Source organism: Aedes aegypti, chromosome 2 (genome assembly GCF_002204515.2).
Source record: "Aedes aegypti strain LVP_AGWG chromosome 2, AaegL5.0 Primary Assembly, whole genome shotgun sequence".
NCBI classification, from domain to species: domain Eukaryota; kingdom Metazoa; phylum Arthropoda; class Insecta; order Diptera; family Culicidae; genus Aedes; species Aedes aegypti.
Genome location: NC_035108.1, coordinates 340,739,188 through 340,979,484, shown reverse-complemented (window position 1 = coordinate 340,979,484; position 240,297 = coordinate 340,739,188). Strand labels below are relative to the sequence as shown.

At 37.7% G+C, this 240,297-nt stretch overlaps 2 protein-coding genes and 1 long non-coding RNA gene across 12 annotated transcripts; 2 read left to right on the top strand and 1 right to left on the bottom strand.

The window, feature by feature from the left end:
• Positions 1-5,616: 5,616 nt before the first annotated feature.
• Positions 5,617-15,768, top strand: LOC5573098 (microsomal triglyceride transfer protein large subunit). 2 transcript variants are annotated; one of them, XM_021846103.1, is made up of 6 exons: positions 5,617-6,018; positions 9,935-9,955; positions 12,763-12,932; positions 13,005-13,625; positions 13,684-15,137; positions 15,198-15,768. In XM_021846103.1, the coding sequence occupies exons 1-6, from the start codon at positions 5,970-5,972 to the stop codon at positions 15,508-15,510; spliced, it is 2,628 nt and encodes an 875-aa protein (XP_021701795.1). In that variant the 5' UTR covers positions 5,617-5,969; the 3' UTR covers positions 15,511-15,768. The 2 variants fall into 2 exon arrangements, with proteins under 2 accessions (XP_021701795.1, XP_021701796.1); XM_021846104.1 differs by lacking the exon at positions 9,935-9,955 and having other exon boundaries at positions 5,675-6,018.
• Positions 15,769-27,489: 11,721 nt separating this feature from the next.
• LOC5573096 (TBC1 domain family member 24) lies at positions 27,490-234,842 on the top strand. 9 transcript variants are annotated; one of them, XM_021846097.1, is made up of 13 exons: positions 27,490-28,228; positions 95,487-95,874; positions 95,946-96,757; positions 163,194-163,396; positions 170,149-170,353; positions 208,819-208,943; positions 209,016-209,347; positions 209,412-209,580; positions 212,190-212,276; positions 212,687-212,845; positions 212,920-213,140; positions 233,774-233,907; positions 234,608-234,842. In XM_021846097.1, the coding sequence occupies exons 3-13, from the start codon at positions 96,634-96,636 to the stop codon at positions 234,616-234,618; spliced, it is 1,770 nt and encodes a 589-aa protein (XP_021701789.1). In that variant the 5' UTR covers positions 27,490-28,228; positions 95,487-95,874; positions 95,946-96,633; the 3' UTR covers positions 234,619-234,842. The 9 variants fall into 9 exon arrangements, with proteins under 9 accessions (XP_021701789.1, XP_021701790.1, XP_021701788.1 ...); XM_021846098.1 differs by having other exon boundaries at positions 95,943-96,757; XM_021846096.1 differs by having other exon boundaries at positions 95,487-96,757.
• On the bottom strand, positions 113,838-115,540 carry LOC110676817. The gene is made up of 2 exons (XR_002500748.1): positions 115,152-115,540; positions 113,838-115,070 (listed from the first exon to the last, which is right to left on the bottom strand). It is a non-coding gene; the product is annotated as an uncharacterized LOC110676817 (long non-coding RNA).
• Positions 234,843-240,297: the final 5,455 nt, after the last annotated feature.

The following is a 240,297-nucleotide window of genomic DNA, read 5'->3' as shown; positions in this document are numbered from 1 at the left end:
ATAAAAATAGTATTGATCGACACAATTGTTATTTATAGTAAACAACAACATAACTTCCCTTAAATGAGCGAAATCTGGTGTCCTGATGGTAGTCAATTTTCAAAGATGTTTAATTTTGTTGTTTTACAAATACTTTCAACATGAAAAGTTGAAAAAATACTACCTTGTTTGTTCTCGACCAGACTGGGATTCGAACCCGTCACGGCTTTTATGTAGTTTGCGTTTGAAATGAACTGTTTGTAAGCGTTTCTTTTTGAATTCGGTGAAGTTAAATTATTACCTCCTAGTGGTCCCGGCAAACTTCGTCTTGCCATCAAATAGCCTGTTGAAAAACGCCATGAAACGCCCCGTGTAAAATGGAAGTTCCGTTAACTTCTGTTTTTTCTTTGATTTTTATATACACAAACACGTTGGAACACTTCAGGAACATGACTATGGAAGTATTTTCAAAATCTTATAGCCCGTTCTCAAGTCATTTCGTGACATACAAACACCATTCCATTTTATTTATATATAGAAGATGTAGCGCTGGCCAATTGTTAGTAGTGCCTTGTGCTCGACAAATCTCTGAAAATAGTCACGCTTGCTGGAATCTCGTAATGTTTGCGTAGCACTCGGTGTCAATCTTGGTGAAAAGCTTTGGAAAAAATGTGTGCAGAAATCTTTTATTATAGTAGTAATATATTTAGCTTTAATCTGGTCATTATAAAGCATTCATTAATCCAAACGCCTTTTATATGCCAAACGGCCTTATAGCAAACAGCCTTATGCCAAACGGGATACAATGGTGTGGAACATAGAAGCAAGTAAAATATATAACTTCAAAGTACGAGGATAGGGACGGGCCTGGCATTGAACCCATAACCTTCGACTTATGAAGCAGAAGCGGTAACCACTAAGCCCGTCACTTTCAGTATCATACGTAAACGTTATCAAGCTTTGAGGGCATCAAGCTATCAAAAGGTGGGTGAAGTTTTTAATTCCGCAACTTGATTATCCTCAAATAAATAGAAATGTGTAGCCTTTTCATGATTCTTATTCCAGACGCTTCCTCACTTCCGCCTTGTATTCCGGACACTTTGATTTGAATTCCGGACAGGTTATGGTAAACATAATTAGATAACTTGAATCATTTATTGATCTTATCTAGCTATTAGAGAGACGTCTGAGGCAGTTGGGCATCCTAAATTTTCATAAATATCAGTAGAAAATTCTTAATAAATCAAACCTCCAAAGTGGGAGCTCTTTACCGGAAAATTTTGAAACATTTCGTGTGAAATGTTTCCCATACAAAATAGAGTGTACGGAATATGAAGCTGCCGGGAACAGTGTTGATAGACTCACACTCAAATCTCAATCAATACGCTCTCCCGTGAGAGCAAACTCATTAGAGATCGGCTTCGCAAATCTCACCCTTGAGATTTTGATGCAAAATCACTCAATCAACTCAAACCGTAAAAAATGATTCAGTCGAAAAACCCGTCAAAAACTCGTGAAACCCGAATGTTGTTGTTAGCGTTAGGAAAGATTACTATAATTTTGCAAGACTAACAAGAAATTATTGCTCTGTGTGAGTAAACTGTGAAAATACGAGACAACGAGTCAAAAAGGTGAACCAACTCATCCATGATTTTTGAATGCAGATCTCATAAAGGGGGCCCCTTTATACAAAATTCAGCACGTTTTGGGATTCCACAAACTAACGTATTGAATTTGAGTTTTGAACGAGAAGGTCGGTCCAAACATATGAGGGGCCCAAATTCAAAGTAGTGCAAGTGACATTTTCGGTTGTGAGCTATAGAGCTTAGTGACATTTGAACACACGTAGACTAGCATGCGCTCGTCATACACAGTTTGTTTTTGTTTTCCTCAAAGAAACTTGCACACGCTTTCCAGACTCATCAAAATGCATATGAAAATATTACCCAATTTGAAAAATTTACACCCGGTTTCTGGGTGTTTTTCGAGACTGAGTGCATATTGTTTTCCTCCAAGGTTCACAACTACATCTACACTAAGGCACCCATACCATTGGGCGTGATGCATTTTGATGAGTCTGGAAAGCTTGTGCAAGTTTCTTTTAAGAAAACAAAAACAAACTGTGTACGACGAGCGTATGCTAGTCTACGTGTGTTCAAATGTCACTCCATATTCATTGCGAAATTCGTCTGTTTTCAAGCTTTTCAATAGTGTTTTGTGATGATTTTTCTGTCCAAATTGAAAAATTTAATAATTCTTAGAAGATTGGCTGTTTTATTGGCTAAATAATTTGTGTAGAGTAAAAAAATTGCTGAAAATCTTCAAAGCCGTTTTTCTTTTCCTTTTGACTCTATTTAGTACAAGTTTCCAGTTTGTCCGTTTGCCGCATTCTCTGGAAAAAAAATATTTACAGTATTGGCAAGAATACAGTATACAAGGCCGATTGACCTGAAAATTGAACTGCATATTGGAAAAAGCTTCATTTGTAAATGAATCACCAAATTCTATGCAAAGTATCTAAGTTCTTAAAATCCACCCATGTCGACAAAAATGTCCAAATGCTGATAATTGAACATTTTGAAAACAAACAATTTAGGATAAGTATAAGTATAATAAATATTTTGCAATTAATTTAAGTGAACCAATTTGCTGAAGCATGCCTTTTTCTAAATATAACCATTTAAAAAATATTCCAATTTGAAAATTTGGGCATTTTTCTCATAACAGTATTTTTGTAATAGCTTTAAAACTCTTGAATAGAATTTGGTTAATTGCTCATAAATCAAATTTTGAATAAAGAACTTCAGGTCAATCGGTTCATTAAAAGCTGTTATACAGTGCCCTTAACTTGACCATTTTTGTATGAAAATCGGCCTTCATGTACTTTATTCTTGGCAGTACTGTATATTATATAAATTATATTCAAAGTTTACTATAAGCCTTTACTGAATTTCTCTTATGCTTCATGTTGCTGATAGAATTGCAAATATGATTAAATTTCAAAGTTCTGATAGGTACCAGATAAACTCTTTGAATTGAACAGTGCTTTAGAGGTTTAGTCGCATTTTTTAAGATCCTGCAAATACGTCAAGCGCATTTTCTATTCAAATATTTTTTGAAAACTAACTAGAGAAGAATTTCAAAGATTTTGGCTTAATATTCATGACTTTTTTTGTAATTTGTAATATACTGAAGGATAACAATTGACGAAACCATACTGTGCGATCAGGTAATAAAAAATTATAACTCAAAAATTGTAAAGTTGACTTTGACGTTAGAATTATATGTCCAAATGTCGAAAGAGAAACTATTGTAACGTATTTAATTTTTTTTGTTCTTAATTTTGAAGCCCCCCCCCCTTCATCGGGGGCCCAGGGCATTTGCCCCCTTGGCACCCCCCCCCCCCTCAAATCCGGGCCTGATGGGAAGCATTTCACACGTATTGTGTTCAACATTTGCCGTTTATAAATGGCCACTTTTGATGTTTGTTTAAATAAGTTTTTTTTTTCATAAATATCTACTAAAATTTAAAACACCCTACTGTCTCAGACGTCACTCTAGTGGTTGGGTGATTTCAATTGATAATCAGATATTCCAAGGGGACGGACCTGGTGTAGTGGTTAGAACACACGCCTCTCACGCCGAGGACCTGGGATCGAATCCCATCCCCGAGATAGTCACTAAAAATTTCAGTGACGACTTCCTTCGGAAGGGAAGTAAAGCCGTTGGTCCCGAGATGAACTAGCCCAGGGCTAAAAATCTCGTTAATAAAAGATAGAAAAAAAAAGATATTCCAAATTATCATTTCCATCAGCTATTCGGAGTTCGAATTAAAGGGTTCGGAATATGACGAAAAAGCAAGCGTCCGGAATTAGAAAAAGTCCATAGATATCTATTTATTCTAATCTAAATTATTCATGTAGCGGAATCCAATCTTCCTTAGCATTGAAAGCTAAGTTGCTTGAAATCTCGTCAACGCTAAGGAATCATTCACAATTATCTATTTGTATGCTTTTCGATGAGTTATACTTCACTGAGGGCTTAAGTGTCCATAATGTGAATCATAAACGGTACTAGAGCATAAGCTATTTTACGAGACGTTCGGATGACGTTTTCTGGCGGGCCGCTCCATGAACTTCTATTAAAAATGCTTGTTTAAATGAGCTTTCAAATTGGGAACTTCTTGAATGGCAAAACGTGAAACATTTCAAGTGAATCCTTTCCCATATAAAGTAGAGTGTCCGTAAATTGAAAATTAAGTATCAAATTAAACTTTTCGTAACAATTATTTGCATGATTTTTGAAGACACTACCAAATATACATGCGTCAAATGAGTTCTGTAAATGTTATAAGTAAGGAAAATACTGGTTTACTGAAAACGATACCGTTTTCAAATTCATGTTCAATTCAGCTTTGTTTAGTATGTTCAATTCAGCTAAATTAACGAAATTAGTTTTGATAATGCTACATTCTTTGGGACATTGCCTTTATGCGTATTCCGTGGTTTAAGGAGGTATTATTTTAAAAATATCTCAAAAAGTAAATAACTTGTAAGAGTATGGACTTCATATTCGGTTTCAGGGGCCACGAGTTTAGTATTAAAACGGTATTTTAAATATTACCGTACATTGATAACACTGTGAGTGTGTGTGATTCATCTAACCCCCACTTTGATACTACATTTTTGCAAAAACCTTCAGAGACACGTCCACTCGGAAGTCACTCTCACTAACAAACAAGCCCTGCATGTATGAATAACCGCATACATGCTTCCTGTTTCATAGATGGTTACTTTTAAAACTGGCGCGTATTTAGGGTGCAACATCTCGGAATCCAAAGATAGCCGCACAGCGCACCTCTTTCGGGAGAATTAGATGCCCATCCAAACAAAACGCTTTCTATTGTATATGCAAAGCCTAGCCGACAGCGCATCATTTACTACTTGAAGGTTTCAAATAAAGAGCTTTTGGTTTATGTGGAAATATTATAAGTTGAGTTTTGGAAGCATTTAGGAGAAATCTTCCATTTTTGCAAGTATGAAGAAAAAATATCCAAACTAGCAATCTACTACAGATGCAACGCAGGCTTCGTCCTTTAGCGAAGAGGCCTATGTCATCCGTAAACAAAGATTTTTGACATCCCTGAGGCAACTCAGGTGAGCCCAGAAGTAAAAATATTGTATAATATTGGCCCTAAAATGCTGCCTTTAGGAACACCAGCTCTTGCAAGAAGGCTTTCAGACTTGGATTTCTGATTCTAACAAATGTGGGTTGGAAAATTAAAGTTTTTGAATTTTACAATCAAAACTTGATGCCAAACTCTTTGTGCAAATTGCTCGGGTAGAATAATCAAGATATGCAATCTGAGTATGTTTATATCTAGTACAATTTCCAGCCAACAACTCAGTTCATCACGTTCCATGTAGATATGTAAACCCTGAATTTTCTTTCAGATAGTCCACACATCGTAGCACCGTTACCCTTCGAAGAAACACCACCGCACCATGCCTGAAATTCGAAAGCCGGCAATCTCCGACCACTGGAGAGCATTTCTCCAGCTGAAGCATGATGTTGTGCTTTATAGCTGTGTAGGGCAGAGCTATGGCATCGATCTGTTGGCTTCTCGTTCGAACGAGCTCTCAGTTCTCCTTTCAGCACCCGCCGCGATCGGTTCGTTCCCTTTTTCCTGTGTTACCCGTTCATAACCGGTATAGTGTAGTATTCGTTGAAACTCTCTCCAGACTTCCAGACCGTGCGTTCCCGTCCCGCTTGGCGCCCTAAAAAGCAACTTCGTGCAACATCAATCCCCAAAAAGCCAACTGCAGTACAGCGTATAGTTGTTTGGTGACGAGTCCGGTTGAAGCAATTATCAATCATTGTTTGGTGCACAGAATTTGACCGGTGGTCTCTATCCGACATGTGCTAGAATATGTGTCACTGATTTGGAAGTGAAACTGGTTTTTTAATTCGATTTGATTGGGAGGAAGTCGATGAAAATGAAGATACAGCTAGCGTTTCTCGGACTGGTGTCCCTCTTCGGTGAGTATAATAATGTTACGAAACAGATATTGAACAATGCATGGTGATGATTCGCACAGAAAGTGATTCCAATATTGGCCTTTTTCCGATCAGACATGTGAGAGAAGAAAACAAAATCTCACGAGAGTCGATAACCTCTGACCTTGGCAATGAAGTATGCCACATAACAGAGAGAAGAAGCTGATTAATAACCATGGTAGTAATCAGGCCAAAAGTACCGGACCAAGTAGCATTCGAGAGAGTTCAGTCATATGTTTGGTGGTGCGATGCTGGGTAACGGAAGGCACCGCTAAAACCGGTCGACGTGTCTCATCCTTGTTTATGCTTCATTCATCAGTTTTAATACCGTGGGCGTAGTTAGGGGGCCTTTGACCCCCCCCCCCCCTTCTGCCTTAATGATTTATTTAAATAAAATTAAGGCTTCTGCCAAAGACCATTCAAGGTTTCAGCTATTCCTGGATTCCAAGAATTACTGCAACAATGTTCCTGTTTTTTTTTTGTTCAAAACAATATTATTTGAGACTGCACAGAAAATCCTTCTAGTATTTTAAAAGAAATATTTTTTTTTATTATAAGAAAAAAACTACTTCAGGAATGTTTCCAAAAGTTTTTGTGATATTTTTTAAGGAATCGTCCAAGTATTCATCAAGCATTTTAACAAAAGGCACATCTTGACAATTCTTTACATATACAACAACACCAAACAATAACAGGACAAACAAGAAAACCAATAACATATTTCGAACAAATATTCACAAAGTGCAAAACGTTCTCTACGTACACTGATTGGCAAAATAAAGTTTTCGAATTTCTCTCATTGATTTGGTTCAAAATTAAAGTTAAACACATTTATGATATTTTATTTTTGATATTCTTTTAAAGTTGCACTTACGAAATTTTGATAAAAAAGAATTTTACTCAAAAAAAAAGGAAATCAATTTGTATTGAACAAAAAAATAGTGATAAAAAAAGTGCCCCACTTCCCTTCTTGGCCCCAGAAAAGATGATTTAAGAAAAATAAAAAGCAATTTAATAGCTAATGTGTCCTCCTTTGGCCTTAACGACTTTGCTGGAGGCGCTTCGGCATGCATTCACCAGGTTTTGTAGGTGTGTGGATCTAGTTCTTCCCAGGCGCGCTCCAAGGCTTCAAAATAATTATTTTTGTTGATAACACCAGTTTTGTCAACCCTGGCATCGAAAATCGCCCACAAATTCTCGATGGGGTTGAGGTCTGGGCTTTGTGGAGGCCATTCCAGCGGTTTAATCCGACAAGGCCGGAAGAAAGACTTGGTCTTTCTTGCCATTATGCTTCGGGTCGTTGCTCTAGAGAAATATGAATTTCTCTTCAAGGCCCGTCTGGATCAGTGAAACCTCCAGATTTTCCCGCAAGATGTTGATGTAGGAATCTGCCATCATTATTCCGTCGATTTTCACGAGGCTTCCTACTCCACCCATGAAAAACACCCCCAGACCATCAATCTTGGGATAAAATCTTGGAGAAGTCAAAACTTCCTTGAAAAATTTCTCAAGGAATTTTTGGAGGAATTCAGATAAACTTCTCAAATCATCTTTGGAGAAATTTAGTTTCTATGGTTCTCCTTGGCAAAATTCAGGTTGGATCTTGTGTATCGGTAACAAAATTCTTGGAGAAATTTCCTAAGTAAATTCATGGGAGAAATTCCTTGGGAAAATACTTTAATCAATTTGTTGATGAAGTTTGTTTGAAAAAAACACATATAGTTAACTAACTAGATATACTTGTCGTATTGTCACGAGGGAAAAAGTCTTAAATCTTAGATAAATGCCTGCTCTGCTATGGAGAATCAAACTTTTATCTCCTGGCTCCTTTATTGGATTTCGTCTTGTTTTCTTGATTCCTGTTTGATCTCATACCGGCCTCATTTTGGTACTTTTTAGATATCTTTTTATTTTGGCAAGACTTCTTCAATTCCCGTTTTTTTAAGACACTCAGTCGCTACCAGCTTTATAAAGACGAAAAATTTTTTCTTAGTCTTGTAGTAACTACTGCCATGAAAATGAAATAAAAGGTATCAGTAACAAATACCTAGTTTTGAGAGAATCTACTTTGAAATTTTTTCAGCAATTTTTCATTCTATATAAATTGTATGGGAGTCAGTAAAACAAGCCAGTTATTTTTTTTTTTTTCTATTTAGCAGAAACATCTCCTGAAATATCGTTAGACCGCTTATAAACAGTGAAATTTTCTTAATTCAACTCAACTGAAAATGGACCAAAATGTCACTCACATCCCTTGCGTTCAGCTTCTAAAATTTCCAGTTCAAGGTTAACATTTTCCTTCGATGCACTGTGCACAAAATATTTGCCAAAGTTTGACTTACCGATGATGTCGAACGTGGACGCGCCTCTGAACGTACGTAACACGATGGTGTGAAACGTCAAACACGAAAAAAAAACGATGCGCGTGCCTTTGGTTGTGAGATTTAAAACAAGGCGAATGTGAAATGTTCGTTAAATGAGTGCTCGATGGAAATGTTGCCAGGGTTACGTCTGTTTGACTGTACTTAAAATGAGACAGTTGCAAGATATGGATCCGGATCCTATTCGTGACTCTTTTGATTCACTTCAGCAGTGTTTTTTTTTATTTGGCCACAATTATTTCATATTTGGTCACAATAGTGCTTCTCATAGCAAAGTTTCAGCCAATTCAAACTGAGTTAAACCTCACATGTCAAAGTGAATTATGAAAGTACCCAAGTAGCTTTGCAGTGCGACAGCGATTTAGCTGTCTCTGAAATTTCTATTTCCAAACCCAAAAACAATTCCTTATGAATATAGCAGCGTATATCGATCTAAAGATGTCATAACTTGAACCTAAAGCTGCTTATATAACTTAAGTCAGAAAAAAGTTATTTGTTATTAGGAATCGGAACAAATTACCAACAAAAATGTTCTTTTAATAGTAAAATATTCTATCATTAACTTTAAAACAAGTGCTCCGCTTTTATTTTGAAAACTGCTCTACCATTCAAAAGGTTTAAAACACTGCCCTGCGTTTTTAGAAGTAAGTGGATAGTATCGTATGTTGCCATTTTGTGAGAAATTGGTGTATAATGCTATCGGTGATCAAATGTGAAGTTAGGTTGCAAAAGTATTGTTAATTCAAATGGATATTCACGGTTCTCTGTGCTTCGAATTACCCAAAATCTTATCAGTAAAATGATAGAGGTGATCAGTGTTGTGAAAAACTCAATTTCTCATAACTCACGCTTGAGATTTTTCATGCGTGAGTTGTCAAACACGCAACTCAGCAGTCAAAAAAAGAGTTGGCTCACCTTTTTGACTCATTGTCTCGTATTTCCACAGTTTACTCACACTCTGCAATAATTTCTTGTTGGTCTGGTAAAATTATAGTAATCCTTTCTAACGTAAACAACAATGTTCGGGTTTCACGAGTTTTTGACGGGTTTTGCGACGGAATCATTTTTTACAGTTTGAGTTGATTGAGTGATTTTGCATCAAAATCTCAAGCGTGAGATTTGCGAAGCAGATCTCTAATGAGTTTGCTCTCACAGGAGAGCGTATTGATTGGGATTTGAGTGTGAGTCTATCAACACTGGAGGGGATTTTTCTTCCAAAGTTATCGCTAGTAACTTCAAACTGGGAATCTCTAATCACCATTCTAGAACAGCGCCACCTTCGCATTTTAACTTTGCGTTGGACCTTAATTCGTCGGCGACCGACCTCCCCTGATGGAAATCCTTTCTACGCCATGTTTACTACTCAACTTGTCTATCCCGAGAGGCCACACAAAATCGTTGAATCAGCTGATTGCGACTCATCGTCGTTGATCTCTTATCATTGGGTACTGCCGATTGGTCGTTGCCCCTATCAGTTCAATGAGTATGCTAATTTATTCATTTCTTTCTATTTGCAGGATACTGCCACGTAGCACCTGGTAAGCATCTTCTCACATATTCGATGCGTTCGAAATAAATCGACCGAAACAGACATTTTAAACAGATGCAAGTTGGTAGGTAGGCAAGCCTACCATTGATCAGACAACCGAGAAGAAAGTATGAATCGACCAGTAATCCTTAGCGAACCGAAAGCTTTGTCGGGAGGGTTTCCATGCAGTTTGTAGTGAATATAAACATAACGGTTTCCTCGTGGAATGGCTCCGGCAGAATGTGCGGAGCAGTTTACGTCAGTCGGTGCGATTTTCTTGGTGGTGTGAATCCTCTCATCGACCGGTTTCGGTTCTTTCAGCCGGCTGGAGATGACCGTGAAGAGAAACATCGTGGATTTGAAGAGAGCGAGAAATTTCGATGGTATATCGGTGGCGTGATTGGTGTATGCTTTTATTTTGATGTTGGGTAGCAACTTATTTGGAATGTTGTTGATTTGTAATCAACTTTTTTTATGAGATACAATTTCCAACAAAATTATGTTGGATTATTCAACAATTTTTTTTTTATTTATTAAAAGTCATTATCTAAAACATTACATTCATTTTTTTCATTCCATAAGAGTAGATTTGGATTGGATTGGATTTGGATTTGGATTGGATTTGGATTTGGAATTTGGATTGGATTGGATTGGATTTGGATTGGATTTTGGATTTGGATTTGGATTGGATATTGGATTGGATATTTGGATTGGATTTGGATTGGATTTGGATTGGATTGGATTGGATTTGGATTGGATTTGGATTGGATTTGGATTGGATTTGGATTGGATTTTTGGATTTGGATTTGATTGGATTTGGATTGTTTGGATTGATTTGGATTGGATTTGGATGGATATTGGATTTGGATTGGATTTGGATTGGATTTGGATTGGATTTGGATGATTTGGATTGGATTTGGATTGGATTTGGATTGGATTTTGGATTGGATTTGGATTGGATTTGGATTGGATTTGGATTGGATTTGGATTGGATTTGATTTGGATTTGATTGGATTTGGATTGGATTTGGATTGGATTTGGATTGGATTTGGATTGGATTTGGATTGGATTTGGATTGGATTTGGATTGGATTTGGATTGGATTTGGATTGGATTTGGATTGGATTTGGATTGGATTTGGATTGGATTTGGATTGGATTTGGATTGGATTTGGATTGGATTTGGATTGGATTTGGATGGATTGGATTGGGATTTGGATTGGATTTGATTGATTGGGATTTGGATTTTTTGGATTTGGATTTGGATTGGATTGGATTTGGATTGGATTTGGATTGGATTTGGATTGGATTTGGATTGGATTTGGATTGGATTTGGATTGGATTTGGATTGGATTTGGATTGGATTTGGATTGGATTTGGATTGGATTTGGATTGGATTTGGATTGGATTTGGATTGGATTTGGATTGGATTTGGATGGATTTGGATTGGATTTGGATTGGATTTGTGATTTGGAATTTTGGATTGGATTTGATTGGATTTGGATTGGATTTGGATTGGATTTGGAATTGGATTTGGATGGATTTGGATTTGGATTTGGATGGATTTTGGATTGGATTTGGATTGATTTGGATTGGATTTGGATTGGATTTGGATTGATTTGGATTGGATTTGGATTGGATTTGGATTGGATTTGGATTGGATTTGGATTGGATTTGGATTGGATTTGGATTGGATTTGGATTGGATTTGGATTGGAATTTGGATTGGATTGGATTGGATTTGGATTGGATTTGGATTGGATTTGGATTGGATTTGGATTGGGATTTGGATTGGATTTGGATTGGATTTGGATTGGATTTGGATTGATTTGGATTGGATTTGGATTGGATTTGGATTGGATTTGGATTGGATTTGGATTGGATTTGGATTGGATTTGGATTGGATTTGGATTGGATTTGGATTGGATTTGGATTGGATTTGGATTGGATTTGGATTGGATTTGGATTGGATTTGGATTGGATTTGGATTGGATTTGGATTGGATTTGGATTGGATTTGGATTGGATTTTTGGATTGGATTTGGATTGGATTTGGATTGGATTTGGATTGGATTTGGATTGGATTTGGATTGGGATTTGGATTGGATTTGGATTGGATTTGGATTGGATTGGATTTGGATTGGATTTGGATTGGATTTGGATTGGATTTGGATTGGATTTGGATTGGATTTGGATTGGATTGATTGGATTGGATTTGGATTGGGATTTGGATTGGATTTGGATTGGATTTGGATTGGATTTGGATTGGATTTGGATTGGATTTGGATTGGATTTGGATTGGATTTGGATTGGATTTGGATTGGATTTGGATTGGATTTGGATTGGGATTTGGATTGGATTTGGATTGGATTTGGATTGGATTTGGATTGGATTTGGATTGGATTTGGATTGGATTTGGATTGGATTTGGATTGGATTTGGGATTGGATTTGGATTGGATTTGGATTGGATTTGGATTGGATTTGGATTGGATTTGGATTGGATTTGGATTGGATTTGGATTGGATTTGGATTGGATTTGGATTGGATTTGGATTGGATTTGGATTGGATTTGGATTGGATTGATTGGATTTGGATTGGATTTGGATTGGATTGATTGGATTTGGATGGATTTGGATTGGATTTGGATTGCAGCGATGGTATAGTTTGAAAAACCATAGAATGTCCTAAATTGCTATCATCAACATTTTCTAATAACACAGCGCTTGTTTCATGGTTATTACAGACTAATGGATTTTTCACACGATATTTCCCTGTTTAACACTCATTTATAATTGACTATTCCTGCTCTAATCATTTCAGCATTCGGTGATGCTTTCCAACTAGGCACGGAACAAACTTACACCTATGTGAACGAAGTTCGGGTGGGTGACGCGAGGAACGCTTCCCAAATAGTTGGGTATCTCGTCAAAGCCAAAGTCCACGTAGCCACCATATGGGGTGATGATGAACATAAACTTCTACTTTTGAAGGTAATTGGTATTAGCATCTGCTCCGGAAGTTGTCAATTAAATTTATGGATGTTAAATTTAAACACTTTACAGGTCACGAATCCAAGCCTGTACACCACTCCAGGAGATTTGAAACACAAAACGACCTTGTCAAACGTAGATTCAACAACGTTCTATGTGTACTGGAATCTCGGATATCTGAAGAAAATCTACTTCGGACAGCAAGAGGATGCTTCGTTGGCGAATTTCAAAAAGGGGATCGCCTCCTTGTTCCAGTACCAACTTTTGGATGGAAAATACGTCGAAGAAGATACGTCTGGAACTTGTGATGTTCAGTACACATCTCATTCGTCAACTCGATACCATAAAGCAAAGAACAACTGTAAGTTTGTCGGCGATCGCTTCGAGAGGACCGAGTACCCTCTTCGTAGTCTAACAAGAACAGTTCGCAGTGCGGACTTTACCGTGAGCACTGAAGGAACGCTGGAAAAGATTGTGGCTCAAGATTACGTGAAGTACCTGGTCAACGCATATGATGGGCTAGGAGCGTTCCTGGAGTCTACGACGAAGCTCGAACTTGAAACTGGATCCAAAAAAGTTAGCACCATCGAGGGAAAGTCGGTTGATGAAGTGGTCCAATCTTTGGGAGTACATGAACACGGATTGCTATCGGAAGATGTTGATACGAAATGCGTAGGCGATAACTGTGATAATGTAAGTATTCAGATATCCTGCTGTTTTCAAACGATTACTTAATGAAACTTTCTTCCAGCTCGTGAAGTTAGTGAAATCGTACAAAAAAGGCCTTACCAACGAGCGCATTGGTAAACAGGACTCGTCAGCCGCTCTAGTGAAGCTAGTCGAATACGGTCGCCAAACATCCACTGAAGACTTCCTACGCCTTCTCAAAGCAAAAACTATGCAGGAACAGCGAGGCCAATTGCTGGATCTCCTAGGCGCCATCCAAACCGTAGAAGCTCATAAAGCGGCCAAAACTTTGTTGAAATACGAGTCGGACGAAGACCTGTTGCTTGCTGAGCGATATCTGCAAGCTCTAGCCGTGGGTAGTCGTCCCAAGAAAGCCGTCATCGAGGATCTGCTAGAAATGGCCGAAAAGAAGCCAGACAATAACAAGTTCTACGACACGTTGTTACAAACCCTAGGATCTTTGGCCCATCGCTATGCCAAGCTTTCAGGAAATTCCTATGACACCGAGTTAGTTGAAAAGGTTAAGGAGTTTTTGTTGAAACAACTGGATTGGTGCAAAAAGGATAAATGCAAGGAAAAGTTTATCCGCGGCTTGCATAACCTGAAGTCCCCTAAAACCTTGGACGTGCTCATCAAACTTGCAAAGGAAGGCAGTGCTAAGATCAGCGTATCGGCTATGAAAGCGCTGAGGTCGTTCTCCGTTTTCTTGTGGAACGACGAGTTCAAAGCCGTTTTCGAGGACATCTTTTTCCAAGTTTCCAAGAAATACGACTCGAGTGCTAGGGCTCTGGCTCTGGACATTCTTCTGGACTTGAAACCGGACTACGAAGAACTGATGCACTTGATTCAGCTTTTGAAATCCAGCGACAAAGCCTACGAAGTCAAACAGTACCTTCTTCAGAAATTGAACATGTTGGCTGATCGTTGTCCAGACTTTGCCGCTATGCTGAAGAAAGTAATTCAACAAGATCATCAGTTGAACAACTACCACATCCTCGGTGCCAAGGGATTGTCCACAGCCCTTACTAGAACTTACTCAACAGTACCTTCTTTCAACGCATCTTTGGTGTCTCTACAGGAAATGAGTGGAGGAGTCCTGAAGCGTGGAATAGTTGATCTCACCTTAGACGTTGACGAAGAGAAGTTTAGTTTGTTCACACTTGGACTTTTCGCTGGAGGACTGTCTTCCTTCGTTAGCAGCGGTGATGGTGAAGAAGCTGAAGAGGAAACCGATACAGTCGCCGGTATGGAGCTGTCAGTGCAAGGATCCGTCCTAAGGCCTTTAGTGTTCTTCGATGGTAAAGGCGAACTTATGGGACACGTCTGGAGCGGAACAGCCTCGGAACCTACTCCGGCCTATCAAGCGACTACCCTCCTGCAGGACAATGAAGAACGGTTCCCTCTACAGAATGGAGGCGTCGTTAGATTGAACACCCTAGGAGCCCTTTCTATCGATCTGAACGGACAAGTGACCATGAGCTTATGGGGACGAAACGCACATTCCAAAGTCGAGCAAAAGTAAGTCTGATCTATTCCATAGTTCTGCACACAGTCTAATGAGTCTTTATCTTATTTCAGCACCGGAATCGCTGTAACTGGAAGCCTTTCGTTAGATACTTCCTTCATATCGCTAACAGTCAACTTCAACATCGGTCAAGAACCTCAGCTGCACCTAACGTCGGATCTGGACTTCTCGTCCGACAATCGGCTATGTATGCAGCTGAAACAAACGGACAGTGTTCTTAGCCGAAGTGTGCTGAAGTCGGTTTCCGTTCCTGGAAGCAAATACCGTAAAACGCAGTCCCACAAGATGACATACAAAATTCCGGGCCACACGCATGCCCTGAACCAGAAGAACAACGACATGTGCAATCTGATTGCCAAGAGCTGATCCCGCATGAGAAAGGTGAAGTCCGATCGGTCCCATCCAGAGACCAAAGCAACCATTTTGCTCCCAAAAATTACCCTCTAGGAAAATGAAAAAAAATGAATAGACTTTGACGCGTAATGTAGATTGGATGTTTTGTTCGAATTTTGAAAGTCCTGTCAGAATCGAAAGAATGTTTTATGTGCGAAGTTTTGTACAGATGAATGGGAGTGTTAATATTAGGGTGAAGAATGAAATAAAGATTTCTAATAATGTGAACAATGTTGTTTTAATGTATTTATTTTCACTAGGGTAACAGTCGTATTTTGGACCCCATAAGGAAGTGATTTGAGTTTTTTCTCCCAATTAATTATTGCACAGCGTAAACCAAGTCAAAGAATATGCCAAAATGTAAATGTAAATGGGGTTATCCCACGGAAGAGCCGAATTGCCGCTTCAATTTCTGTGTGTAACGTGTTGTAACGGTTGCATGGATGAACCGATGAAATTAAACAAATTTCAGATAAAATAAACACATTTTCTATGTAAAAATGGTTGATACAAGTGCGGAATAGGCCTATCTTTCCAAATGGCATGCGAATTGTGTTAGTCTTTCGATTTAAACTGGGAAATTTGCATGAAAATGGCCGAGAGGGTTCAAAATATATTGGTTACCCTATATAATCAAACAAACCATTTTTTTTACTTTTCCATAGAGACTATCCATTAACAACGATGTTATTTTTTTTAATTTCCAGACCCGTCCTTCTCGTGGTCTTTTGGCCATTCTTTTTTTTTAATTTGTGTTGATTGTGGTCATTGGCTAGATCATCCCCTCCCCCCCATAAATGACCTCGTGGTTTATGAACAACCCCTACAAAACATAAATTAAGGCCATCTTAGTATTGAGAGTGCAATTTACGTCCATTGTATGTAAGTTTTACTATTGATATGCTCCTCGGTGTGCAGACACTACTGCCAACCTAAATGTCATATGTTTATTTCCTGTTATTTTTTCACGATTCATTGATACAAGGAAAACCGATCAATAAACACGCGTTGCAAAAGTTCCAAGAACTAAATCGGCTTTTCCTTATCCGAAATCTCTTTTTGCCCATACTTAGAGTTTTGAGGTCATTTTCGTATTCAACTTTATAAAGGTGTTTTTATAAGAATTGCAAAAGTTTTAAGCTGTGGTTTTTTGAACGAAAGGAATTTTCATTTTATAAGGCAGTTTTAGTTAGCAAAATGTTAATCCAGATCAAGATCAAGATCTCCTATTTTGTTTTAACCGAAAGCCGATTTTCATACAAAATGCTCATGTTTGGCATGCTGTAACTTTGTTTCCATATGAGCAATCGGTATGAAATTTTGCCAGTGAACTACAAATATACTCAATTTTATTATCACAAAATTTTAAAACTTTCACACTACTGGCTAAAAAGTTAAGCACCATGTGAAATCGCTCAAAATAATAGTAGTTTTAATAATTTAAATATCTGCTGTATTTTGAGTTTATTTTTTATTTTTTCTTTACTCACCGTTTCAACCATTTCCACCCAAGCTATAAATGTATAACTAATTGAAGCTAGTTAGCTTAGTATGCTGTTTCACTCAAGAAAAGTAAATAAATTCCTTGACTGAATGGGTCAAGACATATTTTACTTTGAAATGACATTTCTTCTCAACTGCGTATTGCGATCAGAAAAATGTGATTTTCTGGACCATTTCTGGGGATAAATTTTCCACGCATCGAGATAGGCGATTCCTTTCCTTGTCAGTAGCAAACCAGCCTTTAACAGAAAAAGTTTTTCTTCTTCTTCTTCTTGGCATTAACGTCCCCACTGGGACAGAGCCTGCTTCTCAGCTTGTGTTCTTATGAGCACTTCCACATTTATTAACTGAGAGCTTTCTTTGCCAATGTTGCCATTTTCGCATTTGTATATCGTGTGGCAGGTACGAAGATACTCTATGCCCAGGGAAGTCAAGGAAATTTCCATTACGAAAAGATCCTGGACCGGCCGGGAATCGAACCCAGACACCTTCAGCATGGCTTTGCTTCGTAGCCGCGGACTATAACCACTCGGCTAAAGAAGGCCCCAGCCCCAGCTCAGAAAAAGTTGTACTGTACACGCAAAAAAAAAATGTGCGGTAAAACTACCATTTTAGGGGGTTAACTTAAGCGCTTGCACCGGCAATTTTCAGCAGACCATAAATGCGCTTGATTTTACCATGTCCGAAGTCGAAATTAGTTTGTTGTAAATTATTTCTGTCAAATGTATCAGTAATGTGGTGGGATGTACCGTAAACGTAGTAAATAAATTGGTCTGAAATTCCATGGTAGTTTCAAGAATGGGCGTAGTCGGCTACAATAGTAATTTCTACCACAGAATTTTTTCCCGTGTAGGTATCGCTTTTGGTGCAACTGAATGATCTTTGGAATATATGTTGAGAACTGAATCAATTTGACTGGCGTTACATATGATTATCGTTCAGCAAATTATGAGCATATAAAATAGAAAATCAATCAAATAAGTTGGCAAAATGTGTTAAGAAATGAATAAAATGTTGGATATGCCGTTAATTTTTTTACAAAATATTATACGAAAAAAAAGAAATAAAATAAAAATATAAAAATTATGAAAATTTAACGAACTATTTAAATATTTGCGATCATTCAAAAATTGCCATTCATACCGTATTTGAAGAGTGTAATGATTCTTTGATTACGTTAAAACAAAAATCAAATCTGACAACTTTCCATCTGAAATGCACTTTGATGATAATTTTTTTTCAAGACGTTTACACTAATTCGCAAAGCAATCGAGATCGTGAATATTTTTCATTTCTTCCGGAAATCTCAAAAGACATTTGCGTGAATCAAACCAAAGTACGTGGTATTCTAAATGCACGTATAAGTCTAGATGTCTCCAAAGATGCTGGACCTGACGGGATTCCACCTGTATTTTTGAAAATGTTATCAATCGAATTTGCATCTCCACTATTTTAAGTCTACCGTGTGGGACTGAAATCCGTACACCTAAGCACTAAGCCGAATAAAAGCCTATGATTAAAATGTGTGGGTTTGTATAGAGAACCGATCAGCCTTTTTTATGTTACCTTAACATCTTTTTAGATGTAAATAATCACATCAAGATCTAGAAGTTGAGTAGAAATCATTAAAAAAAATAGGACTAAAAATGACTTGCCTTGAATCAAAATTCATACACCTGAATAAGGTTGAATCACAATCCGTACACCTGTGATTCGAAATCCGTACAGCTACTTAAAATTCAAAAATTGAAGATGGCATTTTTATCTTCTTCTTTCTATTACTGACATTACATACCAAATTGGACAAAGCCTCATTTTCAGCTTTGTGTTCCAAGAGCACTTTCATAGTTTGTAATTCTTCGCAAAATAACGTATTTTGCATTAGCATATCGTATACTGTGAATTGTATGTGAATAACAGCAGTGACGTACGAAATTACCTATACGTTAATGCATGAATGAACAGACGTCACCAAAATCGATAGATTTAACATATCTCCTTTTCACCCAACGGCAATCCTACTGCGGCCGTTGCAAGGATCCAGTTCACAATTCCGGCTTTCTTATCGGTTGTGAAAACTGTGGGAGCTCCTTTTTTTGGGCGTACCGATTTATACCAGTATCTCTGACAGTGGTCTACGGTATACCAAAAGCATCCACAGCTTTCCGGAATGATTGGCCATTGCGCATTGCTTCAACTGCTTTTTCTACTCTCCAGCACTATATTTAGGCTTCATTGTATCATGTGATTTGGCTAGAACATGATGAAATATGTTGAACTTTTCCTGTGTACGGATTTAGATTTAAATTGAAAATATGAATCAAAACCCGTACAGTGCAATAAACCTTAAAAATAGTTATTGTACTAATCAGAAACGGCATATACTGCATTGGAATAATAAATACTTACTATTCAAAAACATCTTAATAAGCAGCGGGCTCAAAAAATAGGAATTTTACTGTTAATCTGTTGAAAACTATATCCACTTTTGTTAGCAAATCGCTAAGAAGGCAAACAACCCACATAGTACAATAGCAAGCGATCACGTTTTGATTTTTATAATTTTCAAATCATGGCCTACTTATATACAGTTAGCATTACCAGCAACTTATAATTTATTGTGATTAGATGTGTCCATTTAATACTGCATATTTAGCCATTTAAATAGCAAAATAATGATAAATAGGTCAAGTGTACGGATTTCAGTGCTGTACGGATTTCGGTCCCTCACGGTACAATATGTCTCTGTAATCAGGTAGTTTCCATGAAACATGGAAAAACTTTTTTTAATGCCGATCTTTAGAAACGGCAAAAAAAAATCTGACATACGTAATTATCGTGGGATAGCCATTATCTCTTGCATTGGTAAATAATATTTTATTCAATATGGTGAAAAACAGAATAAATCATACTCAGCATGGGTTTTTAAAGGACACTCAACATGCACAAACTTGCTCGAGTTCATTAATTATTCATTGACAGTCATCTTCTTCTTCTTCTTTCTGGCGTTTCGTCCCCACTGGACAGAGCCTGCTTCTCAGCTTAGAATTCTTGTGAGCACTTCCACAGTTATTAACTGAGAGCTTACTATGCCAATGACCATTTTTGCATGCGTATATCGTGTGGCAGGTAGATACTTTATATACTTTATGCCCTGGGAAGTTGAGAAAATTTCCAACCCGAAAGATCCTCGACCAGTGGGATTCGAACCCACGACCCTCAGCTTGGTCTTGCTGAATAGCTGCGCGTTTACCGCTACGGCTATCTGGGCCGACAGTCATGGATAATGGTAATCACGTGGAAGCTCTCTATACAGATTTCAGTAAAGCTTTCGACCGCAATCACATACCCATGTTGCTTTTCAAGTCAGAAAAAATAGGATTTCATGGGTAAAATCTTATCTTACTAATCGTCAACAAAATTTGTAAGTAATATTTAATATTACTTTAAACAGGGCCCAGATAGCCGTAGCGGTAAACGCGCAGCTATTCAGCTAGACCAAGCTGAGGGTCGTGGGTTCGAATCACACCGATCGAGGATCTTTTCGGGTTGGAAATTTTCTCGACTTCCCAGGGCATAGAGTATCTTCGTACACGATATAGGGTAACTCGGTATAATATGCCCCCCCTTAAGCAAAAATGGATATATCTCGGTCAAAAGCATTATCTCTAATGAAAAAAGCACTTCAATAGGACCATTATCTTACTAGTTGTTAAAAAAATGTAAGCTTTTCCGCAACATCTATTTAATTATCTGAAAATAACATCTTTTTTACAATCATCTGAATCACGCACTTCAAAAAGAGCCTGGGCAATATGCCTCAGTATCAGTATAATATGCCCCACAACAAACGGATAGTACGCCCCATGACAAATGGACAGTATGCCCCACAACACATGGGTTATATCCCGGTCAACCATCCTATGCGCTACTTTAAATATCTTTATCCAACAATATAGATTTCTGTCGTTTTTACTTTACTGTTAATTCTGTTACGTATATTTATGTATCTTCATCGATCCATAAAACTTCATAAGTAACTTTATTTATCAAGCATACGATATAAATCTTCAACGAAATGGTAATAAATTTCGTTCAATCATCTTTTATCGGTAGAACTTTAGTTACCTTTATTAATATTCATCGGAAAATGTGTCACGAATGATGCCAAAATAACGTTATATATTGACAACGAAAAATGAAGCTTGGTATCGAGGCACCTTTATCACTCTTTTCAATATCATTTCGTAAAGCAGCGTAAAGATATTCTAGTACATCGTATGACAGGTTTCGATGTTTTGATTTTGCAAAGATCAAACTATTTGAGACCAATAATGATTCTCCTCGACTCTTTTGAATCATTCTCTTCAGATCCAAAGCATTACGGATTATCGCCTTTCGCAGGACAAGAAGGATGTTATTTAACCAGTAGGTATTATTACAAATATTTTTCGGCAGTAACCATGCCTGCAGCTAGAGTTCTGGCTATTCTTGAGGCCAACTCTTCCCCTGTATTGAACTGCAAATGAATCACAATAGCTTATGAATACTTTTTGCCACCCTTAATTATATAAGGAAGCATGGCTTATTTGGTAAGTATCCTCCGATTTCCCATATCATTAGAGTTCAAATCCCAATTTAAAAAAGTGACAAAAGAGTTCATGATAAACATAAACAAATTGACAAGGTGCGTATAGAACCCCACAAATGTTTTGGTTCACGATCGATTTTTTTGCAAGTCGATAAAGTAGGAGATTTTGGTCTCGAAATTTTGATAAAAATCTGTATCAACATTTCACGATACTACTTAATGAGCGTTGAATTTCTTTATGAATCGATGACGATCGCTATCGATTTGTTATATGAGCGTCTTTAAAGCTCGACATAAAGAAATGTGAAGAAAATTGAAGAAATGGTTGACCGGGATGCCCCAGGACTGTCAGCTGCTTATGCACGCTGAAAAATTGCTAACGAGCTTGCTCGGGAATAGATGGCATCAAGAGTGGGGCATATCATCCAGCCCGTGATGGGGCATATTGCCCAGGGATGAGAAGTTGTTGAAAAATGAATATTTCAGTGAATTATCACTCTTTTTGGTCATTCTAATTAATGATATTTGTTCATTAGTTCAAGAGTCAACGTTTTACAATTGGTTGCTTTGATGTTGTGGTATTTGACTCAAAAAATGCTTAAAAACACTGCGTGAAAAATTACATCGAAATTCGACTTTTGATACTTTTTGCATTATCTCTGTTTTGCTGCGCGTTATAACTGTCAAATTTTCATAGTGAGACAGTCTCATGAATTGTAAGGATTCTCAGTCATTTTCAATTTCATATTGAATCTGGTTCGTTAAATATCGAGGAGGGGCGTATTGCCCGGGTGGGGCGTATAACACCGAGTTACCCTACGCATGCAAAAATGGTCATTGGCACAGTAAGCTCTCAGTTAATAAATGTGGAAGTGCTCATATAAGAACACTAAGCTGAGAAGCAGGCTCTGTCCCAGTGGGGACGTAATGCCAGAAAGAAGAAGAAGAAGAAGGTCCGTCACACTCGAGCTCAGATTGGTTATCACTTCTAGTACTGCATTTGGTCCCTTGGTACTGTAAAAGGTACCCAATTTTGACAGATCGTAGTACACTTTTCAAGGCATTCTAGATTTCGCTCTATTACCTTATGTGCCATAAAATTTTCGGCAACTGCAAGGGACATGGAGGTTTTTATTTTGTCTTTGGTTTAAAGGTATTTGCTCGCCTTACTAGTGATTTAAGCGTTTTATTTTTTTCTTTTGCAAAAGTGAAGTGAAGTCTTAAAGTTCAATCAATAGTTTTTTTAGTCAAGAAATAGTTAGATACAAAGGATTAAAATCTATTCCAATTAAAGTTACATCGGGAGTTCCTCAAGGTCTCATTTAGGTCCAATATTCTTTATTTTGTACGTTAACGACATTTCCTTCATTCTTAAAAAGTTAAAGCTCTCATATATTCTGATAACCTAAAACTGAACCATAAAGATATATGCTCTTTTCAAAATGAAATTGATATGTTTTACAAATGGTACAATGAAAGCCTACTCCAATTGAACGTGAAAAATGTAATTCTATTGTATTGACTCCATGACACTTTTGTCAAAATTAAATTTTTATGCACCTTCACGACAACTGCGAAATCGTAGTTTTTTTTTATTCAAACCATCACCGCACAAATTATACCAAATTTGAGCCTTTAAATCAAATTATGTCTGTTCACAATGAATATTGCGAAACAATTTACTTTACTATGACGAAATCGGAACTGAAACAAAACGTTGGTTCATCCATTTTTAGTCGCGAAGCAGTATATTATGTCAAATCAAAACTCGAACAAGATAAGAAAAAAAACGTTTAAAACTATATGTTATTTGCACAGTTGAAAACCGGAATTTTCGATACGCGAAAAACGGATTTTCTCCAAACCCATGCGTCGGAGCCTGAGAGAGACTCGCGAAGAGGAAAAATATTAACGTCATATGCAGCCCAGATTCCGCTGTCACGAAACGTCAAATGCAGCCCATCGTTTTTATGGCTGAAAAAGTGAAAAGTATTGTATTCAAAATAAACTATTATTAAAAAGCTCAGCCAGCGGAGCAGTTTTTTCCAAAGATGCTGATAAATCTAAACATAAGACTAGTTATCTATGATGTCTGCTACGTTTCCTAGCATGAAATTTCACTAAAAAGGCTGTTTTTGCTTCGGTGTGATGCAAACGCAATTGCTTTTTTGCTGAGATGGTCATGTGAAAGCTTGAAAGGCTTGCGCAAGATTGATGTACACACTGAGTGGAATAAGAAAAAAAACTCAGCAATCGCAGAAAAAGAAGACCGACTCCGCGAGTCTCGTCTCAGGTCGGAGCTACGTCGGGCAAGGTGCACTGTGTAGCACACCAGATCCGTTGTCCAGCGCACTATGCTCGACGTTAGGTTCAACGCATAAATTTAGAGAAAAATCGGAATTCGCGTGTTGATGATTCCGGATTTCAACTGCAGACGCTATAATATTAAGTTGAAAATTGTAACAAAATGGTCTACCTGTTCTTCTTCTTCTTTCTGGCGTTACGTCCCCACTGAGACAGAGCATGCTTCTCAGCTTAGTGATCTAATGAGCACTTCCACAGTTATTAACTGAGAGCTTACTATGCCAATGACCATTTTTGCATGTGTATATCGTGTGGCAGGTACGAAGATACTCTATGCCCTGGGAAGTCGAGAAAATTTCCAACCCGAAAAGATCCTCGACCGGTGGGATTCGAACCCACGACCCTCAGCTTGGTCTTGCTGAATAGCTGCGCGTTTACCGCTACGGCTATCTGGGCCCCTATCACCTACCTACCTTGACGATTTGAAATATATATAAATAAATGACGATTTGAAATATATATAAATAAAAATAAGAATAATTGCAGGGCACGAGAAATTCTGAACCTTTGGGTTCTAGTTCAATGTTTAACGTAGAATCATATATTGAAAAAAAAAAAAAAACTGGAAGCCGTTAAACAAGTCAATTGCCGAAAGGATTTCGATTTCAAAATTTGCGTGTGATTATTCAATTCAGCAAAATTGTCGAATTATTTACTATTCTGCTCTTCATATTTTTCGTAGACAGAAATATATATATATATATATATATATAAGAAGTAGGAAAATATCTGATACCTAGTTATGGTTTAGGACCATGGATGTAGGTCAATGACCCCCTCCCTTCCTCATGTAACAGCTTTTGTATGGAAAATCTAAATAATTGGTATCGTACACTACAACCGGTTGCGTTTATATTTGAACGATTTCTAAGGAGTCATATCATTGACCACTCACGCAAAACTGTAAGTTATGTTTAACACCTCCAAGCTTTCGTCACTTTCATTGATCAGGTAGTGCAATCCTGAGAGAGACTCGCGAAGAGGAAAAATATCAACGTCATATGCAGCCCAGATTCCCCTCTCACGAAACGTCAAATGCAGCCCACCGTTTTTATGGCTGAAAAAGTGAAAAGTATTGTGTTCAAAGTAAACTGTTATTAAAACCCTCAGCCAGCGGAGCAGTTTTTTACAAAGTTGCAGATAAATCTAAGCAGAAGATTAATTATTTCTAACGTCTGCTACGTTTGCTGGCGTGAAATTTCACTCAAACGGCTATTTATGATTCGATGTGATGCAAACTCAATCATTTTTTGCTGAGAGGTTCATGTGAGGTTTTGAACAGCATGCGCATAATTAGTATAAACTCAAAGTGGAATAAGAAAAAAACTCAGCAATCACAGAAAGAAAAGACCGTCTTCGCGAGCAAGGTATATTGAAGAAAGGTACAGCAATCTAAGCAGTCAGTGGATGCGGGAAGTGCTGAACAGCGAGGGGAGGAAAACGACGGCTGGCGAGTCGGCGAGCTGGCCAGTTTGTTGATGCATTATTTCCCCTCCAATGGTTGCTATCGTATCCATGGGGCCGTAATGTTTATTATTACGGATTGAAAAAATGAAAAGGAAAATTTTCTGCTGATACAAACGACACTTTCAGGATACAGGTACAAAATAAATGTACATAATTTTAGATTGGGTCTTTATTATCAGTTGATCTGTTTCAGGATGCTGTTGTTCCACAATGGGAGAAAATATTCGAAATAAAACGAAATCTTAAAGTGATGGTGATACAGACGATTGCGTAGCGCAACTCAAGACCGCGGTGCCTTCCTTTTGGTCTCGAGGACAGTTTCAATTATGGAGTTCATTATGTACTACACAAAACTAAGTGAATTCATCAATTTCAGATACTTTTGCATAACGCTTTGATATCATGTAGGATTGTGGTACGTCCGTGAAATTTTATTTAGTCATGAATTGTGTTTATAGTTTACGAATAAAAAAATATAATCGGAAAGAAATTTGAAGTTATCAGAATTGTGTGAAAAAGATTTCCATCACCACATTTTCTTTGAAAGCAAGGGGTTGATAAAAGATCCTTACTTCCTTTACGTCCTTTTCAGCGGTATGAATGACAAAGGGACAGCTGGAAGAATGTCGAATTTGACTTTCTAGCCACTTTTTCCTGCGTAATTATCATGTTGTCACCGTAATCTATTATTTCTTTGTTTTATTTAACGGGTCAACTGGTTCAATATCATTTAGGTTCTTCATTTGAATAAAACCAATAGAAAGCATCAAGTTTTCTTCTTGGTTGTTAAATGACGTTTACGAAACAAAATAAAAAGTGAGGGGAAAAAGTTGCTAGGATCTCGGCTTGCTGATCTGATGGAGTAACACAAACTTGCCAGCTGTCAAATGTTTTGCCAATATGGCGGATTGCTCTAAATGACACATTGATTTACCTCCCTTATAGATACCTTGTTCGCGAGTCTCGTCTCAGGTGCAATCCCATCCAACCAGTGTTACAATTTCTTTACAGATCATTGTCCAGCGATGGCGATCGCCAACGATTGAAATCGAATCGATATCGATCGAAATCGAAAATCACTCACTTGTTGACCAGGATGGGGCCTTTTCTGAATTAGGCTGAGAACCACTGGAGTAAAACTGGCTTCGTGATTGAGTAGAAATTTTGCAGAGTGTTCCTCCGGAGTGTTTTCACGAGCGGGTGCGCATGAGCTGTCAAATTGTGCAAGTGTGTGTTTGTGTGTGTAAACACCACCCAGCTCAGCGTCCGATCCAAAGAAGCAACATCAAAATTTATGCTCTCCTTCACTGGTGTGTGAGTGATTCTTGAAACATAGGATAGTGGGAGAATTTTTAAAACATGGTCAATCTGTTTCAATTTGATTGGGAAATAATGTTTGCTAGCTCTTCAATAACATGAATTAGATTTATTTCAAAATCAAATTCAATATTATATATGATATTTTACTGTCTTAACTAAAGTAACACTAAATCTGGGCCAACACAGCTTGTGTGCTATATGAACACATCCTGAAAAATCGAGTTTGTGCTAATTTCTGAATAATTATCTTTATCTTGGGTCATGTACTCCGATTTCAGCATAATATGTTGAAATCACACACCTGATGTGTTGGTCCACATGCTCTCGATTTTGAGTGAATCGTACTCAATTTTGTGTTGTTTTTTTTTTTTGTTTTTACAAGGGGGAAATCTGCAAACAGATCCCCTGAGAAGGTAACTTAGGGAATGCGGGGATGACGCACCAACGACGACCAGCTAAAACCAGCCTATGCCTACTTGAGTAATTCTTTTAGAATTGCTCAAGTGGTTCAATTTTGTGTAGCTTCGTTCAAGCGTGTGATTGATGTAGTTTGAATGAAAACTGAACAAGCAATTATTGCTTGTTCAGTTTTCATAAAGTATTAAGAATTAAGGGAATTTTTAAACATTTTGAATTTCCGCTTTCCCACTGTGCAGCGTGTTTGTGTATCCGTTCGTCCATCTGTCAGTGGTCGTCTCGTCGCCTTCGGTCGTTCGTGTTTCGCTTCTTCGGGTTTTTTTTTATTTTCCATGCACATGAAACTCCTTTCCTGGCCTCTCTCAATCCGTCGTCATTGAATGCTAAACTTTGCATGAATTCGGTTCGCGGTTGTCCAGAAGCAACATTAGAAGTGCAGTGTATCACTAAAGTGGTTCTCTAGTTCTGGCACGATAGCAAAAGAACGGTCGAAACGTGAAAGGGAACGGCGGAAGTAAATTTCCGAATTATTCCGCTGGTTGAAAATTCGCCCTGTTTGGGAAAAGGACGGCAGCCAAAAATGTCCTATAATATTTTGGGTTAGCAGCAGTGAATTCCTATTGTGAAGCGAAGAGGGCAAGTGGCCAATTTTTGGCTCGGTGGTGATCCGCCCCTCTTATTGAAGTGAGGGCAAAATATTGATTGCGATTAATTGTGCTCGATTGAAGTGCTGCAAATGCAAATCTCTTGCTAGTGACCAACCGGAGGAATTCCTATGCAGCCGAAGAATCGTGGTGGAAGTGTTTTTCTCTGAAAGTGTGGCATAGGCGAAAGAAAGGGGGAAGACTAGGAAGCGCTACCAGAAGAGAAGACAAAATCATTATTTTCGATAACGGAACTTCCGTCATCGTCGTTCAGGTTCCCGTGCACTAGTGGTGGCCAATTCCACCAGAAAACTTGTAGCATTAATCATCAGATTCCGCACCAACCAAGCGAAAGAGGAAGGAACTTTTATGATCAGCACTGGTGGTAAGTAAGCAAAACCCTTTTACTACCGGTTTCGACTTTAACCTGCCGCCCGTTCCTTTTGCCAGCGAGAACCTAGGTTAAGAATTAATGATTGCACAACTATGCTGTCTCGTATGGCCACTGGGTAATCTACCTTTACCTTTCACACATGATGACTGATTTCCTTTATTTACAATTGATCAGGGCTGGTAGCGAGACATTTTTTAGTAACATGGGTATTGCTTTGGAAGCCAGTCACTATAAAACGTATAAAACCTCTTTGTTTAAAGTTATTTCACTTTTTCCGACAATAATTTACTACATATTTTCATTTGCCCTTGTTATTTAAGAGAATGTAACTTTCTATGAGAATACTGTTATTTATTTATTTTAACTACCGGGGGGTATCCGGTTGGTTTGACCACATTTAATCTGAACACTTTTTAATCTGTACCCCGCTAATTTGCACATCGTTCAGATTGAAAATAGTTCAAACGTCATTTAGCTCATGGAACGGAGTGAAGTGAGATGGAACGCTGTGGAACGGAACGCAGAATCAAAACAAAACAGTGAAAGAAGTAACCAGAAACACGTTTCTAGGGTGATTAGATGTTCAAATTAAAAATAAACCCCGATGGTTTGCATGAAGTACCGTTCAAATTAGCGGGGGTGCACGGTATAAATTTAGAAAGAGGCCCTTTGAGTGATTGTCTGAAAGAACTTTATTCAGAAAAATAGTCACTAAATTCATACGATATTCGTGATCTGATCATAATGACATTTAAGGTTGGGTTAGCTTAATTTCAAGAAAGATAGCAATTCCTGGTTAACTTTCTGGACGAATGATGTGAATATTTCGGAGACCTTTCTAAAAAAAAACAAAAAAAAAATTGGAGAAGAATCTTGGAAAACTAAGGATGCGTTTCTGAGCTGAATTTACAGGCCTGAATATTTGAAAAAATTTGAGCGAAAGCCAAAACCAATACCTAACAAGGAGGGGGCCTTCCTTAGCCGAGTGGTTAGAGTCCGCTACAAAGCAAAGCCATGCTGAAGGTGTCTGGGTTCGATTCCCGGGCGCTCCAGGATCTTTTCGTAATGGAAATTTCTTTGACTTCCCTGGGCATAGACTATCATCGTACCTGCCATACAATATACGAATGCGAAAATGGCAACTCTGGCAAAGAAAACTCTCAGTTGATAACTGTGGAAGTGCTCAACAGAACATTAAGCTAAGAAGCAGGCTCTGTCCCAGTGAGAACCTAATACCAGAAAAACGAACTAACTAACCTACTGAGTGAATTACTAGTGCACTGCCCATAACTGCATATTTGTAACATTCGACAAAAGTAGGCATTGAGTAAATGGGATACCAAGTTTGTATTTTACTGCAGTATGGGAGGAAACTAAAATTTCAAAAAATCATTAAGAATTCAAAAGAGCTTATTTGAGGCTGAAATTTTGTATAACTCATACCGCATATTGGGTGAATAGACAGAAAATAATTCTGATAGAAATTTCGTTGCTACTACATTATGAGGCTCATGTATAATCTCAATGTGACTGTTATGCGATTACATTTGCCAGTGTGACAAAACAACTTGGTATTTTTTTCGAATTTTCTAGAACAAACTCACAGATTTTAGTAAGTTGATCGAAAGTATTTATCATTTGATGACTCTCCCCGGTATTAACTCCAATTTGTCAAAAATGTCGAATGTGACTGTTTTGCAGTTATGGGCAGTGCACTTTCTGCTGTAATCGACGTTCATAGAAGTAATTCTAAACTTGCCTACTGAAAACCCCCATCAAAGCTCCTCCGATAAGACAGAGAAGGTTATAGGTATATAAATCAAAGTTCTCTAAAAACTTTTCCATAAACTTTAAAAGCGAGTACTAATTTGACTAGAGATCATTTCAGAAATAACATTACAAAATTCAACGACTAAACTATACATTTTTCAATCGTTCAACCCTGATTTTGTTTTTTTTTCACGAACTATATCAAGACAAGGTGCTTGAACATTGTTGGAGAATAATAACTAATCAGTGCGCAACGTATCTTCGTGCTGTGCGTACACAAATTCTCAGTTCAGTTCTTAAAACTACCTGTAGCAATAAAACAGTACTTCTCCGTGTTACGAAAACAGTACTTTTCATTTCCGTGCTACTAAACCAGTACTTTTCAGTACTATTTTTGTCTACTATTGATCCCTTTACGATACTTGTTTGGACTTGGACTCGATTTTTCGTTGGGCCCGTTGGCGAAAGCTAGCGGTGGTAATCCTTCTTGAACACCGTCTTGGAAAAAAAAACCTCTTAGGAGGTCTCGTCTTCTCTCGTTTATTCACTAAACATGGTTGCAACTACAAATAAAAGGAAGGGTGAATCTCTGTATTCACAACTTCCTTCCGAAAAAGTGGAATTTAAAACTGTCACTAAACGTGGCAAAAATGGAAGAAGGAGGTTTCTCCGGAATGCGAACTGTCTTCCAAGGGAGAAATGGATAATGTTGATAATTGCATCGAAATGAGCAATTAGTTCGATGTTCTAGACAAATTTTCCGAACACCAAATCGAAGCAGTATCTAGCCCAGGCTCTTGACTCAAGTGAGGAAGTGAAGAGTGCTACCTATCGTTGTCAGTTGTTCCGAATTTAGGCAGGAGATCTTGAATTCCTTAAGGGGGATCAAGGGAGACCTTCCGAATCGCAAAGAAATGAGGAAACTCTTGAAGATCGCGAACTTATTCTCAAACATCTTGAAGAGAAAAAGCACAATTTTTTTACTTATGACGACAAAACTAAACGTTTGTTCAAAGTCGTCTTGAAAGGTCTCTCCAGTGACTATAAGTCACCTGAAGAGATCAAAAATGGAATAAATGATTTACTTGGATTTTTCCCAGTCCAAGTAATCATTATGAAAAAGAGAACCCAATTTGGCATTCTTCGGAAAGGGCTTTCTCAAAAATATTATTTAATTCGGTTTAACAAAAAAGATCTAAATAATATTAAAGCTTTAGAAAAAGCAAGTCTTATGCTCAATCCCTCCCCTTGGTTATGCGACCTTGCCGCGATGGGAGGGCATAATCCATTAGCCCATATGATGGAAACCAAAGGCGTAACCTGTAGTGGTGGTATCACATTTTGGCATTTTTTGCTTAAAGCCGCGTCATAATTCATATGGCATAGACGCAATAATATCTCGGATGTGATCCAACGGACATTCTGCGTCATTGATAGAATTGATGCCCATTTCAAATAATTAATCTATTCGAAGTGGACATTAATACTATTGGCGACGATCAGTTTGCATTTTGCTAACCAGAATGATCCGTAGCCACTCTTACTATTAGCTAGCTAGATACATCGTTATCATATACGACGTAGGGAATACTTAGGAACTCTTAGGAAAATGACTAGTAGATTCACTGAGTAGAAATAAGTGGCGACAATCTTATTTTAATATGGTTTTTACATTGCCATAATAAGAAATACCTCTTTTGTAACAGCGGTATAAATAATAAAAGTGAATCTTGTAGGAGACTGTAATAGAAGCCTAAGGTAACTTTACTCTTCAATATCCACTATAAAAATTACTATGGAAAGTAAGACGCTGAGATCGATCATTAGGGTACACTTGCTAGTTTCGAAAAATTGTTGAACACTTTTTTCTTTAAGGATATATGAACGTAATGACCAATAAATACTTTTAACAACAAAAAACGAAATTAACTAGAACTACTACTAAACAGCCTAATTTTGTTAAGACTTGACGACACTTGACATTTAAGACTCTAATCTTACGTAAAAGACAATAGTAATCAGAATAGCACTTGAATGACAAATTATTCAAAACCATTTCGACTAGACAGTATTAGTAATGCACTACTATTTCAAACAAATTCTAATGGAGCTGCTGATTTTCATAATGCTTCCTTTTCTCAGAAGCAAGGGAATATGGGTACTTTTCAAAAACTACCACGTCACATTATTAATAAAAAACAGTGTTCATGTGGGCGCCATTGCCTAGTCCGTCTGAGTATTGGTCCTGGTAGAGGGGAAACTTGGCAAAGGCCAGACCGAGGATTCAGCCTTGACAAGTTAACCTGTCAGGCAGCTCCAACTGAATGCCATACAAACAAAAAAAAAAGAAAAAGCGAGTCTTATGCTCAATGTCCGTGTGACATGGGAACATTTCCAGAAACCTGGAGGAAATTACCAGAACCTCACTCAGTGCCGTCGGTGCCAAAAGTGGGGTCATGGAACAAAACATTGACGCATGGATGCTAAGGACGTCTGTCCTGTGAAGGAAGATACAGCCAATGAACAGTTCGGATTCCGCCATGGACATTCGTCCACTCATCAACTTTTACGTGTAACAAATTTGATCCGTTCCAACAAATCTGAAGGCTATTCTACTGGTCTTGCTCTTCTAGACAGTATTTGGCATGAAGGCTTGATTGTAAAATAAAAAAAAAAAATCCAACATACATTGTTAGAATAATTCAAAGTTATCTGTCAAATCGTACACTTCAGGTTAATTATCAGAACTCCAGGTCTGAAAGACTTTCTGTAAGAGTTCCTCAAGGCAGCATTTTGGGACCAATATTGTACAATATTTTCACATCTAACTTACCTAAGTTACCTCAGGGATGTCAAAAATCCTTGTATGCGGATGACACAGGCTTCTCCGCCAAAGGACGAAGTCTGCTTATCATGTGTAGTCGATTGCATAAAAGTTTGGATATTTTTTCTTCATACTTGCAAAAATGGAAGATTTCTCCTAATGCTACCAAAACTCAACTAATAATATTCCCAAATAAACCAAAAGCTCTAAATTTGAAACCTTCAAGTAAACATGTTGTCACGTTGAGAGGGGTTGGTAAATTGCTTAGATGAAAGTATCTAGGGCTCATGCTAGACAAAAATTTAACATTCAAAAATCTCATTGAGGGTATTCAAGCCAAATGTAACAAATACATAAAATGCCATTATCCACTTATTACCAGAAAACTTTGTATTAAGAAAAAGCTCTTGATCTTTAAACAAATGTTCAGGCCAGCCATGTTGTATGCTGTACCAATATGGACTAGCTGTTGTAATACCAGGAAGAAAGCTCTGCAGAGAATTCAAAATAAAATTTTAAAAATGATTCTGAAGCTCCCTCCCTGGCATAGTTTCAATGAGTTACATGGAATATCAAATGTTGAAACATTGGAACAAATGTCAAATAAAATAATTAAAAATTTCAGGCAAAATTCGTTACAATCTTCTATTGCCACGATTAATGCGTTATATTTTTAGGTTTCGCTAGGTTAAGGAAATTGAAAACATGTTTTTTTTCCCTTATAAGCAAGTGAAATCAACTCACTGTAAAAAAAATCTGAACTGCTACGGCAAATGAAATGTAATATATTGTTAATAAAATCTTAAATTTGTTTTACCAAATCAGGATGATAGTGTTGTCTAACACAGAACACCTAAATATAATAAATGAATGTAATGTTTGATAATACTAATAAAAAAATCGGCTGTACTTTACTGGACCAACTACCTGCAGTAAATAACCTTAATTTTCCCAGTAACACAGTACCATTGAACTGAAACTTAATTGAATACGTTTTGCTTTCAAGTCACTTTAAATCAATTGTTCAAGAACGATGAGTTACTATTTTGCAAAGTCTGATCACTAGAATAACTATTTTGACAACCACTTTTTGCTACCAGCCCTGCAATATTTGAGCAAAAAAAAAATGTGTAAAGGTAAACATCCATACGAAAAGTGGCATATCGAATGAATTGGCGAAGAAACACCTTCAACACTGTTCGGGGCTTTTAACTGGACCGCCGAAGAATAAGAATCGAAAAATGAACGAGTCACCCGGTTGCGATTGGAATATGTTTGACCATCGTGGATCTTGGCTGCCGCCTTACCATCCGCCAGGTGAAAGCCATTTACATATCCTCTATGACATGAGGGGGATTAAAAAAGCTCAACCAGAATGACGTGTTTGGGGGCACGTTACTCGCCTCGTCTCCGCTGCTGACTGGCTGACTGACTAAGCGTTAAAACGGGTTGGAGAATGCGGAATTTATCTCAGGTTTTGTTTAGCACCAGAAGAGGAATTCCGCAAACAATATTGTCGCCATTCGGCATTGTGTGACTCTGTGACGAATCTTGCTGGGTGGCTTTTATTACAAGGTGCGTTTAGTGGGGTGATAAAGTTGATAGGGCTAATAAATTAAAAAGTATGAAAATTGAGCAACAGTAAGTATTGCGACAGCGGAATTCATTGTGATTGATTCTTATTTCAGGAAATAAAAGACAGATATTGAATGTGTTGTATTCAAAAAGTTTAGGTGCCTTCCTTAGCCGAGTGGTTAGAGTCGGCGGCTACAAAGCAAAGCTATGCTGAAGGTGTCTGGGTTCGATTCCTGGTCGGTCCATTATCTTTCCGTAATAGAAATTTCCTTGACTTTTCTGGGCATTAGAGTGATGCAAATTTTGAAATTTTTGCTCCCCTATGCTTAAACGATTTAAATTATGGCGAAAAGCATCCTTTCAAAGTTTGAAATGATTAGGAAGAAATTTGACTGTGTACACGCTATTTGAAGTCTATATGGAGATTACTATGGAAAACGCCCACCCTTTGTGTCTTCTATCCTTCTAGCCTTCTATTTCTTCGTCATAATATTTATGGAAAAGTGAACACACTCTTCTTATGTGAAATCCTTCCAGCTACAACTTTGCCGAAGGCCACATTTGGATTGGACGTCAGGATAAATTGCTATTCATATTTATAAAGTTGGTTTGCATGTAGCATGCTTCACCAGCTGTTTGGCAGACAACAGTGGTGTTCCTGGTGGGAACCGTTCGTCCAAAATTTGTCATTATTTTGTTTTAAACATTTAAAATTAGGGTATTTCTTGAATCTAAAATTATTTAGTGAAACCTGGAAAAACCTGGAAACGTCAGGGAATTTCATTTCGGTAAACGAATAGACACTGAGATTGGAAGATAGGAAGATTGGAAGATAGGAAGAAAGGAAGATAGGAAGATAGTGAGATAGAAAGGTAGGAAGATAGGGAGATAGAAAGATTGGAAGATAGGAAGATAGGAAGATAGGAAGATAGGAAGATAGGAAGATAGGGAGATAGGAAGATAGGAAGTTAGGAAGATTGTAAAATTGGAAGATTGGAAGATAGGAAGATAGGAAGATAGGAAGATAGGAAGTTAGGAAGTTGGGAAGATTGGAAGATTGGAAGATATGAAGATAGGGAGATAGGAACATTGGAAGATAGGAAGATTGGAAGAAAGGAAGATAGGATGATAGGAAGATAGAGAGATAGAAAGATTGGAAGTTAGGAAGATTGTAAGATTGAAAGATAGAAAGATAGGAAGATAGCGAGATAGTAAGATAGGAAGGTAGGAAGATATGAAGATAGGAAGATTGGAAGATAGGAAGATAGGGAGAGAGTAAGATAGGAAGATAGGATGATAGGAAGATAGGAAGATTAGGAAGATAAGAAGATGGAAAGATAGGAGAATAGGAAGAACGGGAGATAGGAAGTTAGGGAGATTGGAAGATTGGAAGATAGGAAGATAGGGATATAGGAAGATGGGAAGATGAGAAGATAGGAACATAGGAAGATAGGAAGATCGGGAGATAGGAAGATAGGAGGTTAGGAAGATAGGAAGATTGGAAGATAGGAAGATAGAAAGATAGGAAGATAGGGAGATAGGAAGATGCGAAGGTAGGAAGATAGGGAGTTAGGAAAATTAGAAGATAGGAAGATAGGGAGATAGAAAGATAGGAAGATAAGAAGATGGGAAGATGGAAAGATAGGAAGATAGGAAGATACGGTGATAGGAAGGTGGGAAGATAAGAAGATGGGAAGATGGGAAGATAGGAAGATAGGGTGATAGGAAGATGGGAAAATGGGAAGATAGGAAGATAGGGAGATAGGAAGTTAGGAGATAGAAAAATAGGAAATTTTGAGAAACGTAGTGACAAGGGTAAATTTGTAAAGTTGTTCCGACTTTATTGGTTCACGTTTGATCTTTTTTTCTGGCAGAAGAGGCAGACCTCAAATCTCCTGTTTTAAGACTCTTAGTCGCTTCTTGACAATTACCACATTTTTTGCAAAAATATCTGAAAAAAAATCCTTGAGAATTTCTTTAGAACTTTTCTGTTGTATATTTAGAAAAATTTCTGATCAATATTTTAATGAAATACAAAATTAAGTTTGAATGTATAGAAAAATCTGACGGAGAATTCCTGAAAAAAATCATCAAGAATATTGTGGAAGTATCTTTGCAAAACAATCCTTAGAAGAAAATCTGGCTGAATTTCTGAAGACACCTTTGTCCTTATACTTGAAAAATTCTAAGCAAATCATGGAGGAAGTCTTTGATAAATTGTACAAGAGCACTAATAAATAACCTTGTTATCTGCTTGAAGGTTTAAACTAAACCAGGCCGACCTCAGCTTTAATACTCCTCACAACACCTTTTGCTATAATCTCATACAGAACTTGTTCTACCACATTGAATACTTGATTTGCTGTAATGCTATGAGAACGGGTTCGACCCATTAGGTATACACAACAGTCTTAGGAAAAATGGTTCCGGAAATTTAGAGAAAAATAATTGGAGAAGTTCCTAAGTAGTTTATGGCGCACAGTGTCACATTCATCTTCAATATCAGAGGGTTAAGAAAAAATACGAAAATCTTAAGAGAATTTTGTTTTCCTTTGTATGTGGAGTCTAAATAGGCGAAGCACAATTTTTGTTGTTAGGTTTATCAACAGTAAATCGTCTACTACTACTATTGTAAGTACGTCGAATAATAAAGGATAACTACTCCATATCGTAAACAAACGCTCCTTGTCGCTCCCCGCGGAGATATCTTGTTCATACTCTCTTCAAGTATAAGGAATCGATTAGAAAAGAATCCTCTTGCCTAAGTATGCCTTAAAGTTCGTTTTTAGAAAATAAAAAATGAGAGCCTCAAAACGATGAGAACAGTAATTTTGTTAAAATTTCTATGAAGACCGAAAAATAGTGACTATACTCAAATCAGGGTATACAACCTTAAAACATTATTCCCTTACATTTGTCATGATCAAAACTTGTAAAATATCAGGAAATGTATGTGTAATATTTGGGGGCCCAGATAGCCGTAGCGGTAAACGCGCAGCTATTCAGCATGACCATGCTTAGGCTCGTGGGTTCGAATCCCGCTGGTCGAGGATCTTTTCGTGAAGGAAATTGTCTCGATTCCCAGGGCATAGAGTATCTTCGTACCTGCCACACGATATACACATGCAAAATGGTCTATCGGCAAAGAAAGCTCTCAGTTTATAACTGTGGAAGTGCTCATAAGAACACTAATTTGAGAAGCAGGCTTTGTCCCAGTTGGGACGTAATGCCAGAAAGAAGAAGAAGAATGTGTAATATTTGTCATGATTTTTCGAATCTGAGCCACTGTGTGGTTGTATCCTTAGAACAAAATCCTGGTTGAAATCTTGAAGGTATACCTAATGAAAATACTTGGACAATCCGATCATTCGATGAGTTTCAAGAAAAAATATTTGAAATAATAACTGAAGTAAACTTAGACAATTCAAAAAGACGTATCTAACATGGAGAGGCCCTCTTTGTTTACTTTCTCTTCAATCCACAACTGAGCCACATTAATCTGTTGCGTTTTTTGCATTGCTTTAGTATTGCACTGTTATAATCGATAGTGAGAGAGGAGAGAATCTCTCTAGTACCTTTTTGAAAAGTAACGCAAGAATTGCCTGCTATAAATTCTGATCATTCCTAGAGAAAATCGTGAAAAAATACTGATATTGGGCGTAATTCCGCGAGGAATCCCCAAAAGTTTTTTCTCTAAATATTTTTAGAGAAATGTCTGGTCGGATTCTTTGAGAAAACCTTATAAAACTCTTGAAATATTTTCTTGTTCCTGTTTATTTGTTGTTAATTCTTGTTTGGTCTTTTTCGTTTCCTGCTTGTATTTTTGCTTTTTTGATCTCGTTTTCGATCTCTCGGTTAAGACATGTGGTCTCTGTAGTTTCTATATTTTAGACACTAAGGCGCTTTAAGTTCTGGTATTATGAAATCAAAAAGTGTGGTTCATATCGTTGTTTGCTTATTTAACATTTATTCTAATTCTTTTGAGAACTTTATCGCAATCGATGATATCAGTTTAAGGAGCATTTTAGTCCAACATTCAACTGTTGTCCAAGAAGAACCCGAAATAGCCAAAGCGTACGCAAAATCGTACCTACGTCGTCAACCAACTTATTGATTTTTCATTTATCCACCCCAAATGGCAATAACCGGAGTCTAGGGCTTCCGAATGCATGAGGCTCACGCAATGTTGGTCTATTCACATAAGATGGGACATATTATGTCTTAAGATTCTTCCTGTGTTGAATGTTCATTGAATGTCGGGAATCCATGCCTTCCTTCAGTATGTCATTTAGGTGTCACTGTAAGACAATTGAAACATTGAACTTCAATTCTAAAACATAATTTACCCATATGGTTTACAAGAACTCGAGGTTCGATGCGGGCAAAGTCATTTTTCATGTCGAGGTACTCCTTCCTCTGCTTATGATTACACAATCCTTCAGTTCGCACAACAATAATCGGTGAACCGTTTCGCTCTTGAACCACCCGGTAGCATCATCCATGAGTGGAACCCAGACCTAGTTTAGTGACTGAGAACCGACTTGCTGGTTGCTGTTCGGCAACGTTCTTGTCAGTGTGGTGGTTGTTGATCGTAAAAAAGCACTCCTCATCGGTTATTCAATGCCCCCAAAGGTTCGCCATAAAATGTGCCAGAAGTTCGTACATTGGCTGGAAAAAACATCGCCACCCACGCCACGAGCTTGATCGGCATTTGTATTTCTTTTCATTCTTCATATTACGTCTCCACTTGGACAGAGCCTGCTTATCAATGTAGTGTTCAATGAGCAATTCCACAGTTATTAACTGGTGCGTTCTTTGCCAAAGTTACCATCCGCATCCGTCCCAGCAATGACCAGAAATGTCAAGGAAATTTCCATTATGAAAAAATCCTGCACCGTCCAAGAATCGAACCCGGACGCCTTCAGCATGGTTTTGCTTTGTAGCTGCTGACTTTACCACTAGGCTGAAGAAGGCCACCTCGGCATGTGTATGGCGGGCAAATTCTGCGGTTTGGTTTTCTGCTTGTATCCGTTATCTGATGCGCGTCAGGGATGGGGAAGACTTTTTTCGGAGTGTTCGAGCTAGAATATTCTCAACTTGTTCTGTCTTGAGTCGTACGTTCGATACACATATTTAATGCAATTACTGTCAAGTTGCGCCAGAACAGAGCTAGTTGGGTTGCGACCAAAACATTTTGTATGTCGAATTAATCGTGAGGTTTATAGGCACCTGCTTCGTTACCAATTCGGTACGCATATAAGCGAATTGGACAGGAACAGATGGATTGACAGGCTGAAAGTGTATCCAGCTGGTAGAACGAGATACAGATTCTAAGGCAAAAAACACGATAAACATGATGGATGCGGGTTGAACGTTGATTGATTGAGCTTGGGAGACTTTTACTGAACTGATCTAACAGGCCCCGTATGCACGATGTCAGTCTATTGATCTTATGAATATGTTCATGGTAGCAGCACTGCTTCAGAAGTAGATTTAGTGTAATATAGCTTTCAGCAAGAGCAAATTTGAGGGCAAAGTCTATGTTCTTTCTACTTATGCGAAAAAAAAACTTGTTTCGATACGGACATAATAATATATGTTAGTATTCTTTACAATTCTGATGATCACACGTAGCAATAATGTTACTAAAATGGTTTTGGAATAGAATTCGAAAACATTGGACACCTTGTACACATCAAAAATAAAATAAAATTAGGTTCAGATTTGTTTCTATAATTGTGCGTAATTGGAATCGATTTCCTTAATATGTCCTTTAGACTTAAAGCCAAGGCTGTTAAATGTCATGAATATCACGTGACAATGACATTCGAATATTGCCAATATTATCGTTCTCCGTGGAAAAAGTCATCGGAAAATGTGTTTCCCAGCGATCTTTTCCGAATTACTATCGGTTGGAAATATTTGCATTTTAATTTTTACAAAATTTTGTCAGTTAACAACACTGCTTAAAGCACGTAAAATGTAGGGGGAGATCCCCCAGTACCGGACACTTAAGCCACTAAATTTATAATTCGAAAAATATTGATTTTATGGGCTCGTGTTACCCATTTATGATAAATATTATCATTTTTATAGTGTACAAAAATAAATTTGAAAATATAAATATGAATTTTGACAATGCATTTTGATGATGTATTTTAGTACCAAATTGATCGATCTTGAAAGGTGGCACCCAATACCGGACACGATCTGGAAATGCCTCGATTTCTGCAAATTTGAACTCCATTGAATGTGTACACTATAGGAATCGTTTATAATTACCAATTCAATGCATTTGCAACATTTACAAGAATAATTTGCGTTTTTCTTAGTTTGCAAGATGCCTATCAAATATTTCTTCCATATATGATGAAAAATAGCACATTTTACGATGTTGTTCTGAATGTTCAGTCTTCTTAATTTTATTGCATGTTTGATACCATGATCGACGGAACCCATGAAAAATGAAAGTATTTTGAGACACTGACGCAATAATTACAAAGATATCATATAACAAATCAAGCTGTCCGAAACTGAGGGACTAGAGGTGCGTAACGAAAATTGTAATTTGTCCATATTTAGTTCAATTATTGTAAAACATACATTCATACTATCAAATTAGGATTATGTTCCTTCATGCTTGCGTGATCCAAAGTATTTTTTTCATATTCAAAATAATTACTAAATAGGCTCAAAATTAAGAGAATACGTCAATTTTTTAAAGATTTTCAAACTTTTCTACTTTTTTTAAAAGGCATGCATATTTCAAGGATGTGTTATTCAACGCAAACATCAGTCTACATAATAGCTTTCTTTTCTACTAATACACCATCTTGATTGGACCGTGATTTCTCAATGTTTCGACTTTTTCCGGCACTGGGGATCTCCCCCTACCAGTCTAAGATAATACTTAGGCAAGCCTTTTAGCCAGTTACATCTCTATTTTTGGAAGAAGTGACCTTGTCGACATTTTTAATTATCACAGCGAAATTCTTCAAGATTGTTTTTACAAATGATGCCATAAAGACTATGAGTGTACCGCAGCTGTTTAGTATTGCAGTTGTTTAACTCGATGCATTGTCAGTCCATGTTTCATATACCATGCCCAAACAGTTACGGATTACCCACAGTTACGGATCACATTGGTGGTCAACATCGGATTACTCGCTCAAAACATACACGTTGACGTAAAACATATTTTTGCCAAGTCATACTGTTTGTATTCTACCATTTGTAATGTTAAGCACAACATTCAACAACTAAATAACGATGTTTTGGACAAAAGTTTTGTTGATACCACACAGCTATCATTATATGCTCGTTTTCTGAACGAAGTGCCGTCAGCATTCATGTGCTCCTACAGGTGGTAAAATTCAAATGCTCGTTCGCTTTAGTATAAATTCATATTTGAAAAACATTTTTCTTTATTGTTAATTCTAAATACTGAATATTAGTAGTTCTAACCTGGGAGGGAGGCACCGATACTACACACGAAATATAAGACAACGTTATTTTGAACTGCAAGATAACTCCAGCTTGCCTACAACAATCAAGGTAGGCTTCGAGAAAATCGGTAGTTTCCTTTTGTTGTGCACCTTCGATCTTTCCTGACAAACATGAAAAAAGGGCCACAGTTTTCTATGCACTAAATATTCATTTTCAGCTTAGCTTAGCTTAGCTTAGCTTAGACTGACTACACATATCAATGGTTGCTATTCCGTGATTGACCGAAGTCAGTGAAAATGCACAAAGAATCAACTAGAAGTTCAGCTGGGATTGGCCATAATCTTCTTCAGTGTGCATAATTCAGTGCCTCTATTTATACAAGGTCAATAACGGCGCCGGCCACGTCCTTGCAGTCAGGTGGGATTGAGGGAAGGAATGTTAGTGTGTAACCTTTGCTATTTGGAGACCGTGTTTGCCTCTGCATCTCCACAAAGGTTACTGGGAGGGATGTTTGTTAATGGGGCGGATCGTTGGGTTAAAGGATTCACTTTGATAAGCGATTAAACCATGATAAACAATGATTTGTGAGATATATTAATGCTTATACGTAAATATAATTGTTCATATAATTTCTATGTAGAGGAAAATTATGCCGACACTTGAGGTGACGAACCATTCAAAGTTTGTTGAACAAATACCTAAATGTAACATTCCTACAGCTGTCAGTACGAAAGCATGTGTTATTATATTTTACTCATTTGAAAAGAAACAAAAGACTCAATTGGTTGGGACATCATAGAACACTCTTATTCTTATGCCGACACTTACAGTGGCGAACCATCCAAAGTTTGTTGAATAAAGTGAACCTTTCGCAAGTCTACACTTGTAGTGTCGAACCATTCAAAGTTTTTTTAATTACAAAAATAAAGGTATATAAGGGGTGTTCTGAAAAAAAAAATGTTAAACATAAATAAATCATGAATCAGAGTTTGTGTCGACACTCACAGTGACGAACCATCCATAGTTTGTTGAAACATCATATTTACATCCCACCATTGTAACGATTAACTGTGCAGTCATACATATTTTATAGATTAGAAATAGTAGCATGAAACGAGCTCACCAATTGATCCGTTATCCTTGACTGAGCAGCCACAATCCACTTTCAGCTTCACTCGTTTGCTCGGCTAGCACTCAGAAAAAAAAAAAAATAGGCGCGCGACCCGAAAAAAAACACGGACGACAGCTCGGGCTTTCTTGACGCACTGCCCAGGAGCAAGCGTCAAGGTCGTCGAAAGATCAAAAAGAACGAACCGATCGTGGCACTTTTTAACTTACTCCAACCGAACTCCCCGATCACGCCACTTTTTCACTTACGAGATCGACGCGCGACATGTTTGATCCTGCCCTCGTCGCTCGCTCCGGCAAAAGCAAGCGTCAAGGTTGAAAGATCAAACAGAACTCACAGTTTTCTATGCACTAAATATTCATTTTCATTGGAAAAAAGTAGAACGATGCGTTTTACAACGCTTTTTGTTCAATCAGATTGAATGGTGCACACGTGACATTACTTGCGTTATGTGCATGAATTGATTTTCATTCGATTTCTATCACTTTTGAAGCAATACGAAAATGTGTTTTAATCAGTTAGGGGGGTATGGGGCAAGAGCGACACCCGGGGCAATAGTGCCACCTCTAATTTCACGTAGTTCAAATCAATTTTTTGATGTTTAACTCAGGATAAGAATAAATTGAGTACTAATTGAGGGTTGTGTAAATATTACAGTTAAAAATGTTTAGTACAAAAAATTAGAAAAATGACTTTAACTCACCAACGCGAAATATGCGAAATATTATAAGAATGTAAGACTGGAAAACAAGGTTTGACTTCCAATAAATACAAAACATATTGATTTTTCCGAACAGTATTGATGATTTTCAATTGTTTAATATAGCTGTGAGGATTTTTTTCGAAAAAGTCCTTTTGACATTAAGTTTTACTTATATAAAAACAGTATGTCTTATGGGGCAAGAAGGACACCGCAATTTTCTCATATAAAATCAAATGAACTTTTATTTTTCTTGTTTAATATCGCATTAAATCAATGTTTCCTACTAAATAAAATCAAAATAAGCCATTTTGGACATTCAAAATGGTTTCAAAAAATTATTACTATTATTGTTACAGTCAAATAAGATGAGAACTAAATTAATTTCGTAAAATTACTTGTTAACTATAAGTCAACTTTTATCCCTCAGTTTTTATCTGTACTTACTCTAGAATTTATCGTTTAGGCGGGGAAATAATAGTATACAAAATTTGTGGCATTTTGCTCTGGTGGTCTTCTTGCCCCATACGAGTGGCACTCTTGCCCCGTGCCTCGTTTAAAAACCTCATAAGAAGGAACATTTTCAAAAATCTCAAATCATCATGTATTTCTTATATTTTTGAAATCTATCGATAACATCATTTAGAACAAGAGGTGAGCTTACCCCTACACTGCAATAATCCTCAAAAATTGTGCTAATCAACCATGATTTGAATCTATATATCTTAAGGTGTCCTTCTTGCCCCCAGCCCCCCTACGCGCTTTTTTCATGTTAGTCCAATGTTTGAGATCTGGACTCACAGTGACAGTTCGTGACAGCGGAATCTCGGCTCACTATGACGTACAGAAATTTTGTATTGGTTTAGAACCTGGGAGGGAGGCACCCATACTACACACGAAATATAGAACAACATTTGTTTGAACTGCAAGATAACTCCAGCTTGCCAACAACAATCAAGGCAGGCTTGGGGAAAACCGTTAGTTTTCTTTTGTTGTGTACTTTCGATCTTTTCTGACAAACATGGAAAAAGGGCCACAGTTTTCTATGCAATAAATAATAATTTTCATTGTAAAAAATAAAACGATGCGTTTTTCAATGCTTTATATTCAATCAGTTGGAAGGAGCTCACGTGACATTACTTACATCTTGTGTATGAATTGATTTTCATTCAATTTTTGTCACTTTTGGTGAAATGCGAAAATGTGTTTTAATCAGTTACGCGCTTTTTCCATGTTAGTCCAATGTTTGAGATCTGGGCTCACAGTGACAGTTCGTGACAGCGGAATCTCGGCTCACTATGACGTACAGAAATTTTGTATTGGTTTCTCCCTCCCAGGTTCTAACTAGTGATCCATGATATGGGCCAGGAAATGATTGTTTACCACGGTTATGGATCACTTCCAAAAAATGTAGATTTCTGCCATTTTAAGCATTGGATTCGACATTTTCAGCAATAGCAGTAAGGATAAAACTCATAAAACATCAAGTTTTGTAAATTTCATATTAAAACAAACACAAATGGGTTAGTAAGTTTTTTGATATAGTTCATGTCTCAATTACTACAATGCAGTATCACAAAACAAATCTCCAAACATATGGAACTTGTGCAGCAACTTATTTAGAGATCAAATATGCTTCAAAACAAGGACAATTATCATGGTTGAATGGTCATAGCAGGGTTTTTAAAAAGTGTAAACAATATGAAAGCACTTTCAGGTTTTATTTATTGATCCATTCCTAATTCCTTTCTATACTGCCCATAAAAGGGCATTTTACATTTCTTTCTAGCTCCAACACTTTTTTTTGCAGAAATATGTGACGCATTGTTAGCTTTCGCCAAATCATGCAATACAAATGAATTGAGTTGAAAATTTCTTTATTTTTCGCACTGATCCGTAATATGTCACACTTTGATCCATAATATGGAAATTGATCCATAATAGGGTTTTCAGGAACCGATAGATTTTTATTTTTTATTTTTATGCAATTCTAAGCAAATATTATACTCAAAATGATTCACTAATTGGAAACGATTCAATTCGTGCTTTTACATTAAAATTTTATGTTTTCTGTGTTGTTTCATTGTATTTTATAGGTTGGAGTCAACACTAATTGAACCATAACTGTGGGGTCATGGTAGGCTAAACATCTTCTTCGACGAATCCCAAAACGTTAAAAGAGACAAAACGTCGAAAGCGACGAATTTTCAACATTGTTTTCCAGACTTCTTTTTTCACATCGGAGTCGATTAAATATGCTATGAATAAGGTTTGGCACATAATGAAATATTTATTCTTTCGAAAAAAAAAATCATTCTTCCAAGAAATTTCGTTTCCTTCAATTTTTTACTTTTCGACGAATTGTTCTTTCGAACTTTTGGCATTCGACGTTTTGTCTTTCGACATTTTGTCACCCAACCGTCCATGTTTCATATAAGCTAATTATTTTCTGTTTTTTTTTGTGGGTATCAAGAAACTTTGTAGCAACAACATGGATGTATGATATAGTATCTTTTTGGTATAGTAAACTTCGATTGCAATTTTTCGATTTTTCATATCAAGCGATCAACTTAAAGAGGCAAATAGAAATCATTGTTTTCAAACAGTGTTTTCCTCTTAGAAACCAAACATTTTCAATAAACATTTATAACTGTCCTCCGCTAAAAACATTTATTTCAACGCCATTTCTTCGATTGTGGATGAAAAAAATGGAAATTGGTGATAATTGAATGATAGATTCTAAAGCCTTAAATAGCTAGACTCCAGTTATTTATAAATCTACCTGAAAACATTTTTTACAGGTTGAGTACACACAGTATAGGACAAAACATTTGTAACTAGAATTCAGTGCCTTATAACCGATTCGAAAAAAAAAAAATCACAGAGCATCAGACATAACCTAAATTTCCACACATATTTTTGAATAATATTTCCAATTACGAGTTTAAAAGTAATAAAGATTTAAGAATGAACTCGACGAAAAATTCAAAACTATCTGCCTCAAAATCTGATAGCCCTACACAAAAACTGTCTTCAGCGAATTTGTTCATCCAGTCAAAATCTACAACTTTGCTGAAGATTCCATGAAGCTATTCCTTCAGTATGCTTACTACTGTGAATCGCAAGTCAGTCTCATCTGTAAATAGTCGGCATTGGGCAAATGGACTGATAATTTTATAAACTCGTTTTTTTTTCATATGAATATTCAAAATCCAGGAGATTGAAACATGTTTGTATTTTAATGAAACTTTCTCTATTTGCTTCTCACACCGATATACCTCCGAGAAAAATATAAAGACGACCGAAACATGGTTCATTGCTACGTTACACGGTGCAGAAACTTGCAGGGATAATCCGACTTAGTGTTTTTTTCAATTTTCCGAACAAAATGTGTTGTCCCGTAAGTGCAGTTCGAAGATCATAGGGAAATATATTGGAACTTGATGTCATCTCAATTTTGACTGAAATGCAGCTGGGGCTGACTTACAATTCATGGCTGTTTCTTCATGTCAATTATAAAAAATGCCAATAATTCACTTTAAACTCGTGATTGGGAAAATCACTCAAACATTTGTATCTGAGGAACTGTGAAAATTTCATCAATCCATAAATAACTCAGATATAATTCTCAAAAGTTGATCATTTTGTATGAAAATTGAAAAAGTTGCAAATGTTTTGTACATACTGTAACTTGAATTTAAAGGTATCAGTATTTTTATCTTCTACGAGTTCAAAATTAAAAACGATTTGATCGAAGGGATTTTTTTACAATCTTGTAATGAGCAAACACCAAAAAAAAACATGTTGATACTTCATGAAAGTTGCAGATTATTACGAGGCAAGAAAAAATCTTGATTTCACTTTTTGTTGAGGTTTGTTTGATTTCATGTTAAATCGTTTATTTTTTTGCCCATTGCTTTCATTTTGCTGAACCGTTATTACTTTTGAAAACGTTAAAGGGAAAAAGTTAGGTGGACAAAACGTCGAAAGGAGGCTGCTGTTCAAAATTGGCTGCTTTGTCCCTTTCGACGTTTTGTCTTTAGAATTTTTTTTCACAAAAACGAGGTAAAAATCTCTGAAATAAACACTGTGATCTAGCTTCCATAGTCGACCATGATACATAAAAAATCTAAGCTTCTGCAAATGTATTGCCCAATACCTTATAAAATAGAAATGTATAGTAAAACTGCCCTCAGTTTACTGAACCGTAGGCTAATATTTTCACATAAAACTGGAAATAACTTTTACCAATATGGGAGTAGATAAAAAAACAAGACAGACTTTAGAAAAAATCTTGAACAAGGTTACAATATAAACATAGCTACAGAATCTTAGGAGAATTATTAATAGAATTTCGAGCAGGTTTACACACTAAGCTCATACGGTGAATTTCACCGTAATCTCAACAGCTGAACAGTTCGGTGAAATAAAACACCGTAATTCCGTCGAAATTTTACGGATTCCGGTGATTTTTTACCGAATACTGTAAAAATTTTCCGTACTCCGTTAATTTATTTCACCGAACTGTTCAGCTGTTGAGATTTTACAGGAATCCGTAAAATAATTTAAGTGTGTACTTTGAAATACAGGACAACATTCTTAAAGTCAAGGTAGGGTTTCAAAATTAATATTGGGCGAGATTCTGAAGGAATACTAGGTACAGTTCTTATAAAATCCTACACAGAATTCTTGAAAACTTCAAATAATGCATCGATCCTACGTGTTTCGCAGACGAAATTCTATAGTTCCGGTCTAAATCAACTCGTTTTCTTCACTTTTCGAACGCCTAATTTCCGGATTTACAAAACGGCGTAAGTAAGATTTTCAACTTTCGCAACCTAACCGCTACTTTCACCGCTCCATTGTATAGAGAGGCACAGTGACTTAACCACGAATCAAAACAAAACACTTCTTGAGTCGATTTTACACTGGTGCAAAAAGTCCTAAGTAATTGAATAAAACGGCTTATCATTTTGTCGTGAATTGTTTGAGAAAAATAAAAGAAACTACCAAGTTTTCAAACGCGAACTGATTGCATGCAATATTTAAGCGTTGTACACGGCGAAAAAATTGTGAAACTGATTCTTGTTAATTAATTTTCTCAAAACCGTATGCAAGTTAGTTACATCGATTTTATAATGTAATCCAGAATCCTCACTTTATTCTAACCACAGTATTTCACATTTTTTGCAAAAGCAGGATTTTCACACATTCCAAGTCTTGTGGAATAATCAAAATTTCGATGAAAACTATAACTTTTGAAAATAAATAAATACCTCACAATAAACCTTCAACATATTGGCTGCAATTTATTTTCCCATTTTTATTTAATAAAATTTTAAAAATAATTGTTTGCAGAAAAATACACACTAAGCACTGTTCATTTTATAAAGTGGACACTTTGGACATGCAATATCTTTTTAATTTATCAATGAAATCGAAATCGGTTTTCTGTACATCGTTCGACTAATATTGTACAATGCTGTGGTAATAAAAAAGTTACCAAAATAATATGATTTCACACTAATAAGGCACAACGTTTAGAACGGTCGATTTTTGGAGGTTATCAAAATCAAGGATTATTAAAAATCGGCAGGAAAATTCGACAATTTATATTTTTTATTTTCCAAAAATGGTTGTACTTAGAAAGCATCATCAATTAGAATCTTGCTAAAAAATATCAAGTTATTTTTGGAGAAGCAATTTTGCAGATATCATAAAATCATTTTTTATCAATATTTTTTAAAGAAAAATATCTTAAATTTAAATGGAACTGATATGAGTAGAATTTTAAGGTTTAAAGTACGTCCAGACGGAAGTAATAATATAGTATTTATAATAAAAATAACTTACGCCTTCATACAGTTGCTGATTTAGTCCCACGTCATATTTTAAGCACAATAGAAAAACAAATAATTTATTTTCAGAAGACCACTCAAAGCACAATGACAATCATCAAGATTGGGAACACTGCTTGAATTAAATCAAATTTATTTTGCATGTATTATTTTCAGAATGTGTTATTCTGAGACTACCTATCAAAATATTTTGAGAAAAACACTTACAGTTTGCTCTAGATCGATAAACATGCGTTTATAATTTTAAAAGTATGGGATTTTTCAATAAAACGACCATAAAGAGTAAATTTGGTACCCAAGAATGCGGTTAAAACTCAAGATTTTGCTTTTTTTTATACATATATAGTTTCTTTAGTAATCTAAACCAGTTTTGAACACGCTTATTACTTTACTTTTTTGCTGGTAGTAAAAAGATGGTTTATCAACAAATTTGACCATAAGGAATAGATCACTAAAGTGACTCAGCGTCAGGAACTGATGGAATATTATTGATGTTTTTAAAAGCTCTACCTTAAGTTGAATAGTAAAGGATACCAACATACAATTTGTTCATTAAATTTAGGATTTTTTTCATGCGAAAAATAATGCTTAAACTTGACGAACAGTTTTTCTTAGGAGTTTTTGCAAAAACTATTTAGTTCTTCAACCGAAAGCATTTTGTAAGTTTCTGTATTTTCATAACATTGTAGAATAATAGTTGAACGCTACACAGAAAACCGTTTACGATTTCATCAACAAATAAAAAAAAAATATAGCATAAACAAGGTGTCCACTTTATAAAATGAACAGTCCTTAAATTGTCATCAAAAAATTGTCCAAAACAGGGTTAGATAATAGAAATATACTCAAAAATAGCAGTTTTTCGCAAAGCTAATTGACTATATTTTTACGATTGACTATTTTATTGGCTATTTTCTTACGATCAAACATATATCCATAAAACTAAAGGAAATATGTGAAATTTAAGCAATTTGATAATTTTGGCTTGAACTTTTGCCCAGCTGATTCGAACTTTTGTCCCACTATGGGCCAAAAGTGGTTTCGGAGCATTTATGCCAAAACTTATACACCTCAAAGTATCCTTACGGTAAACTTAGCTACGTGTTTACATAGAAAATTAAATAAATATTCATTTTTATTTTGTTCCATGCAATGAATGTTTCTAGGAGGATTCTCGCAATATACAAATTTACTTCATTAACTGATTTTTGTCAGGTTTCATGAATTTCTAATGGCTTTTGGCAAATTTCAAGCGAATATTTGTGCATTTATAAAAGTGGCCCCCACACAAAATTGTTTCTCCGATTTTTTGGTTGGTGTTGGTCATCAAAATCTAAATTAGTACTTATTACTATTCTCACTGAAAGCGGAATAGATGGAGATACTGTAAAGTTTATTAACACTTTCAATTTCGTGCATATTTCATTAGCATCGGGCGAGTGTTTGGTCCACTATTTTCTACGTGAGAATGTCACGGCCTTGTATGGTAGCATTGTAAGCCAAATTGTCTCTATCAACCCATGCAAGTATTGATTAAAACAATCGATTAGAAATATGGATGTGTCAATTGAACAGGTGGCACTCTAATGTCAAATTCACGAATAGCTTCGATAAAAATGTCAGAAAGACTTGTGTACTACCATGGTAGAACAAACAGTTATGCTGGACATAATATCATAAAGTACTTGGAGACCTCACACCTATTTTTCTTCGCTGAATTTAAAAACAAAATTGGCTTAGAACCCTTACTCTATGTAAGTTTGATAGTTTTATTCGAAATTTTAGGGAACCATTTTATTACTTGCTATAATTGGAGTTTGTCCTCAGTAATAAGGCTGGAACGAATCTAAAATATCTCTCTTGTCACTTTTCATCAGAATATGTCGACTCTCTTCTCGATATTGCCTCGAGCAGAGATTCAAAAATTGAGTGTTTGCGGATGCCCTCAAGGGGAAGTATTATCATCCTTGTTGTGGAATCTTGATTGCAGCATCGCAATTATAATGATTTCCCTAGCCATGGATTTATTTTGCTTTTTGGTTCTGAGATTATCGTAACTGATCAGGTGAAGTACGTCAAAATCATTCTAGATTTCAAGCTTTCCTAGGTTCCTAATATCGAATTCATGATCTTCGCGGTCAATGCCGACGAAACCTTAATAAACTTTGGTGTTTGGAACCCAAGTATATCAAATCATTTACACAACTGCTGTTCGAATAATACTGATGTAGAGATGTCTTGTATGATAGCAAAGGGGCTCAGTGAGAACAAGCAAACAAACAAACAATTCCTAATAGTAATACACGAATAAATAAATGATCCAAGATTTTTGATCCATTTTTAATAAAATCTTAGTAAACGTCAATAAACAAAATATTTTTGAAGAATTTTAAACTATTTAGTTGACTTAACCCAGTCACGAAATTCAAAGGATTCATAGATATCCAAAATAATACTCGTAGAATATCGAACATTGAAATTTTAGTTATATTGAAAACCATAGCCTTTTACCACAGAAAACTTGCATTTTACAGTTTTTCTCTGATGGGTCGCGAATAATGATCTTGATGGCTAGGTGGGTCGTGCATCTAGAAAGTTTGGGAACCTAACTACCATCACAACTCTGATTTGTGCTTGAACATGCCAGTTATTTTTTATTCTATCTCTATTAACGAGATTTTTAGCTCTGGGCTAGTTCATCTCGGGTTCAACGGCTTTGCTTCCCTTCCGAAGGAAGTCGTCACTGAAATTTTTGGTGGTTATGTTGGGGATGGGATTCGATCCCAGGTCCTCGGCGTGAGAGGCGTGTGTTTTAACCACTACACCTGGTCCGTTCGCTAACAGATAAATTTGAAATATGCTGATTATTTCAATGTACAATTATGTAAATTTGAATCGTAAAAGTGAACGGTAAATGTATATTTGATACATTTCAAAGGGGCACAATATTTCGCAAGTGAAAACTTTCCACCAACTTATTCAATTGCTGCGAAATAGACCCGTTTACAGCTTCCATTACTGAATGTTTTAGCGAAGGACCGCCTCTCAAACTACATAAGCAGAGGCGTCGCGTGGCCTCATTGTCAACCTGTGCACTTCTAAATTAGATCATTTTATTTTTGTCATTATTAGGTATACCGCGGATTCTAAATATTTTTAATAAACATGTGTGTTCAAATATAATTTTCTTCTAATTTTTCAGTTGTTTGAAAACTCTTAAGATAACATATGCTATTCGGGTTGTTCAGTTTGATTTATCAATTAAACCAATAGTTTTTCTATTTTACCAATTTTTCATGATTATGGGCAAATTTCAAATTTGAACATAAAAATAATTCTAATTATGCGGGTCATAAGTAACGATTTCAGCAGCACTGACGAATAGAATAACTGTTCAGTAACGATCAGTATTTTTTTTTATTTCAATTAAAAAATTAACACTTTCTAAGTACATCTTGAAGAAAAGTCAAAATGTGTTTTCACATTTCAGTTGTGAAAAATAAATAAATAAATAAGATACTCACACATTATTTACATTTTTGATCATCTTAGAAATTGAAAATAAATGTTTGAGCTATCAAACATACTTCAGATTTTATTATTTTCTTCTTGCTTTGTATGAAAAATATAGTAAAATTTGTATTTTGAAAATTGACCATACTTTTTTTGTATCAAACTAATGAAACAAAAATATTTCAGGGTGTTTTTTTTTGAAGATTGTGATTACATAATAGTAGCATTCCTAACTATAGGTCGCTTTGTTTCTATTCGCCCTACTTCTTCTGTTTACCCCGTTTTAGGAAATCTTAAAAAAAAACAATATCGGTTTCATCGTGTAGGGTCCATAGTGGCAGTATGGTCCACCTAGGTGAAGGTTCTTGAAAAGCATAGAAACACAATATAATTTAAACGTTCCATACGCTTAATTTGTAGTTTGAAGTATCTTTTTTCATACCATAGTTGTGTTTTGTAAAAAAGATTACTTAGAATTTCGTTAAGATTTTTTTTTTAAACAATATTGTGTGTGTGATTTTACTTATCCTGCTTAGTGCACGCGTCATGAAATATGCTGACTTTTAAAACATACTACAAAGGTGAAGATGCTGGGGTTTACGAAGGACGCGACCGCTCTTGAGTTAGTTTTCTGGTTGTCGTCTGATTGGCCACCGTAAGTACCACCGTGCTAATGCTGCATGTTATCAGCGCGTGTTTTAACCAGTGAACAACAAAAAGCAACAGCGTGAGTACTGAGTGCCAAGCCAACTAGCAAAAACTTCCTACCGCCAGCCGCCAGAAAAATCACACTTGCACTTCACACCACAAGCGTGAGAGCAAGCAAAATGGATCTCTCTCGTGGACTGATTTCTCTCCTCTTGTCTCGCCATCCACACGCTCGAACTGATCAAATTTGTTAATGTAGCAAAACTGTGCACCGGCCAGAGTGGACGCTTTGGCTACTAACACACTGGCATTTGTAGTTCAAAAAGCTTTCTACCACATATGCAGGATTGCGTGTACGATACAAGGCAGCGCGTTTCCCGATGAGAGTGCACGCGTTGGTTTCCATCGTCACAGCAGCAAAGTGTAGCATGGAACAAAATGTTGCGGACGCGTTGGAACAAAATAACGCGAAGCGCGTTAGGAAAATTAGGTCTCAGATCGCATGAACCAGCTATTGCATTTCATTTGCTTAGCAAAAAATTAATAATTGATAGGTGAAAATTATGTTGCAACCTATCAGGAATAGAAAAAACATGAAATGGGATAAATTTTGTTGGAAGAATTATTGTATTGAACTCCAAAAGCAGTCATATTGTAGGTGGTTTGGATGAGCGAGTTGCCACCTGTGCAGTGCACATGTTGCACATGCGGACGCGACGCCTCTGTACATAAGTATACTCGTTTTGATAAATTCGCTTTAAGATGTCGTCGCTTATCGCGATAATCACCAATCAAGCTAACGTGTGCAATATTGCCACTCGGGCACCAAATATGGGTTTCATCTGAAGCAGAACAGTCGCACTCAGTAATATGTAGGTACGTGTATTGATCCTGTCACTTCGGAAATGTCACGTTCACAGCATGGGTCTCGCTCACTGCAGCCGCTAGCATGAGTTATTGGTCTCACCTCGTTTGCTGCAAGTGGTCACTTTCGATCGGTATCGTACACAGATCACCGCTAATCATAAAGTGCTGAGTCCCATCAGTCGATGATTGGCGGACTAGTCCCCGACTAGACGAAAGAAACAGGAGAGGAAAACAAATTATTACTAACAAAATTTGAAGATGCTCAAAAAAAAAAAAAGTTTCTTAGGATTTTGAAAGCACTCTTAATCAAGAGAACGTTTTGAACAAGTCTTGATGACTGATTTGAAAGAAGTGAGAACTATTATTTGAAAATTGAAAAATATGAAAGCCCCTGACGATGATAGATTATTAACTGTACTAATTTTGAAACCGGCCAAACTTATTATTTCAGTAAACTTTTTGAAAAAGTCTCATTAACATTAACATTAACATTAACAAAACATATTTTTTTGCCAATGAACAGTTCGGATTCCGCCATGGACATTCGACCAGTCATCAAAATTTACGTGTTTGATTCGATCCAATAAATCTGAAGGCTGTTCTACTTGTCCTACTCTCCTAAACAAAGAAAAAGCATTCAACTGTGTTCGGCACAAAGGCTTGATTGTAAAATTGTAAAAACTTAAATTTTCTATTCATACATTGTTAGAATAATTCAAAGTTATCTGTCAAAGCGTACACTTCAGAATAATAATCAAGACAGCATGTAGATGTGTTATAATCTTGTTACGTGATGCAAGTCGGGTCAGTGTATGCAATCAGTCAATATGATGAAGACAGGGCCACCCTACTGCAGAGTGGTGCAATATCGTCAAGGCACACGTACTGCGCTAAGCAAGCTCGATACCCACCGGTTTTGGGCATTTGCTACAACCATTCGCGAAGCAATCTCTGTCTCTCTCTCTGTCGGTTATGGGCACAACTTAATAAATATTTAACGATCGGGTGCCATTTGGCTGTGGGCAATCTTCGACCCCTGGGTTTGTGGCGAGCTTTGCTGGCCATTTCTCAATCCGACTTAAGGGTGCCAATAGCACCGCATTCATTGTAGGGCACCATACACATCGCATTCAACATGTTTTATTTATACAATAAATCAGTAGCCGCCAGAAGGAATGTAACGAAATTGTTTCTCATTTTGCGCGAAAAGGGTTAGATGGGGACACTTTTTGCCAATCTGGAATTTTCTAAGGCGACGACGAATGCTGAGATGGCACATTCATAGCAAACGGTATGATGTGATGTCCGATTCTTACAATATTTTGCATACGTTTCATTAAGCAGGAAATGGAAATTTGCGATTGGTTTATTCATATTTTATGACATTGACTGAAATCAGACGATTTGCGATGATGATGGGTGGGTTGAAAATTACCAAACATTTTATGGATGTTTCGTTATTTTGGGTGAACGCCAATAGCAGAGTAGCGTTCCATCATCTGATGAAGGCAAAAGACCACAATTTGAATAAATCATTTCTCTCATGACGTGTTTGTGTTGGTACAAATCACCTGGCGTTGGCAAGCGAAACTGTCAACAGAGTTTGTTGGAACGTGTTCTGTTTGCATTGGTAAACTAGGGAAAATGATTAAATAATGTGGAAAAGAAAATCAGAATGACAGAATGATAAAATTATTCAAAGATCTATTTTAGATGCTCTGAGGTTTGGTTTTAACGTTATTGAACGTACGTTAATTGATTTTAGTGGTCGAACGATGGTGAAATATTCTCCGACGATGTCGTTTTGAATCAAATAGTGTAGGCTCTAGACTCATAAACACGCACATGTATTCTAAAAATGGTCAAGCGCAGAAAAAGATCTCAGTTAATAACAGTGGAAGTGTTCATAAGAACACTAAGCTGTGAAGCAGGCTCTGCCCCAGTTGGGACGCAAAAAAAAGAAAATATTTTGAAAGGAGCAAAGATAGAGTGTTTGTCCAACATTTACATAACATATCTTGGCCATATATTCTTCCAGGATATATCACGTTATGATAATAGGTGCACAAGCTCATCACGTTCGAAAGATGCAAGTTCTTTCCAACTCTACTTGAGCATCAGATATTATCCGGCTTTGTGCAATCGTCGTATATGAAGGGTAGGAAGGGAAGAAGAGAAGTGATGTGAAAAAGAGGTGAGGTCCCTTGAAGAAGAAAAAATCTCATAAGCGAAAATCGTGTAACAATATTTCTACTATTCTTTACAGAATCCTTGTCTAAACTCCTTAAGGTGATTATAAAACGAAGCAAAACTTTGAATTTTCAAGTGCACAAAACTGGAGAATCTGACAGCAGTTCACGTTGAAAACCAATCAAATTGCTTGCTTACTGGTGGTAACCACTGGGATAGATTTTCAACGCGGAGCGCTGTTTGGTTCTCAAGTCTTGTGCTCTTTAAAATTTGAGGTGTGACTTTGTTCTATAATCACCTTAACACATCTATGGATTAATTTCAGGTATTGTCAACGGAATTCTAAGAGGAATAATTAGGATCCTTCCTGTTGATTTTTTTAGATAGTTCTCAAAACAACTGCTGATTTCTGCGGAAAGTACATTTTGAAAAAAAATCCATGGGTATTGCTGGAAAAATCCCTTGAATATTCCTGATAAAATTCTTGATGATATGCTTGTTAGATTCCCATATGGATGCATGACAAATTTTCATTAGGATCTTTTCAGTTCTTTCTGACACTGAAAAGATTATGAGTAGATTGCTAATGAGGTTTTTGAGTATTCTAGAAAAGATTTTTAGTGTTGACTTTGCTCGAAATTCTTTATACACTTGTAGAGGTTGACAAAAAGACCGAGCCAAGCAATATTTGGAAAATTTCTTGAGAGATCTATACTAAAGTCATGGAGAGTTTCATTATGAATTCTGTTCGCTGATCTATGGGGTTATTGATAATACTTATTCTAGGTGCAGACTTTTCTGGACTAGATTGGATAGTACTCGATATATGACAAAGTTGTTATAAGACCCCTTAGGAAATTTTGTATGGATTTCTGCAGATAGCAGCGAATTATTTCAATAATTCAAAACAAATTACTTGTAAGATTATTTATGAATTCATAAGGAAATCTTTTATGGATAAATGAATAGCGAAATCCTGTAGGCCAGATTGTTGTGTTAAGTTCTTCATTAGATTCTTGGCCAAATCTTTGATAGAGAGATGCGGAGATGCAATTTTGGATTTATGTCAAAATTTTTAGCCAACAATTAGAACAATTAAATGTTTTTGAAGTTATCGTTCCAGTTACATAGATCTCTTCTTCGATTCAACATGAGTTTCACCAGATTAAGATTTTTTTTCAGGCACCAGCAATAGGCCATATCTTACCCATAATTCCGAAGGCATTCATAGAAGGGAATAGGTTGGCTATTGAACTTTGTCATTTTTATGGAAATATAGTCTAAATGAAGATATACCGAGAAAATATCTCTCTGAACTTCCCAAAAATTCTAAGGGGTGAACGGACTTGTAGATATTTTAAACAAATAGTTTATATCTATCTACTCGAAACTCTTTCGAAATTCAAATCGCTTTGAATTCACAGTATTCTATAATTTTAATCGAAAATAATACACAAATAAGTAAGATCAAGTCCTCCAAGTTTGACCATTTTGTAGAAAAAAAAACAAAAATATTAGGTCGAAGAATCGTTCATCAGTCAGCTTTTTTTAATCTTTCTGGCATCCGGAAAAAATCCGGGAATCGGAAAACGGATTATGAATGGACACCTTGCTTCTGACTTTTTCCTAGGAATTCATTCAGAAATTCCTCCCGCCATGGCTGGCTCAAGGAATATTTGAAAGTGTTTCCCCAGTTTTCACTTCAGGTAATCCTTCAAAAGTTCAACGCTCATACCTCCAATAAATTCAATAAGTATGACTCCTTAAATTATCCCAAGGAATTTCCTAGTGTTCTTCAGTAATTTATCGAAGGATTCCCTCCAGGATTCCATTTCTCTCAGGTAAACGAACAAATGTTCATTTCAGGATTTTTAAATAAAATCTTCGGGGGATTTTTTCCGGAAAATTCAATGAAGTTTTCTTAATCAACTCTTTCATAATTTGTTAACCAAGTTAAACGGGATTGAATAAAGTTCTTTCAGAGATTCTCCTAGGGATTTATTCAGCATTTCATCAATGAGTTACTCCAACAGTCTCTCTCGTTTAATTATTAAAAAATGTTCTTCATAACTCATCTGGATAATTTTCATAAAATTTCTCAAGGCTTTTCCTTAGGTTCTTATGGATTCAATTGTTTTTTTTTTTTTTCAAATATTGTTTTAGCAAATTATTTAGAGAATCCTCTAAATTGATGAGTTTTTTTTTTCTTGCAGGAATTCATCAAGTATTTCTCAAAAAGTTATTTAAGATGCTCTATATACATGGGGATTATTTACGGAGTTCTTTCAATAATTAAAAAAAGTAGCACTGTAGAAATTACTGAAAAAATCGTGGTAAAACTTGAGCATTTCTTTAAGAAATTTTTGGTAGATGTTTGGTTGATGAATCCCTAAAAGAGTTTTTGGAAGTAGTCCCGAGTACCCTGTCGATTGCATCTCTTCTGTAAGGAATGTTCATCAGTATGAAACTTAACGTAAAGATGCATCGAAGCCAAACCTCGAATTTTCAAGAGCACAAATCTAGAGAACCAGACAACCGTTTGTGCTGAAAATGCTACTCACTGGTCACTCGCTGGTGGTGATCAATCGATTAGATTTTCAGCACGAACGGTTGTCAGGTTCTCTAGATTTGTGCTCTTGAAAATTCGAGGTTTGGCTTCGATGCATCTTCACCTTAATGATCAAACTTAAAATTATTAATATCAAATTTGTACATTTGAACCTCCATAATTCCACCCTAAATGCTTAACTTTGACAGATACGGGTATTTCGACTACCACTTGCAGTCTTCTTCAGTATCAGTGAGTGGAGCATGAGCATGAGCAAAGATGACTGTACAATTCGTAGTTGCTACTCCGTGATTGACCAGAACAATCGAAGTTGCACAAGGAATTAATGAATGGGGCTTGGGATTAGATTACCATTCTTCAATGTGCACAAATCGAGAGCTCAAATATTAAAAGTCAATAACGGCGCCGGCCACATCCTTACAGTCATCGGGGAAGGGAAGGAATATTAGTTAGACAACCGTTGTTACTAGAGACCGAGTATACCTCTGCATCTCTACAGTTGTCATGGAAAGGATATTGGTTTAGTGGGATAAGATAAATATTTTGGAGTCACCAATGGTTGGTGATGCGAGCTATGATATAATCACGCAAATTCGATATTCGAATTGTACGCCGAACAAGCGTTCATTACTCGTCCGCGCAGGAGCAAGCGACGCGATCAATAGATCAAACACTACTAACGATCCGCGATGCTTTTTCATTTCACTACGCGAATAACGCGCGACATGTTTGATCCTGCCCTCATCGCCTGCCCCGCAGGAGCTAGCGTCAAGGTCGAAGGATCAAACACAACTCTTCTTCAGTGTCAGTGAGTGGATACGAGTGACATTTAGGGCAGAATTAAAAGGTACAAGTTACTCCAATCTACTTTTTAGTTTCGCTAAATTTAAGATTTTATTAACATTTTGCCGTAGCAGTTCATATTTTTTACAGGTGAGTTGATTTCACCTGCTTATAAGAGAAAAAAACACGTTCTCAATTTACTTAACCTAATTTAACCTAAATATATAACGCATTAATCGTGGCAATAGAAGATTGTAACGATTTTTGCCTGAAATTATTAATTATTCTATTTGACATTTGTTCCAATGTTTCAGCATTGAATATTCTATGTAACTCATTGGTACAATACCAGGGAGGAAGCTTTGGAATCATTTTCAAAATTTTATTTTGAATTCTCTGCAGAGCTTTCTTCCTGGTATTACAACAGCTAGTCCATATTGGTACAGCATACAACATGGCTGGCCTGAAAATTTGTTTGAATATGAAAAGCTTGTTCTTAAAAGTTTTGATTTTCTATTACATATTACATATTTATTACATTTGGCTTGAATGCCCTCAATGTGATTTTTGAAAGTTAAATTTTTATCTAGCATGAACCCTAGATACTTAACTTCATCTGACCAATTTATTGGAACCCATCTCAACGTGACAGCATGTTTACTTGAACTTGTACAAAACCATGCTTTCTAGTTAGTTTTTACCAAAATTTTACGAGCTTTTGGCGGGTTTAATGATTGAATAATTTTTGATGACTTGAGTTTGATTGAGTGATTTTGCAGTAAAATGTCAAGCATGAGATTTGCGAAACAGATCTTCAATGAGTTTGCTCTCGTGAGAGACCTAGTTGATTTAGATTTGAATTTAAATCTATCAATACTGCTAAGGGCTAAACGAATTTAAGTTTGTATAAAGACAATCGTGTAAATACAGTGGGATTCCGTTTTTGGCATGCTCCATTTTTGGCACCCCCTGATTTTGACAACAAAAAGGATCCGTTTGTATCATTTTTCAATACTATTAAATTTGATTTTCATTGTGTCTCTTGCATCAGACATTTTAAACAGGTTTCCAGAGCACCATATTCGCCGATATTCCCCGGAATCCCAGCAACTACTAGAGCTCTCGTACTGGATTATTTACTTCGAAATGGTCATGTATTCACAACGTTTAATGGCATCATAAATGTCGATATATTTCTAATATTCCATACTAGTGGTGCTCTGAAGTTAACTTTTTATTTTTTTTTTTGTATACGAGCCACTCAAAATAATCAAAATGTTTTTTACGAGATCCTTGGGATCCCTAGCTTGGTCTGGGAGTTTCTTAACTGCATCTTGGAGAATCCTTTTGAGATCCTAGTGTTTCCTAGAATTTCTAGTGGGATTCTAAACTTTTAATGAATTCTTAGGGATACTGAGAGAAATCTGGAGATTTCTAGCGGACATTATGGGTTTCTTGCTAGATTCTCAGGAAGTATAATTGATTTCTGGGATTGCGTGAAACCTAATAATTCCAAGTAAACTCCTAAGATTTATAGGACGTCCTGTGAATTCCTAGCGGGATACTGTGGATTTCTAGTTATGTATAGAGGTTTTCTGGCAAAAGCTTGCGACTGTTAAGTAGGTTTCAAGCGAAATCTGGGTATTGCATGCCTGGAAATAATAGACTTTCGAAAATTCTGCGACTAGGGAATTACAGCGGAATCTTAAGAATTTAAGCGATAGCTTCGGAATTCCTAGTGGGTTTTTGGGCATATATCAATTCCTATCAGAATTTTAAGTGAGTTTCTGATAATTGTAGCTGGGATCATGTGGATTCCTAACAAGCTGCTTCAGAGTCCTCGCGTGTTCCTGTGGATTTCTTACGAGCACCTGAAGATTCATAACCAGTTTTTCGGGTTTCGTAGCGAAAACCTGTAAATTTCCATTGATTTTATATGGTAGGTTTATGACATATATGTATGTATATAAAATTTCAATGATGAGAAGCTTATTTGGCAGTGTCCATAAACGAAGTAGCATTTTTTAGCAAATTTTGCCCCCCCCCCCTTTCACATCGTAGTCTATTTTCCCACACCTAATACAGCAAAATCGTAGACTCTCCCCTCCCCCCCCCCCTAAAATGCTACGTCATTTATGGACGGTCCCTTTGCGTATTCTACGAAATTTCACGTCGCATTTATGCATGAGAACTTAATGCCGATCGCAGGTTGAGCACCACTGTCCTATACCATTTTGAAATCATTTTTCTATGAATTTCATTGAAAAAACATAATTTTTGTGTACAGCAATTACAACACATAATTCAAAGGAGCCATTCTCAACTTAATTTGGTCGAATTTGACGCTAGGGCTTGAGGTATAAACTGATTTTTGATGTTCATTTAATTTAAAAAATCATTCAGTTTTGCAATATCCAGATTCTCAACATTTTTTATGTTAACAGAAATATGTTTCATTGTATTCTTGCATATTTTTCAGAGAATGTCTAATTTTTAAATGATGGGCACTTTTGCGATTATTATTCCTACATCGCCCACACATACAAATTGTATGCATAAATCTCATAAAAATACATTGAAGACATTTAAGCGATAAAAAGTGCGCAGAATGTCTGTCACAATTAACGTTACGGGTCTAAAGATTCATAGCTTATACCCTAAAGAACGGTGTTTTTTATATTGGCATAAATTTGTACTTGTTTGGATTAGGATGATCTAAAAAGCATTTTTTTTCCCATTCCACCCCGGGGAAAATTGATTTTTAGTTTTCTTTAGGTATAGTTTTTCGTTTCCAAACGAAAATATTTTAGTTTTGTTACTGTCTCTTCTCTATTGATAGAAAATTCTTCAAATAAAAATGAAAGGAATTCATCGGCTACAGCGCTCTATTACTACATTTATGGTCAAAAATGCTGTTAGAATCATTTTTCCCGTTCATTTGCCCGAATTTCTTCTTACAAACTTTATGCTCATTTAGTCCCTTCGTTTAGTTCGTTTAGCGCTGTTGGTTTTCTGCACATCGTTCGAATAATATTGGACGATGTTATTTTTTTGTTTATGTTTTCATTCATATTTTTTTAAGGCACTCCGTGCTCGTGGCCACTACTGTGCTGGAATCAGTTTATCTGTATCTTCCTTACCGATACAGTTCTATTTTTAGCTAATCTATATTTACATCTGCTTTCACTCTCTTCTGCTCTTTTGCTCTCACACCGAGCAGGTAGGAGAGTGCTCTGCTGTTGGTCCAATCGGTTTCCATAAGCCATAGTCCATTGCTCTTGCGGTGGTTCATTTTGCCGTGTTCCTGAGTCGTTTTGAGGCTAGCTGCCTGCGAAGTTGGTCAGTTTGTCTCAGTCACCATCTGATACTGACGGAGGATGGATGTGTTCCCCTAAGCACGATCCTCCGTGCGGCGTCTTCTGGTGGCTGGACGGGTTATTTTTTTGGAGGGGCTGGGAATTGAATCCATGACCTTCCGCTTATGAAGCGAAAGCGTTACCTCAAGGCTACGGACCCCCCCTATTGGACGATGTTGTGTTATTAGAATATTCCTCAGAATAATCGAATTTTTCACGAATAAGCAGTGGCCCAGATGGCCATGCTGAGGGTCGTAGGTTCGAATCCCGCTGGTCAAGGATCTTTTCGGAAAGGAAATTTTCTCGATTCCCAGGGCATAGAGTATCTACGTACCTGCCACACGATATACACATGCAAAAATGGTCAATCGGCAAAGAAAAGCTCTCAATTAATAACTGTGGAAGTGCTCATAAGAACACTTATCTGAAAAGCAGGCTTTGTACCAGTTGGAACGTAATGCGAGAAAGAAGAAGAACGAATAAGCAACATTGTCAAGAATGATCGATTTTAGATGTTATCTAAATCAATAATTATTAAAAATTGGATTAAAAAAATCTCTGCAATCTATAGTAAAACTAAAGATTGCAGAGTTTTTTATCCAAAAAAAGCTTTTTTTTATTCCGAAAAAAGCTAATCCTTTAACATCATCAGTTAAAAACTTCTTAAAAATCAAATTTGTATGAGTGTTAGTTTTTATAGATATCATAAAAGTTATCTAACCCATTCTGTCTCGTATTCCGAACACCTTGATTCAAATTTTGAACAGCACGAATAATTCGTATTCAAATGAATAATTTCGCAAATAAATTTATCTGAGCTAGTTTTACTGACCTCGAACTAGGGAATCATCACCACTCCCGAGGCCCAATATAAATTGGAATATGTTTAAATTTAATTGCAATTGACTGCCATTTCCTGGTAATTTGATGACATATTCCAGCGAAACTTGTCAACCAAATCGCCATACAAAAACCGAGTGTTTGGAACATGAGTCTGTTCAGAATTTGAGATAAACGAGATATGTATAGAAAAAAAAAATCTTTAGAAAAATTGTCAAAAACGAAAAAGCACATAATACACTGTGTAAGAAGCATAATGCGAAACCTATAGATAATAAATACAGGGGATAGGCAAAATGATTGAGATAGGCAAAATTTTGCCCAAATTCAAATGGTTATAACTTTATAAAAAATGGATGAAATTGGATGCATCTGGAAGCAGTCGACGGCAAATTTGGTCCAGTTTTAGGAACTTTCTGGGCCATGCATATTTGCCACTGGACACCGGAGATGTTCCGGATTTTCTGAGGTCATGTCCAAATGTCATTTTTTCTGTCGCTTGTATTTTTGTGCGGTGTAAAGTTAGACAGATGTTTGCAATTTTCCTAGAAACTAGAACTAATAGGAAGTTGAATGCCACTGGACGCATTAAGATTGGTTGGAAATCTTCAGAAATATGACCATTTCCGTAAAACTGGTTCCGGAAAGCATGGTCAGTCATGTTTGTATTTCAAATCATGTAAATATTATCCGGAGCTATATCCAAGCGGACAGCAACCTTAAAAATGATGTTTCCTGCAGCGTATTCAGAACCATTAGATGCATAGACCACTCTATAGAAGGTTCCAGGTACCCCGGGGGAAGTGGTCAATTAGGAACATATCCGGAACCATATCAATATGGGCATCAAACTTCATGATTTTCAAAGGTTATGCTTTCCGAAGCATTTCCAGCATCACCGGCTGCCATGACCACTTTATAGTAGGTTTCAGGTGCCCCGGGGGATGTGGCCAATTCAAAACATGCCCGAAAACACATCAATATGGGTATAAACATCAAGATTTTTGAAGGTGATGCTAATAGAAGTATTTACAGCGCAACTTATTTATACGACCACTGTATAGTAGGTTCCATGGGCCCTGGGGGATGAGGTCATGTTTCGAATAGGCCACATCTCTAGGAGCCCCTGGAATCTACTATAGAGTGGTTATTACATCATGTGGTTCTGAAAATGATCGCCATTTTCCAAGTCCCATGGATCTTACTGTTTATGGTAGAATGTGATTCTAAACAGATGAACGGACATGTTCCGAATCGGCTACATTCCCCGGGGCACCTGGAACCTACTATAAAGTGGTCATGGCAGCCGGTGATGCTGGAAATGCTTCGGAAAGCATAACCTTTAAAAATCATGAAGTTTGATGCCCATATTGATATGGTTCCGGATATGTTCCTAATTGACCACTTCCCCCGGGGTACCTGGAACCTTCTATAGAGTGGTCTATGCATCTAATGGTTCTGAATACGCTGCAGGAAACATCATTTTTAAGGTTGCTGTCCGCTTGGATATAGCTCCGGATAATATTTACAGTGAGAGGCAAAATAAAGTGCCCACCTTACCAGTTTTCGAATTTCTCTCATTGATTTGGTTCAAATTAAAGTTAACACACCTAAATCTTTTGTGATATTTTATTTTTGATGTTCTTTTAAAGTTGCACTTACGAAATTTTGATTAAAAAAAGAATTTTACTTAAAGAAAAAGAAAATCAATTTGTATTGAAAAAAAAGTAGTGACAAAAATAAGTGCCCACTTCCTTCTTGGCCCCAGAAAAGATGATTTAAGAAAAATAAAAAGCAATTTAATAGTTAATGTGTCCTCCTTTGGCCTTAAGGACTTGCTGGAGGCTCTTCGGCATGCTTTTCACCAGGTTTTGTAGGTGTTGTGGATCTAGTTCTTCCCAGGCGCGCTCCAAGGCTTCAAAATAATTATTTTTGTTGGTAACACCAGTTTTTTCAACCCTAGCATCGAGAATCGCCCACAAATTCTCGATGGGGTTGAGGTCTGGGCTTTGTGGAGGCCATTCCAGCGGTTTAATCCGACAAGACCGGAAGAAAGACTTGGTCTTCTTTCCAGTATGCTTCGGGTCGTTGTTCTAGAGAAATATGAATTTCTCTTCAAGGCCCGTCTGGATCAGCGAAACCTCCAGATTTTCCAGCAAGATGTTAATGTAGGAATCTGCCGTCATTATTCCGTCGATTTTCACGACGCTTCCTACTCCACTCCATGAAAAACACCCCCAGACCATCACATTTCCTCCTCCATACTTCACCTCACTGTACATGATTTGAAATACAAACATGACTGACCATGCTTTCCAGAACCAGTTTTACGGAAATGGTCATATTTCTGAAGATTTCCAACCAATCTTAATGCGTCCAGTGGCATTCAACTTCCTATTAGTTCTAGTTTCTAGGAAAATTGCAAACATCTATCGAACTTTACACCGCACAAAAATAGAAGCGACAGAAAAAATGACATTTGGACATGACCTCAGAAAATCCGGAACATCTCCGGTGTCCAGTGGCCAATATGCATGGCCCGGAAAGTTCCTAAAACTGGACCAAATTTTCCGTCGACTGCTTCCAGATGCATCTAATTTCATCCATTTTTCATAAAGTTATAAGCATTTGAATTTGGGCAAAATTTTGCCTATCTCAATCATTTTGCCTATCCCCTGTATACCCGTAACGCGGGTATATCACCCTTTCGTGGTGCGTTACGGGGTTAGATCCACCAATTTGAACCCTAGTCTAATCTTGTTTGTCGGGCTAGAGTAATATGTTCTAGTAAATCAAGGATTCGCGGTACAAAGGCCTTGTTACTGGCAACAGTTTCTGAAATTGAATCTATTCTACCTATGCTTAAAGACTCGGAGTTTGTCAGTCCCGAGACTGCATTTGAAGCCAGTATATCATTCATGAGTATTGACTCAACCATGACTGTTAAGTACTGATAATTCAAGGACGCACGTGAATGCTGATTACTAAAAAAATTTTCTAGCTTGATTCGGTTTTGCTGCTAGTACAAAGCCTCTTCTCTGGTATTTTCCGTTGCATGGTCAAATATCAGTAGTACTGATTTGGTTCCTCAGAAATTAAATCGATTATTTATGCTAAGGGGCGCGCCTTTGCTGAGATGTAAGTCTCTATAAAGGGTGTAAATAGCGGGATATAAAAAGCCTTTTCATCACAATTGATTTTTATCAATCTCTGAGTAATCAAAACAAGAACTGTACATAAATCGATAAGGTACCGTGGGGTAAGTGGATACAGAAAAATCATCAGTCAACTTCATTGTTATGTACAGCTAACGTGAATAATGTAATTCAAACTTTTTTTTGTGGATAACAAATGAGGGACTTATGTGCTTCAAATCGATTCTTGTTTCGATTTTTCTGATTGTTATGTATTGAGTATGAGCGACTTGAAAATTTGCACCAAATGATCCACTTGCTCCACCATGGTGGGGTAAGTGGATCACCAAACAAAAAATCTATTCTCAAAACTAGTATGGTATAATTATGTATAGTATGAATGATATTACTTTCGTTCTTGTTAATAGTGCTAGTTATATTACATTTTGATAGTTTAAAAATTAAAAAAATATCTTTATTTTATCAAAATAATATTTAAAATATTTTACATTAGTTCACACTAATTCGAACAAAAAAAACATTGTGGCTAGTATAATTTGAAGGAAATTCATCCATTTATACACATAAGCTATACAGAAGTATTGCAGGGGTATTCCAAACGATGTTTTCGAAAAACACTTATTGTTTAAAAACATAAGTTACATTTATTTTTGATTAAAAAACTGAAATATTTTTATTCTATTGATGAATATATTTGTATCATATATCTAGAACAATTTATATGGTCAAATAAGGTACGACATTAGGCATTCAATTGAAAGAAACAAATATTTTGGTCTTTAGCAACTCAGCTTAGATACACCACGTAAAGTGTTGGTTTAAATATTGCAATATTCATTCTTTAAATGTTTTATACCAGAAAGATTAAAAATAAACTGTTAGGTGGATTAATTCAATTTTGTATAGTCAATTTGACAAATTTAAGCTATGAATGAGAAAAGTTAAAGGAAAACAACATATATTAAAACTTATTCAAATTCTCGTAAACAGTGTGTCAACAAATGATAATAATACTTGATCCACTTACCCCACCCCATTCAAAACTAGGGGTAAGTGTTCCATGTCCAATATATTTGTATTTATTTATAAAAATCTCATATTTTTCATTGTGTTTCATTCAATTAGAACTGAAATGCTCACCATGTGTTGAAAAAACTAATAGTATTCGATTTTAGACAGAGATACAATGGATTTTTGATTGATAGAAAACAATTTCAAAATAAATCAATTTTTGCAACTCACAAGTTTGCTTGTGTTAGTGTACGTGTAGTACCAGTTTTGCAATAGTATTAGTGTGGACGTAATAATATAACCTAAAACGAAGCAATGGTGCAAAAACATTCAACATATTCAAGTATTTAAGCTTAATATGGACAAATGATCCACTTACCCCACTGATACACTTCCCCCGCTGCACACTGTAGCCGTCGCTGAAAAAACGTGATCGAAATTGTTTTGACCTTGAAAACATGATTTTAGTACTATAGTGTCTTCGGGAAAGTTTTTCCATAAAATAATCGCTATTTTATGAAAGTGTCAGTTTGGTGATTAATCCACCTATAAGTGAGAACGAAATTTTATTTTTCGTATTTATGAATTTAAAAATAAACTTTATTCGGAAAAGTTGTAGGTAATACTAGAAGAAACAACTTTGCTGAAGACACCGTATGCATATATTTTTGATTTTCATGTACATTTGTGGAGTTTTTTGTGGAACACCCCTAAAAATCACTTTTTTCATCATAACTTGGTTGGATGATTTGGTAGTCCTCTACGGGCATGAGACGTGGACAATGCTCGAAGAGGACCTGCAAGCGCTAGGAGTTTTTGAACGACGTGTGCTTAGGACGATCTTCGGCGGAGTATGTGAGAACGGCGTATGGAGGAGAAGAATGAACCACGAGCTTGCGCAACTCTACGGTGAACCCAGTATCACGAAAGTCGCCAAAGCTGGAAGGGTACGATGGGCGGGACATGTTGTGAGAATGCCGGACAACAATCCCGCAAAAATGGTGTTCAACTCAAATCCGGCCGGTACAAGACGAAGGGGAGCGCAACGAGCTAGGTGGTTTGACCAAGTGGAGCAGGATCTTGGAAGTGTGGGGCGATCGAGGAATTGGAGGTTAGCAGCCATGGACCGAGTTAGTTGGCGTAACATTGTGGCGCAGGTCATGTCTTGAAGGACGTAGCGCCAGCAAAAGTAAAGTAAAGTAAAGTAAGTGGTTGGATGATTTTGTACAATTTTCAATTGTTCTAGTGTTATTTGTTACTTGCAAAAACGCATAACTTTCTCCAAAAGAGCATATTTTTATCTCTCATACTTTTCGAGTTATTGAAGGTTTTATATAAAATTTTGCACCTTTTTGACACTAAAAATCATTTGGACGCGCACATTTCCGCAGTCTGAGACATGTTCATCCAATGGTTTGAAACTAATACTATGAAATGCAGAGAAAGCCGCTTTTAGCCTGCTTTAGCCTGACGGTCAAAAGAAAGTTTGAAAAAATGTTTACTTACATGCAGATATAATTTACACTTATTCACTACACCCTATATTGGCTTAACTTGAATATCTGGCATCACTGTATCGAATTTTATGCAATAAAGTCAACAATATAATCAATCAACAAAAGGTCGGAATAATCTATTCAGACAAGTTTATCACAGACAAACAGACAACATATCCAACACACTTTTCGTCGTTCACCTTTCCAACGTTAGCTGTTTATTTTGTGCAGAAAAACACTTATTGCTATTTTTTCTGCAGGAAGTCTCAGTCCTTTCTTGAGAATTTTTCGGAGCTCGCAGCAAAAACTAAAATGTATAATATAACTATAAAACATTTATTTTTTCCTTTAAAATTCATATGCAATCCATAAATCAGTAAATATTAATGTTTAAGATTATCATCATTATTTTTAGCTCCGCTATCACTGGTTTGTTCGTTATCTTTTTTAACCAAAAGATTTTCCCATCCTGAAAAGGAAACACTTTTTTCTCGGGAATGCTCTAATAGATGTAATCACAGGATTTGATGTCGCCAACAAACAGTGTAATAATTCTTAGTCAGTATCAATTCTGGAGATCCTCCCTGCAATTCTTAGTATCCTTGTTACATCCTCTTGAGCCTCTTCGGTCAACTGTCCAATAGAGACCAAGAAAGAAATTACCTCACTAGTATTAAAGGGACGAATGACCTTCGGGTTAAAGTCCCTCTCAAACAACAACAACAACAATTACCTCACATCCTCGTATAAGGATTCAGTGTACAAAGCGTTGAGCAAATTTCTCCATAGCATCGATGTTACTGAATCGATTCACATTTGAACTGTCGAATCTATTTATCGATTTAATCGAATCCTTTGCATCTATATATTTGAATTGAAATTTATGAAGTTTGGGATGAGATCAAATGAATTAGCAGTCGACACCAACATCTTTCAATAAAATCAGTTTTCATATTCGATACAACAAATTCACTAATTAAAAATTTGGTTTCTCTCCCATCAATTCATTAAGAAACATTTATCGATTTCTACAAAATAAATCGAATCAAAAACTCGAATTAAAAAAATCAATTCATTCGATTCTTGATGCTCCAAACATCGATTCAAAATATCGATTAATCGTAATGACAACTTAAATATTCGAAATATCAATTTAAACTCAGCCAAAGCTAGTACGGATGCTGATATTGGGTGCCACTCATATAAACCAAGAAGCAATTAAACAGTTTGAAATGCATACTTACCGATTTTCTCGCATTAAAACATATTTACACAATTATGAAGAAACAATCCACAATCGCCTTCGTGTACTGCCGTTCTACGCATATTTGGCTCGCAGCTTATAAGGTTTACATAGAAAATGGGACAAGTAGGTGTAGATGAGCAGTGTAAGCAGGTTGTAATTTATTAATGGTCCCTTTTATACATGGGTTCGATCACCACAAATGAACAAATTCAACAAAATGTTATCATAGAAAAATGTATGAACAAATTTTGATACATGATCTTTAATATGATCATCTTAAGATTTCAGTAATTCCGCTGTTTTATTTTGTATGATGCTGATAAATAACCTTCGCCAATCGTATCATCAATCAAGCGGTTCTGGTGATGGCAAATCACATGACACGATAACTATTACTAATATTCTAAAATATTTCAACAAATGTATATTTTTTCATTCTCCACAAATTATCAACTATTTATTGTAAAATGCATAAATGTTATAATTGTGAATAACACTAAAATATAGGGATTTCTTATGAACAAACGAAAACTATAACATTTTTTATTGGTTTAGTGTAAAAAAATTTCACTATCGGTATTTTACTAGTACTACCGATGAATCTATGACAAAAGGTCGAAAGGACAAAAGGTCGAAGAACAAAAAAGAAGGGACGAAAGGTCGAAAATCTTTTTTCAAAGAAGGAAAAATTTCTCACCAAGCAAATCATTTTCGACCTTTTGTCCTTTCGACTTTTTGTCTTTCGACCTTTTGTCCTTTCGACGTTTTGTCTTTCGACCTTTTGTCCATGAACCCTACCGATTCTGATCGATGTAGTACCGTTGAATCGGTATTCAGCAAAAGTAGTCGGAGCCGGAATCTCTAATTGACCACCTACTTCATAAATGAAACTAACGTTAGAAAAGTTAACGATGAAAAGAGTGTATGATATTTAGTCTGTTTGTCTGTGGTAAACCTGTCTGAACAGATTATTCCGATCTGTTGTTGATTGATGTCATTGTTGATTTGATTGCATAAAATTCGATATAGTGATGCCAGATATTCAAGTTAAGCCAATATAGGGGGTAGTGAATAAGTGTAAATTATATCTGCATGTAAGTAAACATTTTTTCAGACTTTCTTTTGACCGTCAGGATAAAGCAGGCTAAAAACGGCTTTCTCTGCATTTCATAGTATTAGTTTCAAACCATTGGATGAACATGTCTCAGACTGCGGAAATGTGCGCGTCCAAATGATTTTTAGTGTCAAAAAGGTGCAAAATTTTATATAAAACCTTCAATAACTCGAAAAGTATGAGAGATAAAAATATGCTCTTTTGGAGAAAGTTATGCGTTTTTGCAAGTAACAAATAACACTAGAACAATTGAAAATTGTACAAAATCATCCAACCAAGTTATGATGAAAAAAGTGATTTTTAGGGGTGTTCCACAAAAAACTCCACAAATGTACATGAAAATCAAAAATATATGCATACGGTGTCTTCAGCAAAGTTGTTTCTTCTAGTATTACCTACAACTTTTCCGAATAAAGTTTATTTTTAAATTCATAAATACGAAAAATAAAATTTCGTTCTCACTTATAGGTGGATTAATCACCAAACTGACACTTTCATAAAATAGCGATTATTTTATGGAAAAACTTTCCCGAAGACACTATAGTACTAAAATCATGTTTTCAAGGTCAAAACAATTTCGATCACGTTTTTTCAGCGACGGCTACAGTGTGCACTGTACCTTACTTCATTATTTATCAATGGAAATGGAGTAATGCGACATGCACTATATACTAAGGATACAGGTAATACCACAATAGATCTGAAAAAATGGTTGCAGTGGCGCATTCGAACAGAATGAAGGTTAAATATCATAATATTTACCATTATTGTATCATTCATTGCTCCGAGTAGGGCAAAAAGGAAACAATACTGTGGAGGACGATACTTCACTGGCTCCGTTTTAAAGTAGGATTGTTTATATCTCTGCAATCAATCCATTCCTATTAACGATAAGACGTGGGCGTTGTTTTATTCTTAGTCAACTTTAACAACTACTACTGAGACTTTACCAGCTAATATACGAAACGTCAAACACGAAGCAAACGATGTGCGCGCCTCTTGTTGTAAGATGTAAAACATAGGAAATTTGAAATGATCGTTTATAGAGTGCTCGATAAAAAAAAATCGCAATTGTCGCGTATGTTGGTTTGTACCTGGGTGTTCGTCTTTCAAATGCAATTAAATACAACGAATGATTAGCTACATGTTGGATGAGAAAAAATGACAAGAATTTTAAAGACCTAGAGGTGCTAAAAACTCTAATTCTAACAAGAAGGCAACTCGATTGAAATTCATACACACTATGCGATTATTCAGTGTCGGACGAATATGCGATAGAAGAAAGACATTGTCCGAAGTAGGTAATGAAATGATGGTTACCCAGCCAGCAGGTGTACCGAATGGAATGTCAATTGAAATCGGAATTGCCTCGATTTGCTGCAAATATTTTGAAATTCAAATCAGCTACAAATTGGGGACGGATTAAAATTCAAGATGATTTCTCTTTCGCGTTGTTTTGCGTTCTTCGAATTCTTTCTGAGCCTCTGATGATTGTTCTTGCTTGAGCGGCGATGAGTACTCCCATTCTAGAAAATCGACTAACCAGATCAAATTAATTCATTAAAATCCACGTCCGGCGAATGAGAGAGTCTTATCTGCTAGGCAGTAATTATGTGCGCCGTGCTGTTTCTAAACTCGCTCGGAAAGCCCTATTACCTTGTTAGGTGGAGCGATTAAAATGCCAAAATTAGCAATTTGCCGCTCACGGAGCTGGCGGAGCTCTCATTCTCCTTTGCCGGTGCACAAATCGTGCAAATTCCTAATAAGAGTTTAATTGAGAACGATGCGATGAATGGGGACACACTGGGCTGCACCGACCGGACACCATCAGCCGGTTTGCACCGGAGATAAAAATATAATCTCGATATCGAGAACCGTACCCGAGCATGGAGGGAAAGCAGAATGATATTAATTTTAATTGTTTAGATATTTTGCATTTTGATAAAAAATACGATTTCGATTGATTTCGACTAAATGCAGGGCTGTTACAACAGGCGCGAATTTCGCGATTCTCGCGGATTTCGCGATTTTCGCGGATTTGTAGCGGATTTGGCCAGCCAAGCGCGAAAATCGCGGGTGGATAAAATTTTGTCGCGAAAATCGCGGATTTCCCAAATCATGCGGCATAAATTGAGTTATATACATACAGTAGTGATTTCATAATTAGGAAATTTCTATTTGGAACAGAAAATTCAAGACTTCTCCTTGAAAGCTTTAAAGTTCAGTTAGTATAATCACTGATATCAAAAATATTGTTCAAGGAAATATAAAAAGCAGAAATATTTTATTTGTAAATCATTTTCATTTTATTTGGAGTAATTTTTCTCGCGGGTCGCTAGCCAATCAAGAGGTAGTTCCTACCTAAATTCTTAACGTTCAACGCTTCGTCATCGTAATCATCGTCATCATCAAAACATTCAAAGCAGTTTTTCTGCTCAAAATTAAAAAATATTCGATAAAAATGTGTTCACTGTGTTTCGGTTGGAGAATAGAATACAGTGAACACATTTTCCTGTAAATTTTATCAATTTTGAACGAAAAACTGCTTTTGAAAATTCCGAAATCAATGACGGATCCTGCCCCCTTCATGACACTAATCTAAAATTCAACTGATTCTATTGACGGCGATATATAGGTTCTTAACTTTAAGATAAACTGAAAATAGTATATTTTCAGATCCTGTGAATTAGCAGGACATTTCTCTTTCGTTGAAAATCTTAGAAAATGACGCTCATTAAGACCACTCAGAACATTTGGATTGACATTTAAAATATTTGAAATCAGAAATGTGTCAAATCTACTGATCATGAATATACTAAATTAGTTCAGCTTGATTACATAAATGCATGCCTCCAAATTTTGTACGGATAATATGCGGACACTCTGACTGAGTGTTGGCGCTGCTGTCATAGTTGGTTACCCTATGAAATCTTAGGATCAATAGAAAAGTTCCCTTTAACAATTGCTTCGCAGTCAGATTAGGAGTTTTGTCAGTGAAGAATATTGTAAATCTAGAAGATACAAATTACTTGAAGTTAATGGAAAGCAGCACTGAAAATTGTATGTATAATTAATGAAATTTTTGATGTAAATAGAACTAAATAAAATTTCTTGCAGTTTAGTCTGATCACCATAAAACCATTTGACAATCTGCTTTGAAAACCATTGCAACGATTGAAGCACCACCGCAACACCCAAATAACCAACAAACTTATAAGGCCATTGCACAGCTAATATAGGGCATGCCAGCCCTGAAATATTGGCAGGCAGGGCAAATTAAAGTGCTATTTGGTTACTTGGGCACAGCGGTTGAAAAATTAGCACCTGGTGAAATCGCTCAAAATAATAGTAGTTTTGCTTGGTAAATTTTTGTTCAGCAACAATTTTGTAAATATAAATGATCATTTATAAATTTGTAAATTTGGAGAAAACTGTTGAGAACCGATGAGTGAAGAAAATTAAAAAAAAAATCATAATGCAGTTGATATCAAAACTACTATTATTTTGAGCGATTTTGGTGCTTAACTTTTCAACCACACACTTAGAAAAAATCATTGAAATTTACGTCATATGATCCCGCCATATTGAAGCAAGTAAAATGACTTAAACCTAAGTCACAAATGATGTAATTTTCCGTCACAATGGACTGAATATTATTCGAATTACAAAAATTTTCAGTCACATTGGACGTAATTTTACAAGAATGACGTATTTTTAAGAACTAATGCCATCGAATTTATCAAATTATCATTATCAAAATCAAATCGAAATCATTATCAAATGCAGTACTAACACAAATTTTGTGATAATGAAATAGAAGATATTTAGAATTCTCTGTCGAAATTGCATGCGTTTTGCTCATAGGAATTCAAAGTTACAGCATGCCAAAGTTGAGCATTTTGTATGAAAATCGGCTTTCACTACTATTATTCTGAACACAACTGTATGTACATCACATTTACAATACTTTTTAAAATAGTAAGCTGCGCATAATTAAACTGAGTAGTTAACAAATCAATTTTTATAAAATTGTATTGTTTTTTTTTTGAATTTCATTTGTTTTAATGTATAAAAAAGGTTTTGTTAACATTTCATCAAAATTAATTTATAGGTGGATCAGATCTGAACCTGTAGAGTTGGACATTTTGTGTCAAACGTCGAAAGAGTTTTAAATGTATAGTTCAATGTACTGCCATTACTTACCAATATTAATGGAAAAATGTAACAATTTAAAAAAAAATGGTTAAAAATATCAGATTATCACAACAATTTTAAGTCTTTTTACCTCAAATTGATTGAGTATTATTGTTTAACTGTCCTCATCTCATAAATAAACAATATTTTTTACAACATTGTTTTCTGAAACAATATGATGGTGTTTGCCTATCCATGTATTTCGCTCTCGATAACATAATCACTTAAAATATAGTCTTAAGTTAGATGAGATGAAAATTCGAAATTTAAATAGCAATTTAAGGTTTTCTATGCTTCTAATTGACAATGTAAAATTACTGTGTATGTTTTTCATCTTAAAATATGATTAATAACTTTTTTTTGCATCTCCTATTGTATGCAAAGATCATATCGAATTGTGTTAAGTATTGTTGCAAACCGGGCCTCCTCTCTGCTTGTAGGGACACTACCATTTATGAAGTTGCACGATTTTCTACCAAAAATGTATTGAAATGTTGATGACAAATAAATTTCGAGTGATATTTTTGAGTACGATTTTCTCCATAAAAATTTCGCTTTTCGCTTTTTACCTGTTTTCCTGCCTAGTAGCGCAACTGGAGTAATTATCAAATGTATTTCATCATATAACACTACCCTAAATGTTGACAGAAATGCGTATAACAACTTGTCTTGATCAATGGTAGATGCTTTAATATATGGCGAAAATAATCACTTAGTACCATTAAAAACTAGTTTTTGATCAAGCACGTTTAGGCATTTTTTTTTAAAATGAGTAGTAAAGATGTCAATGAAACAGAATTTTTTTTAGGCGCGGATTGGTGTTGCTAGGCGCGGATCGAATTTCTGAAGTCGCGATTTTCGCGGATACGATTTTAAGATTTTTGTAACAGCCCTGTAAATGTTAACATAAACAATATAAACAAACATATGTAATTCTGAGATGTTAGTAATAACATATGACTAGGTCTAAGTTATAACATAATCATAACTGAATGAGATAATTTTTTTTTAATATATTTCATTAACAGTTACTAAAATGACACGCACTCATTTATTAAAAGGACATTAGGTTATGTTAGGTTAAGTTCAGCCTATTGAAGAGTGATCCATTTCTCTTATAAGCAGGTGAATTCAATTCACCTGTAAAATTTATCAACTGACACGGCAAATTGAATGTAATATGTTGTTAACATAATTTAATTTTACCAAATTAGGATGATAATGTTGAATAGATATTTCAAAAAAACATCTAGTTTAAAAATCAAAAACAAATTTAGATAACAACTTGCTGTAAACAGTTTATTATTTCCTGCTCGGGTAGGGTTTCGTGGTCCGGCGGTCTGATAGGGCCGTTGAGGACGACAGACGAAGGGTTGCTTTGCTGACGGACGTCGAAATTAATTAGAGTTGGCTTGAAATCGATTTATAATTGCCGGACCTGATTTAGTTGCAGTCCCCCTTTCGAGATTGACGGCTATGGAGTCGCTGCGGTGTTTTTAGCGCTATATGGAAGATGTATTCGCCTAAGGACATAACGTCTAACACACAGGCCAAAGATGGCAAGCGAGAATTGAAATGTCCGTAAGAATGTTCATCGCAGTGATTGCGACTTCAATTCAAAGTGGGATTTCCCTCGCCGGTACCAGTCATTTAATCTTACCGCTACCTTCGTCTCTCGACTTCGGTGGCGTTTGCTCTTGTCTACCCTTAAGATGTGATGTAAACTGCCATAAAAAATCTCCAACAGCGCAGGAAAAACGTCTGCTCTGAGATAACGACCGGAGTGAATAATGATTTTCCACCACCCATAGTTCAGCATTCTATTGGTAGGGAAGGAAAAACTCTTGTTCTATTGTGACTTTTATGGTGCCGCAAACCATCTACGTCATACAATTTCATTCGCTGAAAAGTTCTTCTTTTTCGCATTATGGTTGTGTGCTACTATAAAAATGTTTAATTTTCTGATATTTGCACATGTTTGTATTTGTTACTTTAATTACGGATTTGCGTAATTAGATAAAAATAAATTAAGGCAATAATTGTTACCAACATATTACATTTCTCGCTATTATATTGAAGTATTTTAAATTTTACAATCAAGCCTTCATGCCAAACACTCGAACTCTTTTTCTATGTCTAGAAGAGCAAGACCAATAGAATAGCCTTCAGATTTGTTGGAACGAATCAAATTTGTTACACGTGTCCATGTCGGAATCCGAACTATTCATTGGCAAAAATTGTTTTTTTTTGTTGATGTGAACCATCATTCTGTTCAAAATGACCTGTTCAAAAAAAAATTACTGATGGAGGAAAGCAAACTGATTGGATGATAGCATTTTCCCTTAGCATTTTTCCATTTGTCAGGAAAATATGCTAATTGAAAACGTTTGTTAAATATATCAACTAAAAATTATGCGATGAATAAGCCTAGGGCTGAAATTCTCAATAATAAAGTAATAAAAAGGCCAGGGTCCAATTGAGAAATTTTAATTTCGAAATTTTTGTTTCTTAATTGTGAAAAACATTTCTTGATTTCTTTCTGCAAATCCTGCCATATAATTTTCATAGCAGGATCAAGCATGAAGAGCACTCATCAAATAGAATTCTGTAGTTGGAATCATTCCGTGAGCGATGTTTTGCATTAAAGTCATCAATGACAAAATGTTTTTACTTATTGCGAGTCAATTTCCGCAAGTCAGTTTGAAGCAAATAAACTTGCTGCTCAAAGCATTGAAAAGGCAAATATGTAGCTGAAAGTATATTTACCAAGCTGTGTTTCAACAGAAACACCCAAAGTTTAAAAAATTTGGTTTCAAATGACGAAAAAAGTTGATGTTTTATAACGCCTATGCATGATGATGGCAACTCCACCATATGCTCCATGCATTCGATCATTACGATAAACAAAAAAAAAGTTAGGATCTCTTTTGAGTTTGAATCCAGGTTTCAAATAGATTACAGAACTACTTAGTTTTTTTTCCAAGACGGTGTCCTAGAGAGATTTCTATCGCTAGATAAATTTTAAATCCTTTAACATAGCTTGAAGGTGCAACGCAATTTGACTACGTTTCTCACTTACTTAAATCTAGTCTAGCCTATATCTTAGTCGGAGCCTAATCTATCAAGCAATTCCCTTCCCTCTGGAACCGCTTGCCCTTCTGACTCAACGTCTTCACGATAAACTGTGATTCATCGCGACGACGACGACGGTCGGCATTTGCAAGGTCACTTTCCAGATTTACGACATAATCCCCTTGATGACGGCCTGCTATCGATCCCATAAATAAAAACAGCCGCTTCATCCTGCGGCTGGCCAGTCAACGTGACTCTTGGTGGATTATGAAATACGTAGTGATTGGGTGAACGCCATCGTCGACGATGAGGACGACGATAACAGTTTCCAAAAGGCTGTCCCTGTAAATTCCGTTTGTACAACAGTTACGCAAGGTCAACCGCGAGACGACGCAACGGAAACCGATTCCATAGAGAATTACAGGGCTGGTACTAGGTCTTTATTTTAATGCAAGTCTCTAAAATGCTATTTTTATAATGGAGTGCTCTAAAATCCCTTTTTTTTAATCAAAATAGTCTCAGAGGACACTATTTTCCTCTTAACTTTGCAATAAAACCTAGTGCATAAATCTAGAGGCTCAAAAGAAACCTTTAAAGACTCTTACAAGATTATTCTCCGGGATTCCACGAGGAAAAACTTCAAGAATTCTTATCAGCCGGTGCAGACAGGCGGCCAACCTCTCCGGGCCCATTTTGATGAGTTCAGCTCCAGTACCATCCTTACCAGCTGCCTTGTTGTTCTTAAGCTGGTTGATGGCATCCTTAACTTCCCTCGATGTGGGAACAGGTTGGTTTCCTTCATCCGCCGTGCTGAAGTAGTCACTTCTTCTGCTGTCCACCATTCAGGTGTTCATCGTAGTGCTGCTTCCACCTTCCAATCACCTAACGTCCGTCCGTCAAGATGCTTCCATCCTTGTTCCTTCACATTTCGGCTCGCGGCACGAAGTTTATTAGGAGCTCCTCCAAGAAATCCTTTAAATTCAACTAGGCATTGCATATTGAGTTCCTGTACATATTTTTCTAGGAAATAAATTTTCTCTACTTTTGCATTAAAACATTTCTCGAGTAACTTTTCACATAATAAATCTTCATGGTTTCTTACAAATTTCATGTATGGTTTCCGTTTAATAAATAAAAAAAATAAAAAATAGCATTTATTCCGATCATTCCTGTACAAATTTCTTACGTGATTGCATGTGTTGTTTTTTAGAAATTATTTCAAGAAGTCCTCCTAGATACATTAAGATATTCAATTGATTACTTTTCCAAAAAATGTCTTATGAATTTATATAAAAAATCCACCATTACTTCCGCATAAGTTAGGACGTTTTCAAGAATTCATCCAGAATTTTTACAGAAACTTCCTTTTGGTCTTTTTTCTAGCATGAAGTCTCTAAAGTTCTTACTTTTAAGACACTCAGTCGCTACCATTCCTGGAATTATCTTGTTATCGAATCGCTGATTTTGTTATCCTTTGATATGGGTAACAGTCAATTCCAAAACTGGCGATGACGAAGGGTGGCGGAGTAGATTTCAGTTGACACCAAGCATCTTGGCTGTTCTGTGGTCATCAATAACAAAAAAGGCCAAGATTGATTCCGTCGAGGATGCGACATTGATGAGAAAAAATGGAAGAGCTCATCTTCATCCATATTTTGACACCCGCCAACGAACACCCAAGCTTTCCAGTAAGCTCTGTGTCACAGAGGGGTGTTAATTGGATAAAAGCATTTTCGGAAGGGGAATATCGCAAGCCGAAATATACTGTAAGCATCACAATGCCGATGGATATGGTTAAGTCAGTGTTGGTGAGTATGTATGCCGACAAAGACTGCATCAAAATATGACAAGGGTCGGAAAATTTTCCCTACTTGCGTGTGTATGCTTATCAAGCTCATGGGGTTAGTGCACAAAACACGTGTTGAAAATTCTGTTAAAGGGATCATGATAGTAATCTAACGGTTAAGCGTACACACTTAAACAGACTTTATGAGTTCGGTAAACGAAATCACCGAAACCGATCTGTAATTCATAAAAATACTGATGTATCGGTAAATGGCCAGCTTTTGACAGTGCGTCATTAACAAACTTACTGAATTTCGGTGAGCTGGGGTAAAAATTTACCGAACATTTTGTAAATGTACGACATTACCGAAGCCTGTAAAATATTACACTGACAATTCGGTAATCAATGAGTTAGACTACCGACAGCTCAGTAATCTGGCTCAATCGAAACGTCAAAACAACACTTTCGGTATTCACCTGTGGAGCTTGATTTTCAATTTTATGTAGCTACTCGCAAAACATTAATTTTGAAGATTTAGTGTGGATGTTGTTTTCATACGGTAAGCTAAATAAAGTGAAATGTTAAGGGCATATTGAGTATACTATATGAAATCTTTTACAGCCCATGTTCACGTCCGTCTGCAGCCTACCCGCTGCTTCTTAGCAGCACTACCTACACCAAGATGTCACGTTACAGCTTCATTTTCTGCATTTGGTCGAAATTGGTAGCACCGGCATGTTCCCAATAATTGCCAAGCCAAGTGATAATAATGTTCTACAAGTTAATTTGATAATAAAGTGTAGTGGAATAATCCTATACGTTTATTACGTTCTTATTCTTGTAAGAAACAACCTTCCTGGAAAATACCACTGGTACTAAGTTACAAATTTTCGGTAAACGATTACCGAATGTTCAGTAATTTTGACAGATTCCATCCCAATCGAAAATTACGGACCGTTCGGTAATCTTTTCATTTGTCGAACCGGTTACCGACCGCTCAGCTGTTGAGATTTCGGTAAATAAATTACCGACTTCGGTGATTTGTTCTAAGTGTGTACCCTATTGTTTATTTATTTATTTATTACAAAATACATTCATCGGATTTAGTATCCTAGTGAACAAGGCTTAAAACTATTTTAAAATTGAAGACTAATGACAAAGATTTATGAAGCTCGCAAATACTCAAGGACTCTGTTTTTGAAAACACCGGACGACAAATTAAAATCAAATAAGTGTTGAACACGAGAAAATTCAGCAATCATTGCTGGTAGAGGAGCGTTGGATCCGTAATTAGTTCTATGCTGAGCCTGACGTAGAAATGTATAACTCCGAAACGGTCTTGACGGGATGTTTACAGGTAGAAGAGAAAGTAGCATTGGGGCATCAACTTCACCTTTCAGTAGTTTTGCAACGAAAAGCGCTTGGTTCGCTCGCCTCCGGTTTTCCAGGGTATCCATGTTAAGGAGTCGACAACGATTAGTGTAGGGAGGCAGGTTCGCAGGATTGTTCCAAGGCATATGTGCGAGTGTGTGTCGTAGGAAACGTTTCTGGATCTTTTCGATTCGTTCGATCCATGTTGATTGATAGGGAGTCCAAATTATGTCGGCTGTCTCAAGTATCGAGCGAACAAGCGAGCAGTATAGTGCTTTCAAGCAGTAGATATCGGTGAATTCACGAGAGATTTTTGCGATAAAACCTAATTGACGATTAGCTTTTTTTTTTAACTTATCTCGTTTATTTGGTAGGCTCGGGCGCCATAGGGCATAACAGAGCCGAAATCATTCAATCTTTTACATTTTTTTTTTTTACATATTATATTTTGTAATTACTTTAAAACTATGTTAGTTTGGGTAACCGAAGTACTCGCGGTTGATTCGAGGTTAGGGATTACATTTGAACAATAGGAAAGGAAAGGATTTCTTAGGGTTTCTGTTGTACTTTTATAGTGATACTTAAACTACTTAGACTACTAGCTTGATAAGGTTCGATGGGACAGGTTGTCCAGAACTGTAACGAAACTAAAAAACGTATTAAACGGGGGAGACAGCGACAAGACGAGGACAATTTGAACGGGAAAACGATAGACAGGGGGACGAACGACAATCAAACTCTGACATCAATACGTTTCAAAAACATATAGATCGCATTCATGTATTCTAAATCAAGGCTCGCCAACACTTCCCTAACAGGTTTCTGTTGTTTTCCTCGGACCCGGAGTGTTTCAGTCAGTTCAGATCTGATGCCACGGTGCTCATCGCATCTCCATACGACATGTTCAATATCCTGGTAAGCCTCGCCGCAAACACAGAGATTGCTTTCCGAGAGCCCAATACGGTAGGTATGCGCGTTTAACGAATAGTGATTGGACATAAGCCGACACATAACACGAATGAAATCACGACTCATGTCCAATCCCTTAAACCATGGATTTTTCGACACCTGTGGAAATATGGAGTGCAGCCATCTACCCATTTCTCCGTCTCTCCATTTCTGTTGCCAGCTGATCAAGGTCTCCTGACGGGCCAATGCAAAAAATTCATCGAAGGTGATTTGACGCTCGTAAACATCACCTTCTATTGCGCCCACCTTAGCCAGAGAGTCCGCTTTCTCATTGCCCGGAATGGAGCAATGAGAAGGGACCCAAGCCAGGGTAATAGTGTATGAGCGATTTGACAAAGCACTCAATGCTTGGCGTATTCCATTCAGGAAGTACGCTGAGTGCTTTACCGGTTTCATTGACCGGACAGCCTCCAGAGAACTTAGACTGTCGGTAAAAATGAAGAAATGCTCGGGTGGAAGAGAACTGATGTACTCTAAGGTGTAATGTATAGCTGCTAGTTCAGCAACATATACAGAACATGGCTTTTGAAGCATGAAGGAGGCGCTATGGGAAATGTTGTAAACACCGAAACCAGTGATATCGTCCATTTTTGATCCATCAGTGAAAAACTGTCGGTCCTCGCTGACATGCCCGAATTTACTTGCAAACATGGGAGGGATAAACTTTGAACGTAAATGATCTGGTATTCCATGGATCTCTTGCTTCATGGACAGATCGAAAACTACAGAGGAACGGTCGAAGTCAGGGAAGTCACCTCGAGTGGTATTAACCGAAGATGGACTGACCTCCAGCGTCATGTACCAGTAGTACACACTCATGAAACGAGTTTGAGGGTTATGTTCAAGCAGCTTTTCGTAGTTTTCAATAACCAATGGATTGAGAACCTCACAACGGATGAGGAACCTGAGTGTTAACTCCGCGAAACGATCTGTCAGGGGCTGTACTCCTGCAAGTACCTCTAAACTCATTGTGTGAGTCGAGTTCATGCAGCCTAGCGCGATGCGAAGACAGCGGTACTGAATCCGCTGTATCTTCAGCATATGTGTTTTCGCCGCGGATTGAAAGCAAAAGCTACCGTACTCTAAGACCGACAAGATGGTTGTTTGGTACAGCTTGATCAGATCTTCCGGATGGGCTCCCCACCATGTTCCGGTTATAGTTCGCATGAAGTTGATTCTTTTTTGGCATTTCTGTGTCAGATACACAATGTGCTTCCCCCAGGTGCATTTGGAGTCGAACCAGACCCCGAGATATTTAGAAGACATGCTATGAGAGATTGTCTTACCCATGAGTGTAAGTGGAAACTTAGCAGGTTTGTGTTTTTTAGAAAAGACAACCATCTCAGTTTTCTCCGGAGAGAATTCGATACCCAGCTTTAAGGCCCAAGTAGACAAATTGTCTAGAGTATCCTGTAAAGGTCCTTGCAGCTCGGCTGCGGTTGGTCCTGTGACAGAAACAACACAGTCGTCTGCAAGCTGTCTTAACGAACAATTTTCCATGAGACAACCATCGATGTCCCTCACGTAAAAATTATAAAGCAGGGGACTCAGACATGAGCCCTGGGGGAGACCCATGTAGCTTATTCGTGAAACTGTCAAGTCGCCATGAGCAAAACTCATATGCTTCTCTGACAACAAATTGTACACAAAATTATTCAAAATTGATGAAAGGCCACTTGCGTGGAGTTTGTCTGAAAGGACATCAACACAAACTGAGTCAAAAGCACCCTTAATATCCAAAAATACTGAACCCATCTGCTCTTTTTGAGCAAAGGCAAGCTGAATTTCTGAAGAAAGTAGCGCAAGACAGTCGTTCGTTCCTTTGCCTCTGCGAAAACCAAACTGCGTATCTGACAGCAAGCCACTCGATTCAACCCATTTATCCAGTCGAAAGAGAATCATCTTCTCTAACAACTTGCGAAGACATGACAACATTGCGATTGGACGGTACGAATTATGATCCGACGCTGGTTTCCCAGGTTTTTGGATAGCTATCACCCTCACCTGCCTCCAATCATCCGGAATAATGTTACACTCCAGAAACTGATTAAACAAGTTCAATAAGCGCCTCTTCGCGACGTCAGGGAGGTTCTTAAGCAAATTGAACTTTATTCGATCCATTCCTGGAGCGGAATTATTACATGAAAGGAGGGCAAGTGAGAATTCAACCATCGAAAACGGTCTATCCATGACATCCCTATCATCTGGAGGGGCTCGACGAACGCGATCTACTGGAACTGAATCCGGACAAACTTTCTTGGCGAAATCGATAATCCACCGCGGACTGCTCTCTCGATCTTCATTAATCGACGACGCGTTACGCATTCTTTTTCCGACGGTCCAAAGCGTTCTTAACGAGGTCTCGCGTGATAATCCTTCCACGAAATGGCGCCAATAACCACTTTTCTTCGCTTTGACCAAGTTTTTAAACTTACGTTCAAGGGAAGAATAGTGCTCATAGTTGTGAATTGTACCACGTTTCCGGAAAATTTTAAACGCGGCGGATTTCTCGCGATAGAGTTCCGTACATTCGTCATCCCACCACGGATTGGGAGGTTTTTTACGAATCGACGGACCTAGCACAGGACGACGTTGTGCTTGAAGCGCGCTGTTGAGAATCAACTCGGATAAAAATCGATACTCTTCCAACGGAGGAAGAACTTGTACCGCATGTTCTCCATCAATGATTGTTTCAGCGTACTTTCCCCAGTCAATGTGTTTCGTGAGGTCGTATGCAAGATCAATGGATGAAGGCTGATGTGTTCCATTAGTAATTGACACTACGATCGGCAAGTGATCACTACCATGGGGATCCTGGATTACCCTCCATGAACAATCCAGTGATAGTGAGCTCGAACATATGGAGAGGTCTAAACGGCTATCCCTTGAACTTCCATCTTGCGCTGGAGGTGCAACTCGCGTAACTTCCCCAGTGTTTAGAATTGTCATATTGAAGTCGTCACAAAGGTCATATATCAACGTTGATCGGTGGTCGTCATACAGTTCCCCCCAGCCTGTTCCGTGGGAGTTGAAGTCCCCCATGAGCAACCGTGGCTCAGGCATAACTGAGCAGATGTGAGAAAGATCTCTGCGAGAGATCGCAGTTCTCGGCGGAAGATATATGGAGGCGACACTGAGGCTTTTGCCTCGGATAGTCACCTGACATGCAACGACTTCAATGCCTGTCATCGGTGGCAGATCGACTCGGTAGAACGAGTGATGCTTTTTGATCCCTAAAAGCACCCCTCCATACGAGTCGGGACGATCCAGGCGAATAATATTAAAATCATGGAAAGGAAGGGTCGCATCAGGTGTTAGCCATGTTTCTGACAACGCAAAAACATCGCACTGCAAATTACTAACTAAAAATTTAAAACTATCTAATTTAGGCATAATACTACGACAGTTCCAGTGTAGAACAGAAATCACATCTTCGACCTCGGTGGATAAATTATCCATCAAAAGATATGATCGTTGCAAGGAGGGGCATTGTTGAAGCAAGTTGCTTCAAAAGAGGAGTCACACAAGGAAGAAGACCGTTAACAATGTTCTTCACTAGGTCGGAAGCATTGAAGAAATTGAGGATGATATCCACGATGCCAGAGAGCGTGAACATTGCAGCACCCTGAGATTGCTCCTGATGCTCCATATGTGGGCTTTCTGGCTGAGAAGTCTGAAAAGTTGGGACATCTGGGATTTTTGATGTGCCCGGTAGCGATGGAAAGTCTCTTTCCTCTTGGAGTTTGTATCCAGGAGGTGAATACTTGGAGACTTTCTCGGCAGGCTTAGAATTTTTCATGGTTGGTGGGTGGTCACTGCTAGACAGATTACGAGGCTTTTTTGTGGGTCTCTGGAGCCTCACACGCTTCCTCGTTGTACCCTTGAAAACGAAGGGAACCCCTTCACCAACCTCAGAGTCAGAGCCCTGATCATCAAGAGGCAGAGAAGAGTAGATGTTCCGAGAATCAGCAGACGGAGCAGCCTTTTTTAGTATCTCAGCGAAGCTTCGCCGAGAGCGCTGCACTAAAGACCGTCGCTGATGTTGCTGCCGGCGTACGTACGTCGGGCAGTTTTCGAGAGCATGTGGAGGCCCTTCATTGCAATAAACGCATTTTGGAGGCGCACTGCAGGCACCATCCACATGTCTCTCCCCGCAAGAAGCACAGCGGGGTTTATTGCAGCAATACTGGGCAGTGTGGCCCAGCTGCTTACAATTGGTGCAATTCATTACCTTCGGTACGTACAACCGAACAGGTAGTCGAAGTTTGCCGATTACGACGAAATCCGGCAAAGCAGATCCGGAGAAGGTCACACAGAAGGAGTCTGAATTAGAATACACCTTCTTCTCTCCCACCAGAGACACCGAGTGTAATTGCTTGCACTCCAGTATTGGGACTGCCGGAAGAGAAGGGTTTTTGAAACGACCACAACCCTGCATCAACTCTTCGCAGGTCATACTTCCTTCGGTGACAACTCCCGCGATCTCGACCCGATGGCTTGGCAGATAAACATGGTACTCTCGTGTAAAGAGCTCATAGGCCACAATCTCATTGGCCTGTTTACGGTCACTGACGGTGACGCGAAGCTTACCGGTACCTACTGTGTCAATGGAGACAACGGTAGAAAACCGCTTAGTCAGATCCTTACTGATCTGACTAGTATTCAACCGTTTGCCTTTGGGTCGGAAAAAAACAACATACGGCCCGCTAGAGTCGGGCGGGTAGGCCTTGAGGCGGGGGCACGTTGGAGATGGTACATTACTGGTGTCCATTTGAACGATTAGCTTTATCAATCACCATACATGTTGATTGAAGGAGAGATTACTGTCTAACATCACCCCTAGGTCCCGAACTAAGGTAGTCCTATTCAGGATACAGCCTGCCAGTTTGTAGTTGAAATTGATTGGACTCGATTTCCTATGAAATGAAATCACGAAGCATTTCGAAACGCTTACAGACATCTTGTTTCGTTCACACCAATCGTAAAAATGGCTTAGCATGTTTTGAAGTCTAACACAATCGTCCAGATTGCGTATCACTAAGAATATTTTAAGGTCATCTGCGTACAGGATACGGCATCCACGTGGAAGAACATTGGTGACTTCGTTGAAAAAAACGGAGAACAACAAAGGCCCAAGGTTACTGCCTTGGGGAACTCCAGAAGTACTTTCAAAATAACTCGAGCAACTAGCACCGATTCTGATTTTCAATAACTTCGTAACCATTTGATAAATCCAACAGATGCTCCAATTTTTTCTTTTTTTTTTAGAAGAATATCATGGTCGATTCGGTCGAAAGCAGCGGTTAAATCAATGTAGATAGCGTCCACCTGATATCCGTTCTCCATGTTCGTGATACATGTGTTAGAGAAGTCGGCTAGATTCGGTGAAACCGATCTCCCAGGGAAGAATCCATGCTGGTCCGTGGAGATGAAATTTTTCAATTCGAAGTGTAGATATTCGTTAACGATAATTTCGAATAGCTTGTATCCAGCACTGAGAGAGGTGATTCCTCTATAATCACTGATATCGCGTTTAGATCCTTTTTTGAAAACTGGGAACATGAATGATTCTTTCCATATACTTGGGAAGCTACCCTGCGCCAGAGAAAGGTTGAATATGTGTCGAAGAGGTGCTAAGAGTGAGTTGATACACTTCTTGTAAACGATGGCAGGAATTCCGTCAGGACCAGGTGAATGAGAGTTTTTCAGTTTGCTTACTGCCCGCAGGATCATGGAGTCGGTTACGTCAAAAATGTCTATGTCAGCAACGTGGGGGAGACATCGCAAGTGGCGCGTTCTATGTCAGAGGAGGTGCATAGATTATTATTGAAGACACTCGAAAAACACTCAGCGAATAAGCACATTTTCCTGAGGGGTCGCTGCATTCCCTTTCTCTAAATGACATAGTTAAGGGCAGTCCGGTTTCCTTACGTTTACTGTTCACAAAACCCCAGAATGATTTCGGATTACGTCGAAGTTGATTTTGGGTACGAACAACATAAGCTCGATAGCATGAATCATTCATCGACATGTAGGCTCGGCTAGCGCATTGAAATTGGGTCTTGAAAGCAGGAGCACGATTTTTACGAAAACGACGTAGTGCTGCATTCTTTCTTCGTTTTAGTGTTCGCAGCTCGTGGGTTTCCCATGGAGGGTATCGCTGTGATTTACTTCTTGGAACATGCGTAACAAGCCAATCGTTCAAAATACCAATAAAATTGCGAGTGGCAGTGTCGACATCTGTACAGAGGCTCACAAACGCCCAATTTATGTTGTCGAGGAAGGTCAGTAAAGAATCGAAGTTTATCTTCTTGAAATCTAAACGATGTTCCGTTTCATGCGCACAGATTTCTTCAGTCACAGCCAAAAGTACCATTTTCAAGGGTGGATGGTGCAAGTCGATAGCTATTAATCTATCACTCGCTTCAGTAACAGCTACCAGCTCAGAACTGGAGAACACAAGGTCCAAAATGCGCCCATTTTTGTTGCTGACCAAATTCAATTGGTGAAGATTATGGAACGCCATACCATCAATAATGGCATTGCATGAAGCATTCAGGGTAGAACGTGCGTAGTCCAGGACAATGCTTCCATGATTTTTTTTTTGTCGGTAGCGATAGGGGTAGTACTGGCACTCTTAATCTGCCCTAAGCTCCTTCCCAGCATTTGCTTTTATAAGCCTCTATTGCGTTCATCACACAGACGTTCCTAAGCAATGTTGCTCAAATGGTCACTGTGTACCCTAGCAGCAATCAGTCCTTACCGTAGTTTTGCAGTCTAGTACTTTAGACTACTATCAAACTGTGATAAGGTCTGAAATGCTACTAGAGTGGTTAAAGTGAAGAACGAAACAGTTTTATTAAAAGGTCCTCATTCCCCATTTCATTTCATCACTCACTATCGTCACTTTTATTTTCGACACTATCACGTATTTCACCGATTATCACTAATCAACTTTCATAATACACTTCAGATATACTTTCCATTATATCACTTTTTACATCACACCATTTTCATATAAATTCATTGTTGTTAGCATTTACCATCTGTTAGCATTACTAAGTAATTATAAGATATTCAATTTAAATGTTTCATCATTTTTGTTGCTGTAGAGTCATTACTATTCAAACTACAATTTAGCACTATCAACAAAGTTACAGTAAAACAAAATCACTTCGATCCATTTTGCTGCACTCGCTGTCATTATTAACACTTTTGTCATGCATGTTTGAAGAACTAGGCAATAATGTTTATATTCAGAGAAATGATTGCAAAATGTATTATGGCCTTTATTAAATTAGTGGAGTTCACATCATTATACATCATCATTATTATATTTCTAACAAAACTATCAGAATCACTTCCAATTTCATTTTCAAATTTTCATCACCATAGACTTTATTATAAACACACCATTAGCACCAACACAATCACTAAATTTAATAACAACAAGTGTTACGCGCAGTTCCACCAAACACCCATTCTTATTAGGGTTCCTAGTACCGACCCCTTTTGATGAGTACCGGTTCCACGGTACTGTAACTCTCAGTACCGGTAGTACCGGTAAAATACCGGTACTGGAAGATTTTCTTTGCATTCAATATAAATCATTCAAGATTGGACAAAATTAAATCATCTTTTTCACATTCACCTATAAGCCCAAGTTTGCTAAAGCTTGTTCTTCATTTTTATAAATGAGTTAACCGTTCTAACTTTATAACTCATGAAACAATCAAAAATAGGCGTAGACATTCAAGTTTGGTCTGACGTGGTGGGTCACATTAATTCATATATGTTCTTTAACCATCCATAGTTGACCATTTTACAGGAAATTAGAAAAAGTTGCAGATGCATTGTGTAATATTCAATATAGTGCGGAAAATCGTTCAAAATGAATAGTTTATTGACTATTTTCATGTTAACACCTTGCTTATCATTCATAAAGAAGGATTTAAAAATGCAAAGCTTGTTGAAAGGTCAATGTTTAACTGCCATACTTGTGTATTTATATAACTAAACTTTCAGACACGGAGATATTTCTTTCCTAGCCCATCTGGATGCATCTCGAATTGTTGCCCATGCATCCTGAAGTGTCAACATTTTTTTCGTTTTGAACAGATTCGCAATTCACTAATTATTCCAACAATTTATATCAACCTTTGTATCATAATTGAAGCACCTTTAAATGCTTCAATATCCTGATATTGTTTGTACCTAGTTGTCTAGAAAGCTTGATATTCACCATTAGAAACTTCATTTGTATTGGGCAATTGATAATTCGATAATCCTGTTGATAACCATAGGATCTGCTGAATCATTTCCGTTCAATAATTTAAGTTTTAATTTAGATGTTCAAAAAAATTGTTTTAACAAGATGCAAACAATGAGCGTGCCTCTAACGTTTTATGTACGGAGATAAACCGTCCTTAGTGCTGGAAAGATTATAATTCGAATAGGCCTGTATGTGAATGTTCCTTGATCGACCTGAGAAATTCACCATCAACAAACTTTTCCAAACTTACGTACCATTTATTGTGAAGGAATTTGTTGATTCAAACGGTTATTAGATTTTTCATCAGTACCGAAAATACCGGTACTCAGTGCTCTCCGGTACCGGTATTTCGGTACCAAAAAATGGTCGGTAGTACCGGTACTTTCGGTCCGTTAAGTTTATTTTCATGCACATATTCGGAGCATCAAAATAAACTGAAATGTCAACGATCAATCTCTAGATGAATTTGATTAATTTGTATTATATGCCTAAGTTTACTACACTGCATTGAAATTTAAATATTTTTATATATGTAAGAAGCGGACGATAATATTTGCGACAATACTTTTAGTATCTAAGCGCGTCTTACTGCCGATATTTGGTCGACATACCGAACAGCGTGCAATTCACGAATTCTAGTTGATATCAACCCCAAATCGTGTTTAAGGAATTTTTATCCTAAATATATTAGCTTTTTGATAAATTGAACACTAATATTACGACAAAAATTGTTTATGCGGAGTAGAATGCACTCCTTTTTGAGAAAATATGTCGCACAACATTTATGACCCAACGATTTTCCCCATTAACAAACATCTCTTTCAGTAACCTTTGTGGAGATTCAGAGGTAAACACGGTCTCTAAATAGCAAAGGTTACACACTAATATTTCTTCCTCCAATTCCACCTGACTGCAAGGATGTGGCCGGCGCCGTTATTGACGCTGTATAAATAGAGGCATTGAATTATGCACACTAAGGAAGGTTTTGGCCAATCCCAGCCGAACTTCTAGTTGATTCTTTGTGCATCTTCATTAAGTTCGATCAATCACGGAGTAGCAACCATAGATATGTGTAGTCAGTCTAAGCTAAGCTAAAAATTTATTCCAGAATTTTTGGATAAATTCGGTAAGTTTTTAGAAGGAAATCCTACAAGAGGTATTCAACGATTTCCTACGCTGATTTTTTAGTTATTCATCCAGTAATTCTCATGTGAAATCCTTCATAAGTGCATTGCATTGCTCAAAAATTCCACCATGGATTATTCTAGGAAATCTGAAAATTAGAAATTGGAAGAACAATTCTCGAGTGTTTTCTCAAGTAAAATCTTTACGAATTCTTCTAAATTTGTTTGAAATTTCACACCAGCAAATACTACACCAGTTAGTCCGATATTCCTCAAACAAATTTCTTCAAGAATTTCGTTTGATGTTTTTTCAAGGAATTCCTATTGAAATGTCAAAGGATATTTATCCAGAAATTCGAATGATTATTTTTCAATGAGAGTCTTAGCAATTTATCTAAAATATCCTCCAAGAATTCTTCATAAGTGAGTTTTTTTTTCAGGTTCATCAGGATTTTATACATAAGTATCAAGATTAGTTTTTAAGTACCCCCCGAAATGTTTAAGGAATTTATCCAAAAATCAAAAAAGTCTTTACAATTTCTTGGAGACATTCCTGAAAAATGAATTCTGAATCAATCCTATGAATACTTTTTTGAGAAATTTCTCAAATAATTTCTGGGAGACTTCCTGAAGGAGTTTTACAAAGAATCTGTAAAGTAATTTCTTCATTTAGCTATCCTTAGAAAATTACAAAAAGTCTGTTGCACTTAATATTTGGCCGCTTGTTTTTAATTACTGTGGGTGGTACCTCTAGTTGTCAGCGAGAAACTTATCACAGCCTTTTAATTCCGAACAATGGTGTATCCAGTGGTGAAATTTCATGAAGGATTCATACATATTAGCAAAAGTTATCGAAGTTGTAACGCGAAAGCCGAAAACGAATTCTGCACAATTACATTGAAAACTTCACATTGAAAACTTCAGATGATCGCGAAAATTCTTAAAATTTCATATTTTACCGTGTGTAGAACGTAATGTGGATGTACCGGGTTAGCTCAAATATTTTTTGCAGATAAATTTACATGCAAGTTGATAATTTGCGAGCTATCTGCGATTATGTAATAAAAAATACTACTTTTTTATCACTAAGACCACAAAATCATCAAGTTTACTAAGAAAAGTGTCTTCAGAATAGTTTTTTTTTTATAAATTCAATTGAAAAAATGTTCTGTTAGATTCTAATCCGGCTTATCCTGCTGCCACTACAGACCTGACGTCATTAAATGGTATGGTATGGTATTTCTATGGTGTTAGTAAAATAATGTTGATTTTAGTGAAAAAGTATCAGTCCATCAAATTGTCCATATGGTCGGTGTTCAGACAGAGATGGTCGGGTTTCACATTTTTCAAACCCGAACCCGACCCGTACCCGACCCAAACCCGAGATAACAATTGAAAGGCAATCCCGGAACCCGAACATATTTCTCTCCTTATACCCGAAGAACCCGAATTAACCAGAGTTTGACAAGATGTTAAATTCATCGTTTCTGATGCATAGGAATGTTTTCAGGCTGTTACTCTGTTCTCAATTCTCACCAAACCAGACTTTTTTCAAGCTATCAAACACGACCCGAACCCGGAAAATTTCATATTTTCAAACCCGAACCCGTCGGTTTCTTCTTATATTTTTCCTCTAAACCTTAACATGATTTTCTTGATAAATTTGTGAAACAGTATTTGGAGTAATTCCTGGTGGACCCTCTAGAGTGTTTTCTGTGTTCAACTTGAAAAACATACAGGTTTTATTCTTGAAAAAATCTTGAACGATAGGCAGCCTACCTTGAGTTCCTGAAGTAATCTTCAGAGCAATACCGGAAGAAAACTTTGGACGAATACGTGATTTAGTTTCTGATGAACTTGCTGAAAAATATTTTTTAAAAAATACATACAGAAAAATGAGCAGTTTCATAGACGCATTTATGGCTCGATTCTCTGAATAATCCCGATTGGATTATTTCTGTTTTCTTGATTCCTACATGGTCTCTTTATCATGACTGTTTTCTCTATGGTCAATTTTGGATCTTATTTGGTCACTTTTTGGTCTCTTTTTTCAAACATGAGTTTCCCTAATGTTCCTATTTTTGGGACACTCAGTAGTTAGAATCCTTGTACACCCTTCTTCCAAGGGTTCTTCAGGAATCTCTAGGAAAAAAAAGTTGTTCAGGGTTTTTTTTGTAGAGATTACTTCAGGCATATATTCAGGAACTCCTTCAGGATTTCCTCTAGACGTTCCTGTAGCATTTTGATGTAAACTCGCGGATGAAACATCACTCGAGTACAGTTTTTAAGATTGCTAACTAAACTGTTTCCTCTCATACTCATTATTGAAAAAAAAACTAATTCTTCTCCATTTCTCCCGTTTTCTTTTCAGCCCACACCATGCTTTTCGAGGATCTCACATAAGTGCACCGATCGAAGGAAAATGCATGCATTCCGAGTACGCCCTGGGGTACTAGTGTCCCCATAGACTGGAGTGTAACAATCGTCAACTTGGAACCAAACGAACAAACGAAGCCGAAGCCGACCAATCCGACAACAACGATCCTGTTTGAGATTAGATTTCACCGCGAGGGAAAGAAAATCAGTAAATCGTAAACATAGAGCAACGCATAAGTATAAGCAAAGAAAAAAAAAAGTTTACCAGTGAGATTCCAAATAGTTTAGTAGTGCGCCGCGCCGCGTAAGATAAGCGTCAAAACACCCAAGAGCTCAAGTCCTAGTCTAGTCAGTTGTTTGTGTGGTGATCTATATTTTTTTTCGTAAGTAAATCGCTGTGATATCCACGACAGAAATCCATACTCCAAATCAGCTGCTCTCTATCTATCAGCAGTTCCCCATTTCTGGAAGTAATTCCCCAACGTTTGGCTCTCGCGCATCAACGGCCACGTTCTCCTTGAGGTTGTGTTGGTGTGAATCTATATCTAGAGCTTCAGAGAAGCCTGGTGGCCGCCCTGTTTGAGTTTTCCGGCGTTCGAAACTGTCAAGTGTTTATACCTGGCTCGCATGTTCCATCCAATCTCCGAGCTCCACTGAAGGAACCGAGCTGAGCTGTGCTGAGCTGAGAGGAAGTGAAACAATCCGGCGAGTATCAGCATTTTTTGGCTGTTTACCGATAGAAGCGAATGCAAACTGGACGCGCACGGTTCGATATATTGCCGATGAAATAGAAGAAAAATAATCATCATCGAGCAACAGATAGTGAGACGACGAGCAAGGCAAAACAGAAGAGCGATTTGGTTGGTTATCAGGCCCCGTTTCGGTGCTCTGGTTTCATATTTGGTGTTGTTTCAAAATCGATTTGTGAGATCAAGTGTGGTTCCCCCAAAGGGATAAAAGTTGATCAAGTTCGAATCAATCGTGGTGTAATCGCAACCGAAACTCCTACGACCCGTTTACCGTTCAGTATCCCACAGTGTACCTCGTGACGCGCGAGGGCAACGGAAAGTATTATAGGAAGGAACCCGAAGTGCAATTTAACGACTCGGTGCGAAACGAAGCCAAGCGAATCCCAATCCATCATGCCGGTGAATGCCATCGGAACCGATCAGCTGAGCGGTATCGAGGAAGAATCGGACATTTATGAAGCGTTCGCACCACACGTGGACACAGCCAACATCTCGGTGTTGACCGACACCCCTCCAGGTAGGTTGTTTTTAATTTTCTTCGCTGCCTTTTTGCGCGATTCAGTCACGACCAAGAATTTTGAAAACAGATGGGTCATGTGTTGTGGCGGCTATTCGCGTTTACGCCGCCCCAGTCAGTGTCCGCGAGTGTACATCTTGTTGTGGTGGCTCGGTTGTAACAGCTGAGACTGATAACGGCGCTTGCCGTTCTATTTATGTCAGGGGACTTCTCAAGAGGCGGGAATGGTCTATGTCAGTGATTCCCAACTGGTGGCCCGCGGGTCATCTGGGGGCGTGACAACTTCTCAGTATTCTATCGCAGGACTAGTATAGCAGACGAATTCCATCCAGAATGAATCGAAAAAAAAATAAAAATCGTGATCGATAGTCTTCGATTTGGATTAAATTTTGCACATGTTTTTGGTATGGTGGAATAAGTGTTTTCAATAGAAAAATTGATCATTTTGACTCAAGTGTAACTTTTGAAAATGGCCTATAAATTTTTGCATGCAACTTATTTGAAAAATTCTAACTCAGAAACTGTTGATTTTAGAGAACTATGTTCTATGAAGAAGTTGTAGTGAACCATTTGGACTATAAGAAAAAAATATACACTGAAAAAATATTTTATTTATTTCCATAGAAAAATCAAAAATAAAACTTAAATTTTATTAAACAAAAACCCCACTTTTAATATTTTTTAAATTTTCACCATAGAATCTTGATAGTTAACAGATATTTGGGACAAAGTTTCATGATGGAGATATTTTTAATAAAAAAGTTTTTCTAAGAACAGCTTTCGGTCGATTTTCATAATTTTGATTTTTTGTCAAAATAAATACGTTCTGATGATACAGTAAGTATCTAGAAATGATTCTAAGCCATGATGATTATATAAATAATTTTTCTAGAAGTGGCCATTTTCGAATTATATCGAGTTTAATGCAAAAAATATTATTTATATATTTAAATAGGCCATTTTAATTCGTTATTCGCGATATAATTTAAAATTTAAGTTTTATTTTTGATTTTTCTATGAAAATAAATAAAATATTTTTTCAGTGTATATTTTTTTCTTATAGTCCAAACGGTTCACTACAACTTCTTCATAGAACATTTTTCTCTAAAATCAACAGTTTCGGAGTTAGAATTTTTCAAATGAGTTGCTTCCAAAATTTCTAGTCCATTTTCAAAAGTTATACTTGAGTCAAAATGATGAATTTTGCTATGGAAAACACTTATTAAACCATTCCAAAAAGATGTGCAAAATTTAATCCAAATCGAAGATGGTCGAGTTCTGTGACTGACCGATTTGACATGAAATCCGTCAGCAAGTCACAGTAGCAAACTTTTTGTCCTTTCGACGTTTTGTCTTTCGACCTCTTGTCCATACATTGTTAAACGAATTGCTTGAAAAAGAACTAAAGTAATCTTTGGAAGAAGGCCACAAGTCTACCTACATACCTTTTTACCTTTTGAGAAAGCTTAACAAAACAAAGCTTAAGAGAAGTTTCAATCAATATTAGTTTAGAAATTCAGCAGAAATTACCACAAGAATATCACCTTAATTTTGTCTAAAAGCCTAATAAGAAATTTGTTCTTTTTCTTGGCATTATGTCGTCACTGGGACAGAACCCGCTTCTCAGCTTAGTGTTCTATGAACACTTCCACAATTATTAAGTGAGACCTTTCTTTGCCAAAGTTGCCATTTTCGCATTTATATATCGTGTGGCAAGTACGATGTTACTCTATGCCTAGGAAAGTCAAGTACTCTAACATTATACACAGAAAAAAAACTTGAGGAAACATTTTGCTAAGGTTTGCCGGACGCTTGTTTAATCTCAAAGAGAACTGCGACATTTAAAAGATACAGAACCACTGGTCTATGTGTTGAGCGTTCAATGAAGGTTGCTATTTTTTCTATCCCTTAGTGGACAACGTATCGTTGACAGCTATGCTGAGACTTCGAGCTTCGCTGATATCGAAGTGCGGCGGTACATTGATAAGCGCACTCAGCGTCAAATGAATACCCACCTACTTGAAATATAACTCGTTTGGTGGAACACAGAAGCTGCTAGATACTCGATGTAAACATGCAGTGTGCATTTTTCAAGTGTCAATACTAGATCAAGGTTTCCTTCGAGTTGCGTTGATTGATCTGTGTTGATTGAAAGGTGAACGGAAAATTTGTTATAATCGTTACGGCGGCAAGACATTACTGCCAATCTACAGTTCAAAAAATATAACCATAATGAATGAAAAGGCCTTCCTTAACCGTGTGATTAGCGTCCGCGGCTACAAAGCAAAGCCAAGGTGTCGGGGTTCGAATCCCGGTAGGTCCAGGATCTTTTCGTAATAGAAATTTCCTTGACATCCCTGAACATAGAGTATCATCGTACCTGCCACACGAAAAATTGCAAAGAAAGCTCTCAGTTAATAACTGGGGAAGTGTCCATAAGAACACTAAGCTGAGAAGCCGGTTCTGTCCCAGTGAGGACGTTAATGCCAAGAAGACGAAGAAGAAGATTGATCGTAAACTTTGAAAGGTACTCAACTGGGAAATAATAGTTGGAAAGATACTCGTACGATAAGAATAAAATCAATCGTTGGTGTGTTATCCACTATTTTTTCAACAGGCTTGAAATCTCCATGTTCATACCAAACTTGTCGTTTTTTTATGTGGACTGATACAATACTTTCCTGACACAACAAAAAAAAAACACTTTTCACATCGAAAGCATTACAACCTTCGTTATTTCATATTCTCCAAAAAAAAAACACTGATTTCTCTTGGAAATAATGCTCATAAATCAGCATACAAGTAAATAAACATACTGGAGTCGATATACATATACCTAATGCATATTCAACATTCCATTTATTTCATGGATTCAGTTACCATAAATCCAGCAAAAAACGGCGGTGCTACAGACAAAAAATGGAGCGTTGTGGTTTTTATTTGACTGATAACAAGATGTGGTAAATTTGGACCAAAACCTTACCTTGAAATGTGAAGCTTGTTTCCCGCAGGGCCATATACTGTGAACCCCCAAATACTTACAATCAATTCTAATTACCTTCACAATTTCATTCAATGGAAAATTTCTACTATGTGATTCATACTTCCTTTCTGCATCATCATGTGCCCGCCTTCCATCTAATGGTTTCCCCCTAAATCAAACAATACCCGTCATACTCGCCGGCACTACTTGACCAGCTCACTACAGAACATCAAATTTCGTCACATCAGCTAGGTATCTAGTGGAGCCAGACTTTTGCAATTCGCACTCAAGAAGCCTCCATCCATTCGCACCAGGTTCGAATGCGGAACAAAGAAATCCCCGCCAATGTCCGTTGCATGTCGTCTTCGACATTTGCGTCGCCACCTTTCCGATCTAAGAAAGATGTATCAACCACCACAACGACGAAGCCCGTGAAGCGTGGAAATTGTACATTTATTCGCCTTGTGACACCGAGCGTGACAACGTGACTTGCGCAACGTTGTCCCACGCTGCACTATGGGCCAGAAATCAGAATCATTGAGTTCTCTCGCGAGAGTAACATACTTGAGATGTGCTTTGCACAACTCACTCATGAGACATTGATGATAGATCACTTGCTGACGCTCATGCCGTCAAAAATGATTCAATCATAAAATCCATCGGAATTCTTTCAAAACCCAAAGTTGTTGTTTATATTATAGAAGTTCGTTATATTTCAAGCAGAACAACACAGAATAAGTGCTTTACGTGAATAAAAAACTGAAAATACCGGCCAATGAGGCAAACGCATGAGCCAACTGATGCATGATGTTTTGGCTGTTGGGTTACGTTAGCTACAACTCAAGTATGAAAAAAATCAAGCAATGCACGTATTCTTTGTTTTTGCTAGAAATACAACAAACCTTTCTAATGTAAACAACAACATTGGGCTTTGACAGATTTCTGACTGGTTTCATGATTGATTAATTTTCGAAAGCATGAGCGTGAGCAAGTTATTTTGCCTTGAAATCTCATGCGTGAGTTTTGCGAAGCACATCTCAAATAAGTTCTCTCTCGCGGGAGAACTCTATTATTGAGATTTGAGTGTCAGTCGAGGGGCCTTCCTTAGCCGAGTGGTTAGAGTCCGCGGCTACAAAGCAAAGCCATGCTGAAGGTGTCTGGGTTCAATTCTCGATCGGTCCAGGATCTTTTCGTAATGGAAATTTCCTTGACTACCCTGGGCATAGAGTATCATCGTACCTGCCACACGATATACGAATGCAAAAATGGCAATTTTGGCAAAGAAAGCTCTCAGTTGCGTGGAAGTGCTCTTAACAACACTGTGCTGAGAAGCCGGCTCTGTCCCAGTGGGGAAGTTAATGCCAAGAAGAAAAAGAAGAGTGTGAGTCAACAGTTTTAACAAGTATTGATTAAAACATGTTTTTCTATATTCCACTGTTTGGAATTCATATATAAGAGACACTATTAAAGCTTTATAACGAGTAGAAGTTAATCCGTTGAATCTGCTGCATACTACTTTGTGTGCGAGCGACGGAATCCGGATCAATCGTGTTCGGTTCGCGTTGTGCGGGTGAAAAAATATCGAAGTGCGCGGAAGCGAAATAAAAACAAAGAAATGCGTCAGTATAAATTTATCCATTGGATCTGTTGTATTCTCCTTTGTGGGTGAGCGACAGAATCCGGATCAATCGTATCCGGTTCGAGTTATGCTGGTGTTATATCTTCATCGTTTACTAAAACGAATCCTTTCCCATATCAAAACTCCCAGTGTATTCTTGTGGAAGTGCAGAAAACTCCTCGGCTATGTAACTTTTTTCACAATCATCGGATTGCTTTGCTGTCTTCGGCAATGTTATTATTCGTAGAAAAACCTATCGAGATCTGTGTTCAGAATTTTTATAGAGGTCAACCGGCGACCTCTGGCGATTTTTCTTTGCAAAAGTAAGTTTTCCCATAGTAAATCCCATACAAATTTTGAACGGCTGGCGCTAAAATATAGTTTCACCGATCGAGTTGAAATTTCGCACAGTTGTTATGGGACCTAATTGCAAACCAAAAAGTGGATCGGAGCAAGAATCTAAATTTTTCATATAAACTACCCGTCATAAATACGGACTCACTAAAATAAGTATTGCAACACTCAGCTGAATAATGAATCACCCCCAAAAAGTTTAGCATCACCTCAAAACAGGTTAATTCACATTGCTATATCTCGAGATCCTTACGACTTGCAAAGAAGCGATCTTCAGCAAAGTTGTTCAGGGCTGAGCATTTTAAACTGGTTCTAGCTTGTGATCCATAAGTTATAGAAAGTTCGGGTCTTCGGCAAAGTTTCTCAGGGGTTCAAGGACATCCGGATAGTGAACAGTTTAGTTCGCGATTTTGCCGCTAGGTGGCGCTAGTGAGCATGTAAAATTGAGCATTTAAACTAGTTCTAGCTTGTGATCCATAAAAGATAGAAAGTTCGTATCTTCGACGAAGTTTTCAGAAGGCCAAGTACATCCAGAAGACAAACAGTTAGGTTGTAGATTTCGCCGCTAGGTGGCGCTAGTGAGCATGCAAAATTGAGCATTTCAAACTAGTTTTAGCTTATGATCTACAAGAGATATAAAGTTCGGGTCTTCGGCAAAGTTGTTCGGAAGGTCAAGGGCATCCGGAAAGCAAATAGTTTAGTTCGCGGTTTTGCCGGTAGGCGGCGTTTAATCTAAAATTGAGCATTTCAAACTAGTTCTAGCTTGTGATCCACAAGAGATAGAAAGTTCGAGTCTTGGGCAAAGTTGTTCAGAAGGTCAAGGACATCCGGAAGACAGATAGTTTGGTTCGAGATTTTGCCGCTAGGTGGCGCTAGTGAGCATGTAAAACTGAGCATTTTGAACTAGTTCTAGTTGTGATCCACAAGAAATAGAAAGTTCGAGTCTTCTGCAAGTAAAGAACAGAAATAAAGTAAAGGACATCCAAATATCAAATTTTGTGGTTCCTAATTTTGCCACTAGGTTGCACTAGTACGCATATTTAATTAAATATATGAAACAAATTCTATCTTTTGAGCCAGATCTCAGCTGAAGACTCCAACTTTCTATCTCTTGTGGATCAAAAGCTAGAACTAGTTTGAAATGCTCAAATTTAGATTTAACGCCGCCTACCGGCAAAACCGCGAACTAAACTATTTGCTTTCCGGATGTCCTTGATCCCCTGAACAACTTTGCTAAAGACTCGAACTTTCTATCTCTCGTGAATCATGAGCTAGTACTAGTTTAAAATGCTCAATTTTACATACTCACTAGCGCCACCTAGCGACAAAATCGCGAACTAAACTGTTTGCTCTCCGGATGTCCTAGAACCCCTGAGAAACTTTGCCGAAGACCCGAATTTTCTATCTCTTATAGATCACAAGCTAGAACTAGTTTGAAATGCTCAATTTTACATTCTCACTAGCGCCACCTAGCGGCAAAATCGCGAACTAAACTGTTCGCTTTCCCGATGTGCTTGAGCCAACTTTTCCGAAGAACCGAACTTTCTATCTTTTATAGATCAAAAGCTAGAACCAGTTTAAAATGCTCACTAGCGCCACCTAGCGGCAAAATCGCGAACTAAACTGTTCACTTTCCGGATGTCCTTGGACCCCTGAGCAAGTTTGCCGAAGAACCGAACTTTCTATCTTTAATGGATCACAAGCTAGAACTAGTTTAAAATGCTCGATTTTACATGCTCACTAGCGCCACCTAGCGGCAAAATCGCGAACTAAACTGTTCCCTTTCCGGATGTACTTGATCCCCTGAACAACTTTGCTGAAGATGGCTTCTTTGCAAGTCGTAAGGATCTCGAGATATGGCAATGTGAAATTACCTGTTTTGAGGTGATGCTAAACTTTTCAGGGTGATTCAATATTCAGCTGAGTGTTGCAATACTTATTTTAGTGAGTCCGTATTTATGACGGGTAGTGTAAGTGTATCCCAGGCTAATGTGTACAGTATTGGATAAAACATTTGCAACTTTTTCGATTTTCCATACAAAATTATTAACTGTGATAAGCTAGATCTCAGTTATTTATGGACCGATTCAAAGAACCTCAGATATAACTTGAATTTTAACATATATTTTTTATTCATCTTTCCAATCACGAGTTTATAAGTAATAACGGTTTAACTAAAGTGTAATTTTCGATGAAAAATTCAAAACTATTTATCTCAAAATCTAATAGCCCTACACTAAAACTGTCCTCAGCAAACTTGTTCATCTCGTTGAAATCTACAACTTTGCTGATGATACCATGAAGCTATTCGTTTAATATGATTAGTTATGATATTTATAAAAAATCGTAAAAAAATTCGCTTTAGTCAAACCGTTACTGCTTTTGAACTTGTGATTGGAAAAATATATGTCAAAATTCAAGTTATGTCTGATGTTCTGCCAAAAAGTCATTCAAAGCGGTATATAAATAACCGAGATATAGCTCACCAAAGTTGGTCATTTTGTATGGAAAATCGAAAAAGTTGCAAATGTTTTGTCCAATACTGTATTTACTTACTTACTTATTTGGCTTTACATCAATTATCTTGATAAAGCCTCGCCAACAATATTTCGCCAATTCCCTCGGTTCATGGCCGCTTCTCTCCATCCTCGACTGTGACCCACACTCTCCAGGTCCTGGTGTACCTGGTCAATCCACCTAGCTCGCTGCGCCCCACGCCTTCTTGTTCCGACCGGATTCGTGGCGAACACCATCTTTACAGGGTTGTTGTCCGGCATTCTTGCAACATGCCCTGCCCAGCGTATCCTTCCAGCTTTAGCTACCTTCACGATACTGGGTTCGCCGTAGAGTTGAGCGAGCTCGTGGTTCATCCTTCGCCGCCACACGCCGCCAAAGATCGTCCTTAGCACTCGGCGTTCGAAAACCCCAAGAGCTTGCAAGTCTTCCTCGAGCATAGTCCACGCCTCATGCCCATAGAGGACTACCGGTCTTATGAGCGTTTTGTACATCGTGCATTTGGTGCGGGGGTGAATCTTTCTTGTGTATTTGTCGACCCCAAATCAAGCAAATAGCACTACACCGGAGAGATTTCCTTTCATAAAAAATGCGACGTAATTCTTGAACGCCAGCTGTTTAAAAATGTCTTAATCCATAAGCGGTAGCAAGTCTCTTTCTAGAGACCTAGTGTTTGTTTTTATGCAAGCCTCTAAAAAGTCTCTTTAGAAGCTCTCGAAAGTGTCTATTTTAATCAAAATAGTCTCTAAAGTCACTATTTCTCTTATCCTTCAGTGAATACGAAATTCATAACCAGGGATTTCTCAAGGGATTACTATACAAACACAAAATTGCTATTCATTGATTACTTTTAGAAATCTTTTCGCCAATTTCTGAGGATTTTCTCTAGCAGATCTTCCATATAAATAAAATTCCTGCAGGAGTTCTCTCAAGAATCTCCAAGGGTTTATTTCAAAGTTTATGGCGAAATTCGTTAAAGAGTTTTTCCAGAAATCCCCATAAGAATTCTTCAAAGAGTTCCTACGCCGATTTTTTCAGTTATTGCTCTAGCCGTTTTCATATGAATTCTTTCGTGAATTAATCCACGGTAAGGGATCATTCAAATATTACGTAAAGTAAAATTTGCCAATTTTAGACCCCACATAGCAGCTTTTGTATGGATAGTTGATATTTTTTGTATTCGTAACATTATTGAATACTGTTGCGTTACGTAATATTTGATCCATCCCTATGTCTAATATAATTGCTCCAATATTCTTCTTTGGATTATTCCATAAAATCTATTATGCACTCTTCTTTATAGATGAATTCAATCCATTTTACCAGTGATTCAACATTAAGTTTCTTCATAAATGTGTCTAGAAATTTCTCCAACATTCGACGAACGACGAATTAATTCTGCAGTTCTTTCGAAAACATGTTCAATTAATTTTTAAGTAAAATCTTCATGGATTTTTCAATATTTTATTTAAGGTTTCACCAGCAAATACTATAGCAATTATTCCGAACATTTTTTTACACAATATTTTTCAATGATTCAGTTTATTGTTTTTCAAGGAATATCCAGCAAGGTGTCCATTCATCCGGGAAATCCAGGGAATGCGGGAAAATCCAGGCAATTACAAAAGGCCGGGAATACACCGAATTACACGGAAATTTAAACAACATATTGGGAAAATATGTATTTCAAACATAAGAATACCGATTTGTTTCTATTTCAAGCCTATGGGCTAAACTAGAAAACTACCTGTCAACTAGTAAGTGATTATTTGTTTCATTAAAATTCTGTAAAAAAAAACATTGGTTTCCTAGAGATTTTTTTTGGTAACAATTCTGACCGATTTCTTGTGAAATGCTTTGTAGATTTAATGCGGAAAGATATTGAACAAACTCATAGGAGATTTTATAGAACATCAACATTCTTAGGATCCTAGCAAAGTTCCTGGTGAGATGCTTGATAGATTTCCATTTAAATTCATGGCAAATGTTTAATAAGATCTTTGCAGGAGTCTCCACAGGAAACGAGGCAATAATTGGGCAATTTCTTGAAAGTTCTTTGAGAGATCACTAAAAAGGTAGTAGGTAGTTTGCTTATGAGGTTTTGAATGCCTAGATTCTAGAGAATAACTTTACTTGATTTTTTTTTAATTCTTAGTAGATTCGTAGCGGTTTGCGAAAATCTGAGCCAAAAACAATGTCAAAATTCTTGGGAGATCTATTGCAATTTTTTGAAAATTTATTCAGAACTCCGTTCGATGGTTCCTGGAGTTACCGATGATCCTGATTCTTGAAGAAGCCTTGTCTGCATTACTAGTTTTAATAGTCCTTAATCTATGACAGAGTTGTTATGTGACCTCTAACAAGATTTTGTATACCTAATGCCTAATGGATTCCTGCAAATTAACAGTGATTCTTTCAATAATTTTCGATAATTTTCAATTTTGTGGGCCTCGTGGCCGTGCGGTTAGTGTTGTCAGGCATTCGAGCGCATCGTGTCTTGGGGTGTGGCTTCGATTCCCGCTTCAGCCGTTGAAACTTTTCATCAGGAATGTTTCTCGGCTGTGCTACTGGAGCATGCTTGGCCGATGTCTAGTGTTAAGTAACAGTCTGTGCAGCTACATGGCTGAAGACGGTGTCCGTGTCTTTTTTAAATTGGGAAGGTCTTTAACGCATAAACAAATGGCGAGGTCCTTTAGGTATTCTTGGGCAGATTTTTCTTGTCGAGATTCTTGGCCAAATGTTTTTGATATATTATTTGGAAGATGCTTTTTCGAATCTATATCGAAAATTGTATATAGCTTCATAGGAGAACAGTAAAATGCTTTTTGTCGAAATATCGTTTCTCTTAAAAAAATCTCTTCTTGGATCTAGCATTAGTTTCACAAGAAGAATTTCTTCAGGAGCCAGCCATGTCTAACACATAGTTCCTAAGGCATTCTTAGAGGGTAATGTGTTGGCTATTAAACTTTGCCGTTTTGTGAAAATTTAACTGACCAAAAGTGGTTCACATAATTCCAAGATCTTTTTTAGACAACAGTTTATAAACTCTTTCAAAATGCAAATTGTTTTGAGCTCACAGTATTTTAGAAATTTAATCTAAAATAATTTATAAAAATTTAAATGCAAACCTCCAAATTTGGCCACTTTGTATTAAAAAAAAAAAACAAAAACATCCTGGAAATGGAAAACTGATTTTGAATTTATTTTTTTTCGTTCATTTGATACTAATCATCAGGAATTTCTACAGCAGTTTTATCAGATTATTATAGGTTTTGTTATAGCGATACGTTCAGAATTTTTTGTGGAATTTCTCAAAAAATGTAATGTCCAACAATTATCTGAAAAAAAAACTTATGGAACTTCTATGAGGAATTTATCAAAGACTTCCTGAAGAAACCATAGTAAAATCAATGAAAGTAATTAAGCTATCTTTAGAGAAATTCTTGATTGAAATCTTTGACAAAACTGAACGACAGTTCTGGAAGTAATCCTTGAAAATCAGTGGAGACATCTCTGTAGGAATTATTGCTTGAGATCTTGAAAATGTAATAAACGGAAATCTTGAACGAACTCATAGCGAAATCGATTGAAGAATCTCTGGATGAACTCCAAGATTTACTGAAGAAATTCGTGTAACAATCTTTTTTGGAATTCCTGAAGAATTACATGGTGGAGTCTGGAATAGTTTCTGGGATTATCCTTAGAAAAAAAATCAGGTCTAGTTCTGTGTGTAATAATCCAAATGACATTAAATGTTGCTGGCAAACTAAAAATAACGTGAGTTTGCCGTTTCCTTAAGTTTTAGACAGTTTCAAATTGGAAATAAAAAAGTAAACAACACCAATGTTAAAGAACTAAAAAAAATATATAGTACAAAGTTATTTCATATTTATTTGTGTTAAGACTGTTCCGGATTACAAATTAAGGGTAAAATAATTTCCAAGATTATTTCTTTCTCAAATTGTAATACAACCTGTACCTTAATTTTCTTAAGCTCCTGATGAAATTCCTGCATATGAAAATAGGAGAAGCGATATACGTAATTTTCAAAATATATTCATAAAACCATTTATGGCAGGATTCTCTGAAATTTTTTATAGCAACTCTATTTCTCTGATTCCTGTTCGGATTAAAAAAATGAATAATTTATGCATACTGAACGATCTCTAACATTAGGCATAGCTTTTAAACATCCGTTTAAGCTGAAAACTTAATCGATTGCCACCAGCTAGTGACCAATCGATTAAGTTTTCAGCTCAAACTGGTGTTTGGTTCTTCAGACTTCGATTCATCTTCACCTTAAGGCGCAAGATTTTGATTTCTGGCCCATTGTGGACTGTCGAGAACTTGCCGAGCTCAACTTACTGATCTGTGCGCTAAGATCGAAATCAAATCGGAGCCAGGCGCGAGCTGTTGCGGCAAAATGCTACGAGATGTCACTGAAGTCGCGTTTTGTATTGGTGCTGCAGCGCGATTCGTACGCGGTGGAAACAAGCGGAAGCAGCCCACTCTAATCAAATTGCAAACATTAACAAATATGGGAATTTGATTACACCTACAAAGGCTGGGAACGTGTGAGTGAATGTGTTAGCGTTCGAGATAAACATTGAATGATGGATGGAAGCTTAAGGTTTTCGGCGCAGAGCAGACGAGAGAGCGTGAGTGAATGTGTGCGTTGTCGTTTGGCGCTCAGCTGATTCGATCCACGTGACTTCGCCTCTGATTGAGAGGCAATTCTTCTGAATAATTCAATTCCTACAATGTCACTGGGACTTAGATTGCCGTAGCGGTGACTGCGTAGCTATTCAGCAAGACCAAACTGAGGATCGTGGGGTCGAGTCCCACCGGTCGAGAATCTTTTCGGGTTGGAAGTTTTCTCGAGTTCTCAGGGCATTGAGTATCTTCGTGTTTGCCACACGACGTACGAATTCCTAAAATGGCTTATTAGCAAAGAAAGCTCTCTGGACGATCATTATAGAAGTACCCATGAGAACACTAATCTAATAAGCAGGTTCTGTCCCAGTTGGGTCGTAACTCCAGAAAGAAGAAAAATGTCGCCTCAACTGACCCGCTAGTGAGAGGCGTTCGATGTTTGTGTGGATGGAGATAAAATTTATTAGAAGGCCGGTTGGCGGTGGGCCAACAAGTCTGCTGCGCTGTTGATGTGTCACATAAATATAGTATGTACGCTAGTTGGAGGGTTGATATTTTTTTTGTACATTATTGTTCGTTCGTTGGGCTGGTTTACGGCGGATTGAATTGGTACTCTTGATATGAATTTATTGTTACACATTTCGTTTTGAGATGGACCCAACTGAGGCGTAGAAGTGCTTCTGCTTGTTGAAAACCTTGTTTGCGAGGAAATTATCGAAAGTCAAGCGGGGTTTCAGCTTCAAACCGAATACTGATTCAGAAAAAAAATGATTTAAATAAACAAAATGGATAAATGGTATTCCCAAAACTCAAAAACAAATTGTCATTACCACATCTTTTGATTGATAATTTATCCAAACAAGTTGAAACGGATCATTGCTCGGCCAGCGCTGCATCAAACCTCTGGTAGCTATAAAATTCCCCGAATCATACATTTAAACTTCGACAATGCGGCACATTTGGATACCCTTTGCAGTAAGAATAAGAAATCACCACAGAAATCATCTTCGCCGCCATCAATCGCCGATGCCGGTGCATTCCCATCGAAATAGTGAATGTGATTATTTTCGCGCTCGCACACATCGCTGGTTTAGCACTCGATCAATTGATTGATTTGAGACGTGACAATTGTGTTGTCGTCGGTTGCCCTGCTCCAAGTTTTGATAAATGTTTATGATTTGTGTGATTTTTTCTTTGCGATCAAAACTGTTTTGAATATTGGTGGATACGCAATAAGCACTTTCAAGAGAGACTTCCTATGACACTTATGTCTGACAGGATATGACAGATTTAAAACAATCAACTCATAAATGTATACGGCATACTTATAAGGGTAATGATGCAACCACACATCGCACTGACGCTAATCAAATCCGAAGTGGGTCAAGTGAATGTGGTTTACGGAATGCTGTTAGTCGGCAGTTAAAGTGCAAGGGAGATCATTCCGACGATGCAAAGGGATTTTTTATTTTGAATTCTTCATAAGTATCATTCACTAACTATCATCCTAATTTGGTAAAACTAAATTAAGCATTTACTAACAGTTTGTTAACAACACATTACATTTCATTTGGCGTAGCGATTCAGATTTTTTACAGATGAGTTGATTTCACCTGCTTATAAGAGAGAAAAAAAGCTTTTAATTAACTTAACCTAACTTAATCCAAATATATTACGCATTAATCGTGGCAATAGAAGATGCAACGATTTTTGTCTGAAATTATTTATAATATTATTTGCCATTTGTTTCAATGTTTCTATCTTGGATATTCTAAAAGGTGTACGCAAATAAACCGTACAAACTTTGAAGACATGGCTCTATACAATCAAGCATAATTAAAATAAATGTTCTTGCATGGTTTTAAACATTGGCTTATTATATTCTTAAGCAGTAAGTTTGACACATTTCCGATTTCAAATAATTGCAAAACCAACCCAAATGTATTGATGTGTCTTAAGGGAGCTGTTTTCCGAGCTTTATGACGGAAGAGAAATGTCCATAGAACTCACTGGATTTGAACCGTACAATTTTCTATTTCCAGTCTAACTTGAAGCCACTAACCTGTAGATTACTTAAAATAATAATAGGACATTTGGATTCATCACTTCAAGGTTTTAGGGATAACACATCTCCAGTATGACTAACGGCCCTCAGAAAAAACGTCTCCGAAAATTTTTAATCTACCTATCTCAGTAACAAGCAATAATTTCGAATTTTTTTTAGAGTTGTATTTTGTACTAACATTTAGATGTATTATGAAAGGTACATGGATATTGATTTTTCATTTGTTTCAATGTGAGATTCTCTTTTCAATATTTTGCTGTTCGGATAATTTGCGGACACCTTGTATATAACACATTGGTACCAGGGTGAAAGCTTCAGAATCATTTTCAAAATTTTATTTTGAATCCTTTGCAGAGCTTTTTTCCTGGTATTATAATAGCTAGCCCATATTGGTACAGCATACAACATGGCCGGCCTGAATTTTTGTTTACAGATCAATAGCTTGTTCCTAAGACAAAGTTTGTTTATCTGTTGATAAGTGGCGATAGATATTTAGTATATTTGCTACATAGCTTGAATGCCCTCAATGTATTTTTGGAAGCTAAATTTTTATCAGAATGTCTACTTGAAGGTTTCAAATAAAGAGCTTTTAATTTAATGTGAGAATATTATCAGCTGAGTTTTGGAAGCATTAGGACAAATCTTCCACTTTTGCAGTATGAATAAGAAATATCTAAACTTGTTTGTAATCTACTACAGATGACACGCAGGCTTCATCCTTTGGTGGAGAGGCATGTGTCTTCCACAAACAAACATTTTTGACTCAGGTAGTTCATATGTGAAAATATTGTATAATATTGGCCCCAAAATACTGCCTTGAGAAACACCAGCACTTAGATAAAGTCTTTCAGACCTGGAGTTATGAAAATTAATCTGAAGTTTATGATTTGACAGATAACTTCAATATTCTGATATTGCATTTTGAAAAATTAATGTTTTTTCATTTTACAATCACACTTCCATGTTAAATACTGTCGAATGCCTTTTCTTCACTGTTAGAGCATGACCAGCCTCCAGATTTGTTTGAACGAATCAAATGTGTTACACGTAAAAGTTGATGAGTTATGGAATGCTCTTGTTGGAATCCGAATTTTTCATAGCCAAACTGAACTTTCGTTGATGTAGACCATTATTCTGTTCAAAATAACATTTTCAAAATGTTTACTGATGAAGTCAAGCAAGATGATTGAGAAAAAGCATAGCTCAAATTAAGACATTTTATTTTAAACATTTTTGTTTCTCAATTCAAAAAAACCCTATCAGATTTAAATTTGAAAACCTACTCGTTGGAATTATCTTAATTTGAATTATCAAAACTATTGTTTTAACAGGTTTTGTATTCACTACTTATATTAAGGGATTATTCATTGAACGGCTGTTACAAAAGGTAGATTTCAACCGGGTGTTAGAATGCATTCATTAGACTCCGTAATTACCCCCCTGTTGGTGTCTTTATCGACTAGCTTCCGAACTGCAATCATCTGAATTGATCTGGGTGACGAAGGCACGTCACGTTATCACCGTATGAGCCTGCTACTTGGGGAAGCGAAGAAGAACAGGGGCTATTAACAAACCTACAGCATGACCGGCTCTCCGTCAGCGCAGGGCTCCGGAACGGATCTTGATGTGGATGTCAATTTTATCTAATTGCAAATGATGAATGCAAATTTGGCGGGTTCCAACGTGCTAATTAGTGGACCGAGCGAGCGGCGCGTGCTAGTGTGACGACAACACCGTGCAACTTATCGATATCAGAATTTTCTGGGAATCGTGGCGAAGTTTTAGGTTTATTGCGTATAAATATGATCATTTCCTGATGTGTCAATATTTGATAATCTAATTTTTTATTTTATTATTGATATCGTTTCAGGTTTGTTACTTCTCGGCTTGCTTCTATGGGATTTGGCCTGCACTATGGGATTTGGCCTGTTAGTTTGTAAGTAGTACGTTACAGGTACCTATTGCATAATTACTCACTATAATCATATTAACACCAAAATATCTCTCTTATGACTTATTCATTTTATTGTCACAAGTCATTATTAATAGGGACAAATAATGCACATGTACTTTGGGAACATTCAAGTTCGGTGTCACCCCCTAGAAACATACAAAAGTGTTTCGTCGAATCTCTGGGATTATACGTCTAGTTGGAACTCTCTAAGGCTCATTCGAAAGACAATGAGTTAATCTCATTCCCTGCCAAATATGTAACACCGTGTACTAATTTCAAACAGACATTTGGTCTGTTGTTAGACTACAATTCAATGTTTGACACCATGTGCAATCTTCGCTCATAAAAATAAATTATATTGATCAGTAAGAAATCGTTCTACACAGCTAGACATATGTTGTAAATTTCAGTTTATTTTCATTCACATATTTGGAGCATTAAAATAAACTGAAATGTTAACGACAAATCGCTAATTTTTCAATCGAATGCACTTTACACGATCATGTAACATTTAAACATCTTTAGTTGAAAATTATACGTGATGCTGTAACCAGTGCTGGGAATGGTAATAGTAGTAGGCTTGACTTTTCGCGAAAATCACGTGGCTCTCCCAGTACAGTAGTTCAAAAACGTGAATCTCATCAAGTAGCCTCTGTTGGGTGCACGAATTTTCTAAATCATGAGTGTCATTGACGGCTCTAAATGCGGGAAATGCAGCGGGAAATAGAACATTTTTCTACAGTAACTTCGGGTTGCCCTTAGCAACGGGTGTTTTGCAATTTTCAAGGCATTTGCCTACAGCAGCGATGGGCGTGAGGTTCACTGGCTTCGCTGACTGTGATTGGCTTTGTTTGGCTACTGTAGAGTGAGTTTCAGATTTTTTCCCAACCCTGGCTGTAACAATAAATGAATTTGATTAACTTTTACTTTACTCTTCTGTTTACGGTACATTGAAATTTAAATATTTTTATTTCTGTATAAGTCTTAAGCTTAGTAACTACACTTCCACCTCCTTTACACGAGATTCCTGTCCTTGAATCACATTAGTAGAAAGTAAAATTTCCTGTTCTAGCTATCACTGTATTGCGTACTTTTCCTTCTGTAGTCCCTTTGTTACTCGTAAGTCATAAAGCACGCACAATCGTAACCACTCGCGCCATGAAATTAAGTTACAATCACCTATACGGCCATTCAACTGGCCATTATCAAGTATTCAACTTGTTAATCAGTATCTCAATGAGTCCCATCTACACCAATCGGATCTGTTTATGTGTGTATGAGCCAATTGTGTTGAAGAATCCGAACTGCACCTAGCCTTGTAGAGTATGGTCCAAAAAAATCGAAATTTTGTAGAAGCTTGCAAAAGTGTTATTTTTATTGTTTTTGTAGGTAAATGTATTTCTGTCGTACGTTCCTGATATGACCTCACAATACAATCATTTTTTTCATATATTTTATTTTCTAACCTAATTGATGTACTAAAGCAATAATGTTCGAAAGTTCTGTTCTACAAAAGTCAGAAAAACGGTTTGATCGCTGTATTCTGGAGACAAACATTCCACCTTGAAAAATCTAATTTAATTGTTGAAAATATATGTTTGCTCGAGAACATTTTTTTCAAACTTAAATTCTTCAAAATAAACTGCCCTGAATTATAAACATGATATATTTTCCATTTTTATGATTCATACTGTAGATACACAATCCCCTGTACATCAGCCTCTGAAGTGACAATTCCCATCGCTTCCCCGGTCCTCTGCTTTCGAAGATTGTAGAGCGACTTTCGAAAACAGTGCACTTTTATTATTAGAACCCTCGGTGAAAACAACAACGCGATTGAACCAAGCCTTCGCTAATCGTGTCGCGAGTGATTGACGTTGTCTGTGATTGTTCGCCAGTTGGCAGTTCCGCGTCGCAGAACGTAGTGATAAGGTCGCGGCATTCCAGCTTGGATGCTTTCGATTCTCACGGGAAAAGCGAGTTAACTTATTCGTCAGGGTGTGTGCCGGATCTTTTCATCGGAACCAGAGCAACTAGATTCGATTCAGCTCCCTATCACAATATATGCAGAAGTGACATTATTTACCAAAACATCCAACACTTGCAATCGACAGATTGATAGCCGAGAAAATGTGTTCAAGCATTTCAATCATCAACAAATGCTATTGAAATCTGTGAAGTATGCCGAAAGAAAACATGGTGTGAAAAAATGTGATTATGTAAATACCTTCGACCAGTTTAAGCATCACGCACCTTCATCAGTTTTCCCAAGTCATCATCATTCTGCATTTCTCATCATCAGCAGCAAACGCCAAATGTGAACTTAACAATTTTACCCTACTGACCAGTTTTGTTCGCGTTGTGTTTTACTGATTTGCGAATTGTTTTTTTCGGGGTCGTTGCTACTATTCGAGCTGGGCGTTCAGTGAACAGTTATACATCGGCTAGCACGATGCAAAATTCTGCGGGTTTTGTGCGAAGATATCGGAAAACCGTAATCCATATCCGACCAGCGTCTTTTAAACAGGGCAGTTCTTGTATTGTAGACATCTGGGGCTTAGGAAATAATTGTCTACTTTATCTTATTCTTCTATCTCAATATATCTTTTCACCGCGCAGAAAAAGCAAAATTAGTTTTGGGTAAAAGTTGTATTTTTCCTCCTTATCTATTGATCGCATCACCGACCAAAATTGATTACCAGATCTTTTTCCTTCCTCACTAAAATACACCCTTTCCGTAGTGATTGTGGAGATGCAGAGGTATTCACGGTCTCTAGAAGCAGCAATCATTACACTCTAACATTCCTTCCCCATTCCAACTGACTGTAAGGACTTTGTCGGCGCCGATATTGATCAATAATATGAGATCTACTAAAATTGCACTTCGATAGTAAGCGATAACTCCCATCCCTTATTCATTTGGATCAAAGTACAATTCTTACCAGTTCCGATCAATAACGGAGTAGCAACCATTGACATGTATAGTCAGTTGCTTCACCAGTAATTCTTTAAAAACATTTGAAGTGCAGCAATAATATTTTCTACATTTCTCTAATAACTTTTCCAATAAATTTTCAAAATATCTGTGAATCCTTAAAAACATCAGTCAAGGTTCCGCATCAGTTAATACACAAATTTCTTCAGGGATTTTGTCCAAATTTCTTGAAACAATTTTGTAGGACATTATTTAATCTCTAAACAATGTCCTACAAAATGTGTGTTGTAGTAAGCAATTTATCAATAATATAAAAGGAAGAATTTCATCAAGAATTACGGAGTTTTTTCAGAGATTCTTCAAGGCATACTTAGAATTCACACATGGTTTATATTTTTATTTATTACTTTATTGACACGTTCTTTCGAATTCAAGAAAATTGAGACGTCGCACGGTATGTTTTGGACATAAAACGGAAAACTCCCCAAAGAGGCCCTCGTGGAACCTGTGCCAGGAGATATGGAATGGCCACATCTGTTTGTACCAAGGTTTTTCTTATTTTATTGACATGTTCTCCCGAATTCATGAAGATTGATACGTCACACGGTATGTTTTGGACATGAAACGGAAATGTCCCCAATCTGGCCCTGGCGGAACTGGCTACGATGTTCCGGAATGGTCCACTTGTTCAAATTATGTTGAAATGATGGCAATCGATCATTATATCACGTTTTAAATAAATCTTCAGTTCTTCTTCTTCTTCTTTCTGGCGTTACGTCCCAACTGGGACAAAGCCTGCTTCTCAGATTAGTGTTCTTATGAGCACTTCCACAGTTATTAACTGAGAGCTTTCTTTGCCGATTGACCATTTTTGCATGTGTATGTGTGGCAGGTACGAAGATTCTCTATGCCCTGGGAATCGAGAAAATTTCCTCTACGAAAAGATCCTCGATCAGCGGGATTCCAACCCACGACCCTCAGCATGGTCATGCTGAATAGCTACGCGTTTACCGCTACGGCTATCTGGGCCCCTATAAATCTGCAGTGTTGTAACTGAAATAAATTAAAAAAAAAAAACACATTTCCCAACCCTCGTGACCCCAGTACAACCCGGAATATCTCCGGCATGGTTCCGAATTCGGCATTGTCTATTTTTGACAAATAATTGAGACCTTTTAAGAGTAAACTGACTGTGGTTTCAAAAAATCGGATGAAAATTGACGGAATGGCAGCTATTTAAAAATGCCTTGTCGGAGGTTGGTAACGTAAAGGTTATCAATTCATGTATGATTTCTTTTTGGTTCATGTTTGTTATTTTTTCAAGCAAGAGACATCGAAAGTTTTAATTTCCAAGACGATCTGATGCTACCAGGCCTGATTTCCCTAAATATATGCAAATTTGAAACGGCCTTCAAAGAAATATTCGCTGTTGTCCAGAAATATGAATTCCATTTTAAGGAAAAGCATATTTTCCCCTATTTTCCAACTATTTTCTCCACATCTGACTTTCAGAAATTTAACGAATTTTAATTTATATTTTTATGTTGTTTACACTTAAGAACAAACAGACAATTTTTTTTGTCTAAAAATAACTTTGAAATTTATGGAAAGGTTTTTTGTTTAAGTGTTTTAAAATTGAAATTTTCTTTGAAAATAAATTTTAAGTAATATATAATTAATCATTCATGTATTTCGGACACTTTCTTAATCCTGGAATTAGTTTTGAAAAACAGGAAATATCAGAGAATTTTAAATGAGTAAAGTTTCTGTCCTCGACCAAGCTTGTCAATTATATGGCAGTGTTACACTAAATGTATAACCAGTTCATTATTGGCTATCTAGATAGCAAATATTGTGTTCACTAATTCATTGATAAGATCGAAAAATCCTGTCTTCGAAAAATTTGATTAGCTTTGACCAATCGCGTATCGTATAAAACTAAAAATTTCATCATTCTGAAATACGCCCTACTTTTTCGACAAATAATAATTATATTAATTGGGCTTTGGCAATCTCCGAATGTATCTTTCTCGAACGCAACTTCCTCAAATAACTCGTTTCTCTGAATGGTCTATTTCCCCTTAAAATCATTAGCACTTATTCTGATTAAGATCAATATCTACAGTACTGGACAGAATGAAGTACGCATTGGCTGTTTCTCTGTAACTTTTGAAAACTGAAATATAAGTGCATTTCACAAACAAACTTTTAAGTAATCACAAATAAAACATTCTGCCAAATTTACTAAATTTTGAATTAGAAATAACTCTTAAATGAGAAAGTTCAGAGCAATATGCTCTTAAGCAAAACTTTGCAATTTGATAAGACACACAAGTTTGTAGAATAATATTTTTCAGTAAAACTTTTTGTTTTCAAAAAATTCCCAAATAAATTTTATGCCATTCTACGCAAAATGAGAAATTTTCAATAATCCAGAAGTTTTGGTTTCAACTGTTGTGATTGATCAGTTCAGTGAAATTCTGAACAATCGGACCACTAGAAGCAGAGACCCAGACCTCCAAACTTAAGCATTTTGTATAAAAAACAATCAATGCGTACTTTATTCTATCCATATATAGATATTATTCTTAACACTTTTGATTCACTTCGGCAGTGGGGTTTTTCAAAAGCTACAGAGTTCATATTTGGCCACAATATGCGTCGTACTAAAACGCTTCTTATTGTAAAGTTTCAGACAATTCGGCTGAGAAAAACCACCCATGCCAGAATGAATCACGGAAATGCTCACTTCGGTAAATCGGATCTTTTGAATGATTCTGCGTGACCCTTCTTTCGCTCGCTTATCCTTCGTACATTCCTCTCCAGAAACTCACGATATACTCGGCCGATTCCCTACCACCTACCCTAACCAGAAACAAGAAGCAAAATGTGCTTTGCCATCCAAGTGAGCAACTTTTCTCTCTGTTAGCAAGTGGGCGAGGCAAATTAGTTGTTTATCTGTGACACAGAGAGGTTAATGTGGCTCAGTTATTGATGAAAAAGCAAGTATAAAAACGAGAGCCTCTTAATGTTAGATAGATTGCTTTGAAAAGTTACGCGAGGTGCATACTGAGAGTGCGGAGTTGCAGCAAATTGTGATTGCGTGTGTGCCGTGGCGCGCAAAGCAAGGCTCGTGTCCAGCGTTATAAAAGAGCCAACAAACGAACGAAGGAGAATAGAGGAAAATAATCGGTTCGTTCTTTTTCTGGGTCACTTTTTGTCTGATCCGTGCTGATCAAATAAACCGTCTCTCGCCAAAAAAGAGCCACGAATCACTCATTTATTTTGAGTGATCCGGATCTTTTGAATGGCTTCGATTCTGTTTACCTATCTGCACCCTACAATTCAGCATGTTAATTGAATCGATTGTCTGACATGGGACATTAATTGATACGCATTTGTAAAGAGTTATACTGACTATAATATTTTAAATTAATTAACTCATTACGCATGGTAAAGATCGATAAATTATGAGTGTGAACCTTAACATTTTTGATCATGTTTGACGTTCACTTAGTCGACAAAGCCACAGGAGTTGTTCCTATCTGACATTTCGGAAGGGACACGGAAAACAAAATGCACCCAAAACTTGAGTTTAAACCAAGGGGTGTGACAAATTTAACCTTCCAGTTGTCGCGTGGTTTGCCACCGTCAGTACCAGCACGCTGCTGCTGTGTACGAAAAGCGAGGTGTTTTCACCTGTGTTGTACAAAATACAACATCGCGACGACTGAAGTGTTAAAAAAAACTGGAAAAAATGTGTTTTACTTAAACCAATGCAAAACGTTTAAAAATTGAGTAAACATGTGTTTCTGGCAGAAACGTAAGCATTTGGTACTAAAATTGGGACAGTGTTTCAGGGCCCTATTGCATGAATAGCAAATGTCATTTTACAGTTCATATTTTCCATTCGTTTTACCGGAGAAATCACTGTATCTAGTAGAATGCGCATCCGGATGGTGGTTTAAGATGATGAACAGCTTTGGTGGTCGTGAAACGTATGCTTGTGATACATAGAAACTCGCGTGCGTAATTTTCACGTAGAATACCAACAAATTCTCTGCTAGTTCACACATCAGAGCAATAGTGATTCATACCATAATTATAATTGAAGTTCGCGAACAAAAAGTATGTCGTTCCTTGCGTTGAACTAGCATAATGTTAAAAAACACGTTAATAAAGATGAAAAAAAAAAAAAAGTTCCTTGCGTTGAAAGTTGAAACTACCCCTAGTGTTCAGCTCAAAGTCTACCCCCGGTAGATGGTGATACAAAAATAGTCTTAATTCGTTATTATTTGTTGACTCGGATTGGCAAGATTAGCGGCGTTTGGTTCTGCTACCATTTGGACCACGGGACGGTAGATATAAGAGCGAGAATGGGAGCGATGCGAAACGTGAAAGACGACGTCAGTGACCACTGCTGAGCGAACTGAGCAAGTGCTAGAATGTGTATGTGTCAGTGCAGTATTGGACGATGAATTGGCGGTCACGTGATTGTGAGATTGTTGGCTGTAGACCGTGCAATTTATGACAGTTCGGCTTATCACTGCTTTCGCGGGGCGATTACATATGACTATGCCATAAAAGATAATCATTTGAAATATGGCAATGTGAAGCGGTCTAGCTTTTGGAGATCCAGCTGTTTATTTTGTTATTTTAGGAAATTTCTCAGAACATATTTTCTGGGTTTGCGGGTGTAGATTTTAAATAGTTCCAAATTAGGAATTGGGCAATTTTAATAAACATTTCGTTTCGTCTTCCTTTGTTCACCCTGGTATGGCAAATTTGGTGATCATCAAATCGAAGCAGTCTCTAGCCCAAGTTCTTAGATTCAAGAGGAAGCAATTAAAGGCACTTATTATTGTCAGTATTTTCGAATTTGATGGATTTAGACTGGAGATCCCTATTTAGGGAATCAAGGTTTCCTTCCAAATCGCAAAGAAAGGAGACTGCTGCGTTTTATTGGAAACTCTAAAACAAAAATTATGTTTATCTAAAAGTTGTATTAGTATCTTCTCAGCGATTGCATTCATTCAGTATATCTTTGATTTGTGTTAGATAACACTATTACCCTAATGTTTTATTACATTGCTTCATGCTGAGTTTTACGATCTAGTTCTTTATAATCAATACTTATTTTGACTTCGTTGAGCACAGTCGCCAGAAAAACAAGTAAAGATAATAAACCAACTGCAAAAAATGTCGTAAGTCTTCGCCTTAATCGAGTTTTCTCCAACCAAACCAAGTCCACATCCAAACAAAGACGAAACTACGAGTCATTACTGGTTTGCCCTTCGGCACGAATCTAGTTCATCTATTTGTGGTTCCTATCTGCTGGATCCTGGCACTCAAACAATCTGATAAGCCTCCGTGCGTCAATTTCTCTTGTTCCGTGCCGCAGCGAAAGCTCATTTCCCAGTGGACACAAGCCACAATAAATCAGCCTCAATTAGAGAGACGGAACCATATCATCCCGCCCCGGGAGGGATTTATTTAGCTTCATGCATGGGGCCTGCCCACAGTGACGACACTCTCTGTCAGATTACAAGCGTGGCTAATTACAGTAACGACGCAGTCGGTCGAACTCAGCAGCAGCACGGATGAGCTTCTTTTGTGATAGAGTATCAAATTAGCGTTGAATGAACGAGCCGAAAGCATTTCCAACGTCACCGCAGGACGATTGTTATGATATTGTCATCAAGTAGGTATACTCCTAGGCTTGAAGACGAGACACGAGATACGCCGTGTGGTTTTATCTAGTTCCAAGAGAGAATTGTTATCAAAACAATGTCTTTGTGTACATTAACCAAAGCTATCAAATGTCGAGCACATTACCTCGCTATTGGAATTACGTCAGAATTGTTAGTGGCGACGGTACGACCGAAGGAGGCAGCTTTCATACGACCACTCAGATTTTGTCGTACCGTCCAAATCCATTCCCCAAGAATGTATTCCCATACTTAAAACAATTTTTCAAGTCAAATTACGAGCGTTAAATAACAATCAACATGGAAATATTCGTTTTTGACCCATTCTCACCCTCGACGACGGTATACACAGAGATGGTAGAAGGTTTCTTAGAGCGTTAGTCACGATTTCAATACAATTTCAAAAATTCACTTTTTTGATTGGAAAATAGGTAATGACATTTTTATTTTATCTAAAACGAGGTAAACTAAAACACAAAGTTATCTGTTTACATAACATGATTATATGAGCGATATTCAAAACTGAAAAGGTAATAGATGGCTATTTTTCATTAGTCTGGAATCCTGAACTAAAGAAAGCACCAATGAAGATGAACTGAACACAAAAAGTTATGTATTCACATTACGCTTGATATCTAATCACTACTTTTATCGATCTAGTTTCCTTATTGCAAGTAATTTACATTTTTCAGCATTTTCCATATGTTTTGACAGTTCTCGACTATCATTCTTCCATGCGCGTATGTTGGAGGTTTGGGAAATTTGAGAATCCAGCGTAGCGCGATCAGTGAGTGGAATATAAACATTAGTGTCGCCACTCGGCGGCCAGTGAGAGAAACTTAATGTTCGAAAGGTTGTTGTCTGTACTTTTTGCCGCTGGTGCCAACTGTTTGTGTTCAAGAACGAAATAAGCAGTCGTTACCTTATTATAATTAATCATTATTTTCCATACGATATGACAGTTCTCGACTACCATTCTTCCATGAGCCTGTGTTCGTGAAACTTGAGAATCGAGCGCAGCACAATCAGCGGGTGGAATACAAATTCCGGTGTCACCGCTCGGTGGTCAATGATAGAAACTGCATGTTCGAAAGGTTGTTGTCTGTACTCTTCGCTGCTGGAACCAACTATTAGCATTAAGGAACGATGTAAAAAGTCGTTTCCCTGTTAATGTGTAAAATCCCTGGCGTAAAACTCTAGATTCTTCAAAGCTGCCTCCAGATACTTTTACTATATTATTCCCCAGTATCCACAGTTTTTGTTCTCAGATTCGCCGAGGAAAATTCCATTTTTTTTAGAAATTGCTTAGAAATTTCTTTGCAGAGTTTTTCATAGAAAAAAAAAACACTAAATGAACACATGAAACAAAAATGAAAATCTCTCAAGTAAGGATATCTATCCATCCATCTAATATGAAGAAATTATTTGTCGTAATGTCATGATTTTTTTTTTTTAGATTAGAGATATTTTTTAAGAAATATTATGCACTCTCCTTTCTCCTGATTCCTGTTAGGTTTCGTTTTGTTTTTGATTACAGTTTGATCTCTTTTCGATCTATTTTTTATTCCTATTTAATCCCTTTTTTCAGATTTTTTTCCAAATTTCCTTTGTTCAAGACACTAATTCCTACAAGCCCTGCTCTATGCAAATTTTTTAAAATAATTGAAAAATAGAACCACGATCCAAATAATTTTACGGATTATTTGTATTAATTTAGATTGGAATATACCAAATCAAAAATATAGTAGATAACTTTTAAAACAATCATTATCAAACTTCAACAAAATTGAGATATTCTAAAGAATTTGGCTTCTTCGCCAATCAAAATTGTGTTGTTACTTTAATAAAATACACCGGGAAAATTAGTTTTGGTTTTCAAATATTCTCACAAATCAAAATAAAGTTTTCCTTTTGCGCCCGTTGTCTTACAAAATACAATTTATTTGAATAAAATTTAAGGTTTGGTATTGTTAGCACCTTCATATTGGAATATTGAATGTAGGAATAATTTCAGCATGCTTTGAAAAATTTCTAGAATTATATAAAATTTGTCATTAGTTTGTTTTTGCCATATAAAATTAGAATATTTCTTGAACCTGGAATGTAAAACCTGGAAAATCTGGAAATATCAGGGAATTTCGGTAAACGAGTAGACACCCTGTAAACAAATAGTATGGTTTATATGATGTCAGGTATTAAGGAGCAACTTGTAAAAAATCATACAAATCGGGTTTGTTTTCACAAGGAAATCAGTTATCTGAGTCCTATGGGCCAAGTTGACGGGGCCATTGCCAAAGCTTTCAGTTCTACATCAAGTTTAACTTTAAACGAAACAAGATTGAACTCATCGATTGAACGTCCATTGGTACTATTTTTCTTATTTTCTGGTCGATGATATCAAGACACTCACAAACAAGATGATTCACAACTTTCTCAGTTTTTTGCTTATGTTATAAAGAATTTTCATTGGAAATACAGACTGTTTAGAGACTTACAGCTAAATAATGACCATATCTTTGAAAGGCAACCTTCTACCAGCTTACAACGCAAATCGGGAATAAATGCAAAATGGCAAAGGGAGTATATTACCAATCCCCAATTGGGCAATGAATCACAGTGCCATCGAATCGATTGCAAATGATGAAATTGTATCAACTGGGAATCCCACAGTAGATACCTAAAAATAACCATGAACCATCCATCCGTGCCGTAGCGTCAATTGACATAGCGAATAATGCAACAACTTCCTTGAATGACAAATGAGAATAGTTGGAAGTCAAAACGACACCGGAAGATTCACGCAGATTACAGGAAATAGGCGAAACACCACCCCGCATTCGCACTCTTCAATATTGAAGGTATCAATTAGAGGTGGAAACGGTGGATACGTAAGGAAAAATTCTCGTGATCTATATGATAAGTGTTTACCCCGACCGGACCAATTTTGCACCAGCCACAAAGTGCCCGTGTCAACACGCTCATGAAACACACTCGATTGCGACGCAGCAGCAGCGGAATTCGAGGGGAAAATTCGATCATGCCATAGGAAAAGGATAAATAGCACTATTATTAGGGGGAGATCCCCCAGTACCGAACACTTAAGCCACTAAATTTATAATTCGAAAAATATTGATTTTATGGGCTTGTGTTACCCATTTATGATAAATATTATCATTTTTGTAGTTTACAAAAATAAAATTGAAAATATAAATATAAATTTTGACAATGCATTTTGATGATGTATTTCAGTACCAAATTGATCGATCTTGAAAGGTGGCACCTAATACCGGACACGATCTGGAAATTCTGCAAATTTGAACATCATTGAATGTGTATGTTGGATTGTAGCATACCTCACTCCAATCAGAATTATTTCGACCGGTAGTGTAGACACTCAGTAAAATTAGTTTCGTATAAGATAAGAAAACTCTTCGTAAAACTTCGTTGCCAAATATCCACGAATGCCATTCAAGATACAAAGCTAGGAACATAAAGTCAGTAGGTCTAGGACCTTTATGTATGTAGTACGCGTTTTTTAAATGTTAACTGTCGTTAAAAGTCCTGTAAATATATGTGGAATTTAAGTGTAAAATATATGTTGCTTTTAAGTCCAAAAAGTGTTAATGTAAATCTTTGGTGCTATGAAAAATGAGAAAGGAACGGATTTGGCCTGACCAACATTACCATCAAGGAAACTCTATGGCCCCAAGCGATGTTGGGAAATACCTCATCAACCCACATACAGTCCACTAAACCCCGGATCGGCCACTTCCCAACATTATGGTCCTTCGAGCCGGATAGGGCTGGCTGCCGGATGGAGCCAAGAATTGGATATGTTAAAGACGCGCGTGTCTCGAAGTATTTACACCGACGGTAATAAAGGATTGCAAGAAACTCTGGTAATGGACGATGCAAACAGTGGATGGCGACAATTTTGGGATACTCGATTCGCCATTGGCGACAATGGAACCTGGTCACTCAAACATCAAAGTGACTCTGGAACATCAGCACTGGGAGCACCCTATACAACTGCTACACCATGGTGGATTCGTTCAACAACCGAGTTGAAAATTATCAACAAATAGAATTGGACCTGAACCTCTCGGACTACATACACCGGACTGCTGCACCATTTGGATCAAGGACCACTGAACCAGGCCTCCAGACTGGTTTTCCAGGTAAATTAAGTGTTCAGTGTATATGTCCAGCCGGAGTATGGAATACTCAGTTTCTAACTCACCTTGTCCACATTCTCATTTGATTAACACCGCTTTGGATGGAGGATGGAAGATGGATGTGTGCCTCATCAGAAACGATCATTGGACTGCGTTTCGTCATCGCTTTCGTAATGGAATGATTGATGATTCTGCTTCGACAAACCAGCAGCAAAAGCGTTAATCGATCATCAGCAGAACGATCAAACTTCGGCTATCACTACTATCACTCACACGATCAACTAGTTAGGCAATTCACCACCAATTCGAAGTAATCCGAGATAGTTACTGCCAATACAAATCGACCACTGAGGATCCCTCAGAGCCTTATATGGATTGTTCACGAGAATCTATCACACGGAATATATTTGGGGACCTATATGCACACTATTTGACTGCTGGATGAACACTTGAGACACTCACCTATACTTGGACGCAGATCTCCAGTCACATTGGTTGTACGGAACAACCTGTCTGCTCAGGTAATGCTACATGTATATGTCTAGCGAAGCTAGGGTTCACTATGCATACTACACCGTTCTATTTCTCTCGGCTCCTCTACAAATGACTTGCGGCACAACTGGCAAGGGGTTGCATTTAACAATGGCGATAACATCTACGTGATCGATCAACTCCACCGATTGATAGGATGTTGGAATATACAACCCAAGATGGATCATGTACGTCATGGGATGTGCAAGACAGAAAAATCTACACGGTACGCGGAATCACCCCAGGTCTAGGTTCCGGAATTTCATCCGATCACTTCGGGTACACAAAATAACAACGCCGAAATAATATCACCCGGTATGGAAGTCCACGACGGATTATTAAAATGTCACGAGAAGGTTCCATAACTAACCCGCAGCAAGGGTCAACAGATATGCACTCTACTTTGAACGAAATTTGTTATCGGTCAAACTTTCAAAGTATAGTGACGACAATAGCAACGCATCTGTAAATCTTCACACTCAAGGGAGCTCATTTGGTCATCTGTATGGTGTATGCAAAAAATCACTCTTGGTATTGAACGGGTATCTCGCACACTTCTGCAATGGTCATTAGATTTGGACGGTTGAATTGGATGAACATCAACAAACCTTCGTCTTCCGAAGCTGAAATGTTTTGTATCGGAAGGTCGTGTTGATTGTTATGATCAGTAGTGCATCAATATGGGACCACACACTTTGTGAACAAGGCAACCAAGGACGCCAAGGTCATGTGCAAAGGAAGATCCACTCTGAGTCAGCAATTCGACAGGACAGCAAGAGAACGACGAAGAAGGAAACCATTTCCAAGAAGGTCCACTTCCGAATTCTACGGGCATCCAGGTCGACAGGCGATTTAGCCTATTTTGTAAGGTTAGTAGGAACGGTATATGTCGGCCGAAGCCGGACCTATTCCCATACTATAACGTTTGTTTCTCTTGCCGAAAACATCACTTCAACTTTGCTGTGGAAATAACGATGCCGCTTTGGAGAGGGTCGTAAACCCATCTACATTCCGTAGTTACACTGTCGTGGAATTGCCCAATCGGATGGAGAAACTACAATTGGAATCTGGACACAAGGGGTGTCCAACTCCCTCGGAAAGTCGCACAGGGCGTCTATCTAATTCCAATCAACAATATTTTGGACATCAGGGGTGTCCGATTCTTACGGAAAGACGCACAGGGCGTCATTTTAATCAACTGGACTCCAAACACCAGGGGTGTCCAACTCTCTAGAAAGGATGCACTGGGCTTCTATTTAATCCGAACCAACCGGATTTGAGGTCCCATAGGGTGTCCCGTTTACTCTCATACTCTACTCTACAGGGCGTTCCAAACGGACATTGGATATCAGGGATGTCAAGGAAGGATGCACAGGGCGTCCTATACCATCTATCAAAATGGATTGTGGCCACCAAAGCTTAGAAGGACGTACAGGGCGTCTGTTTCATCCGATTTTATCGGATTCTGGGTATCAGAATATTCTCATGGAAGGACGTAAGGTAAACCAAATGGATTCTGGCCACCATGGGGTGTCCACTTGTTCAACGGATAAGCACACAGGGTGTTTGTTCCACTCATCCCAATGGATTTTGAGCATCATACTCACGGAAACACGCACAGGGCGTATATTCCATTCAACCTCTACGGATTCCGGGCATCAAAGGGTTCATTTCTTCTAAACCGACGGAATTTGGCCACCAGGGGTGCTCAACTATACCGAAGGACGCACAGGGTGTCCATTCAATTCAAACCTAAGGATTCCGGGTACCAGCGGTGTCCACACAACGGAAACGGCACCGGACAGCCAAGTGCCTTTACCAACTTCAAGGATTACGGGCTCCAGGAAGTGCCCAACCTACGTCTATGCTAGGATGCATAGGGCGTCCGATACATCCGTTCCCAAGGTAACAGGGGTGTACAAACTATCCCCACGGGTGGACGCACAGGGCGTCTGTTCAACCCAATCCAAGGAATTTCGGACTCTAGGGGTGTCCAATTCACGCCCACGGATGGACACACAGGGTGTTTATTCCAACTATCGCAAATGGAATGCGGGCACCTGGATGAATCCAGCTTATTTACACGGCGAGCACCAATTCATCTCCATCAAGAGGAATTCGAGAATGCGGAGAGATAAGGCCATATCTACGGCACCAGAGGTCTCACAGAGCGCCTATGGCGTTTAATCTGAGAATAATTTTGAAGGAATGATATGCAAACGTTACTCGACGATTTCAGTCTCCTGTTGTTTTTCGATGGTGGGTGAGAACACATATCAAATTACTCAGCATAATTGACAATTAAAATAGATTGTTTAGGATACTGATAAAATGTTTCAAGACAAAATTCAGAAATTTAGAAATTTCAGGGTGGGTGAGGATGTTGGATTGTAGCATACCTCACTCCAATCAGAATTATTTCGACCGGTAGTGTAGACACTCAGTAAAATTAGTTTCGTATAAGATAAGAAAACTCTTCGTAAAACTTCGTTGCCAAATATCCACGAATGCCATTCAAGATACAAAGCTAGGAACATAAAGTCAGTAGGTCTAGGACCTTTATGTATGTAGTACGCGTTTTTTAAATGTTAACTGTCGTTAAAAGTCCTGTAAATATATGTGGAATTTAAGTGTAAAATATATGTTGCTTTTAAGTCCAAAAAGTGTTAATGTAAATCTTTGGTGCTATGAAAAATGAGAAAGGAACGGATTTGGCCTGACCAACATTACCATCAAGGAAACTCTATGGCCCCAAGCGATGTTGGGAAATACCTCATCAACCCACATACAGTCCACTAAACCCCGGATCGGCCACTTCCCAACAGTGTACATTATAGGAATAGTTTATAATTACCAATTCAATGCATTTGCAACATTTACAAGAATAATTTGAGTTTTTCTTAGTTTGCAAGATGCTTATCAAAAACCTCTTCCATATATGATGAAAAATAGCACATTTTGCGATGTTGTTCTGAATGTTCATTCTTCTTAATTTTATTGCATGTTTGATACAATGATCGACGGAACCCATGAAAAATGAAAATATTCTGAGACACTGATGCAATAATTACAAAAATATCATATAACAAATCAAGCTGTGTAGGGGGGTCCGTAGCCTTGAGGTTACGCTTTCGCTTCATAAGCGGAAGGTCATGGATTCAATTCCCAGCCCCTCCAAAAAATAAACCGTCCAGCCACCAGAAGACGCCGCACGGAGGACCGTGCATAGGGGAGCACATTCATCCTCCGTCAGTATCAGATGGTGACTGAGACAAATTGACCCACTTCGCAGGCAGCTAGCCTCAAAACGACTCAGGAACACGGCAAAACGAACCACCGCAAAAGAGCAATGGACTATGGCTTATGGAAATCGATTGGACCAACAGCAGAGCACTCTCCTACCTGCTCGGTGTGAGAGCAAAAGAGCAGAAGAGAGTGAAAGCAGATGTAAATATAGATTAGTTAAAAATAGAACTGTATCGGTAAGGAAGATACAGATAAAACTGATTCCGGCACAGTAGTGGCCACAAGCACGGAGTGCCTTAATAAAAAAAAAAAAAAAAAAAAAAAAAAAAAAAAAAAAAAAAAAAAATCAAGCTGTCCGAAACTGAGGGACAGGAGGTGCTTAATTGTAATTTGTCCATATTAAGTTCAATTATGGTACAAAATACATTCATACTATCAAATTAGGATTATGTTCGATCATGCTTGCGTGATCCAAAGTATTTTTTCGGATTTTAAAATAATTACTAAATAGGCTCAAAATTAAGAAAATACGTCAATTTTTTTAAGATTTTCAAACTTTTCTACTTTTTCAAAGAGGCATGCATATTTCAAGGATGTGTTATTCTACGCAAACATTAGTCTACATAATAGCTTTCTTTTCGACTAATACACCATCTTGATTGGACCATGATTTCTCAATGTTTCGACTTTGTCCGGTATTGGGTGCTGTCCGACACTGGGGGATCTCCCCCTACCAAAAATAGCAACAACAAAATCGTTATGGGCAAAAATTGGATATAAATTAGCAAATATAAATTCTAAAAATCATTTACAGATATAGTTTACGCCGAAAAGTCTCAAAAATCAGCTTAAATCGAAAATCAACATTTAAGAATAAGATAGTTTTCAAGGGGCCTTCCTTAACCGAGTGGTTAGAGTCCACGGCTACAAAGCAAAGCCATACTGAAAATGTCTGGGTTCGATTTCCGGTCGGATCAGGATCTTTTCGTAATAGAAATTTCCTTGACATCCCTGGGCATAGAGTATCATCGTACCTGCAACACGATAAACGAATGCGAAAATGGCAACCTTGGCAAAGAAAGCACTCAGTTAATAACTGTGAAAATGCTCATTGAACACTAAGCTGAGAAGCAGGCTCTGTCCCAGTGAGGACATTATGCCAAGTAGAAGAAGAAGATAGTTTTCAAGAAAAAAACTGAAAATAAGCACAACAATAATAACAATTTTCCAAAGAAAAATAAGAAATGATGATATAAATAACAACAATTTTTTTTATAAATTTTATTGGCAAGTTTTTGATTATTTAGTGTTTAGTTTTATTTTTCAATTTTTATTTATAATGTTAAGTGCTTCGTATCAACATATTTTATTATATTTTTTTGTTATTTGGTGCTTGTTTTAGGTTTTTTTTTTAATTGTTTATAATCATAGTGCTTATTTTGAATCTTTATGCATTAATTTCATTTTTATAAACGATTACACTATTGTTTATGTCTAATTATTTAATAGGCTACTTTTTAATATAACCAAGATTGATCCTCTTCTTTAAATGCTTGCCATTTTAGCTACCGAAACCGAGGCGTTAAAAAGCGCAAATTGGACGAATTGATGCCCTCGGTTCGGACGGTTGTTTATAAATAACCAGTGCAAATAAATTGAATCCAGCTTAAGCCAAATGTTTCGTGTATCCGCCGGGTTGGGCGTTTATTTCTCCTCCGGGGATGACTAGTTCGTCTCATCGTAAAATTGATCAAGATTGCGATAATCGATTGCCAGCAGCGCCGTCGTGAGGTACCTAACCTGAATTCTTCTGCTTCAAGTGAGTGTATTTTGCGGAATGCGACTGCGAGTTATTTCACGAGACTCACGCATGCTGCTGTTTTGTGAACATCAGCCAAAAACGTAAAATTAGACTGGCAGGTGACGTGGTCTGCCGATATTGGCGTGATTGATCGGTCAACAAATCGCAATTTTGGTACAGTTTGCTGACACTCAACCAAAGGGGCGCTGTAATCGTGCGCGGTTCTTCTTATTCTATATCGTAGCAGGATCAAGCAAATTCAATAGTTTACTACTGAAACCTAAACCAGTTAAATATTACTGGGGCCCAGATAACAGTAACAGTAACTCTCAGGACATAGAATATCTTCGTGCTTACCAAACGATATACCGTTTTGTCTCAAATTCCGAACAGACTCATATTCCGAACACTCGGTTTTTGTATGACGATTTGATTGAAATGTTTCGCTGAAATATGTCATCAAATTACAAGGAAATGGCAGTCAATTGCATTTCCTTTTTTCATCTTCCAATCTATTTAGTACCTCGGAATTAGTGATGATTCTTTAGTTCGAGACCAGTAAAAGTAGCCCTGATAGATTTATTTGCGAAATTATTCATTTGAATATGATTTATTCGTGCTGTTCGGAATTTGAATCAAGGTGTTCGGAATATGAGACAGAATGAGAACAGTGTTCGGCATTTGAAGCAAAATTTTGCTCCCTACTTTTACGTAAAAACAATACTAAACAAGTTTAAATAAACAATTTTATCGACACACCCAACAGCTAACAGTTAGGCGTTGCGGAGAAATTAAAATTTTCTCAAATATCTGCTAATGTATGCCTATCAGATGCATTTGAAGTCAAGGTTGACCTTAAGTGTTCGGAATATGAGTCAAAACGGTACACATGCAAAAATGTTAAATTGTCGAAAAAATATCTCACTCCATAACTATAGTGTGTTAATAAAAACACTAAGCTGAGAAGGGCCCATATAGCCGTAGCGGTAAACGCGCAGCTATTCAGCAAGACCATGCCGAGGGACCGAGAAAAATCCAACATCAAAATGAAAGCAAGTTGAAAATATATATTGTTTTCAACATCAAGTTGTTATCATAATTGGATATCAATTTATCAATGAAATATTCGATATCATATTTTGTTTTCGTTCTGCTATCATTTCAAATACTATGAGAATATAAAAATAATGCATTTATCTAATCGCATCCACGTTTCAATATCAATCGAAATATGAATTCTGCTGTGAGTTCTTAATTTGCTCTCAATGATAGCAGAAACTTTTTACAATTTGCTTTCACTGCACTGACAGCAAAAAGAGTTTTCAATTTGATTTTATGGGAACATTTTTCAGCTCTCATTTTTGATATTTCAACCGTTAAACCGACCAAAATGACAACAAACTGAGTTATCAAAATCCACGACAACACAACATCAAAATTAGTTAGCAATATGATCTCAAGCTTTGCTCGTGTCGTGGGTTCTAATCCCGCCGGTTGATGATCTTTTCGCAAAGTAAATTTTCTATCTAAGGAAATAAAGTACCCTCGTACGGTATTGGACAAAACATTTGCAACTTTTTCGATTTAAACATGATAAAATTGGCGATAAAGCTTTAAACAAATAATGAATAAGAAATTAACAGAATCACACCAATGAAATATTGGCTTTAGGACATTTGGTCGAATGACTTTGTCGAAAGTACATTTGGTCGAAGTGACATTTGGTCGAAAGGACATTTGGTCGAATGGCTTTTCAACATTTCAACCAAAAAGTATTTCGTAATGATTGATTCGAAAATCGTTTGGTTCAAAAAATAAAAACAACTAGCTAGATTTTGTCACATCAGATTTTTATTAGAAGTCTTAACCAATATATGTACATGTAATCTATAACATTTGGTAAAATGACATTTGGTCGAATTACGTTTGGTCAAAGTACATTTGGTTGAATGGACATTTGGTCGAAAAGAATTTAGTTGCTTTGAAAAGCATCTGACATGGTCGAAGGGCATTGGAATAGAAGTTTTGAAGAATTCGTCGACACTGAAGTCATATATGCTCTAGGAATATACTTTAGCTGGAAGTCTCAACAAACTGATTCACGCTGAGTAGAAAAATGTGGCATATAGTCGGTATTTTTCATCATACGCGATTCGTATATGCAATGGTCATCAAAATGGGCCTCTAGAATTGACGTATAGAAGTGCATTTTATGCGGGGAATTCAGTGTTTTCAAACAGTTCTATGTCCATTCCAAGTCAGGTCTCCGAATTCCATATTCTTAACTACGTTCATACGTCTTAAGATCTTAAAGTAGGAAAAAATTCCGAGCTCTCACACTGAATATCATTATATATAGATCAGCAGTTAAATATAAAGAACTATAAAATAATAATAAATTCAGCATATTCAGCATTATATGACCCGAATAATAACAAAACAGTAATAACGAAAAAAATGGAAGGCAATTTTTCAAAAGAATGATAATATTATGAAAGAATAATAAATTCGATAAAAAATCAACAGCAGTGCACTTGAAAACATATTTTTTATTATTTATCAGGTGAAATAAAACGACCCGTATTGGCATCCATCAACGGATGAAGAATAAAATAATTGACAAGAATAATTTACTCTTCATAGACTTTTACTAACTACTTATAAAACGTTGTAAGATATAATTATCATTTATAGATTCGTTATTGACTTACGATGAGAAGTGCTTAAAATAGATTCGATGTTCACTCACAGTGCGAAAATTACGGTTCGGTTTACATTTATCTATTGGACCAAACGAAACATCAGTGTCACCAGTGTGGGTTTGATTCCCGTTTCAGGCCGGATATTTCAAAACACTGTTTTTAATCTTCCTCGTTTTCAGAAGATTCAAGCACTCAACAATATAGAATTGGAAATTTTCTTTAGTCACTGAATATTTATATCACAATTTCGTTTTTATAAGAGCATTTTATATGATAATGGCAATGGACCAAGAGTTGGATAAATAAAGTATGTATACTTCCTTCTACTTGTGTGGCTTTATCTCGTTTTCAAGAGAAGTCAGCATCAGTTTATTAAATAAAATTATCTATTTTTCCCTTTCATTTTCATAATTAACTTTGGCATCTGGGGATTTGTCCACCAAACTATCTGCAACTTGGCAGTAAGTTAAATTTTAGTCAAAAGCATATCGTTGCAAAATATGGGTTCACTAGATTTACAAACAAACCCTTGTCAAAGTGAATAAAAAGTGCCAAGAATAGAAACCATCTTGCAATTAACAGAATTAAAAACCTGAAAAATTCTGGAAACTATACCTTGAAAATCGGGAAAAAAAGGGAATTTCAAAATATAAATTGGGTAGCCATTCTGGGTAAATTGAAAATGGCAATTATTAAAGTTAGCTCTTGCTACTAAGGTTACATCCATATCTTGCAGCATTTATGATTGACTTGAAGCTACCGAAAATTGTTTCAAAATTGCAACAAAACAGTCCAATTCTTATCCGCATGAGAGAGGAAAAAAATGCATAAACATCCAATAAAAGCTCAATTATAAGCCGAATATAAAAATCCAATGAAGCATTCGCAAACCCACCAATGTTAGTTCGATCAGCTTGTTTCCAGCTCAAACCAATTGATAACTTGAAACACAAGATTATTTGCCTGCGCGAGTGTTGTGTCATGCAACTTAACCTATTCTCAACTGGGTGTTATTTTAATTATGTCTGCAGTTGTTAATTGAAATCTTTCTATATGTAGTCTTCGTTGTCCAAACAACAATAGCTGTCTCAATTTTTCCTCTATGTTTTTCAATAAATTTTCAATTAAAGGGACGAAGATACCTAGTAGTTATATAAACTAATCATAGTGAATGTCAATAAAAAATCAAATTTCACAAGTGTTTCTGCACGACGATTACACAAAGTAGAATGATGATATCGTTACCCTTTTCAATTTTCTTCCCACGTTGGAAAACACCACTGTGTGATACGCCTTCATATTTTCTATCGCTCACATGGCATCATACTCTTCCATTCGATGACAGTCCTCATCCGAGTTTAATTCCAGTAAATCGACACCGTCGGCTGATCTTCCGGATTTGTTTACCCACTTGCAACGTGACAAATCACACGGTGATTATTCGCCTACGAATGCACGTATAACATGGTGCTCACAAAGTTGGACTCGATTTGATGTGACATAATTGTTTTCATTCCCTCCTTAGTATCATTTCAAATATTATCCATTTCTTGTATCTCATTTTTTGTCCTTACCATGTGAAAATTATTTACGTCGATTTTAAAAAGTAAACGAGATTTGCTTTTAACTATTGGTACACCGACTCAACTATGTCAGGAAGAGGTTTTCCTCATTTAACGGCGGAATCGGTTTCTGAGGCTTTCTGACATTCAAGATAATTTCAAAAAGAATTAAAATTTAGATTTTGTTTTTCAATTTTTTTTCTCATTCCAACGGAAATTCTCTAGTTTTCTTTTGACATATAACTTTAATTGCAGAATTACGAGTACATTTAAATTGAATTCTCTCCACGTTTTTAAGACGGATTAAAAGTTCAATATCGTCGTCTATAATATCTGTGAAACTCATAGGATTTGGGAAACATTCATTAACAGTTTATTTGTTACTGAAAGTTATTATGAAACATGAGTCGAACCAAAAGTTGTGTAAAGAATTTCACACGTGTTACAGTTGTTATAATCGAACGATATCAACAATCGAACCGTTGCTGACTATTGGTGGGTGCCATCAGTAATTTATGCAGATTTTTTTGTCAACATCGCAACTGGAAATTCTGCCCTTCAGCAAACGATTGAAGTACTTGTTTATTTGGTTTCAAATTGCAACCGATTGTCAATAACTCCCCTCGGAATGAGCGGCGATGATTACTATGCATACACGTGCGGTGAAAAATCGAGGAAATCAGCGAATTTCGGTTCGCCCGATCAATAATGAGCAAGTGCCAACAGGAAGAATCCGATTTAAGTAAGCAATACACACCGCTAGGTGATGATTCAATCCAAGTATCATTTGTTATTGACTGGCGTGCTTCCAAGTAAGTGATAGGCTTGAGAGGTTAGATTAATTCCCATGTGCCGTAGCGTTTCGCTTGAGCGCCTGACTGAGCGCGCGGTCATCAATCGTGTGGTCCTCTGGATCCATTTCTATAAAAATATAGTGATACCCGGGTGAAAAAAAATGCTAGGCAATGGCAAGTTTTACCATGTAAATAAAATAACAAGAGGGCAAATTTTGACATTGGTTTGTTTGAAATAAGAGTCAAAACGACGACAATAAACAAGAACAAAATAATATTTTAGTTTGTTGTTATACAAAAAAAAAATCAAAGTCTAAATTTAGGAAAAAAAAAATCCATTATTGAGTAACTGAGGATAGAAAAATAACAAAATCAGTTATTTACATACATAAATGACGGGGAGAGAAGAGTCTCGGGTACTATGATAGAGTCCCTCCTCAACTATTGTTTCGTATAAAAAGTTGTTAACGCCTCATCAATAACAGAAAGAGCTGGGATAAAAAAATGACATTTAGTTATTATCCTAAGAGTTTGAGGTGGTATACAAAATAAATAACATATTTAGATGTGTAGCATATTTTGCTATTCTAATGATATATTCAGCTCCTCGCGAAAATCTAAAAAAATATCTAAATTACTTTTGATGGCCAAATTTGTTTTTCTTCTTCTTCTTGCCATTACGTTCTCACTGGGAAAAAGACTCTGCTTCTCAGCTTCGTGTTTTTAAGAGCACTTCTAGAGTTTTTAGCTGAGAGCTTTCTTTACAAAATTTACCATTTTGACATTCGTATATCGTGTGGCTGGTATAATCGATCTCCAGGGAAGTCAAGGAAATTTCCATTACAAAAAGATCCTGAACCGATCGGGAATCGAATCCAGACACCTTCAGCATGGCTTTGATTTGTAGCCGCGGACTCTAACCACTCGGCTAAGGAAGGCCCCAAATTTGTTTTTATTTTGCTTTTTATTCGCCACTAATCTCTATCCGGGTATCATGTCTTAGAAAGCCTACATACACAAATGATGCAATGAAATTGGTTCCACGTCTTGACCACTGGGAACCGGACTATACCAGTAAAAGCTGCAATGGTGATCAGTATTAGTTCGGACTGATGAGGACTAGGGCGGTTCTAATTTCGAAAATCTCAATCTCCAATATCATCCCTACAATTTTTTAACGTTGAAAACAGAGGTCTGTTAAATTTTTTAGCCATTTTGGTGATAATTCAAAGGTGGACCAAAGACAATGTAAATTTATTTGGAAGTTGTTCAGCAACTTACTTTATAATAGCATTAGTAATAAGGTTCAATCATGTATACTAGCATTATAGTGGATATGATAGTCCCGCTATAGACAGTTTCCATATAGACTGTCGGCAGGACCGGATTCACAAACGTGGGGGCCCGGGGCCATTGTCTTGTGGGGGACTTTTTCCCAGTGTTATTTTATAACGTTAAAAAATGCTTTAAACCCCTTATGAACATAAACCAATTTTTAACTTGAAATAATGCAACTAATGTTTTCTGTGATATTTTATAAATTTTTGTAGATTTTATATGTTTATGGGGTAAATTCAATGTTTTTGAGGCTTATTCGTCAACAATAAAATCCATTTGACGATTCACTTCTTATTTGCATCTTGATCCAAATTATGCTTATTCTATTCATGGTTTAATATTCGAGTTGTTGAACATACAGATTTAATTTACAGTTTTGAGTTGAAGAAATTGGTGTAGGGCTGGTAGCAGTTTTTTTTTAGAGATTTGGTCTCTATTTTAATGAAAGTCTTTAAAAAGTCTCCTTTTTCAATGGAAGGTGTCTATTTTAATAAAAATGGTCTCTAGAGTCTACTTTTCCCTTATTCTGATTGCAGTTAATCCTGAATCAAAATTCTACAGGCACCAGAGAAAGAAATCATATACTTTAACTCGGCTTTTAAGCAGGTTCTTCAAGAATTTCGTCTCCCATGTCTCAAGGAAAAACTTCAAGGAATCTTCTAGTGATTTATCCTGAGGTTTCATCTGGAATACTTTCAGGAACTGACACAGAGATCTTTCTAGAAATTCTACTAGAGATTTCTCTTCCAATTCATTGGAACATTGCAATGCTCCCAGAAATTCTTCTAGCGATTTTTCAAAAGATGCTTAGAGGATTTTCTCCAGAATTTTCTCCAGGAAATCCTTGAGCAGTCCAACGATACTACCTCCAGTGGTTTCCTCTAGGATTACCCCGATTTTTTTTTAAGTCTATACTATGAGTTCCTCAATCATGACATTCCCTTCAATGTATGTGATACATCACGTATAGACTGGGAAGCCGCTGGTCCCTCAGTCCGCTCCGGTTCCATAAAATTCTTTACAGATGGCTCAAAAATTGGAACAAAGACGGAAGCAGGAATCTTCGGCCCTGGGGTACAAATCTCAGTGGCAATGGGCCACTACCCAACGGTGTTCCAAGCAGAGATTTTCGCAATCACGAAATGTGCAAATGTTTGTTTGAAAAGGAACTATAAACATGCAAATATCTGTATTTTTACAGACAGTCAAGCGGTACTAAAAGCATTGAGTAGTTGTAAATGCTCTTCAAAACTTGTCTGGAAATGCATTGTTTCACTGCGAGAGGTGTGCCAAGAAAACTCCTTAAATTTATACTGGGTTCCGGGACACTGTGGCATTGAAGGCAATGAGAGAGCAGACGAGTTGGTAAAACAAGGTGCAAACTTACAATTTATTGGGCCTGAGCCTTTCTGTGGTATATCAGATTGTGTCATAAAAATGGAATTAAAATCTTGGGAAGAACAAAGGGTGATGGCCAACTGGTTGGCCACCAAAAAGTGTGCTCAGTCTAAGAGATTTATCATTCCAAACCCTTATATCAGCAAAAAGCTACTAGAACTCAACAAGAAAGTTCTATGTACATATACTGGCCTAGTAACCGGACACTGCCCGAGCAGATATCATTTGAAAAACATCGGCCAGCTTGAGAATGATATCTGTCGTTTCTGTAACATGGAACGAGAAACCTCGGAACATCTGCTCTGCAGTTGTGGTGCTTTGTACAAGCGCAGATTCAAATTCCTAAACAATTGCTCTTTGCAACCTAGAGAAATTTGGACTGCAAATCCTGGAAAGGTTGTTGGTTTCATAAACTCAATTCTTCCTGACTGGGAAAAGACGCGTCTTCGATTGTTCACTCGATAAATGGTGATCAACTCTAAGATGCGAATAATAAACAGGGGTATACCACAAAAGTTCAACTCAATGGACGCAGTAGTTCTACGCCCCAACAAACAACAATAATGAGTTCCTCCAGTTATTTTTCCACTAATCCTTCATCCGATTTCTACAGTTGTTATTCTAGGATAACTCACACAGATTTTTTTTAAAGATGTTCTAAACGTAAATCTTGGAGGACATTCTAAGAAAATCAATGGAAGAACCACCGGTTAAAATCCTGGAGAACTTAGAACTACCTTAAAAAATATCAAGAAGAATCTTTGGAGAAAGTCCTGATAGTATCTCTTTGGTAATTACCTAGGACAGGACGTGACAGCTCAACTAAGACTGCCCAGTTGTTTTTTGGCCGATATCCTTGACGATACAAAAGCCAGTGCTACCAGTATTCATTTTAAGCAAATCTTGTGAACAAATTCAAATATCAATGCTCATAGTTTGGTTGTTTCTTGCACGCTTCATTCATATAGTGCCATAGAGGATGCTTTATTTTTAAAAATTCAGGTTTATATTAGAAACCGGCAATACTTGTAGAGAAAATTGACACAATTTCCATTATATTGCTCTCAATTAAGCATATTTAATTGATTTTAGTATTATAGGAACACATGCGGAAAAGTAAACATGGAATATAAATGGATTCGAAACAAAAAGACTTCATGAAAAATTTTCAAAATTTTTATGAAATTTTAATATGATCTAGCAACACGGCCGGGCTAGCAACAAAGTGCCCTGTTGAAATTCAACTCAACGATGTGAAAGTAGGCCTTTGTCAAAACGACCAATGAGAAGTGGTCTTTTTTGACAGGCAATTGGTTTCATTTTTGTACTGTGACCTGTCACGTCTTGTCTTAGGTAATTACTATGGTTATCCTTGGAAAAATCCAGGTTATATTCTTGAGATACCCGAAATAATCACTTAAATAATTCCTGTAGAAATCTTCGGAATAACCTCTGAATCTACCTAAATGTTCACGAAATTCTTAAAGAAATTCATGAAAAATCATATACGAGGTCATAATGTCAGAAGGAATAACATAATAAGAGAAATGGCTGGCCTGATCATCTGATGAAGAAATAAACTCTTATCTTCTGGTTCATTTTAGGTTACGTTTGTTATATTTTTGTTTCCTGTTTGGTCCATTTTCGGTCTCCTCTTGGTTCCTGTCTGGTCTCTTTTTGGTCTCTTTTTCCAAGCTAGAGGCCTCTAAAGTTCCTATATTCAGTGCACTTAAACAGTACCAGCCCTGCAGTGTGATCGATAGTCATTTTCAAAATCAATATTTAAACAATTAAGTCCTATTATTGAATTTTGACTTGAAAATATATAAATTGATTTCGAACCTAATCGTTAACTTCGTTGAGAAAGCATTCGTTATAGTTGGAAAAGCTACATTAGAAAATCGTTATGAAATTAAGAAAAAAGATGACACTCCACTAGTTTTTCCAAATTGTTTTTGAATCTTTCTTAACCCATCTACCGGCAGCTTCATGTTTTAACCACAAAGAAATATTCAAACAGCGATAACTTTTTTGTTTTTCGACAATTTTACACAAGCCCTCAAAAAACTCCGACGTTTGCTATAGTTCACGTAAATATCTCAGTCTACAGATTTTTTCTCATCGATTATTCTTTGTTCGAAACAATACTTCAATGAAAGTCTTTTGTGCAAAAATAGGCAAATTGGTGCAACCGTTTTTGAGTACCGTAAATTCGGGTCAAATTGATCAGTAGGGTGAAATTGATCACCGTGTCACACGATTTTGTTTCTTCCTAATGGAGCACAAATATCAATGCAACCTGCAGTGAATGAACGTTGTTTGTCGGAACTATTGTCGAATTTCGAGCTGTGAAGTTTTTTGCGCTAAAGAATGTTTATTTCTATGAAAATACTGTAAAATTTCAAAATCATGTACGGTGCACTATTGACAAACATACGTAAACTTCTTGTTCTAAACAAGGTTATGAACATGGTATAAACCTGAAAGTTTGTAAGGATGCTTAAAATATATTCCCAAACCAGATTTCATCATCAAAACTCGTACCAATTTGCTCATTCGTTTGAAATAACTGAATTTCTGTTCAATAACTGAAAATTCCTTAGGAAATTGCCTACATTCAGGCGTTTTCCGCGTAATTCTGCAAATTTGTTCATTCATTATTTCTATGAATATTGTATTGTTTAGAATTTAGCAAGCATATTCGGATTCAGAGAACTCAAGTTCAGTATGTAGAGTTGTTTTGAAAACTAACAATAATCGTATTGACAAGTGATCAATTTCACCCCGAAACGGAATCCGCCGATTTTATATTGTGGAGATGATTTTTAGCACTAAAATCACATTTGTTAGGAAATTTGGGTACACGAGCTAATGAACCTCGCCATCGTACTTGTTTCTATATACTCAGTTGTTTGGCATTATCAACATTTTGGAAAACCGGGAAAAATGATCAATTTCACCCGAAATTACGGTAATGAACATTTTTGTTTCTGGTACCAATCTGGCTGTATGAAAATCATAAAAACTTCAAAAACCATTACCATTAATTTACAGACTTCTTAGAGACCAGAGTTGTTAACGTTAATCAACGATAAACGCCGTTTCGTTAATTCGTTGACGTTAACCTGACCAATCAATCGATCTATATGATTCTTTTCAGAGGAGCTCCTTATAACCTGTTATTTTATATCCCACATTTTAATTTTTTCATAAATTGACTAAAAACAAAATGGTGGTCAAAGAAATTTTAAAGGGGGATGTAAGCCCCCCAAGGAACATCGGATTATCTTCAAAACCATATTACCAATAATCAATATTGATACAGATTTTAAAAATAGAAGTTTTTTAAAGGCTAAAATTATTGAAAAACTAAAAATCGCTGTTAGAATATTTTTTTTGTGGTAAAATAAATTAAGCTGCCGGTAGAGGGGTTAATCTCCTTGATCCTCGTGAAGTCAACAAAGAGTAGTGTGTGGTCTTCCGATTCCATGGCATGCTCCTGCAGGGCGAACGACGGAATCAAGACCAATTGTTTTCGGTCCGCGTGGCGCGAGTGCGAAAAAAGATTCGCGTTTGTCAGTTAGTATGTATGCTTCAAATAAAGCTGGGAATTGTGGCTGCTCAATCAAGGATGAAGGATCAATTGGTGAGCTCATTTCATGCTTTTTTTTAATCTATAAAATATGCATGATCGCACATTCAATCGTTACAACGGCGGGACATAAATATGATTATTCAACAAACTATGAATGGTTCGTCACTGTAAGTGTCGGCATAAACTCTAATTCATTTTTTTATACATAGAATCCCTTGCCGTTTACCTTTATTTTTACGAAAAAGCTTTGAATGGTTCGGTCTGTTTGTCTGTGCTAGAAGTATAGACTTGCAAAACGTTAATTTATTCAAAACACTTTGAATGGTTCGCCACTGTAAGTGTCGGCATAAGAATATTATGTGATGGTCCAGCCAATCGATTTATTTTTTCATTTTTAGTTAAATATTGTTACACATGCTTTCGTCCTAACAGCTGTAGTAATGTTGCTTTTAGTTATTTGTTCAACAACTTTTGAATGGTTCGTCACTTCAAGTAACGACATTATTTACTCCTATTTGGAAATTTTCCATGTCAATTGAATATATTATATTCCTAAGCGTGTTAACAAATAATCGTTTATCATGGTCTAATCGCTTATCAAAGTGAATCCTGTGACCCAACGATCCTCCCCAATAACAACCATCCCTCCCAGTAACCTTTGTGGAGATGCAGAGGAAAACACGGTCTCCAAATACCAAAGGTTACACACTAACATTCCCTCAATCCCACCTGACTGTAAGGACGTGGCCGGCGCCGTTATTGACCATGTATAAATAGAGGCACTGAATTATGCACACTGAAGAAGATTTTGGCCAATCCCAGCCGAACTTCTAGTTGATTCTTTGTGCATCTTCACTGACTTTGGTCAATCACGGAATAGCAACCAATGATATGTGTAGTCAGTCTAAGCTTGACCCTCGTGAAGTCAATAAAATCACATCCTGAATGTTCTTATATTTTGGTTTAGTAATTTTATTTGAGGTTATTTGCATTAATCTCGTCCATTATTCCAGATTTATTAAAATAAATTAATGTTTTTGGTCATATACAGTATTGGACAAAACATTTGGAACTTTTTCGATTTTCCATACAATACGACCAACTTTGGTAAGCTAGATCTCAGTTATTTATGGACCGATTCGAATGAAACTTTCACAGAACATCAGATATAACTTGAATTTTAACATATATTTTTGAATAATTTTTCCAATCACAAGTTAATAAGTAAAGTAATAAGTTTGACTAAAGTGTAATTTTCGTCGAAAAATTCAAAACTTTTTATCTCAAAATCTGATAGCCCTACACAAAAACTGTCTTCAGCAAACTTATTCATCTCGTCAAAATCTACAACTTTGCTGAAGATACCATGACGCTATTCCTTCAATATGTTTAGTTATGTCAATTATAAAAAATCGTCAAAAAATTCACTTCAGTCAAACCGTTACTGCTTTTCAACTTGTGATTGGAAAAACCACTTAAAAATATATGTTAAAATTCAAGTTATGTCTGATGTTCTGTGAAAATTTCATTCAAATCGGTCCATAAATAACTGAAATATAGTTTTTCAAAGTTGGTCATTTTGTATGGAAAATCGAAAAAGTTGCAAATGTTTTGTCCAATACTGTATGTGTTTCAAAAAGAATGTATTGATTCTAATTATTCGTTTCGTGTTTAAGTATAAATATGTTCGTCGAAATTTGTGCTATTGTTCTCTAATTGGATATCGAGGTACGAAATATCAAGTAAGAGAGAGTTGACTGTATAAATTTCTAAATTTCTGTAAATCTTCACCAAAATAATTGAAAATTTGGCAGAACTTCATTTCCATCTGATTGATTGTAAAAAAGATGTGGGAGCTGGGTTATTCGTTTTTTTTTTTCATTTCGTATCACCCTAATGAGAACACACGCGAGTTACGCCGGTAAGCTGCCACCGGTTTGTTATTATTGTGGCCACTGTTCCGCATTTGGACGAAAAAGAAGAGCAGGATCGAGTGCTTTCTGTTTTTGTGCAAGTTCTTTCGGTGTTTTTTTTTACAATATATATTCTGTTTGTTGGCTGATAACGGTGGTTCAAAGACCCGTCATTCGCGTGGCCAAAATACGATAGGAAATGGTTGTTTTCCTAGCGCCATAAATCAGGAAGTATTACGGAATATAGGCTACTGTTGATTTTATAGGTAACAGGGTGGGCTCAAAATGTTTCTTTCAATCTCTGCAATTTCCCAAATTATGACGGGGTTTACGGTCTAATGGTTACCGCTTCTGCTTCATTAGCAATAGGTCATGTTTTCAATCCAAGGCCCGTCAGCTTCCTCGTAATTTGTAGCTGTATCTTTCACTTGCTTCTTTCTTCCACTTTTAATCTATCACACTTGTACTATTCGTTCATAGCAATCGCTAGAACCAAAGACGGACAAGAAATTGTTTCCGCTTCTATTCTTCCATCATCATAGCACGCCTTTCTACACGTCTAATACATACGCAGTCTGCTAACAAAAGCATGCTTCTCTGCCAAAAAAATACCTTACACCTTCACATTCCCGCATGAACTGGCGTAGATGCAGAGGTTTATCCGGTCTACTGTGGGCCAGTTTAAAATGCAACATCAATTCCTCCCCCTTCGCCGTATTGGCCAGCATTTTGACGTGACAGGTGTCAATGTTGCCTAAAAATAGAAGATCACCAGCACCTATATACTGAGGGTGTCTGTTAGTCCCAAGCAGTCATCTGGTTAATTCCTTGTGTAAGTGCAGATGATCCGGCGATACTGGAGTAGCTACCATGGGCGGCCAATCAAGCTCAAGGTTTGCATTGTAGCCACGAACGTTACCACTAGGCTAAGGAAGACCCTTCGCTCAGACCACCAACAAATTCAACATAAAATTTCGTTCACCAGCGACGTTTGCAATCTCCTCCGTTTGTTTGTTTACCTTCATATCTTCGCTGTGGTACGTCGTCTCGTGCGTGCGCCAATCAGAGCGCGTTGTTCATTGCTTCCGATTCGCGGCTGGCTGCGGCAGCGTGATCTCAGTGCTCAGACTCAGAGTAGGTATCAATGTTATTGTTTAGCACCACCATCATCATCGTTATCATCATCAGCAGCAGCTCATCGCCACTACTCGCTCACAGCAATGTACACAGACACCAATCGTCTCATCGCCGTGAAGGGGGATCACTACTTAGTTCTCGATTCGGCCGGTTCCGATTCGATTCTTGTGTACAATTATCGCACCCTCACCCGATTCAAGTGGGATCGCGGTGTGTCTGAAATCGTATTTTTTTTAGTTAATTGTGCAACCAACGTTGATTTAACCCGTATAGGCCTGAGTGAAAGCAAAAATTCTGAAACCCTCACCGCTCAGAGAACTCTCAACGGATTCAAATAATTTTTTGTCAGTATACTGTCCCACATATCTAGTTTCTGGAAGTGGCCAGAGGAACTCGGAAATATTCCTGTGGCCGGAGTTATTCCGGTGGGTCACTGGGTCAAGTCGGGTAAAAAGGGCTATTTTTTGGGACATGCCATTTACCTTTATTTATTTGTAATGACAATCATTTTAATTGGCATAAATCATTAAGATCTGTCATTCAACATTATAAATGAAGAGTTTTGCACCGTTTGAAATATACCGGATGTGGCCATTGTGGCGTAATGCCTGGAAGAACCGGCTGTAGATTTGTTGGATACTAATTCGTTTCAATTCTAGAAAAGTAGATATCAAACATAATTGTGCACTAGAATGCATTCCCATAAGCTTGGCACAGATATTCAGATACAAATTGGCCACTTAATCGTAAGTTTGAGGCGTCCCGGGACCCAAAAATGGTCATTTGTAGGATTAATCAAATGCAATACTCATAGTTATCCAATTCAAACGTTTCTCAAAAGGTTTACACTGATGCAATTTTCTTAAAATTCCGTCATGTAGTGGCTACATTATAACCGATTCCGGCAAAAATCTGTGACTTGAAATTTGCCTACCTCCAGGGGCACAAACGCACAGTACCCTGCTCACCCGACCTGACCCAGTGATCCACCGGAATGAATAACTCCGACCACAGGAATATTTCCGCGTTCTTCTGTCCACTTCTAGAAACTAGATATGTATGCCAGTATTCTGACAAAAAATCATTTGAATCCATTAAGAATTCACTGAGCGGTGAGGGTTTTAAATTTTTTGCTTTCACTCAGGCCTATACGGGTTAAAAATATTTCAACGAAGTAATCACAACTCACAATATTAGTTTCAACACAACTAAACTAAACATAATATATGCAATTTGTAAGTTGAATTTACTAATATTACGTTTTATCAAACTTGCTCACCAATGAACACAACAAGGTGTCCACCAATGTCCTCAATGTTAATGCGTCAGAATTACATTAGACCCAAGGATAGTATAGAATTCAAGAGTTTAATTCGCCAGCAACTTAATGTGGAAATGAAGACTAACATATTATAAAGTACCAAGTTAACCTGCTTTATCTATGTGCCCTTCTTGAAATTTTTTATGCTGCCAACAAAAATAAAAGTTCGACAAAAGCCATTTTCGTTTCATTCAATTTTATTTTTAAACTTAACAATATTGGTGTTTTAATGCTGAAAACAAGTTTTCTTTTCACTCAAACTATAAAGTGACTTCAAAACAACTTAATGTAATTGAGCTTCAAATTTCAAAATTGCTTCATTTAGCAAATTCTTTGCTAGAGTTTATGAACTGTAGATATAAGACTTCTTATACGATTAGTATTGCAAGTAAGATTTAGAGTGGAAGTTCATTAATTAATAGCTATGATACACGTTCAATACGGAATGCAGAGAATGTTTGTGCTGATGCCGGTTAAATATCATTTGCTGACATCTCGGCCAAGGTGATGTCAGTTAAAATTAGATTGCTGAACTCACGGTTGTGTTGATCTTGGCAGAAGTGAACGATACTTAGTGTGTGATTTACGCATACGTGTGTGTATAAACTCTGCATTTACCTCAAGGGATTTTGCATTTACCTTGAAAGATTCCTCGAGAAAATCCAGATATTTTTTTATGAGTTTCATATAAATACCACTGCGGAACACGTTTTTGTCTCAAGTACCAAAATATCACTATGTACTTAGTTAAGCGTTCCTGAATCCATTTCCGTTTAAAAAAATTTCATATCACGTCTAGTTTTATTAGATATTGGCTTTTGAAAATAAGAAAATTGACGATTTCAGCCAACTTGCTTGCAAGTTTCCAAGCTTGTATGGCAATTTGTTTATTGCCGCAGAATTTAACATATGTATAACAAAACTTATCAATAAAGTTCATAATACTTTCGATGCTCAAGATACCGCTTCTGCTTCATAAGCAGAAGGTCATGGGTTCGATCCCAGGCACGTCCCTTTCCTCGTACTTTGTAGTTGTATCTTTCACTTGCTTCTAACTTTCTACTCTTAATCTATCACAGTTGATCTATTCGTTCATAGCATTTGCTAGAACCAGAGACGGACAAAAAAACCGTTTCCCTACGCTTCCATTCCTCCATCATTATAGCACGCCTTTCCTTACGCATGATATATAGGCAGTCTGCTAGCCAAACAGCAAGCCTCTCTACCATAAAAAATTACCTCCCCTAAACCCCTCCCGCATAAACTGGCGTAGACGCAGTGGTATATACGGTCTACCGTGGGAGCCAGTTGAATGCATCATCAATTCATCCCCCTTCCCTTCATTGGTCTGCATTCTGACGTGGCAGGCGCCATTGTTGCCTAAAAATAGAAGATCACCAGCACTTATACACTGAGGGTGTCTGTTAATCCCAAGCAGTCATCTGGTTGGTTCCTTGTGTAAGTGCAGCTGATCCGGCGATACTGGAATAGCAACCACGGGCGACCAATCAAGCTTAAGAAATATTTTCTGAGGATTTAGAAAAGTATTGTATTTTGCCATATAAGAGAAACCAAGAATTTTGTATGGATACTGCATAAGACATATAATATGATCCTTGAGACACACAAAAATGTCATTTTTGTTACGCTGTGTATTTCAACAATTGATCTTTAGAGAATCTTTCTAATGGCTCTATAAGTTGCTTCAGAGATTTCTGCCAGAGTTCATCAGATAACTTTCAAAGAGTTTTATCAGATATTATTTTGGAATTTCCTTTGGCAATGCTCCATTTTTTTCTGTTATTCTTACAATAATTTCTAAAAATATTTATTGGAAATTCACTAGAAAAATCTTTCAGGAAATTACGGAAACCATTTTTGGATAAATTCCTAGAGAAGTTGCTTGCGAAATTTCAGGACAATAATCACTGGAAGTAAATAATCTTGAAGAGATCAGAAATGATAATTTTGCAGGATCTCAGGGAACCGCAACTGGATGAATACAATATCAGAAAGAATTCCAGGAAAAATCCATTTACAACCTCTTTTAACTACCGTTATCGGGGAGCCTTAAAAATGAATCGTTTAAAAATCTGGGTTATATTTATGTTTTTGAAAAATACAACGTCTAGATGCCGAAATACTGATCCAGCAAATTTGAAACATAGATTGAGAACTTTCCAAAATGATCATTTAAGTTTTCATATTCTAGAAATAGATGGCAACACTGCTCGATTGTTAACAAAAGACCAAATTATATGGGGGTGTTATATGTTATATGCCATACAGTTTGCCGACGCATAAATGTTCATGATTTAAAAAGAATTAAGAAATGTTCCAAACCCAAAAATTTGAGCGAAATAGATAAATATAGTGCACAGATACATAGGAATACTCTTCAACTGTAATCCAGTTTTTCATGAAGGGGTTCAAAATGATGTCTTAGCTGGCTACACTGCTCAAGTAAAATTGATCAAGTTTTCTGCACGTTTGATCAAGTTTCCTGCACGTTATTTAAGTCGAATCATGAGTAAAGTTTAAGTATGCATTTTGTGTTACACATCGCGTTGGGAAAAGTGGAACACAATCATTTTTTACGCTGGCAACACTGATAAAATGGTACGAATAAGTTGAATACAGTCAGATCTTCCATAAGCATGACTTTACAGGAGGCCCAGGCCTATGGGGAACCAGCAGTGATGTTAAATGTTAAAATTTTGGAAAATTTTAAATGCTTAGGAGGGTGCTATCCTATGTGAAATATCGCAACAGCAAGTTTTGCCAACCGATAGTAATTTGGAAAAGGTCACCGGGAAAAACATTTTCCGATGACTTTTTCCATGGGGAAGAATGATATTGGCAATATTTAATTGTCAAAGTCACGTGATATTCGTGATATTTAACAGCACTGGGAACCAGGACTCAATTTAAGGGTGTTGTTGGAGATATTCAGTAAGTGTTAAGAGATAGCACAGTACTGTCTTCGGAGATGTTTCAGTACGTACTCAGTCCGATCTACCTTTAGAAGTTGAGGATCATCCTTTTAGTTGAGAAATTGACCAGTTTGGGCGCTTTTTCTAGCTTGCACGAAACCTTTGAAACATATGATATCTCTATATCCTGAGGATTTGGTAAATTGGTGTCTTGGGAAGCTCAAGGACTTATATGCGATGGTCATTCAGATACAGAATTCCGCCAACAGATAGTGCTAGTGTGCATAAAACTTTTGTTTTGCGGATATTTTAGGTCCCTGGTCAGTTAGAAAGATGGCGTCTTCGGTAAAAATGTTCAGTAAGTCAAGGATTATCGTTTTCCGGGCTATGCAGTAGATATTTTTCCATCAGGCGGCGTTACTTTTGTTTTACGGATGTCTCAGGAGAGATATCCGCAAAAAAAAAAATAATGCTTACTAGCGCCAAGTTTTGTTTTTTACTTTTATTCGATTTGCTTGCGTTTTGCTCGAGAGTGCACTGTAATGGCACCATAAATTGAATTTGTTTCGAGTGACTTGCTTTTTTTTATCTCCCGTGCGTGTTGATTCAAAAATTGAATGACGAACCACATTCGATTCGGGATGGATTAAGAACTACAACGCGTGCATTTTGATGGGCAGTTCTAAGTTACGGCTCACGCTATTGTTTATTATTAGATAAGCGACCAATTGCAGCGGATTTTCGACAAAGAAATTTGATGAGTTTGTGCTGATCAGCAGCGCATAATCACAATGCGTAAATACTAACCATTTGTCGGCCAGAACGTCTACCGAACGTATCCTATGGCCCTACCCTTTCCATCAACATTCCACAACATCCCGTAATACCTATGAGAGGTCGTAGAGTTCTCTGCATCTTTCTTAAGTAGGTGTTCAATCAATAATCCTTTCCCATTCCCCAGCTTTCGCAAGGACGTGGCCAGGACAGCTCTCGATTATTGGAGGATGCGTCAATCTTGTTTAAGAGTTAGAGGTTAGTCCCAAATTTCTGATTTTGGTAACGGACGCGAAGGAGGCAACCCTCATACAATGGTCTAGGACTGTATCACCTACGAATTTGTGCGAAATGCTAAATGCTAATGCTAATGCTACTAGCGCCGCCTAGTGGCAAAATTCCGAATCTGATGAATTTTATGATGATAGTGCTTGGGCTGCTGAACAACTTTGCCGAAGAAGACATCTTTCTAAGTAGTCTGGATCCAGATATATATATATAAAAAAAAACAAAATCGTGATGCTCACTTGCGCTGCCTTGTGACAGAATTTCTCACCTATATGACCACCGCATGTTTATTTTATTGTCTGAATAATATTGTTGTCATGACCCTCTATTTTGATGACTTTTGTAAGATATTGATCATGTATTAAAACGGTCGTTCGTATGAATTTCGGTCGTAAAAGAAATGAACCCGATTTTGCGTAACTTCATTTAAAAGAGCAGTTAGAGAGCATTTAAAGGTGAAGATGCTTCAAAGCCCAATCTCCAATTTTCAAAAGCTCGAACCAGATAACCAATCCCGCTGAAAATTTGATCAATAGGGCACCACCAGCGAGTGACCAACCGATCACATTTTAAGCTTTATCGGAAATTACGTTCTCCAGATTTGTGCTCTTGCAAATTGGAGGTGTTGCTTTAATATATCTTCATCTTCTTTCTAGCATAACGACAGAGTCTGCTTCTTTGCTTAGTGTCTTTATGTACACTTCCACAGTTATTAACTAAAAGCTTATTCGCCAATTGAACACGTTTGCATTTTTATATCGAGTGGCAGGTACAAGAATACTTTGCTATTGATTTCGAAAAAAAATCCGATCTGAAACAATCCTCGATCAGTGGGATTCGAACCCACTACTCTCAGCTTGATCTTGTAGAATTACTGCGCGTTAACTGCTTTGGCCACCTGGACCCATTAAAGCATGTGAATTCCCTCGTTGAACTATCTTTCAAATTCACTGACAAAATCTTTGTACATTGTATGTTTCGGGTAGTGGGTGCCAAATTTGTGCATATTTATTGCCGTCAGTATCGGTTTCAGACACACCGTGTAGTGATATTGTATGCAGCAGTGATGTTCATACAAGGGACCGACCGACCGGCAGCTCTCCCATCCATCGTCTCAGCAGCTGATAGTGTCAGCTCGGGTTACTCTGCTCAGTTGAGATCAACCGGTGAAATTGAACGGACGTGCTTTTCGTAGAGATCTTGATATTCGATACCTTGGACCTGAAGATCTAACTAAGCTCGGTCGCAAACCGTCAGTGACGCGTTGGCGCCCCTGTTCGCATATTCCTGTTTTCTTCTGTGCAGAGTGTTAAGTGATGATCTTGGTCGGTGAATGTCGTAATTGATTTGAGTTTGATCTATTTGTTTACATCGGCGGCGACTACAGAAACGATCTTGCCTCATCGCTCACCTATCAACCGAATTTGTCTGAATGAACAAAACTTCGATCACTCATACGCGTGCTCTGCGAATTTTCCATTGAGATCGACGTCTCATATCTCCCTTTTATTTGTGATCGCGATAGTGCGGGGTCTGTTGATTCAGAGCAAACAAAATGGAAATTGATGGTATTTTAATTCACAGTGAATAATGATCTTTTGATCATCGAGTCAAGTGCGCGCAGATCTTGCCGACTCGCGACACCCGTCAGTATACGGTCTTCTAGGGTTGAAGATTCGACCGGTTCAACAAAGCGAAGAAATATGTGCAGTTTCAATAGAAGGTTCTATATTTAGAAGAAAAACCCAGCAGCCTCGATCATGAGTGAGTTACTGTGCATCGTTACGGGTATCGCCGGTGGAGAAGCAGATCAGTGATTAAAACGCAATCTAAACGAAAGCAAGTGAAGAAACCATCTCAGCGAAAGCTTCGGCTTCAAGGAAACGCAAAGCCAAGATAGTGTCCATACATCGCTGTTTGTTTGTTTACCAGTGAACGATCGTGCGCGGATTAACGAGTGGGGTCTATTTTCGGGACGGGGTGAGAAAAAATAACACAACGAAGCACCAGACAAAGAAGAAAATTAATCAAAAACCAACATGGTGGCCAAAACACCAGAAGGCATTTCGCTCGAGAATCTCAGCAAACGGGCGTCGGTCTACATCGATCCTGACTGCGATCTGTACCTGGAACTGCAGTACCTGCAGTCGAGGGCGGACTTCAACAAATGCACCTGCTTCGATTTGAGCTTGCTGGCACCAGGTAAAGTTATTGGGGAAAACTCCTGAGAAGGGAGGTGGACTTGCGCGCTTTGAAGTGTTTAAAATTGGCGCTACTAGTCACGGTGGGATCATAAATCGGGGTGGTGGTGTTTTTTTGTTGTCATACACGTGGGTTTTGACGTGTGTATTCGATTGTTGACCGGTTCGTGAGTGACTGAGTGGATAAAGCACGAATATGAATTAATATTCAAAACTGCTTGACAGTTTTGTGTATGAATTCTATCTAGTAATTGAATGCTAATAACGACTCTTTGTCTGACGTCGATAATCATCTACATATAGTAATTTATCTTTTATTGCCAGTTGATCAGTGTTCTTGATTGAATATCAGAAGGGCGGTTCCAGAGGCACGTTCCCCATCGACATATTAGAGCCTATTTCATCGTCTACCCGATGGGAGAGGAAAGGGAAGAGAAAGATGGGAGGAAATATTAGTGGGGTCCCTTGAAGAGGGAAGATTGCATAAGCGAAATGAGAACATGTAGCTCCATACCACAATGGGTTCGAACAGCGCCCTAAAAAAGGCACTGCAAAATGCATGAGCGTAATAGGATATAGCTCATTACCACAGCGGGTTAAGAATAAAAAATGTCCTAAAGATTCAGGCTTTTGAAATCAGTTTCACTTAATAAGTGACTAAGTTTTCCAGGTCCAGTCTTCCAAAGATTTTACAGATTTTTTGCAAGAAAAAACTCAAAGGTTAATTTCAGTGTTTTTGAAAGTAAGTTCAGGTTTTTTTTTCAATAGCTCGACAAGTATTTCAACGTCATTTCATCCATGGTAACTCTAAAAAATTTCACCAAAAAGTCCTCGATAGGTTATTCGGAAAAATCTGGTAAGAACTTTTCAATTATACCATGTGTTTCACCATTGAGTTCCTCTACATTTTTTTCCAGAAATTTTTCCAGAATTTCATCAAAGAATTACAACTTAAGTTTCCCAATAAAAAAAAAAACATGGAATCTACAAAACTTTATTTTACAGTCCATACTATAACGCAGCATTTTTCAAGAAAATCTTCTTACACATTTTTTAGAGGATTCTATCCGTTTTCAAGGAGTTCAGAAAATGCCGAAGGATATTATCCACAGTTTCAATTGTTTCTTTTTTTCAATCGTCCCAAAAAAATAACTAGAAACTCTTCTAAAATTTCCTCATGAGAAATAATCAGTAAATGACCTCCTGAAGAAATTTAAGAGATGAACAGCTAGCCTCGGGCTGCAAATTTCTCAACTAAAAAAATCTATCTAAATTTTCGGTGTAAAATCTGGTACTTTAAATAATTTCTGATGAAATTCTTTAAGAAAATGATTAAAAAATGTATGCAGTAAGTTATACGAGCAGTATTGATTGTCGTAATGTCACGAGAAAATAAATTAAAAAATAGAAATTTCACAGAGAAATCTCCGGTCTAATTTCATGAGGAATCAAACTCTTATCTCCTGATTCTTGTTACTTACTTACTTATTTGGCTTTACATCAATTATCTTGATAAAGCCTCGCCAACAATAATTCGCCAATTCACTCGGTTCATGGCCGCTTCTCTCCATCCTCGACTGTGACCCACGCTCTCCAGATCCTGGTGCAACTGGTCAATCCACCTTGCTCGCTGCGCCTCATGCCTTCTTGGTTCCTGTTAGGTTTTGTTTTGTTTGTTTATTCCTGTTTGTTATCTTTGTGGTTTCGGTTTGGTCACTTTTTTGTCTTTTTTTAGGGAAAATGTCTCTAGAGCTCCTATATTCACGTTTTCGAATGAAAAGCAAACAATTCATCATATATCAAAAATATAAAAATTAAATGTTATTCAGGTCAGACTCTATCTTACAAGTGTTCGATTATCCGTGGTTCCATTATCCAGACAAATCTTAAATGGTAATATACCTATTCAAGGCAGTTCATATGATTACAATTTTTTAAATACAATTGAGAAAACAGCGGTAAACGTAAATTTTACTGTAAAATATTATCATAGTCATAAGTCATTTAGCAAATGGCCCATGGATATCGAGGTTTCTTTACTGAACGCGGGCCAAAAATGAATAGTGTATGATCTGCTTTCGCACGATGCGTAATTTGAGCTTGATTGGCCGTGGTTAGTCGAGTGGTTAGAGTCCGCGGCTACAAAGCCGGTACGATGGTGTCTGGGTTCGATTCCTGGTCGGTCCAGGATCTTTTCGTAATGGAAATTTACTTGACTTTCCCTGGGCATCGAGTATCATCGTACCTGCAACACCATATACGAATGCGAAAATGGCCACTTTGGCAAAGAAAGCTCTCAGTTAACAACTGTGAAAGTGCTCTTAAGAACACTGTGCTGAGAAGCCGGCTCTGTCCCAGTGGAGGCGTTAATGCCAAGAAAAAGATGAAGAAGAAGGTTGCTACTCCAGTATCGCCAGAACAGCTGCACTTACACAATGATCCAACCGAATCACTGCTTGGGACTAACAGACACCCTCAGTGTTTAAGTACTGGCGATCTTCTAATTTTAGGCAACAATGGCGCCTGCCACGTCAGAATGCAGACCAATGTGGGAAAGGGGGAGGAATCGATGTTGCATTAAACTGGCTTCCACACTAGACCGTATATACCACTGCGTCTACGCCAATTCATGCGGGAGTGTATGGGTTGGGGGGAAGGTATGGCAGAGAGGTTTGCTCTTTGGTTAGCAGACTGCCTATATATCAGTCGTAAGGAAAGGCGTGCTATAATGATGATAGAGTGGAAGCATAGGGAAACGGTTTCTTGTCTGCCTCTGGTTCTAGCTTTTGTTATGAACAAATAGGGTGTGAGTGTGATGGATTGAGAGTGGAAGATAGAAGCAAGTGAAAGATACAACTACAAAGTACGAAGAAAGTAACGGGCCTGGTATTGAACCCATGACCTTCTGCATATGAAACGGAAGCGGTAGCCATTAGACCACCAAACCCGTCTGTCTGCTATCGCACGATGCGTTCTCGATAAACTTTAAGCACAGACAAACAGACATAACACTGATAAAATTCCGATCGACCACACTTTGAACAGTCAGTTTTAAATTTCCTATGTTGAATATTTCACAACCAGAGGCGCGCGCTTCGTTTTCATTCGTGTTTTATGTTGTACACTAGCGCTAGCTACATGCCTTGTTGCATATAACCGTATTTTGTGTAACATGCCCACTAGATGATGACTGTGTGAAATGGCCGATGGATTTTGAAGGAAATTGTTCTAAGTGTTACGTTTGTTTGTCTGGATTTTAAGGTGAAAATGCATCGAAGCTAAACCTTGGATTTTCAAGAGCACAAATCTAGAGAACCTGACAGCCGTTCGCGCTGAAAATTTGATCGATTGGTCAACACCAACGAGTAACTAATGAGTTTAATTTTCAGCACAAACGGTTCTCTTGTTCTTTCGATTTATGCTCTTGAAAATTCGAGGTTTGGCTTCCATGCATCTTCACCCTATGACTGATGCATATTGATTCACTTGAAAGTTCCGTTCAGTTCACAATGATGATTATAGCTCATATAAACGACATAAAAATGATGAAGACTCCTTATCAAATACCATTTTGATTCATATTACGGACACTTAAGGTCTCTTTGAAATGTGAGCCTTTTAGGTGGCCTAAATTAAATCAATCTATATGATTCTAAAGCGTTATCATGCTATCAAGACACTTACCTTTCGAATGATAGGTGAAGGTTCAAATTACACAACTTCAATAAATTTAAATAAATAGAAATGTGTACCCTCATCATGATTCTTATTTCGGACACCACCTTACTTTTGCTTCTTATTCCGGACGCTTAGATTCGAATTCCGGACAGCTCGAGAAAAGCAAAGTTGGAAAAGTCAAATCATTTTATAAGCACTACCAGCCATTAAAGAAAAGTCAAAACTAGTTGAGCGTTTTAAATTTTCATGGATTGCTATTGAAAAATCTTATCAAAACGAGTCTCCAAATTGAGAGCTTTTGAATGGTAAATTTAGAAACATTTCAATTGTAACCTTTCCCATACAAAGTTGAGTGTCCGGAATTAGAAGCTGTCCGGAATTTGAATCAGAATGGTACAATTCAGTTGAATAAAACTAAAGCTTTGATATTGCATTTAAAAAAAATCTACAAGCTTAAAACACTATTGATTCAGAATTATGTTGCAATTGTTTTTATCTATCTGAAATTTTATTGAACATTGAATTATTTTGTAAAACCTAGAAATATCAAAGAATTTCATTTCTATAAACCAGTAGACACCCTGTTTTTTGTCTCTGAAGTCAAAGTGAGGTGTCCATGAAAGTTTGGAATCTAAAATGACTCCGACATACTTTTCTTGATCAGTCACATTAATCTCAGTGCCATAAAGACGTAAAGGTCAAATTCCATCGCGGTTTCGTCTTTCCGTAAAAAGAACAATAGATGTTTTATTTGGGTTAACCGAAAGGCCATATGGGCGACACCAACTCTCGACTACCTGAAGAGCACTTTGCATCAGGTCGAATAGGGTGCTTATGCACATACCAACTATCAAAGCTAGATAGTCGTCGGCAAATCCATAAGTTGGAAAACCGCTATTATTGAGTTGCCTCAATAGCGTATCTGCTACGAGATTCCACAAAAGTGGTGGCAAGACTCCCCCTTGGGGGCATCCGCAAACACTCAATTTTCGAATCGCTGCTTGACGCAATGTCGAGAATAGATGTCGGTTTTTGAGCATTTGATGAATCCAATTGGTAATCATTGTAGGTAGCCCATGGTTTCGTGCGGCTTCCAATATGGCATCGAAAGACAAGTTATCAAAGGCACCCTCAATATCCAAGAAGACACCCAAGCAGAATCTTCTGAGCGAATGCTTTCTCGATATCGTATACAACTTTGTGCAAAAGAATCACTGTGGACTTACCAGATTGGTAAGCATGTTGATTAACATGAAGAGGCATGTTTGTCAGATGGATCTGATGATCGATAATGCGTTCCAGACATTTCAGAAGAGACTGATTGGTCTAATACTCTTCGCATTTTTCTTCGACGCATGACCTCCTTTCGGGACAAACTTCAAAGTAATGTATCACGCCAGGATCTAGGAAAATACCCGGTAGCAAAACTGCTTACAAGTAGCTTTTTCAAAACATGTTTGATTAGCTCAAATCTCTTCTGAAGTTGAACAGAATAAATCCCATTTGCTCCTGGAGATTTGATGGGAGTAAAGCTACCCATCGAACCGAATCAATAGTCACGATACTGCATTCATGAATAGACATTTGGTTCAGCCGTAGATGCTATGTCCACACCGTTAAAGAGCTCTTCATCAAAAGTAGTAAAGTCACCATTAGGTAAGGGAGTTTCGTTCACTTGGAAATCCTTAGATTTTGCAAGGATTGGCAACTTCACTCAAACTTGGAAACATTTGTACAAAGGTTTCTCCAGCCGGATCGTTCAGCAGATCGAAAGCTTTCTTGAAAGCCTTGCGACTTGAACGACTTTGATCCGGCTGAACGGCATCTGTTCCAACTCATTTTACTTTGTTTCCCTTGTCTAGTCAGAGCGATAATTCCACCACATGGTCCCTCTTGTAGTCTTCACAGATCGCAGAGGACATGCTTCTTCAAAAGCTTCCATAATGTAGGATGTTGTAGACAACTTGTAGTATAAACGACATCATCCAAATCACTTGTATTTTCAACGGATGAAGATTATCCATAGAATTTGGTCGCAACTAATTCAATGTACAGTTTCCAGTTTTTTGAGCTGGGATTCCTAAAACGCAAAGTCTGTGTAGTTACATTTGAATGTTGAATATAGAGATGATCAGATAATATAGGACAGCTTCTACGCAATTTGCGTTTTGTTCTTATTCTTAAGGATCATTATCGTAGAAATAGTAAAGCCAGGTAAAACCTATCGTTCTTGATGATTACTAGCCCTTAATAAGTGCATTCGAGCAGTACACTTCTAAATTAAATATTGCATCACACAGGTTACTCTCTTGATTGTTTTCTAAAGGACACCTTTTCGAAATTTTTGTTTTTGCGGATACATTTATCCCATCATAATAAAACTTCAGTGCTGTCAAAAAAGATGCTATCAGCAATGATTTACTTTTTCCACCAAACTACTTCAAATCGAATCCAACTCGTATGGTCCCGTGACCACTTGGGAAAGGGCAGCGAAGCGCATGGCGTACATGACGTTTATCACATAGCCATTGGAGGCCATCGAGTTTGTGCCACTGCTGTTGTTGTTTTCAAGTACCAATTACATATCAATCATAGTTTGATGGCTGCCAATAATGTCGTTAGTAGGGCAGAGCTAATCAATCAGAAGCAGTAAACTTTAGCGGCAATTATCGCCCTAAAGTGGATCTCGATCGTTGCACCACATTGAGTCAGTCAAGCAGTTTAGCATTGCCAGCGGGACGGGTAAGCCTTTGATCCTTTAAAAACTTTTCTGCGTGTAATCTAAGCGGAACGGCTAATTGCCCTTAGGCTCGGTTGTGGAATACAGTCGACTACTTACTTAGTTGAACGAGGTCATCGAAGCACATTCGTACATGATAAGAGCGCTCTGTGCATCTCTCGTTCTATATCAAAGAGCAATAGTTGTACGGAATGTGTATTACTTGCTGTATACACGATTGTTATTTGTAAAACATGTAGACTGAGTCGTAATAAACTGTGTTTCAATTACCACCCACGCTATGTGCAAGTTATCACGGTTCTGCATTTACTGTTAGTATATAAAAAATGACCAGCAAAATTGTAATGCCAGTTTTTTCATACAGTTGTTCTGCAGCTATAGGCCGATAAAAAAATCGTTAAACGAACATGTTTTCAAGTACATAATACAACCTATTCTTATAAAAATTTAACATAATTTTCATAAGATTTGCAGGCTCAAATGCTTTGAGGCATTACAAAAACGATTAAAACTATTTACAAATACAATGTTAAAACATAGCAAACTAAAAATAAAATGTTAAAACATAACAAACAATATTAAAACATAGCAAAGTTTGAAGAGTACCTAATGCTTGTATTACATGTATCAAATAGTGTTGTAAATACACAAACAAACTACAAAGCTTTCAAAATACCTTAAGGCCTATCAGATTGATTGGAATTCAGACACACAGCCTAAATGCATAATTATTTTAGAATTTGCCTTGGAGAAACTGATGATTTTTTTACGCAAACAGATGCTGTTTGAACAAAATGCACTTCACTGTGGTTTACAACGAATTAAAATTATAAAAATATAGATACTAAAATGGCGTATCCACCCTAGATTAAACATTAAATAATGTGGAGAGCATGTTTGTTGGCTATATTGTTCGATAATAACGTTAATTGGAGCACCGTGCATTATAGCTGGTAAAATGCGACCAAGAATCGATACCGCTACCTAAGATGACGCACTGTGCTTTGCTGCTTGTGGGTGGAGGCTCGAGGGTCATCGTCACCCACTCACTGTTGACACATCAATTATTCACTTTGCTGCTGTTAAGCTCTGAACGCAACAAGACCGCACCTGATTCAAACGTCTCCGATATCTGCTGGCGCCGTTGATCGTCGGTAAACCTTTTTGTGTAAATATCACTCGCTCTCTCTTACATCAGTGGCTAGCGAGGTTAACGACTGCCGTTAGCCTTTGAAAGGGTTGGTAAATAAATAGCTAGCAATTAACAGCAGTTGATCGTGTTCCTTTCTAATATAGTATGATGTATAGCAGTGTCAACTGTATCAGGCATCAGAAGTGTGGCTCCAGAGGCACGTTCTCCGCCAATCGGGATATTTGTACCATCGGCATTCTTCTACTTCGAATTACGTCCTCACTGGGACAGGGCCTGCTTCTCTGTTTAGTATTCCATGAGCACTTCCACAGTTAATGCAAGCTTTCCTGACTCTGAGTCCAATGTGAGGTACCTAAGAATAATTCTAGAATAACAAATCTTACCTGATAAATCACATCAATCTCTGACGTTAAGCCCGAATTCCAGCTTGCACCGACAATATACCATGCCCACACAGTTACGGATCACCCACAGTGACGGATCACTTTAGCGTTCAACATCGGATAACTCGCTCAAAACATAAACGTTGACGTAAAACATATTTTTCCCATGTTATAAGATTTGCCTCCTAGCATTTGTAAAGTTAAGCACAACATTCAACCGCTTAATAACGGTGTATTTGACATATGTTTAGTTGGTACCACACAGCTATCATTATATGGTCGTTTTCTATAAGAAGTGCCGTCAGCATTCATAGGCTCCAACAGGTGGTAAAATTCATATGTTATAGCATAAAACATGCTTGTTCGCTTCGATTTAGTGTGAATTCATCTTTAGAAAACAGTTTTCTTGATTGTTGATTCTAAATACCGAATATTAGCACTTCTAACTAGTGATCCATAATATGGACCAGGAAATGATTGTTTACCACGATTATGGATCACTACCAAAGAATGTAGATTTCTACCATTTTAAGCAATTGGATTCGACATTTTCAGACAAAAGCACAAAGGATAATACTAATACAACATCAAGGTTGGTAAATTTCATTTTTTAGCAGACAAAAATGGGTGGAAAACTTGGTGTGGAGAGAAAACAGTTCATGTCTCAGTTACTACAATGCAGTATCACAAAAAAGGACATTTTACTCTTGTTTCCAGCTCTAACAATGCTATTTTTTGCAGTAATATGTGACACTAGACTGGCCCACCTTAGTATGGGAGAAAAATAAAGTTGTAAAATTCCACGGGGCACCCACCAGGATTATTCTTTAGGGTTAGAGGAAGACTTTCTGAAAGTTTCAGCTCATTTGGTCGTTCCATGAGCTGGCGCAATTGAATTGAAGTTAATATGGGATTTTCAGCTCCAACATATAGGAAACAGCACATCATCTTCTGTTTGAGTCAGGAAAATTGTTGATCGCGTTCAATTGAACCCAGAATGTCAAAAACACTACTTGATACTATAGCAAACAATATTGTAGAAGGTTGTATGATGATTAAAATTGATCAAGTTGGTGTTTTAACTATCTGAAGTAGATTTGCAATATTACTTAGTATTCCTTCAACTTAGCTGGGTGGTAGCCACTAAGCGCATCATAGCCACCTATGACGCTGGGCGAGCTGCGGCACAAGGTGCATGCACATGTGTGATTGTACGGGAGTGCTGATCTAAGCCTAATTTTCAACAACTGGAAGCTTAATGAAAATGAGCTTAAATCCAGATACAACCTTCGGCAACTATGTTCATTAGCGTATCAACTAGTGAATTTGTCATTCTGGGCCCAATTGAACGCGATTAACTAGTGTACGAGACGAAACAGTGACATAGGGTCAATTTTCAATATATTTGATACGAATATTCCATACAAACTTTGAATTGAATGCGCCAGCTGGGGGAGCAACCAAATGAGTTGAAATTTTGAGAGAGCTTTTTTCTTACCCTAAGGCACATATCTAGGGGGTGCCCCGTTGAATTTTACAACTTTTTTGTTTAAGGGCCAGTCTAATGTGACACATTGTTAATTTTCACCAAATCATGCAATACAGATGCATTGAGTTTAAAATCTCTTGATTTTGCGCACTGATCCGTAATATGTCACAATTTGATCCATAATATGAAAATTGATCCATAATATGGTTTTCAGAAACCGATGCAATTTTTAATTTTTATGGAATCCTATGTAAATATTACACTCAAAACAGTTTACTAACCGAAGTTCCAATTTGAAACGATTCAATTCGTGCTTTTCAATTAAAATTTTACGTTTTCCATGTCGTTTTATTGAATTTTATAGGTTGGACTCCACACTATTTGATCCATAACTGTGGGGTCATGGTACCTAGTATGATTTATATCAGTCTCCACTGTATGCCCACTGAACAGAATTCCATTTTGTACTGACAATCATGTTTTCCTTCTTTTGTTTCCAGGGAAGAAACCAAATCTAAAAACATTTCAAGATGTGCAATCACTCATACAGCAAGGTAAGAAACGCGAAGCCAAACTAGTGCTAAGGGAAAATTCGTGGCCCACCAACTCGCCGATCAGGTCGCAGCTATGGCCGGCACTCTGCACGCAGCACCACGTCGGCAAAACGATGCTGGATGGCTTCTACTGGGATATGGTGAATCAGGTACGTTCCTCGTCCGTATACTTAAGCAAGATTACACTGAGAACAAAAATAATATTTTTGTGTGTCTTAAGGATCAAATCTTTAGTCTGTAGTAAGTTTAGAGTTACTGAATCTGATAGCGCTCTCAGATTTTTTAGTAATATAATATACCAAATATGCAGAACAGGACTTAACAGCCATTCCATGAAAAACCGATCTAGTGGGTCACCGAATTCCGTGAAAATTTGCAACAAATTTGTTCCTCATCCAAAATTTGAAAATATTGTTCCTTATCCGAAATAAGGATACACGTGTTTTTGGATTTATTTTTTTATTAGGGTGACCAGAAAAATCGCGATTTTGCAAAAGTTTTATTTTTTATGTTTTTTAAAGCACAACTTTTAAACCGCTTGACCGATTCTGAATTTTCTTCGATGAAATGAAAGTTAAAGATTTTGACTTTTCAAAAAAATATAAAATTTCACAAAAATTGTTTTTTTACATAAAAAAAAACAAAAAAATCCGTTTTTTCGTGTTTTGAAGGCCTCGGGACCAAACGGGCTATTGCTATTCTTATTTTTTCTTGAAAGTTCAGTAAATTTTACGTTTACTGTCAAATTTTCAACAATATTTTTTTTTTTTTTTGTTTTTGAGATATATATTTTTGAAAATAAAAAATGAGTCATTTTTCATCCGCACACAGATCTCAGTGGAATAGATTTTTTATTTAAAAAAAAAGTCATAACTTTTGAACAGTTCAACCGATTTCCAAACTTCTTTTATGGAATGACTTAAGATTTCAACTTTTCAGAAAAAAAATATAAAACTGGTTTTTTTACAAAAAAAAAATATTAAATTTTTTATAAAAAACTAGAATTTACTGAGCTCAAGTTGAGCTGTTCAAAAGTTATGATTTTTTCAAAAAAAAAAAAAAACTATTCTGCTGAGACAGTGTGTTCCGATGAAAAATGACTGATTTTTTATTTTTAAAAAAATATATCTCAAAAAATAAATAAAAAACATACATCGCTGAAAATTTGACAGTAAACGTCCCGAGGCCTTCAAAACACGAAAAAACGGAAATTATTGATTTTTTTTTTATGAAAAAAAAAACAAATTTTGTGAAATTTTCTATTTAATCCAAGAAAATTGAAAATCGGTCAAGCGGTTCAAAAGTTATATTTTTTTTTAAAATAAAAATTTAGCAATATCGTGATTTTTTTGGTCACCCTATTTCGGAAATGGTAACCCTAATAAAAAAAATCTAAAAACACGTGTATCCTTATTTCGGATAAGGAACAAAATAGCAAATTTTAACGGAATTCGGTGACCCACTAGATCGGGTTTTCATGGAATGGCTGAAAATTGAGTAGTACACATTTTTTTTAAATTATGAAATCGTCGTCGTTTTAGTCTTATTATTCCTAGAATGCTCGATCCTATTTTCTCTCAGAATCCTTCACCTGAGTCGATTTCGGATCGTCCATGGGGCGTTCGAAAAACGAGAAAACCCAAAAATCGAGTTCTGCTACGATTTGCGTACAAATCGTATCTTGATTGGACCATGATTTCTCGATATTTCGACTTTGTCCGGTATTGGGTGCTGTCCGGCACTGGGGGATCTCCCCCTACACATTTTTTTTTAAATTATGAAATCGTCGTTTTAGTCTTATTATTCCTAGAATGCTCGATCCTATTTTCTCTCAGAATCCTTCAGCTGAGTCGATTTCGGATCGTCCATGGGGTGTTCGAAAAACGAGAAAACCCAAAAATCGAGTTCTGCTACGATTTGCGTACAACAGTTTTTGCAATTTCGTAAGAGGACCCTTGAGGGTATCAGATATTAAGTCAGAAAATCCGAAAATTGTTCAATAATTCGTTATGCAATTTAAAAGAGTTACGTTATGAAAAATCGTTGCGTAGCAAAGTAGGCCATTTCATGACAGATTGGCGTGATGAAAAACAGCCTATTACTAGGAGAAATTGCAAAATAGAAGTTCAGTTCGGAACAAGTTGCAGGAAGATGATGTTTACAGCACGAGTTAAAGGTAATGCAGGCGAGTGCTGTAAAAATCGATTTATGCAACCAGTTGCGTACAACATTTTTTGCCATTTCTGCAAATTGTTGTGTATTGATTCATTACGCATCTCTAAACAATTGCGTAATGAAAAAAACGTTGCGTAATCGTCAATATCAGGGTGCCGACTACCTGAAAAATCCTGGAAAGTAAGGGAATGTCAGGGAATTCAATTCTAGAAAGATTAGCGAACTAGGCAAAACTGACAAAATGTACACAATTCAAGAAAATATAGCGTTGAAATTATAGCTTGATTGTCTATTCCCGGCACTTCAACTTTTCCCCTATCGATAATTTAACTATTCAAAAAACGCAACTTTGTAGAAGACGAAACTTCACTTCATGCAAAACCACACACTGTATTGATTACGCCTGTATTTTTGTTTATCAAAGTGATGGGCGCATCTGAAATCGAAATCAAAACACGGCGATAGTAAACGGCGACACTGCCAACAAAAAATAAACAAGGCGTACGGTTCAAAAGAACGGTAGTTCTTTGTGGTGAGCGAATGAGTCATAGTTCTTTTTTTGAGAACGGTAGTTCAGGCAGAACGGTTTACTGAACGCGAACTGCGAATGAACGAACACAGCGAACGTGGAAGAGAACCGTTCGGTATGCATGCTTGATCGTTCTCGCCGATCGAACGGCAAAGAAATGAAGAATGAATGAAGGAATGAAGAACGATTCACCCCGCTCTTGAAATGCCCCTCCAACGTCCACCAGACGCTGGTTACGAACGATTCGGTGCGACGAATGACCAATGATTGAAAAATGTATTTATGTGAGTGGTGATTCCTCATCGCTTCGTTTCAATCATTCCGTTCATTCAAAGTTTGTCTGGATTTTCTGGATAAGTATCAACCACGGACGGACAAAGCTTGGCGCGCAAAGGGAAGCCCAAAGAATGAACTTATATTTTCATTTTAAAATTAATTGAACAATAAATCGTTTATACTGCGGTTGTTAGGAAAGTTTTCCGGTCTGCAGTAGCCGCAACTGTCGAAGTTCTATTGGACACTTAAGGGGACAAGATCCGTCATTGATTTCGGGATTTTCAAAAGCAGTTTTTCCGTTCAAATACAGTGAACACATTTTCATCGAATAATCTACAGTTTTGATCAGAAAAACTGCTTGATGATGATGACGATGATTACGATGACGAATTCTTGGACTTTAACATGCATTCTGTCAATAATTGAATTAATCTAATCATAATATGCTTGCAGAGAAAAATAATTTGAAAAACAACAGAAAACAACCGTCAGGATTGTCGGAATATCCTTGAAGTTAATTGATGATATTTCAGTGAAAGCAGTAAGGTCAGTTGCGGTAGTTTTCGGTTGAACCGTAAATCGGAAAGTTTTCTTTAAAATAGCAAAAGTAATTTCCAAATGATGTATTTTGTTCAATTTTCTCTATTACAAATTTTCTAATCAATAATATTTCGACTTTGGCTAAATAAATCTTTTATGTGTCGTATTACATTGTCCTGTAAACGAAATGAAAAAGATTTTTCAAAAGAACGAAAGAACGGTTCAAAAGAACTAGTTCGCTTTCGAGAACGGAACGAACGGAACTGTTCATTGAAAAGAACTGTTTTTCCCATCTCTAGCGTACATGGCGGGCTTAATTGAAACCAGAAGGTAAACACGGCGCAAAGGTAATGGGTGACACTGAAAATAATATCGATTACAGGCTCATAACATTGGGCGATACTGGAATTCTCGAGTGAGTTTTAGGCGAAACATTATAAGATTTTTTAAGTACGAAATTGCTAGGGAAATTGTAGGAGATGTGTGTGGTGTTCATGAGGATTTTAAAACTAGGTTTATGAAATGTGAATTAAATAGAAAAGGTTGAAGTTTGAGTGTATTTTCGCCAAATGGGATTAAAAATTGTACATGAGAATTTCATTGGTTATTTTCTAAATGTTATTGGTTTGTCAGATAGGTTCTTATCGCGAATCCCTCTTAAATTGTTGATCTAGAAAGCCAGGGAATTTCACTAGAGGTCAAGGAAAAATGATCAATGATATACTACAACATCAAACTAGTAGATTGTCTTCAATGCAATCGATTAGGCCAACACATCAGTACAATAATCATTATGTTAACATTGAATACGATTTCCGCTTGAAATAAGTAAACCAATCTTTCAAAATAGCAGCTTATCATCGAGAAAACGCTCTTATCCACACTAGAGTAAACTCTGCTTTCCTACCTATACTTAGTCTCAGAATTTATTTTTTCTGAAACAAAAAACATATTTGACCAATCTCTTCGACGTTGGCCTAGATCGCTTTATTTATTTTTTTCAAATTTGATGTGCTCTAGATCAACGCATTGCCCATTTTTGTTACGTTCTGCTCGAAATCTTGAGAAAACTCCATGCAATCATGCCCATCTTCACAAGTTTGCTCAAAATGTAGAAGTAAAACTGGTAAACCTATACATGAAGAAAAACAAATGAGATTTCTTGTATCTAGGTAAAGATACAACCGTTTCTCAAATTTTCAAAAGTTCCTGAAAATTTAACGTGTAAGGTTTAAAAAAAATACCATTGACTTCAATTTCGAATTTCCTAATTTATTGAAAATTGCTGAATTAGTGTTCAAGCGTTACTTCAGGATTGTGTCAGGATCCACATTTCCTCTTTTTTATTTATTTGTTTCTAAGAATACAGGTACTCAGGAAATTTTCCAGAGGTTTGGAAGATTCTTCTAAAGATGCCTCATGAAACTCCCTTCTGAATGATTTCTCAAAAGAAAAGCTTTCTGAATAGTTACTCAAATGAATTTTTTACTAATTCAGAAGATCCATTGAGTGCAGAAATTATAGAAATTTGGTTTCAAAGAATCTCCGTGATAATGCATTACAATTTTGTGAGAGTTTTTGGAGATATTCATAGAAATTCTTGTCGTGCTTCAAACAAATGCAAGGAAGGCATCCGAAAACTTTTCCTTCTTTTGTGAATGAGATTTTCAGTCCTAGGCTGGTTTTTCATATCAGAAAACTTATATTGAATCCCTGAATGCATTCGTTCAAGAATCTATAGATAAATTCCTTAGGGAAGAAAACCTAGGCAAAATTCATATCGGAATCATAAAATAAATTACCTGTAACGAATCATCGTGAAGTGTTCCTGAAATATTGTCAGGAACTCCAAATGCTACTCTGGGAGAAATTCAAGGCAAAATGGTTGAATAAAATTGAGCGGCCCTAACGCAAAGGGACGTTTTGGTCGGTTTTGAGTAAGATATACTTAAAAATTATCTTGTTTCTAAGCTTTCCAAAGATATTTTAGGTTTTTGTTGCCCAACAGAAAAAAAAAATAACTTAATTCGCAGAAGATTGGCATTTTTTTGGCTCACATACAATTTATGTGGGATGAAAAATTGCAAAACTGAAAAACTTGAAACTCAACACTAGGTTTTTGTCACTTACACCTGCTTCTGTTTCTAACCCCCTCAATTCTTAACAATTCTTAGAGAAAGCTCTGGATTGAGGAATATTTGGATTTGTTTATGGAGGAAAATGTAAAAGTTCTTAAAAGAGTTAATGAAAAAATTCCTTATGATCTAAAAAAAAACATTAGGAGAAAGGAAGCTTCTGGAAGAAATCTTAGAAAAATTTCTCGAGAAGTTTTTGGAGAAAGATCAAGAATAAAAAAAATACGTTTAAGAATTTCAAAATAAATGTCTAGAGAAATATATGTTGAATTTTCTGAATCAGTCCTCCGAGATATTTTTCAGCAATGTCTAAAATTTTACCTTGAAAAACGGTCAAGAAAGTTTGTATGACAGTATGAGTAAAGTGAAAGTTTTTGCTCAGTTTATTGATACGGCCTATAACATTGATTTATGCAAATAGTTGATGTATCTTCAAAAACCGTACTTATTTCAGTTCAAATTAATTAATTCAGTAGTCTGGATTTTTTCCTAAAACTACTGGAAGGTCAGGGAAAGTCATCAGGGAATTTTATATGTTTATATAAATATAGTTTCTTTAATAATCTTAACCAATTTTTAACACGCTTTGTACTTTACTGTTTTCTGGGAGTTAAAGGATGTTGTATCAGCAAATTTGGCTATAAAGGATAAATCCCTAGAGTGATCTAGTGTCAGAAAATTGTTGAATATTATTGATTTTTTTATGCTCTACCAATATTAGAATAGTAAAGGATACCAACACACAATTTGTTCATAAAAATAAGGATTTCTGTAATGCGAAAATAATGCTTAACTTCGATGAATAGTTTTTCTTAGGAGTTTTTGGAAAAACTAATTTGTTCTTCAATCAAATGGAATTGGTAAGGTTTTATATTTTTTAGCATTGTAGAATGATGATAGTGGAACGATGCAAACCGATTACAATTTTATCAATAAAAAAATAAGATATAGAATAAACAAGGTGTCAACTTTATAAAATGAACAGTCCTTAAGTATTCCTTAACACATAAATTTTGAATTCTGTACAGCCAGATAAACTGATAAACTTGGAAAAAGGTGACTGAAATCGTGAAAAAATGCATTTTCAATAGTCAATATCTTGAAAAATGGTATTTTTAAATATGCAATGAATTCAGCAACCCTAAATTAAGTAAATAACGATATTTTGGTAAAAAAAATGCTCCGCAGTGTAACAAACCCAGCTAATTAAGCAATTACGCTCGCTTCTCTCTTTTCCTAATTGCAGGTCTTTGGCACAACGGAACTGCCCGAGAAACCGATCATGCTGCCGCCCTTCGTCGACTCCACCCACTGTTTGCCGTACCACCTGACGCGGAAAGGCCGGGCGGTGGCGGATCGGGTCGTCAGCGTTCTCGGCTACGCGTGCCCCGACATCACCTACAGTCCCACGCTGTATCCCATTACTGCGATCCTGCTGCACTTCATGTCCGGTGAGTTTCGCTTGTTGCTTGATTTTTTTTTTTTCAATATTGCGTTGGAAGTAGAGGGAAGGGTTATAATCTTTTGTGGGATGGATGGATAATTTCATCGATTAAAAGAGGATTAGCTGCACTTTCGAACTAGCCGCTAGCTTGTAATCTCATTAATGGAGAGTAAAAAGCAGCCCTTAACCGGGAATTAAACTGTCAGCAATAGCAGTGGGTGGAACTATAAATTGAACTGGCAAACATGATTAATTGATCGGATTTTATGGAGAACATTACCCCATTTTTTGTATTTGTGTGTTCAGCTTTGCTGTAGGCAATTTCTTCAAATAAAAAACATCTTCTTTTTTTAGTGTGAGGTCATTATGCCCTTCATTTTTCTTTCATTGCTTTGAATTTTTTATTTCATATGTTTTCTTCTGTGACTTCTCAAAGTACTGGGTTTTAGTAAATTAATTTCTCTGCATACATAGAAAGCATTTGTCTATCACACATCATTCTTCTTGAAAGTTCAAAACATGGAAACTACACGTTTGCTGTCCAGATTTGCATATTGCACCGCAAAAATATTACAACGGAAAGTTTCGCACATCAAAGAAATAAAAGCACCATCGTTAAAATCCCTTACATCTAGGAGTACCACAAGCTTCTCTATCTTCTTTGAACCGCATTTTAATTAGCCTATTTGTACATGCACGGCTATAATTACCATTAATCTTCATTTAAATATTTATAAAAGCAAATAAGAGCTCGGAACGGTTTAACAGCAAGACGATTGTTTTGGCGTGCCGGCGATGACGTTTTATGGGCATTCTGTGTAAGCATACCAACGAACGGATGGGTGGTGGTGGTTGACAGCAGCATTCAGTAGGTTTATTTTGCTTTTATGAGGTACGACGATAATTGTTGCAGAATAAAGGTTACTGCCAACCACCCTAACTGTATCGAAGAGGCCCCCAGATACGGCGCAGTTCCGTTTATGTGGGCAACACGTGTAAATTGTACTAAACTGTTTGTCAAACTGTAATAAAGTTTGTTTGTGCTTCGGCGGGCAGGAATTCTGTTTACCGATGTGAGATAGAATTTCATTATCATGCGATAAAAATAGGTATACTCTAATTTTTAATCAATGCCACCGAAGTCGTATACGTATATTCGGGCTCACAGATGAGTTTGGGGTTGGTCGTGGAGTTTTTGCTGTGCACAAATGGTATTGAGAAAATAATGTGTTTTTGAAGTTTTCTGTCCAGAGTAGATTCATGTGGTAGTAAGAAGAAACACTAAAAAAGAAATGTGTGCTAAAATTTTCGGTAGAATTATTTGATTTTCTGAAAACAAAACGGCCTATGAACAGTAACATAGGTTCAACAGGAATCCAAAGTTGTTTCGAATTATAGACCGAATTGCCTCAAAAATGATACCAGAGAGACAACACTCCTCAACTTTTTAGGAAACCATTAACTGTAGTTTTAAATGTAATATAATCACGTTTCGTTTACCTAATAGCTTACGATACAATTGCTACTCAAGCTAAGTAAATCGATCTGTACAGTACAGCTTAACATATCTTGTTTTCACGCACTGCTCAGGGCAGTAAATTCCGAATAATAACAAACGATGACGACTTCGACGAACAGTCTGCTTTGTGTCTTGTGCCACAGAAGCGCCTGTGTGAACATCAAAAGATGGGTGTGTTCTAGGCATCGGAAAAATTTCGCCAAAAATAACAGAAAATAAACTCTGTATTTAAAGACAGCTGAAACACATCAAACAGAATCGCAAAAAGGCATACACAAGTCATTCTGTCTGTTTGCAAGCCTCAGGCGATGCAAAAAAATCCTGTTCTGCTCAAAAGGCAGCCTTTCTCTGAGTATGCCTGTTGAATAGTATTAGTTGATACGATTAATTAATTCGATTGAATTAGCAGAAATCCCTTTTCCTTTTTTTTTGGTGGATTGACTATAGCTCGAATTAACGATTTTTTTCTTTGGAATTGCAAATAAATGGCCCGTAAACAAATATTGTTTCCAATGTTTGGCCCGCGTTTCAAAAAGGTTGGGCAGGACTGGTTTGAACATCGGAAAGAGTTAGATGACTTGATATTCATTCTAAAACTTGCATCAGTTCATAGGAGCAGATATATCTATAGGTTTATAGATAATGGCCAGTTCTGACCGTGTAATAGGCTGTAGTAGTATGAGTTGATCATCAGTGTTGTTGTGGTAAGCGGCCCGCAAAATTAGACTGATCGAATTCACTTAACACTAGGGAAACATTCGTTCATTGCAGCTCCTGATAATATGTTTTATTGGACGTTTTCTTCTCCTGTCTCACCTTGCTCTTTTTTTTTTTTTTCTTGTAAGACTCTAGTAGATACTCAAAAAATTCCAACGATGTCCCAAGAATCCTATCAGAATCACAAATATTCCTAACGAAATCCTACATTTCACAATTTACACCGGCATCAAAAAAAAAACAAGAAATTCAAACGATCAACTTCACCAAAGATTTTCCAAACTCCCTGAGAATTCTAAAGAGTTCTTTGTGAATAACAAAAGCATTTATCGGAATATTCATAGAAATTCCAGAATTTACACTGGATTTAACATTAAACATTTTCAAATATGTCTGCAAAAAATAGTTAACTGAACAGAACACGAGAATCCAAAAAGCAAAACACTGCTGCACACGATTAAAAAGGTGTTTAGTATAGCAAATTGTGACAAAAGTGTTTGTCAACCGGTGGTCCGCGGACTCCTAGGGGCCGTGATGACTTTTCAAGGGGTCCGCGAGGTCATTGAGAAATAGTGTTTTTCTTGATTGATGAATTAATGTAGGATATCTCATACTATGTTTGTTACAAAAATGCACTCAATGTATCGAACTCATTTTTTCATCTATAACTACGCAATTATTAACAAACTACTTTTACATTCTATCAATAAGAAATTGCACACGAGATTTAATTATAGTGCAGGCAGGTTCTAATTCTATTTAAATGTTTCTGCAGAGTAAGCTTGAAAGTGAAACTGAAATCGTTTCTAGAGTATCCATAGAAAATCGTTGCGAGTTATGATTTTGCAAGTTCACTGGTGAGATCGTCGATAACTTCTTCTGTACCCTGGCAGTTATCGGCCGGATAAAACTGTTTTCCTTCAAACCACTTCGGCTGATATTTGTAATAGAGATGTTTATTAGATTTCTGCAAAGTTACCTGATAGATATGTGACAAGGTTTTCAGAGAGGTCTTGGAAACTTGGTAGGTGTACCAGTTATGGACATAATCGTTCCCTATTTCGCCATACGTGATAATTTGATTATTTTCAAATTTTTAATCATTCTGTGTGTTTAAGTAGTTAAATATTAAAAATTCATCCCACAGCTCCTATGAAGCTAATCAGAAAGTCCCTTCAAGCATTAAGAGATAGCATGATTTGCGAGGTCTTCTCGAGTTTTGGATGAATTTCTTGAGTGAATCTTGTGAACCTAAAGAACTTTTGTGAATATCGTATTACTTAGTCCCGGGAACTTTTATTTACTTTGGCAGGAGATTTTTGGGGATTTGTTGAAAGCTACAGGGCTGATTTTTCGGTAGAACAATATGTACCGTTTATAAATAATTCATAACGCTAAGTTTCAAACGATTTTACCGAGAAATCCCTTAATGTCGAAATGAATTATGGAGATGCCTAAAAACTATCGAATTGCTATCGATGCATAGCTAAATTTCTGACCGATTGACACTAAAATCGCTATATTTTGTTCATACACAACTGAGTTATTAATGTTCAAAATCGTCCCCAATTTCGTTACTCGTCCCAATTTTCTTACTCACAAAGTACACCCCAATATGACTAGTTAAGTCTTTGTCATATGTCGAAAGATGTTCTAACAAATCATTCTGAGATCTTTGGGAGTTTAACATGAACATTGATTTCAAAAGCATTCATTTTTTGGGGTCCGCGGGTTGTTTACATACCTGCAAAGGGGGCCGAAGCTTCAAGAAGGTTGAGAACCACTGTACTATTGGATATGTATTTGGACGGCCCTATAAAGCATTGCTGTTTCTGCAATTTGAAGATGAATAGTAATTGTATTTTAAATTTTATTTGTTTAATTTCCTTGATCAAAATTATATTGAGTCTTGTAATTACCAATTGTAAGCATTTATGGTGAAATATGAAAAAAACGTGTGAACTTTCACTTGAAGAAAAATGTGAATAAACCTTCACTCGGAAAAGCCAACCTTGTGGATTTTCATTATCCCAAACAAATTCAACCATGAATGGATCCTCCACGCTTGGATGGCATCAATTTCCATACTCCATCAGTGAGAACCAACGTTGCCTTAGTTATATAGCCGAAAGCTGTTTCTTTTATTCTTTCCACCATGATATATGCTTCTCAGAAGAAATTGGTCCTGGCTTCTCCCATCAAAAGCGAAAGTTTATTCTCGGAATCAATAAATTTATTGGCTTTTGCTGCTTCAAGTTTGGATTCGCTTTTTAAAAAGAAGACATAGAATGTAAGCCGATTTGTACGACGAATCGACATACCGTCTGGCAGCATTTTATGCTCAACCACCGTAATTTTCCACTTCACCTGAATAATGTCAGGAAGCCCTGGAAGAAATGCTACTTTTGTATCACCAAAACCCCCGTAGAGTTGACTTACCTGTCCGGACTTTATTGACGTGTTTGCTCCGTCAATAATAAACAGCCTGGTGTAAATAATCATTCACCCATTGCATGTGACACAGAGAGACTGATGTGCCACACCGAATTGTAGAAGATGCTAATCTAATCAAATCATCACGATCGGACAACCCGGGGCTGAAGTCTCCGCTATCACCATACCTCCACTTCAACCGAACTATCCGTTCCCGAACCCTATCGAACAACACTAAATATTTTCCTTCCTCCCCACGTGAGCCGTTGTAGGATTTGTTAGTGCAACGACGATCCGCCGTAAACTGGAAACCGGATGCCCTTATTCGCGCAAAGAATCCGATCTACAGGTACTCAAATTCATATTGGTACAGAGCACTGTTTTTACATCATTTTGGTAAAAAGCTATCAACTTCTTCGTGGCTTTTACGTCTTCACTGGGACAAAGCCTGCTTCACAGCTTAGTGCTTTCTTTGTCAAAGTTACAATTTTCACATTCGTATATCGTGTTGCAAATACTATGATTCTCTATGTCCGGGGAAGTCAAGGAAATTTCCTTAGCGAAAACATCCTGGACCGACCGGGAATCGAACCCAGACACCTCTAGCATGGCTTTACTTTGTAGCTGCGGACTTTAATAACTCGGCTAAAGAAGGCTCTAAACTATAAAACGATATATAGAATTTGAAATAGTTTATCAATAACGAAGGTCATGAATGTCATCTGTAGCCGTGATTTTCATCAAAATCGATCGAATATATACATTGACTTAAGACATATTTTGGCCTAATCATACTAATTGTCCATTTATAAATTGTCCAAATGTACTCTAATACATCTCAATAACGACATGAAGGATTTGAGCTACCATATAGAGCTTTAAAATTCGGTGTCAAGTGTTATAGATGATTCCTACAACATTATTTATTTACAAAGTATTTTAAATGTTCATAGAATTAATTAACCTATTGTGAAAAGAATACTCTGTACGAATACGAAATTGAGTCACTTTACGTTCTACGTTCATTCCTAAACCTGATGGAACCGATCAGGCCGGCCGGCTCGTTCGTCGTCGGTGAAAAGTGGCAGGAATAATAGAATAATTTATTTATTCTGCAAACCCCAAAGTAAGGAATGGCAAACGAGCGCGGCAGTCAGTGATGGAAGCTCCGATTGAATTGCCTGTTTATTGTTTACATTCGAGCGCATCGAGCAAGACTCGCGTTGAACTTGGGCGAAACTGGAACCGGCGACGGAGGAATCTAAATTGCGCGGTGGCGTTTCGCTTGGCTGTCTGTCGTCGTATCGCATTCCACACTACGGCACAACCGGCTTCGTCCGTAACCATGTAATGTTATGATTGTAATAATGATCCGTGTTTGATCATATGTCTGATACGGTGAATTCATTACATCTTGCTATATGGGGAAGGTTAGTAGTTTGCTTTGTACATTTCTAGAATTTGTGTGTTGGTGTTATGTAGTTGATATCGGGTGACGACTGATATTTCCGGTACTCCGAAAGCCCCCAATGCACTTGGCAGCCTCTTCAAAAGCAATTCTACTAATTATATGTTTGCAATTGTTGATATCAGATTAAAATTAGGAAGGAAATCAAATATTTTCAATTTTAGCTTTACATAAATAATGAATGTAATAGTAGAGTAATATCATGAATCTGGTAAGGCGTGATTATTAGAGTGGCTCAAAAAATCTTTTTTGCTCCACACCGCTCAATCGATTTAAGATCAAATTTTGAGTGTCATCTCAAAATTTGAGCTCATTCGGATGAAAACAGAGAATGCACAAGCCATTCAAAGTTTATATGGAAATTACTATGGGAAAAGCAAGCAATTCATTCAATCGGTGATAGTGTTTGTCCATGTGCTCTTGGGGATAAGAACTACGTTGATACTGTGAGATACATTAATCAGCTACAACTTTGCCGAAGACCGTTTTCAAATCGGACGTCTCAGTAATTAGTTATTGATTTGTGAGCGGTGTGGAGCAAAAACGATTTTTTGAACCACTCTAATGATTATATCATGGATCGCATTATCTAGCAAATGTGACTCCCAGATTCTTACCTTATTCCATTATTCCAATCTTTTTTTATGACAACTGTAATGATGCAGAGGTATACGATCACATAAAAACGCGACGCGAGACGGAACACAACACTTATTGTTCTTACAAATAAAAAGGATATTAAAAATTACCTTTTTATGTCGACCGGTTTCGGGCTCGATGTTGCCCATCTGCGGACGATGTAAGAACAATAAGTGTTGTGTTCCGTCTCGCGTCGCGTTTTTATGTGATCGTAGTGGAAATTCTTACGTTGGCACACCCAAAAAATGGAATGTGATGCAGAGGTATATTCGGTCTCTAGTAACAATGGTTGTGTAACTAACTTTCCATCCCTCTCCCGATGATCGTATGGACATGGCAGGCGCCGTTTCTGTCTTTTTAGATTTTTAGCTCTCTAGCTCTCATATCGAGAATGGTTAGCTAATCCCAAGCCCCGTTCATTGAATCTCTGTGAAACTTTGATTGTTCTGGTCAATAACTAAGTAGCTACTACAAATTGTATGGTCAACTATGCTCATGCCTTTCTTAGCCTAGTAGTAACGTCCGTTGATACAAAGCAAAGCCATGCTTAAGATATCTAGGTTCGTTTCTTGCGGACATCATGTATACGCGATTCATATCAAGAGCTTGAGATCAACTTGCCATGAGCGCACAAAAATATCCTCGCGCTTGAGCCCGTGCTATGGTGAGGCGCGATGTAGCAATGTACTAGCTCAAACGATCACATCTGCACTGACTCATGCGCCGTCTCATGAAAACATCTCAATGTGACAGCGCATTTGATTCAGAAGCAAGGGAAAGGAATTAAACCATGGATTAAACTGCCCGCAATCAGTTTAAAAGGCTGACGTTTTCATTCAACGCGGTTGGGATTCTAGCACTTATGCTTAGCACCAAAGAAGCATAGTCATAGACAGACGCCGTGTGCTTCCGTGGGGTTATTTTAGGCAAACATAACTGCATGAAAGTACATATTAAGAAGGAGATATATTCCGAAAACTGACAGCTACTTTGCAACGTCATTCCTATCCACCTCGAACAAATTTGCGAAAGAAATGATCTAGTGGTCCGGAAGGTATATGGTACGATAGGAGTGACGACACATGTTTACAATGAAACTTGATGTTTACACCAGTAAAGAGCCTGCCTTGTTAATTTTAATGCCGTGCTCCTACTAAGCGCACCGGACGAGCCTCACGAGATGTCTCATGAGACTCGCTTACTAGGATATATTTTGTACGTATCTGCATCTGTGAGATGCGATATGAAACGACAGCCAGCGTATTCGTGGTTTTTCATGAGCTCACCGACCTCTACCTGATTCCCTGCTGAATATTATTTTCGCAATTCTTTCTTCCTACATTCGCACTAAGTGACCAGCCCACTGAAGTCAGCCGTATTTCACATGCTTTTTATGCTCGAAAACACCGAAGGATTTCCGTTCTGCCTCTTTCAACGTCCACGCTTCGTGCTCGTAGAGAGCCACCGGAAGAATCAATGTTTTATACAGGGCAAATTTTGTTCTCATTTGTAAGTTGCGGGATCTAAACTAGTTACGTAGTCCGTAAAAGGCCCTGTTCGCAACCGCAACACGTCTTTTGACTTCGCGGGAAACGACGTTGTCACATGTCACAAGTGTTCCAATGTAAACAAATTCTTCAACAATTTCAAACACATCCCCATCAAACACCACCTCAGCACCTACACCACCAAGCCTGCATCTATATCTACCTGTAACCATGTACTTCGTTTTGGTAGAATTTATGGTCAAGCCTATCCTCGCTGTCCTTCTCTTCAGAGGCACGAAAGCCTCCACTACTGACCTAAGATCGATTCGAATAAGGTCGTTATTGTCCGCAAAGCCAAGGATCATGTGCAACCGTGTGATGATAGTCCCGTTTCTCTGCACGCTAGATCTCCTAATAGCATCCTCGAATGCGATGTTGAGCATTACACTCGAAAGTGCGTCTCCATGCTTCAATCCGTCTAACATCACGAACAAGGTTGACATCTTGTCTGCGATCCGAACACTAGATTTCGAATCACCCAGCGTGACACGTATCAGCCTAAATAGTTTCGCCGGAAAACCATGTTCAGACATTATCTGCCATAGCTCATATCTTTTCACTGAGTCGTACGCCGCCTTGAAATCAATAAACTGACGGTGAGTCTGTAAGTTATACTCCCGGAATTTATCTAGGATAATTCGTAAGGTAAACATCTGGTCCGTTGTCGAGCGGCCCGCACAAAACCAGCTTAGTATTCGCGAACGACTCGAACTTTGTATCCTGCGAACGAAACCGTTGGTTTCCTGGAGAGATTTTCGGGTTTTTTTTACAACTTATACAGATTTGTTGTGAGATGCTTTGTAAATTTCTAGCAGAAAGATATGGAGCAGATTGAATGAGAGTCTCTTGGAGCATTATTAAGATCCTTGAATAATTTCCTAAAAGGTACTTAGGGATTCTGCACAAGGTTTGTGGTGAGATGTCTAGGTTTCTTTTACGGTTCATGGTACTTTATTGATGAGATCTTTCGGGAGAACGGGAATCCAGACGATAATTGATCAGTTACATTAAAGTTCGTTGTAGAATCATTGAATTAGAATTAGAGGACTGGTGTTCTACCCGACCAGTGGATTACACCAGAGTTGGAACAGATTTTGATTAGACTGGCCCTTAAACAAAAAAGTTGTAAATCTCAACGGGGCACCCCCTAGATATGAGCCTTAGGGTAAGAAAAACGCTCTCTCAAAATTTCAACTCAATTGGTTGCTTCACCAGCTGGCGCATTCGATTTGATGTTTGTATGGGATATTCGTCTCAAATATATTGAAAATTGACCCTATGTCACTGTTTCGTTCCGTATACTAATTGTTCGCGTTCAAATAAGCCCAGAATGACAAATACACTAGTTGATACCCTAATGAACATAATTGCAGAAGGTTGTATCTGAATTTAATCTCATTTTCATTAACTTTTCAGTTGTTGAAAGTTAGGCTTAGATCAGCACTCCCGTACAGTCACTTATATGCATGCGACATGTGCCTCAGCTCGCCCACGGTCATAGGTGGCTATGATGCGCTTAGTGGCTACCTCCAAGCTATGTTGAAGAAATACAAGCAGTGTTGCATGATATACTTCAGATATTTGAAACACCAACTTTATTAATTTTGATCATGGTACAATCTTCTACAATATTCTTCGCTATTACATCAAGTAGTGTTTTTGACATTCTGGGTCCAATTGAACGCGATCATCAATTTTCCTGAACCAAACAGTACATGATGTGCTGTTGCTCATATGTTTGAGCTGAAAATCCCATATTAACTTCAATTCAAATGCGCCAGCTCATGGAACGACCAAATAAGCTGAATTTTTCAGAAAGGCTTCGTCTAACCCCAAGAAATAATCCTGGGGGGTGCCCCGTGGAATCAGACAACTTTATTTTTCTCCCATACTGAGCTGGGCCAGTCTAATTTTGATACACACTTAGCGCGTCTTTTTCTAACAAAATATGTTATAATTTTCGTGAGTTAATAGTTAAAACAACAAAAATTATAACACAATTTTCTCTGCACTAATTTTTACACAATATGAGTAAAAATGATATGCTAATGTTATCAAACAGCACAAAGGTTTTTCATGGTTAAAAAATCTTATGAAGGCTGGACAAGCACTACAAATTGTACTACACACTACAACTGTACCACTACGATTTTCATTATTCTATTTGTTGGATTATACCGTTAGAAGAAGAGTATGCAGAGAAAGACTCAAGCTAGGATGGCACATATATACTCATATATATTCATACGAAAAATCTTATAAATTTGAAGATACTGATTAAAAAAACCCATAGTTTGAAAACGTATTTATTAAAAGTCAAAGCTTTCTATCAAAAATCAAGTCGAAGGATTATGTCATCCGGATAATTTCATCCGGTTTAAAACTGATAAACCCGCATAGAAAATAACCATTTCTAGTACAGTTGAAACATTACATACAGTTTACAAGCTATGTTAACTGTATACAAAATGGATCTAGTTTTTCTTCTTTCTGGCGTAACAAGGCGTTCTAAGCGAATGCTTCAAGAGATGAAGATTTGATGATTGATTCATATCATGCTCTTCAGTGCAGTGGCAATTCAGAGATCAGTGATGAATTTCCAGCAAAACGGCGAATGTTTTTTACTTGAATTATCTTGCAAAATCTACAAATTATTCTTCACGAATTTTAGCTAAGTTCTTCACTGAATTTCTAGGCAAATATTGTTATCTCTCTACGATAAATTCTTGGGTAAACCCTTCAAAAGTTTCTGATTTTATCTATAGTGGATTTTCCTGTCACACTTCTAACATTCTTGTTTCATTTATGTACCGAAAAATTGTTAAAATGGCAACTCAACTATACGATTTCATTCTATATTGCATGGACATGAGAGTAGCGTGTCCTCAATATTATTGATTTGTAGTTTTCTGTGTAACAAATTATTTATTTCTGTGTAAAACTACTGATATGGCAATGAAAATCTTTCACGAACTATATGTTCTAAGCTTAAAACTCAACATATTAATATTAATATCCTCAAGCATCCTTGGGACAATATCACATAGTTTTGGCTTGAGCGTAAGCATGAGCATTGAGCATGTCGACCGCCCTCGGTAGCTACTTCGTTATTGCGAGAATAAATGTAGTACACATTATACCATTTCATATTCGGGTTCCAGTTCGATTTTTTTCATGTGAAATGAATTTACTTTTACTTAGGTAAAACTTGTCTCAACTAAACCTAAATAAATACATAAAGCACTTATCGTGACAGTTGAAGATGGAAACAATTTGTGTCTAGAATTATTGATATTTTGTTGACATTTGCTCCTATTTTTCGAATTTGGAAATTCCTTACCAGGGAGGAAGCTTCAATATCATCTTCAAAAGTTTATTTTGTATGCTCTGAGGAGCCTTCTCTTGAACAAATAAATCCTATTGTTGACATTGCGTTGGAATTTCTTCCACAAAAGCTGTGTTTCAATAGAAATTACCAAAGCTTCAAAAACGTTGGATTCAAATGACAAAATATGTTGTTTGTTTTGATTGATGATAGCAACTCCACCACATGCTTCTTCCAGGCGATCATTTCGATAAACGTAGAGGTTGGTTTCCTACCTCCAACGTTTAGAATCATCAGAGATTTTATTCAACCTGGAAAACCCTGGAATTATCAGGGAATTCCGGTTACACTCAGGAAATTTATTGCGAAATATGATAGAATATGCCCTTTTTGTAAAACGGTTTTTTTTTTCAATGAGAAAATTACGGCTGCGCCGCTATTTAACTGCTATTTGAGATGTTCAGTTCTTTAATTTTTAGTGATTTACATCTATTCCGAATGAAACTTGTCTAAACAAGGAATCAGAACCTAAGATTGCCAAGTTGTTAAAGGCAAGTACAGTTCTCAGTCCAGTTGGGAAAAGAGTGAAATTTACAACAGATACAAATTTTCAGGTAAACTGGTCCCTTTCAAGAGTCTTGGTCACTATTTTAATGCATGCATCTAAAAAGTCTCTACTTTTGGTTAAGGTCCCTATTTTAATCAAAATGATTTATGTTGTCACTTTTTTGCCTTGACCCAAAATTAAACTTACTGTTTCAATAGTAAAACTATTGATAAACAATCAGTTTACTATAGAACCCAAAAAACTGGTTTTAAAAAACAAGGACCACTTGAAACATTGTTTATTCAAGTACATTTCAAAAACTTTTTTTTTCATGAAGAAACAATCGATCAAAGTCGTGGAAAAGAGAGGGTTCATCTGTTTACAGTGCAACATTCTAGAGGCTCCAGAGAAACCCTCAGAGACTATTATGCGACTATTTTTGCAGAAATTTCTTTTGGAACTTCACCAGGGATTCCACAAGCAATTTTTCAATGATTGCTTAGAGGAATTTCTCCAAAATTTGGTCAAGAAGATACTAGAGCACTCCAACGCTACCTCCAGTAATTTTCACAGAAATTACTCTGATAAAAATCTCAGGATTTCCTCCAGATCTTTTTCCACTGATTCTTTCACCGATTTCTCCAAATGCTACTTCTAGGACAGGTCCTACAGAAGTTCTTTCACAAAAGTTTATTCCAGAGTGTTTGAAAAATGTCTTCTCGACAAATTCCTACAATTTCGGATATACCCAGGCATTGCAGAATTCGCTCTCATTTGAGTATGAAGCACGATCAAAGCATGCAAAGAAAAACATCCTATCTGTTGCGGTCCACGATCGTCATTGTATCGCAAGGTGTAACAAGTCTGATAAATGGAAGCAGCGAGCGAGAGCCCCAAAGAGAGAGCGATGATAAAATGCATTTTTCTCGCTTGTTTACCGTTGGGGGTAGGTGTTTTTCTTTACTGGCACGATAAACCATCCACGAACTTCCAATAGCAATAGTGTCCCCCAGGCTTGGAGCATGTTTAGAGGGTTTTTATCATGCACTACTATCCCCCCAATCTGATCAAAGTTGTAGCAGTATACGATAAACAGTCTCTCATAATGTGCAGCATGTTATGATAGTTACAGAGAGCGATACGTGAGAGATTCTCTCAATTTTCTCAGGATTCAATCCCTGGATATACCTAAGGATTCTTTTAAAAATGCATCCACAATAACTCTCCGGAATAGCTCAAAAATTCAATTTAGAATCGGTCGGTTTGACAAAGCTTAAACTACAGTTTTATTCCGAATTAACAACAATTATACAAACATAAAAATGTCTGTTTCTTCATTTTTTTCCATTATGACAAACGGACGTTCTTGTTTTTCTTGATTTCTTGGTCAATCGAAAACAAACTTCTTTTCCAGTTTTGGCAAATCTTGCGTTCAGTATCATAAGAACGTAACTGCAATGATCCATGTCTCTTCATCGATTTTCTCTTTAGCCAATTACTTAGTCGGGTAACTGTATTCTACAGTTATTTTTGACTCAGTAGAAAGAACTCATTGTCCTTCATCATGTTGCATCGTAAAATGTTACCAAAAATGATTGAACTTCGTGTACTAATCAAAAGAAAGAATCGATTAAGAGAAATCGATCACTGCAGATACGCCGTATGATACTCAACGCTAGAAATTATCAATTTTTACTTATTCTGTCTGAATTTCGTCAAGAAGCCTTGTAGAACATTAATTCATTGAGGCATACTCAGAAGTCACACAAGTTTCATCAGAGATTGCCGTAGGATTTTCTTTAGAAATTCCTTACTGATTGTTCAAAATTTTCTGCAAAAGGTCAAACATTTCCTTGACATCCCTGGATGAATGACTGGAAAAAATCTTTGAAGACTTCCTTGGTTTTTATTTTATTAATTTGAAGTAAGTCTTAGGGAAATCAATGAATGAATCAATGGATAATTATATGAAGAACTTGAGACTTCCGAACATTTTCGAAACGATCTTTGGAGGGATCCCACGGTGCCCCGACAGACCGTTATTGTGTAAAAAAATTGTCCATCAAATCTGAGCACAGGGCTCGATTTTTGAGGTCATTCTGCACCTCTGGGCCAATTTTTAAAAAAATCCCTAGGAGGAATCTCGAGAATTCTGGATTTGACGTTTTTTCTTGAAAATTCAATATAGTCCATAATAAAATTTTGCAATAGCACTGAAAAAAAAACAACAAAAACGCTCAGAAAGTTGGCCAAAATGTTTTCAACTAGTATACAATTGTTACCGTTGTTTAAATTAGAAATATTTACAACTGGCTTAACTTGAGCCACTCCTCACCTTAAGGATGAATGAAAAAGTAAGTTAAATCAAAACCAAACTTTAACTTTTCAAGAGCACAAATCTGGAGAACCGAACACCCGTTGGAGCTGAAAATTTAATCGATTGGTCACCACCAGCTAGTGACCAGTCGATAAGGTTTTCAGCTTAAACGGATATTTGGTTTTCCAGATTCGTGATCTTAAAAGTTTGATGTTTGGCTTCGATTTAATTTTTTTTTTCATAGTTTACTGGTTCAAATTTCATTGATTGTTGTGTTCTATGTTAAACCGATTAAAAAGTAAATCAAATAAATCCATTATTAACAATGTTGTTATTTAAAAAAGGATCTGAGAATAAATGTAGCACAATAATAGTGAGCAGATAAGTCATGTGAATACTTTTATAGTCAATTAGAGCAAGTATTACCGGTTGTTTCGAATTTTGAATGATTTGATTACTATGGTACGCTCAAGTCAATAACAAAATAATCATACGCCGTGGTCTTCCACGGGGTCGCTTCACTTGATTAATGCAACTTTTTCTTCCGGCATTCGTACTAAATGACAAGCTCACTGAAGTTTTCCTATTTTATTCGCTCAATAGTTCTCGCTCCTGTTCTCAAATAAATGTGCTAAGAGAGCCAAGAACAAGCGTTTTATACATGGCAAATTAACAGTGATGTTTCTTTTAGGCATGCTTGTATTCATCAATGCTCTTTCTGCATTATTATTGAAAATTGATTTGGTTTTCAAAACACTTTTCAGTGTTGTACAATAAAGGATCGCGAGGTGTTTTGGCGAAGTTGTTAATGAAATAATGGATCTATGAAGTCAGATAAGCCTTTATCAAGCAACAGTGTAGATGTCGTTTCCCTTTGCAAGTTGCGGGTCCCTAGGCTGGTTACGTAATCCGTAGAAGGAGATATTCGCAGCCAGAACATGTGTTTTTACTTCAAGGGAAACAAGTGTTATATGGATCTCCAACAAATTCATCCACATCTCAATCAAGCACTCACGGGTAGAAATCAGAATCCAAAAACAAGATTATGACTCATGATATCATGATTCCAGCGTGTTTTCGTCTTATGAAAATACACCATGATTTCGACTCATGATATCATGAGTCAGATTGCCGTAACGCAACACATGCGTTAGGTTTTTGTAGCTGATTGCTCGGAATCATGATTCAAATGCCAAAAATGCTGAGTCGCGCATCCGTTTATGATCGACAAAATAAAAAAAAAAATTAAAAAAGGATACATCGAGACTCGAGCCATGAACCTTCCGATTGTGAGCCACGTACTCTACCACTCAACCGCTTCGTCATCTTGAAATGAGAGTGATCGATACGAATGAGATGAAGCAAAGTGCGCCGCTTACTGTTTTCACACTGGATCTTACGCTTATGAGGAATCATGATTATGATTCCAGGAATCATGATTTGTGATCCTGATATTATGACCTAATCAATTTATGAATTTCATGATTTGTAAATCATGGTATGGGGATCAGATTTTTATCCGTGCTGCTTCAGCACCAACACATCTGAACCTGCTTCTTTCTCTACATGCAACCATATATGTTTGGGTAGAAAAAATGGCATTACAAGCTTATCCTAGTTGTTTATCTTTAAAATAGTGAAACCCTTCTTTACTGAACTGCGATCTATTCCAATAAAGTCATGGTCTGCAAAATCAAGGAGTATATGCGACAAAACGCAATATTGAACAGCAAATTCAGAAACTCATCTCTTTTTATTCCATGTAATTATACAAAAAACATAAGCTCCTCGTCTATAATTCTTAAACCTGATTGTATTTGTCAGCTTAATCAGCTTCTATCTTATTTGTAAGTCTTTGCTATTACCTGCAACAGCTATTTTTTGTTACTGGGTCGAACGCGACTTAGTAGTCAATAAACAGATTGACGATGAATCTCGAAAAAAATAAAATGACGGGAAGGGTTGCAGGTATGCAGAGTGAAAGTCCTAGTGATGCTGATACTTAAGTAGTAATTATTGGGTATTTGTTTGAAGTTGTTAAAGACTTTGTTAATCGTCGAACACTTGCTACATACGGTCGGTGTTCAGACATAACTGACTTGAAGACATTTTGGCTTTGTATAGATAAGTCAAGGACTCCATCAATTACAGTATTTCAAATTCTATTTTGAAACAGATGTTTCTTCAAATAGATAAGTTCCCTTCTGACAGCAAATAATGCACATATACTTATACCGAATGCTTGGGGTACGTTTTCCTGAAACCATTAAAACACTTTGTCAAGTCTGCCTAAACACCGACCAAATGACAATCATGTTTCTCGTGTAGTTATAATTCTGTTGTGGCTGAGAATGTTAAACGAAACATTTTTTTATCTGAAGTGCTGAGGGCAATAATTGGTGGAAAACTTGACGTAAACATCAAGAGTAACAATTTTTATTAGGAAAAATAAAAACGGCAGACTTTGGTGGGCTGGTTACTTAGTATGAAATTTGTAAAATAACCTATTGATTGAAAATATTCTGCATTGAATGTTTCACGTTTATTGAACGTGACATCAATTGTATATTGACATTATTATTTCTTAGATTGCATTCCGTTAAACTAAGCTTACTGGTTTAAGCCATATAAAAATATACTTAAGCCACTCTGGTAAGTTAAGCCAGTTGTAAATATTTCTAATTGCAACAACGGTAACAATTTTAAACTAGTTGAGAACAGTTTGGCCAACTTTTTGAGCGTTTTTGTAGGTTGTTTCAGTGCTATAGCAAAATTTTATTATGGATTATATTGAATTTTTAAGTAAAAAACTTCAAATCAAGATATCTCGAGAATCCTCCTAGGGTTTTTTTTTTAAATTGGCCCAGAGGTGCAAAATGACCTCAGGAATCGAGCCCTGTGCTCAGATTTGATGGACAATTTTTTTACATATTAACGGTCTGTCGGGGCACCGTGGATCCATGATGGAATCTTTGAAGTAATATCTTCGCCATGATAAAGAAATAACTAATGTGATGATCTTGTGAGCTAAAACTGAATGCTTAAAGGTTCGTATTAAGAAAAACAGCCGTCATAGAAGTATGAGTGTAGTTTTCCAATCGATTCTTGTAAGAATTACATAAAAAAGTTCGTGAAAATCACAATACAAACTCCTGAAGAGATATTCGGAGTAATGTGTGAGAGAAAATTACAGTAAAACGAGCAGTTATATTTGTCATAATGTCACGAGGTATTTAAAAAAAAAATAAAAGTCTTAGAGAAATGTCTGTTCAAATGGTCGTGGTTCCTTAGTCTTTTTTTTGGTTCATGTTTGTTTGTTTTCAGGTTTATATTTCCAAGTCTATCGGTCGCTACCAGCCCTGATTTTTCCATTATATCAAGTGCAGAGGACTCCTCAGCTACTATAAAGCAAGTAACACGTCAACATTTCCCTCCCATCCCAAATTGACCTGCTTTTGGACTCAGCCGGCGCTGGTATTGTTTGTTATAATAACACTGCGGAACACGTTTTTGTCTCCAGCACCAAAATACCACTATGCACTTAATTAAGGGTTGCTGAATCCCTTGCCGTTTTCAGAAATGTCATAGCACGTCTAGTTTTTGAGATATTGACGGTTGAAAATGCAAAAAAATGACTATTTCAGCCAACTTGCATGCAAGTTTGCCAGCTTGTAAGGTAATATATTGGCTTAATTTGCCACAGAATTCAAACTTTATGTGTATTACAATACTTGTTATCAAAGTTTGTAATACTTTTGATGCGGAAAAGTTATTTTTTGATGGTTTAGAGAATGGTTGTATTTTGCCATATAGAAGTAACGAAGAATTTTGTATGGAGACTGCAAACATGTTGAAAAAATCGGTTTAATCGAAATTTAATCGCGCAATTTCAATCAAATTATGTCTGAAATGAAAGTTCAAGTTCTATTTTGCATGTTTGGCGGATTAGATCACAAAAAAAATTGACAAATCGTACTTTAAATTTCATGTAAACATGAATAAAACCAGTGTTTTATACAACTTTGGCGACCTGTAGCTAAAAATTGTGACGTGCTGGAACATTTCTGAGAATGGCACCAGATTCAGCAACCCCAAATCTACTAGAGACACATAATTTGATCCTTGAGACACGCAAAAATGTCATTTTTGTTACGCTGTGTAATGAGAGCACCAGTATTTACACATTGAGGATGCTACTGATCCTGGGTAGCGTCTGTTGGTTCCCTGTGTAAGTACAGCTGAGTAGCAAACTGCGGGCGGTCAATTATGCTCATGTTGTTTATAAATTTAGAAAAATACAGATAAAACATATTTGTTTTATTGAAGTGAAAAATACTTTGAAATTTTTCGTTAGGTATACAAATTTAACCATTCGTCAACAATTTATGTATTTTTGAAAATTTTTTAAATTCGTAATTCTGTGATGTGATTTCAATAACTGTCATGAGCGATTTATCTTCTTCGATTCTCTCTTTCATTAATAACTTCGCTAAATTAGATAAATCTGTAACATTGCTTGTTAATGAAGAAAGATATAGTGATTATTCATCCTACAGCACAAAAATATATTACGAAAAGAAAATCAGTTTTCTGCAATAACGCAAAGAGAGCAACAATGAAGAGAAATCAATGAATGCAGATAGGCCCTTATGAAAAAACAACACAAAATTATTTATTTTAAATCTAGAAAAATCTGGAAGTATCAGGAAATTTCATTTCTGTAAATAAGTTGACATCCTGTTATTCGTTGGTTTATGTTAGAATATATGTTGGAGATTTTTTTCCTTCATCTGATTTTCAAAAAGCACATACAATCTGCAAAATAAAACACTGTATCTCGCAAAAGAAGATATTACTTTTTTTGTTAAATAAATACAAACGAGCATAGCAAATTGCGACTGTTTCACGGAATAAGAAAGATTCTTTAGTGATTCAAGTGTAAAGCTCCGTCAAGGATGTTTTCTTGTGCCGTTACTGTCGCAGTCTCTTCCCCGTTTATCGCTGTGCTTCAGGTTTTTTTTTTTTCTTTCAGACGGACGTTCGCATTTCCATGAATGATGAACGAGGCTTTTCCATTTTCTTATTCTTCTCCAACACAAGCGCCCAGCTAATTTTCAATTGCTTTTCCGCACCGTTTGTCACTTTGCAAGTCGAGCACACAGTTAAGTGCCATTAGCAGAAAGAGAGCTCGTCTTGGTGAAAAGCCCTGTTCTCGATGAAAATTGGACACCTTACACTAGAGATTCCAGATTCTTACAATTGAAAGTTAAATGACAAAACGTCGAAAGATAAAACGTCGAATGCCAAAACGTCCAACGGACAAAATTTCGAAAGAAGAGATTTGGAAGGGAACGAAGATTCCGTAGAAAAAAGTCTGTTCCGAAACAATAAAATTTTCGCCATTTTGCCATTTCGAGGTTTTGCCCCTTTCCACGTTCTGAGATTCTACGTCTTGACATTCGACGTTTTGTCTGCCGACCTTTTGTCTTTCTACGTTTTGTCCCTGAACCTAACAACAACGTGTCCAAATTTTATCGAAGGAGTGCTCTTGCTTGCTGTAGCGTTTTTGTTTCTTTGCTGAGTGTCTATGCTTTGGCATTATGACGAATTTAGGCACCTCGCTTGCTAAAGTGATTCGCCGAATTCATGAACTTAATTTCCTGTCGGACTTTTCTGATGAAGTTTTTTTGTCTGCTGTTTCTATATCGGAACAGATACATCTTTCTTTTTTTCCTTACATTACGTCCCAAATAGGTCAGAACCTGCTTTTCAGCTTTGAGCACTTCCACAGTTATTTATTGAAGCACTCTTTGCCAAAATAGTTATTTTTGCAATCGTATATCATATGGCAGGCACAATGATATTCAATTACAAGGGAAATCAAGGAAATTTCCATTACATAAAGATCTTGGATCAATCGAGAATCGAACCCAGACACTTTCAGCATGGCTGTGCTTTGTAGCCGTGGACTTTACCACAAGGCTTAGGTAAGCCCAGGAGCAGATAAACGATAATCATAATCAATACTCCACTTCTTTGTACAAACTATATTAAAATTTACCCATTTAATGGGAAATGAGTTATTTTTTTTTTCAAACGTGTATATGACACTCCCTGATTTCTTGGTAGACGTCTTAGAAACATATCTCATTCAAACTCGCAGCAATAAATCTAAAAACCAATCGGATAGCCCTTCTTATCCCCGGTGTGTAACCAGACGCAATCCAAGTCAACAGAGATAAACCGTCCAATAATTCGGCTCCCACCAGAGATAATAAAACCCAATTCCAGACACTGACTGTGTTTGTTATTGGTTTAATAAAGATTAAACACGTAGCTCTCTGGTCGAACGCAGGCACGCACACGATTTGCGTCAGATTGTCTGAGTTTTATTTTTTGGTTCTGATCAAACTGTTCCACAGAGGCCCAGTTTGTCAAAAAAACTTTCAAAAACCAATTTCCAAACATGGTTTAAGATTGGAAACCAAAATCAAACATTCATCTACAATATCAGATAGTCGAACACATATCAGAATTGAAAAAGTAATATGTTTGTATCATGTTTGGACACCAAATTGCTTTCTTTTTTGCTTCGAAATTCGACTTTTTAATCCTCACCTAAATCCGTGTAATTTTGAGGAGTGCATCGCCTTTCAGTTCCGTTGCATTCCCCCTGTGCGGTGAGCGACGGAATCAAGATCAATCGTGTTCGGTGTGCGTTGTGCGAGTGCAAGAAGACATTCGTGTTCTTCGGTGAGCTCGTTTCATGCTTACGATAAGACATTTTTATCCTGGAAACGTTATGTTTATGTAATAAAAAAAAACTATGTAGATTCGTCACTATAAGTGATGACATAAACCCTTATTCGTGTTTCAAATAGTTAGAATATACATATACTTGAATAGTTTGAATAGTTCGGCATTGTGAATGACGCACTTTTTAAATCTTCTACCAATATCTATTATTATATTTTCATACCGAAATAAAAATTCAAAACTAGTTTTAAGAGTCGTATCTTTCCTCCACATCCATGAACCGCATCATCGATCAAAGGTGACTCCCAGATCTTTTTCCTCCCTCACTGATCGATACGCTTCCTGTGGTGGATGCGGAGATGCAGAGGTATTCTCGGTCTCTAGAAGCAACAATTACTGCATACTAACATTCCTTCCCCATCCCAATTGACTGTAAGGACTTGGCTGGCGCCTATATTGATCAATAATATGAGAGCTGCTAAAATGTGTCCTTCGAGAGTAAGTGGAAAGTCTCATCCCTTATTAATTTGGATCGATGTGCAATTCTTACCAGTTCCGATCAATCACAATCAGTGACTATGCCTAACATATAGTATTCCATTCCAATTCATGTTCCAAAACATCTTTCATGACTTAAAAAAGTAAAACATTGAGTATGCGGAATTTGTGCCACGATTTTGCAAATCCGGACCACTATGCGTCCGACCGTGCCCTTGATTTCGGTGGGGTAGGTCATATCGAGGCGAACAAGCAGCACTATTGGAAAGAGTCGAAGATGAAAAAGATGATACGCTTGGGATGTAATCTGGAGAAGTTTTTGGTCCCCGGGGAAGGGGTTCCGTGCCATGAAAGTCATTCAATCAATTTCGCCTTCATTATTTTTGGGAAGCGTGAAACTTCCGGTATGAAAGTCCACAGAAGATTTTGATGGCTGGTGCCCAGTGGAGTTTCTACACTCAAAAGTTGACCAAAAGTATAAATGTCACGAGAATTACATAGTTTGGAATGCTTATTAACTATACGTGTTTGCTGATGTAACTTACAATGGGATTCAACATCAGAATGCGAAATTCTATTTTCCAGTACTTTATTTTTAATCGGTTTCATTTTTCGAATCTATGACAAAAGGTCGAAAGGACAGAAGGTCGGAAGACAAAAGGTCCAAAGCACAAAAAGACAAAAGCTCGAAGAACAAAAAAGGAGGGACAAAAGGTCGAAAATCTATTTTCAAAGAAGAAAAAATTTCCCTCTAAGCAAATGATTTTCGACCTTTTGTCCTTTCTACGTTTTGTCTTTCGACCTTTTGTCCATAAACCCATATTCCACCCATTAGTTCTTAAAATTGAAAAAACTGTATCCAATTTTATCCAAACTTGTGTAGTAACATCCAAAACAAAACCTAATACAAACAAATGTATAGTTGCGTTTACAGAAAATATTATACTATATTTGTAAGGTTTTCAATCAAAATTGTATTAACCAGCCGCTGGTTGGATGCAGATTATGCTATCTATATCCAAAAAAAGATTCATAGGCAATTTTTTGTTGCCCTTGTTTTTTTGTAAGAATGATATTCAAAGCAACATTAAAAATGCATTTGAACAACATTTTAAACAGCCCAAGAAAAATCCCGAAAGTATCTTTATACAAATCGTTTAGTAATCTCTGATGCAACTTCTGTAGAAATTCATTATGAACTGTTTCGAATATCTATTGTTTGGAAGAAAGGGAGGAGTAGTTCGCGGATAAGGTGGCATCCATTTATTACGGAACGCTAAAATTGAAAATTGACCCCCCACTCCGTAAGGCTTTTTGTATGAAAGATTTTAAATTTTTGTATGAGCCGTAACGCTTGAGCCTACTGTCCCCCTTCCCCTAGAGCGTTACGTAATTTGTCGACGGCGCCTAAGATGATGGTGAATTAATTTCGGAAGCTACTTAGTGATGAATTATAGGTTGAATTCATTGTTTAATTTCTGAAAGAGTTTTTAATAGATTTCCTAGAATAATCCCTGGAAGAGCAATTCTTGAGATAAACCATTCATGTACGATATGATAAACCATTCACGAAGGAATGAGTGGAGCAGTAACTGAAAAAAAATAGAAACCCCTGTAGGAATCTTTATAGGGGTTCCTTTCAACAATTTCTCGTGAAACTCTGTAATAAACCCCTGTAGGAATTTTGGAAGATTTGCTAGAGTAAGTATGTAGTGGATAAATGTAATTGGTTAGGAAATCTCCAAAAGAAATACTGAAAATACTTGAAAAAAAATGAACATTCCTGGATTTTGGATTAGAATTCCCTACAAGGAGAAGAAAAATAGTGGCTTTAGAGACCACTTTGATTAGAAAAAAAAATTAAAAATCTTAAATTGAACATGAAGGCTTTTTTAGACTTGTCCTAAAGACTCTAGAAAAATACCTGCTCCAACCCTGCATAAAGGAACATGCTTTATAAATGAAGAATTGAAAAGGGCCAAACTCTTCAACATTTCATATAATGTTAAGAATCGGAAGCATCTTCGATCCATCCCAAACATTAATATTCGAGGTTTTTCCCTTGCTTTCGGCCACTGTGTGGCAGTATGGGCTGTTTAAGGCAATACAGTGTCTTACCGATTTTTTGAAATGCTTGTGTTTTTATCATTCTAATCTCTGAAAGTATCAGAAAATGCATGGCAATTACTACGAATGATGTAAAAAATGTCTGGGAGCCTTCTTCAGTTCAGCTTCTGATTTAAAAGCTGAAACATGTACTGATTATATGCGCCATCTGAAAAGCACACTTGTTCTACACAGTACAAGCGTGGTATTACTTCCAGTGGCCATTTGCGACTGTTCTAGAGCGCAAATGTGCTTTAAAACCAGACCATATCAAAAGTAGCAGATTATGAATACGGTTGAGGATCCTTTCGGGTGGGTTTATTTTAGAGATTTTTTGAACATAGAGCGCAATTTTGATGACCACACGTCTTATTAGTGAAGAAGGTTCTAAGTGAAAAAAGTGGAAGTTTTTCTAAATAACTTCTTACTATCAATGTTATCACGGTTGAAATGTAATGTCAACTTTTTTATCAAGACTGGCACCGCCATGCACCGAGAAATAGAGTTAATGACGAGTTCTTATCAAGCATTATGATCATTTGCTGAGATTCGGGAAAAATCAAGCTGAGAGTTGCAAAATTAATTATTAGAGGGGCTTTCCTGAGCCGAGTGGTTAGAGTCCGCAGCTACAAAGCAAAGCCATGCTGAAGGCGTGGGTTCGATTCCCGGTCGGTCCAGATTTTTTTCGTAATGGAAATTTTCTTGACTTCCCTGGGCGTACTTGCCATACGATATACGCATGCAAAAATGGCAACTTTTGGCGTAGAAACTTCTTAGTTAATAACTGTGGAAGTGCTCATTGAAACTAAGCTGAGAAGCAGGCCCTGTCTCAGTGAGGACGTAATGTCAAGAAGAAGAAGAAGGATTGGAAGATATTTCTTGAAACAAAAAATCATGTTATAGAAGAAATAATGTGTGAAGAGCAACGCGAGGAGTTATATTCAAACTGAAAGTTATTGAAAATTTTGCTGCCGAAATTTCAAATTTCATTCATTTCATTGCGTTTCATTTTTCAAGATTTTTTTATTAGATTTTTTTATGAACTCGTCAAGAAACTGCTTGCAAAATCTCTATTGTGCATATGAATTTACTCAAGGATTTCACCATTTCATGCTTCTGGTAGAAATACAATCGCTACATGAATCCCTAATGTTTTGATTTGTTTTTTTGTAAGATTCTGTAACATCCGTAAAAATGAAAACGGATAGCAAAAAAATGTAGCTTAGATGCGGAGTCAGTGGAAAAAAATTGTAGTACAGGTCGGACTCGATTATCCGGAGTATCGATTTTTTTTCACTCCGGATAATCGAATTCTCTGGATAATCGAATTCTCCGGATAATCGAATTCTCCGGATAATCGAATCACTGAGAAAAAAATGAAATCTTCGATAAAAGAACATACATATTATCTTTTTTTTTGTTGTTTTATTTATATGACGCGGTAGTGTAACCTGAAACTATTTCTAGAAAAAGTAGGGGTCTTTACAAGAAAAAAAAATTTTTTTGACCAGCATACACAACAACAACTTTTTTAAACCCCCCTGTTTTTAAATATTTTCCAAACTGCAAAACCATTCATGTTGTATATTGCAATACCAAATTATCTCAGATTTAAGGTACCGCGGGGCAAGTGGGAACGAAAAAAACGATAGTTCAAACAAATTGTTCAATAACATTTTCAAATGTCAATATTTTTCAAATCCAACAACACAATCACGTTTTGGCAACATATTTGCTGATGTGTGCATGAAACTAATCGAATAATTTCGAAATTGTGAAAACCTTGGAAGAAAGTTTTAGAATGAGCCAATGGACGCAGTTACCTCGTTAAGCGGGGCAAGTGGGACACATCTAGTTTCATGCGTCAATCCACATCAGTAAGTCAACCATTAGAATAATAGGATTGATAAGTCATAGATTTTTAATTTTAAGTACATATTTGATGTACATAAAGGATCAACCATAAAATACGTTACGTTTTAGGAAGAAACCCTTTATTTAATAGTATGTCACCTCACATTTAATATTAACTGAAAATTCCTCAATAAAAGCGTAAAGAGGAATTAAATATATTCAAAATATATCATTTATAAGTTGTTAATTAAAATGTAGCACATAAACATTCAATAATTGACGAAATTATAAATATGTTTTGTTATTATTTATATGCATTGCAGAAAACCACCTTATGGGAAGGAATTGTTTTCCATTACTACTTAATTTGGTAGAAATAACAAATAAAGTTCAAATAACATAGAAAAGTAATCGTTCTCATGATGCATTTCAAATTTCAGCTGCGTGTTTGTTCAATTTTGAAGGCGTATTTCAAAAATAATGTAAAAAATAAAGAATAATTACACTTTTCTTCTCCCTCTTATGCAATTACGTTATTTGAGGTTGATCTTTTTTGATAAAAATCATTTGTTTGAATGTTTTAGTGCTACTTCCTAGCAAAATGTATGAAACGTGTACGAAAAGTTTTGATTCTGGTTTTTGTTTTGATAGGTCCCACTTACCCCAGGTACAAATATATTTTGGGGTAAGATAGACCATCGAAAATTTCATATGAAATGAAAACGAAATACTGGTTTATCGTTAGCAGCTTGTAATAATACTAAAAATTATAGCTTACTGATGGAAATTGGATTTAAAACACATTTATTTTTTGCGAGTCAATGCAAGACGTGAAACGTGTCACAATTTGTCATGCAAGTTGGAAAAGGCGCTGTACTGACAATTGGTACATGAATCACATGGTAATAAAAATAACAATATGTTTAGTACTAAGTACATTCCTTGTCATTGTATCTTCAACTTTCTAGAAGAATACCCCCATGAAAAACTTTTCCTAGTTGAGCTATGACGAAACGCCCCACTTACCCCGGATTCTCACTTGCCCCGGGGTACCTTATGCATAAATATTGAAAAACAAGAACATCGAAAATCAAATTCCGGATAATCGAGTCTAAAATTCCGGAGATTCGAATCCCGGATAATCGAGTCCGATCTGTAATCATTTTTTTTTCTTTTTAAGGTGAATATAAATCGAAGCCAAACCTCCAATTTTCAAGAGCACGAATCTGGAGATCCAAAAATCCGTTTAAGCTGAAAACTTAATCGATTGGTTACTAGCTAGTGGTGATCAATCGATTAAGTTTTCAGCTAAAACGGGTGTTCGGTTCTCCAGATTTGTGCTCTTGAAAATTTGAGGTTTGGCTTCGATTCATTTTCACCTTAATTGTAGAGAAGAATCATATAAATGTTAACAATGGCCAAAGAATTTTGAGCATGGGCTTCTTACTCACTCTTAGAATTCTTCTAAAGAAGTTTTTCAATGACTACTTCAAAACCCATTCTCAACAATTTGCCCAAATTGTCAACTAGTGTTATGAACAAACTTTCTCGATGTTCTCCTCAATAACTGTTACTAAAATTCCTACAGAAATACTTAAAAGAAATCATTCATCAATTATTCAATAAAATCTTCTACGGATTAACTAATCAATGATCACGAGACAATTTGAGGATCTTCAAACCACCACACATAATCCGATTTGTACATTAATTACAAGCACATAACAATAACAAAACATTAACGATAAACACAGTAAAGCTAATCATCTTAACATTTGATGCTTTTATTACACTTGTTTTTACTGTTGATTACTATCCTATTCCACCAAATTATTATGCCTTTAAACAATGTAGTATTTATTTTTACAGCTTGCCTGCTTTATGTCAATTCCCCTTTGAAATATGCGCGTTTTACTTATAAGTACATTCAACATTAGCTTTCTAAGCTCGCAATGGTCACCAACATTTTTATTTTGACTTATTTTTGCTTTGTTTGAACTCACAATATTAGGTTTCAGTGCTTAATTATCATTTGAAAATATTTTTCCATGTGTTGCCAAAATCGGGAAGAAAATGTTGCCAAAAACGGGTGTTGCCAAAATCGGAGGTAGACAAAAGCGGGTGTTTCCAAAATCGGGAAGGCACTGTATCAGCCGATGCTTTTTACCGTCATTCAATTAATAACTTTTCGCATTAACGTGTATTAAGTTTCGAAAGAGAAGCAATCTGTTGGTTGAAAGTAAAACAGATTTGCTGTAATCTATATCGCTTCTGTTTCTTATTTTAGCTTTTTGGCAAACGTGTTTTATGCATTTGGGGTTCAGTGTTCAATTTATTACCTTAATTTCAAAACGCGATAAATGTTCAAAAATGTTCGTTGTTTTTTTTTAATGAATTAAGTAATGATTGTAGATTTTTCTACTTTCTCAACCTAACCACTACTTTAATCAATCTTACACTGGTACAAAAATGTCGTAAGTAATTGAGTAAAACGGTGTATCATTTTGTCAATTAGTTTAAATTTTATGATAAATTAATCAGATAATTGTCATACAAACTTGTTAACATTGCATGCTTATTTGCCAATTTGTATGACAATTTATTTGACTGGAATCGTTAAATGATACACTCTCAAAAGTTAATATGTCAAACACTCGAAAAAAAAATGTAAATCATTTTCAATTGGAAACATAAAATAAGAGTCTTTTTATTAATATTATTAGTATTATCACGAAACTTACCGGCATTATTGTATTATTTTAGAAACCACCAAATATAAGAGCCAAAATTCGTTCACTCGCTTCCAAGACTTTTTATTAACACAATCGAAGGTCCACTGTCTGATTTTGTTTGCGGTGACGATGATAATGCAAATCATCAAAGCACAGAGAAGTTTAATCTCTGATAACTTACCAAAACTGGTAAGTCATCTCCGGGTCACGTTCAAACATTTTACTGAACAAAAACCCAAACAGACGGCAATGATTGGCTTCCTCTTGCGATACAAGCATTTCTGGAAATAGGATCCCGTACGTCATTGCCACTATGCCGTGTCGATAATGTCCGTTTGGGAGTTAACTCGTTTAAATGGAGCCACGGTCAGAGCGGTGGAGGATGGTATTTTTAGACCAATCATTGCATGTAGCCTCGGTAAAAGGGCGTGTCACTCGAAAAAAAGGATGTAACGAATCGTTCACTTAACAAAGCAATTACGTGCACGATATTATGATGGAAGGGTTGGTAGCGACTGAATGTTATAAAAATAGGAACTTTAGAGAACCCGTTCTTAAAAAAACCAAGAAAACAATACTTGTAAAAACAGGAACCAGATAGGAATTTTCATGAGATTTTCTCAGAGTATCTTGCCAGACACTTTTCTTTAGATACTTCTCCATTCCCTTGTCTTTGAGAAATATGAGAAGAAGCTCCTGGGTAAAATTCAAAGGGTTCTGTAGCATCTAAAATTTTGCGCTTTGAACCACCGCAAGAGAAAAAATAATATATTTTAGTGACTTTCTTGGCTAAATTAGAGACTTTAGGAGCTTCCACTGAAATTAGAGACTTGCATTTAAATAGTAACTAAGTCTCTAAAAAGAAACCTGCTACCATCCCTGTGATAGGATGAAAGTTCATGGTTCCGTCTTCGCCTCTGTAAAGAGGATCCTTCATTATACATTTCAGTGTATACTTATATCAACGCACTATGAATGTATGGTTTCTCCGTCTCAAAATAGACCTTGCCGGCACGAACTGTCGCGCGATGCTGTTAGGTCGTACACGTGCTGGAAATGACCTCATTTCGACTCATCCTCGCACTTGATAGCTTGTCAAAAGTTTCCCTCAAAGCACCACATTTAACATAAATTTGAGCCCGCTGCTAATAACGCTGATCCCTAAACCTTATTTCATATTTCCATTGTCACCACGAAGCCGGAATCCGTGCAAATTCCGGCTTAGTCCGTCACGTTTTGCCCGTTGATGGGCTCGCACTTAGCAGCTCTAGGGGTCGTTAATTATCTCCATCATCATCGTAAGTTCCGCGCCAATCATTTGACGGCTAAATTGCATTTGTACCGCGTGTGTATGGTAATATTATACCGCCACAGTGGTTCCAATTTGATCTATGAAGCGGTCATAAATCACAGTCATAGAAATTGTCAAATCAATTATGTTTCGACTATCACAAACACTCTTTTAAATCACTTCAAAAATTCTGATTAAGGATTTCTTCATATATCGCACTACCAGAAGTTGCATAGGAATTTAGGTAAAAAGTCGTTTACTGACATTCTGGAGATCATAATTGATCCATTTAAAAGTGATGGAGTTGAAAAACAGAGCAGCTTATTTTTCGATTTTGACCTATGGACGAATACCCCTGTGCGCCTCAATCGATACGGAACAGCTCTCCCGGTGGCACCGCCAGAAGGAACCACTCAGCCCTGTTAAGTCGAGTGTGTGTGGGTTCATCGATGGTCGTCGTGACACTTGGATGAAGGAGGTGCAGAAGGAGTGCAGGGCAACCGGCAAGTGGGACACACCTCAGCTGGCGGCCACTTGGCGACGCGTGACCTAACCAGTGAACCAACAAGTGTAGTTAGGTGCAGTCAATGTACTCGATGCCTTTGTATGCAAAACGGATCCACTGACTGTGAAGGGACATACTTAGGGTAGAAGCACCGGTTTTGGTCATAACGCCAGTCAGTGTCATATTGGATAATATACTGTTGTACAAAATCGTTGCTTTTACCCTAGTCGAAGTTGGGGCCAAGTATGACGAATGCGACGACGACATGGCAAGTCATCAATTTTTGTGTTTACGATAGGTCCGTTGGTCATGGCGTCAGCTCTTCTGGATCGATACGATAAACATTGTTGATGTAATTTCTATATGCGTACATCACTGCTTTCGCAGCTAAATGCAAGCAAATGTAAAAATAAACTCAATGAATTGCAGAATGCTTTTCTTATATTCGTTCTCGAATGATACAGCTCTATGGTTCGCATTGTGTACAAAAGCTTATTATTGTTTCAACGGCTCGACAGTCAGAATTGTTGCATTAAAATACGAATGACAACGTCCCAAAATATAGAGAAAAGATGTTTTAGCTCTTGACATATCAGTGCATAGGGCCTGATATTTGATTGGGAAAAGTTTTAGTTTGACTATGCTTCTGAAATCGAGAAGAATTTCTTCAAAAGTTTGTATTTTTGCTCAATCGAATAGTGTTTGGTCTTTTGATAGCTTTGCTTGCTTCTGCGATAGAAGCGATGTTCGGCGTGCTATGCGGTTATCAAGTAATATCGTGAATTCTGATTAGGATTGGTTCTGGATCACATCATCAATCGAAGGTGGCTTCCAGATCCTTGCCTTATGCCACTATCTCAATATCCTTTCCATGACAACTGTGGAGATGCAGAGTTGCATTCTGGTTGTCTAACTTAAATTCCTTCCCTCTCCCGATAAACGTTGACTTTTAAATTGTGAGCTCTAGATTTATGCACATTTGAGAATGATTAGCTTATCCAATGTTTAATAATGAATGTGATGAAAAATTCTATTCATTCCACCATCTTTGCAATTTTGAATGTTCTGGTCAATCACGGAGTAGCCACTACGAATTGGTGATCTACATATGGTCATTAGGGTGGTTTAAAAAATCGTTTTTGCTCCACTCCGCTCATTCCATCCTAGACCAAATTCTTGGTGTCCTCCCAAAGTTTGAGCTCATTTGGATTACAACGGGGAAAGCAAGCAATTCATTCAATAGGTCATTTTTTTCCTTGTCTGTAGAGCCTTTTACCCACTGCGTCCAATAATTAGGAATATTGTGGTATGACCCATATTTAATTTTGTGCTCATCAAATATCCTCTCACAATTGAGATGTGGTGGACAATGGTTGATGGAGCACGTTATCCCAACTAGGCTCAACTCGTTTTATAAAGTTTATTACCCTGTTTGGATTGCATTGCCAAACTTCGGAGGGCTCTAATAACCCTTTTCCAAATATTGACAACCTTCCATTGAACAATGCTCCACAGCTGCAAAGCAAGTGTTCAGCGGTTTCGTTTTCGTTCAAACAAAATCGACATTCTGAGAATTGGATTGTCAATCTTGTAAAGGTAATACCTGCTCGGGCAGTGACCAGTCGTCAGACCGGTTATTACCCTGGTATTTTTTTATTAAGATTTAATATGGCCCGGGCATTTGACAGACTGGGTCTAATAAATCTTTTCGCTTGCTTGGTTGTATCCGTGGCATTCAAATTAGTTTCTACCATGGACATTTCCCAAGTTCTTAGTTTCATCCTAAGAGTACTCTCAGGAACTCCACAAAATGGTTCAGGGCCGACGAAGCTCGAAGCTGCACCCTGTCTTGCTAGATTGTCGGCGATTTCATTCCCTTCAATACCACAATGGCCGGGAACCCAGTACAACGTTACTTCGTTCCTACTGGCCAATTGCTTCAAAGAGAGAATACATTCCCACACTAACTTCGATTGACATGTAAATGCCTTTAGCGCATTTAATGCTGCTTGACTGTCCGAGAAAATACAGATCTTAGCAAACCTGTAATTCCTTTTGAGATAAACATTTGTGCATTCTAAAATTGCTTGAGTTTCAGCCTGAAATACAGTGGGGCTGCATCCCATAGCTATAGACTTACTAATACCGGGACCCAGGGCCGTATTTACGGGGGGTCCAAGGGGGCCATGGCCCCCGGGCCCCCGGGCCCCCACATTTTAGGGGCCCCCACAAAATACGACTAAATTGCTCATTATTTATAATTTTCAAATTAAAAAACGGCTGTTGGTGAATTAAAATGATGATATGAATTTTTCTGCTCAGCCATACTTTACGAAAAATTTTCTCCATTTTCAGTTATTGTGAACAGTTATTCCACCCAATAAATTGTTTTCCGACAAACATAACAGTAATAACAGGGCATTTTTATGATTGCGGTCGTAATTAATAGTTTTTCAGTTCTATTCTTGAGTTGTTTATCTCATAAAATAGAATTTTTACCATTTCATGCACCTCTTAACACTTTTCATTAGACAATTTTAGCTAATCTTAAGTATGATGTGCATTTCATCTAATGAACATTTTCTTCCAAAAACGTTACATATTTTATAATTCGTATATTAATTACATTAAATATGTGTCCAATATCGAATGTTAAGATTGATTATTCAGTTTATTAGTAATTATAAATGTTTTGAGGTGAATTAATAAATTTAATTGAATTGGTCTTACCTGTCTCGAGAAGCGGGGTAACTTAATGTTCAAACTTTCTACTTCAATTTCAATATTTCATAGCCATAACTTCCCATTTATGCGAGCATCAGCATGCTGCCGTAACGTGACTGAACTATTGTATTTGAAAAATATTCGCATTTGGAAATTATATTGAACAATTTGTCTGAACTGCTATTTTTAAGTCCCACTTCCCCCGTGGTACATAACAGTTTTCAAGCTTTCCAACACTATCTTTAAGCGGTTTTTCCGTCTCATAATATATTAAAATTCGTAGAATATTGGAAAATTGATTTGTTTTTTTTTTGGTTCTCACACAATTTGTACGAAGTGAAATATTCCTGAAAATATTCAAAACTGTTCTTCTGATAAGCAAGTTTTTGTCATTTACACCCATTGATCCCAACTTGCGCTTCTGAGGTTTACAAGCAGTCCAAACACAACTTAAATTAATTAAAACCTTATCCAGAACATTAAATATGAAAGTTATTAGGAAAATTACCAACGATAACATACCATACCATCAAAATTGTGTTCTGAGAAAAAGGCCCCCACAATACTCTGGCCCCAGGGCCCCCACATTTGTAAATCCGGCCCTGCCGGGACCAAAAACTCCAGCCCCGGTATTTTCGCCCATCTTGGATCCATTGGTGTAAAATACAACAGACCCTGGACGTAAACTTGGCCCACCAGATTCCCACGTATTGCGGTTTGGTTTAACCACTTTGAAAGGCACATCATAGTTGGTCTTCGTTATCATCCAGTCTTCTACTGTTTTTGTATCTGAGTTCAAGTTGAATTCCTTGATGATCTTCAAGTGTCCCATCAGATCACCATCTAGTATTTTATTGTAACGGATAAATTGCAAGGCATTTTTTGCAGCTTGCAGTTTAAAAAATTGATGCAAAGGTAGTATATTGAGAAGGGCATCCAAAGCAACTGATGGTGTGCTTTTCATTGCCCCAGTCATAGATATACACGCAAGCCTTTGTAACTTAGCTAACTTCTTTTGAGTGGTTACCTCATTTGTTTTAGGCCACCACACCAGTGAATCGTAAGTAATTTTAGGTAGCACTATTGCTGAATAAATCCAATGTACCATGTTTGGGCGTAGGCCTCAGGTTTTCCCCAAGGTTTTATTGCAGACCCACAGGGCATTTGAACCCTTAGTTATGATCTTATTTAGATGAGAATTCCAGTTCAATTTCTTGTCCAGAGTTACACCAAGGTGTTTTACTTCTTCCGAGAACTGAATTCGAATTCCATCCAAAAAAGGCTGTTTGAGGTTCACCTTTTTCCTCCTAGTAAAAGGAACAATAACTGTTTTCGAAGGGTTTACATTTAAGCCCTCACTTCTGCACCATTTGAGAGTACTGTTTAACGCAGATTGCAACCGATTGGAGATTGTGTCATCATGTTTTCCACGAATCACAATGGCCACATCATCTGCGTATCCAATAACCTCAAAACCTTGATCCTTTAGATTTTTAAGGAGTTCGTCTACTACTAACGACCAAAGTAAGGGCGATAATACTCCTCCCTGAGGACATCCCTTCTTAGATCTTATAGATAGTTGCGCACCTCCCAGATCAGCGGATATCTCCCGATCTCTGAGCATAGCCATTACCCATTCAATAATGCTTTTATCCAAGCCCCTTGTTTCCATTGCTGATCTCATGGAGCTATAGGATGCATTATCGAATGCTCCTTCGATGTCGAGAAATGCAACCACGGCTATTTCTTTGGCTTCAAGTGATTTCTCGATCTTACTCACTAGCGTCTGTAGTGCTGTAATAGTAGATTTATCCGTTTGATACGCAAATTGATATTTGCAAAGAGGCATTTCTATTAAACTTGTTGACTTGATGAAATCATCAATTATTTTTTCCATTGTCTCTAGCAAAACAGAGAAAAGGCTTATGGGTCTAAAGGCTTTGGGAGTTGTTTTATCCCTTTTGCCAGCTTTAGGAATAAAAACAACTCGAACCTTTCGCCACGCCTTAGGAATGTAAGACAGTGTAACGCTGGCTTTAAAAATTTCAGTAAGGAGCGGACAAAGCGCCTGCTTCCCTTGTTGTAGCAGAGCTGGGAAAATTTCATCTTTCCCGAAAGATTTGAAGGGCTGAAAAGAACTCAGTGCCCATTCGACCTTCGATGGAGTGAAGATTTCACAAGCTTTCTGATAGGCATTTGTAGACCATATATGTTCTACCTTATCTAGAACCTGCTCTTCAACCGAATATGGGATCGATCCTGGGAAATGAGCTCTCATCATTACTTCTAATGTTTTAGAAGAATCAACAGTAAAACTGCCATCCTCCTTTTTGAGGCTGCCTAGACCATTGGAGTGGTCTTTCGAAAGGACTTTGCGAAGCCTTGCGGCAGTAGGGGCACTGTTGATGTTTTCACATACCCGTCTCCAGTCCTTACGTTTGGCTTGACGTAATTATTTGTTATATTCTGTTAGAGCTTTTTTGTATTGAACCCAATCAGAAGTAATTTTTGCTCTACTGAATAACCGCCTGGATTTCTTCCTCAATTCTGCCAGTTTGTCAATCCATCAAGGCACATCCCTGTTAGAGGACCTTTGTTGAATAGGACAGCTAGCATGGTACGATGAGATCATTTGGTGAATGATCCCATCTGAGGCCTTATCCAGTTGAGAAACAGTCGTAAACTGTTCACCATCGTATGAATTTTTGTTCATTAAATGAAAACGAAAACGATAGAGAGTTCGGTTTTGCGTCGCCCGATCGATTTTGCTCACGATTTCGCGCGTTTTCGTCGCCGGAGAATTTATTTTTTTTCCCTGTTTGGAGCGTCTTGCTGGGTAGCGCTTCGTGAAGCCCAAGCAGGACAGTTCGGTTTTGCGTCGTCCGATAAATTTTGCTCACGGTTTCGCGCGTGTTTTCGTCGCCGGAGAATTTTTTTTCCCTGTTTTGGAGCGTCTTGCTGGGTAGGTATTTGGGAAGGCCCAAGCAAGACGGTTTGTTTTCGGAACGCCAAGAAGTTTTGCTGTCAGTGTCAGTTTTGTGTTCAGTCGAGAATGGATTACCAACTGGTGAGTTCGTTTCATGCTTATGATAACACATTTTTTCTTGAAAGCGTAACTTTTATGTAATATTAAAACAAACTTTGTATGGTTCGTCACAATAAGTGTCGGCATTATGCTTTTTTGTTATACAATTTCAATATACATATATTTTTCTCTTTTTGACATTATTAAAAATTATCTTTTGAATTGTTCGACATTGTGAATGTTGACGTATTTTTTAAAACTTCTACCATATCGAGACAAAATGCACAGTAATACTCATATGTCATTTTAAAACAAACTATGTATGGTTCGTCACTACAAGTGTCGGCATTATTCCTGTTTCATATAATTTAAAATATATACATGTAATTTTCAGTTTTCGTCATTAATAAAAACGTCTTTTGAATTGTTCGACATTATAGATGTTGACGTATTTTTTAAAGCTTCTACCAAAAACTTCTCGAGACAAAAATACAAAACTAGCTTTAAATATAAGTCGTATATTTCCCCCTTGTCCATGGATCGCATCACCGACCAGAGGTGACTCCCAGATCTTTTCCTCCCTCACTAATAAACACCCTTCCCGTGGTGATTGTAGAGATGCAGAGGTATTCTCGGTCTCTAGAAGCAACAATCATTACACCCTAACATTCCTTCCCCATCCCAACTGACTGTAAGGACTTGGCCGGCGCCGTTATTGATCAATAATATTAGATCTGCTAAAATTGCACTCCGAGAGTAAGCAGAAACTCCCATGCCTTATTCATTTGGATCGTAGTGCAATTCTTACCAGTTCCGATCAATCACGGAGTAGCAACCATTGACATGTACAGTCAGTCTATGCTATGCTATGCTTAAATGAAAACGATAGAGGTCCCAGTTGTTTTTTTTAGGGTTTCGCTTTCTTCTATTGCTGATCCAGCTTTATAGTCAAACCGGATGTGTTTGTGATCTGACAATGATTCTTCATTGGAAACATGCCAATTCACAATATTGCCCGACAGTAGGTCAATACAGATCGTAAGATCCAGCACCTCCTGTCGGATAGCATTTATAAAAGTAGGAGAATCCCCTCTGTTACATAGGTCAATATTGTTGGACGATAAGTAGTTCAAAAGATCTTCTCCTCTTTTATTGATACCCGTGCTGCTCCAAATTGTATGATGGGCATTTGCATCGCACCCTATTATAAATTGAGCGTTCAATAGGTCATAGTTAGGGCGGTTTTAAATTTAAAAATGTTTGAGAATCCAATCTCCCATATGTTTCTTACCATCCTCACAAAAAAAATAGTGTTCTGTGAAATTTTCAGCTTTCTAGGTGGTGATTTAAAGGTGGTCCAAAGACAATGTAGGTTTATATGGAAATTACTATGGAGAAATTTTGAGATATGTTCCAAGCACACTAGTACTGTAATGTAAGTACCTACCTTACATTGATGGCTACAGCGTAGCGTCACGCCATTGCCGGGCGTACTGTAGAGCTCCATCTTCGTCGGTCTTGGGCGAAACTTCTCCAGTTGCCCCGAACGTTTAGGGTCGCCAGGTGCTCTTCCACTGCGTACAGCCAGCGTATTCGTGGTCTTCCCCGAAGCCGCCGACCACTACCTGGTTCCCTGCTGAATATTATTTTCGCAATTCTTTCTTCCAACATTCGCACTAAGTGACCAGCCCACTGAAGTCTGCCGTATTTTACACGATTGATAATATTCGCATCTTTGTACACTTGATACAACTCGTGATCAGGGTTGGGAAAAGTTATAAGATTCACACTACAGTAGGCAAGCGTAACAAATGACAGTCAGCAAAGCCAGCGAAACTCACTGCTATCGCTGATGTAGGCAACATGCCTTGAAAATAGCAAAACACTCGTTGCTAAGGGCAACCCAAAACTACTGTAGAAAAATGTTCTATTTCCCGGTGCATTTCCCGCATTTACAGCCTTCAATGACACTTCTGTTTTAGAAAAATTCATGTACTCAACATAGGCTACTTGATGAGATTCACGATTTCAAACTACTGTAGTGAGAAAGCCACGTGATGCTCGCGAAATTCAAGCCTACTACTATGACTATTCCCAGCCCTGCTCGTGATTCATGCGTTTGCGTCACACACCATTTTCGAGTTTCCCACCGAGTATTGTCCGCAGCACTTTACGCTCGAAAACACCGAGAGCTTTCCGGTCTGACTCTTTCAACGTCCACGCTTCGTGCCCGTAGAGAGCCACCGGAAGAGTCAATGTTTTATACAGGGCAAATTTTGTTTCGGTTTAATAAAATTTTAAAAAATATTCGCTTAAATTTTCTAGAATCCTTGATGTTGAATGATCTTCAAATTCAATTTCCACAAAAGATATACATATTTCCTCACTCCGAACCATAATAAATACATGTAATAACAACAATAATTTTTCCCTTACTCAATCACAATTTCTCTTTCGTCTCTTTTACAGAAGAAGAATGCTACCACTGTATGGCGAGTCTGGTGGCACCTAAGGATAAAGTGTTTATCACGCAGACAAAATTACTTTACGAAGTCACCTGGAAGACTGTGATGCAAATTGCCAAAAAACATGCGGTAAGTAACAACAACCCTAACATAATAAGGTTTACACAATATAAGGCTGAAAACCTCAATCTCCCGTTTTAGAAATCCGCAGTACTGTATTTATCGAGATTATGCCCCGGCCAGAAATCGGAGCGCATCTTCATGGACTGGTGTTGGTGGATCCTCGGCGGGCTTCCGTTTCCGCACCTGGTGCGGGTGATGGACTGCTTCTTCCACGAAGGCATCAAGGTGTTCTACCGGGTTGCCCTCGCCATCCTCATTCTCTTTCACAAACACTCGACCGCCACCAACTCCGAGTGGGACGCCGACACGATCAAGAATGACATCGACAATGCGCTACCAAAGTTCTGCAAAAACATCCCGGTCTCGCCGGCCAAGCTCCTGCGGACGGCTTTTAGTATAAGAGCACTTAGGTAAGGCGCTTGTCAATCATTCAAAAATGTTCAACTGACTCACTAATGATTCCTCTCGTTACAGTTCAACCTACATATCTAGGATTTTTCTAAAGACTGAAATGGTACTAAAGAGTAAGTCAGTTCTTAGTGGTTCGAAGCAGATGGTAAGATCACGTTCTAGCGATAATTTACCAACGAGTCAATCCCAAGTCAACGTACAAATGATGTCACATACACTAACCATTAGAGAGGTGAGTAGACCCGAGCCATCCAGCAAAGCTAGCTAACGTAAGAGTGGTTGCGGTCAAGTTTTACCACCGTTTTCATTTTCTGTTTCTTGGTTGAGGTTTTTTCACATTGACATAGCGTTGCCGGCGGCGAGATATTCCGCTTTTATTGGAAAACTTCGCCGGCTTCCGCCACGTCATGCGCTATCATTTTTCCTCCGGGTTCATCGCCAGCCGGCGCCGTAAATCCTTCATTTTCATTCATTCTGGTAGCATAAAAATTTGTATATTTTCTTATTCCTTTTTTTCTGTTGTTCTTTCCCACACTGAAACTCATTTACGTGCCTTCGCTTCCGTCATAATTTGTTCCCTTTGCCGAAATGACATGACGTGAACGAAACACTGTCTAGAAGTTGAAGGATGATCGGGATTCCTGTCGGGCGATGGTATGGGCTCTAATTCTGTACTAATCCTTACAGCGTTTGGTTTTTGTTTGTTGAGTGTGGTTCTATACTAACCTAAAGTGGTACGAGTATTGATGGACTGTAGAACACTTGCCCGAGTGTCACTGAAAAATCACTAGTCTCCCGAATGGCAATGTTAATCCTTGAAAGGCTTTTACAATAGATTGGATTAGTTTTCAAACTTTTTCTTTGTGCATTCATATACTCAAAAATTAAAGACAGATAAGAAGAATCTCTAGACTTGTCAGAAGCGTACTAAACCCCAGTGAAAAAAATTAGATGACATTTATCCTTCTAGGACTCAGTTAGAGTTGCTTTAAATTTATTTAAATTTCGTCTCGTCGACTCTCCACATCTTGTTATCGGAGGGACCTGGGAGGGAGGCACCGATACTACACACGAAATATAAGACAACGTTATTTTAAACTGCAAGATAACTCCAGTATGCCAACAACAATCAAGGCAGGCTTCGAGAAAATCGGTAGTTTCCTTTTGTTGTGCACCTTCGATTTTTCCTGACCAACATGAAAAAAGGGCCACAGTTTTCTATGCACTAAATATTCATTTTCATTGGAAAAAGTAGAACGATGCGTTTTTCAATGCTTTATGTTCTATCAGATTAAATGGTGCTCACGTGACATTACTTGCATTATGTGCATGAATTGATTTTTATTCGATTTTTATCACTTTTGAAGAAATACGAAAATGTGTTTTAATCAGTTACGCGCTTTTTTCATGTTAGTCCAATGTTTGAGATCTGGGCTCACAGTGACAGTTCGTGACAGCGGAATCTCGGCTCACTATGACGTACAGAAATTTTGTATTGGTTTCTCCCTCCCAGGGAGGGACCATCGAGATAGGGAGAGATCGAAACATAGAAAAAAAGTTTAATGAATACTAGATTGAAAATCACTCCGTTACCAGGAAAATTGAAAACAAACAGACGTAATTTCGTCTCCGCAAATTATTTTGAATCCATAAAATCTAGTCTAGTAACCTTTGATTATGAGAATATCGACATATCGAGAGAAAAGCGGGAATAGAAATCTCATCGAGATAGGGAAATACCGAGATATCAAGATATAGAGAGTGAAAATGTATGCAGAATGAAGGGACCGAAAAAATCATCAACATAGGGAGAGATATCGAGATGTGGAGAGTCGACTGTATACTCAACTCTCCATAACTCGATATTGAAGGGACCATCGAGTTAGGCCGGTATCTAGTTACAGAACACAAAACCAGTGCAACTGCGAACCAAGCGACCATCGAGGTAGCCATGAAAACCAATTTTCAATATGGTTCTCTAACTCTCGAGATACGAACGCTTTGGAAACCAATGAAAGTTCATTGGGTACCCTATTAAAAACCTCTGAAAATCCTTTTAAAACCCACTTGAAATCTATAGGAGTGCTCTGAATATCCATGTGTTTCCTCTTGAAATATTTGATAGCCCTTAAGTACATTTTCCACAACTTCGTTTCCAATATTTTTGTTCCTCGTTCACTTTACAAATCACGATATTAGCTCATAAATGGATTAATTGATTGTTAATCAATTGTTGTCAATTTAACCAAATTTTTGTGTTGTTTCTTTTACTGCTATAACATTCCCTAAAAATAGAAAATAAAATCCTTTTTTTTTAATTTTTAAATTTAAATATATTCATTAGATTTTTGATGTTTAGGTCCTTACAATTTATATGAGAACGTACTGTGTACAGCATGAAACACACCGCGTGTCTTTCTAAGACCAAAATTTTATATTCATTCGTCTATGTGTACAAGGATTCACCTCTTCACAACTAATCCACACTTCTTTTCTTATCCTATTCTATTTCACGCTGCTTTCCAAATGGAATATACTAACCAATTAAAACTCCACTCATTCTCCAATAAACTCACCATTCATCGTGGGAACGAATACCGCCATCGATAAAAAATCTCCTACCGCGAGGCTCGTTTTTCAATCTTCTCATGACGGTGACACCGTATCACGATTCGATATTCAATTTGCACCCCCGATGATGAAATGGCACTAATACGATCACGCTCGCGTAAATCCCGTTTCCCGCGAATTGCGTCTCGGTTTCGCTTTGATGTCGGTGAAAAATTGTACCCGCTTTTGTCATTAATCGGATTCGGAAATACGCTTCTGGTGGGGGTGCAGGGGGCGCACTCACCGGATGTGAGAGTTTTATCGATGGGAGTTTTCCCAACCCAAGCAATAAAGAGTAAAGTTTGTGATCAGGATGACGTAAGTGTTGATTGTACCCGTTAATTGTGGACTTTTCTGTTTAACTGTTGTTTTTCGTTTCGCACCTTCTTGGTTATCAATTTGAGTATCCATAAAATTGTTGTTGATCGAAAAGAGTATATCGAAAAGATTGATTTGTTTTTTACGAATATTCGCATTGAGCTGTTTTCTTGGAATTGATTCCAAAACCACAACATAGTCTTCTTAAAACTTTTATTCGAAAGACAACAATACTTTTCTTACCCTAACAAACTCGCTACAATTGCAATTATAACCCTGGAGCGTTTTTATTAAACTTGATTTTCCCCGTGAATGCCTTTTTCTTTTGATTTTGAAAGCAACATCACAAGAACAAAAATGTTATTTTCAACTGTTTTCCTTCTCGTTTTCATTCCACGAATCGCCACCAGCTTTTTACGCTTTGGTCCTGGCTGCCAGTTAGAATAACAATGTACCAGCCCGTACTGCTCTACACAACGGAGGAGCACGGATGCTCACTGACGACATTCTACGTACGAGTGGAGCAGCATGAACCCACGCTATTGATGATCAAAACCTGCAATAATGAGGTAATTATTTTCTACGCGTTTCCCAAATCCTGACCTCATAATACTAATTTCGATTTTCCTCTCAATCAAAACAGGTGTTCGGTGCCTATTGTTCATCGCGGTGGTTCGAGCGTAACCTCAAGGACGACCGTGGCCAGCGGCAGGCGTACTTTGGCACCGGCGAAACGTTCCTGTTCTCTCTCTATCCGGAGCGCGCAAAATATCCCTGGGTCGGAATCGAGGGCGATAAGGGTCTGGGCCACGCATCGGAACTGTTCATGGCCGCCGACTCCAAGATGATCACGATCGGGGGAGGGTGAGTGTTATACTTTCATTTTACCTAGTTCTGAATGAAATCTTGCTCAGTTAACAAAGTTATTTCATAAATGTGTTGAAATGCAACTCGGGTCGGGTGGACAGAAAAGCTTGTACTGCCCTTTGCACTTGTTAGTTCATTCGGCCATTCGTCATGAGACGTCTAATAAAAGCTCTTGGAAGATTTCTCTGACCTGCCCTTCTACGCCTGCTTGTCCCATGTTCTATGTAAACCTTATGGACCGCGGGACAAATATGCGTAGAACGGCAGTGACGTTTGCTCAAAAAATCCTGCAGGAATTCTAAAGCATGGCTGTCACTAGAAAGTCGCTATTTTAACTCTTTCTTTTCCACGGCTTTGATGGACTATTTCTTTCATCAGTTTTTTAATTGTTTTTCAATAGTGAATTGATTGTTTCTCAACACTCATCAGTACTTCTATACTCATCAGATTAATCCAAAAGTTAACAATTTTTTTTACCATTGAAAAAAATGTGCTAACGTTTGGATTGATCTAATAAGTATAGAATCATATTCTAGTAACTACAGTCAAGACTCTACTATGCTTCTCTTTTACTATGCTTCTCTAACTCGATATTGAGAGTCGAGTAAAAGAGAGCTGACTTATTGAATAGTTTTCATCCTGATACGGTTTGTCTCACTTCGGAGCTACCATGGGAAAGAGATGATTAACAGAAGGTCTCCAAAGTCTCTTTCTCACCTTCCAATCGTCGTATGATTTGTCACTATTAGAACTACAACGCTGCTGATGTGAACGAAGAGATTTTTTCACCAGTGTTGTGCAAAATATAACAGTGTAACGACTGAAGTTCCAAAAAATACTTTTACCATTTTTTTCTCTGGAATTTACATCGAAAATTTTTCATAAATTTCTATATTCTTGTTTAATACATCAACAGAACATCAAGAACACTTATTTTTGAAAAAAATTCTGGAAATATGTCTGAAGTTCTGCAGGTATTATAAGCAGGAATCAACAAATCAATATTTATCGTGAAGCTCCTAGACAAAATCCTGAAGAAATCTCAGGACAAATTTCTGGTACCGTAATCCGGGGTAATATTGATCGCAATGACCCTCCTCGTAAAAAGTCCGAACCAGCATTTATCGATAAAATATTTTCAATGCATGAATGGTGATTCTCTTCCTTGGTGGTAGTTGGTCCCTAGTGATTTATCCTACCTCCGTTCTGGTCACGATCTTCAGATTATCGTGATTCGTCAACATTCGTATTGATAAAGTGGAGGGACATGGTTGAAATGGAGTTTAAAAGAAACGAATGTCAGAACAGGTATCCACCGGCGACGCCAAACGGACCAACGTAATGTGGTGTAATTTGGGATTTGTGTTGGGTTTTTCCCTCAAACCAAAAGAATATAGAGCCACAAAATTAATTTCGAAGCATTCTGTATTTTAGCGCTCCCACACACATCTATCACACGCCTTCGATAATGCTAACTCCTACGCTAATGCCCTATGCTATGGTCTTCGGCCAGATTATGGTCTCCTTCTTGCCCTGCGGGCGATCATCACTTGTGCGCATGCTATAGTGTACTCACGGCTTCTTCTCCCTAGAGTTCGTCACCTCGTCTAGCTCGCCGTCTTCTTCGCGCCGACAATGGTCGACAGTCTCGCTGTTCTGCCTTTTTTGCACCGCCTCCGTTCCTCTAAATGCCCCTCACTGTGGAGCTTGGCTACGTTCGCGTTCGATGAACCTCCGTTAGCAGACACCGACCACTCTGTGAATGCCACCAGACAGGTATTTGTTCTGGCCGACGGGTTTGGATCTCTTGCCGACAACCGAGATCTGTTAGGTACTCGATCCAGCGTTTCACCAGGATCTCCCACGGCCAAGTGCTTGTCCGGATTGGATGCTTTGCTGCCTCGGATTAAAACGTAACAGAAAAAAAAGCGCCCTAAACGGCCTTCATTAGTAACATGCGGACGCTTCCGACTAGAGTGACTCACCCGTGGATTTGGGACGCTTTTTCGGAGTATTTCTCAGCGCTTTCCTCGTTCCCAAACGGACGGTTGGAGATTAGGGTCGACTTCTGTGTGGAACGGGAAATCGTCACAAAACGTTACGCGCATGTTAATGTCGGTCAAAATTACCTCACGCTAGTTCCTTCAGAACTTCCTTGTCCTGGCTACTTTTTGCCGTTGGTTTTTGCCGGATGATGCTCGGAACGGATTCCTATTTTGGCAGAGAGTCGGTGGTTATCATTCCATGTTATACGGCCATTGCGATCTAAATTACCTTGGCACAGTCCCTGAACACAGCTGTGCTCTTCTCACCGGTCCCGCAGCGCGTGTGCTGGCGTTTTTTCCTTGATCCGGGCTAGGCGGTCCGAATCCCGTTAGCTGCTGCCCCGTCGAAATCTGGAACTTTCCTTTGGTCCGCGCGTCCTGGCACCGTGTCGGCAAGGATTTGCTTCGATCAACTTAGTCTGCCACGAGGAGGCAGCTATCTCGGCAGCTTCGAGCACTAGCACCTCTTCTCTTGCTGCTGCCAGTGCACTTTTTGTCTGCCACAGCGGAAACAAACTTTTTCCTGTGTTGTGGTAGTACTGATGATGACAGATGTGAATCGTATTCTCAAAGGGCGTGTTCGAGTTAATCGCTTTTGTGTACAGTGTAATTTATGCTCGAAATTAACTAAATTCGAAATGAACGTTACACAACTTCACTGTGGGGATTGAATTTTTCATGAATCGGTAACAGCGATTCATGAAAAATTCTAAACTTTCACTTCCGTTAAGAAGTTTTCTAGAGACTGAACTGATCGTGTAGTTTAGCTTGAACAGACTTCAAGACATACAAAGAGGCACCAAAATCCAAACTAAATTTACGCAAGTCGCACCACTTGCCAGAGAGGGTACACATAATCCAAAGCTTCAAGTTTCTGATTAACGACAGCGAGTCCTGTCAGATGAATTGATCAGACGCCAACGAAGTCTTGGCAAATGGTCTCTAGAGAAGTTCTTGTCCATCATCTCTATGCTAGCTGTCCCACAGTGGAACATTCAAATAGATTATGTCTAGTTGTAACTAAAACTAGAAAAATCTTACATCTACACAAGAAACATAGAGGTAAATTGTTGTATTGGCTAAATTACTTAAGGCTAGGACATCATCGATGGTATGATTCCTTATAATTGCCTATTTTCGTGCCTAATGGCTTAGTCACTGACCGAAGTCGAGTGCATAGCTTGTGTAGTTGGTTCGGAAAAGAGCGCATTTCCTCGCCCTCGATGTGCATGGGTCCAAGAATAGGGTTCACAATTCCAAGTTACCTTGGAATATCCGCGCCCCTGGTCGCGTTGCTTTTGGGTGATACCCGGGATGATAATGCCATGCAATCGCCCGAACACTACGAGGTGCCGAGAAGACCTTTATTTGACAGATTTACAGGAATGCGTAACACTTTGGACCTGATCGATATTTGCAGCTGCTGCTGCCGCCAGTACACCATCCAGGGCTTGTGACTTCATTGCTTCCACGCTTGGTGTCTTTCTCGAGCTGAACTCCTCGTAACTGGTGTTGTTCATAGCTGATCTTGTTTGGTATTTGGAGCCACCTTACTCACTACAGGCTTTCAGGGTCCCAATCTCCCGTGCCTTCCGTAGGCTTTGTCCTGTCGTGTTGTTGTTGTTTCCGTCGTTGGTATTTGGAGCTTCCTTACTCACTTTAAGTTTTCAGGGTCCCAATCTCCCGTGCCTTCCGTAGGCTTCGTCTTGTCGTGTTGTCGCTCCAGTTGCTGGTATTTGGAGTCTCCTTACTCACTATAAGTTTTCAGGGTCCCAATCTCCCATGCCTTCCGTAGGCTTCTGGACGTCGTGTTTTCATAGCTGAAGGTCTTGTCGAGGTGGAGAGGTAGTCATGAAGAAGTTGTTGCTCATCACACCTGACTTGGTGCCATTTTCCCGATTTGGCACGGATTTTCGGAGCGTAGAACTCATTGTTGACAGGGTTTGCCTGTGGACATAGCTGAACCAATAACGTTTAGTCCGCCTTGATGTCTTTTGCGTGATAGCGGCCTTGCTTCCCATCCGCGACGTCTTCCAGCATGTAGATGTTCTTCCCCAAAATCTGTTTCACTAGTGCCGGAACGTACTTTGGATCCAGTTTCCTGTTTACGTGATCTGCTTTGGAGGACTGAGTGAAGGTTCGCCTCCAGACGACGTCGCCTATGTTGAAGTCCACCTGTCGCGTGCGTAGATTGTACCTCTGCTTCGTTTTTTCGTAGTTCTTCCTAATCCGCTGCAGCACGAACTCTTGGATTCTCTTCATCGCTGACAACCGCATGTCCTGTGCCACTTTCGGATCTTCCGGTGTATTCATGTTCGCTTGTACGTAGAGGTCCGTATGGAGTATCAGGTCTCGTCCGAAATTTGCAAAATGCGGGCTCACTCCCGTCACTTGATGCTTAGCACTGTTGATGGCTGCTGTTATCGCTGCCAGATTCTCGTCCCATCCTGCATGGTTCTCATCCAGAAGCGCTCGAACACAGGTGATCAGCACTCGATTCACGCGTTCGGCGTTATTCACCATCGGCGAATAGAAGGCCGTCTTCATGTGCGTGATCTTGTGCCGTGCCAGAAGCGATTTGAACGCGATGGACTCAAACTGTCTCCCATTGTCTGAGAGGATGATTCTTGGCCGTGAGAACTTCAGGAAGACATGCTGTTCCAGAAACTCCACCATCTTTCCAGAATCTGCGCTGCGCATGGGATGAGCGATAACATACTTCGTGATCCAATCCACCACAACTAACAGTACCGTGTTGCCGCGTTTTGAGCGAGTAAGAGGTCCCACGAAGTCCACTGACACCAGCTCCCATGGTATTCTGGCAGGTTTCAGACCTCCCATGTCTGGCATCATGGCAGAGTTTGGCGCTTTGCTAGCTTTGCAAACTTCGCAACTCCGGACGTACTGCCCTATGTTTTCTCTCATCTTCGGCCAGTAGAAGTGAGACTGAACCTTGTCTAGCGTTTTGTGGAATCCTAGATGACCGGCCGTTGGCGCGTCGTGGCAGCGCTTGATGACCTCCACGCGATTCTTCAACGGCACAATCCGCTTCCATTTATGCGTTGTTGTTCCTCCTTCTCTGCAAAGACAGTTTTTGTAGATCTCGTTGTCCACCAGCCTGAAGTCTGGGTAATCGTCTCCTTGAGTTTTTATTTTGTGCGCCAAGGCTTCAAACCATGGGTCCTCTGAATCTACGCCTGTAACGAACGTGGTTACTGCTACAACCCGCGAGAGCGCGTCCGGAACTACGTTGATGCTTCCCTTCCGGTACTTGATCTCGAAGCCGAAGGCATTCAATCTTAGGATCCACCTGCTCATCAGCGCTGTCGGGTTTTTCATGGACAGTAGATATGACAGTGCAGCATGGTCACAATACACAATGAATTTCACTCCTTCTATGTACCCTCTGAATTTTTCTACGGCGCGGATTACTGCCAGGCATTCCCGTTCGGTTACCGAGTATTTGCGCTCCGATGACGACAGCTTTTGCGAAAAGTAGCTTACCGGATGTTCTTCTCCGTCTACCTCCTGCGTTAAGACCGCACCAATAGCGATGTCACTGGCGTCGCATGCTACCGAGAATGGTTTGCTGTAATCCGGCATGATCAACACCGGAGCTGACACTAGCGCGGCCTTCAGGTTTAAGAAGGCCTCCTCTGCTTTCGCCGTCCAGCGGAACTTTATCTTCGTCTTCGTTAACTCGGTTAGCGGGGCGGCGATCCGTGAGAACTCCGCTATAAACCTTCTGTACCAGTTACACAGGCCCAGAAATCTCTGCACTTCTTTTCTGGTTGTTGGTGCTGGGTACTTTACGATGCAGGCTATCTTTTCATCGTCCACCTTCCAGCCGTCTTGATTCAGCACATAACCAAGATATCTTATCTCCTCTCTGCAGAACTTCGATTTTTCTGGCGAAATTGTCAGGTTCGCACGCCGTAGTCGGGCCGCTACCTCCGTCAGCATTTCCAAATGCTCTTCGAAAGTACGAGAGCAGATGATGATGTCATCCAGATAATGGAAGACTCGAGGCTCTAGGTCTGCAAACAGATGCGTCATCAATCGCGATAGAGCTTGGCTGGCCGTGCAGAGTCCGAACGGGACTACCTTAAACTGGAAGTGTCCTCGTGAGGGTACGGTGAACGCCGTCAACGGCCGGGACGCCGCTGCTAGTGGTAGTTGCCAAAAAGCATCTTTCAAGTCGATCGACGAAATGTACGCACATCCCCCAAGGTTGTTGATGATGGCAGAGATTTGTGGAATCGGGTATCCTTCGTTGGTCATGATCGAGTTCAGATGTCGCGCATCGAGGCATACCCTGTAGTTCCCGTTCTTTTTCTTAACCGCCACGAGTGGGTTGTTCCATGGGGAGAACATCGCTTCCTCTATCACGTCTAGTGTCACCATCCGGTCGATCTCCTTGTTGACTTCGTCCAGCACGTACTTGGACATCGGGTAGTGCCGTTGCTTTTTGGGTTTTGCTTCACCAACATCTATTCGGTGCTCGTACAGGCTGGTTCGACCTAACTTACCGTCCTCCGCAGTTGGAAATGTTGCGATGACTCGATGTAATGCTTTTCTCTGCTCTGGTGTCAACTCCTTCATCGAATCCTCTTCTGGTGTTTTCGCTGTCTCCGGATTAGTGTCGATTTCGATGCCTTCTTCTTCTAACGAACAGCACACCGGTTTTACTCCGAATGTTCTCCAGAAGTTCATGCCGAGCACAATGCATTCTGGTAGCGATGGGGCCAGGAGTACTGCGATTGTCTGAATTCGGTTGTTGAAAGCTATTGGAAGATATACGAAGTTGCGAATGTTGTGCGCGGTACCATCAACTGTTTTTATTTGACCTTTTGCTTCTCCTTTCCGCAGTCGGAGTTCTTCGATGATCTTGACCGCGTTTCCGCCAAGAAGGGAACAGCTTGCACCACTGTCCAGCAGTCCACGTAACTTCTTCCCCAGGATTGATATCTCTGCATGCGGGCGTTCGTCGTCTTCGGGGTTGATGATGATGGAATTGATCATGGCTTGGTTCGGGATGTCTGAGGGATTGTAGAAGTTTTGCGAGGATCTCCTTCCCTCGATTAGTGATTCCCCGCGACAGCGTTTCCCAGACCTGTTCGACAAGTCGGACAGCTACGCAGCGAATAGCCTTTGTGCCCACAGCGATAGCAAAACATGACCGCTTGAGGCTTTGGACAGTCCATGAACCGATGTCCTTCTTCATCGCAATTCCAACAGATCAAACCAGTTCTCCTTTGATCGCCAGGTTGTTGCTGATGATGTTCTTGCAACTCTTGTTCCTGTTGATGCTGACTGCGATGTGGTCTTTCTTCCCTGTTATATTGTCGAAGTTTTAGTGCATTCACTTGCTCCGACAGTTCCAGAATTCGCTGCTGCCAGTTGTCCTTTTCTGCTGCCGATTGCGTTTCCATCGACTTCTTTTGACTCTCGCTGACGTTCGCGTTTTTGCTTGGGTGGGCTTGTGGTTGACAGCTGCAAGCTTCTAGAGGACTAAAATCCTCCTCTGAGTTCAGCATGTGCACTCGCCCGAACCGCGGATTTCCTCGATTTAACGGCGTTGGGCGATTCGCTGGCGTTGCTAAGTTCGGTTCTAGCAGACTGCTCTGCGGAAAAGGAACTCGTTTCTGACGGTTTAACAGCATGCGCGTTTCATCATAGCTGCTACACACTTCCACCATGTCTTGCAGAGAGAGTGGTCTCGCTGCCGTAACAATCGTTGCATAGTCCGCATTCATGTTTTTCTTCACAATGAAGAATTTCTCTTGTTCGCTCATTGGTGGTTGTATGAAGCGGAATAATGCGGATATGTCACGGTAGTACTTTGCGAAAGACTCATCCGGAGCTTGGAATCGGAAGATGGCTTGTAACTTGAGGATCTGCTCGTAACTACTTGGCAGATATTCCTTCCGTATCTCGTTTTTGAAAGCTGTCCATGTTACCAGCAGGTTCTGCGATATCGCTCGTCCATACCAGTCCAACGCATCGTCTAGTAGTAGATGTTTGATGGACTTCAGCAGCGTATCATCGGAAAGGCCTTCTGACCGTGCGAATGTTTCCACTCTGTCGAGAAAGGTGTTGAGAGATGTGGTGTCCTTTTCGCCCTTGAACTTGAATGGCCAGTTGTGAACTGCTTTGAGACCTCTCCCTGCGTCTTGCCGATCTTGCGTGTGCTGTTCTCGTTGTAGTAGCTGTATGAGCAGTTCATCTCTCAAGCGATCGGTTGTACTGTCGTGAGCTATTTCTGGTCCAGCTCGATGGTAAGCTGGAGGAGGTGTGCCTCTCGGTTGCGAAGAATTCCTGCCAGGTAGTGAGAGATTGATCGCAACTCCACGTCCCCTTCCTCTTCCTGCTCTAATCGGCGAACTCGTCGCACGGATGAAGTCGTTGTTCAGCCCTTCATTGCTTTGCCTGTTCACAACACCCGTTTGCGCTGCTGCCTTCTGTGGTTCGTTGATTCGATGCTGGTTTTGTTCTCTTTCCGGCGATAGAAGAGTGTTGTAGTGCTGTTGATATTCCAGCGATCCCGCTCCTTCCGCTGGTTGTGACACTTGTTGACTACTCGTGCTGATCAACGGATCACCAAGTCTGTCACTGATGTCTTCTATTAAGAACTTCACTTGCATTGACACTGACGCGTGCATATCGATCAGGTTTGCCGGAGGTTTCACAATTGACAGACGATCTCGATAATGAATCATACGAGATCTAGATTGGATTAGGAAATCTGTGTTACATCTTTTGAGTGCCGTTTCAATCATTGGAATCAGTAGTCTGACTTGCTGTTCACAACGATGAATGTTCACATCTGCCGGCATTGCATGCTCGGATGAGGTGTATTTTACATTCTCGGCAAACTCTTTTTGCATCAGCGCTCTGAGCTGCGTGCCTTTGATTCTGCGTGTGGCAGAAGTAGGTTGGTTGCATCGGCGCAAAGCCAACTCGTAATTTAGCTCCTCATCACTGAGGTATAAGGGATCCATACTGTCTAAAGTATCTTCAACACGAAAAGTTAGCCAAATGGACAAAACAAAATTTCTCACAAATTTTTGAGTATTATTCTATAAGATAATAATACTACGGGCTCGTTTTGGTTGGGCGCCAATGTTGGGTTTTTCCCTCAAACCAAAAGAATATAGAGCCACAAAATTAATTTCGAAGCATTCTGTATTTTAGCGCTCCCACACACATCTATCACACGCCTTCGATAATGCTAACTCCTACGCTAATGCCCTATGCTATGGTCTTCGGCCAGATTATGGTCTCCTTCTTGCCCTGCGGGCGATCATCACTTGTGCGCATGCTATAGTGTACTCACGGCTTCTTCTCCCTAGAGTTCGTCACCTCGTCTAGCTCGCCGTCTTCTTCGCGCCGACAATGGTCGACAGTCTCGCTGTTCGGACCTTTTTGCACCGCCTCCGTTCCTCTAAATGCCCCTCACTGTGGAGCTTGGCTACGTTCGCGTTCGATGAACCTCCGTTAGCAGACACCGACCACTCTGTGAATGCCACCAGACAGGTATTTGTTCTGGCCGACGGGTTTGGATCTCTTGCCGACAACCGAGATCTGTTAGGTACTCGATCCAGCGTTTCACCAGGATCTCCCACGGCCAAGTGCTTGTCCGGATTGGATGCTTTGCTGCCTCGGATTAAAACGTAACAGAAAAAAAAGCGCCCTAAACGGCCTTCATTAGTAACATGCGGACGCTTCCGACTAGAGTGACTCACCCGTGGATTTGGGACGCTTTTTCGGAGTATTTCTCAGCGCTTTCCTCGTTCCCAAACGGACGGTTGGAGATTAGGGTCGACTTCTGTGTGGAACGGGAAATCGTCACAAAACGTTACGCGCATGTTAATGTCGGTCAAAATTACCTCACGCTAGTTCCTTCAGAACTTCCTTGTCCTGGCTACTTTTTGCCGTTGGTTTTTGCCGGATGATGCTCGGAACGGATTCCTATTTTGGCAGAGAGTCGGTGGTTATCATTCCATGTTATACGGCCATTGCGATCTAAATTACCTTGGCACAGTCCCTGAACACAGCTGTGCTCTTCTCACCGGTCCCGCAGCGCGTGTGCTGGCGTTTTTTCCTTGATCCGGGCTAGGCGGTCCGAATCCCGTTAGCTGCTGCCCCGTCGAAATCTGGAACTTTCCTTTGGTCCGCGCGTCCTGGCACCGTGTCGGCAAGGATTTGCTTCGATCAACTTAGTCTGCCACGAGGAGGCAGCTATCTCGGCAGCTTCGAGCACTAGCACCTCTTCTCTTGCTGCTGCCAGTGCACTTTTTGTCTGCCACAGCGGAAACAAACTTTTTCCTGTGTTGTGGTAGTACTGATGATGACAGATGTGAATCGTATTCTCAAAGGGCGTGTTCGAGTTAATCGCTTTTGTGTACAGTGTAATTTATGCTCGAAATTAACTAAATTCGAAATGAACGTTACATTTGTGGATTGAATACTGATATTTTTTGCCAAGCATCAATATGGGTGACTTTCGAGGATAGCGAAACGTAAGAGGGGTTAGGACAAGGTTGTGGATTTACTGGGTAAATCCATCACATTGGGGTTATGACTCTGTGTCTTGTCAGGAATAGGGTCTGATTGGTATGGTAGTATGCAATAGAGTTCGGAATTGATAGACAGACTTTGAGGAAAGAAGTTTTGAACGTAAGGCAGCAGCACCTTGGATCTTGGAGGGCGCATGTCTGGAGAGTTGGGCAGCTGTTCATACTAGGTTACATTACGTAGAAAGTGGAATCTGTTTTGCCGTGCACAAATTATGGGAAGTATTTGAAAATGTTTTCTTGTTCAGATTGGGTAGCGCAAGAGAGGATTTTTAGCTCTGCGTTATATTAGGAGGATATTATAGTGCATGGTCTACTGATGACTGTGTATTTTAAGGGTGATCGAATGAAAGCTTTGTTGAGTAAAGTTACCGTTGAATTTTTGCAGTTCGTAATTGTTTTGAAATGTTTGTCGGACAATAAGAAAATTTTCTAGGGTATTTGTTTGGATGCTAATGCATTATATTGTTAAATCTAATTGTTCGTATCACACGCGAAGCATAGCATAACCCAATGTATAATGAAATTAGGTTCGAAGAAAGGATTAATATTTGATCACTTAAACTTTACGCTGCAAGATATTCTTAATCGTATTTCTTTTCTTCTGATGTACAGGAATAACTGGTATATTTAGCTAAAATAATGAACAATCATACGCATAGAGCCTACGGGTCATGCAGTTAGGATTGAAATTAAAATAATATTGCGCATTTCTTTCACACCACAGGTTTATCGCAGAAGTTTTTACATGTGCGGAGGCGTTGGTAGAGGTGCGCGATTGCGTCGAGTCGGGTCGGTGTTTTCAGCGGACTCATTTTTCGCAAATCGAAGAATGAGTGCTCTGAGGGCATCAACATGATTCGATGAGGTCCCACACTTTTATTTGCGCTTTTGCACTTGTAAATGTCTTACTAAATAGGAATACTTTGTGTGAGGGAAAGTGCAGGAGAATAAAATATAATTCATTAGAATTTTCTGATAGAGGCAGAGTTCACATGTTACTTAGGTATTTAAAATCAAATGAGAATCACATTAAATAATAGATAAACACTAATGGTCATATTTTTATATTTTCATTTCATCGCGGTCCTCATTGCTCGAGCGGAGACGACAAAACTCGAGGTGGATAGAATCGACGCAACTACGACACGGAAAAGAAACAGATGAGAAACTATCGATACATTTATTCAACTATAAAAACCACGTTTTAACGTAATGACTTTATTTCTTCTCGTTTCAGCAATCCAACAACCAAACCATCTCTACTATCTTTTCATTTCCTCTTCGTTACATTTATAGTCCCTCTGGCACTGAATCGAATGACGCATTCCGCTTTTTATTAGCGATGTCTTTGCTGTACGTTGAGCATGGTGTCGGAGGTGATGTGCTGTGTAGAACATCGGATGTTCTACACGGCACGCTACTTCCGGCATTTTGTTTGGCGTGCGGGATAGGCAGTGCTAGTGATGATATGAAGGCCGCTATTCGGTTTAGTGCCAGACTAGGACTATATCTATTTAATGTATCTGAAGCTTGTGGGACCGCTTTAATTCCGGCGCCTGCTTGTGGAAGATCCCGGTGTGCTAAACGGTATAGGACATGTTAACGGGGGAGGCTTGGTAGGTCCTCACCCAGCCCGTGTCTAGATGGGCGGATAATTGTCTGCCAGGGTGTGGATTGAGCAATTACAATGAATGGTGATTCTCTTCCTTCTATTCATGAGCTAATAAACATTCAGGCTAGAAAATTGCATACAGTTAGGCGTATTCGTGTATTTAATTTTAAAATAACTCAAAAAGCAAATGACTTATAAAAGTTTGGCCTTCATATTCGGCTTCAGGGACCATGATTTTAGTATGTGTGGTAGCCTCGCAGAGTTGGCCATGAAATTTAAGAGATTATTCATTGTTATTAGAACTGTCAAGCTGAGCAGTACCACAGTATGTAATGATATTTTCAATATTACCAAAAGTTGTTTTAATGGGTGATCAATGTGACCCCATATCAGCTGAAAAAAAAACACTTAAAACATTTTTTAAACATGCTTCAAATTTGCAGAAAATAAAATACAGCATATATACACGAGCAATGGGTGTCAGTACTTGTTTTAAAAATAAACAAATTTGCAACATGTGCATTTTTTAATGAAATCTTTAGGAAATACCCAAAAAAATGATCAATGTTACCATGGATTACGGTACTATATTTCCAAGAAGATGTATTTGGCAACTTACCATTACTTTTTAATGGAAATTTCTCAAATAATCACTGAAGAAATTAAATGAAGATTTTTTTTTCTATCTTTTTTAACGAGATTTTTATCCCTGGGCTAGTTTATCTCGGGACCAATGGCTTTGCTTCCCTTCCGAAAGAAGTCGTCACTGAAACTATTAGTGACTATCTCGGGGATGGGATTTGATCCCAGGTCATCGGCGTGAGTGGCGTGTGTTCTAACCACTACACCAGGCCCGTCCCATGAAGAATTGGTGTTTATACCAAGGAATTCCTTTCGTAATTTGTGGGTCGTTTGAATTGAATTTTTGGGTCAGAAGTTTGAAGTTTCTCTTTCTTTTTTCAAAATATAAATAAAGATTGCTGCATCAAATTTATGGAAAATTCATTGAAAAATCTTTAGGACGCGGTTGGTGGTCTAATGGCTAGCGCTTCTGATTAATAAGCAGAAGGTCATGGGTTCAATCCCAGGCCCGTCCCTTTCCTCGCACTTTGTAGTTGTATCTTTCACTTGCTTCTATCCACCACTCTAAATATATCACAGTTGATCTATCTCAGTTCATAGCATTTGCTAGAACCCGAGACGGACAGAAATGAACCGTTTCCCTACGCATCCATTCTTTCATCATTATAGCATGCCTTGCCTTACGCCTGATACATAGGTAGTCTGCTAACCAAACCAGCAAGCCTATCTGCCATAAAAATTACCGCACCCCTTCACCCTGCCCGCATAAACTGGCGTAGACGCAGTGCTATATACGGTCTACCGTATCTACGCCAGTTGAATGCATCATCAACTCCTTCCGCTTCCCCTCATTGGTCTGCATTCTGACGTGGCAGGCACCATTGTTGCCTAAAAATAGAAGATCACCAGCACTTATACACTGAGGGTGTCTGTTAGTCCTAAGCAGTCATCTGGTTGGTTCCTTGTTTAAGTGCAGCTGATCTGGCGATACTGGATTAGCAACCACGGGCGGCCAATCAAGGTCAAGCTCAAAAATCCATAGATTATTGAAAATATTTTTTTGCAGAAATGAAGTGGACCTTGCAGAAAATCCTGGTGTAAATCCTAGCTAGAGGCTCCAGAGATTCCTACGTAACTTCTCAACAGTCTCAGTGATTTCTTTACAGGTTCCTCGAGAAAAAGCTTCAGAAATTCTTCTAGTGATTATTTAATAGATCCCTCCATGGATCCTTGCAAAAATTCTTATACAGGTTACTCGGAAATTCATCCAATGTTTTTAATTCCTCTAGAATTAACCTAAGAATCCCGTCAGTCATTCAACGCTAATTCTTCCAGTAAAATTTACGATGATGCTCAGAAAACAAGCCCAGGGATTTCCCCAACATGCACTACAGAGGTTCTTCTGATAGTTGTTTCAGTTGTTACTCCAAGATAACTGCATATGATTCCTACAGAAATATGTTAGGGAAACCCATAAATTTTGAATCTGGGGTTTTTGAAAAATAATATATTTTTCCTGTAAATCTTACAAGATTTGCTTTAGGAGGCATCTTTTTGTGGATTTTCTCGGGAAATGTTCTAGAGATAATTCCTGGATATCATCCATGAATCCCTACACAAATTTTCAATCGATTTTTTGAGCGATTTCGGGCTTCCAAATGAACACTATGCTTAGAAATAGACTCTGTGCTAATAGGAAGAAAAAGAAGGAAATTTGAAAAATCAATTCACAAATTACTCCAATATTTCCCAATAAATTTGTGCTGTGGTTTATTATGAACTTTTTCTAGGAATCCTCTTCTTCTCAGGATTTCCTGGTTGAATTGTAGAAGGTCCGAAATCCACAAAATAATCACTGCCAATCTTCGGAGTAATACCTGAAGGAATATTTAGCAATTATTCCAATTATTCCTTTGATTCCTTTGATTGATTATTTCAGTGGTTCTATGCCTAACTGATCAGGTGGGCCTTCTAAAGGCATGCAAAATATGTGAGAATGTATTCCAAGTATTTTCCATGGGATTGCAAATTCTTTATAGGGTTCCAAGAGAGTATTATGATCAAAACCATCCATGATACAGCTCAGATAGCCGCCGGAGGATCTTTGTGTCTTTCTACACCTTCCGAACATACTACAAACAACGCGTTGCTATGAATAAAGGTAGCATTTACTACAAAGCTACTGGTAGTTAACTTCAGAGTTTTCTACACATGCTTTGAGATTGCGGAATTGAATGAAATAATTTACTTTTGAGAAAAAATCATGGGAAAACGATATGCTGTCGCGCTGTTGTACTTTGTACAACAGTTGTGATTTATATGCTATCATTTTGCAACAAAGATATCTATCGACACCAAACCAAAATGTATTCTTCAAGAATCTTCTTAAGAACAATATTCGACGGTTTTTATTTACAGTGTGACCCTCGATAATCCGGTAAAACCAACAAATATACATGAAGGTCACATAATAATGAACGCACTATATACGGTTCGAGTTAACCACAGTTTTAAATCGGTATATCTCAAAATCCAGATAAATAGAAACTTGGGGTCTTCAGTAAAGTTGTTCTGGAAATGAAGCGCTATCTGATGGTACCTCATTTGATTCGGAATTTGACCGCTAGGTAGCACTAGTGGGCATGGAAATTTTACTTTTGTTTTGCAAATATTTCAGGATCCTGATCATTTAGAAGGATATTTTGCCACCAGGCGGCGGTAGTGAGCATAAAATTTTTGTTTTGCGGATACTGCAGGATCTTGACTTTTTAGACAGGTACCTTCAGCAAAGTTTTTCAGAAGCTCAGGAACTACCATTATTTTACAAAATCTCAAACTCTAAGGATTAAACAAAGAAATAATTTAAACTACTGAACAACTCTGCCGAAGACGCCATCTTTCTAAGTGATCAGGCTCCTGAGATATTTGCGAAACAAATGTTTTATGCTCACTAATGCCGCCTGGTGGCAAAATTTTGAATCAACTAGCTCTAACAATGATAGTCCATAAGTTACCGAGCAACTTTGCCGAAGACGCCATCTTTCTAAGTGGTCAGGATCCTGAGATCTGCGATACAAAAGTTTGAGCTCACTAGCGCCGCCTAGTGGCAAAATCCCGAATTTCTTGGCTAAAATAATGATAGTCCTTGAGCTACTGAACAACTTTGCTGAAGACGTCATCTTTCTAAGTGGTCAGACTCCTGGGATATTCGCAAAGCCAAGGGTGTTGTACAAAGTACAACGCGCGACTACTCGCGTTACAAAAATTCGCGCGACGACCGAAAGGTTAAAGGGAGCCCTGGTGTTATAGGGCAGATCCTCATTGAATTCTAACGACTACCAACGGAGGTCCCTACAATTCTTATAAAAATCTCTACATTATAAATTCTATAAATTCCAAGGATACTATCAGTAATCCCATCGAAATAACTAGAATATCACAGAAACACTTAGAACTTCCGGAATTCAATATGCTGTTAAGAAAACACACGGAGAGCATCAAAATTCTACCCAATTTCACCAGAATCTCAGTACTGGTGCTAGGAAATATGTGCGGTTCCTAATTTGATAGCTGTAATCTCAAGATCTCTTCATAGATGTTAAGCTAAAATTTAAAAAATCATCAATCACTGGCGTTGTCGAAGACCGAAAACCACCCAGAAAATTCTTTGATGTATCATACAGTATCATACACATAAAGAGAATACCAACTAATCGCAAAATTATACTACAAATCTTGTAATTACATCACCTTCATGATTTTGTGCAAATTGTCGCGTAATCGATTAGATTCAATGCATTTCCTTCATATGCATGATAGTATTAATTTTAAGCGTCACTCTGAATAGATTTTTCTTTACGTGCAGAATCACTCTGCACTTTGAATAGAAATTTCTTAACGTGCAGCTTCAGTCGAAAACTCATGTTCGAAAGTAGTAGGTACTACATGTTCGAAAAGATTTTTATTCATACCAAAAGTGTAGTAAACTTTGTGGATTTTGTTTTTGAGTAGATGCTACATGTAGTACACGGAGAAAATGAAGTACCCAAAAGTGAGTTCATTCCACTCAATTCGTGGGGTTCGTGCGTTAACCTAATTTTGAGTTGATGGGGTAGAAGTTGTTTTCATTTGCAGCCGTGCAAAAAAATACCTACTGGCTATGTTCTTTTCACTCAACCGGCAGATCAAATAACTCAACTTTCAGTACTGTGCCACTTACTCAAATTTGGGGTAACGCACAAAGGTTCGGTTTTTGGGTTGTTTTGCTCTTCGCTCTCTGACAACAATAGAAGGAGCGAATGAAATAGGGAGAGAAAAATAACTCAAAAGTAAGTTAAAATATACTCAAATATGGGTTTTCCGTTTTCTCCGTGTAAAGTTCAACGCTTTTTATTCATATCACTCAACATCTGCGTTCTTGGTACACAACACGAAATACACTTGTAAAAATTGATGTATTGGCAAAGAAATATCAGTTAATAAATGTGGAAGTGCTCAAAATTACAAGCTGAGAAGCATGTTATGTTCCAGTAGGGACGTAACGCCAGAAAAAAGAAGACTCATGAAACATTTAACATTGAAATTTTCATGAGTTTCATAAATTTCCTAAACTTTTGATATTATCAACCAAACTTTAAAATTTCCACACCATCTAAAACAAATCTAAGCTCTGCGGACTTGCGTACAAAACTTTAAGGCTTAATTTTGGGTTTAATTTAATACATTTTGAAGCATTTTGGCTTACTGAAGCTTCCGTTTTGATACAAGATAGAATTGAAGAACCCAAATGTCTCAAGCCGATTTTGAGAGGTTAATCAGTTTATCATAAATTACAGTTACTTTAATAATAATGTATTGAATTGATTTTTTCGAGGGCCGCAGTTAGGTGAGCTCTGTCCACTGCCTTTGTATTTTCAAAAATTATCATAGTTATTTATCTAGAAAATCCACTAACACTTTTTGAACAATCCAGGAACTCCTTCATAGATCCTTGCAGGAGCTCATTACAAATTTCTAAAGAAGTTCAATCAAAGATTACATTACGATTTCTTTTAGAAAAACCTCCCGATTTTCTACAAGAATTCCTCCGATAATTTCTAAAAATATCTTTGGTTATGCTCTGGAGACGCCTTTGAAAAAAATGGATGAATTCTTCAAGGACTTCCCTGGAAATCTTCTAAAAAATGGGTTTTTGAAGGAATCTCAGGGAGAAACTCTGGAGTTATTCCTGAAGATATCCTTAGAAGAATACTTGTGTGAAAACTTAAATAAATCCTGGAATTTTTGGAGTTAATTTCAAGAAATCGGTGGGAAATCTGGAGAAATTACTGCTTGAATTCTGGAAGATGTTCTAAACGGAAATCTTTGACGAAATTCTAGGGAAGCCGATAAATTCCGGCAGGACTTTCTCGAAAAATAGCTGAAGTCATCGTCGGAACAGTTCCAGGCTTTGTATTTGAAGGTATCTTGAACGAAATTCTCCGAGGAATTTCACAGGAAGTTCGTGAAATAATCACTGAATGAATTCTCCGAGAAATCTTCGGAAAAATGACTAAAGAAAAACTTTGAACTTCTGAAAACTTATTTTACGATAGAATTTTCGTTGAATTGAAGAAAAAATGCACACTGTTGCTTGTCATAATAAATAAATAACATTAGATGAGAAGAATCCTGATGAAAACTTTTTTTCTTCTTGGTATTACGTCCCCACTGAGACAGAGCATGCTTCTTAGCTTAGTGTTCTTGGAGCACTTCTAGGAGCTTTTTGCAAAAAAAATACTTTTTTATTCGTATTTTATATACCTAAGTATTCGCAGTACGACGAAGGAAAGCCAATGAATATTCCATTACGAAAAGATCCTGGATCCCCCGGTAATCGAATAATTCCTCGATGGCTTTACTTTATAGCCGCGGTGGTTAACACTAGGCTAAGGAAGGTCGCATTTTAAAAACTCCTACCTGCGAGTTTAGTTTCTTTTCGTTTTCTTGGTTCTTGTTTGGTCTTTGTTTTCAGGCATTAGGGCTCATGAGTTCCTATTTAAAAAAAAACCCCAGTGACTACTAGCCTTGAGAGGATAATAGGGGAACATGGGGCAAATGTGACACCCGAGGCAAGAGCGCCACCTCCAATTTCACATAGTTCAAATCCATCTTCTAATGTTCTCTAATTAAGTTTTTACTACGGTAAATCTTTACTGGGTTCCTGGACATTGTGAAATCGACGGCAATGAAAACGCTGATGAATAAGCCAGAATTGGATCAACCGCAAAATGTTTAGGTCCAGAGCCATTTTGTGGAGTTTCAACATGCTCCGTGAAAATGCAACTCAGGAACTGGAAACAGTCGATGATGATTACAAACTGGAATAAAACTGCTATGGCTCGACAGTCAAAACAGTTCATAACGCCCTATGCTTCGAATACACAAAGTTATTATGTTTGTCTAAAAAAACTGTGCACATACACAGGGCTAATTACAGGGTATTTTTCAACCAAATATCACGTAAAACTAATGAGAAAGGTTGAAGCTGATATTTGTCGTTTTTGTCATGAGAGTTGTGAAACCTCGAATCATTTATTACGTAGTTGTTATACTCTTTTCCAAACAAGATTAAAGGTTTTTGGCAGCCCATTGAAATATGGTCTCTGTCGCCCGGTCAGCTTGTGCGTTTCGTACTCTCACCGCTCAGCGAATACTTAACGGATTTCAATTATTTTTTGTCAGTATACTGGTACACATATCTAGTTTCCAAAAGTGTCATAGTCATAGGATCTCGGGAATTTTCCTGTAGCCGGAGTTATTGCGGTGGATCACTGGGTCAGGTTGGGTGACAAGGGTTCTGTGCTTCTGTGCCCCTGGAGGTAGGCAAATTTCAAGTCACAGATAATTTCCAGAATCCGCTATAATGTGGCCACTTTATCAAGGAGTTTTAAGAAAAACGCTTAAACGTAAACCTTCTGATAATCGATTAAATTGAATAATTAGAGTGCCCGGGATGCCTCAGATTTATGATAAAATGCACAATTTGTATCTCATCATCTGTGTCAAGCTCATGGGAAAGGATTTTAGTGAACTATTATGATCGATCTATACTTTTAGAGACTTGGAACGGTTTAGTACCTAACAAATCTAGAGCCGGTACTTCAGTGCATTAAGTCCGAGTGGCCTCATCCAGTACATTCTAAACGGTGCAGTACTCTTCATTTATAATGTTGAATATCAGATCTTAATGATTTATGCAATTTAAAATTATTACCATTGGAAATAAATTAAGATAACTTGGCATGTCCCAAAAAACCCTTGAATCCGTTTAGTATTCGCTGAGTGGTAAGGGTTTTAGTATTTTTGCTTTCACTCAGACCTATACGGGTTAGTATTCATGTCAAAAAAATACTTTTATAGTTATTTATCACTTTGACAAGGTACATTAAAATGTGTTTTGTATCACAAAAATATCAATCATTGATCGCAGTCATAAATAAACTCAATAAAAAAGGTAATCTCCCAAATGGCGGGGAACGTGCCTCTGGAGCCGGCATTCTGATACCTCTCGTGGTGTAGGGATAACGTGCCCTATCTAGTGAACAGGGAGTCTTGAGTTCGATTCTCACCGAAACGACGCAAATTTGACATCAAATTGTCGATTTAATAATTTAACAATTGCAAAGTATATAGTATATAACTTCCACTCGGCTGGTTAAGCCATAAACTAAACTGTTGGCCTTAAGTGTTTGAAATATGACTCAAAACAGTATAGGTGGACACCGTTCTTACTAGAATCAACATTATATAAATCTTTCTTCTTTATTACAGTGAGGGACAAGCAATCTGGATGGACGAGAACATTCGCTTCGGCAAAACGGACCGCTGCCAAACGTTCAACAACCCGCCGCTATGCGCCTCCGGTGATTTCGAAATACGAGTGCTCGAAGTGTACGGTTTCGTAGGTGCGTGAACAACATCTTTACCAATATCTCCTCAAGACACCTCCTCAATTGTCGCCCATTATTTTACAACCTGTTGTACAACAACCCTAACCGCCAGCATCACCACCAACACCATCATCAAACAACCAAAATATTCAACTCTATACCGGAAGCTGAGCGATTACCTTACTCTCTCTTGCTACGCGAGTTTATGTTGTGTTGTGTATGTGCTGTACATGATCCTTTTCTTCTCTATATGGATGTGCGCACCTTACCCTAGACACATAAGTGGAATCGAGTCAGGACGAAGCGATACTTCCCATTACTTTTATTTCTTGTATTTCAACACCGTGTCTTTCCGTTGACTAGTTTCGATCCTATCGATTCTCTGTTGAAACGCGCCATCGTTTGGAGAAGCTCAGGTCCAAATCCCCACCTAGAACCAACTTAACCATTGACTACCAAATCTTCCCATGTATATTCGTTTAAGCACTTACTAACCCTGATCTAAGACAACGCAAAAAAAAGCTATCATTGACGAGATTATAATCAAAAAGTAACTATTTCGAACAAACCATTAGCATACAAAACCGCAAACCGCATGCAACCGTCTGTTCGTTCGTAGCCATTAGGATAAGAAAAAACCAGCGCATGGAGCGCCCAAATTTAAACGTTTTTTTGAATAAACTATTTTCTTTTTTCTTTCTCTCTCTTTTTCAAGAATGTGAATAACGTTTGTTGAGAGTAAATAGTTAAACGGGAGAAGAGACGCATATAAACTAAACAAAACCTAGACGTGTACGGTAGATAAACTACTCTCTAGGGGATAATTATTTTGTTTCGTTTTTTGAAATGAGATGAGAGCAAGTCGTGCAGCATCGTTTGTGAGTTATAAGGTAACCAAAACAACGCTTCAACAGGAAAAAAATGCGGATCGCTCTAATTTGTAGGGACAACTAATACAACCGACACGCGCGATACCGTTGATAACGGGTGGTGGGAACTTTCCATCGTTGCCCGTTGAAAGTCGTCCACGGATGTCTAGTTTGACCCGCGTGTAGTCGACGTTGTATTGGATTTGTTTGTTTTTAGTTTTGAAAGCACAATTGTCTACTAACATAGAGCAAGATACAACGAATGATTTATTTATGTCTTAACTCATCTAATATAGTTGTTTTGCACCCTAGCTGTTGGAATCTATTAACCTGAAGCCGTTGCGCGTAATATCCGTATGGTAATTGCACTAAATAATTATGGGACCCAGATAGCTGTAGCGGTAAACGCGCAGCTATTCAGCATGACCATGCTGAGGGTCGTGGGTTCGAATCCCGCTGGTCGAGGATCTTTTCGTAAAGGAAATTTTTTCGATTCCCAGGGCATAGGGTATCTTCGTACCTGCAACACGATATACACATGCAAAAATGATCAATCGGCAAAGAAAGCTCTCAGTTAATAACTGTGGAAGTGCTCATAAGAACACTAATCTGAGAAGCAGGCTTTGTCCCAGTTGGGACGTAACGCCAAAAAGAAGAAGAAGAATTATGGGCCACTCGAAAAGCTTAGCATGTTTCATTCATTTGAATATCTAGCAAATTTTCGCCTAGTCGACGGTTCTCAGAAGCTCGACAGAATACACAAGTTTTAAAGACGGGAGTTTTCCAAAAGTAATTTCATAAAGTCATTTTTTATGCCCATTCTAAATTGTCTTTTGTACAATGGTAGTTTGGTATGCCTTAAAAACCAACCTACAGGACCATGAGTAATGCAACATGCCTAATTATTATCCGGACAACTTAAGATTGGTTCATATTTAGTACATATTATGTAATATGCAGCTTATGATTCTAAGAATTCCAAACCCAAATCTATTCAAAATTAAAATGAGAGTGTAGCCGCAGATTTTTATTCAGAAATGAATCTTTTTGTCTGTTAGTTATCCATAGAGTTGTGCTACTTTCTCGCGAGCCTCAGATACTCGAATGATGTATTTCCCAATTGCCATTTCATATGTTATTTCAAAGGCTTCAATTGACGATATTAACCTCTTAGCACTCGTGGTATCTGTAATATACCATCACTTTTGACGAATCTAGCATTAACCAATGCAGTTCAGGGCTTATCAGACTACTTGAACATCCCAAAATGTAACTATTGTTTGACAATAAAAAGCTATTGATTCACAACCAAAAACTTTTTTTTACGTTTTTGATGAATTCAAGCAGTATTTACTACTACTTTTATTCCAGCACTCCAGGATTTTATAATGAAATCTTAGAAATATTTCTAAAGAAATCCATGGAAGAACTTCTGATGGAATCCCTACAGAAACTCCCAATGAAAACTATTGTAGAACACCTGATACAATCATTAGAGAAACTCTTGATAGAATTTCTGTTGGAATTCCAGGTAGAAAATCTTAGAAGTATTTCTAATGGAATCCCTGCAGAAGCTTTGAAGAACTCCTTATAGAATCATTAGAGCAACTCTTGATAGAATTTTTGTAGGAATTCCAGGTAGAATCTCAGAAGGAACTCCTAATGTAAATCCTGGATAAACTCATGATAAAATCCCTAGAAGCACTCCTGATGAAATCCCTGGAGGAACTCCTGCTAAAGAACTTATTATGTAATTCCTGGAGGAACTCCTAATGGAATCTCTGGAGGAACTGTTGAAGGGATCCTTATAGGAACTCCTGATGAAATCCCTGGAGGATTTCCTTATAATATGCGTGGCGGAATTCCGTATGAAATCCCAAGAAGAAATCCTGATGGAATTCCTCGAAGAACTCCTGGTGTAATCTCTAGAGGAATTCTAAGTACAGTCTCCAAAGGAACTCTTGCTGGAATCCCCAGTGAAACTTCTTAAAGAAGTAAATGGCATTCCACTAAACAGATCGAAGTTTTATTATCATTCTTAAAGAACCCCTATAGAAATTCCAGGTGGAATCTCTGAAGGAACTTCTGATGGAATCTCTAGAGGAACTCTCGATGAAATCCCTGGAGGAATTTCTGATAAGGCTCCTGATGGCACTCCTAATAGAATCTCTGGAGAAACACCTAATGATATGCCTAGAAGAAATCCCGAAGGAATTCCTTGAGGATCTTCTGATATAATCTTCAGAAGAACTCCTGATAGAATCTTTTGAGGAATTCGAGGTGAAATCTCAGAAGTATCTCTTGATGGAATCCTGGAGAAACTCCTGATGAAATCCCCAGAAGTACTTCTAATGAAGCCCTAAAGGTACTCCTGATAGAATCCATGTAGGAACTTCTGATGGAATCTTTGGAGGATATTATTGAAGGAACTCTTGATGAAATCCCTGGAGGGATTTCTGATAAGATTCCTTATGGAACTCCTTATAGAATCCCTCTAGAAGAACTCCCTATAGTAATCCTAGAAGAAATATGTATGGAATTCCTCGAGAAATTTCTGATTGATAGATTCTTTTGAGGAATTCCAGGAACTCTTGATGAAATCCCCAGGAGAGCTCGGATGGAAGATCTAACGGTACTCCTGATAGATGGGCTTATTGTACGAGCGGCATAAGGTGAGAATTGTCGGTCTCGTATAGCGAGGTGACAATCCTCGACTCGAGTGAAGTGACTCTCCATTCGATTTACACGGCGAGTCACTTCACTCGGGTCGAGAAATGGCATGAGGTGAGAATTGTCGAACTCGTATAGCAAGGTGACAATTCTCGACTCGAGTGAAGTGACTCTCCATTCGATTTACACGACGAGTCAATTCACTCGGGTCACCTCGCTATACGAGACCGACAATTCTCACCTCACGCTACTCGTAGAATAAGTCCAAGAATCTCTATACGAACTCCTGATGGAATCTTTGGAAGAATTCCTGACGATATTCTTGAAGCAATTCCTGAAGAGATCACTCCTGATGGAATCCCTTTAGGAACTCCTGATGGAATTCCTGGAGGAATTCATGATGGAACTCCTGATAGAATCTTCAGAGGAACTCCTTATGATATTCTTATTAGAAATATTGATATAATCTCTGGATGAATTTCTGGTAGAATCTTTGGAGGAATTCCAAGGGTGGAACCTGAAAAAAATCTTGATTGAATCCCTAGAGGAATTCCTGTTGAAATCCCCAGAAGAACTCAGATGTCAGCCCTAAAGGTATTTCTGGTAGAATCCCTAGAGAAACTCCTGATGGAATCCCTTGTAGGAATCCCTAAAGATGTTCATGAACTTCAGATGAAATCATTGGAGGATCTCCTGATGAAATCCCTTGAAGAACTCCTGATGGAATCTCTATAGGATTACTTGATGAAATTCTTGGCGGAATTCCTCATAAGATTCCTGATTGAACTCCTGATAGAATCCTGTTGGAATTCCTCGAGGAACTCCTGTTAGGAATACCAGGTGGGATCTCTAATAGAATCCCTATAGAAAATCCTGGTAGAAACCCTAGAAGAACTCCAGCTTGAATCTCTGACAGAATCCCTGGAGCAACTTCTGATGGTATTGCTAGAGGTACCCTGATGGAATCCCTAGATGGATTCCCTAGAGGGACTCCTGTTGGAAACTCCGAAGGAACTCCTGATGGAGTCCTACATGGAATTCATGATTGAAGCTTTAGAAGTATCCTGATTGAATTCCTGGAAGAACTCGTGTTTAAATCCCCAGAATAATTCAAAGTTTCTGGTGGAATCTCTGAAGGCATTCTTGATGGAAACTTTTGAAGTTCTCCTGATGGAATCCCTGGTAGATTTTTTCAAGGAATCCCTAGAAGAACTTCTGATGGAATCCTTGAGGAACTTGTGGTGGAATCCCATAAGGAATTCCAGTTGAACTTTCAGAAGGAATTTGTAAAGGAATTCCAGATGAATTTCTGGATGGAATTTCTAAAGGAAATCTTTGTTAAATCGCCGGACAAAATCTTGATTATATATCTGGAGGAACAGCTGGAAGGATTTTTGGTAGAATTCCTAAAGAAATTCCTGGAGGAGTTTCTGGTGAAATTCCTGACAAATTCCTTGTAGGAACTTCTGGTCAAATCCCTGGAGGAATTCCTTATAAAACTTTTGATGGAATCACAGGTAGAAATGCTGGTGGGATATATTAAAACAACTCAAGAGCGCACATTTGCTAGACAATCATGGCGACGATGCTGCGCATTTGACTTGCCACCCTTGAGCATCGGCAGTTCATGTGCCGTCGAAGCTTCAGTTTGACATGCTGACGTCGATGTTCGTGCAACATCCCTACAGACAGTACGATCAGTTCGTCAAACATTTCTGAGTTATCTGAAAAACGAAAGTTTGTCAAAATTTGCGTCTTTAACAGTCAATGTCTCAAAAACTAGACGTGCTATATTATTTTTGAAAATGGCAATGGATTCAGCAACCAGCAAATTGCAGTAAATAACCCTTGGATATTTGAACACCTCTGCCCAAACATCATATATGCGTTACTGCAATGATCGATTTCTCCTCATCGGTTCTCTTAGGTTTGTTACGCAAATTTCAATCGATATTCGTTAGGTTCTACAATGCAGTACGAATGACGAATTTTGGAAAGAAGAATTACATTCGAAATCATTCGCCTGGCCAAGTTTTTTAACGAAAAAGAAGTTTGATGAAGAGAAATTGATCATTGCAGTTACACTTTTATGATACTAAACGCTAGATATGATGCTAACAATACTCCAGAAATTACTTACATGACTTCTAGCGCCGCCGTCCCCCGGAAAATATTTCAAATTTGTTTTCTACTCATCGTTTAGATTTCTTGGATCTTTGGATTTGAAATGCTTACTAACTCCACTTATTAAACATGTTTCGAACTACTTTGTCCTTCACTAGACAGATCTTGATTTCCAGAATACATATTCTAATAAGTATTACAATTTCTTAATTAATCTCTCTTAACTTTTCTAAACGACCTCTAAAATGATGTTAGATTCTCTTCTCTCCCGTTCTCTTTTGATTATGTCATAATGCAATATTGAAGCTTTTGGGAAGATAGATTGAGATACAGTAATCAATAAGTGCTTTGGATGATAAAAATGCGGCTTGGATATTAATGAAAGAGATAGTAAACGAAGAGAGGCCCTCAATGTTAGAGAGATCGTTTAGAAAAGTGAATCGAGAAATACATGTTTCAGGGTCCATTGGTACCAGTTATTTGAAACGGATCATAATTTAAAAAAACCTTTTGAGGATAATTTCATACGCAGTTCCTACTAATGTTTGCCGACTTTGGTGAAAAAAGGCTATCTTTTGATTGCATCACTACATTGTAGATTCTTCTTGCATATCTTTCAATTCATTACTTCTCTGGGAAACAGCTTTCGGTAGGGAACGACCAAGACATTCGAGAAGAAATAGTGCAATCGTCCGTAAATGTATCAGAACACAGCGAGGCTACTTATCTCTTTATCTCATTC

Bases quoted from the DNA above. Each gene is read 5' to 3' on its own strand.
- LOC5573098 (XM_021846103.1), top strand. From the start codon at position 5,970: ATGAAAATGAAGATACAGCTAGCGTTTCTCGGACTGGTGTCCCTCTTC. The intron at 12,933-13,004 runs GTAATTGGTATT...AACACTTTACAG, and splicing joins ATAAACTTCTACTTTTGAAG to GTCACGAATCCAAGCCTGTA. The intron at 15,138-15,197 runs GTAAGTCTGATC...ATCTTATTTCAG, and splicing joins CATTCCAAAGTCGAGCAAAA to CACCGGAATCGCTGTAACTG.
- LOC5573096 (XM_021846094.1), top strand. From the start codon at position 153,089: ATGGTGGCCAAAACACCAGAAGGCATTTCGCTCGAGAATCTCAGCAAA. The intron at 212,277-212,686 runs GTAAGTGTTGAT...AATCGCCACCAG, and splicing joins AAGTTTGTGATCAGGATGAC to CTTTTTACGCTTTGGTCCTG. The intron at 213,141-233,773 runs GTGAGTGTTATA...TCTTTATTACAG, and splicing joins ATGATCACGATCGGGGGAGG to TGAGGGACAAGCAATCTGGA.